Raw genomic sequence first — 269809 nt, forward strand, 5'->3', positions numbered from 1 at the left:
CAACACAGATGCCTTCAGCTGCCAAGTGCACATGTAACAGGTCAGTTTCATAGATACAAATCTGCTGACAGATGTCTTTAAGAGGTTGTGAATCTTTTAGTCTTTTGCTGCCTTGGAGAAAGTTTGGGTTGCATTCACATTTCATGTTCACATGGTATTATTGATGAAATTATCTTATATTTACCTCCAATATCTAAGACATCTAGTAAAATTCTTCTTTGAATTGGCCTTTACAGAGGGCATATAATCTAATTATAAATGAGTACTTGTCTGCTCATTACACTTCACAAATTTTCCTTGAGGTCAAATATCAATACATTTTATGTGAAAGTATAATCAATTCCAAATTGTATAAATTAGGCTCTAGGGAACTGCGAGTGGAGAATCTGCTAGACTGAAGCCTGTAAATAACTGAATTTAGAGAGCCTAATTTATACATTTTGGAACTGATTACATCCTTAGGCCCCTTTCACACAAGCGAGTTTTCCACACGGGTGCAATGCGTGACATGAACACATTGCACCCGCACTGAATCCTGACCCATTCATTTCAATGGGTCTGTGTACATGAGCGGTTTTTTTCATGCATCAGTTTTGAATTGCGTGAAAAACTCAGCATGTTCTATATTCTGTGTTTTTCATGCAGCCCTGGCCCCATAGAAGTGGGGCTTCAGTGAAAAACGCATTGTATCCAGAAGCAAGTGCGGATTCAATGCAATCACTGATAGTTTCTAGGATATATTGTTTGTAAACCTTTAGGCTGGGTTTACACGGGCGTTGCGGGTGACGTGCGGGAAAAGATGTGGATGCGTTGCATGAAAATGTGAGATTTTTCCCCACAGAAGTTTGGGTTTGGATTAGGTGTTGTGTAGATTTTATTATTTTCCCTTATAACATGGTTATAAGTGAAAATAATAGCATTCTTAATACAGAATGCTTAGTACAATAGTGATGGAGGGGTTAAAAAAATAATAATAATTAATTAAACTCACCTCATCCCCTTGTTCGCGCAGCCCGGCTTCTCTTCTGTCTTCTTCTTTGATGACCTGGGAGGAAAAGGACCTTTGGTGACGTCACCATGGTGATTGATCATGTGATGGACCATGTGATGAGCACAGTGATGTCACCACAGGTCCTTTTCCTCAAAGAAGAAAACAGAAGAGAAGCCGGGCTGCGCGAACAAGTGGATGAGGTGAGTTTATTTATTTATTTTACCCCCCTCCAGCCCTATTTTACTAAGCATTCTGTATTAAGAATGCTATTATTTTCCCTTATAACCATGTTATAAGGGAAAATAATAATGATCGGGTCCCCATCCCGATCGTCTCCTGGCAACCGTGCGTGAAAAATCCGGATTCAGTGCGGGTGCAATGCATTCACCTCACGCATTGTGCCCGTGTGAAAGAAGCCTTAGTTTTTTATCACCCGCGTGAAAAACGCATCAAAATGCATTGCACCCGCGCAGAACTGAACTAAACGCAACCGCAGAAAAAACTTACTGAACTTGTTTGCAAAATGGTGCAAGTTTCACTGAACGCATCAGTAGTCAATATGTCGCGCTCGTGTGAAAGAGGCCTTAGGCCTCTTTCACACGAGCGAGTTTTCCACGCGGGTGCAATGCGTGACATGAACGCATAGCACCCGCACTCAATCCTGACCCATTCATTTCTATGGGTCTGTGTACATGAGCATTTTTTTTTGCACTCATCAGTTTTGCGTTTCATGAGTGCGGATGCAATGCGTTTTTCACTGATGGTTGCTAGGAGATATTGTTTGTAAACCTTAAGTTTTTTATCACGCGCATGAAAAACACATCAAAACGCATCGCACCCGCGCGCAAAAAACTGAACGCAATTACAGACAAAACAGACCGAACTTGCTTGCAAAATTGTGCGAGTTTCACGGAATTCACCCTGAACGCATCCGGAGCCAATCCGTCACGCTCGTGTGAAAGGGGCCTTTGGGTTACCCTATGCCAAACCGGTTAGTTGGCTAATGGGTTCACGCTCGCTGACCTATAACATCCGCTGACTGCCTGCAACATCATCACTGCAGGTGCAGGACAGCTACTAGGACTAAATGTCAGTAATACTTCTTCCATAAAACTGATTTCCTGTACCAGTGAGAAATCATCCCTGTGTCGCTACCGGATATCTAAGTGGTGCCTTCTTAGAAATCCCGCTGGTACTTTTTGTAACATGGTAGGTTCGGGGGTCCAGTGAAGGGGTTTGTCCAATTTGGTTGAACCTTGTAACTTACAGATAATGACAGGGAGACGTAATGTAACGCGCCAACCACAGGTTACCATCTGATGGACGAAACCTTTGAGTTTGGTAACTTTTTCACTTTAATCTGAGAAGAATATTGCCATGTTGCTACCAAACTGGATGCAGTGCCACTGTGCCAGAGCGGTCTATTCTGTGTGCCAGTGTTACTCATGATAAATGCCAGTAGCTGCTTCCTGAAGGGAGAGGCTATTTCTATTTATTTCCACAATGTGCTTTCACAAAAAAAAGCCGATCCCGGCCTGAAGCGTACTATGGAGCAGATCACCTTCCACTCCACTGGGAGCAACGGGCAGAGGAAGGACGCTCATTACTACTACTGGGTGCACCATGAAACCAGAGACCTGGCAGCACATGCTCGGTATCACTGCTGAGCCCCATGTAAACCTCACGCCCCTTTCACACGTCTGTGTCCGTGATAATATCCGTGGCAAGTTGGTCAGTGCCTAATCCATGAAGAATCGATGCTGGGTCCGTGTGCGATCGTTTTTTTTTTTTGCTCTCAGAGTCATTCGTATTTCCCGTTGTAACAATGCCTATACTTGGACAAGAACAGGCCATGTTCTATCTTTTTTGTGGGGCTGCGGAACGGATATTTTTTTCAGCCCCACTTAAATGAACATGTCTGCATACGATCTGCAAAAAAGATGGATCGGATGCAGAGCAAAAATACACTTGTGTGAATGGGGACCAAGGCTACTTTCACGCTTGCTTTGTTGTTTTCCGGTATTGAGATCTCTTTGCATTCGGTATTTCAATACCGGAATTAACAATGCAAGTTTGATGTAGCCTTGGTCTCCATTCACACAAGTGTATTTTTGCAGAAAATGTATTTCCAGAGCATTTCCTAGCAACGATCTGTGAAAACCAGGGAATGACCTCCGACCTCACACCTCCATGATTCACTGATGTGAGCGAGACCGTGCATACATGCCTATTACACTTTCATGTGTGCGCCAAGTGACACCAGTTGTGACGTGGCACCGATGTTACCTTTATGTCATGCCACCATAACGTCAATAAATTATGCCAGATGCCCCCCCCTTCCCCCAGATGTAACTGGTAACAAAGAAATTCTGTATTGTATTCCCTCCATGTGGTATTAGTAGGAAAAAGTGACATTGCCCGTAGCAACCAGTCATGGCACCGCCTTTACTTCCTAGTGGTAGCAGCTGCCCCATTCCTTACTATTAGGCACTAGGACTGACACCAGTTCTGACATTCCTCCCCTCTACAAGTACATAGGCGTGCGCACGGTTCAAGCTGACTCGAGGTTCTGTCAGGGCCGGGAAAGCGCTATACTCACCTCTTCCTTCCTGGTCCTCGGCGCTCCACTGTGAAGGCTGCGCACAGTGTGAGGCCGCGCTGTGACCTCACACTGTGCACGCCCACACAGCAGACTGTACAAGAGGATTACCGAGTGGGGGCGGTGAGGAGCGGCAGCATCCGGAGCAGGAACGGTAAGGGTTTTATTGATTTATTTGGAAGCTGATGAAGGCATTGGGGGCTGAAGAGGGGCTGCTGGAGGGCTGATATGAGGCACTGGGGGCTGAAGAGAGGCTGCTGGAGGGCTGATATGAGACACTGGGGGCTGAAGAGAGGCTGCTGGAGGGCCGATATGAGACACTGGGGGGCTAATATGAGGCACTGGGGGCTGAAGAGAGGCTGCTGGGGGCTGATATGAGACACTGGGGGCTGAAGAGAGGCTGCTGGGGGGCTGAAATGAGGCACTGGGGGGCTAATATGAGGCACTTGGGGCTGATATGAGGCACTGGGGGCTGATATGAGGCACTGGGGGCTGAAGAGAGGCTGAAATAAGGCACTAGGGGGCTAATATGAGGCACTGGGGGCTGAAGAGGGGCCCTGGGGGCTGATATGAGGCACTGGGGGCTGAAGAGAGGCTGCTGGAGGGCTGATATGAGACACTGGGGGCTGAAGAGAGGCTGCTGGGGGGCTGAAATAAGGCACTAGGGGGCTAATATGAGGCACTGGGGGCTGAAGAGGGGCTGCTGGAGGGCTGATATGAGGCACTGGGGGCTGAAGAGAGGCTGCTGGAGGGCTGATATGAGACACTGGGGGCTGAAGAGAGGCTGCTGGAGGGCCGATATGAGACACTGGGGGGCTAATATGAGGCACTGGGGGCTGAAGAGAGGCTGCTGGGGGCTGATATGAGACACTGGGGGCTGAAGAGAGGCTGCTGGGGGGCTGAAATGAGGCACTGGGGGGCTAATATGAGGCACTAGGGGCTGATATGAGGCACTGGGGGCTGATATGAGGCACTGGGGGCTGAAGAGAGGCTGAAATAAGGCACTAGGGGGCTAATATGAGGCACTGGGGGCTGAAGAGGGGCCCTGGGGGCTGATATGAGGCACTGGGGGCTGAAGAGAGGCTGCTGGAGGGCTGATATGAGACACTGGGGGCTGAAGAGAGGCTGCTGGGGGGCTGAAATGAGGCACTGGGGGGCTAATATGAGGCACTGGGGGCTGATATGAGACACTGGGGGCTGAAGAGAGGCTGCTGGGGGGGCTGAAATGAGGCACTGGGGGGCTAATATGAGGCACTGGGGGCTGATATGAGACACTGGGGCTGAAGAGAGGCTGCTGGGGGGCTAATATGAGGCACTGGGGGATGAAGAGAGGCTGCTGGAGGGCTGATATGAGACATTGGGGGCTGAAGAGAGGCTGCTGGGGGCTGAAATGAGGCACTGGGGGCTAATATGAGGCACTGGGAGGCTGAAGAGAGGCTGCTGGGGCTGAAGAGGGGCACTGGGGGCTGATATAAGGCACTGGGGAGGTCTAATTGAGGGTCATTCACATTGGGGTCTGATCTGAGGTCTTATTAACATTGGGGGTCTTATTGGGGCTGTTAGCTGAGGTCTGATTGGTGGTCTGACTTCAGGTGTAATAAAAAATGTTTTTCTTATTGTCCCCCTCTAAAACCTAGGAGCGTCTTATAGGGGGAAAATACTGGTAAGTTTAACAATGATTTCTTCTCCCTTCATTATAGTGATAGTGCGGTCTGCTATGTATGTATGTGTGTGCTACGGGTCCATACCAGTAGGCACCACAGGGATCGCATAGAAAAGCGCAGCTGGCCCGAGGCGAGAACACCTATGAAACCTCCGTGTGACGTCAGCAATCAGCTGCTGCGGGTCATGTGACGGGGAGCCCCGCCCCTCCAGTTTGACAGCGTTGCTCCTCAGTGTGGTCGCTCAGAGCCGCTGGTCCGCCCCTCGCTCGCTGGCTGCGGGTCTGAGATTTCTGCCTCAAGGGACGAGCCGGGAAACATGTACAAAGTCTCCGGAAAGTAGGGTGCTGGGAGCCGGCGCAGAGCAGCACAGCTACCGCGGGCAGGAGGGATCCGGGGCGGAGGCTCCACACATATGTCCTGGGCACCTATCCCGTGTGCAGCCTGACTAGAGCGGCCCCGGCAGCTGGCCAGAGCGCACCGGTCCGCCCGCCACACTACCTATGTCCCGCAAAGCAAGCGAGAATGTGGAGTACACCCTGCGGAGCCTGAGCAACCTGATGGGGGAGAAGAAGCGGAGGAAGCATGACGAGGGAGCCGGGGAGCGGAGCCTGATAGCCGCCGACTCCTACACCAGCATCAACAGCCAGGCCAGCGCCACGGCTGCCCCGAGCTCGGGAGAGGAGCTGGAGCGGGCGGCCCGCAGGCAGTTCCAGCAGGATGTCACCCCGGCATTCGTGTACGTGGTGTCCGTCTTCTCTGCCCTGGGAGGCTTCCTCTTCGGCTATGACACCGGGGTGGTGTCCGGGGCCATGCTGCTCCTCAAGAAGGACATGAACCTGTCGGCGCTGTGGCAGGAGCTGCTGGTGTCCAGTACGGTGGGGGCGGCGGCGCTGTCTGCGCTGGCAGGCGGGGTGCTGAATGGAGTGCTGGGGCGCAGACCGTGCATCCTCCTGGCCAGCCTGCTCTTCACCGCCGGGGCCGTGGTACTGGCCGCCGCTCCGGATAAGGAGACGCTGCTCGGCGGGCGCGTTGTCGTGGGACTGGGGATCGGTAAGTGCAACAGGTAGCTGGAGGGATGATAGGAGGACATAGAGGGGTGTGGTTATATCTGCTCCAGGGATAGAGGCGATGGAGACAGTCCAGATTACAGCCTTTAATGATAGGAGGACATAGAGAGTTACATCTGCTACAGAGTTAGAGGCGATGGAGACAGTCCAGATTACAGCCTTTTACTCAGGATGGAGGAATGCTAGGAGGACATAGAGAGTTACATCTGCTACAGGGATAGAGGCGATAGAAACAGTCCAGATTACAGCCTTTTACTCAGGATGGAGGAATGATAGGAGGACATAGAGAGTTACATCTGCTACAGAGATAGAGGTGATGGAGACAGTCCAGATTACAGCCTTTTACTCAGGATGGAGGAATGCTAGGAGGACATAGAGAGTTATATCTGCTACAGGGATAGAGGCGATGGAGACAGTCCAGATTACAGCCTTTAATGATAGGAGGACATAGAGAGTTACATCTGCTACAGAGTTAGAGGTGATGGAGACAGTCCAGATTACAGCCTTTTACTCAGGATGGAGGACATAGAGAGTTACATCTGCTACAGGGATAGAGGCGATGGAGACAGTCCAGATTACAGCCTTTTACTCCGGATGGAGAAATGCTAGGAGGACATAGAGAGTTACATCTGCTACAGGGATAGAGGTGATGGAGACAGTCCAGATTACAGCCTTTTACTCAGGATGGAGGACATAGAGAGTTACATCTGCTACAGGGATAGAGGCGATGGAGACAGTCCAGATTACAGCCTTTTACACAGGATGGAGGAATGCTAGGAGGACACAGAGTTACATCTGCTACAGAGATAGAGGTGATGGAGACAGTCCAGATTACAGCCTTTTACTGAGGATGGAGGAATGCTAGGAGGACATAGAGTTACATCTGCCACGGGGATAGAGGTGATGGAGACAGTCCAGATTACAGCCTTATAGACAGTCTGGAGGAGTGATAGGAGGACATACCTGGGTGCTGTTACCTCTTCTACAGGGATAGAGGTGATGGAGACAGTCTAGAGTACAGCCTTTCACTCAGGATGGAGGAATGCTAGGAGGACATAGAGAGTTACATCGGCTACGGGGATAGAGGTGATGGAGACAGTCCAGATTACAGCCTTATAGACAGCCTGGAGGCGTGATAGGAGGACATAAGTGGGTGCTGTTACCTCTTCTACAGGGATAGAGGTGATGGATACAGTCCTGATTACAGCCTTATACACAGTCTGGAGGAATGATAGGAGGACATCAGTGTGGGTGCTGTTACCTCTTCTACAGGAATAGAGGTGATGGAGACAGTCCAGATTACATACTCCTAAACAGGCTGGAGGAGTGATAGGAGGACATATATGCAGGTGCTGGTATCTCTGCTACAGAGATAGAGGTGATGGAGATGGTCCAGGTTACAGCCCCTAACACATGCTGGAAGAGATAGATCACAGCCTCATGTGCCCACTGGAAGAATGATAGGAGGACATAAATGGGTGCTGTTACCTCTTCTACAGGAATAGAGGTGATGGAGACAGTCCAGATTACATACTCCTAAACAGGCTGGAGGAGTGATAGGAGGACATATATGCAGGTGCTGGTATCTCTGCTACAGAGATAGAGGTGATGGAGATGGTCCAGGTTACAGCCCCTAACACATGCTGGAAGAGATAGATCACAGCCTCATGTGCCCACTGGAAGAATGATAGGAGGACATAAATGGGTGCTGTTACCTCTTCTACAGGAATAGAGGTGATGGAGACAGTCCAGATTACATACTCCTAAACAGGCTGGAGGAGTGATAGGAGGACATATATGCAGGTGCTGGTATCTCTGCTACAGAGATAGAGGTGATGGAGATGGTCCAGGTTACAGCCCCTAACACATGCTGGAAGAGATAGATCACAGCCTCATGTGCCCACTGGAAGAATGATAGGAGGACATAAATGGGTGCTGTTACCTCTTCTACAGGGATAGAGGTGATGGAAACTGTCCAGATTACAGCCTTATACACAGTCTTTAGGAATGATAGAGGACATAAACAGTGCAGATTACAGCCTCATTCAAAGTCTGGAGGATTAATAGGAGGACCTAAGCAAGTGTTGTTACATTTGCTACAGGGATAGAGGTGATGGAGATGGTCCAGATTAAAGCCTCATACACAGACTGGAGGAATGATAGGAAGACATAAGTGGCTGCTGTTACCCCTGCTACAGGGATCAAGGTGATGGAGACAGTCCAGATTGCAGCCCCATACACAGTCTGGTGGAGGATAGGAGGACATAAGCAGGTATTGTTACCAGTAGAATAAAGATGATGGGGACGGCCCAGATTAGGGCCTCATGCACAGTCTGGAGGAATGATAGGAGGGCATAAGTGGGTGATGTTAACCCTGCTGCAGGGATAGAGGTGATCGAGGCAGTCCAGATTACAGCCTTTTACACAGTCTGGAGGAATGATAGGAGGACATAAGCATGTGTTGTTACCAGTATAAGGATTGAGGTGATGGGGACAGTTCAGATTGCAGCCATATTCAAGGTCTGGAGGAATGATAGGAGGACATAAGCAGGTGCTCTTACCTCTACTACAAGGATAAAGGTGATGGAGATGGTCCAGATTACAGCCTCATGCGCAGTCTGGAAGAATGATAGGAGGACATAAGCAGGTGCTGTTGCCACTACAAGGATATAGATGGTTCAGATAAGAACGTCATACCCTGGATGGAGGAATGACAGGAGGTATAAGGCAGAGCAGTTACCACTACTACAGGGATGGTGGTGATGGACATAGTCCACACAGGAACATCATATAGTGCCTGTAGGAAGGGCAGAGTTATATAAGTGGGTGCTGTTAGCACTACTGTCCAGAGAGAGGTGATGAAGACGTACAGTGGCTAGAGGAATGACCGGAGGATGAGAGATGTATTGATACCACTACTATAGGAATGGAAGTGATGGCGATAGTGCAGATAGCAGCCTCATACACTGGCTTTATGATTGATAGGATGACATGAAGGGTGCTGTTATCACTACTACAAAGGTAGACATGATGGAGGCAGTCCACATAGGAGGTGTGTACATTGGCAGGAGGAATGATAGGAGAGTATGATGGGTGCTATTACCGTTACTACAATGATAGATGTGAGGGAGACAGTCCAGATAAAAGCATCATATAGTGACTGGAAGGATGACAGGAGGATATGAGAGGCGTCTTTTTTGTCACTACAGGATTGAAGGGTGGAGACAGTCCAAATAAGTGCTTTGTACAGTGGCTGGAAGAGGGATGCTGTTACCACTACATTGGGGATGGAGATTATGTAGACAGTCCAGATAAGACTCGTGCAGTGACTGGAGGAATGACAGGAGGATATGATAGAAGTCATTACCACTACTACAGGAATGGAGGTGGAGACAGTCCAGATAAGTACACTGGACAGTAGCTGGAAGAATGACAAGGTTATATAAGAGGGATGCTGTTACCACCACATGATGATGATGAAATAACTTGAGCCCATACTGGTATTGGAGTAGTTAACAGCTTTACTTGGCATCAACTTCCATCAGGTAACAATCTTCCAACTTTATCTTGGTTACCAGCAAGCTTTGGCATGCGGTTCTGGCAGGCAAACACTCTCAGCTCTGCTACATAAGAACTCTTTCAGGTCTGCTATGTTGGCTGGATTCAATAGGAACTTTTTCTGGACTGCTTTCAGCTGTAAGTTCTCTCTTTGTCTCACTCTATCTTTCTCTTGTGCTGTATCTGGTCTAGGGAACCTTTCCTCCTGGCTTCTGAGACTTGTAGCTTGGGCCTCTGGACCCAGCAGAGCAGTAAGTGCTCTGCTGGCTAACACACAGCCTTCTGCTTACAGGGGCTGCTCTCGAATCACTCCTGCAGGCTGGTCCCAGAGGGATGAGGACCTGCTCCTTCCCCTTACAGGGGATACTCTGAACTAACTTCTAACTAACACCTCCCTCTCTAGAGAGGGAAATAGAATGGAGGAAGGGTTCCATTCTATCAAACACAGCTCTGCCAGAAGTACCGCCATCTGCTGCTGAACTAGGCACATTACATGTTAAATCATTAAAGAATCATAAATACGTTTACACATTGTGCAGGACCTAGGGATGAATACACAAGATGATACATGGTACACCATTAAGAATAGTGAAGGGGTAAAAATAGTGGTAATGGCCCCTTGCAGGGCGTTACACATGATCTTAAAATATACAAGGCTACTTTCACATTTGCAGCACAGCTCTCTGACAGGCTATTCTGCCATAGAATGCCGGGAATCGGACAGACAAAAAAATGGGTGCATGCAGCAGTTTTTGTCCCGCCAAATCTTAACATATTTACTGGGTAGCAGCCGGCTCTCCATCGGGCCCATTATAGTCTATGGGAAATGTCAAGCATTCTAGTAACATCCGGAAATGCCGGATCCAGAGCCAGTGATTGGCGGAGCAGGATTCCTAAGCTTGTTCTTGTGTGTTGGGCCAGGAAGTGGAGTACAGCTGGACCCAAAGCGAAGATTGAGGAGGTGCATATGGCTTATTTTAGTTTCATTTAACCCTTTCTGTCTCTTTAAAAAAAAAAAATTTCCCTGTAGATCCCCTTTGGTAGTACTTTTTAAACCCCTTTAGACTTCAGTACAGATAGCTACGTGATTTTAATGGGGTAGCGTGGCTACTAATTATAGTCTATGGGGTCCGTAGGCTCCGTTCAGCTCAGTTATGTCCTGTCTCCTATAACTGAGCAGAAGAACAGAAAGGCTGAACGCTGATGTGAACTCAGCCTAAGGGTGCCAGAGGTAGACCCCACACTAATCGTCCTTTGTGGCATATTCTGCAGGTAAGGGTAGGTTCACATCTGCAGCAGGTAAATCCAGTAGTCTGTTTTGGCAGTGGTGCAGACTATCCATGTTATCCATATTCGGCGTAGTTAGACACTGCCAGATCCACACTCACTATAATGGGATCTGGTGGGTTTCCGGCCTATGGTGCTGGCTTTGGGCCACTGCATTCAGCCAGCATTTGTCTGGCAGCAAGCCAGCATTTATACCGGAAACCTGCCAGATTCAAAGTAACTGACTAAGGCTCCATTCAGACGTCTGTAACGTGTTTTGCGGATCCGCCAAACACGGACAGCGGCAATGTGCATTCCGCATTTTGCGGACCGCACATTGCCGGCACTAATAGAATAGGACATGTTCTATTTTTTTCGGGAACGGAATTGCGGACCCGGAAGTGCGGGTCCGCAATTCCGTATCCGGGCAGCAAATTGTGCTGCCCCATAGAAATGAATGGGTCCGCATTTTGCGGAACGAAATTGCCGATGTGTGAATGGGGCCTAATAAAGTGCTCGAATGTCAGTGAATAGCCCAGTATTGTAGACCTCCTTCTAAAGTGTTGTCAAACTTAACTTTTAATATAACAATTAAAATCTTCAAATAGTCATATTTTATGCTGGCAGATGATGAAGGGTTAAGTGTCGGGTCTCAATACAGATAACCTCAGCTGGTCGGGGTCAATATAGTTTTAGTGGCGGTTCATCATAACAGAGGCAGAGCTATTGGTATGCAAGCCTACTTGTGCTTTCCCTATTAAGCCCTAGTCTAGCAAGGGGGAGCACCTCAAATTGGCTGTAGTCGGAGCCCCCTCCCTGAAGAGAGCGGCCCCCAGCCCGCTGGAGCCTCGGACCTATTTAGAAAACCCTCGTAGAGTATAAGCCCTAATTCAACCAACGCGTTTCGCCAAGTAAAACTGTCTCTTCAGGGAGCAGCGTGGCAGACTGCCAGATTCCCGTCGGATCCCATTCTAGTGAGAGGGGATCCGGCGTCGGATACAGTAACTGCAGCCGTCTCCTCCTTTGCATGAACAGACTACCAGATTTATGACCAGTAAACCCTGAGATTGGTTTAGTACAGTATACTAGTAGGTCTTTCCTATTATTGTAGTTTGTGATAAACTTGCTCTAGACCATGTCCAGGTGACACGTGTTTAAAGCGACAGTACAGCTTTTGTGGAAGGATTTCATAGTTGCTAGGAGACAAGGTGACTTCCACCACCCCGCTTTCCTGCGCGGCTATGTTGTCAGCAGGATCTAAGATGGGCCCTCTTCATTACATATACAGTGTATATTGTTCTGTGTTTTTCCATAATCGCAGACTCCTCAAAACCACCACAAATGAGCTGCTGCTGTGTAGTCGGTGCACAGCACAGGCATGGTGTCCCACAGAAGCCTTACCATCGGCACCCTCAGCAGGTGCCAGCCGCATACTGGAATTACCCGGATGCTGGCCATTTAAAAGGGTTTCTGAGATTTTAATACTGATGAGCTATATACGGTATATATTCTGCTCCTTCATACCCAGGGGTCACATGACGGATTCCATGTTTACTTCTATTTAGCTCTCTTATGGATGCAATTTACAGGACTTAACTGGACCATACCATTTATTTTTATTTTAATTTTTTTTAGAGCGGCAACTGTATAGATAATAAGTCTGCAAGAAAATTTTTATATAGCTGTATATTGTTCAACATCCTATTCTGTAAAGAAATCACTCTAATCAGTTTTCCAAGATTCCGATATTGAGATTGGAGGGGTCTGACCCCTGGGAGTGCAGGCATGCTCAACCTGCGGCCCTCTAGCTGTTTCAAAACTACAGCTTCCATCATTCCCGGACTACAGAAAGGCATGGTGGGAGTTGTAGTTTTAATACAGCTGGGGGACCGCAGGTAGCGCATCCCTGTTCTAGTGAATGGAGCTGAGCTGCATTGTAAAGCATGGTCGCTATCCAATGGACTGTGCTGTGACTGATAAGGCTACTTTCACACTGGCGCTTTGGGTTCCGTTTGTGAGATCCGTTCATGGCTCTAACAAGCGGTCCAAAACGGATCAGTTTTGCCCTAATGCATTCTGAATGGAAAAGGATCAGAATGCATCAGTTTGCCTCCGATCAGTCACCATTCTGCTCTGGAGGCGGACACCAAAACGCTGCCTGCTGCGTTTTGGTGTCCGTCTGACGAAACTGAGCCAAACAGATCCGTCCTGACACACAAGGTAAGTCAATGGGGATGGATCCGTTTTCACTGACACAATCGAAAACGTATCCATCCCCCATTGACTTTCAATGGTGTTCAAGACAGATCCGTCTTGGCAATGTTACAGATAATACAAACCGATCCGTTCTGAACAGATGCAGACGGTTGTATTATCTGAATGGATCCGTCCATGACTGATCCGCACAAAACGCGAGTGTGAAAGTAGCCTAAGCTGTGAGGAGGCTGCAGCACTTACCAGGGGGAATCTAGATTGTGAGCTCCACAGGGGACAGCAAGGGATGATAATGTCTGTACAGCGCTGCGGAATATGTTGGCACCATATAAGTGAGTCAAATAATAACACCAAATGGCTTTAGAATTGGGGAGGAAGCTCAAGGTTCACTCTGTATTATCCTCATTTGCTAAGGAAGAAAATATTTCAAATACACCATTGAAAGCATTTTGGTATAAGAAAATAAGATAAAAACGGTTGGGCACATTTATTAAGTCCTGTGTTTTAGACACCAGTCTTAATAACCCCTATATCTGGCAGTGGATCCGCTGAAGTTCTGAAGAGGCGCCGGCCTTTTACCTTCAGCCTATCCAGCGCCTCTTCTAAATGTAAGTCAGCTTCCGAGCTGTTTTACTTTTACACCTTTTTCATATGCCTAAAACAGGCGTAGAATATGGTAAGTGAGATGACCTGCCAGCCTGTCCCCTTCCCCTCCTACGCAGTGCACACTTTTTTTAGACCTGGCGTGAGCTGGGAAAAGTCGCACACAGGAATTTTGTGCCGCAATCTGTGCCAGAAATATGCCTAATCTAGGTGTATTTGTTTAATAAATGACCCCCCTATGTTTCATCTATTTCAGTGCTCCAGACAAAGCCATTGGCTCCTAAACAAAAAAAATTAGGAGCCAAATAAAAAAAAATTGTCGCCAAATTTAAAACGCATATAATTAAAATAAGGACTTGACGGAGAAGATGAGACGCAGGTCACAGTAGTGAGCCAGCACAACATATTGGAGAATACAGCACCACATACCTCTCACTAGAGCGGAAATATTTTTTTTATATTTTAATAGCTCACACTTTTGCGGATGTGGCAATATGTAGTATGTTTATTTTTTATTGTTTATAAATTTTATATGTAAAATTGGGAAAGAGGGCGATTTTAAACTTTTCGTATTTTTAAAAAAAAAAACTTTTTATTTAATAACCATTACCCCCCCTTAAGGGCAATAACCTGGATCTTTTCATCCCTTGTCCTATTCACCCCGATAGAGCTGTATTGGGGTGACTAAGACTTCACACTGTCCCTGCTGCCCTGTGCTTAGTACACACAGCAGCAGGGAGCTTACCATGGCAGCCAGGGCTTCAGTAGCGTCCTGGCTGCCATGGTAACCGATCGGAGCCCCAGCAGTGTAATCTGCCACTGCCACCAATGGAGGGGAAGGGACCCTGTGGCCACCATATATCAATGAGGGGGGGGCCTGTGGCCACTGCACCACCAATGATACTAATACTAAGGAAGGGGGGCGCACTGCGCCACCAATGAATTTAATTAAAGAGGACCTTTCATGGGTCCAAATAATATGAACTAAGTAGCAGGCTACATAGAGCGGTGCCCAGGGATCTAAGTGCACTTACTATTATTCCTGGGTGCCGCTCCGTTTGCCCGCTGTGGCCCCCAGTATTTTCAACATCCGGAGCGAGGAGGGGGAGACACCAGTGTCTCTCCCTTTCCCTGACTGCAGCGCTGTCCAATCGCAGCTCAGAGCCAGGGAGTTTTTTTTTTTTTTCTCCCTGGCTCTGAGCTCTGCGCTGCGATTGGACAGCGCTGCTGTCAGGGAGAAGGAGAGACACTGGTGTCTCCCCCTCCTCGCTCTGAATGTTGAAAATACTGGGGGCCACAGCGGGCAAACGGAGTGGCACCCAGAAATAATAGTAAGTGCACTTTGATCCCTGGGCGCCGCTCTATGTAGCCTGCTACTTAGTTCATATTTGTTGGACCCATGAAAGGTCCTCTTTAACTCATTTATACAAGTGTCTGCAGCAGTATCACAGACCCGGCACCCGGCCTCAATAACAGGGTATGCGATCCGTGGCAATTAAACCCTCAAATGTTGCACCTGAGGGGTTAATTGCTGCGTATCGCATGCCCTGTTTTTGAGGCCATGTCTGTGATACAGCTGCCTATACTTGTATTAATATGTTTTACATTCATTGGTGGCGCAGTGGCCTCAGCTCCTCCCCTCCTCCTCCCTGCTATCTCCCCATTGGTGGCAGTGGCGGCCGCATCACAGTGGGGAGGGAGGGACTCCCTCCTTCTCCACTGTGCAAGTGAAGAGAACATGGCACGTGCCATGTTCTTTAACTGATACTAGGCTGTGCAGCAGTCCAGCGGCAAATGGAGACAAGACTAAAAAGTCTTTTAAGGTGCATTGGCGCCATCTGGAGCCCTGTATTTTCCTAATTGTTAGACCATAGACATGACTTATATTAATCTTACTGTAAACCCTAATATAACATCTGAGACTAGTTTCACACTAGCGCATGTACAGGTCCTTCTAAAAAAATTAGCATATTGTGATAAAGTTCATTATTTTCTGTAATGTACTGATAAACATTAGACTTTCATATATTTTAGATTCATTACACACCAACTGAAGTAGTTCAAGCCTTTTATTGTTTTAATATTGATGATTTTGGCATACAGCTCATGAAAACCCCAAATTCCTATCTAAAAAAATTAGCATATCATGAAAAGGTTCTCTAAACGAGCTATTAACCTAATCATCTGAATCAACTAATTAACTCTAAACACCTGCAAAAGATTCCTGAAGCTTTTAAAAACTCCCAGCCTGGTTCATTTCTCAAAACCACAATCATGGGTAAGACTGCCGACCTGACTGCTGTCCAGAAGGCCATCATTGACACCCTCAAGCAAGAGGGTAAGACACAGAAAGAAATTTCTGAACGAATAGGCTGTTCCCAGAGTGCTGTATCAAGGCACCTCAGTGGGAAGTCTGTGGGAAAGAAAAGGTGTGGCAGAAAACGCTGCACAACGAGAAGAGGTGACCGGACCCTGAGGAAGATTGTGGAGAAGGACCGATTCCAGACCTTGGGGGACCTGCGGAAGCAGTGGACCGAGTCTGGAGTAAAAACATCCAGAGCCACCGTGTACAGGCGTGTGCAGGAAATGGGCTACAGGTGCCGCATTCCCCAGGTCAAGCCACTTTTGAACCAGAAACAGCGGCAGAAGCGCCTGACCTGGGCTACAGAGAAGCAGCACTGGACTGTTGCTCAGTGGTCCAAAGTACTTTTTTCGGATGAAAGCAAATTTTGCATGTCATTCGGAAATCAAGGTGCCAGAGTCTGGAGGAAGACTGGGGAGAGGGAAATGCCAAAATGCCTGAAGTCCAGTGTCAAGTACCCACAGTAAGTGATGGTCTGGGGTGCCATGTCAGCTGCTGGTGTTGGTCCACTGTGTTTTATCAAGGACAAGGTCAATGCAGCTAGCTATCAGGAGATTCTGGAGCACTTCATGCTTCCATCTGCTGAAAAGCTTTATGGAGATGAAGATTTCCTTTTTCAGCACGACCTGGCACCTGCTCACAGTGCCAAAACCACTGGTAAATGGTTTACTGACCATGGTATTACTGTGCTCAATTGGCCTGCCAACTCTCCTGACCTGAACCCCATAGAGAATCTGTGGGATATTGGGAAGAGAAGGTTGAGAGACGCAAGACCCAACACTCTGGATGAGCTTAAGGCCGCTATCGAAGCATCCTGGGCCTCCATAACACCTCAGCAGTGCCACAGGCTGATTGCCTCCATGCCACGCCGCATTGAAGCAGTCATTTCTGCAAAAGGATTCCCGACCAAGTATTGAGTGCATAACTGAACATAGTTATTTGAAGGTTGACTTTTTTTTGTATTAAAAACACTTTTCTTTTATTGGTCGGATGAAATATGCTAATTTTTTTAGATGGGAAATTTGGGTTTTCATGAGCTGTATGCCAAAATCATCAATATTAAAACAATAAAAGGCTTGAACTACTTCAGTTGGTGTGTAATGAATCTAAAATATATGAAAGTCTAATGTTTATCAGTACATTACAGAAAATAATGAACTTTATCACAATATGCAATTTTTTTTTAGAAGGACCTGTATATCCGGCAGGCTGTACCACAAGGGGATCTCTCTGCACTCTGGCACTGCTGGAAGCTACAGCGTTGTTGAATCGGCCAGACTAAAACTCCTGTAGCTTCCGACAATGCTAAAATGTAGAGAGATCCGGCAGGCAGTCCCCTGCCAGATATACAGGTATAAGAGCTAGTGTAATATCTCTAGATAATATCTCTGGACAAGTGCAATGATGTTTGTCTGGTGGAGAAGTTGAAAAGCCTGTTCACATTCTTGTTCTGTTGTACGCATTTGCCTGGTGTGTATAGTAGCGCATGCACCATCCATAGATATTGGGACCGTTTTTACACGTGCTGTCGCCCAGACGCAGTTCATTTACTTTCTCTTTTGCACCTAGTTCAGTATTTTATATATGGGGTGCATGCACTGGGGACTGATAACCAGGCACTTGCACTATGCCTATTCTATTAACCTGCACGGTATGAACTTCCTGACGTCAGGACATACCGTATTTTTCGCCCCATAAGACGCACTTTTTCTTCCCCCAAAATGGGGGAGAAATGCCCCTGCGTCTTATGGGGCGAATGCTGCCACTTTTACATCGCAAGCTGCGATGTATGCGCAGAGCGGGGACTCGGGGAGGGACTGGGAGGAGCTGGGGGCCGGCAATAGCGGCAGGGCGGTGCAGTCAGTGTAGTATAGCACCGCCCCGCCGCTCCGGTATGCTAATATACGATCTCATATTGAATTAATAGTTATTAAACATGCCCCCCAACTGCTATTACTACCTTACCTCCTAATCGCTGCTGTAGAATTCAGGCCAGGCGGGCGGGCGGCAGCGTAACCTAGGTGCGTCTTATGGGCCGGTGCGTCTTATAGGGCGAAAAATACGGTATGCGCCATGCAGGTTAACACTACTGGTCTCTAATATTGTATGTTCTCTTTAGGGTACATATACATACAGTGAGGAACAGAAGTATTTGAACACCCTGCAATGTAAGTTTTCCCACTGGAGGGGTCTGAAATTCACATTGTAGGTGCATTCTCACTCTGAGAGACACAATAAAAAATAAAAATAAAATCAGGAAATCACATTGTATGATTTTTTTTTTTTTTAAGAATTTGTCTTGCACTGCTGAACATAATTATTTGAACACCAGTGAGAAAATCAGTGTTAATATTTGGTACAGAAGCCTTTGTTTACAATTACAGAGGTCAAACGTTTCCTGTAGTTCTTGACCAGGTTTGCACACACTGCAACATGGATTTTGTCCCACTCCTCCACACAGATCTACTCTAGATCTGTCAGGTTTCAGGGCTGTCGCTGAGCAACACAGAGTTTCAGCTCCCTCCAAAGATGTTCTATTGGATTTAGGTCTGGAGACTGGCTAGGCAACTCCAGAACCTTGATATGCTCCACTCCTTGGTTATCCTGGCTGTGTGTTATGGGTCGTTGTCATATTGGAAGACCCAGCCACGACCCATCTTCAATGCTCTGACTGAGGGAAGGGGGTGTTTACTTAACATCTCACATTAAATGGCCCCATTAATCCTCTTCTCAATACAGTGCAGTCGACCTGTCCCCTTCGCAGAAAAGCACCCCCAAAGCATGATGTTACCACCCCAATGCTTCACAGTAGGGATGGTGTTCTTGGGATGCAACTCGTCCTTCTTTTTCCTCTAAACACGACGAGTGAAGTTTAGACCAAAAAGTTTTTCTTTGGTCTCATCTGACCACATGACTTTCTCCCATGCCTCCTCTGGATCATCCAGATGGTCATTGGCAAACTTCAGACGGGCCTGGGCATGTGATGACTTGAGCAGAGGAACCTTCCATGCAATGCATGATTTGAAACCATGACTGCGTAGTGTTCTACCGACAGTGACCTTTGAAACTGTGGTCCCAGCTCTCTTCATGTCATTGACCAGCTCCTCCCTTGTAGTTCTTGGCTGATTCCTCACCTTTCTTATCATCAGTGATACCCCGCGAGGTGAGATCTTGCATTGAGCCCCAGTCCGAGGGAGACTGACAGTCGTTTTTATCCTCTTCCATTTTCTAACAATTGCTCCAACAGTTGATCTATTTTCACCAAGCTGCTTGGCAATTGCCCCATAGCCCTTTCCAGCCTTGTGGAGGTCCATCATTTTGTCTCTGGTGTCTTTTGACAGCCTTTTGGTCTTGCTCATGGTAGTAGTTGGCATCTGACAGACTGTGGGGTGGACAGGTGCTACTAAGTTAGAGGTGGACTTTTTAAAGGCACAGTAACAGGTCTTTGAGAGCCAGAATTCTTGCTGTTTCTCAGGTGTTCAAATACTTATGTTCAGCAGTGCAAGACAAATACATTCTATAAAAATCAGACAATGTGATTTCCTGATTTATTTATTTTTTTAATCTGTCTCTGAGTGGGAATGCACCTACAATGTGAATTTCAGACCCTCCATGATTTCTAAGTGGGAGAACTTGCAAAATCGCAGGGTGTTTAAGTACTTCTGTTCTTAAAACCTAGGCTATCCATGATGAAGCTGCACCAGTAGGTAACTGTATGTATGAGGTATTGTGCTGCAGGTGCCACGGTCAGGTCTTTCCATTTTTCCAGATAATTTTTATATATCTTGTCTGCAGATTTTCTTGTAGAGTGCCTGGTTTGGTGTATTGGCACACATGTAGCACCCCAACCCTATTTTAGTTCAGGATCCCGCCATGGACATTGATATGTCAGCATTAGCCTGGAAGGTTTCGTGGAATATCTTTAGTTTTGGGAGCATGAAGTGGAGCTTCCCACTAAGTAGTTTAAAGATTTTACTATACATCAAAATGTTGTTTAGCTCCAATTAGATTGGGATGGATTTAAACCACCTTCCCATATACAAGTAAGGAGATTAGAGGGTAGATCTTCATTGACCGGTTATGGGCACCATGTGATTACCTGGTGATCTGAAAGCTGATAATAAAGCTTTTACAGACTGAGGACGCATACCTACGCTCTGATTCTTTTCTTGTACATTTTAGTCGATTGCAGATCACCTGTATCAGCCGTGTGGTTTGTGTTCTTCTGTACAGAGTGCAGACATTTCACCATTAGGAATGAGAAGCCGACGCGCTGCTGTTGGAGAGGAGCGTCTTTAGAAAACACCTCAGCCTGCCAGCCTGCTGAGACCGGGAGACTTTACATAGGGCTCTGTGCTCTGTGCTCTGCTTTCTCACACCGCCCGTCCTGCAGTGTCACGTGAAGGACGGATTTTATGATCCTAAATCCAAGAGCTGCCATTTTAGCTACTTGACTGATTGTTCCCTACACTAAAGGAGCCATTATAAATAATTAAAAAATATTTATAAGAAACATATATTTTTTCAGTATTTTCATTTTTATCTTTTCCGGAGAACCCCTTTAATCTCTTATAAATTCAGATACGGAAAATATTAATTCAAGCATAAACCTTGGATATTAATAGATTCAAAGAGATATTTTAAATTGGTCTAGGGAGGTGGGGCTGGGGTGCCATCTTACCCTATGGTGGAAATTTACTAAGCTAAATACACCACAGTACTAGCTTAATGTGGCCTACATACTCTGCACCATGTTTGACAAGGGGATAGGTTTATGATGTGTGAACGTGTGTCAAATTTCTGGTGCAAACTAAGCTAACCAATAGGTTGTGTAAATTTAGATACATTTTATTATCAAGCATGAGGCTCTTGAGACTGAATGCAGGCTGATTTCAGAAGTCCTGCAATGCTTCCACTTGCCACAGTGTTTTCTATAGGCGTCTGGGACACTTTTTGCAGGAATACCTAGACACCAGGACCAGGCTACTCTCCTAATCACATTCAACGGTGCTGGTTACTTTCAAGTGCAAATAACACGAGGAAAGATGAGAGGGCGCTTCTCATAAGTAAAGGTCACTGAATGGAGATGAGAGGGTTTAATTCAATCAGTTGAAGTAAAGCACTATTCCAAGCACAAATGCTGAAGATAAATCCGATACTGCCACTCACAGAGGAGCTGGTAGACCTCTCAAATAAAAGGACCTTACAAAGCTGTGCTAAGTTCCTCTCTGTGCGGAATAGACCTTGCCCCTTTGCTTCTAAATTAAAATGTTGACTGTAGTTCAATTAATTTAGATTCTAATCTGAGTAGTCCCTTAATTGAACCAACCTTGTAATTAACCTCAAAAACCTGTTTCATCAAGGGGTCTAATGAAGAATACTAGAATGAGATATACGGTTTGTGCCGGTTGATGTACTGTCTGAAATAGTGTGCATCTTAGTATGCCAGCCAACATACATGGTATTCCTCAGACTGATTGTTTAGAATGTGAATTCCACCTTTACCAATGGGGGCGTCTGGCTGGCACTGTTATGGGGGCGTCTGTGGCTGGCACTGTTATGGGGGCGTCTGTGGCTGGCACTGTTATGGGGGCGTCTGTGGCTGGCACTGTTATGGGGGCGTCTGTGGCTGGCATGACACTGCTATGGGGGGGGATCTGTGGATGACAGATAAATAGCATCTTATGCTATTTGACATCCACAGATCCCCCCCCCCCCCCCCCCCCCCATAACAGTGTCAGCCATACAGGGGGTGGGGGCTGGCATATACACTAGTTTTTAAATGGCAGCGGGGGCCCAGTGCAGTCACTGTATTCTATTGTACCTACTGTAACTGCAGGCAGGCAATGTTTAACTATAGATATGTTCGATCCAGCACTGAGCAGCCTGTACTTACGATTATAGCAGGAGGCTGGGCGGGCAGGAACTGGCAGCGTAACTCACTACATCACGTGCCTGCTCCGCCTGCTTCATTCATAAAGTGGGCAGAGCAGGCACGTGAGGCAGGAAGTTACGCTGCCAGTGCCCGCCTGCCCGCCCAGCCTCCTGCCTCCAGCCTGCTATGATCGTAAGTACAGGCTGCTCAGTGCTGGATTGGACATATCTATAGTTAACCATTGCCTGCCTGCAGTTACAGTAGGTACCATTAGTACAGTGAGCGGGCCCGGTGCAATAGAATACAGTGACTGCATCGGGCCTCGCTGCCATTACAAAACTAGAGGCCGGCCCCCAGCCCCTCCTCCCTCCTCGCTGATACACACGCCGGCCGCGCTGTTCAGCATGCGGTCGGCGGTGTATCAGTGTAAAAACAGCAGCATTCGGCCCATAAGACGCACTGCCGTTTTCCTCCCACTTTTGGGGCGGGGGGTGCGTCTTATAGGGCAAAAAATACGGTACTAACATAAAGCTAACCAAGCAACTGGAATCAACTGGTGGACAGACCTGACAAAAAGTTGGTTATCAAGCAAACCCTTGACACTGGCCAGTCATTATGATTCCTAACTTACAGCAAGGCTAAGGAAGGATACTTTCACACTAGCCTTTTTCTTTTCCGGCATTTAGTTCCATCAAAAGGGCTCAATGCCGGAAAAGAAATGATCAGTTATATCCTAATGCATTCTGAATGGAGAGTAATCCATTCAGGATGCATCAGGATGTCTTCAGTTCAGCCATTTTGACTGATCAGGCAAAAGATAAAACCGCAGCGGAAAAAAACTGAAGACCTGCCGGAATGCCATTTTTTTCCCCATAGGAATGTATTAGTGCCGGTGTTCTGCCAGATTGCTATAGCTTGCCGAAAGTCTATAGCGGAAATGACGTGGTGCACTGCACAAGCGCACTTCCACAAATCATCCGAATCATCGCCTTAAAGTGACAGTCACCTCCAGTAAAATACAGCATCTACATGAATTTGTACCCTCGCAAATTTGAATTTGTACCCTCGCGGGCTCGCTTCGCTCGCCACGCATCGGGCTCGGCCTCGCTGCGCTCGGCATTTAGTAAGACTAACTCTATGCCGCCATTGATAGTAAAGAAGGAAATGGATGGTAAAGAAAGAGACTATCCATCTCTTTCTTTACCATCCGTTTCCCTCTTTACTATCAATGGCGGCAGAGTTAGTTTTACTAAATGCCGAGCGCAGCGAGGCTGAGCCCGATGCGTGGCGAGCGAAGCGAGCCCGCGAGGGTACAAATTAATGTAGATTAATGGAGATGACTGTCACTTTAAGAAATCTATACCCTTAAGTCTGCGCACGCGCAGTGTGCGAACTACTCCAGTGGAGGTAGCAGGAATGCTTCGCTGAAGTACGCTTGTGCGCTTGCGCAGCGCACCACGTCACTTCCGCTATAGACTTTCGGCAAGCTATAGAAATCTGGCAGAACACCGGATCCGTCCTTCTGGACTGAAAAAAATATGAAAAAAATATGCCGGATCCGTTTTGCCGGATGACGTCCGGAAAGACTGATCCGGCATTTCAATGCATTTTTCTGACTGATCAGACATTTTTAAGACTGATCAGGATCCTGATCAGTCTTACAAATGCTATCAGTTGGCATACCTTTTGCCGGATCACTCTGCCGCAAGAAGAGAATGAGAAGCTGTATCTTCAACTGCTCTCTCATTTTACTGAACTCTAAATGGTTGGAGGGGGTTGTTCCGTGGATAGGTGATAAGTGTCTAATTGTTGGGACCCTCTACTAATCACTAAAGTTGGGCCAAATATCGGTCACCAAAGCAGAGGTTGTTCCTCCATAGTGAGGCGGGATTTGAATGGGAGAAGTGATCATGTGTGCACCATGCGTTTCATTTGTTGTCCGTGGGGCTTGTACCGGTGCAGTAAGGAGATACAAGAAACTTGGTACCTCTATTTTAGTGGTCAGTGTGGGACCTCAGGGATCATACATCTATCACCTAGCCTTTAAGTATAGGACTCTGGAGAGTCACTTTTGGTGATGTAGGTCGCCTTTTACAACAGTAGCTGATTCAAGTTATTAATTTGTACGATTTTTTTTTTCCTCTTGGAAACGCATCAGCTGTATCCCGATGGGAGCAGATTCCTCCTTACACTGTTCTCGTTTTCATTGAAGACTACAACAGTTACAGATTAAAGCACCTTTCTTCGAAGTGCCAATCATGGTCTCGGGTGATTTGTGAAAACCTATTATACAATTTACATTCTTCAGATATTCTCTTTCGCAAATAGCTACAAGATAATATGGGAAGTAGTAAGAGACCCTTGTAAAAGTAAATGTCTTTTAACCGTCCAAGTCAATGTGTTTATAGTAATATATAGTAATAATGCGACTGTGATGTCAATGCAGACGTATTCCTTCCTCTGACTGCCTGCATCCTAGGTTTTCTAGATACCATTCATTGCTGCAAAGATGTTTGCTGACCATGAATTTCTGATGTTTTGGACAGTTTTTATTTTTATTTTATTTTTATTTTGCAAAACATATGAATACATTCTTACCTTGTACCATAAATATCTTTAACCACTTGATGTTAATACAAAATACAATTTTGCTCTCGGCCTCTGCTATGGCTGAAGCCTGTTTTTCCAATAATCCTAGACTCCTCGCTGATCAATCTACCAGTCTGTTCATTGATTTCACTTACTCTGCCGTCTTACCGTATGTGCTGCATGTTAATTGCTTTGTGCTAGGTGTTGCAGGTACATTTCCAATATCCAGCATTGGTCAAATTACCATAAGGAGCCTAGGGTAGTGATGAACTATGTCATTCCACCCCCAGGCTGCGTTATGTGAAGCATGGTGCACATATATTATACCGTCATCTTTGTTCCTATAACTAGGTATCTTATTGTATGTGAAGTGAAAACTGGACAATGACTTTGGGGCCGTTGCTGAAATCTGAAATGCTCAGCATCAAAAACCTAATGCCACACTGGCACATGGTATCTGCTGCTATGATCAGAACCACATGGAGATCTTTCACATGATTCTTATACCCCGAGTCCTAATTCTGGCCGTGCATGATCACATTCGTATCAAAAAATGTTCAGTCTTTTAAAGTGTTGGATATACCTGACATGTATTGAGATGAGTTTTGATATCTGACCTGCTGGAGTCTTTATTAGCGGCAAGGAATACCGATGTTTTATGAGACCGTACGAGTCTCTTTATCAGGATATATACATCATGCGTGTTCTATTATCCTGATGAAGAAATTGGTACACTTGGAAAGTCTGTATTACACAGCGATTGTTGGGAGGGATGCGTTCCTTCCCGACAATCGCCTGCTCGTTAACAGAGGATACCGGTGTTATTACATGCAGCGATCTCCTCCACAGCATGGGGAGGAGCCATTGTTATGCCACCGCTCGTCCCCATGCTGCCTAGTTGTTTGCCGGCAGCAGATTGTCATTAGACACTACGATCTGCCGCCGGCAAATTATAATTTTTAAACATGCTGAAAGATCCCGTTTGCCTTATGAACGAGCCTCAGCAGCAGTATTAGGCCTCATGCAACGACCATATGTTTTTTGCAGTCCGCAAAAAAAGGATCCACAAAAAATACGCATGCGCATGCATTCCGTATTTTGCTCCCTCTTGCACACGACCGTATGGCTTTTTCCAGTATTTTGCGATCCGCAAGAAATACGGATGACTTATGTGTGCATTCCGGTTTTTTGTGGAACGGAACAGCTGGCCCCTAATAGAACAGTACTATCCTTGTCCGTTATGTGGACAATAATAGGACATGTTCTATCTTTGAACGGAAATACGGAAACAGAAGGCATACGGAGTACCTTCCGGGTTTTTTTGCGGATCCATTGAAATGAATGGTTCCGTATATGGAACCCAAAAAACGGAACGTAAATGAAAAAAAAAGTGTGCAAGAGGCCTTAGGCCTCATACGCATGACAATGCAAGTCAATGGGGACAGATCCGTTTGACGTTGACACAATATGGTGCAATTGCAAACTGATCCGTCCCCATTGACTTTCAATGTAAAGTCTGGAGTCCCTTTTATACCATCGGATTGGAGTTTTCTCCAATCCGATGGTATATTTTAACTTGAAGCGTCCCCATCACCATGGGAACGCCTCTATGTTAGAATATACTGTCGGATATGAGTTACATCGTGAAAACTCATATCCAAAACTCATATCCGACAGTATATTCTAACACAGAGGCGTTCCCATGGTGATGGGGACACTTCTAGTTAGAATATACTACAAACTGTGTACATGACTGCCCCCTGCTGCCTGGCAGCACCCGATCTGTTACAGGGGGCGTGATCAGCACAATTAACCCCTCAGGTGCCGTAATAAGAACATTGGTGGCACAGTGTGCGGCCTCCCCCGGCCCCCCCTCCCTCCCTCTATTGTATTAATAACATTGGTGGCCAGTGTGTGGCCTCCCCCGGCCCCCCCTCCCTCCCTCTATTGTAATAAGAACATTGGTGGCCAGTGTGCGGCCTCCCCCGGCCCCCCCCACCTCCCTCCCTCTATTGCATTAATAATGTTGGTGGCCAGTGTGCGGCCTCCCCTCATTGGTGGCAGCGGAGTTCTGATCGGAGTCCCAGTTTAATCGCTGGGGCTCCGATCGGTAACCATGGCAACCAGGACGCTACTGCAGTCCTGGTTGCCATGGTTACTTAGCAATAGTAGAAGCATCATACTTACCTGCTGGCTGCTGCGATGTCTGTGTCTGGCCGGGAGCTCCTCCTACTGGTAAGTGACAGGTCTGTGCGGCGCATTGCTAAATGAACTGTCACTTACCAGCAGCCAGCAGGTAAGTATGATGCTTCTACTATTGCTAAGTAACCATGGCAACCAGGACTGCAGTAGCCTCGTGGTTGCCATGGTTACCAATCGGAGCCCCAGCGATTAAACTGGGACTCCGATCGGAACTCCGCTGCCACCAATGATGGGGGGGGGGGGGAGGGGGGGAGAGGGGAGGCCGCACACTGGCCACCAATGTTATTAATGCAATAGAGGGAGGGAGGGAGGGGGGGCCGGGGGAGTCCGCACACTGTGCCACAAACCTATTAATACAATAGAGGGAGGAAGGGGGGCCGCACTGGCCACCAATGAAATTTAAACTGGGGAGGGAGGGGGGTCTGCCCCCTGCTGCCTGGCAGCCCCGGATCTCTTACAGGGGGCTATGATACACACAATTTACCCCTTTGGGTGCAGCACCTGAGGGGTTAATTGTACAGATCACAGACCCCTGTAAGAGATCGGGTGCTGCCAGGCAGCAGGGGGCAGTCATGTACACAGTTCGTTGTATATTCTAACTAGAAGCGTCCCCATCACCATGGGAACGCCTCTGTGTTAGAATATACTGTCGGATCTGAGTTTTAACTAAGTGAAAACTCAGCTCTGAAAAAGCTTTTATGCGGACGGATCTTCGGATCAGTCTGTATGAAAGTAACCTACGGCCACGGATCACGGACACGGATGCCAATCTTGTGTGCATCCGTGTTCTTTCACAGACCCATTGACTTGGGTCCGTGAATGGGTCCGTGAACCGTTGTCCGTCAAAAAAATAGGACAGGTCATATTTTTTTGACGGACAGGATACACGGATCACGGAGGCGGATGACAAACGGTGCATTTTCCGAGTTTTCAACGGACCCATTGAAAGTCACGGGTGCACACAACGGTCGTGTGCATGAGGCCTTAGACTGCTGGATAATCGCTAGCAAGCATTCCTAGGCCCCACAATCGCCTGGTGTAATACAGGCTTAACACATTGGTAAAACTTCCACCTTTTAACATTTTTGGAACTTGATGTTGGACCTATTACACTTTTTCATCCAGCACTGCTGCCAGAACTGGTCCTTTATTGTTTCTATAGTCCCAAAGTATATTGTACAAGTCATCTCTGTCCCAAAATAACTGAAAACTTTGGGTAAAGTTCTGTAGTTTCAGTTTTCATTCTTGGCACGGAAAAAAATAGTAAATTATATTTAACAAAAAAAAAACAATGCTCCTATAACAGGTTACTTTTTTACTTTGTCCTAGTATACAAGAATGATACGTCTTGCGGTACGTCTGCATGTGACATTTATTTCAGATTTCACCCGATTTATTGCAGATTTCACCCAATGCAGATCCACAGAAAGAAACGACACCTCGTGTCCATTTCTGTAGATATTTCTGTGCACCATGTGGATAAGATTTGTTAAAATCCCATCCACTTTGCTACTACTGTAGTACAAAGTGGGAAATCCACAGCATACTGACTATGGGCGAGTATATCCTTATTGTATAATCGGAAGAATTACGGTTTTTAGTTTAAGGGTATAAGGTCCTCTTCCCTTGGGCAGATTTGACCTACATTGAACCGTCATGTGTTCAGAACTAACTTTAAAAAGCATTGGTCAGCAGGATCAACATTATTAAACCAGACTGTATGTATGGTAGAGTTGATACTGCTGAGTCAAACAATGCTTCAATTATGCAGTTTTGTTTAGTCTTTCCTGAGTAATTTCACTTTTTATTAATATGTAAATTTTGGTTTGGGTTCCTTCTGCTCACCGGAGCGCCTTCTCTCTGCACTTATAGCCCCCCCCCCCCCTCCTCTTAATTGACAGGGCCAGGCATTTCAGACCTGTGTCGCAGACTACACTGATGGGCACATGTGCGGTGGATCTGCTTCTGCAGCATCACGGATCAACTGCACATGCACCGATAGAGTAATCTGTGGCACAGGCACACGATTACAGAGTCAGATGAAATGCCTGGCCCTGGCAATCAAGAGATGGGGTAGTGGCTATCAGTGCTGAGGAGCTCTGGTGCACCAAGGGGAAAATGCCTGCTTCTGTGTGCACCAAAGACCTAATGTACATATAAATAAAAAGTGACATTACTCAGGAACAGCTCAGCAAATCTGCATAATTGAGCACGGTCAACCCTGCCAGTACCTGACTTAATAGGGTTCATCCTGCTGACAGATGCTCTTTAAGTCAAAGATGATCTGATAACGGTTACCTGATTTGGAGCAGTCCTACAGATGTGACCGCTTTCTGATGCTGCCTGCTGATCCATGAGCAATGCGAACAGCCCACCAATCTCTTCACCAGAATACACTTCTTTCATGGTCAAATTGGTCCAAACAAAATTGCCAGAACTACATACAGCAAAACTGAATTAGATTAGTAATTTAAGTCTGCTATGAGTTTTTGTTCTTCTGGAAGAAAATGTAGCATAAACGCAGGTATGTTAATGCGAAAACCACATTTGTGTTTTTTGTTTTTTTTGTCTTTGTTTTTGGTGCAGCAAAAAAATAAATAAAAACTGCACAGCTGCAACATATGGCAGCACCCTAATTTTCCTTGGTTACACATATTCCACAGATTTTTAATAAAGCCACTATAGAGTGAAAGGAGTCTTTGGCTGGCGGCTAACTAGTACATATCAGATATAGCTAATTAGCCATTTCTGCTGCCCTGAAGAGATACTGCAGCATAGACCGGCCAGTGACCATGTTGCACGCTATGCATAAAATGAAGAAATTGAAGCAGAACACCTTTTGTTTTCTGTGTATTCCATATGGCGCCTTACAGCGGAATGGCTAATTAACTGTAGAGTGAAGCCTATGCTCAAGGTAAGCCCTATTTTAGATTCACTTTTTAATATGAGTGTAAATTATGCAAAATACGTACAAGAATGTGGTGGCCGTTTGTATAGGCTCCCTAATTTGTCCTCTCGCAGATGTGTTGCTGTTCAGATATTTTTTCACTACTAAGTGAAACCTTAAAGGGGTTATCTGACTAATTAAAAATAATATCTGGGTTACGGCAAGTCCTAATTTAGATTATATCAATGCAAAAAAAAAAACACTACTGTCCAGTGTAGTTTTCACCTAGCTCTTGTCGCTTTCCTTTCTGTGGGTGGGCAGCAGCTCATTACTCAATGAATATAGAAGTAGGGATGATTGAAGTGTCTGCTTTACTATGAGATCACTATACCAAAACTGAGAGGAGGAAGAGAACAGGAAAGCTACGGAGCATGTCTGGTCCACCACTGAATGCAGGAGAAGGTGGACCAGGAAAAACGGCAGTGGGCACTACCCTACAATACAATTGTAAATTGTATATTTGGTTGCGACAATGACCAGTGTGTTAGAGCCAGTTGCTGTGCAATTCCCATAGACTAATGACTACGGCCAGTAATTGCCATCTCTCCAGTGCTAACCCCACATACAATCACAACACAGCACAAAACAGCCTATGGATAATAATCCTGTAGGGCTGTCACCACTACATCTTTCTAACCACAGCTTCATAAATTCAATATACAAAAGACTAATAAACACCCACCAAATAATAACTACTAAATCTAAAGTACAAAGTTTATTAAATAATAAATGTAAAAATCATTGCTTATCTCATTCATGTTGTTGTTCTGGATACGACTATCTCTGGAGACCCCACCAATATGTAAAATGAAGTTAGAAGCTGTTTCCCCTCACTACTGAGGACAGCCTCGATAGAAAGCCTGTGAGGCAGCCTTCCTTACTGTCTTCAGTGCTTCTCATTCCTCGTTCTAACGATCGTGGGGGTCTCGGCACTCGCACCTTCACCGGTCAAAACCCTTGATTTGTCACTATGACGTCAGAAGTCTTGTTAAAGTGCAGTTACTCTTTAACCTGGACATGCACATTAGATTACTGTTGGCCAAATTGGAAACGGCTGACAATCTAATGTGTGCTTTAATGGGGGCCTGGCAGTGGTTTTCTCCCTGCTCCCCATTCAGAACACCTACATTTATAGGGGGTAGGCTGAGACAAAGTGCATGGCCACCTTTAGGCTGCCCTACACATTTGATGGTTGAACAAAGCAATCCTCTTTTGAACTTTCATTTTGTAGACATGGTGACATTTTTAGTCTGTATTGGCCAGTACATTTGTTCAGAATGGCCATACAAGTTCAATGAACCCAGGCGATGGGCGAAAGATCTGTAGTCTGAAAATCAGACCAAAAAATTAAACACGGCCCTTTTCAGACGATAATGGTCTAGCACCGGTCAACCAAAACGATCATTTGTCATTATATTTCAACCAACAAATTTTCGTTTTGGTTGAAAGTCTGTTGTGATCAACTTTAGACTAAAGTGTATGACCACCTTTACTCTGACACCCCGTGCCAGTATAGACTGCATTCAGCAGTGTAACGGCTTGCCTGGCAGGAAGCGCTATTATACAGCAGCCAACCCTGTTAGGAAGCAGGTCCCCACTTCCTCAGTATATATATTGTGAAAAACAAGCATAGGGTCCGCACTAGTGACGGCAAGTCTCAGAGGTAACCCAAATCGAGTTCATTATCTGTGCTCTGTAAAACCACGGGCTGTTCAGGATCGGTCTTGCCACAACCTTCAACGACCCGTTTAAAAAGTTCACAATACACTTTATTTTACTTACAAGATTGTAGTCTTGAGTTCAACATTGCATATAAAACAATGCCCATAATCAACTATATGTGTGTTATCTCTGAGACTTGCTGTCACTAGAGCGGACCCTATGCTTGTTTTTTTTATAATAGCAGTGTAAGGCTACCTTTAGACCCGCAGCCATGCGTTCCGGCCTCTGGTCCGTCAGAAGATGCCAGGAATTGGCCGGCGATTCTCTGCGTATTTGATGGGTAGCAGACTGCTCTCTGCTGGACCCCATAATAGTCGATAGGGTCTGGTGGGAAAGTGGCAGTATCCGGCACTGCCAGATTCGGAGAACTCCTGCAGGCTGTTCTGTACCGACACAGCCTGCCGGAGTTCCATGCTGCAGATGGGAAACTAGCCTAACTGATGTGGCTTGTCTTGTCTTTTTCCTCAGTCTTCCTTTAGATGAATGACTTGATTGTTCTAGTAAGCAATGAACTTACAGAAAATGGTCATTGAATTATAATTTAGTTGTATTACATTATTTATGCAGTTTAATAGTTTCCAGACCCCTATACAATGGAATGTACTAATCTTGTCTGTGCCTAAACGTTAAATGATTATATCAGCTGAATCCGAAGAACAGCTTGAGTCACAATGCACAGTCTTCATGGTTTTGTCTTGGTGTGCTTTGTGTAATTCCTCTAATTATATGAATATGTATTATGTAAATGTTTCAAAATGTAAATATATGAATAGAAATATATCATTTGACAACCTTTATTTTTTCTTTAAAGGCTGTGGGCACATTTGGAGGCATTTCTTTATGATTGCATTTTACTCATTTTTGGGCTAAATTCATTTTTTCAATTGGTCTTTATTTAATAAATTCAATAGTTTTTCTTCTACAGCTTTCAGTTTATCTGCAGACTATTGCTTTCTGCTTCACAGTGCATCCATCTGAAAACTGCTTGGTCGGTTGGATCTGTAGTTTTCCTAACAGCTCATAAATACTCAATATAGCTACACTTGTGTCCGTTTGATATGAATTTAACATAAAAGTTTTCATGAGTTGTCGGGTTCGCGGATGAGGGCTACAGATCAAGCCATCAGAGCAGCTCTCTGATTCACTAAGAAGGGGGAAGCAGTAGTCTGCAGATATACTGAAAGTAAAAGCTGTAGAAGGCAAACTGCTGAAAATGTAATTTGAAAAAATAGCCCAAAATGAGTAAAATATAGTAATAGAAAATGCCCCCAAAGGTGTCCATAGCCTTTAAAGGCTAAGGAAGACTGTCTTTGCCCATAGCAATCATGCACAACTTTCAGTTCATGTTCTGCTCTTGAAAAATGAAAGCTGCGCTGTGATTGATTGCTATGGACAGTTTCATAACTTTCCCCTATAGTTTCAAAAACAAGGGAGGCACAGGGAGAAGATTCTGGACATGGAGACAAGAGTCCACTGTCCGGCCTTTTGCTACCTTGCTCGAGTTGATTGACAAGAAAGTCCAAATAGAAAATATATATACATATAGGGGTCCATTTTTCATGCCATGTACACATCATTTTTGTGGCATAACTTGCAACTTTTCCGTCTTCATAAAAGGGGGCTGGGGAGGGGAGTGGCCCACATGGCCAGCACCGTTTTCTGGAGTGAATGAAGATAGAGGCTGCTCAAGATTTTAGTCTGTCTGCTCTAGATTTTAGTCTGAGGATGTGCCAGATGTATGCTGAGGCATGGGCCAAAGGTAAGATATTGAAAATCTGCCATCAATGTAAGAGTTTTTCCATCAGTGTAGACCGGGTTAGATTGGTATCATTCCCATAATTACGAACCCTTTAAATACTGAATCTGGTGCAAGCATTGCTTACCCATTTACTTTGTAGTCTACCTCTGATTAATTCTCATCTTGCACCCACTTGGCATCCTTTATGAATGCCCTGAAATTCTATTTTAAAGGGAATTACTAGCATGAGTAATGCATTCTGCCTCCGCCCTAAAGAAGTCAAGACCCTTAGCCACTGCTACCATACAGACTGCATGACATTTGTGCATATGCTGTTAGCATTACAGGAGTGCTGTCACACAAGGTAGGAGGGCACAATGGTTTTAGAGATTACTCGCCCCTCCAATGCAGGAAATGTTAATGTCACTTATGAAATGTATGAATCATTGCAGCCGTTGACTGGATAATCACGGTTCATAGCCACTGCTAATGGGAAGTTGAACTCAAGTTCAAGCATCACTTTAGTAAATATGAAACATTTTGTCACTCTCTATGCCATTAGAGGCATCATGGTTTTTTTTTTTTTTTCTTATTATTATTCCTTAGTTCTATGACGTATTTCAGATTCTGACCGGCTGTGGCTATAATGGAGGCGTGAAGCAGGAGAGCTGGTCACGGAACTGTGGTAGTGCTAGAAACAGCCAAAAGCCTCATTCACACGTCAGTGTTGCATGTACCATGGAGAACACGGACAGCACACGTCCCCATTCATTTTAATGTGTGTGTTCACACATCAGTGTTTTATCACTGTCCGTGGTTCTGTGTTCTTAGCACGGATGCATGCTCTATTTTGTCCGCTTTCATGGATCTATCACTCCCATTATAGTCTGTCTTCCGTGAAAACCACGGATGACATCCGTGTTGCATCTGTGTTTCACAGATCATTAGGAAGAGATTCTTTGAAAATTATTTTTCAGCTGTCCAGTGTCAGTGAAACACGGATGGCACATGGACAGCAAAAAACTGACACACGGATCCTTCATGGATGCATCACTGACCACCTTCTCACGGATTTGAACATGGACGTGTGAATGAGGCTAAACCCTGATGGGCATCTTCATCGCTGCATAGATACTTGTGTAATGTGTGTATGCCTTTTATCCCTCAAATATGTCCAGATGATTGGATGGGTAAAACAGTTGTATTTAGTGGTGCTTTTAGGACTTGGGGTACTTTCACGTAAAAGTTTTCCGGCATTGAGTTCCGTCATAGGGGCTCGATACCGGAAAAAAAAACTCTTCAGTTTTGTCCCACTGCATTCTGAATGGAAAGCAATCCATTCAGTATGCATAAGGATGTCTTCAGTTTAGTCCCTTTTACTGTATTTTCTCCGGCCAAAATTCCGGAACACTTGCCAGATCTGGCATTAATTTCCATCGAAATGTATTAATGCCGGATCCAATACCAAGTGTTCCGGAAAAACGGATCCAGTTTCCCGGTATGCGCATGCGCAGACCTTTAAATCTGTGAAAAAGATAAATACCGGATCAGTTTTTCCATAGCATCATCACGACGGCATACAAGGAGATTGACCCCTGACCTCTGTAGGGGCAGGAACAGAGAAAGGTTAAATACCCTCCTCCCACCACCAACACCAGTGTTTCCTGTCCCTACAGAGGACAGGGCAGAGAAAGGTCTCCCTGTATGCAGGGAGATGAAGCTAAGGACATAGAATCCCCCGTGGATACCTTAGGAAATCGCCGGCATCCTGCATGGCGTCCCCCTGCCCTCCCGCGGTCCAGTACTAACGCTGGGCAGGGGTGTAGGGCTCTACCTCGTCCCAGTTTCGGGGCCTGTTCCCTGGCGCAGTCTCCCTCCTGGCAGATTATCGCGGCAGCTGGGTGCGCGCCGGCGCATTGGGCGCATGATTATGACGTCACGGCCGGCGACCCGGAAGTGACGTTAGCGGCGGCAGCGTGGAGCTTGGTTTAAAACCGAGGCCTGAAATTGGACAAACGCTCCCAGGATCGGTCCCCCACTGGTGCGGAACCCTTACCCACGGAAGAGGCGACCATGTCGGTACCGGAGCGGTCCCCCAGAGCTGAGCCGCCGCCAGCGCTTCTAACTGTGAGTCCCCTTCGGGGGTATTAATGAATGGGTCAGGGAGTCTGTTGATCCCCCTCTCCCACGATGATATAGTGAAGGGGGGAGAGGAGGAGCGGGCACTTGTCTCCATGCTCAGTGCAGCTACGGCAAGGCGCAGGCTCCTGCATCCGCCCCCGCAACCCCCCCCCCCCCATCCTCCTCTTTGAGGGCCATACCCCTTATACTTTGCCGTTTTCTCTCTTTTAGGCTAAAGAAACCCCGAAAAAGATGGGGAAGTCACTCAAATGTGTCTCCTGCTCTAGTAGACTCCCTGACGGCTACCCAAAAAAGCTGTGCAAATCTTGTATTTCAAATATCGTACGGGATGAGGCACCCTCCCTAAAAGAGGAATTAAAAACTATGGTTCAGGAGGAGATCCATTCATCCCTGGCCCACCTGTCCACTAATCCCCCCGATTTGCCGCAACCAAAGAGGAAGCGGGCTAGATCTCCATCCCCCTCTGATATAGAAGTCGTTGCGGAGGAAAGTGCTCACTCTGTCAAGTCTTGGGAGGAGGGGGAGAGAGTCTCTGACTCAGACGACGATGGACGTAGATACTATTTTTCTACGGAAGGAATGTCCGACCTTTTGAAGGCAGTAAGGTCGACCATGGGTGTGGAGGAGGTGCAACGTACCCATTCGGTACAAGAAGAAATGTTTGGGGGCCTGAGAGTTAAGAAGACCCGTGTGTTTCCCATCAATTAAAGCATTAGGGATATGATCCTTGATGAGTGGACAGACCCAGAAAAACGACTGGGAGTCCCGGCAACGTTCAAAAATAGGTTGCTATTTGATCCAGAGGAATCTAAAATTTTCAATGAAATTCCCAAGATTGATGTACAAGTGGCCAAAGTGAACAAAAAAACGTCCCTTCCATTTGAGGATGCCTCCCAACTCAAAGATTCGATGGATCGTAAGGCTGACAGTCTTCTCAGGAAATCCTGGGAGGCGTCCATGTTTAACGTAAAAACCAATATTGCGGCTACTTCAGTCGCCCGGTCCATGTATCTTTGGTTGGGAGAATTAGAAACTCATATTAAAGATAGAGCGTCTAGGGAGCAGATTCTGGATTCTCTCCCTCTTTTAAAGTCGGCCACGGCTTTCCTGGCGGATGCCTCTGCCGAATCAGTCCGATTCTCCGCCAGAGATGCGGCGCTCTCCAATGCAGCCAGGAGAGCCCTCTGGATGAAGTGCTGGTCGGGGGATAAGACATCTAAGTTAAAGCTTTGTTCCATCCCCTTTACCGGAGAATACGTGTTTGGCCCGGTGCTAGATAAAATTCTAGAGAAGGCCGCGGATAAGAAGAAGGGGTTTCCGGAAGATCGCCCTTCCAAACGCCGGTATCCTTTTCGCCCCTCCTCGGGTCAGGAAAAGAGCTACAGGGGAAAAGGGAAATCAGGGCATTGGAGTTATCCAAAAGGAGGAAGAGGAAGAGGCCAGTCCTTCTCCCAGCAAAAACCTTCAGATAAGCAATGACGCCGGAGTGGGGGGAAGACTCTCAAAATTCCTGGGGTCATGGGAATCCATCTCCCAGAACCCCTGGATTTCCAAGGTAGTCGGTGCAGGCTATCAGATAGAGTGGTCTTCAAGACCCCCAAACAAATTTTCACTGACACAGTTCCAAACGAACCTTTGGCAAGGAGTCCAGAAACTTCATCAAATGAATGTAATCTCTCCGGTCCCACCTCTAGAAAGAGGCAAGGGTTTCTATTCAACTCTATTTTTAATCAGGAAAAAAGAAGGTACCTTTCGGACGATCATAAACCTGAAACCTCTAAACAAATTCATTCGTTATCAGAAATTCAGGATGGAGACCCTAACATCCACAATCCCTCTGCTAAGCAAAGACGTCTTCATGTGCACAGTAGACCTGCGAGACGCTTATTACCATATTCCCATTCACGCCAGCTCACAGTGTTTTCTCCGGTTTGCAATCCAGGATATATCAGGGAACGTCCATCACTACCAGTTCAGAGCCCTTCCCTTCGGGATTTTGTCTGCCCCGAGAATATTTACCAAAGTGGTGGTAGAGATGGTTGCCTTCGCCCGAAGAAAGGGACTCATGATAATCCCCTATTTGGACGATTTCCTTCTGGTCAGCGAAAGTCGCAGCCAAATCAATTCGAATCTGAGGTTCTTTCTCTCCATCCTAGATGACCTGGGGTGGATCGTAAACGAGGAAAAGTCCGTCCTCACCCCCTCAAGGGAAGTTCGATTCTTAGGTATGATCCTGGACTCCCGAAAGCAAGCGGTGTTCCTACCTCGAGACAAGATATCAGTTCTCCAACAAAAGATCAGGTCCTTTCAAAAAAGAAGATCTTGCTCTATCAGAGAGGCGATGAGTATGCTGGGCCTGCTAACATCTTGTATTCCGGCAGTCCCCTGGTGTCAAATACACTTCAGACCCCTTCACTCCTGGATACTGAGTGTCTGGAACAGGTGCCAATCCTCTCTAGATTGTCATGTAAGTCCTCCATCTCGGATTCTGCAGTCCCTAAATTGGTGGAAAAACCACGAGAACCTATCCCGGGGAAATCCCTGGCAGAAGACTCCCCAGATGCAGGTAATAACAGACGCAAGTCTGTCCGGCTGGGGCGCAAAGGTCGGGGACCATATATTTCAGGGCACTTGGCCAGATTCGATCAGATCCCAGTCATCAAATTTCAGGGAACTGAGAGCAGTCTGGGAAGCATTGAAGGCGGCAGAGGAAATGTGTCATCATCACATAAAGGTGCTATCGGACAACACTACAGCCATTGCCTACCTCTCCCATCAGGGGGGAACCCGGTCCGTAACCCTACAGGCGCTGATAACAAAGATCTTTGCTTGGGCAGAACAGAAGGTGGCCTCTGTATCGGCAGTTCACCTGAAGGGGATACTAAATCAAGAAGCAGATTTTCTCAGCCGCCACAGGATCGATCATACAGAGTGGTCTCTAAGTCCAGAAGTCTTCAGGTTAGTAGTAAGGAAATGGGGGTTGCCCGACGTAGATCTGTTTGCCACCAGGGCCAACTCAAAAGTGGAAACATTCTGTTCCCTAAACCCCAGGGACAGGCCTCATGCCTTAGACGCCTTCGCCATCCATTGACATTGGAATCTAGGCTATGCCTTCCCTCCACTTCCTCTAATTCCGAAGGTGGTGCAGAAAATTCTCCAGGACAAGGCCACGGTGATTGTGATCGCTCCCCTGTGGCCAAAGAGAAGTTGGTTCTCATCTCTCCAGAGACTTTCTCTACAGGATCCATGGCCCCTTCCGGTGCGGGGGGATCTACTCCAGCAGGGTCCAGTTCTACACCCAAACCCGCAGTTTCTGAAATTAGCAGCTTGGATCCTGAGTTCCAAACCCTGAAACTTCAGGGACTATCAAACGAAGTTATTGCTACTCTGAAAGCCTCCAGAAAGAAGGTAACGTCAGCAATCTACCTTAAGATCTGGAAACGTTTTTGTTCTTGGAGTGGGGATGAATCGCCACATTTACATAAACCTAACATCCAAAGAATACTGGACTTCCTACAGCGAGGTCTAGATCTGGGACTTAGGCCCTCTACCTTGAAGGTCCAGATCTCAGCCCTGGGTTGTTTTTTTGACCAGGATATAGCCGGCCATCGTTGGATCAAAAGATTCATCAAGGCAGCGACGAGGCTCCGCCCAACGATCACCGCTCGTGTCCCTTCCTGGGATCTGAACATCGTTCTTACAGGCCTTACCTTACCACCCTTTGAACCCATGTCTGACTGTCCAATAAAATTATGGTCCTTGAAAACGGCCTTCTTAATTGCAATAACTTCGGCCCGCAGAGTAGGAGAATTACAAGCCCTATCGATCAGGGAACCCTACCTCCGTATTCTAGATGATAGAATAATTCTCCGTCTGGATCCTGGATTTCTCCCCAAAGTTGTATCCAATTTTCATCGGAGCCAGGAAGTTACCCTACCTTCTTTTTGTCAACACCCAGCTAATGACAAGGAAGCCGCATTTCACTCTCTGGACGTTAGACGGGCAGTCTTAAACTATATCACTGTGACGGAAAAGTTTAGGAAGTCTGACAGCTTACTAGTTCTCTTCGGAGGAAGACTTAAGGGCCAGAAAGCCTCCCGGTCATCTATAGCCAGATGGCTCAAAGAAACTATTAGTCTTTGTTACCAATTACAAAAACTTACATGTCCAGTCCACATTAGGGCCCATTCCACCCGGGCCATGTCCTCCTCTCAGGCTGAGAGAGCTGGGGCTTCTCTAGAGGAAATCTGTCGTGCTGCCACTTGGTCCAGCATTCATACCTTTTATAAAGCACTATCGCCTGGATCTTTCCAGATCATCTCATCTGTCCTTTGGGCGGAAAGTCCTCCAGGCTGTAGCCCCCCCTTAACTGATATATTTTTTATATCTCCTTGTATGCCGTCGTGATGATGCTATGGAAAGACCGGAATTAGACTTACCGGTAATTCTGTTTCCATGAGATCATCACGACGTCACGACGGCACATTATTCCCTCCCTATGATTTAAATCATTTGACCTACCAGGTCTCTAGAAGGTATGGAGTAATACCTTTTTTACTGTTCTTCACCACCGGGTTGCTCTGTGTGATTTTGGAAACACTGGTGTTGGTGGTGGGAGGAGGGTATTTAACCTTTCTCTGTTCCTGCCCCTACAGAGGTCAGGGGTCAATCTCCTTGTATGCCGTCGTGATGATCTCATGGAAACAGAATTACCGGTAAGTCTAATTCCGGTCTTTCCAGATGACACTGGAGAGACGGATCCGGTATTGCAATGCATTTGCCAGACGGATCCGGAAACAAATGATGCCCACTTGCTACGTATTTCCAGATCCGGTAGGCAGTTCCTTCTTCTAACGCTAGTGTAAAAGTAGGGTGATTGAACATATAAAAGATGTGCATGGAGGGAATGTAGAAACAGGACTTGAAATAGTACCTGTTCCATCTCAGGGCGGCGATCGGCATCGCCAGTTGTTGCAAAAGGAGGCCAGGTGGATAATACACACTGGGGCACTGGGTCCTTTGCGTCTTAATGATTGTAATGATTTGAGCATGTTTTTATAAGGTATTGTTTTGTATTTCATGTTTTTATGTTTTTGTAGTTTACACAAGTTTTTTTTTTTTTTACTTGCCTTCCTGTCATGTGCCGAGTTGCTATTGTATCTATGGCAACGTGACACCTATGAGATAAGAAGGCAGCACAGGGTTACGCGCTGATGTAGGGGCCTGACGAAGCGCGATTGTACACGAAACTGCCATCGCCGCTGCTGCATTGTATTCTCTTTAACATTGGCAAGTCGGCAAGAAAAAACTGATCCATCCCCCACGGATCCGTTTTTTCTATTGTGCCAGATTGTGTCATAGAAAATTGATTTGTCCCCATTGACTTGCATTGTGTGTCAGAACTGATCCGTTTGGCTCAGTTTCATCAGACGGACACCAAAACACTGCAAGCAGCGTTTTGGTGTCCGCCTACAAAGCGAAATGGTGACTGACTAAGGCAAACGGATGCATTCTGAGCGGATCCTTTTCCATTCAGAATGCATTAGGGCAAAATTGATCCATTTTGGACCGCTTGTGAGGGCCCTGAACGGATCTCACAAACGGAAAACCAAAACGGCAGTGTGAAAGTGGCCTTAAATAGAATCGGTCACCAGCGACCTCTTATCAAACTGTTTACATAGCTGTGGTTCACCCGATTTAAACATGGGTTTTCTTGTGTTGATCTGAGGCTCCGTTCCTGGGTTATGACACTTTTTCTTAATATGCAGGGCTTTGGTGCAATGAGGGTGCACCCAAACTCCGCTTCTTTCTGTTATCATCCCCTCCCTCACTGATTTGATTGAGAGGGCTTGGCAGTGGCAAAGCAGCCAAGGAGGGGCTGGCAATACAAAGGAGCAGAACTTTGGTGCAACGAGGGCGATGGTGACACCCTCATTGCACCAAATACTTAATTTGCATATTCAGAAAAAGACTTATAACTCAGGAACAGAGTCCCTGGATCAACAAAATAAAAACAAGGTTTTATAGGGAGGTCGCTGGTGACAGATTGCCTTTAACAAAAGGTGGACAACGCTTTTAAGTAGTGTATAGGGAGAATAATGGCCATCTGCTTCTGTTATGATTATGAGGACTGGAAGATGGCTTGGAAAGATTTGGGAAACACTGACTAACTCCATGTCTCAAATTACTGTCCACTTGCTTTCATCACTGTCTTCAGTAAGACTCAGTCTTTGGGATCATGGACACGACCATATGTTTGGTCCACATCTAATCCACACCAATTCATTTCAATGGGTCCACAAAACATGCGGACAGTTCACTGTGTGCTTTCTGTTCCGCGGAACATGTCCTATCCTTTCTGGTTTTGTGGACAAGGATAGGACATTTCTATTGAAGTAAACAAGAAAATGGCAGCCTACACACAGCCGGGATCCACAATTTGTGGACCACAAAATGAAGCGGGTTATGTGCATAAACCCTTAGGGCTCATGCAAATGAGTGTGATTGGCCATAGAAACACAGACTGTGTGTTGGCCGCAGCTCCCCTGACACAAACTGACTGATAGTAATATCTGGGGTAGTGCATCATAGTATGAGTAGCCTGACTACGGGAGTACAGTGCAATAGCTCCAATGACAGATAGAGCCTGACTAGAATTACTATGATACAGTCCGTTTTGGTCGTGGGAGCTGTGTCCGACACACGAGCCGTGTTTTCCAGGCTGATCAGTCGTGTGCTTGAGCACCAAGGGTACCTTTCCATGTTTTTTTTTTTTTTTTTTTAGTTGTACAAATTGATAAATTCAGACGTTATCCCTAATACTCAAATGTCGGTAAGATCACGAAATTGTGGTGTGAAAATACAGTCACTTAATAGCAATACAAAATGGTGGTTCTATAGAAAAAAACATTTTCAAAATTTTCATTTTCTTTTAATATTGATGACAAGTTTACACAGAAGCTTTTCCACAATCGGTAGCCGTGGACGCACAAGCGGTCAGCCTATTGTCTGCATTATTGAAGCTTGTGAAGGCTCCCCAGGTAGTGCGTTAAACATGGCTGTAGTCCAGATAAATGGGTAGACGGGTATTGTAGGCACAAAAATAGTGAGGTGCTTGATCTGAAGGGTGACACTGAAGCTATATAATGTGCATTTCATTACACAATGTGCCTGCTGATAAACACCCTTCACATGGCATAGGTTATGGCAATGAGGGAAGGAATACCAAGATTATGTTCCTTTGTAGATGTCACTATAAAAGCCATTTCTGCCACAAACTACTGAGCTATATCTTGTGTGCTCAATATCCTCCTGATAGCAAGTTCTGCATAAATACCATGACCTTCATGAGCTTCACATTGTTCATTCTCCTAGGGGCAATTATGAGAATACATTGATGCCTTGGAAAGTACATGTCAAAAAAGTGACAAAGGACACTGATAGATGTATCAGTAATTGTCACATTACAAACACTGGCCGTGACTGATGGAGCAGATGGCCTGCAGAAGGTTATGACATATTTGCTGCTGAGTTGGTGGTGAGCCTGTGGTATTACACAGCAGCCAATCTGAAGAAGCAGGGCAGCAGTGTAAAATATGGGGACAGTACCGGATTATCGAATCATATAGTTGTACGTCGGATATCTTTTGTCTCCTAAAAGACCATGCAACCAAGTTGAAGTTGTGCCGTTGCTTTATTATTCTTACTAGAAGTTCATCAATGAATTGCCAGCAGTCTATGTGTTACCAGTAGAGTTGAGCGAACACCTGGATGTTCGGGTTCGAGAAGTTCGGCCGAACATCCCGGAAATGTTCGGGTTCGGGATCCGAACCCGATCCGAACTTCGTCCCGAACCCGAACCCCATTGAAGTCAATGGGGACCCGAACTTTTCGGCACTAAAACGGCTGTAAAACAGCCCAGGAAAGGGCTAGAGGGCTGCAAAAGGCAGCAACATGTAGGTAAATCCCCTGCAAACAAATGTGGATAGGGAAATTAATTAAAATAAAAATTAAATAAATAAAAATTAACCAAAATCAATTGGAGAGAGGTTCCATAGCAGAGAATCTGGCTTCCCGTCACCCACCACTGGAACAGTCCATTCTCAGATATTTAGGCCCCGGCACCCAGGCAGAGGAGAGAGGTCCCGTAACAGACAATCTGGCTTCATGTCAGCAGAGAATCAGTCTTTATGTCATAGCAGAGAATCAGGCTTCACGTCACCCACCACTGTAAGAGTCCATTTTCATAAATTTAGGCCCAGCACCCAGGCAGAGGAGAGAGGTCCCGTAACAGAGGATCTGGCTTCATGTCAGCAGAGAATCAGTCTGCATGTCATAGCAGAGAATCAGGCTTCACGTCAGCCACCACTGCAACAGTCCATTGTCATAAATTTAGGCCCAGCACCCAGGCAGAGGAGAGAGGTCCCGTAACAGAGGATCTGGCTTCATGTCAGCAGAGAATCAGTCTGCATGTCATAGCAGAGAATCAGGCTTCACGTCAGCCACCACTGCAACAGTCCATTGGCATATATTTAGGCCTAGCACACAGGCAGAGCAGAGAGGTCCCGTAACAGACAATCTGGCTTCATGACAGCAGAGAATCAGTCTGCATGTCATAGCAGAGAATGAGGCTTCACGTCACCCACCATGTCCGACCATGTCCACGACCATGTCCACGTCCGCGTCCCTTACTAGATGTTTTTCTCATTGTTATGGTTCACCACAACAACAAATATATTATTTGGCCCAATGTATTGTATTCAAATTCAGCGGGATATAAATTTGAGGCCTAGTATTTAGGCGCTGGGTGACCGGTATGGATTTAGTGACAGAATTAGACTTGGAAATGCACAGAAGCGTGTGTGTGTGAAGTTATTCTGAATGACCCAATGTGCACCTTGAATATTATATACCCTTTTAGGGATAGATTTCAAATAGCTCTGATATAGCAGAAACCACTAAATTATGAAATTGCTAAATTGGGAATTGTATTTCAACCCAGAACAAAAAATGTGCTTTGACGGACACTAAATAACTTTCCCAGCCACAACAGGACAGCGTTAACGAGAGATTTAGCAGGATATAAATTTGAGGCCTAGTATTTAGGCGCTGGGTGACAGGTATGGGTTTAGTGACAGAATTAGACTTGGAAATACACAGTAGCGGGTGTGTGTGAAGTTATTCTGAATGACCCAATGTGCACCTTGAATATTATATACCCTTTTAGGGATAGATTTCAAATAGCTCTGATATAGCAGAAACCACTAAATTATGAAATTGCTAAATTGGGAATTGTATTTCAACCCAGAACAAAAAATGTGCTTTGACGGACACTAAATAACTTTCCCAGCCACAACAGGACAGCGGTAACGAGAGATTTAGCAGGATATAAATTTGAGGCCTAGTATTTAGGCGCTGGGTGACAGGTATGGGTTTAGTGACAGAATTAGACTTGGAAATACACAGTAGCGGGTGTGTGTGAAGTTATTCTGAATGACCCAATGTGCACCTTGAATATTATATACCCTTTTAGGGATAGATTTCAAATAGCTCTGATATAGCAGAAACCACTAAATTATGAAATTGCTAAATTGGGAATTGTATTTCAACCCAGAACAAAAAATGTGCTTTGACGGACACTAAATAACTTTCCCAGCCACAACAGGACAGCGGTAACGAGAGATTTAGCAGGATATAAATTTGAGGCCTAGTATTTAGGCGCTGGGTGACAGGTATGGGTTTAGTGACAGAATTAGACTTGGAAATACACAGTAGCGGGTGTGTGTGAAGTTATTCTGAATGACCCAATGTGCACCTTGAATATTATATACCCTTTTAGGGATAGATTTCAAATAGCTCTGATATAGCAGAAACCACTAAATTATGAAATTGCTAAATTGGGAATTGTATTTCAACCCAGAACAAAAAATGTGCTTTGACGGACACTAAATAACTTTCCCAGCCACAACAGGACAGCGGTAACGAGAGATTTAGCAGGATATAAATTTGAGGCCTAGTATTTAGGCGCTGGGTGACAGGTATGGGTTTAGTGACAGAATTAGACTTGGAAATACACAGTAGCGGGTGTGTGTGAAGTTATTCTGAATGACCCAATGTGCACCTTGAATATTATATACCCTTTTAGGGATAGATTTCAAATAGCTCTGATATAGCAGAAACCACTAAATTATGAAATTGCTAAATTGGGAATTGTATTTCAACCCAGAACAAAAAATGTGCTTTGACGGACACTAAATAACTTTCCCAGCCACAACAGGACAGCGGTAACGAGAGATTTAGCAGGATATAAATTTGAGGCCTAGTATTTAGGCGCTGGGTGACAGGTATGGGTTTAGTGACAGAATTAGACTTGGAAATACACAGTAGCGGGTGTGTGTGAAGTTATTCTGAATGACCCAATGTGCACCTTGAATATTATCTACCCTTTTAGGGATAGATTTCAAATAGCTCTGATATAGCAGAAACCACTAAATTATGAAATTGTTAAATTGGGAATTGTATTTAAACCCAGAACAAAAAATGTGCTTTGACGGACACTAAATAACTTTCCCAGCCACAACAGGACAGCGTTAACGAGAGATTTAGCAGGATATAAATTTGAGGCCTAGTATTTAGGCGCTGGGTGACAGGTATGGGTTTAGTGACAGAATTAGACTTGGAAATACACAGTAGCGGGTGTGTGTGAAGTTATTCTGAATGACCCAATGTGCACCTTGAATATTATATACCCTTTTAGGGATAGATTTCAAATAGCTCTGATATAGCAGAAACCACTAAATTATGAAATTGCTAAATTGGGAATTGTATTTCAACCCAGAACAAAAAATGTGCTTTGACGGACACTAAATAACTTTCCCAGCCACAACAGGACAGCGGTAACGAGAGATTTAGCAGGATATAAATTTGAGGCCTAGTATTTAGGCGCTGGGTGACAGGTATGGGTTTAGTGACAGAATTAGACTTGGAAATACACAGTAGCGGGTGTGTGTGAAGTTATTCTGAATGACCCAATGTGCACCTTGAATATTATATACCCTTTTAGGGATAGATTTCAAATAGCTCTGATATAGCAGAAACCACTAAATTATGAAATTGCTAAATTGGGAATTGTATTTCAACCCAGAACAAAAAATGTGCTTTGACGGACACTAAATAACTTTCCCAGCCACAACAGGACAGCGGTAACGAGAGATTTAGCAGGATATAAATTTGAGGCCTAGTATTTAGGCGCTGGGTGACAGGTATGGGTTTAGTGACAGAATTAGACTTGGAAATACACAGTAGCGGGTGTGTGTGAAGTTATTCTGAATGACCCAATGTGCACCTTGAATATTATATACCCTTTTAGGGATAGATTTCAAATAGCTCTGATATAGCAGAAACCACTAAATTATGAAATTGTTAAATTGGGAATTGTATTTAAACCCAGAACAAAAAATGTGCTTTGACGGACACTAAATAACTTTCCCAGCCACAACAGGACAGCGTTAACGAGAGATTTAGCAGGATATAAATTTGAGGCCTAGTATTTAGGCGCTGGGTGACAGGTATGGGTTTAGTGACAGAATTAGACTTAGAAATACACAGTAGCGGGTGTGTGTGAAGTTATTCTGAATGACCCAATGTGCACCTTGAATATTATATACCCTTTTAGGGATAGATTTCAAATAGCTCTGATATAGCAGAAACCACTAAATTATGAAATTGCTAAATTGGGAATTGTATTTCAACCCAGAACAAAAAATGTGCTTTGACGGACACTAAATAACTTTCCCAGCCACAACAGGACAGCGGTAACGAGAGATTTAGCGGGATATAAATTTGAGGCCTAGTATTTAGGCGCTGGGTGACCGGTATGGATTTACTAACAGAATTGGACTTGGAAATGCACAGTAGCGTGTGTGTGAAGTTATTCTGAATGACCCTATGTGCACCTTGAATATTATATACCCTTTTAGGGATAGATTTCAAATAGCTCTGATATAGCAGAAACCACTAAATTATGAAATTGCTAAATTGGGAATTGTATTTCAACCCTGAACAAAAAATGTGCTTTGACGGACACTAAATAACTTGCCCAGCCACAACAGTACAGCGGTAACGACAGATTTAGCGGGATATAAATTTGAGGCCTAGTATTTAGGCGCTGGGTGACCGGTATGGATTTAGTGACAGAATTAGACTGGGATATGGCCAAAAAATAACTACACTATTGCTGGTTAAATGCACTTGGTGACGGGCGCAGCTTGCCCCTGATGTAGTATATGGACAAAAAATGAACAGACTATTGCTGGTTAAATGCACTTGGTGTCACAGCTTGACCAACCACACTACTGAGGGTTAAAAGCACTTGGTGACGGGCGCAGCTTGCCCCTGATGTAGTATATGGCCAAAAAATGAACAGACTATTGCTGGTTAAATGCACTTGGTGACGGGCGCAGCTTGCCCCTGATTTAGTATATGGCCAAAAAATGAACAGACTATTGCTGGTTAAATGCACTTGGTGTGATAGCTTGACCAACCACACTACTGAGGGTTAAATGCACTTGGTGACGGGCGCAGCTTGCCCCTGATGTAGTATATGGCCAAAAAATAAACAGACTATTGCTGGTTAAATGCACTTGGTGTGACAGCTTCACCCTGATGTAGGCTTTAGCCAAAAAACAACCACACCATTGAGGGTTAAATGCACTTGGTGACAGGCACAGCTTGCCCCTGATGTAGTATATGGCCAAAAAACAACCACACCATTGAGGGTTAAATGCACTTGGTGACAGGCGCAGCTTGCCCCTGATTTAGTATATGGCCAAAAAATGAACAGACTATTGCTGGTTAAATGCACTTGGTGTGACAGCTTCACCCTGATGTAGGCTTTAGCCAAAAAACAACCACACCATTGAGGGTTAAATGCACTTGGTCGCAGCTTGGATGCACTTGGTCGCAGCACCGCACAAGACACAAAATGGCCGCCGATCACCCCAGAAAAAAGTGACTGACAAACGGTCTGGGCAGCCTAAAAACAGTGAGTGAGCATTTGAATTTCAGCAGCTCAATGATGCACAGCTGCAGATCGATCGATTAATCAAGTGAAGTCCTTTGGAGGAGTTAATCTGCCTAATCTCGCCCTACTGTCGCATCCGCAACCTCTCCCTACGCTAATCAGAGCAGAGTGACGGGCGGCGCTATGTGACTCCAGCTTAAATAGAGGCTGGGTCACATGGTGCTCTGGCCAATCACAGCCATGCCAATAGTAGGCATGGCTGTGACGGCCTCTTGGGGCAAGTAGTATGACGCTTGTTGATTGGCTGCTTTGCAGCCTTTCAAAAAGCGCCAAGAAAGCGTCACAAAAGCGCCAAGAAAGCGACGAACACCGAACCCGAACCCGGACTTTTACGAAAATGTCCGGGTTCGGGTCCGTGTCACGGACACCCCAAAATTCGGTACGAACCCGAACTATACAGTTCGAGTTCGCTCATCCCTAGTTACCAGTTAGACGTATGGCCCTGCACAGTCTGACACTGGCAGCGCTGATTGGATAGTGTCAGAATGTACAGGGACACACCCCCAACTGGTAACACCCAGTTGGACCCTCATTTTAGACTGCAGTAGGAATAAAAAAAAGTATGACCCAACATGGTTATATGACGAGATGCTCCAGAATTATTTTATGGAGAATGCGAGTAGTTGCTAAAACAGAGATGTCAGGAGAGGTCACTTGTACGGGATTTGCAGAAAATGTAGAGAAGGTAGTCTGTTTCCATAGTCCCGACCACCTCTGACTGCTATATCCAAGGTAGAGGGCATTCTGAGATGGGAATATCCTTTTAAGAAGATTGGAGATTTCTTTATTTTTTGCTAATGTTATTTTGACATAGGAGTTTGATAAATCCTAAATTTCCGTTTTTGTTCTTCTAGGTATTGCATCTATGACAGTCCCAGTGTACATTGCAGAAGCTGCACCACCGCATTTGAGAGGAAGATTGGTCACCATTAACACCCTCTTCATCACAGGCGGACAGTTCTTTGCAGCTGTTGTGGATGGTGCTTTTAGTTACCTTTCCAGAGATGGATGGAGGTTCGTAATGAGATAGAATTGCTCAAAAGGTTAATAATTCTCTCTAATATTGAATTTCCGAGGAACTGTGAATATATTTCTGAATGCCATTTACTCTCGGATCCCCTTATTTTGATTCTGATCACTTGCAGCAGGGATTCTCTAGAGGGTTCTGGATTTCATGATGTGATGGACCTTTGGCAACCCCTGGTCTTGCAGTGATTAGTATGCTCGAGCATCAGATACAGGGATAGTCCAGGTAGGCATCTCATAGACCTGCAGAATCAGACAGTGGAGACATTTGTCTTTCATGCAGTGATTGAAAAACCAAACTGATAATTCCATGGCAGGTTGGGCTCGTCTTACCACACTTTTTCTGAAGGTCCTTTAGAAGTCTGCTGACAGTCGTATGAATGAAAGTCACAGACTAGAAATAAATCTTCCTTAGCAGACAATTGATTTCAAGATTTTATTTTAGGATACAAAGACAGAGCTCATGTTCCATACACTGGAACTGAAGCTACAAATGGGTTCTAGAAAGTCGCTGAATGTTGCCATGGCTATTTTTACTTCTGTGCTTTGGAAGCTACATTAGTTGTGAATTAGAAGTGAGCTGATGCAGGTTCTGTATAGTTAGTAATGTGTGTGTACGCATAGATATTTTGTTTATATTTGGGTGTATACAGAATATCCGTTTAACGGAAATCTGTCACCACAAACTTAGTCTATTATCTGCAGTAATACATGAGCAGTACTGCACTTAAATGCTATGTACACTTTTGGAGGCAATTTTTGTTTATGATTGCCTTTTTACTCAAAAATCATATTTTTAGTTGGCCTTTGCTAAAAAAATATTGAGCCATTCTTTCACAAAGGGTTAACAATTTTTCTAGCTGTGCTGATTGTGCCATCATCAATAACCCTTATCTCTAAACTAAGAGATAAAGAAGTCATAAACCCCCTTTGTTACACCACATTTTTATCAGTAAGATGAGAACTGAGCTATAATGAGTGTTTATAAGGTCAGAGAGCAGAGATAAGGAGTCCGTCTGCTCCTGGTCTGACGGAAAACTGAGAAAATCCACAGGCAGCTAGTAGAGCATCTCGGCTATGTACACAAAAAAGGATTCCATATTGTTAATAAAGACCAATTGAAAAAAATATTTTCAGCTCAAAATAAGTACAATGTAATAATAAGAAATTGCCCCCAAAGGTGTACATAGCCTTTAAGGATTCCAGATCACAATTTTTTTTCTACTGCCCCCTATTCCCCCACTGTCAGCGCTCAAAGCTTGGCTGAAATACATTGTCAGGACTGCTGTTTATACATGAGTGTAGAATATGCAGAGCTTTGGGGTGCCAGTTTATTATAAATTAATAAAATAGCTACTGGATCTTTAAAAAGAAATATATTAATGGTACAGGGAATCAAACATAAAAGGTTAACTATATAACTAAAGTATAGGGACAAAGGGAATATACAGGTCAGGGGTAGGGAAGGAAGTGCCTAACTATCTATGTACAGTCTTATATACTAACCATACATACACACAGACATTGCCCCTACAGTGCCCATCCCTGGAACACAGCACAGCCCATTTATGGTCTGTAGATACAGTTGTGGAGGTTAACACCATCCTGTAGGTGGCATCCTTGAGTCTAAAGCTGTCCTTTCTCTAAAGAAGAAACAGACTTGCAGAACAGGTCACCGCAGACCGTGGCTCCCCCCAGGTCTCGAAGCATCATAAATTACGTGTTCATAGGTATGTTCCTCAGGGGGCAAGGCCCTGTATTGTTTCTCAAGCATGGTGACTCTTGATTTTCCAGATAAAACAGCAGTGTCTATTGGCCTTTGAGCAGATAGGACTTGTCCACAGCGATCGCTTTGTGGGAGAGTTGCTTAGGTATTTATAGCCCAATTCCACTCTGCTATAAAGGCCTCAAGTCAGGAGTCAATAAAATGTTGGGCTTCCAACAATGAGTACTCCCCATTATGTTAGAAAAGCACAGCAGTCCAGACTGTGTATTTCAGTGCAGAGCTGACAGTGGAGGAACCGGGGGGGGGGGGGGGGGGGGCAGTGAGAAAATAAAAAATAGTGATCTGCGCCTAGGGAAAAGCAGAGAGAAGATCGCAGCGCCCACGGGAGCACCGGTGACTTCTCAAACAGCTGATCAGCAGGGGGTCCCGGGTGTCGGTCATCCGTAGGTCATCAGTTGCAACGAGCGAATCGACTTCGGATGAAACATGCGAAGTCGATTCACATAAAACTTTGTTCTAATACTGTATGGATAAAGAGCTCAGTACAGTATTAGAATGTATTGGATCCGATGAGCCGAAGTTATTGCTTCGCGAAGTCTCACGAGACTTTGTGCAATAACCTCATAAATGAATTTGTACTGTAAAAAAACATTTCCCGAACTCTGGTTCGGTTCCAAGGTACCACTTGTTTTTTTTACAGCTCCTGCTCCATACAGTATTAGAACAAAGTTGTATGTGAATCGACTTCGACAGTGCAGTTATAACATGATTCATCTTCCCGCCAGCCGCAAGTATTCAGTGTAGGTCCATGAACTTCTGTGCAAAATATAGTGTCCAGTGCATAGATGTGCATGATATTTAACAATCGCTTGGCCCTATCATTTATATACAGGGAAGGAAGAAAAAGGAAAAGTCAATCTTGTTCATATATCCAACATGAGATTACCTTATACATAAATAAGTCGCGCCGCTACAGGCGTCCCAATATTTTGAGTACGCCTGCGCCCCTCCTTTCCCTACTCCTCACTGCTTAAAATTCTACTTAAAGGCAGCGCAATTGCCCGCACATCAAACCGTGCGAATGGACATAGCCCCGAAGTGCATAAATTGCCACTCCTCTATCTTTAGTAGCATGTGCCCGCCGCCCCCGTATCCAAAAGCGCCATCTTATATATGGGCAAAATTAAGGGCAATCTCTGTATTTTATTTACATAAATACGATCGTCTAACTCCTGCGAAATTCGTTCTCTATTAATCCTAGCTCGTCCTTATGGATCCCAAATAGTGATATATATAAACTAACATTATATGTCGCTCAATTATTAACCCCTTCCCGGGTCATATATTAATTGGTAATATATATCACTCCATAGGAGTAAAAACATGTAAAGTTTTTTTATATATGTCTATAATATATTACTGGAGGCGTACGAATTGGCGCAAGTATTTCTCATTTGTTGGCTATATGGCTCGTGACTTCCCTCTCCATAACAGATATCTTTACGACTGTAAAAATACTAAATTTACAATAAAGTACAATACTTATATTTTCATCTTTATAAGTAATTCACATATTATAATGACGAGATGGAAGCTAACGAGTAGCTGTGTATGGGAATACCTCAATTCATTATACCTGCTGAGACCCTAAAATCAACATTAAGGCCCTTTGGTTTCAATATACAGGGTGGGCCATTTATATGGATACACTTTAATAAAATGGGAATGGTTGGTGATATTAACTTCCTGTTTGTGGCACATTAGTATATGTGAGGGGGGAAACTTTTCAAGATGGGTGGTGACCATGGTGGCCATTTTGAAGTTGGCCATTTTGAATCCAACTTTTGTTTTTTTTAATAGGAATAGGGTCATGTGACACATCAAACTTATTGAGAATTTCACAAGAAAAACAGTGTGCTTGGTTTTAACGTAACTTTATTCTTTCATGAGTTATTTACACGTTTCTGACCACTTATAAAATGTGTTCAATGTGCTGCCCATTGTGTAGGATTGTCAATGCAACCCTCTTCTCCCACTCTTCACACACTGATAGCAGCACCGCAGGAGAAATGCTAGCACAGGCTTCCAGTATTCGTAGTTTCAGGTGCTGCACAGCATATGCTGTGAAGATACGAGATGTGCAGCACCTGAAACTACGGATACTGGAAGCCTGTGCTAGCCTTTCTCCTGCGGTGTTGCTATCAGTGTGTGAAGAGTGGGAGAAGAGGGTTGCAGTGACAATCCAACACAATGGGCAGCACATTGAACACATTTTATCAGTGGTCATAAACTTGTAAATAACTAATGAAAGAATACAGTTACGTTAAAACCAAGCACACCATTGTTTTTCTTGTGAAATTCCCAATAAGTGATGTGTCACAAGACCCTCTTCCTATTGAAAAAACAAAAGTTGGATTAAAAATGTCCGACTTCAAAATGGCCCCCATGGTCACCACCCATCTTGAAAAGTTTCCCCCCTCACATATACTAATGTGCCACAAACAGGAAGTTAATATCACCAACCATTCCCATTTTATTAAGGTGTATCCATATAAATGGCCCACCCTGTATATAAATGAAATATCCATCTTAATTCACATTTATTCAAAAGGGACAACCTATTCCCTTCTCTTTTTGGCCCCAGTATCTGTTCCAATATCATGAATCTCAATTCATGTTCCTTGTGATTTTCATTTACAAAATGTTTAGGAACTGGTAAGTCTTTTCTCTTGTTTCTAATGGTCTGCCTATGATTATTTAATATAACATATCACAAATGGTTTCTCCTACATACAACAGCTTCCAATTTATACATCTTAAGCAAGGATCACATTCCATACTTCTGGGTTTAAAAAATGTTTGTCTTAACCCCTTAGGGCCCGGTACCTGTGTCTTCACTGCTCTATCTTTAATGCTTCTGGCTCTTCTTTAGGACATCATTGGAGATTCAGTGACGGCGGCAATCTGTGGAAAGCCACTTCTTAGTGTACCCCAATGTCTTCTCACAATCCGTTCAGTGGAGGGGCTCATTTCATTATATGTGGTTACAAAAGAAATTCTATCACTATTACATTTATGTAAATAAAATGCAGAGATTGCCCTTACTTTTGCCCATATAAGATGGCGCTTTTGGATATGGGGGCGGCAGGCGCATGCCACTTCAGATGGAGGAGTGGCAATGTATGCACTCCGTGGCTACGTCCATGCACACGCGCTCGGTTTGATGCGCGGGGCATGGTGCTGCCTTTAAGTCAAATTTTAGGCAGTGCAGTAATGAGTGCAGGCTCACTCAGAAGATTGGGACGCCGGGAGCGGGGCGACTTATTTGTGTAAGGTAAAATCTCATGTTGGATATATAAACAAAATTTTCTTTTCCTTTATCTTCCTTCCCTGTATATAAATGATAGGGCCAAGCGATTAAATATCATGCACATCTATGCACTGGACACTTTATATTTTGCTCAGAAGTTCATGGACCTACACTGAATACTTGCGGCTGGTGGGAAGATGAATCATGTTATAATTGCACTGAATGGATTTTTTTAGGCTGCACACAGCCCTATTGAATCATGAGAATTGTTGATTCTGCACAGTTGAAATTGTTCATCTCACTTTGAATTGTATAAATTGATGCACTGGCACTTTGTGTAATTCACTTGGCTTGAAAATGGTTCCGTGAGGGGACTGAAACGTCGTCTTTGAGACATGTGTGAATAGTCACTTTTTTTCCACCTTTCTAGAGAGGAATGCCATGAAATATATATATTGACCAGCAGTATTCTAGCAGTGTAATTTGTCATCATGGGAACCTGGCCATGTGACCACGTGTCTGACTACTTGGCCTCTCCCTGTGAACTACAGGATGACATCAGATTCATCACCAATCAAATCCCCCCTGGCAGCTCTCAGGTCCCTCCCCCACTCCTCTGAATTCTGTTGAACATATTGGCCCTGACTTCATTTCAGAATTCTGGGCTTTTACGACTTTTTGCACTTGAATTTTTTGAAATATAGATGGATATATAGGTGTGGTTAGCTATGGTAATGAGCTTCACATCAGATTTATGATTGAGACTTTTTTTAAAAGTCATAAAAAAGTGCAATCTCACTCCAGTAGGAAAACTGGAGTAGCTTTTATAGACAGAAGTGTTAGGCTTAAGGATGTACATTTTTTAAACAAAATTAGACATTTAATTAATGTGGCATTAAGTGCTTGAACCCAGACTCAAGCAAAACTGATTTCAAATATTATCCTTGTGATAAATTCCCCCCATACTGTCTGCTCTATATAAACGACCAGTAGTGCAGATATATAGTAGGCGAGTGTATACACTGATTAGCTGCAGTTATATAAACCTGCATATGTCAAGGGGAGAAAAACAGAACTGGATCGCACATCCACAATGATCTAATTAAACTCGCTTCTCAGCGCAATTCTAAAGTGTACAACCCCTTGTACTGCATGCTGTACAAGAGGCACAAGTGTACAAATAGGCACAGCACAGTGCGGTGACAAGGCGGCACTGCCCTAGTAGGTGGCAGGACCCAGGAGTCAAACAGCAGCCCTGCTATCTGACGGTGCCACCCATGGCACTGGGTCCCACCAACCCACCAGCACAGCGCCACAAAAACAACGGCCATCACTCAGTACTACACCATCTGAACAGTTGTCTAACACAACATGTCCTTTGCTATCAGGAACTGAGGGTCAATTACCACTTATGGTATATGCAGACTTCTGCTAAATTAAAACCACCTGTGCCGAATGGGAGGAGTGCTGATGCCAGTAATAAAGAAGAAAGATTAAACATGTATATATGAAGGGGAGAAAACAGACCTGGATCACACATCCACAATGCTATGCTTTGATCTAATTAAACTCACTTCTCAGCGCTATATTAAATGTACAACCCCCTATACTGCATGCTGTACAAGAGGCATTAGTGTACATTTTGATCAAAAGGCATAAGCCCACTCACCACGCCAAGGTCGCCTCTTTGAGTGGGACCTACTCTGACAAATAGGCGCAGCACAATGCGGTGACAAAGCGCCACTGCCCTAGTAGGCGGCAGGACACAGGAGTCAAACGGCATCCTGCTATTTGACAATGCCACCCATGGCACTGGGTCCCACCAACCCACCAGCACAGCACCAGAAAAACAAAGGCCACCACACAGTACTGCACAGTCTGATTGACCCGCAGTTCCTGATAGTAGTGGACATGTTGTTAGACAACTGTTCACGTGGTGCAGTAGTGTGCGGTGGCCTTTTTGTGGCGCTGTGCTGGTGGGTCGGTGGGACCCAGTACCATGGGTGGCATCGTCAGTTAGCAGGGCTGCTGTTTGACTCCTGGGCCCTGCCACCCACTAGGGCAGTGCCACTTTGTCACCGCACTGTGCTATGCCTATTTGTCAAAGTAGGTCCCACTCTGAGAGGCAACCTTAACGTGGTGAGTGGGCTAATGCCTTTTGATCAAAATGTACACTAATACCTCTTGTACAGCATGCAGTATAGGGGGTTGTACACTTTAATATTGCACTGATAAGCAAGTTCAATTAGATCTAAGCATAGCATTGTGGATGTGCGATCCAGTTCTGTTTCTCCCCTGGATATATGCAGTTATATAAACCGCCTGACTCACACTGCTTGTCTGTACTATCTGTGTGTCCTGACTCTCCAGTGTAGTTGTATGGGATGTAGCGTCACACTAGTCTCCTACCTCCATCGTGTACGACCTGACAGGAGAAAGAGATGACAGACATGCTCAAACTGTGTCACATAGGAAAACATGGAGACTTTGCAGTGTGAAGAGACAGCAGCTGATCTCTCATGGCTGCCCTCAGAGGACACAGAGCAGTGCAGGGTGGTGAAACTCTGCCTACTCTATCTCTGCAAACCCAGGCATGATGGGAAATGTCAGATTCATTATAAATATCTGAGGGGAGAAGAAGATGGTAGAAAACCAACAAATTACACATCAAATAAAACAGGTATACACAAGAGCCTCTTTCTTATTCTTTAATAATGGCCTATCCTGCAATAATTAAGCAAAGAAAAGAAGCCTGGAATGCTTCATTAATGTATCAGATTTCTTCTTGTCCAAAAAAGTGAACAAGTCTATGTTTTTATTTCAAATATAATTTCTGAAATTCACAAATCCAGCTTAATATTGCAAACAATATCCCCTATTTGTAATCCGCACAGAACTGACAGCTGCTTTGGCTGAGCTCTTTTACCAGACTGTTAAGTAACAATACACATGATGTTTCAGGGACCTTTCTCTATTTCTCAAGAGTGGTAATTTAGAGCTAAACTTAGCTTTAAGAAAGGGAACAATTAATCACAACTTCTTTCGCTTAGTACACTTTGTTCAGCTTTTGTGATATTTACACTGATCATAGCCTGTTCAACAGGATAACAAAATGTAAAAGTAGTAATAGTAGTACATTTAACCAGCACACTTCCTCGATAGTTATATTACACCCGTCAGTTGAAAGCTATTAAAGTAAACACTGTGCCAAAATACCAATTTTTTGTCACTTTGAGAAAATGAATATACAAAAACATGATTTTTTTTTCCCCCCAAAAATGCTTTATAATGTAAAACGGAAAAAAAAGAAATAAAAATAAACATATTTGGTATCGTCACGTCAGTATCAACCTGCTCTATAAAAACAACACATGATATATCCCAGTGATGGTGAACCTTTTAGAGACCGAGTGCCCAAACTGCAACCCCGAAACCCCCTTATTTATCGCAAAGTGCCAACGCGGCAAGTTAACCTGAATCCTACAGTCCAATATAGTATATCTTTCATGTACTTTATCATGTAGTAGCTATAATAGCCTGTCTACATTCAGTGCGCTGTCTGTGCTGTTCATGGTGCGTCCTGCGCTGATGAATGGCAGGAAAGGTCTAAGGCATATTGGTACACTCAGACTTTTTCCAGGGTGTGGGTGCCCACAGAGAGGGCTCCGAGTGCCGCCTCTGGCACCCGTGCCATAGGTTCGCCACCACTGATATATTCGGTCAGGAAAACGCCTTTAAAAACACAAAATAAAGAGTGCCAGAACAGTCATTTTGTGGTTACTTTGCCTCACAAAAAGCATAATATCGAGCGATCAAAAATTATTTGTACCCCAAAATAGTACTAATAAAACTGTCGCCTTATCCTGTAGTTTCCAAAATGCGGTCACATTTTGGGAGTTTCTACTTTAGGGGCACATCAGGGGATCTTCCATTTGGATCTCCTTCCCTTCTACGCCCTGCCATTTGCCCATACAGCAGTTTACAACCACTTATGGGATGTTAATGTAAACTGCAGAATCAGGGTAATAAATATTGAGTTTTATTTGGCTGTTAACCCTTGCTGTGCTGTGGAAATGGAAAAGCTTCAAAAGCTTTAAAAAAATTTAATTACATTTGCAAAATGATGACAACATAAAATGGATATTGGGAATGTTAAGTAATAACTATTTTATGGGACATCACGATCCGTACTAAAAGCGGAGAAATTCAAATTCATAAAATAGTGAACTTTTCCATAAATTTGGTATTTCTTTTTTTTTAAATAAATACCGGTAAAACATTATGACTCGGGTATACCACTAACATGAAGTACAATATATATATATATATATATATATATATATATATATATATATATTTATTGAAAAGGCAGATTTGCAAAATGTGGCTTGGTCCTTATGGTGAAAACTGGCTTGGTCTTGAAAGAGTTAAAGTTGTTATATGAGAATTATTAAAAGTAGCTGCAAGCAAGCTTTCCCTAACTAGTAGGGGTTGTTTCTGTTTGCAGATCTGCTTGGGAGGGTGAGGGGGGCCTTGATACACACTGCCCTCTGGGGTCTGGCTACACTTTACATTTAGAAGCATTATCAGCCTGACCATTACCATCTATTGTACAACAGAAACTTTGCTTTATATCTGTTAGATATTAATGATGTGATCTGCCATCATTGTTGCATCACTGCTATCTATTGCCCTACAATAGATAGTGAGGAAGACATCCTATGTGTGATATGCATTTAGTCTGAGCAGCCTGACGAGAAGGCTCATTGTTTAGCACCAGAAGATTTCTTTCATTACAAATGTATGCTGAGAACTTACTGTATAGTTCTGACCCTTCACCTTGGCAAACAGACCTATTTCACAACCCTGATTTCCTTACTATCCAATAATGTAAAAAAAAAAAAAAATTCCCTCAGTCCAAAAGTGCCGGAGCCTATTACAGACCTCTGTGCTGAAGATCTGGCCACCTACTTCAGGGGCTCCCAGCCCCTAAATGTCATTGATCCCTTCCCTACCACACCTTTCCTGGTTCACTTTCTGCATTCTACCCAGTCATAGAAGAAAAACTTCTCGCCCTACCACATGCACTACTGAGCATATCCCCTCGCACTTCCTCAAGTCTTTCTCCCCAGATTTTAACTACCCACCTAACCAAAATTTTCAAATACTCCCTTTCTTTTGGTATCCTCCCCCCTCAAACATTATGTCATTATTCTCGCCTATCCACTACATCTGTGAACTGTTGCTTGCGCGGACTGAGCTCCCATGACACTTCAGGGCCAGGCCTGAGTACATCTTCACAGCCTGGCCCTGTCAGTCATTGGTGGGGGTGCAGCATGAAAGACATTGAGCAGAGCATCTTGGAGCCACAAGGTGCAACACCACTGTTCTCAAGAATGGAACCAAGACAATGATGCTCCACTGTCAAGATCACATGTCTCGGGTGAATCGGTTTTATTGTGATGTATCTGATGACAGAACCGCTTTAAAGTGAACTTGTCATGTTGCTCACGATATCTGAGCTGCAGTCAGCAGATTATAGAACAGGAAGAGATGAGCAGATGGATTATATAGGTTTTCTGGGAATAGATTCAGTATGATCAGTTTTTTGTTCATTTAAATCTCTGCTCATTCTGGGCTTTGAAGTAAAGGAGGCGGTCCTATTAGTGATTGACAGCCTTCCCTCTACGACTGTGCATACAGAGATAGATGTCAATAACTGTTATGGCCGCCTCTTTCATTTCAAAACTCAGCGTAAGGGTCCATTCAGACATCCGTATGTGTTTTGCGGATCCGCACATCGCTGGCACACTCATAGAAAATGCCTTTTCTTGTCTGCAATTGCGGAAAAGAATAGGACATGTTCTATTTTTTTGCGGAACGGAAGTGCAGATCCGCAAATGCGGACAGCACATTTCGGCCCCATTGAAAATGAATGGGTCCGCGCCCATTTTACGGATGTGTGAATAGACTTTTAGCAGAGATTTAAATGGATGAATTTCAAGTTTTACTGAAAAATTTTCAATAAAACTATCCATATTTTCCGGCGTATAAAACGACTGGGTGTAGAAGACGACCCCAACTTTTCCAGTTAAAATATAGGGTTTGGGCTATACTCGCGGTATAAGACTACCCCTCCAACGCTATTTATTTTGGCATCAAGATCTGCAGGTAATTGTGCAATTTTCGTCTTTTGCCTCAGTACCATATTATGCCTGCTTTCCAAGAATCTAGTACACCAGGATCTGTTGCTGTGATCTGGGTTAGATTTGGCCCACTGTAGTGCAAACAAACATATTTTATTTTGTGTCACTACATAACGCAGTTATTATGTTCCATGGCAAAGTTTACAACTTTAGGTTTGAAACTGGCTTCATATTTCTTTCTTCTTGCTGGTAGAGCCATGTCGGGGTCTTGACTGTTAGCCATTTGTATACTGTACTGTATGTACTGGCACTATACTGTATGAACCGATGCAGATACTGGTGCTGTACTGTATGAACCGGTACAGATACTAGTGCTGTACTGTATTCACCACCACATGTATCTACTCCCCAGATAGACTCTCTGTTTTTTCACCACAGATAAGATGCACACCAAACTTCATTAGAGATCCGCCAACATTAGAATTGGCTGAAGTGCAGATGCTCCTGCTTCCCCCTGCCTTCCCTCAGAATCGCCAATCCAACCCAGTATACAACCACCAGCCAATCAAGGCAAGCGATGTACCGGTATTTTCTGTGCACACTGCATACAAAGTCTGCTCGAATTGGGTGGGTCGGCTCTCCCTGCCTGCCCAGCCTCCCCTGTCTTCAAGACGATCTGAGCGGTAGTACGCAATGTGATACTGCCGGCATGAGAAAACCACTGAGAGCAGGGAGAAGGGGCTGCTTCCGGAGCGACTGGCTGTGATGCAGCACACGGTGGCTCAGCTAGAGGGCGTCTGTCCCTGAAGCTGGAGAAGGACAGCTAGGTAGTAAGTTTCAGAACACCATATACTGGCATATAAGACGACACCCGCCGTATAAGACGACCCCTGACTTCTGAGAAAATTTTCATGTGTTAAAAAGTAGTCTTATACTCGGGAAAATACAGTATATATTCTGCTCTGTAACACTGGTAGATTACACTGCATTTTCATTGTGACAGGTTACCGTTAAGATCACGTCAAGAACACAACAGGCAATCCAAAAAGAGCAGAAAGAACCCAAGGTTAAGGCTAAAAGATTCACAGAAGACTTTACAAACAGCAAAAACCTCTGTTCATCATGTGCTCACTGTTAGAAACACACAGAACAAGAATGGTGTTCATGTACAAATGCCATGAAGGAAGCTGTTGCTGTCCCCAAAAAAGACCCATTTTCAACAATCAAAATGTTTCCTGAGACCAAATGGTTGTTCCATAATGCTTATGGGAAAATTTTCTAAGGACATATGAGACAAGAGTGGAATATTTATATATATATATATATATATATATATATATATAACCTTAAACCTATCAAGATGCTATGGCATGAACTGCTGAAAAGCTGTGCAACTCAGAAATATTGATGAACACATTTGTAGGGAGAAATGGTCCAACATTCCACCTCCATGTTGTGTGTATTATTTGCAGCTTCAGTGGACATTTGGTGGATGTGATTGCTGCTATAGTTTTATACTTATTTTCCCTGGACTCTGAATATTAACTCATGTACTCAGTAAAAGACATGAATTGTACAGACGTGTGTGTGTTATTTTTTTAGATTGCGTTTATCTACAGCTGTGACTTGGATAACAATCAGACCATATTTTATTAGTAATACTGGAACGTGAACAGTCAGTTCATAAAGTTGATCTGTTTGGAAGTGTAAGGATCTGGTGACTCTGACAAGGGCCAACTTGTGATAAGTACTAGCTAAGTACTGGTGTAGACCAGGTACAACCTTTCATGGCAACAGTATACACTAATAGTAGTGGCATCTTTTAGCAGGATATTGCTCCCAAACATACTGAAAAAATTGTCATATTTGAGGGACATGTCAGAGTTCAAGGTGGTGACTTGGGCTCCAAATTCCAATTGAATTCAACTGATCAAGCTTCTTTGGGATATGTTAAAAAACAGATCTGATCCATGGAGGCCCAATCTTGCAAACAGAACCCACAGAACAGAAAGGATCTGTTGTCAAAGTCTTAGTGCCAGATACCACAGAAAACCTTGTGGAGTCCATTCCCAAGTGGTCAGAGGAGTTTTGGCAGAATAAAAAAACACATCTTTAAAATCCAGCTATTCATCACATGCCATACAATACATAAGTGCTTATTGCATGTAATATATCTAAATAATAACTTTCTAAACCTTACCAAGTAGTAGTAATGCTAGTAAACCTGTGTATTGTTGTGATAAACAGCATGTCTGCAGTGGCATTTCAATACACCTCTTTATCATATGGCAATACATCCTATTTAAATGAGGCATGAATATGGATAACTGCCTACCCATGAGCAGAAATCCTTGTGACTCATTTATTTTGGCTTGTCTGCTTGGCATTAAAATATCTGTGCTGTGTATGAAACCCTATCTTTAATTTTTATGAAACCTTATATTTAAATTGTACATCATTGTAAATGTAAATCTTTTTAGAACAGGGGCTTGAGCATGTCTGACCTTGGTCTTCCCAAGCACCACTTTTGCCATCCTGATCTCATTATGCATGTACGTAGTTAGAAGTTAGATGCATGTGAACCTTCAAAAAATCACTCTAATAAAAGCTGCTGTATTTACCTTTTCTGCAAATCTCTGAATTTGACTAGTCCATTTAATGTACTTTAAAAAATTATATTTTGTTCTGGGTTAGGCAGTAGAAATATTCTCAGTTACAGAAGAAAATTAATGTTACCTTTGAAAGCTAATATAAGAAATGGCGAATATATATATGTATGTATATTTGCACAAAGTGCAACCACGATTAAGCAAATATATATGTATATTTGCACAAAGTGCAACCACGATTAAGCAAATATATATGTATATTTGCACAAAGTGCAACCACGATTAAGCAATTATACCAAAACAGGTGATTTTGATTTTCATATGTAGGTTGAAACACAGTCATTAACTGACAAAGAAATGGCTAAGTAAGAGACTTAAAACTGGGTGAGGAATAACCAAACTCTGCTACAAAGGTGTGGTTGTGGAAGACAGTTTCATGTTACAGGTCCTGCACCATGGCAAGACTGAGCATAGCAACAAGACACAAGGTAGTTATACTGCATGAGCAAGATTTCTCTCAGGCAACTATTTCAGAGCAGACTGGGTTTCAAGACATGGTCTTCAAACTTTTTTGAAGAGGCACACAGAAACTAGCAACGTTGAGGACCGTAGATGGAAAGGTTGATTAAGGGAACTTAATGCAGCAGATAAGACCCATCATGCTTACTTCCCTTCTAAATTGGAAGATCTGGCAGAAACCATTGGTGCCCCGGTACACTTATCTACTGTTCGGATTATTGACCTGCATTCTTAGGGTATTTTAACACATTTGTCTTTCTTCTCTTGAAAAAAAAACAACCGTTTTGTGGCATTTTTTTTTAACCAAAGCCATGAGCAGGTTCAGAAGGAAGGGAAATTTGATGGACTTCTACTTCTCCCTGCTGGATCTAGTTCTAGTTTTGGCTCAGAAAACGGCATCACAAATTGCAAGGTCTTCTCCCCAACAAAAAAAAATTGTGTGGAACCTCCCTTAAAGAGGTCCTACAAAAGTGTTTTATAAAATCTTTAGGAAATGAAGGTCGACATTGATCAGTAGGATTCTTCCACCCATCCACAACTAGTGGCAGCACTCTGCTTAGTAGTACATTCATTCATTTGCAGTTGTTAATGGCACCACAAAACCCCTTAGTGTCCCTCAAACAGCATTAGTAAAGAATACATGCACCAGCTTTGCCACTTTTTATGCAAATTTAAAAAGTATACAGTATGTATGTATGTTTCAAAGGGCTCGTTCAGATGGTGGTTTTTACTGTCAAAAAAACACTGGGGGTCGTTCACTTTAGATTCCTTGGATCCGCTCGGGACTTCAACAGGTGGCTGTCTGCATGCTGCCCTGAGAAGGGACAAGTCCTTTCTTGGCGCAGTCGCGTCTTTGAACAGTCTTTAAAAACAATTGGGAGGCAGGCACCACATGGTTGCTGGTGATAAAATTTCACTGGCAAATTCCACCGTTTGAACCGCCCCTTACAAGTCCTGAAACGCTGATGTAAGACTCCCCTCAGTGTTTCTTCATGCCGAGACATTTTGGGGATGGTCCTTTCTATTCCTCAAGGATAGCATTCTATTTTATTATATTTTTAACACTCTCTTATAACTTTCTGAGACTTGCGTTTGGTATCAGTAATTTCAAGTGTGTAATGATTTCCAGTTGTTGAACTACCAATTTTATTTCAGATGACCATGAGAGCTCATTCTTGTCCTAAAACACGTACCTGCATAAAACACTCACCAGGAAATATTTTATATTTTCTCAGTATCTTAAGTATATGAATTTAGTTCTGTCAAAATTTTATGTAGGCTTTGTCAAGTTCTAATGTAAAAGCAGTTTTCCGTAGAAAGCAAGGAACAATGCTCCTTACATCGCTCCTCCTTGCAAATGTATTTGACTAATTTGTGGTTTTATTGTAAACAATATGTAATCTGTGGTTTTATTGTAAACAATATGTTTTGAATAAGCGTAATCATTTAGTTATATATATAATTACTAATGATGTAGGTATGCTTATGAAAAATAACCTTTCTATGTTGTAATGTTTATAAGGATTGCTAAATGATAACAATAGCTTTACTTCGAGGAAATGAGGTTGAATGTTGTCTTGTTACACACCTTACATTTTAGGCTAGTTTAACACTAATTTTAAAATGTTTCATTAGGCTGTTCTGACAGAAGAACAGACCGCCAGTTTATTGTATCCGGCATGGCTAGTAGCAGTTTTTGCCCGGCCGAATCCCAGTACTAATGCTGCAAACAGGCCAGATCCCCGCTGGGATTATTGTATAATGCTACACAATGTTTTGCCATAGAACAGCAAAGTTACAAATATGTAGAATGTCCTCTAAAAATATTCTTATTTGTTTTCATCTTTCTCATTATTTTACAGGTACATGCTTGGCCTTTCAGCTATCCCAGCTATACTCCAGTTCCTTGGTTTTCTTTTTCTACCTGAAAGTCCACGTTGGCTCATTCAGAAAGGCCAAACGCAAAAGGCTAGAAGAGTTTTATCACAAATCCGAGGCGTTCAAACAATTGATGAAGAATATGATGGCATAAAGAATAGCATTGATGAAGAAGAAAAGGATGCGGGTGCAGGTATATATATATATATATATATATATATATATATTTATTTTTATTTTTTTCTTAAAGGGGTTATCCAACCAGGGCCCATCACACAGGTTATACTTACCATGCTCCCTGGCACTCACAACGCTCCTGATGCCTGCACAGCGGCCGTTGCATCTCCCCGTCGCACGGATCCTAGTGTCACCCATGACGCTAAGGAGGCTCATTCCCATTGCAGCCTGCTATTGGCTGCAACCCCTCTCCCCGTGTCGCTGGATGTTTTGATCAGTGCAACGGGGAGATGCAGCGATGCCCGTGCGGGGAGCAGGAGCGACGAGTTTACCGGGGAGCAAGGTAAGTATAACCTGTGTGAGGGGCCATGGCATTTTGGGGGGGAATTATAGGGGTTGGATAACCCCTTTTAATCCTATCGCTTATAGCAATACAGCCTATATTTAATTCAGAATACAGTGCAGTGTTATTTTTTGTTTCTGCTTCATGGATAATCCACAATTAATGTACATTCGTTAATGATTCCATACATTTTTGCACATTGTACCTTTTCTTGACTAGCAGAAGATTTCTGCAATTTACCGACGATAAAAGGCTTTAAAAGCTAGAAAGAAGCAGAATAAGAACAGGAAATTGACCTATAAAAAACTCCAGTGTCAAGGCTTTTTATCTCTAATAAAGAACATGCTTTACTGTTAACTTAGAAAAGGTCAATCTGCCAATTAGTCAGTAGTGGGAAAAAAGTTTGGTTGAATGCCAATAAAATTGATGGCCTTACCTCTTCCAGAAAGGCACAGTGCCATTTATCAAGCTACACAAGATCCAATAAGCTCAATGTGTATGGAAAAATGCTTTCGGACACAGGTGCTTGAAAAAGGCAGAGAAAGTCTAAAATTGAGTTTTCCCATACATATAATGCATGTAGCTAATTACAGGATTTCATGTGTAGTTAAAGAGATGCAACTATCATACAATGACGTTTTATTGAAATCCAGTACTGTTTGGACCTAAGAATGCACTTAGCCCAAATAAAAATGTAAAACTATAGTAATGCGCATTGCAATCCTGTGCAGTGACAACGCAATTTCCCAACATAATATTTTATAAGTTTAAGGCTACTTTCACACCTGCGTTAGGTGCGGATCCGTCTGGTATCTGCACAGACGGATCCGCACCTATAAATGCAAACGATTGTATCCGTTCAGAACAGATCCGTCTGCATTCTATGTAAAAAAAGTCTAAGTCTAATTGTTAGTCAGACGGATCCGTCCTGACTTTGCATTAAAAGTCAATGGGGGACGGATCCGTTTGCAATTGCACCATATTGTGTCAATGTCAAACAGATCCGTCCCCAGGCGGACACCAAAACGCTGCAAGCTGTTTTTTGGTGTCCGCCTCCAGATCGGAATGGAGGAGGAACCGAGCCAAACTGATGCATTCTGAACGGATCCGCATACAAGTATAAAGCGTCAATTTTCTTTGTGAACCAGCGATTATATTAAATGAGCTTTACAGCTTAGTGTTCATGAACACTTTTTAATTTACACCTACAGTTGCAAGAAAAAGTATGTGAACCCTTTGGAATTATATGGATTTCTGCACAAATTGGTCATACAATGTGATCTGATCTTCATTTACGTCACAACAATAGACAATCACAGTCTGCTTAAACTAATAACACACAAAGAATTAAATGTTACCATGTTTTTATTGAACACACCATGTAAACATTTACAGTTCAGGTGGAAAAAGTATGTGAACCCCTAGACTAATGACATCTGCAAGAGCTAATTGAAGTGAGGTGTCAGCCAACTGGAGTCCAATGAATGAGATGAGATTGGAGGTGTTGGTTACAGCTGCCCTGCCCTATAAAAAACACACACCAGTTCTGGGTTTGCTTTTCACAAGAAGCATTGCCTGATGTGAATTATGCCTTGCACCAAAGAGCTCTCAGAAGACCTACAATTAAGAATTGTTGACTTGCATAAAGCTGGAAAGGGTTATAAAAGTATCTCCAAAAGTCTTGCTGTTCATCAGTCCACGGTAAGACAAATTGTCTGTAAATGGAGAAAGTTCAGCACTGCTGCTACTCTCCCTAGGAGTGGCCGTCCTGTAAAGAGGACTGCAAGAGCACAGCGCAGATTGCTCAATGAGGTGAAGAAGAATCCTAGAGTGTCAGCTAAAGACTTACAAAAGTCTCTGGCATATGCTAACATCCCTGTTAGCGAATCTACGATACGTAAAACAAGAATGGATTTCATGGGAGGATACCACAGAGGAAACCACTGCTGTCCATAAAAAACATTGCTGCACGTTTTACAGTTTGTACAAGAGCACCTGGATGTTCCACAGCAGTACTGGCAAAATATTCTGTGGACAGATGAAACCAAAGTTGAGTTGTTTGGAAGAAATACACTATGTGTGGAGAAAAAGAGGCACAGCACACCAACATCAAAACCTCATCCCAACTGTGAAGTATGGTGGTGGGGGCATCATGGTTTGGGGCTGCTTTGCTGTGTCAGGGCCTGGACGGGTTGCTATCATCGAAAGAAAAATTAATTCCCAAGTTTATCAAGACATTTTGCAGGAGAACTTAAGGCCATCTGTCCACCAGCTGAAGCTCAACAGAAGATGGGTGTTGCAATAGGACAACGACCCAAAGCATAGAAGTAAATCAACAACAGAATGGCTTAAACAGAAGAAAATACGCCTTCTGGAGTGGCCCAGTCAGAGTCCTGACCTCAACCTGATTGAGATGTTGTGGCATGACCTCAAGAAAGCGATTCACACCAGACATCCCAAGAATATTGCTGAACTGAAACAGTTCTGTAAGAGGAATGGTCAAGAATTACTCCTGACTGTTGTGCACATCTGATCTGCAACTACAGGAAATGTTTGGTTGAAGTTATTGCTGCCAAAGGAGGTTCAACCAGTTATTAAATCCAAGGGTTCACATACTTTTTCCACCTGCACTGTGAATGTTTACATGGTGTGTTCAATAAAAACATGGTAACATTTAATTATTTGTGTTATTAGTTTAAGCATACTGTGATTGTCTGTTGTTGTGACTTAGATGAAGATCAGATCACATTTTATGACTAATTTGTGCAGAAATCCATATCAAGGGTTCACATACTTTTTTCTTGCAACTGTATATCATGCTCCAAAAAAACAAACAAAAAAAAAAATAGTATTTACAGAATATAACAAACTAAAAAAGGTGTAAACTTGTGACTGTTCTACATCATGGATAACAGAAAGTAGAGCAAAAGAAGAAGAAAACAGAATGGAAAATAGAAAGAATATGAAAAAAACATGTCAAATGTGATAACATTTGTGTCATTCTGTGTCCTCCAGCCTATTTAGAAGCCAATTGTCTAATTGGGGCGGATCCAATGTTCTGCTATAAAAGTAGTATTAGTTCACTATAAAAACCCTATTGATAACCCATCTACACTTATAGGGGGAAATTTATCAGTATCTCTGCACCAAAAAGCAGAAAAGTGTGGGGGTTTTAGACATTGCTTGCCACTTCTCTAAGTAGGGAGTGATGTGGGACCGTTGCAGGAGGCCCATCAGATTTAACCTATGCGAAGAAAGCAGCATAGATTATAGTGGAAATCTACACCAGTTCCTTTGGTGGTGTGAATCTCCACCTTGGCACATGGACCTTCACAGATGGCCCACAAATATCAGGAGGAGTGCAACTCTTAGTTAATTAATTGTGTTGCATAAGATGCCAACAGGGGAGAAATGAGACTCATAGCATCCACCTCTGGTAAAAATTGGTTATTTTTGTAACAAATACTTAAAATTAATCTACATTTGTACTGCCAAAAATATATTCTTAGTTGACAATGAGATTGTCTCTGACATAACATTGACACCAGTATTGGTCAGAAAAGATATGCTTTGGCTAGTCTGGCTGGGGATAAGTACCGTCTAACTTGTAATTTGCAAATAGACGTTATATAGTTTTTGCATTGAGTATATTTTCTGGAGCAACTTAAAGGGAATCTGTCAACATGACAATGGAAAGTGATCGGAAAGCAGCCTGTTATAGAGCAGGAGGAACTGAGCAGATTAAGGAGTTTTGAGGGAAAAGATTCCGTATAACTTGTAATTCATTCATCTAAATTCCTGCTCATTCTGGGCTGTGAAGTCCAGGAGGCGGTCCTATCAGTGATTGACAGCTCTCTCTGTATACAGTCATAGAGGGAAGGCTGGCAAGCACTGATAGTATGGCCTCATTGACTTCAAAGCCCAAAATTAACCTGGATTTAAGAGAATAAAACAAAAGGTTGACCTACAAATTTATATCTGTATTAAAAAAAAGTCAAGATTTATGTCGGCCTGAAGGACAATAATGGCTTTGCTTAAGAAGGAGAGAGTCTACAGTTTAATGATGTGTTAGGATACAAGCATACTTTAATATGGGTTCTTGAACCAGGAATTTATTCTAAGTTCCATATTTGAAGTCGGGAAGGAATTCATTCAGGTTTGCAGAGGTTTGGATAGACTTGCATGTAGAAACTCCGTCACTTTCTGATCTGTGATTTTACCATTGAGGTCACTGTGGAAAACTCCAGCAAACGAGTAAAAAAACCTACAATCCTTATGATGCGCTACAAAAAGCTCCTGCGTGCCCTAATCAACACATATGGAGTTGTTTATCAAACTGGTGTAAAGAAGTGGCTTAGTTGCCCATAGCAACCAATCAGATTCCACCTTTCATTTTCTAAAGGAGCTGTCAAAAATGAAAGGTGGAATCTGATTGGTTGCTATGGGCAACTAAGCCACTTAGCTTTACAACAGTTTGATAAACTACCCTAATGGTTTCTGGGTATGTGGTGTGAATGGTATCACATCTAGATGCTTTGGTAAGTTACCAGTGCATCCAAACCTCACTACCAACAGTACGTGTGATCTCTAAGAGTGATGTTCTGCCATATGGGGTGCCAACACGAGGCATCTCCGGTAAACTATACTTTTAGTTTCTATGGCAACCTGTTATGTTTGGTTAGTATTGTAGACTGCAGTGTACTCATCAGAAGGTATTTCACACCTTTCTATTGAACGGAACTACAAGATGGCACAGCAAATGTTCAGCAAAGCCTTTCTAAAATGTCAAGATGTCATTTAAATGCCAGTAGCATAATAAGGTTTAAAACTTATCAAAATTAACTTTTACTTTTATTAAAAATACATTTTCCATATTCTGTTCTCCTCATGTGCGAGAGGGGTATGAGTTGACAGGCAGCTAACCTCAGTCCTAACAATTCACTGACTCTGGAGCAGGGTCCAACTTAAATTTTTATTGCCGGGATAGGTGAAACTAAGAAACAGAAAAATAATGTGCTTACTATCGTAGTATCGTAGTGAACATGTGCATGAAATACAACACGTCAGTAACAGGGAAGATGAGTAGCCATAGACATTTGCTGACCTATCTGTGACAAGCATGGTCTCTAATAATTATGGAGTAGACAATAACAGCAGGAGATATGCAAAATGCAACAATATGCATTAACCTATAAACTGGATGCTAGAGCATCTGGACATACCAGCGATGCCACCGTAGGCTTGGATGAGGAGGATTACTTCAGATGCTGCTAGTGCAGCAGCCACTAAGAGAAAAAATGGCTCCTACATGAGCTCACTTGATGATGTCACCAAGTCATGTGACAGATACAGTGGCTCCCTAGGGGCATACAGGGAATTGTATGCTAGCTAGCTAAACTGATTGAACGGACGACCACTAGATCAAGCAATTACACCTGGAACACAAAGCATAATACATATACAATATAAGAAATATTGCTGAAGGCATAACACACATACGCAGAAGGAATATATGCCAAAGCCAAAACATTTAGACAACCTGCCTAATATTTTATAGGTCCCCCTTGTGTCTTCAAAACAGCACTAAACCATTAAGGAATGGGTTCCACAAGACCTCTGAAGGTGTCCTGTGGTATCTGATTCTAAGAAATTAGTACCAGATCCTAAGTCATGTACATTGTGAGGTGGGACCTCTATGATTCGGATTTGTTTTTCAAGGCACAACCCGATATTCGAGCGGATTGAGATCTGGGGAATTTAGTAGGCATTTTCACATCACTTTCTCTATAAGGGAAAACCCCCATAAAATACTGTATGCAAAAGAAATGTGGATGACATTGTGCTAATCCTTGTGCTTTTCATACTGGTAAAAATGCCAGGGCCAAATTCATACATATATGGGCATCTACATGGTATTATGCAAAATCAGTCACCAAGGTATTTACAGGATCAAATGTAAAAGGGTTTTCGGACAGTTTAGTACATGTGACCTATCCTCAGGATAGGTCATCAGTATCTGATTGGTGGGGGTCTAACACCCGGGACCCCTGCCAATCAGCTGTTTAAGAAGGCATCGGTGCTCCTGTAAGCTGCTGTCTTCTCATAGCTCCCCAAGCACAGTGTCATCATAGTATAGCGGCTGTGCTTGGTATCCCACTCAGTCCCATTCACTTGAATGGGGCTGGGCTGCTCCTAGGCCACGTGATCGATGCTCCTAGGCCACTGGCAGAGAGAAGGCTGCGGGTTTCACAGAAGAGGTGCTGCCTTCTCGAACAGCTGCTCGGCGGGGGTCCCGGTAGTTGGACTCCCACCGATCAGATACTGATGACCTATACTGATGATGGGTCATCAGTATAAAAATGTTGGAAAACCTCTTTAAGAACTCAATAACTGGTAACCAAGGTTAAAAGTAGATATGTACATGCTCAATGCTATATTCTATTCCAGATCAAAACATGAAGAAAAATATGTCAAATTTGTGGTGTTCTTTATAAACTCAAACATTCACTATATAAACTGAAAAATGTTTGAAGATTTTGCTTTCCTTTGAATCACTTAACTAATAGTTGTATAACCACTGTTTCTGAGAACTGCTGTACATCTGTGTTGCATGGAGTCAACCAACTTCTGGCCCCTGTGAACAGGTATTTCAGCCCAGGATGATTGGACTACATTCCACAGTTCTTCTCTATTTCTTGGTTTTGGCTCAGAAGCTGCATTTTTTATGTCACCCCACACGTTTTCTATTGGCTTGAAGGGGTTCTGCAGTTTGTTGAAACTGATGATCTTTCCTCTGGATAGATCATCAGCATCTGATCTGCGCAACTGCAGAACCCCTTTAAGATTCGGGAATTGGGTTGGCTACTCCATAACGTCAATCTTGTTGGTCTGGAACTAAGATGTTGCACGTTTACTGGTGTGTTTGTGGTCGTTGTCTTGTTGGAACACCCATTTCAAGGGCATTTCCTCTTCAGCATAAGGCAGCCTGACCTCTTCAAGTATTCTGATGTATTCAAACTGATCTATTATCCCTGGTATACGATAAATAGGTCCAACACCGCAGTATGAGAAACATCCCCATATCATGATGCTTGCGCCATCATGCTTCACTGTCTTTACAGTGTACTGTGACTTGAATTCAGTGTTTGGGGGTTGTCTGACAAACTGTTTCCGGCCACTAGACCCAAAAAGAACAATTTCACTTTCATCAGTCCCCAAAATGTTGTGCCATTTCTCTTTGGCCAGTCAATGTGCTCTTTGGCAAATTGTAACCTCTTCAGCACATGTCTTTTTTTTTCAACAGTGGGACTTTGTGGGGGCTTCTTGCAGATAGATTGGCTTCACATAGGCGTCTTCTAATTGTATCAGTACTGACAGGTAACTTAAGACCTTCTTAGAACTTCCTGGAGCTGATTGTTGGTTGAGTTCTGGACATTTTGGCTATTCTTCTATCCATTCGAATTGTAGTTTTTCGCTTTCTTCCACGTCTTTCAGTTGTTGTTTTTTTTAAAACATTTCTTAGTTTTTTCCATTTTCAAATAAATGCTTTCTTTACATATTGATATTTTCCTTCTATCATTCAAACAAGAAATGCAAACAACATTTGAGTACATCAAATAAAGGAATTCCCTGAAAAACAACTTTAGCCCTTCCAGTTTATTCTGAATGGTATTTTTTATTTTTATTTCTTGGGATTTGTCATGCAAGCCCACTACATTATGAACTACAAACCTTTAATCTCCCCAAGTTATCTATCAGATCCTCCAGCAGGTACTAAGCCTAGTACTAGTTTCAAAGGTCCCATCACCCTCGAGTATTCCGACTGTGGTATGTATTCAAGAATAAACTGCTTCCAAGTGCGGTATAACGTGTTACCCAATATTTCTTTCTATTGGAGTGATTCAAGCCATTCCAGGTGAAAGATATGTCTGAGTTGATCGATGACCATATCTACAGCCGGAACCTCCGATTTAAGCCAGAGTGTCAGAAGACATCTCTTTGCGACCATCAGCAACTTGTGACCCACTGGAGGAAGAATATTTACACTCACACCCCCATCCTCTTGTTCATCCTGATCTCTGACTATATGCAGACTAACTAGAGACTGTGCGATATCTCTTTGATACCTACTAATCTTATGCAATATTTGTCCCACTTGCAGCCAGAATACCTCAAGTTTCGGGCAGCTCCATAATCCATGATATGTCTGTTTTTGGCATTGAGCATTTGGGACATGCTGTAAATCTCTCTGGTTCCCCTGGTGTCTTAGGGAGATCAAATCCATATATTGCATGATGCAATATTTTAATGTGGGTTTCCCTCCATTGCTCGTTTATTACTGCTTTATATAGTGCTGCTAGTCCTTTAGGAGCAAGCTTTGTGACCTCCTCTATCCTCAGTAGCTTTTCCCACTTTTTAAATATTTCTTTGGGGTCTCTAGTCCTCCATTTGTCTCTCAATATCTGTTAAAGGGAAGCTATAGTCCCCATTTATCCTCAAGCTCTGGTAGTGTTGCCCAGCGAGTTCCCCCTTCATGAAAAAGGTCACCCATTTTCTTGATTCCCTTAGCTGCCCAATCTCTAAAGACCTTGCAGTGTCTTCCTGGCTTAAAATTTGAGTTGTTCGTTAGGGGGAGGTGTTTAGAGAACTGGTAGGGAAAGTGGAACTGCTTTCTAAGTACTTTCCATACAATTATTGTGTCTCTGAGTACCAGGGACCTCTTAATTGAAGTTAGGAGGTTGCTTAATTTAGTATGTAGTAAAGTCGCTTAATTCCAGGGTGCAGCTAGTTGCTGCTCAAGACTCAAATTTGAGTAATAGGACGTTTTGTTAACCCAGTCTAAGATGTGTCGGCTGATACATGTAAAATTGTATCCTCTTATGTTGGGGAAATTTAACCTCAATTTTAGCTTATCCAGGGAGATTCTTGACCTTTTCCCGTTCCAGATAAAGTAAATATACTTTATCTACTTTCCAATAATTTGATATCCGCATGACGGAGGAGTAGTGGGATAGTTTGGAGATGGTATAGAAGCCTAGACATGCCCATCATCTTTATAAGGTGGCACCTACCCGCCAATGAAAAGTGGCAAATTTTGCCATCTGTCTAAGGCTTCTTACACATGACCGTATGGCTTTTTCAGTGTTTTGCGGTTCGTTTTTCACGGATCCGTTGTTCCGTTTTTTGTTTGTTCTGTTTTCCGTATGGCATATACAGTATACAGTAATTACATAGAAAAAATTAGGCTGGGCTTAAAAATTTGGTTCTGCAAAAACGCAACCAATATGGAAGACATACGAATGCATTTCCGTATGTGTTCAGTTTTTTTTTTTTTTTTCAGACCCAATGACTTTAATGGAGCCACGGAATGAGATTTGCGGGCAATAATAGGACATGTTCTATCTTTCAATAGAACGGAAAAACGGAAACTGAATGCATTTTTATGGTTCCATATACGGACTGTATACGGAATGCAAAAAACGGCCCGTAAACGGAAAAAAAATAATGGTCGTGTGAACGAGGACTAAGTCATTTCTTATTTTTAGATATCGAAGGGGAAAAATTCAACTGGTACAAGGAGTGCAGCGTTTTTCCTACCTTTATACCCAAGTAAGTAATATACGTCTTGGTCTGTTTTATAGTGATTCTAGGGACAAGCTGAATTGGTCTCCTCTCCCCCGGAATTGGGGATAAAAGTTCACATTTGGAAGTGCTTATTTTATATCCTGAATATTTACCAAAGCATTCTACCGCCCCAAATATCCTCTCAATGTGCTCCTTTGGTTTTGACAGAAATAATATCATGTGGTCTGCGAATAGCGCTGTTTTCAACTGTTTGTTTCCCACCATTATCCCTTCAAATATGTTCGAATGGCACAAGTGTCTGGCTAACGGTTCAAGTGCCAAATTGAACAGGAGGAGAGACAACGGGCATCCCTGCTGTGTTCCCTTTTGAAGCTGAAAAGGTTTTGAGAGAAATCCCTGAGTGTAAACCCTCGCCCTAGGATTGCTATAAAGCCTGGATAGGAATTCTCTAAACGATCCTGTAAACCCCATTTTATCCAGGACAGCCCCAGCCATGCCCACCTGACATGATCAAAGGCTTTCTCTGCGTCATGGGACAGAAAGAGTCAGCAGAGATCGGACAAGGGGTTCTTGGAGTAGGAGACCACTTAGGTCCTTATTGAGGGAGGGCACAATTAATAGATTACATTTTTTTGATGTAATTAAGGGGAATCGATCACCAGTTTTCTGTTGCCCTCACTTTTAAACCCTAACAGTTCCAGCACATGCCAATGAGTCCCTATATTCATGAGCTCCTGGCTCTCCCTGCCCACCTGCCTCTGATTTTTCCATATAAATCATTGGCATGTGGGCGGAGAGAGCCAGGAGCTCATGGATATGGGGACTGACTGGCATGCGCTGGAGCTGTTCAGTACAAGATTTGGGCAAAATGGTTGGGTCAGTTAAATAAAGTGACCCAGCATTTTGCTAAGGAGATATCTCACTAGTTTATGCTAGTGAGATATGCCAGTTAGGACACCATAAAACTGGTGACAGATTCCCTTTTAAAGATTGTTTTTTGATTACTTTTTGATTGAGCAAAAGTTGATCTGTCATGCTTCTAATATATGGGGGTTCCTTTCAGAACATATGTTTCGTAGATACAGTACTTCACGCGGCTACAGTGACAATGTTACAAAAAGTAGATTGTCAGCAATCTCCAAACAATTACTGGATGATGACTCAAAGCAAACGGGATCCTGGCAAGTTAAATAAACTATTGTTTAAACATTTGAATAAAAGCTAATTGTTTCCTCTGAAATGCCATCTTTCCTATAGTTAGGGGAGTTGCATGTTAACTACATGCACAGTTTGCTATTAGGGGAATTGTCCTGTACAATTGAGTCAATCAGAAATCTTGGATTATTTCAGTGTCCACTTCCAATTGTACAGCTTTAGCTATTAGCATTTTGATTGAGCTGAATTTGTGTTATTGGCCTTTTTTCTGCATTTAGATGTGTAGCCACGGATTTGTTTACATCTACAAAAAATGTTGAGCTTCTCACACTTGCCTTGTAGTTATTCAGGGGCCTGTTTATTAACACAGTTACAGCAGTTTTCTAGCAGTGAGCTACTAGTAAGACCTTGGTGCAAAGAAACCTGTTGCAGCTCAATAGCTGCTCTGTATTCATCAACATGGCATGCAGCAGATTGATGAATACAGCTCATGCTAGATAAAAAATAAAAATAAAACGCTTGCACCCGTAGTAAAGGGGTTGTCTCATCATGGACAATGGGGGCATATCGCTAGGATATGCTCCCATTGTCTTATAGGTGGAACCCACACCTATATCGAGAAACGAGCCCCGAAAGTGGCATGCGCAGCCGCCCTACATTAATTTTCTATGGGGCCGGCGAAAATAGACTAGCGCTGGCTCTGCTATTTCCGTTGGCCCGATAGAAATGAATGGGACCGGGGGCTGTGCATGCACGGTACATTTCTATGGGGAGCCAGCTTGGTGGTAGCCGGACAGGAGTCCTCCAGCCACCACCTTGTCGGGCTCAGTTCTCGATATAGGTGCAGGTCCCAGCGGTGGGATCCGCCCCTATAAGACAATGGGGGCATATCCTAGCGATATTCCCTTATTGTCCATGATGAGACAACCCCTTTAATAAGCATGCCTTGCCGTGCCATATACTTAGTATACCAAGACATTATATGTCTTTTTCAATCTGTTAGTCCGCCTCACTTCTTATAACCTCCTAGAAGCCGCAATTCCTATTGACTGCTGCTTCTAAGAGGTTAAATTGGCAGGATCGGAGTAATTACCTAACCCATCTGTTACAGCAAAAGTCCGGAGGTCAGTCACTAGTGAGGTCCCGCTGTGATCATATGGCTACAGGTCATGTGCTTGTGAGAGCACAATGCTGTACATATATGCAATTCTTCAGGAACTACCTCCTGCTGATGATGTAGGCGTACAGCATCTATTGTTAAGGTGTTGACCACAGCATGTTCAAAGTCCGATTTCAGGAGAAAACTTGACAACATAAGGGAGTCTGTCTACTAAAAAGTGATCAGTTAATTACCTGCCGGACTCCTCTCCTGTTCTCCCAGCCATGATCTGTTTACCTGGCTTCAGCAGTGATGTTACTTAGGCAACATGTGACTTCTGCAGCCAATCATTGGCCTCAGTAGTGCAGTACAGAAGCCAGTGATCAGCCTCAGGAGTAACATGTTATTGAAGTGATGTCACCACTGCAGCTGGGTAAACAGATCCCAAGAGACCTGGAGCAGCTGTGCAGGATCTTCCAGGTAAGTGATAATCACTTCTTTACTGTTGTCGGGTTTTCCTTTGAAACAAGCTAACCCCTATAACTCCTTCCCGACATAGCCTCTGCGTGTTTGCTGTTTTAAACTACCAGCCGCCAGTGCTATCAGAGATTGCAGACACATACAGGTAATTGTAACGGTAAAAAAAAGGCAGATTTGCAGTTTTCATTGCGTCACCTACCAAATTTTTTTAATAAAGTGATCAAAAAGTCCCACACTCCAGAATAACATTAATAAAAAGCCCAGAAAAGAATGAGCCATCGCACAGCTCCGTTGATGTAACTTTAAAAAAGTTATGAGGTTCAGAATATGGCGATGCAATGAAAACGCATCGAGCCACATAGGGAACACTGTAATAACAAAACCCACATTGCCCACCGAGATATACGGTCCGTGAGCGGGCCATATGTCTCGGAACGCACAGCATCATAGATTACAATGATGCTGTGCACGTCGGGCAGCCCGCGGGACTATGATCATATGAGTGCAGGACAATAGTCCCGCAGGCGGCCCGACGTGCACAGCATCATTGTAATATATGATGCTGTGCCCTCCCGGACATATGGCTCGCTCATGGACCGTATATCTCGGAGGGCAAGCGGCCTTGGGCAAGAGGCCAAAAACTGTAGCGGAATTGTTTACTTTTTTTTTTTTTTTCCAGTTTCACCATATTTGTATTTTCTTCCAGCTTCTTACTACATGCAATAGGTAATGGTGCCATTAGAAGGTACAACCTGTCCCACAAAAAAAAAACAAGCACTCATATGGCTCTGTTTTCGGAAAAATAAATAAGTTATAGCTCCGGAAAGACAGGGAGTGAAAAACAAAAATGCAAACCTAGAAAATCGTAAAACAATGCGAGTCCAGTCATAAGGGAAATTCTGCCAGCGCAGTGATAAAGGAGCATAAGTACTCTTTAGTGCTGCCTTGTGTGTATATTGCAAAGCATTCAAGGACCAATCATCAAGACCATTATTCCCAATAATTGCCCCCATGTAACTGTGCCGCCAGTCACCCAGGAAACGTGCAAACACTTGTTAATCAAGTGATCATATCTTTTGGTTGGAACCCAAAATCAATGTTTCTGGCCAGCTGATTGCTCCTTACAAACAAGGATGTGTTGCCGACAAACAATGAAACTATATGGGGATAGCAGAGATTGCAGATGGTAATCCGTTCTATGGTAAAGATGGAACATTCTTGACTATTGGAAATGTAGTAAAAAGGTCAGCCACTTTTTAGTTCCCATTTAAGACTTTCTAAGCACATTAAATAAGAACAATTAGCTTTTGGCTCTAAGTATTGTCAAAGAGGAAGAAAAACAGTTTTTACTCACATCTTTACTATTTAGGTAACATTCAAGGAAAGATGTAAAAGTGCAGGATTATCTTCTTACTGGGATACAGCATATCTAACTAGGTGACCAGAAATGTATCCATAAATCCCCAAAAGAAGGCCTATAGTGTCAAAATCCTGCACCCAGGTATAGAAGGGCATAAATGGTGATTTTCAGACCAACAGCTGCTGTACCAAGTGAAATGGTCTGCAGACGGAGGCTGGTTTAACAATAAGGTGTTACAGCTCCATTTAGGAGTCTTATATCTAGAACCACTGATGAGATCCTGTCCTTAATGATCAGTAAAGCATTTTCCAAAACATCAAGTTGGCTTTCCTGATCTCCAGGGACAAGATTTGATCCCATCTTTGACAGTAAATATGTGGTTCAGAGGCACGGGGCTTTATTACACAGTTGTGAAACCTTATTAACCACTTCTCGGCACAGATTGTGATTCTGTGGATATAGGATGTTGAATTTGGAAGACGTAAGTTACAAATCCTGCCTTGTAACAAAGTACAAACCTGAAGGTCTTAAAGTCACAAAGACCTGGTATTATTGAATAATATTACTAAGTCCACAGTGGTAGAAGACTGTCTTGGGATTATTATAAGACTTCTCTAAAAATGAACACAATTACCTCAACATCTCTGTGACCTTAAACATCTGCCCATCCCTTTTTGAATCTTCTTTACCAAACGCATACCCGACCTAAGGTATGTACTATCCTGTAGTACTCACATCTTAGATCAGTCATCAGATGCTTATGTTCTTTGTCTGCAATAACATAAACTTAATATTTGAATGTCCTTTTCAACTTTTGGACCCTACTGACCAGACTTTTGCCAGTGTCTTCTGTTTCGACCCTGCTGACCAGACTTTTGCCAGTGTCTTCTGTTTCTTTTGGTTTTTAACTAAAAAAAAAACTAAGTGGAGCACTTATTATGGCAGCAGTTAATCATAAAAAAAAAATTTAAATTAAAAAAAATAATTTAAAAAGGTTGTCTCATCATGGGGGGGAAGCCATGGCCAGTCAGGCATTTCCACCACAGGTGGTAGCCATGCAGATAAATGGCCATTCATGTAATACAAGGACGGCTTGAACTGCCAGAATGGTAAACCAGTCTGTGATGTCCATATTCCCTAATCGGGTATATGGATATAAGTTGTCTACGTGAGACTATCCCTTTAAGGCTTTGTTCATATTGTCAGTGTGAGAAGCAAATACCAGATAGATTGGAAACTCTTTCGAGCAGGACCCTCACTCCTAGTGTTTGTGTGTATATTAGTCAGTTACGTTGTGATGGCTTTTGTTTTGTACATGAACCCCTGAATTGTAAAGTGCTGCGGAGAATGGTGGCACTGTATAAAGATTATCATTATTATTATTACTAGAGTGAGCGAATCGAATCCACCAAAGTGGAATTCGATCAGAATTTCAGGATAAATTCGATTTGATGCAAAGCCAAATTTCCTCGTGCTTCGTGGTAGCGAATCGATTTAACCTGAAATAGTGTAAAAAAATCATACTTACCTCCTCTATTTGCATGTGCCAGCTGTGGCCATCTTGATTGAAGATCTTGGTCGAAATACTGTGCGTGGTGACGATGTCATCTCGGGCCGTGCGAGATTTCGCACCAGATCTTTAATAAAGAGAAAATGGAGGTGGTAAGTATGATTTATTTATTTTTTCTATAAATTTTACACTGTTTGCACCGTAACTGAGGGGTACAATGAATGGGAGCGGCGCAGTGCTATCGCAGCTCCCTGTCATTGCGCCTGCTACTTACAGAAAAAAATGCGCGCCGTGACAAAGTAATTAGTCAGGAATCAAATTTTTGGGGAAAATTCGGTGAAGCAGCCGAAACTAATTTTTTAATACTTCGCTCATCTCTAATTATTACTATGTGCCATCAAATCAAATAGAAAGCCTTATACATGATTATTGGCTTATGGTAAAACATCACTGTAGAATTTGTATCTTTTGATATGAGCTCTTCAGAAGTATGCAGATATAAAGTCTATCATTATATCAGGAATTCTTAGGGTTTCAGATATGGCTTTCTGTGGTAGTGATAATGTTAAGAGTTCCAAATTGCTTCAGTATTATCTTTCCACATTAGAAGACAGAGGGCTAAAATGTGTGATAGATCACAGGAGGGACATAAAAGGAACCACTATAGTCTAAGGTACTGTAAAATCACTTATTTTCTGAAAAAGGATTAATAGCACTAGATGTATAGGTTTTATCTATAATTTAGTACCAGCTCATAGAAGTATGCACTGTACTTTTACAGATCTACAGTGCCTTGCAAAGGTATTCACAACCCCCCCCCCCCCCCCCCCTGACTGACTTTGTGTTTTTGGTGCCTCACAACCTGGAATTAATATGGATTGTTTGAGGAATTGCATCATTTAATTTACAGAACATGCCCACAACTTTGAAGATGTTTTATTATTATTATTTTTTATTGTGAAGCAAACAACAAATAGGACAAAATAACAGAAAAAGTAAATGTGCATAACTAATCCCCCCCCCCCCCCCCCCCATCTAAAGTCAATACTTTGTAGAGCCACCTTTTGCGGCAATCACAGCTCCAAGTCTCTTTGGATAAGTCTCTATGAGCTTGCCACATCTTACCACTGGGATTTTTGCCCATTCCTCCTTGTAAAACAGCTCCTTGAAGTTGCTGTTCACAAGTGCAAACCATCCAATCTTTAAGTCTGATCACAGATTTTCTATTGGATTGAGATCTGGGGTTTGACTAGGCCATTCCAACACATTTACATGTTTCCCCTTTAACCACTCAAGTGTTGCTTTAGCAGTGTGTTTGGGGTCATTGTCCTGCTGGGAGGTGAACCTCCGTCTTAGCCTCAAATCAGGCACACAGTGGTACAGGTTTTGCTCAAGAATATCCCTGTATTTAGCACCATCCATCTTTCCCTCAACTCTGACCAGTTTCCCAGTCCTGGCTGCTGAAAAACATCCCCACAGCATGATGCTGCCACCACCATGTTTTACTGTGGGGATGGTGTTTTTTGGGTAGTGTGATGTGTTGGGTTTTCGCAAGACCTAGCATTTTTTTTGATGGCTGAAAAGTTTAATTCTAGTCTCCCCAGACCAGAGCACCTTCCTCCATACATTTTAGGAGTCTCCCACATGCCTTTTCGCAAACTCACAACGTGCCTTTTGTTTTTAGCTGAAAGTATTGGCTTTCTTCTGGCCACTCTGCCATAAAGCCCAACTCTATGATGCGTACAGCTTATTGTCGTCCTATGTACAGATACTCCAGTCTCTGCTGTGGAACTCTGAAGCTCCTTCAGGATTACCGTAGGTCTCTGTGCTGCCTCTCTGAGTATTGCCCTCCTTGCCCGGTCCGTGTGTTTTGGTGGGCGGCCGTCTCTTGGCAGGTTTGCTGTTGTGCCATGTTTTTTTCCATTTGGTCATGATAGATTTGATGGTGCTCCTGGGGATCATCAAAGATTTGGATATTTTTTTATAACCTAACCCTGACTTGTACTTCTCAACAACATTGTCCCTTACTTGTTTGGAGAGTTCCTTGGTCTTCATGGCAGTGTTTGGTTAGCGATTCCTCTTGCTTAGGTGTTGCAGCCTTTGGGGCCTTTCAAAAAAGGTGTGTATCTGTAACGACAGATCATGTGACACTTAGATTGCACACAGGTGGACATCATTTCACTAATCATGTGACTTCTGAAGGTAATTGGTTGCACCAGAGCTTTTTATGGGCTTCCTAACAAAGGGGTGAATACATACGCACATGCCAATTTTCTGTTTTCTATTTCTAAACAATAGTTTTATTTATATATTTTTCTTATTTCACTTCACCAACTTAGACTATTGTGTTCTTATCCATCACATAAAATTCATTAAACATTGAATTTAAGGCTGTAATGTAACAAAACACAAAAAAGTCAAGTGGGGGTGAATACTTTTGCAAGGCACTGTAGCAGAGCTGTTTTTTTTCTGAACTTTAGTTTTTCCTCCTGATTCGTGATTTTTTTTTTTTCTGTTTGGAAATGCTAATTTTCTATATAGTGAGAAACCAATCTGTTTTTATGTGTCTTCTGATCAGTTATCCATATATGAAGTAGTCATGAGGACTTTATTAAGCATTACTTTGGCAAATTGCTGCTGTTTATTTAAAAAAAATCAGCATTCATAAAATTGGCCAAAAGCCTTTTCTGTAAGTTTGGCTCGCCGACATATTTGAGTTTTCCAGTTTCATTTGTGCAGTATGCAGATTTTTATAAAATATGTTTGATCAAAAGAGCAATTATGAGCAAATGTTCATCTTTGGTTAGGCTACAGTGTTTCAGATTGTTGGTGTTTTTTATAGTTGGCAGTACATTTTTTAAGCATATTGTGCCCTTTATGTACTGGCAAGATTTTTTTTTTATTCATGTAAAATTCCAAATAGTAGATACCAATGTAGAAGTAAACATCCCCAAGTCCAAATGAAAGAATATTTAACATGGTCTATTTTCAGCACCTAAACTTGGTAAACATTCAATCCTTTCTTTCGGAGGAGGGGGGGGGGAATCTGCCATTACATTTTTGGTCTACAAAAGTTGTTTATTGTGGTTCTCATTAAACCAGGTCATGGTATATCAGTAGTGGTAAGTCAGAGCAACTAGATTTGTGTTTTCTCCTGCCAGTGAAGATGCAAAGCAGGGCAGGCAGAAGAACTTGGGGGCACATTTATTAAGACCAGTGTTTTAGACCAACTGGTGGTGGATCCACCGAAGTTTTGAAGAGTAGCCGGCCTCTACATAACTTTGGCAGATACACCGCCACTTCTAAATGTAAGAACGCTTCCTAGCTGTCTTACATTTAGACAATTTTTAACGCCAAAAACAGGCATAGAAAATGGTAAATGAGACAGCCTGCTGGCCCTTCACGCACACTTTTTTAGACCTGACGTGAGCAGGGAAAAGTCGCAGATTCCATTACGCCGCAATCTGCACAAGAAATGCTAGTATAGGAGTATTTCTATTTAATAAATGGCCCCTTTGGTTTTTCTGTATATAGCTGGGGAGTCTAAGAAAATAGCATCCCTATCCTTTAAACTTGCCAACACCCTGAAACAACAACTTGTTTACCCAAAGGAAACACCCTGAAACTATAACTGGTTCTCCCAAAAGAACCTACGCAAAAACCCAAAAAGAGAAATAATGTGTATGCAGTCCAGTGTAGTAAAGAGTGCCAGGAATTGTACACTGGGGAAACAAAACAGCAGCTCCACCAAATTATGGCCCAGCACAGAAGTTCCAATGCCTGCGGTAAGGACTCAGCAGTGTACCTACGTCTTAAGGACAAAGGACATTCGTTCTATGACAGCGAGGTTTGCTTCTCTAACATAGAGAAAGAGTGATTCAAAAGTGAAAGAAGCGATTTATGTTAAATTGGAAAAACCAAGCTGGAATTGAGGTGGAGGGGTACATCTATTGTCTGCCATGTACAATTCTGTTCCAACACCTCTCCCGAGACAGTTTAATCACACTTAATAGCTTCAGTCCTGAAAATGCAGATGCCATCTTACCTCCATAAGGTCCTTGACCTCCTGTTGATTATGATAAACCTATTATGCTGACTGAAGCATGAGTCAGTGGTATTTAATGTCAGAGATTTCTCGTACAAGTCACAAGTCCAGTTCCTGTTTTATTGCTACTGTTATGTCTAGAAAAGTTATGTTCTGTCAGGCTGTTACATAGCTAAAATACGCAGCATATTCCGTCACATAAAATTAAAATGGTCATTTTCTACAGTGTGTATGCAGCAAAAACACGCCCAATAGCTTTCCATTGATTTTTACATGGTTATGATTTTTTTATGCAGACGCTTTGAATGTGTTTTTATTTTGCAAAATTTGAGAAGTGCCAAAGAGGTTTCTTCCTCTGCATATCCCCTTCATTTTGGAAATCAGTGGTGGGCCGCAATCCCAAAATGTGATCTTTTCACATGCATCTGTAATCATTTTAACTGGATTTCTCTTTTTTTTACGTACAAAATGGAACCCAACAAGACATGTGAAATGTAGTATACTTAAGAAGTTTGAACTTATATCTCAATGCGTTATAATTACATGTTCCCCAATAACGCATGTAAAATCCTGAGATGATTTTCCTTTAAAGGGTTAATAGAAATATTATCTTGCTGCTTGTTGTAGGTAGGATTAGTCACCCCCTTCATTTATAAATTGCATGCTTTTGTGATTAAAAAAAAGATTAATGTCAGTATAATTGCAGTGATATCTAAAATTGTCCTTAATGGCAAATGATTAGATTACATTTACAGCAGCTAGCCTGATAGAAAACGGAGCATGTTAAAGGGGATATCCCATGATTAATGTGAAAGATGAAAATCAGACATATAGTACATGACTTGATCTCTTTCTAACAAAGCTCAAACCAGCTCTGTACCTCACATGGATCCAGAGATCTCTCCATGCTCTGCTAGATTTACATCAAGCTGGTAGCTTAAGGCCTCGTTCACACTTCAGTGTTGGTCAGTGATTTCCATCAGTGATTTGTGAGCCAAAACCAGAAGTGGAGCCTCCACAGACATGAGGTAGAAGGGAAAGATCTGCTCCTGTTCTGTGTTTTTTGAGCTGCACCTGGTTTTGGCTCACAAATCACTGATGGAAATCACTGACCAAACACTGAAGTGTGAACGAGGCCTAAGGGGGCATGTCCTTTCTCAGGGGGTATGCCCTTTCAACTGTAGCTTAGGGGGTATGGCCTGTCTGCTTTTAATAGTAGGTAGGGCTGCTGGCAGTTAAAGAATGGAACCGAGTGTTTTCCTCCACCCCTGTGAGGTGGACAGAGAAAGAAGGAACAGCAAGTGGCGCTATAAAGATACTTTTTAGTAAATAAAGTCAGTGGCTATACTAAATTTTTAATTATTTGCAATTACAAAAGTGACTTGAAAAAATGTAGAATGTTTTTTTTTCTTGGGAGAACCCCTCTAAGGTACTAGTATAAAACCGCTTCTAATATAAATCAAAGGTGTGCTCGCTTCATTGCTGCTCCCATTTTGAGGCTCCCAGTCCCCCGCCATTTTCCATTTCCTGGATTTAATAAATACAATCAGTATGGCCCTTATTTATCACAAAATTCAATTATGTATTTTCGAGTAAACTGCAACTTTTCTATCGCTTTACTTGTAAGACACTTTTATTAATAGTCTGTGACCGACCAATGTTATATTCTGTGTCTGCTGTTTGTGGGCGTTCCTGTGGAGCATGTTGCTTTTTGCCCTTTTTTATCATATGGAAAGTCCCAGAAAATTGTCCCAGCTGTACTACACTCCTGATCTGCCATAGCTGTAACAGATGAAAATAAGTAAAAATGTGAGGGTTTGCCTGTACTAGATACAAGTGCTGTGTGCCATTATCTTAAATTTGCCATGTTAACTTTACTCAAATAGAAACATTTGAAGACCAGCTTCAATTTGTCCCCTGTGATAAATAAAGGGCCTATATGTCTACAGGTCTAGATACTGATGTGAATCAGCTGCATCTAGTTTGAACTTCAAAATAATAAATGATAGGATCTTGATAACGGACAGAAATACCCCCTTATTTTGCAACCCTAAAAGCGGTTTACCGGGACATCTATTGATGACCTATCCTCCTCAGGATATCAGATAGATTGGAGTTTGACACCCAGAACCCCCACTGATCAGCTGTTTCACGAATCTTCTAGCAAAAAAATAAAACATTGCATGGAAATAAGTATTCAGTTCTTTCATTCAGTACTTGGTTGAAACACTTACAGCTGTGATTACAGCCTCAAATCTTATTTGGTATGAAGCCATAAAGTTTACATACCTGGATTTGGAGGTTTTCTGCCATTCTTCTCTGCAGATCCTCTCAAGCTCTTTGAGGTCCAATCTTGGTTTCATCAGACCAGAGAATCTTGTTTCTCACAGTCCTTTAGGTGCTTTTTTGCAAACTCCAGGTGCTTTTGTGTGTCTTCAGCTGAAGTAAGAATTCTTTCTGGCCACTCTGCCATAACGGTCAGATTGGTGGAAAGTTTCTTCCATCTGCGCAAAGGATCTTTGGAGCTCTTCCAGAGTATGGTGTTCTTGGTCACATCTCTTACCAAGGGCCTTTTCCCCTAATTACTTAGTTTGGTGGGGTGGCCAGCTCTAGGAAGAGTCCTGGTTGTTTCAAACGTCTTCCATTTAAGAATTATGGAAGCCACTGTGCTCTTGGGAACTTTCATTGCAGCAGCATTTTTTGTGCCCTTTTCTAGATCTGTACCTCCACATGATCCTATCTCTGAGCTCTACAGGCAGTCCATTCCTCCTCGTGGTGTGGTATTTGCTCTGATATGCATTATCAGCTGTAGGACCTTATATACACAGGGGTGTGTCTTCCCAAATCATGTACAATCAACTGAATTTACTACAGCAGGACTCCACTCAACACAAGGTCTGTCTTATCAGTGACTGACAGCTCCACTAAAGTGAATTGGGCTGAGCTAGAATACAATACACATCCTGTGTACAGGCGTAGCACTGTTTTTGGAGTAAAGCAGCTATGCTTCTCTAAACCATTACAACCCCTTTAAAGAGGACCTGTCAAGACTACACTTACCACTCCCTATCTCACAATAGTTACAGGAGATTGGATTATCTGTTTGTATCACAGGCCCTCCTAGACACCTCTCCACAGTGCTCTATAGGCACCTTTCTGTCGTCTGACCATGCCCCGGTTTTGGGTTCCTTCTCTGATACTGGATGGACTCGCCGCCCTTTTCTGTGGCGCCCGAACAGCAACCTTCTAAGGGACCCCCTGTGTTTGGCCGAAGTAGAAACCACCGTTAAAGGAAATTTGTCACCAGGATAATCGCTATTGAAGTAAGGCTTTAGCCTAGTAGCACTTAGTACCTTATTTACAGATGTGCCTTTGTTCCAGCTAATGATGTTCTTTATCCTCTGAAAATCTAGCATATTTGGTATGCAATTTGAAAATCTAGTATATTTGGTATGCAAATAAGCCAGTAAGGTGCCTAGAGGGCCATCATTCTTGCAGGAAGGAGCCCGGGCACGCCTCCTGCTAGTGCCTAAGCCCTTTTATGCTGGGAGCAGGGAAAAAGGGGGGAAGAGTTATGGCTTGAATGTGATGTAGGAGGGGTGGGTGGACACATTGTGGCAGGAAGCGTGCCTGGGCTCCTTCCTGCAAGAATGACGCCCCTCTGGGCACCTTACTGGCTCATTTGCATACCAAATAAACTGAATTTTCAGAGGATAAAAAACCGTTGTACCTTTTGACCATAACGAGGATCTGTCATCTCTCCTGACATATTAGTTTTAGTAACTACTTGCATTCACCATGGAATAACAGTTCTGGAGCATCTATTCTTATGACTATGTTGTACCATTCCTTTTATTATTCCTGCTGGAAGTTTACAAATAAATTGCCAGCAGTCTGTAATAAAGGTACTGCTGGGTGTTACCAGTAGCGGGTGTGTCTGTCCACACCCAACTGGTATCACCAATCTATCTTTACTGCAGACTGCTAGCAATTAATTCATAACTTCTAGTAGAAATAATACAGGAATTGCACAACATACAGACATAAGAATAGATGCTCCAGAATTGTTATTACACGGGGAATGCAAGGAGTTACTAAAACAGACACATCTGGAGAGGGAAAGGGTCCTTTTTGAGTTTTAATACACATGTAATTTTCTGACAAGATTTTTAAAAATCACATTCACTTTGGGAAAATGCTGCAGCAGCCTAACCACAAAAACACTGTGCATGAGGACATACTGAACGTATTCAGGTTTGTGGATCTCGATAGCTTGACCTCCCTGGGGACATTCAGTTCTGTGCCAGTTTTCTTGGGGTCGGTTCACATCAGCGTTAGGGATTCCGTTATGGCTTTCCATTATAACATGGTTTTAAAGGCTTCAGTTTTGACTTCCGTCTTATGGATTCCGTTATTTTCAGTTAAAACCATGTTAAAACCGAAAGCCATTACAGAATCCCTAACGATGATGTGAATCCACCATTACTGAAATGACAATATTTTTTACATTTTGAGACATGCACACTTGGCAGAAAAATAACAGAATGAATGGCCAATTATTATTTTACTTTTCCGTTTATTTCAGACGATATCCAGCACTGTTACAAATGTTTATTTGATGTAAACTGGACTAACTTACTGATGTAAGACTGGAAGTGTAGATAATGTATTGCTTATAGCGCGTGACCCTTTGCCATTTTTAATGATATTGCTTCAAGATTTGGTTACATTACATGTGGTTAAGCTCATTTTACAAAGACTTTCACATTATGGGCAGAACTTGTCTCTCAACAATTTGTAGCAAAGTATGTCACTATTTAGTTCATCTCTGTCTATGTGAAAACAGAATCCCCTTTGTGATGTATCCTAGCAACTGGTCATGAAATCTATCCATGGCATAATATTAAAGAAACCATAAGGGACGTTTGCTGGCTCTATTAACTATTCTGCAGCAAAAATGTATTTCATTAACATGTACAGCATATTTTTCTGCTTAGCTTCATCTCCATATTGCTGTGTCTAATCACTGGAGCGACTGTACTCTTATCACTTGTAAATGAATGTACATTCCGTGTGTCCCTTTTGGTATATTAGAGGTTGTTGAATTTCCCCAGTGTCTTTTTTTCCCCCTCTTTTGACCTACTATTTCCAGTAATTGCACAGAAACTACTGGGTGATACTGTAGTAATACACAGAACTATATTAATGGCTTGTGCATATGGTTGTTTTATCATATTGCCAAATGGTTTAAAATATATGTAACAGTCTAGCAATATATCTATATGATATAGCAATTACAAACACTAAAGGCATGGGCAGAAAAAAAACCAGGGCACTTCACAAGGCATGGGCAAGGGAAATGCAGGCAGTGATGAGTTAGATACTTTAGGGGTTAGGGTGCACACTAAGGGCTCATGAACACGAACATGTGCCGCCCGTTCTATTAATTGGGGACCACAAATTGCAGTCCTCAATGCACGGGCAACATCAGTGTGGCTGGCGCAGACCGATGCAGACCCATTCAAGTTGAATAGGTATGTGACACATCAACAGTCAGCACCACAAAAAAATAGAACGTTATATGTGACATGGACAGAAATGCGATAGAAGCACTCCATAGTATTTCCGTGGCCTTCTGCTCCGTGCCTTTGCACCGTATCATTCTGATTGCGAATGGGTCCGCATCCATGGCACGGTGCTCACATGGCTGGTACCCACATATTGTGGCCCCAGTACAGGCACCGGCCGACAACTGTCGTGTGCATGAGCCCTTAGGCTTTCTTCAGACTTTTAATTTTTTTTTGCAAAATGGCATTTTTTTTTCTAGCAATGTGTAATGGTATTTTTCATGTCCTATAAAGAAGAGTAGGGGAAAAGGACCAGAAAAAAAACATTAGATCATGCTGTGTTTTAACACAAATATGCTCCCCCAAAAATGCTGTATGTAGTGCATATTAATAATATGCATATATAATAATAATAATAATAAATATGCATTAATAATAATAATATTAAATTAGACCGATTTTACTAAAGCCAGTACTGATTCAAAGAGGCAAACGCTTACAATCCTCAGCCATGCCAGAAATACGGCTAGGTCTACACGAGGACATTTGTCACACCAATGTCACGCGACAATTTTTATAATGGTAGTCTATGGTGTCGCACTGCTGCGACTGTGACACGACAGTCGCAAAAAAAACATTCAAGATGGATTTTTCTGCGACTGTCGCGACTCGGACATGTCGCAGTGCGACACCATAGACTACCATTATAAAAATTGTCACATTGACACATGTTTCATTGTAGTTGTGCCCTATGTGTCGCGCGACACATGTCGTCATGTAGACCTAGCCTAAACCTCTCATAAGAGTGATCCTTCTTTTGGAGTAAATAACTAATTGAGATGTATCACCTAGAACAGGGATCCACAACCTCCCAGCACTCCTGCTGTGGTGAAACTATCACTCCCAGCATGCACACTTGCTTAACTGTTCACTCCTCCTATAGAAATGAATGGAGCATGCTGGTGACTGAAGTTTCACCACAGCTGGAGTGCCGAAGGTTGCTGATCCCTCACCTAGAACCATGCACTCCGGAGGTACAGGGCCAACCAACCGATACTTATCTTTGATTACATTGAGCACTAGGTATCATTACACCTAGGGCAATTCTAATTACCCCTAACACCTCTTTTATATAGAGGTGTGCAATCAAGTTTGTGTATAATATGAAATTGTACCATATGGCAATTTGTGTTTCTAGAGAGCATCCAGTATGTCCCATCAATTTCCCCAAGTGAATCTTTCTTACATTTGTGAGTGTGTTTTTACATTTTGATGTATGGAACAAAAAGTATATACATTTTGATATCACAACTACAAAACCCATTTTATTCCCAGTTTTCAAATGTGCATAACATTTTAATAATATCTAAAAAAATATATTTTTTTAATATTAATTGTATCTTGAAAGTTAATAAATAAAATAATCTCATCACCTTGGAAAAGCTGTGGATCTAACTTTAAAATTATAATTATACAATTTTGGTGTGCACTCTAAGAACCTCTTTATCCATTTAATTTTCGTTAGTTCAATCCAACACCAATTTAATTCGTTAGGAGTTTTAGCTATCAATTGTACAGTAAAACCTGCATATATTTCACAAATTAATGAACCTTAAAGGGATTCTGTCACCAGCCCCCCCCCCCCCCCCCTTCAGATAAAAATATGGTTATGTTCAGGGAGCTTTAGTGATTCCTAATGTGGTCTTATAACTGAAATCTGTAGGGTCATTTTGTAAAAAAAAAAAAACGCTATAACTAACCTGTCATTCATCCAACTAAGGTGCCCAAGGGGATGTAAATGTCTTCAAGCTGCCGCCCGCACCCGCCGCCGTTCGTGCCCTGCTCCTCCTTTTCTGACATCAGCGCCGCCTCAGAATCCTGTGCTACGCCTCCGGCTCTCCCTCACTCCCCCCTCCTTCTTCTCTAACATCTCGCGCGTGCGCACAGGCCTCTGCCTGATGCGCCTGTGCGGACTTCTCTGTTCGGCTTCATGGAGCGAGTCAGACACAGGCCTGTGCGCACGCACAAGATGTTAGATAAGAAGGAGGGAGGAGTTAGTGAGAGCCGGAGGCGTAACACAGGATTCTGAGGTGGCGCTGATGTCAGAAAAGGAGGAGCAGGGCACGAATGGCGGCGGGTGCGAACGGCAGCTTAAAGACATTTACATACCCATGGGCACCTTAGTTGGATGAATGACAGGTTAGTTATAGTGTTTTTTAGACAAAATGAGCCTACAGATTTCAGTTATAAGACCACATTAGGAATCACTAAAGCTCCCTGAACATAACCATATTTTTATCTGGGGGGGGGGGGAACTGGTGACAGAATCACTTTAAATATATTTTCTCTCCTTTACCTGTGTCCACAAAGATGGAGTTCTTTGTGAATACTGATATGTACCTGCTTCCTGCTGTCACCATCTTCAGGACCCCACACTGTTTTCTTCATGGTCACATGCACTGCTCCAGACAATTGCTGGCTTTAGTAGTGATTTGGCCAGAAGCAGCATGTCACCGCTGAATCTCCTGTTTATGGAAGCCGGCTGCGGGGACTTACTAAAAAATCAACATTCCTGAAGAAGAACCCCCTTTACATCTATCTAGTCTGTACATGAAGCATATGGGAGTGAACTGCAGGGCAGGGAGACCTCGGCTCCTGTGCCCTGCCACAGTTGAATTTCGAGATGCCCTAGGAGCCAGCAATGAAACATAGCTGGCTGCCAGGGCAGTCTTGAATACCCCCAAAGAGGTAAATGTACTGCAGGTTGAAAATCTCGGCTCGAAATAGTGGCAGATTTAGTGTGCTGATTTCAACATAGTTTCTATGTATAAAAGGCATTAGATTGAAATCCCTAAATTACGAGGCGCTAAAGGAGTAGTGTATCTAGGAACAGCAATACCAATTTGGACTAATCAATACTTAAAGGGGTTGTCCGGGTTCAGAGCTGAACCCGGACATACCGTTATTTTCACCCAGGCAGCCCCCCTGATGTTGGCATCAGAGCATCTCATGCTCCGATGTGGTCCCTTGCCCTGTGCTAGATCGCGCAGGGCATGGGCTCTTTTGTTTACAATCACACACTGCCGGGTGGAAGCTTCCTCCTGGCAGTGTGTTCGGTGACGTCACCGTCTCAGATGGGCGTGCTCTAGAACTGCCCTAGCCGTTTTACTTGCTAGGGCAGCGCTAGAGCTCGACCATCAGTGCTGGTGACGTCACCGGGCTTCCTGGCAGCCGCATGGAGAGCCCGGTACGTCACCGGAACTCTTGAAAATGCCTTTGTGCGGGGCAAAGGAGAGCATCGGAGCATGAACTGCTCCGATGCTCAAGTCAGGGGGCTGCCTGGGTGAAAATGGAGGTATGTCCAGGTTCAGCTCTGAACCTGGACAACCCCATTAATCCAGAGAAGTGACTACATTCTTCAATCCTCTACATCAGGCATCCTCAAACTGCGGCCCTCCAGCTGTTGCAAAACTACAACTCCCAGCATACCCGAACACCCTACAGGTATCAGCCTACAGCAGGGCATTGTGGGAGTTGTAGTTTTACAACAGCTGGAGGGCTGCAGTTTGAGGATGCCTACTCTACATTATATATGGCTCACTTTTTATAGTGTTCTTTGTATTTACCAAGAGGTTGTCAGCATGTACAGTGATTTCCCCCCCCCCCCATAATTCAGATACCTTAACCCCTTGACTACCTCTGCCGTACACGTATGGCAGAAGTCGCTGCTTTAACCCTTTCATGACCAAGGGTCATTGATACTGTGGTAATAACTTTTGGAGCGCTTTTACTTATCCATACCATTCTGAGATTGTTTTCTCGTGACACATTGTACTTCATGATGGTCATAAATCTGAGTCAATATTTCACCGTTATTTATAAAAAAAAAATCACAAATTTACCAAAAATGTTGAAAAATCTGCAATTTTCTAAATTTCAATTTCTCTCCTATTAACAGAAAGCGATACCTCATAAAATATTACTTAACATTCCCCATATGTCTACTTTATGTTGGCATCATTTTGTAAATGTAATTTTATTTTTTTAAGGATGTTAGAAGGCTTAGAAGTTTAAAAGCAATTCTTAAAATTTTTTTAAGAAAATTTCCAAAACCCACTTTTTAAGGCCCAGTTCAGGTCTGAAGTCAGTTTGTGGGGCTTATATAGTGGAAACCCCCCTTTGAAATGACCCCATTTCAGAAACTACACCCCTCAAGTTACTTAGAAACTGATTTTACAAACTTTGTTAACCCTTTAGGTGTTCCACAAGAATTAAGGGTTAACAGCCAAACAAAACTCAATATTTATTACCCCGATTCTGTGGTTTACAGAAACACTGCACATGTGGTCGTAAACTGATGTAAGGGCACACATCAGGGCGCAGAAGAAAAGAAGCGCTGTTTAGTTTTTAGAGGGCAGATTTTGCTGGACTGGTTTTTAGACACCATGTCCCATTTGAAGCACCCCTGATGCACCCTTACAGTAGGAACTCCCAAAAGTGACCACATTTTGGAAACTAAGGGATAAGGTGCCAGTTTTATTGGTACTATTTTGGGGTACATATGATTTGTTCTATATTACGTTTTTTGTGAGGCGAGGTAACCCAAAAATGGCTGTTTTGGCACCGTTTTCATTTTTTACAAGATGCATCCGACAGGGTAGATCATGTGCTATTTTTATAGAGCAGGTTGTTACGGACGCAATGATATCAAATATGTCTACTTTCTTTGTTTGTTTTCAATTTTACATGAAAAAGAATTTATTATGTTTTTCTGTCTCCATTTTATGAACGCCTTATTTATTTTTCTGCCGATCATCTTGTGCAGGGGTTCGTTTTTTGTAAAAAAAAAGTTGGTTTTTATTGGTACCATTTTTGGGTACATATGATTTTTTGATCATTCATTATTATACTTTATGGGGCAAGGTGACCAACTAATTGGCTTTTTTGGCACTGTTTTTATTTTTTACGGTGTTCAGCTGAGGGGTTAGATCATGTGGTATATTTTTATAGAGCTGGTTGTTACGGATGCGGCGATACCTAATATGTATACTTTTTTTTATTTATTTAACTTTAACACAATAATAGCATATTTGAATAAAAAAAAAATAAAAAAAAAATATATATATATATATATATTTATTTATTTTAGTGTCTCCACGTTTTAAGAGCTATATATATATTTTTTAAATTATTTTCTTATGTAGGGGCTCATTTTTTGCGGGATGAGGTGACTATTTTATTGGTACCATTTTGTGGCACATACGCCTTTTTCATTGCTTGGTGTTGTACATTTTGTGATGTAAGGTGACAAAAATTGCTTTTTTGACAGTTTTTTTTTTATGGTGTTTATCGGACAGGCAGTGGCATACACACAATCCATGGGGCCCCGGTGCAAAAGTGATCCATGGGGCCCCCTCCCCGTCGCCGCCCACCCAACCTCCCTCCACCGGCCGGCCGCCCGCCCTGCTCTGTCTGCTACAGGACATTTAGTAAGCACGGTAGTACAGATGGGGCTAGGAATAGGAACGTTAAAGTTATTATAAAAGGTTTAAGCAATAAAGCAGTGAGTGAGCAGCGGGGCCGGAGTACAGTGACCGCACCGGCCCCGCCGCATTTGCATGACACCGGCCCCTCCACCCTCCCCCTCCCACAGGTTTAGCTATGGTATATTAGGGCATCTGTGGATGACTTACATGGAAAGTAACGGCTGAGCCAAACTGATGCATTCTGAACGGATCCTTATCCATTCAGAATGCATTGGGGCTGAACTGATCCATTTTTGAACCGTTTGTGAGAACAAACGGTTCAAAATGGATCAGTTCAGCCCCAATGCATTCTGAATGGATAAGGATCCGTTCAGAATGCATCAGTTTGCCTCCGTTCAGCCTCCATTCCGCTCTGGAGGCGGACCCCAAAACGCTGCTTGCAGCGTTTTGGTGTCTGCCTGGCGATGCGGAGCCAAACGGATCCATCCTGACTTACAATGTAAGTCAATGGGGACGGATCCGTTTTCACTGACACAATATGGTGCAATTGAAAACAGATCCGTCCCCCATTGACTTTCAATGTAAGTCAGGATGGATCCGTTTTGACTTAGACTTATTTTTTAAAGAATAATGCAAACGGATCCGTTCTGAACGGATACAAGCGTTTGCATTATGGGTGCGGATCCATCTGTGCAGACACCAGACGGATCCGCACCTAACGCAGGGGTGAAAGTAGCCTGACTCTGCTATATTTCTGTAGCCTGCAACCTCTGACTGCCCAGTTGGACTGAAACTACTACACCCAACATGTTCTGGCAGTAATAGTAAATGGATATTGGTGCGACCCCTGTATGTACGCCCCTGCGGACAGGGTGGATAATGTGATATATTTATAGAGCCAGCCGTTACGGAAACGGTGATACCTAATATGTGTATTTTTTTTTTTTTCTTTTCATTTTTTTTTCTCTTATAAATGAGCTGATATAGGAAAAGGCTCATTATTTTATTTTGAAATAACTTTTTTTTTTTTTTACACGTTTTTATTAAGTCCACTTAGATCTTGAAGATCCAGTGGGGCTGATGGCTATACTATAATTATACATTGCAAAGTATAATACTATCAGTTTTAGGGCTCATTCACACGAACGTATTTTGCGTTCTGTATACGGTCCGTATACAGAACCATTCATTTCAAAGGGTCCGCAAAACATCCGTTGCTCTTTGTGGCCCCGCAAAAATTATGAGTCCTGTCCTATTCTTGTCCGTTTTGCGGACAAGAATAAGCATTTCTATAATAGGCCTCCTGTTCCGTTCCACAAATTGCGGAAGGCACATGGGCAGCATCCGATTTTTGCGGATCCGCAATTTGCAGACTGCAAAAAAAGGCACGGTCGTGTGAACTAGCCCCTCCACTGATAGATAGCAACACTTGATGCCTTTGCAAGGCGTCCGGTTGCCATGGCAACCATCGAGCTGCTGCCATTACAGTGCGGCAGCCCAATGCTTGAGAGAGGGAGACCCCTCCCTCTGTTAACCCCTTGGATGCTGCTAACAGCGGCATCTAAGGGGTTATAGCAGAGTGTCAGCATACAGCTGACACTCGCTGCTGATGGTGGCGGCTCAGGAACAGAGCCGCCACCATCAGATACAGAAGGGGGACCGCATAAGGGGGCACAGACGAGGGCTGTTGAGGGGACACAGATGGGCAGGGGACATAAATGGGGGCAGTCGCAGAGGCCATGGATGGGGGCAGGCCCGCCGGCACATCCGGCAAAGCTGGAGGCAGGGCGTATGTTTGAGGCAGTTAATCCAGTAGTGATCATGGTGTGCTCAGTGGCTTTTGAGAGGGTCTTCATTTCCTGGTGCTGCGTCTTTCAGATGCTATATATTGTATATGCTGCAAAGAAAAAGGGGCATAGTCAGCACATCCCAATGCGCAGGGGCGCGTTGCTATGGCTGAAAACAACACTGTAAAACAAAACATGCAATGCAACAGCTCACTGCAAACCAAGTAAAGTACAAAAATGCATAATGATTGCTAATGCTATACTTATAAATTAGAGATGCTTGGCAAATAAATTTTGTACAAAATTATTTGAGCCTGTCTGCCGCACGTCAAGGCGATCTCTGCAAGACGGGTTCCTGACACTAAATTCTACCTGTAATGTGCCATGACGCCTACCATACAATTCAGGGAGTGTAGGTTCCACATGCATGCTGGGCCTGCTTTAATATCTGTCATCTTTGGTGCCAAAATGGCCTCCATTATATCCAAGCAATGCAGGTACCAACATGCATGCCAGGCCCACTCCACACCACTCCTGGTGCCAAATGGCCACCAAAGAATGCAATGAGAGTCCACACACTATACCTCTCCTAGTGCTAAATGGCTTCCAGTGAGTGGGGGGGAGCAGGCCAAGCTATATACTCACACTAATTAAAATCGGCCTATGGGGCAGACAGGCTGGTCAGGACTGCACGGCTGAGGTGTCAGCTAAACCTCCAGTACAAACTGCAAAGAAAAAGGGGGTCAGTCAGCACATGCCAATGTGCAGGGGCACGTTGCTATGGCTGAGAACAACACTGTAAAACAAAACGTGCAATGCAACAGCTCTCTGCAAACCAAGTAAAGTACAAAAATGCATAATAACTGCTAATGCTATGCTTATAAATTAGAGACGCTTGGAAAATACATTTGTATACTGTATATGATATAATGCACTGGCCAGTGGTATAAAAATACCTCAATATTGCATCATTTGCCTACATTTACTTACCAGAAATAGCTGCCACTGTTTTCTCAGCAGTCTTTATCTTCAAGGGTAGAGTTATGGTGGCGCATAGAAGGGGGCTCACATATTGGGGGGACGGAGCATATAGTACCTGATTTCAGGCTCTGATCTGATCTGAAACTGCACAGACTAAGGCCCCTTTTACACGGGTGAGTTTTCCGCGCAGGTGCAATGCGTGAGTTGAACGCAGACTGCCCCTTCCCCTGCACTGCCCTGAGTGAAAGGTCTGACTGCTGGGATAATCATGTTGTATATGTAGGACTACAAGTCCCAGCGGTACAGTACAATGACATTGCTGGTACGCACAGAATCTTCCCCCTACCTGTTCTTGTGCAATGCTCTGCAGAACACCTCCAATCTGTCAGCTCTGTGTCTGCAGGATCAGAAGGGAAGATCCCGTGCTTAGCATTTGTCTCTTCACTGCCTGAAGAAGAGTAAGCCCTGTGCTGCTGATGGTAGAAGGGGTTAAACTTTGCTAAAGAATACAGTGGGAGGGGAGACACAGGACAGACAGCAGCAGACTGCAGTGCAGGGGTGTGTGGCCATTACAGTGACCTCTCATGCACAGACACATATCTGCTCCCTCAGGCTTGTGCATGAAACCTCATCAGAGCAGGGAGAGAAGCTGACATCATAGGTCACGTGATCCTCAGTGAGATCTGAGAAAGGGGCCACTGCAGATGAAGTAAGTGAATTGTAAACCCCTTACATTTAATTAGTTAGAAACGTACAAAGAACAAAAAAATAACTCGGACAAGCCCTTTAATATTCAAATCTTCCCAAAATTGACAGTAGTCCAATAAATGATGCAAATAATAAAGATGCACTATAAACTTGAAAAATGCCATTTTCAACATTTGAGAGAGCTTAAGCAGTGAAAGCAATGGTTGGATTGGAGGCATGGAAAGATACAAATAAGGATTGCAGAGCTGATCTGAATTTTTATTTTTTTATTTTTATTGTAAGTAGGTGAGTAACTGTTGAGGCATGTTTTTTTTCCCCCTTAAAGGGTTTATTCCATGATTGATGTAAAAAATTAAAACCAGACATCTAACAGTACTCCTTTCTATCAAAGCTAGAACCAGCCCTGTACTCCACATGGATCCAGAGTTCTCCCCATTCATTGCTCCAATTGTTCTGCTATATTATCTTCAGCTTGGCGGCTCAGGGGGCATGCCCTTTCTGCTGCAGTTTTCTCCCTGTAACTGCCACAGCTTCTAACAGAACATATGACTGGTGACAGTTGAAGATTTAAACTGAGCACGTCCGACCAGCTCAAAGAGACGGACAAAATGTTTAATTACTTTCATGTACAAAAATGTTCCGATCCGATGCAGGTTTGAAAAATGTAGTATATGTTTCGTGTCACAAACTCTTCCCCCGCTGTGCCCCCTGTTCTGTTTTTCCGCCATATATGCTAATCAGTAGCATAGGTACAGGGAGGAGGAGACGGCTGAGTTTCTCAGGGAGCATCTCTGTGACTAAGCCAACCTCGCCACTGGGTGGTGGAGAGGCCTGGTTGCCAGCTTCTTGCCCAAGGATTATGGGCCCTCTCATCAGCCAGGCTTCCTTTGTTCACAAAGGACTTTTACTAACTTTTGAACCCCTGGTCTAATTCGTGCCATTTTGGGATTTGTTAAATGTCTATGTGTACTGTAAAGGGTGGGACATTGTATATTTGAGTAGTGATGTCTGTCCTATTGTCCCCACATGTGTATTAACGATTCCCCTTTGTCCTGAGAGATAATTGACTTACTCCTCGGTTGTCTCCAGGACAGAAGACATTGTGTATTCTCCTGCCTGTGATAATTACATCAACCCATTGTGTGAGGTAATTGTATCACAGGCAGAGGGGAGGATTTTGTGTGGGAGTGTCTGAGTGTATTGTACGTGTTTATTGGTTGTTTTTACAAAACCCTGTGGGTGGTAACCTTGTTGGAAAATGTGTATAAGTCAATGCTTGCGTGTTCAAGAAAGAGTTCCTGTTTTACCCTTCATCATGTTGAGGCTGGTGTTTGGGTAACTGATCGACACTGGGGATTGCTATACGCTGAAGATTTGCTATACTCCCCTGGCTATACTATTAGGTCTTGTAAGAGCTGTTCCTGCTCTCTGGATTTAGGAGAGGTTCACCCACTGGAACCTGGAGCCTTGTCGTAGGTCCAGGGTGGGTAGCAGACGGTGAGACCTCAACCAAGCTTCGGCGGTTCGTGGGGTCTGCAGCGCTTACGGTGTCAAGTGGAATGCTTGGAGTCCTCGGGAAGCACTAGGAGCATCTATCGACGGAGGTACCCGGTCGCAGTGCCAGGAGATCCGTTAGTCTCCTTCCCCCTGGTTGTGAGCTGCCCAATCGCAGCGGACCACGTCACAGCCAGGGAGAAGGTGAGCTGTTTTTCTCAATGGTTGTGATGTGCTCCACTGCGATTGGGGAGCTCACAGCCAAGGAGGAAACGTCCTCTGGGAAACATGGCCATCTCCTCCTCTCTCCTCTTACTCGTATGTATTAGCATACAGGGCGGGAAACCAGAATGGGGGTGAAAATGTTTGTAACTGTATTGCAATGCGGTTGCATGTGTTTGCCATTGATTTTCATCATGAAGTATGGCTAGGAGACTTTTGTGGAAATGGTGATACATGCTGCTTGAAATCTTATTCTTTCCTCTTTACCTAGCTATGGTCTGCTTTGTCTCCCTACTGCAGATTTTATAAAATAGTCCCTCAGATAGTATTACTTTTATTACACTAAATGGCAAGAGATTAATGATTCATAAATTGGTAATTAAACCATGACTGTACAGAGGTGTGTAATTAAACTGTAGGCATTGTACTGTAGTCATCTCTTCTAATGCGCAGTCGTCATACCTTTAGCAGCAAGTGAACTTTTTTTTACTAGGCCTGGACATCCATCCTGAAATATAGCATCACTAAGAATATGATCAGGGCAAAAACAAGTTGTGAAACATAGTGATTAACGAATGGCACTGCTATACATGGCGATAAATGGATCAGAAATGAATGTGTCGTGATTACAGGCTCACCAAGGCCAACGGTGGTGCCCTATCCAAAACAGAGTAGACAAAATGGCTCCATAGAAAATGAAGGACAGCACTCATTGATATAGCCAACCTCTTCCTTTATTACTCACAAGGAGGTAAACGGCAGGATAAGGCCTCTTGCACACAAACGTATTTTTGTTCCGTTTCCATTCCATTTTTTTATTTTTTTTGCAGACCGTATACAGAACCATTTATTTCAATGGGTCCGCAACAAGAAAAAACGAAGGTACTCTGTGTGCTTTCTGTTTCCGTATTTCCGTTCCGGGAAAAAAAATAGAACATGTCCTATAATTGTCCACATTACGGACAAGGATAGTGCTGTTCTATTAGGGCCAGCTGTTTGTTCTGCAAAATACGGAATGCACATGGATGTCATCCGTATTTTTTGCGGACCGCAAAATACATACGGTCGTGTGCAAGAGGCCAAAAGGTGCAAGATAATAAAGGAAGAAGTTGACTATATCGGTGAGTGCTGTCCTTCTCTATGGAGCCAAAAACAAGTTGCTGCCATGCACTGCGGCAATGATGCATTTTGGATGCGGTAAAACACCACATCAAAAAATTGCATGCTTTTTTTTTTTTTTCTGCATCCAAACCCACTGACGCTGGAAAATATACAGTGGATAGAGGCCAAAGCAGAAGGCTCCATCCACTGTGTAGTGGCCATGTCAGGTTACTGCAGCTTAGCCCTCATTCAAGTCAGGGGGAGCTGCAGTATGCTGGTGCCAGAAAGTACACAATGGTTGGAGCCTTCTGCTTCTAGCTCTGTCACCTGTATAGTTTCTGGTGCCGTTTATCGAAGGATAGGTCATCGTCCTGGAAAACCCATTTAATGCACAGATATGCTGGTCCTCCATAACATGAGGCACTCTTTGAATCCACTCTGACTGTAGATGAGAGTCCTGAACATGGGACCACTCTCTATCAACTATCAAAGGGGTTTTCTGCGATTATTGTGGATTTTAGCCAATATGCTCATGTAGTGGCTTACCTCATGTACAGGGAGTGCAGAATTATTAGGCAAATGAGTATTTTGACCACATCATCCTCTTTATGCATGTTGTCTTACTCCAAGCTGTATAGGCTCGAAAGCCTACTACCAATTAAGCATATTAGGTGATGTGCATCTCTGTAATGAGAAGGGGTGTGGTCTAATGACATCAACACCCTATATCAGGTGTGCATAATTATTAGGCAACTTCCTTTCCTTTGGCAAAATGGGTCAAAAGAAGGACTTGACAGGCTCAGAAAAGTCAAAAATAGTGAGATATCTTGCAGAGGGATGCAGCACTCTTAAAATTGCAAAGCTTCTGAAGCGTGATCATCGAACAATCAAGCGTTTCATTCAAAATAGTCAACAGGGTCGCAAGAAGCGTGTGGAAAAACCAAGGCGCAAAATAACTGCCCATGAACTGAGAAAAGTCAAGCGTGCAGCTGCCAAGATGCCACTTGCCACCAGTTTGGCCATATTTCAGAGCTGCAACATCACTGGAGTGCCCAAAAGCACAAGGTGTGCAATACTCAGAGACATGGCCAAGGTAAGAAAGGCTGAAAGACGACCACCACTGAACAAGACACACAAGCTGAAACGTCAAGACTGGGCCAAGAAATATCTCAAGACTGATTTTTCTAAGGTTTTATGGACTGATGAAATGAGAGTGAGTCTTGATGGGCCAGATGGATGGGCCCGTGGCTGGATTGGTAAAGGGCAGAGAGCTCCAGTCCGACTCAGACGCCAGCAAGGTGGAGGTGGAGTACTGGTTTGGGCTGGTATCATCAAAGATGAGCTTGTGGGGCCTTTTCGGGTTGAGGATGGAGTCAAGCTCAACTCCCAGTCCTACTGCCAAATTCTGGAAGACACCTTCTTCAAGCAGTGGTACAGGAAGAAGTCTGCATCCTTCAAGAAAAACATGATTTTCATGCAGGACAATGCTCCATCACACGCGTCCAAGTACTCCACAGCGTGGCTGGCAAGAAAGGGTATAAAAGAAGAAAATCTAATGACATGGCCTCCTTGTTCACCTGATCTGAACCCCATTGAGAACCTGTGGTCCATCATCAAATGTGAAATTTACAAGGAGGGAAAACAGTACACCTCTCTGAACAGTGTCTGGGAGGCTGTGGTTGCTGCTGCACGCAATGTTGATGGTGAACAGATCAAAACACTCTGACAGAATCCATGGATGGCAGGCTTTTGAGTGTCCTTGCAAAGAAAGGTGGCTATATTGGTCACTGATTTGTTTTTGTTTTGTTTTTGAATGTCAGAAATGTATATTTGTGAATGTTGAGATGTTATATTGGTTTCACTGGTAAAAATAAATAATTGAAATGGGTATATATTTGTTTTTTGTTAAGCTGCCTAATAATTATGCACAGTAATAGTCACCTGCACACACAGATATCCCCCTAAAATAGCTAAAACTAAAAACAAACTAAAAACTACTTCCAAAAATATTCAGCTTTGATAATGAGTTTTTTGGGTTCATTGAGAACATGGTTGTTGTTCAATAATAAAAGTAATCCTCAAAAATACAACTGGCCTAATAATTCTGCACTCCCTGTATATCTTCCCCATGCTTTTTTTTTTTTTTTTTTCACACTAGCTAGTTTTCCGGTATTGAGATCCGTCATGGGGGCTCAATACCGGAAAAAAACACTTTTGTCCCCATTCATTGTCAATGGGAACAAAACTGAACGGAATGCTCCAAAATGCATTCTGTTCCGTTTAGTTGCATTCCCATACCGGAGAGAAAACAGCAACATGTTGTAGTTTGCTTTCAGTCCTGGGATGCGGAGCAAGACTGATCCTTCATGACCCCCAATGCAAGTCAATAGGGACGGATCAATTTTTTCTGAGACAATCTGCCACAATACAGAACAGATCAGGCCCCCATTGACTTTCAATGGAGTTCATGTCGGATCCATCTTGGCAATGTTAAAGATATTCACACGAGTGGATGCCGTGCAGGTAATCTGCTGCGTGAAAGAGAGCCAAGCCCCGTTCCGGACAGCAGATACCCGGAGCATTACCATGATTGATAATGCAATTTGCCTCTCTGTGATCTTTTTACTACAAAATCATGGTGAGATAAAATTGTCACTGTCATTTTGTAGTAAAAAGGTCACAGGGAGGCAAAGAGCATTATCAATCATGTTAATGCTCCGTGTCTCTGCTGTCCGGAACGGGGCTTGGCACCAGGGCCGGACTGGCCTGCCGGGATACCGGGAAATTTCCCGATAGGCCGGCACGCCTGAGTGCCGCAAGCCCGCGGCCCTGGTGGCAAGTGGGGGCGGCCGGCGGCAGGGCACAGCAGCAGGAGATGAGCGCTTCTTTCACGCAGCAGATTACCCGCACGGGATCCGCTCGTGTGAACGAGCCCTAACTTAAAATAAATGTAATCCATTTATAATAGATGTTAATATTATACAAAAAGTACAACTCATCCCACAAAAGACAACAATTGATGCACATGTGTACCACGCCAAAACAAGTCAGTGTTACTGATCCCTCATATTGGCCTGTTTGCTAGCATTGTTGGGAAGTTGCTATCCAACTGCCTTGCATCTGACTCTGGCTTAGGTTATTGCCTAGCTCGGCCTGGTGGAGCTGATGATTGTTTAGCCTTTAGGCCTCTTTCACACGGGCGTCATTTTTTTTGCCCGGATAAGAGCCGGGTGCGTTGCGGGAAAATGCACGATTTTCCCGCGCGAGTGCAAAACATTGTCATGCGTTGCACTCGCGTGAGAAAAATCGCGCATGTTTGGTACCCAAACCCGAACTTCTTCATAGAAGTTCGGGCTTGGGATTGATGTTCTGAAGATTGTATTATTTTCCCTTATAACATGGTTATAAGGGAAAATAATAGCATTCTGAATACAGAATGCATAGTAAACCAGCGCTAGAGGGGTTAAAAAAAATAAAAAATAATTTAACTCACCTTAGTCCACTTGATCACGAAGCCCGGCATCTCCTTGTGTCTCCTCTGCGCTGAGCGGCTGAACAGGACCTGGGGTGAGCTGCTCCATTAAATACAGGTTAAGGACCTTCGATGACGTCACTCCGGTCATCACATGGTACGTCACATGATCTTTTACCATGGTGATTCACCATGGTAAAAGACCATGTGATGACCGGAGTGACGTCATCGAAGGTCCTTAACCGATATTTAATGGAGCAGCTCACCCCAGGTCCTGTTCAGCCGCTCAGCGCAGAGGAGACACAAGGAGATGCCGGGCTTCGTGATCAAGTGGACTAAGGTGAGTTAAATTTTTTTTTATTTTTTTTTTAACCCCTCTAGCGCTGGTTTACTATGCATTCTGTATTCAGAATGCTATTATTTTCCCTTATAACCATGTTATAAGGGAAAATAATAATGATCGGGTCTCCATCCCGATCGTCTCCTAGCAACCGTGCGTGCAAATCGCACGGCATCCGTACTTGCTTGCGCATGCCATCCGATTTTCACACACCCCATTCATTTCTATGGCGCCTGCGTCACGTCGAAATCGGACAATATAGAGCATGCTGCGATTTCAACTGAACGCACAAGTGATGCGTTAAAAACAACGCTCATGTGCACAGCCCCATAGAAATGAATGGGTCAGGATTTAGTGCGGGTGCCATACGTTCGCCGCACGGATCGCACCCGCACGGAAAACTCGCCCGTGTGAAAGGGGCCTTAGGGTTACGGCTTGCGCAACAAGAAAGTCGCGCCTCGAAAGTCATGCGCAGCATGTACTTCATTGACTTTAATGGAAATCACATGCGACTCGCCTATGACTTGGATGTACCGTACTTTCACAGCTCTAAAATATTTGTGTGACTGCAAGTTGCAGATAAGTCTTATTTTTGTGTTGCAGCTTTTCTGCGACTTGCTGTCACTGTACCCTTATATCCAGGCCTTCTCCTTCTCTGGTTGCTGAGCTTATGGTCTGTGTATATATTTCCAGGATCTGAGCTTTTTGTGTTCTGGCAGCGCATCCTGGAACTTGTGGTTCCTGTTTTATCATGGTTGTTGGCATTGAAGTTTGTCTGTTGAGCTGATTTTTATTTTATTTTTTTCTTGGCTGCCTTACTAGGTTGTATTTTAGAGCAGGGTCATTTCAGTGCATCTTACTTCTGTTCACTATCATTCATCTACCCAGCAACCTGCACGCCTTTTACCATCTCCCATCTACTGTACCGGACTCCTGTCTCTTCCATCTACGGCTATCATCATTTACTTTCTGCCATCTCTCCGTTCATTTCAGTAATTGCTTTCTGTCTACAAAAAAAGGGTTTAATATAAAAGCTTTTTTGATGAAAATATCATATGTTTTCAATATTAGAAATCAAATTGTAATACACTAGTGGTGAGTGAAGTTGTGAAAAATTGGATTTGGTGGATTCGCTGTATTTCGACAAGAAATTGGATTTGTTACAAATTATTTAATCACAAATTGCTATAAATCAGCTATACCCATACGCCACGATGGCTGAGGGGAATGTATGGAACGGGCTGCTGCAGTGGCAATTTTTTTGTCAATGCCCTCCCCCCACCAACAAAAAAAATATATGGAATAACAATGATCAAATCAAATTATGGCTGTCAGAAATTGTTATTTTTTTTCAACGTTTTTTATTTTTTTAAGTATTAGATAAAAAAAATCACGTATGGTATCGTATTTGTATTGAGTCACAGAATAAGGACATTATGACATTTTTAAAACACAGTGAATGCCGGGATGTCAAAAACCCCCAAAACTTGATGTAATTGTGTTTTTTTTTTTTTTTTTTCAATTTTCCTAAATAGTAAAACTCATCCCCCAAAAAATAAGCCTTCTTATGGCTATATGAATGGAAAATTAAAAAAGTTATGGCTATTGGAACATTGGAAGGAAAAAATGAAAAAGCGAAACAAAAAATGAGCCCCGTACTATATGCCCTGAAAACAATACAAACAATGAAGAACTTTCAGAAACAAACAGAATAAATATTAAAATGTACAAACTAAGGCCTCATGCACACGGAGGTTTTTTTTTGCGGTCCGCAAAAACGGTTTCCGTTCCGTGATCCGTTTTTTTCTTCCGTGGGTCTTCCTTGATTTTTGGAGGATCCACGGACATGAAAAATGAAAAAAAAAAAATCCAAGTCAAGTTTGCCTTTGAAATGATAGAAAAAAACGGACATGGATCACGGACGCGGATGACAATCTTGTGTGCATCCATGATTTTTCACGGACCCATTAACTTGAATGTGTCCGTGAACCGTTGTCCGAGAAAAAAATAGGACAGGTCGTATTTTTTTCACTGACTGGAAACGCGGATCAAGGACGCGGATGCCAAACGGTGCATTTTCCGATTTTTCCACAGAACCATTGAAAGTCCGCGGAAAAAAACGGCAAACGGAACAATGGCCGCGGATGCACACAACGGTCGTGTGCATGAGGCCTAAAATTGTAAATGCCTCTGTTCTGTCAAATGGAAAACTACTGAAAGAATGGAAATAATTTTTTAAATAAATTCCTTTAAAAAAAAGAATGATTTACATAGTTCAAGTGTAAAATCAAAAACTATACAAACATATACTACGAACCAGATTGTATTTAGCTTTAAACGTGTATTACGGTTAATACTAGATGGACCGAACATGCTGGATGGATCAAACATGGCTGCAGGATTATTGCCATACGGGACAGGAGCCTGAGTACTAGTAGCTGCCATGTAATGTGTTAGGGCTCTTTTACATCTGCGTTATAGTCTTCCGGCATAGAGTTCCGTCGTCGGGGCTCTATGCCGGAAGAATACTGATCAGGATTTTCCTAATGCATTCTGAATGGACAGTCCGTCCTTCAGGATGCATCAGGATGTCTTCCGTTCCGGAACGGAACGTTTTTTGGCCGCAGCAAATAGCGCAGCATGCTGCGCTTTTTGCTCCGGCCAAAAATCCGGAACACTTGCCGCAAGGCCGGATCCGGAATGAATGCCCATTGAAAGGCATTGATCCGGATCCGGCCTTAAGCTAAACGTTGTTTCGGCGCATTGCCGGATGCGACGTTTAGCTTTTTCTCAATGGTTACCATGGCTGCCGGGACGCTAAAGTCCTGGCAGCCATGGTAAAGTGCAGTGGGGAGCGGGGGAGCAGCATACTTACCATCCGTGCGGCTCCCGGGGCGCTCCAGAGTGACGTCAGGGCGCCCCAAGCGCATGGATCACGTGATCGCATGGACACGTCATCCATGCGCATGGGGCGCTCTGACGTCATTCTGGAGCGCCCCGGGAGCCGCACGGATGGTAAGTATGCTGCTCCCCCGCTCCCCACTACTACTATGGCAACCAGGACTTTAATAGCGTCCTGGGTGCCATAGTAACACTGAAAGCATTTTGAAGACGGATCCGTCTTCAAATGCTTTCAGTACACTTGCGTTTTTCCGGATCCGACGTGTAATTCCGGCAAGTGGAGTACACGCCGGATCCGGACAACGCAAGTGTGAAAGAGGCCTCAGCCAAACGGGGGCTGTTGCTGGTATGAGGTTTGGCTGGTTAGGTGAGTGGCACAATACGCAAATTATTGCTCTTGTGGCCTGCAATCTCCTGAAAATGCCCCCTTTGCATGAGAATTGCATAAAGGGGCCATATGGGGCCAATAGTTGACTACTATAAGGTAACAGATTAACTATTAACGTTACAGCAGTTGAACAAGATGCATGCGGCAATATATTAGACCGTCCTTTAATACTGAGGCACAGTAATTCTATCTATAAACTATGAGATTAACTGGGAATGTGGCAACACTTCAACAAGATGCAGATGGCGATATATTAGACCACCTTTAAATACTGAGGCACAATAATTATGTATATAAACTAAAAGATTAACAGGGATTGTGTCTGCAGTTTAACCTCTTCAGGACATAGGGCGTACAGGTAAAACCATATGGCTTTCTTTTCCTTCTGCGCCCTGCCGTGTGCCCATACAGCAGTTTATGACCACATATGGGGTGTTTCTGTAAACTACAGAATCAGGGCCATAAATAATGAGCTTTGTTTGGCTGTTAACCCTTGGTTTGTAAAAGTAAAAAAAAAATTAAAATGGAAAATCTGCAAAAAAAGTGAAATTTTCAAATCGTATCTTTATTTTCCATTAATTCTTGTGGAACACCTAAAGGGTTAACTACGTTTTTAAAATCAGTTTTGAATACCTTGAGGGGTGTAGTTTCTTAGATGGGGTCACTTTTATGGAGTTTCTACTCTAGGGGTGCATCAGGGGGGCTTCAAATGGGACATGGTGTCAAAAAAAAATGTCCAGCAAAACCTGCCTTCCAGAAACCGTATGGCATTGCTTTCCTTCTGCGCCCTGCCGTGTGCCCGTACAGCGGTTTACGACCACATATGGGATGTTTCTGTAAACTACAGAATCGGGGCCATAAATATTGTTTGGCTGTTAAACCTTGCTTTGTAACTGGAAAAAAAAATATTACAATGGAAAATCTGCCAAAAGTGTGAAATTTTGAAATTATATCTCTATTTTCCATTAATTCTTGTGGAAGACCTAAAGGGTTAATAAAGTTTGTAAAATCAGTTTTGAATACCTTGAGGGGTGTAGTTTCTAGAATTTGGTCATTTTTGGGTGGTTTCTATTATATAAGCCTCACAAAGTGACTTCAGACCTGAACTGGTCCCTAAAAATTGGGTTTTTGAAAATTTCAGAAAACTTTCAAGATTTGCTTCCAAACTTCTAAGCCTTGTAACGTCCCCAAAATATAAAATATCATTCCCAAAATGATGCAAACATGAAGTAGACATATGGCGAATGTAAAGTAATAACTATGTTTGGAGGTATTACTATGTATTATAGAAGTAGAGAAATTGAAACTTGGAAATTAGCAATTTTTTTCACATTTTTGGTAAAATTGGTATTTTTTTTTATTAATAAAAAGATTTTTTTTAACTTCATTTTACCACTGTCATGAAGTACAATATGTGACGAAAAAACAATCTCAGAACGGCCTGGATAAGTCAAATTGTTTTAAAGTTATCAGCACTTAAAGTGACACTGGTCAGATTTGCAAAAAATGGCCTGGTCCTTAAGGTGAAATAAGGCTGTGTCCCTAAGGGGTTAACAAGATGCAGACGGCAATATATTAGACTGCCCTTTAAAGCCGATTCACAGGTCAGTGTTTTGGTCAGTGATTTCCATCAGTGATTGTGAACCAAAACCAGGATTGGAGCCTCCACAGATATAAGGAATAAGGGAAAGATCTGCACTTATTCTGTGTTTAGCGAGAAAAGAATCCCAGCTGCTGTGTCTTTGTGAATAAGCTTTTTTATTTTTCCATGAAAGTAAAGAGTCCTACAACCAGGACGCGTTTCGGCATGCAAGCCTTTCTCAAGAAGTACATCCAAAAAGAAAAATCATGTCTTATATAGCATGTAGTACCGCCCATATAGGGACGTCTCCACCCATTCTGGTTGGTGGTGTTCAATCAATAATCAACTAATGGCACAAGGTGAAATAAAGTAACACATGACAGAGAATCTTTTCTACCTTATTGAAGAATCTAAGTGTTCATTTCATCATTAGGCTACTTTCACACTAGCGTTCGATCGGATCCGTTCTGAACGGATCCGATCATATTAATGCAGACGGAGGCTCCGTTCAGTACGGATCCGTCTGCATTAATAACTTAGAAAAAATTCTAAGTGTGAAAGTAGCCTGAGCGGATCCGTTCAGACTTTCAATGTAAAGTCAATGGGGGACGGATCCGCTTGAAGATTGAGCCATATGGTGACATCTTCAAGCGGATCCGTTCCCATTGACTTACATTGTAAGTCTGAACGGATCCGCTCGCCTCCGGACGGCCAGGCGGACAGCTGAACGCTGCAAGCAGCGTTCAGCTGTCCGCCTGTCCGTGCGGAGGCGAGCGGAGCGGAGGCTGAACGCCGCCAGACTGATGCAGTCTGAGCGGATCCGCTCCATTCAGACTGCATCAGGGCTGGACGGAGGCGTTCGGGTCCGCTCGTGAGCTCCTTCAAACGGAGCTCACGAACGGACCTATGAACGCTAGTGTGAAAGTAGCCTAAGGCTGAGGTCTAAAAGAAATATATAAGACATATATTAAACATTTATAATGATATGTTTGTCTATTTAGAAAACCTTACAAATGTGTGACCTGATAATCCCTGTTTAGACCCCTTGGGTACAGTGTATCAAGGGTATGTATCCAAAAGGCCTCTCTCCTAAGGAGAAGTTTTTTACATCACCCCCTTTTCTAGGTCTCTTTAGGCCTCTTTCACACTTGCGTTGTCCGGATGCGTCGTGTACTCCACTTGCCGGAATTACACGCCGGATCCGGAAAAACGCAAGTGTACTGAAAGCATTTGAAGACGGATCCGTCTTCAAAATGCTTTCAGTGTTACTATGGCACCCAGGACGCTATTAAAGTCCTGGTTGCCATAGTAGGAGCGGGGAGCGGGGGAGCAGTATACTTACAGTCCGTGCGGCTCCCGGGGCGCTCCAGAATGACGTCAGAGCGCCCCATGCGCATGGATGACGGGCCATGTGATCACGTCATCCATGTTCGTGGGGCGCCCTGACGTCACTCTGAAGCGCCACGGACTGTAAGTATACTGCTCCCCCGCTCCCCTCTACACTTTACCATGGCTGCCAGGACTTTAGCGTCCCGGCAGCCATGGTAACCATTCAGAAAAAGCTAAACGTCGGATCCGGCAATGCGCCGAAACGACGTTTAGCTTAAGGCCGGATCCGGATCAATGCCTTTCAATGGGCATTAATTCCGGATCCGGCCTTGCGGCAAGTCTTCAGGATTTTTGGCCGGAGCAAAAAGCGCAGCTTTAGTGCTACCCAAATCCGCATGTACTACTTTGTCACGGTAATTGGGATTCCTTTTGTTACAAATGAGGGGAGGATATTTAAATTCCTCCACTTGCGGATATTATTTATTCAACAGATGCCAATGTTTCCTGACCGTATTGTCAATGCCCACATTAAATGGATGAAATTTATGAATCAATGCAATTCTGGACATCTTAACTCCATCTTTTATGACCTTTATCACCTTGTATCCCTTCTCTGGCTTCATTCAGAATAGTCAGTGGATAACATCGTTCCTGAAATCTTTCTGTAATTCTTATATTTCTTTCACTTGATTATTCTGTGTTTAGAGCATATACTAATTTTATATACTGTCACTTAAGGACAAAAATGCCCCGCTAGAGAGGTCTTTGTTAGGGGACAGGTGGGGTGTTGTGGAGGTCACTGTTAATGAAGTGGGCTCCTGTGAAGGTCACATTTTAGGGAGGCGGGGCACTGTGGGGGGGGGGGGGTTAGTGTTAAGGGGTGAGGGCTGTGGAGGTCACTGTTAATAAAGTGGGCTCCTGTGAAGGTCACATTTTAGGGAGGCGGGGCACTGTGGGGGGGGGGGGGTTAGTGTTAAGGGGTGAGGGCTGTGGAGGTCACTGTTAATAAAGTGGGCTCCTGTGAAGGTCACATTTTAGGGAGGCGGGGCACTGTGGGGGGGGGGGGGGGTTAGTGTTAAGGGGTGAGGGCTGTGGAGGTCACTGTTAATAAAGTGGGCTCCTGTGAAGGTCACATTTTAGGGAGGCGGGGCACTGTGGGGGGGGGGGGGTTAGTGTTAAGGGGTGAGGGCTGTGGAGGTCACTGTTAATAAAGTGGGCTCCTGTGAAGGTCACATTTTAGGGAGGCGGGGCACTGTGGGGGGGGGGGGGTTAGTGTTAAGGGGTGAGGGCTGTGGAGGTCACTGTTAATAAAGTGGGCTCCTGTGAAGGTCACATTTTAGGGAGGCGGGGCACTGGGGGGGGGGGGGGGGGGTTAGTGTTAAGGGGTGGGGGCTGTGGAGGTCACTGTTAAGTTGAAATATACCAGTGTGAAGCCAGGTCCTTCTGCTAGTTCTATATATAAACTAAAAGATGAAATGGGTTTGTGTCAGCAGTTCAACAAGATGCACACGGTGATTACGCTCGACCTGCACTGTCCCTGCTGTCTCTCTATGCTCTCCCTGTAGTGTCTAAAGACTCTCCCTACAATCTCCTTACACTGTCCCTGCACTCTACCTATCCAATATTCTACACTTAAAAGCTTCTGTCTCTAGTGCATTAGCGCTTGTCACGTCTCTCCCTAAGCCCAGCTCACAGTGAAATGGCGGAGACTATGCGGGGTGAGGCTTTTTTTTTTTTTATAGGGCTGTGACATCACAGCGGATGGATACCTGCTGATTGGCTGGCTGCACTGCATTATGGGTCATATCCCATTCCTGGGCTTCTTACTTTCACTTTGTAACACATGCAGCAGCCACTTTGTAACGCAAGGAAATTTGGCATTGCGACAAACCAAATTTTTCCTAAACTTTAGATTGAATTCTGCTTTGGATGCTTTGATTCGCTCAACACTACTCATAACCAATTAGCAATGGTTAAATACTCCATTGCTAATAGCAAAAAAGGGGGAAGGGGTAATTTAAAACAATGAGGCTATATGATTGAAAACATCTTACTCATACATACATTTTATAAGAATTTCTGTTTGAATGAAAAATTTATAATATTTAAAAGATCTATGTATCTTGATCGATCTGTCTATCTTCTATCATCTATATCTATCTAATCTACCTAGCTATCTGCCAGCGTGATACATTTTCCTATGTGTTTCTTGGGAGAGATACAATATTAGTACTTGGGAAAGGCAACTATCAGTGTGTTCTTGAGAATAAAAATAGCTTTGTGCGGAAGGGGTTAAGGTGCTTCCTGATATGATGCTTCCCACTGTTCATTACATTTCAGAAGGACTCAAGGTAACTCTCTGAATATTTCATATATAGCCTCCTGTAGATTGACATCCATGCTATTTTGCTATGACTGGTAAACTAAATTATAAATGGGGCCAGAAGCTCAGTTCACATCTTTTTTTGTAAAGACATTCCGGTTGTTTTCCATACCGCAAACATCTCAGACCTGCATCATGTTCATGATTATCGCAGATGAATTGGGGATAACTCTGTATTTATAGCAAAAGTGTATTGTACTCCAAGAAACCGTAACGCAACCAGCGATGAGTAAATCGGCTGCGATTCAACATATCCACAAAATGCTGCCAATTGTTAAAATGTTGAACGTCCTCCAAAATTCTGATTGGGGAGTGGAGTGTTTCCTCTACAGTTCTGATAGTTTTCTTTAGTCGTTATTATTTAGTGGTGGGCAGACGGCACACTCACAACTGACCACCTTTAACATTGTTAGCTACCAAGTGCAAATAGTCTAGTCTTTTTTCACAACTGTAGACCCATTTCTCTTCACATATTGCAATTGATCAAACCATATGCAGTGACCCAGAACAGGGTACTTGACAGAGGTTTATTTTTATTATGATACATGATCTAATATAATGTTCTGATTTACTGCTTTGTACACTTGATGGTTTTGTATGAATAGGTCAGGTTAATAGTGTTCTGGGAGCGCATGGTGGAGCCACCAGGGTGGGAGTGCTGGTCCTTCAGCATGTCCTTCCATTGCAAATGTTTCTAAAATAAGCTTCAACCTCATTATTGACCCTGTCGCACAATTTCTGGCTACAGTCATCAAACATATTAATCAAGTTGGTGTAAAGTAGAACTAGCAACCAATCAGAGTTCACATTTCATTTTTCACAGCTCCTTTGGAAAATGAAAGCTGGAATCTGGTTGCTATGGGCAACTAAGCTAGTTCTACTTTACACCAGTTTGATAAATCTCCCTAATAGTTTCTCATCTTAGATCATAAAGGTGAATTTACATGGCCCAATTGTGGGGCAAATTATCAGGGACAAACGTTCATACAAATGTTTGTTTACCACTAATCTGCCCGTTTAAAGGTGCCTCTGATCACCCTTAGAATGAGATAAAGGCCTCATGCACACAAGTTTTTTGGGTCCGCATCAGAGCCGCAGTTTTTGTCCTATTCTGTTCCGTGGCCCCGCAAAAAAAATATAGCATGTCCTATTCTTGTCCGTTTTGTGGGCAAGAATAGGCATTTCTATAATGGGCCACCCGTTCCGTTCCGCAAATTTCGGAAGGCACACAGGCGGCTTCCGTTTTTTGCGGATCTGCGGGTTCACGGACCGCAAAAAAGCGGAACGGTTGTGTGCATGAGGCCTAAAAAATGAATAAAGTAAAACAAGTAAAACCATCGTTCATGTGGACATATCAATCATCGTTTCTAGGCAGCAGCTTCCTTCTCCATGCTCTCACTTCCTCTCTCCATAAGCTGGTTCTTTCTGACCTGGTTCAGCTCTGCCAGGACTTTAGATTTCATACTTCTGAAGCCTTCTAGGAGCGCACAGAAATGCTACAGTATAACCATTTGCCAATGTAACTGGAAGCATTTTTGTGCATAATTATGTAAATTAAATGAAATGTAGTAAACACCTTCTGGGACAATTGTTTGATTGGATTTTTCTCATTTTGGGAACTTTAACTTTATTAAAAATTTTCAATTGTTTTTCTTGGACATGGTTAAGTTTGTCTGCAGAGTATATTGCTTTCAGTTTTTCATTGAAGCCGTCAGATTGATGCTCTTATGGCTGGATGTATAACCCTTATCTCTGAATTCCTGACAGCTCATACACACCCATTATAGCAGAATTTTTATCAGGCTAATAAGAATATATGGTAGCTAAAATAAGTGTTTGTGAACTGTCAAGTATTCGGGGATAAGGTCTTCACATGAGCAATCAGAACAGCAACATGATGGGACAACGTGACAATCCACAGAGAGACTCGAACTTATGCAGGTATGACAAAAACTGATAATAACTTTTAATATTATGAATTATTTTTTGCCTAAAATGATTAAAATGCAATGATAAAAAATTACCCCAAAGGTGTTCATAGCCTTTAATTTTAAGTCATATATTTCCACAAAAAATCTGACATTTTTTTTTTAGTTAAGTCTTTTAAAAAAGAGGACACTTATTATGTAGATTGTACGTAATAAATGTGCCTAAAAATAGCTGAATGCCATTTTTAAAACATTTCATTGTCTACACTTTCTGAATTAATGAAGTTGCCAAGCAACACACCGCTACCTTGGAGTTTTACATAAATCAAATGTTTGAAAAAGAATATTCATGATATGTTGAATATTTCATCCCATCAAGGATTTTAGGGTTTACATAGTTAATTGCATTGTGCTTTTTTTTCCTCGTAACCAGCTTGTTAATTAAATAGCAAAATGCTAATGTGGACTTGCTATTTGTATTCCGTTGTATCATACATAACATCGCGTATTCTTATTGGAGTTGTTTTAGTGACAAGACCTTGTATATTGTATATTCACATATTCAGTATCTTAATCATAAATGGTCTCTGAATACAAACTTATAAGAGATGAGTGAATTTACCAGAAATTTGTGTTGGATCTGATTCAGTCAAATCGGCTACTGGATTCGATTTGGTCCAAATCGAAAGTTCTCCAGTTGCCTTGAAAAGTCATGTATGACACTCTGATGTCTCCCAGGACGATAATCAACCTCTTTAATCCCTTAGTGACTAGTCTGTTTTGGGCCTTACTGACCAAGTGTTTTTCTTCCTTTTTTCATCGTTGCAGTTTTTAATGGTACCATTTTGGGGTACACATAACTTTCTGATTAACTTTTATTAACTGTTTCTGGGAGGCAGATGGGAAATACAGCAATACTGCCACAGCGTTTTTTTACCTTTTATAAAATTTACAGCGTTCATTTTACGGTATAAATAACATAATATCTTTATTCTCTGGGTCACTACGATTACAGTGATACCAAATACATAGTTTTTTTTTTACATTTTACAACTTTTTGCAATAAAACCCCTTTTTTTTTTAAAGAAAAAAATGTTTTTGCATTGCCACTTCCCAAGATCCTATAACTGTTGTGTGAGAGCTTGATTTTTGCAGGACGACTTGTATTTTTCATTGGTATAATTTTGGAGTAAATGGTGCTTTTTAATCGCTTGTTTTTTCGTTGTCAACTAAGAATAAATTAGCAATTAAATTTTTTATTTTTTACGGTGTTCACCGTAGGGGATAATTTACATGATATTTATGTAATCCGGGTCATTACGGAAAAAAAGCTTAATTTTTTTCTAGGATTTTTTTATTGAATAAATTAGTTTTGTTTTTTTTTGTTTTTTTTACCACTTAATAGTCCCACAAGGGGACTATAACAGACAGCTTTTTGATTGCTTTTAAAATGCAATGCTCTATCCTATATGGAAATGCTATTCTAACATTGACCAGCAGGCTGCACCAGAGAGAAGCAACCTGCTGGAAATCACTGAAGGCTGGTCTTGGGCCTACATCAGACCCCAGGTAGCCTTCACACACATCGGCACCCCGCAATCGCATTGGCGGGGTGCCGATGGGAGACAGAGGGAGTCCACTCCCTCTGTCAGCACTTTACATGCGGCGGACGCCATTGCCCACGGCATGTAAAATGTTAAACAGCCCAGATCCTGCCGGTCCGGGCTGTTAGAGCAGGGCCGCGGCACTTATGCAGCGCTGAGACTTGGCCGCCGTAAAAAAGGCCCAGCCTAAGGCCCCCTAGGGACCACCGTAAAAACACGTATTGGTGGTCACTAAGGGGTTAATACTAAGATAGAATTAGTAACGTCAAATTGACAGTGACTTACTGTATCTGACTATGGGTAAGTGGATAGTTAGCACACTAAACTGGTCCAAAAATTTAAAAAACTGGTCTAAAATTTAAAAATTATCCTTTTTTTGGTGGAAGATGCCTTCTTCTCTGTCTTCTGAACTGCAGATTAGCGACCACCATTTTGTATCATTTGTGTGAGACTAATCCCCAAAAATTCTGATTCACTGGAAACTCATCAAGTTTGCTCATGTCTACTTATTAGCTAATTCTGATCATGTATTTTGAGGTGATAGGGATCTGCTCGATCTGTAAAGGCAGTAACATTTAGCTATTCATAAAGTTGACATCTGAAATCCAGGAAAGCATTCTGTACACCATTGTTCCTCCCACAACTCCCCAGCATGTCATGTTTTCTGGATCTCCTTAGTATTGAGCAGGTGATATAGTTATTGTCAATACATCAGGACTTACCGCAGGTATTCATTCTGTGGGATATTCTCAAATCCTGACCGGCAGGTGGAGCTGAGGAACGCTAGTCTACACAAACTAACTCCCATCATTGTACACAACTGCTCCATGGATTCTTACTCTTTTTTTTTCTTCAAGCTTGAACTTGCAGTGCAGCGCAAAATATACAGTGCTCCATTACACTGAGTGATATTTCCCATTTCAAATGTTTGAGCTCCCACTGGAGACAGTCAGTCTTATTTTTAACCCCTTCCTGACAGCTATTTTTTGTTTCTGCATTTTCGTTTTTCCACTTCCTGTGGAGCCATAATTTTTTTATTTTTCCGTTTACCTAGACATGTGAGGGCTTGCTTTTTGTGGGACAAGTTGTACATTCTAATGGCTCCATAATACCATGTTCCTGGAAAAAAAATTCCACAGAATTGGAAAAAAATGCACAATTCCAGCATAGTTACTTTATGCTGTAAAATTAATCTGTTATCTTCATTCTCTGGGTCAGTACGATTACCGCAAAACCACAATTTTATAGTTTTTCTTGTGTCTTAATACGTAATACCTAGAAAAAATCCATTTTTTTTTCTATCACCATTTTCAGACTCCCGTAACCTCTTCTATATATTTCTTTCTACGAAGCTGTGTGGGGGTTCATTTTTTTGCGGGGTGATCCGCAGTTTCTATTTATACCATTTAATATAACTTTAATACATATATATGTATTTTAATAGTACAGATGTTTTGGGATGCGTTTTTTTTATTTTTTTATTAAAGGGGTTTTCCTTGATTTTGATACTGATAACCTATCCTCAGAATAGGTCATCAGTATCTGATCGGTGGGTGTTTGACACCTGAGACCCATGCAGATCAGCTATTATAGAAGGCATCGGCTCTTGCAAGTGCAGCGCCGTCCATTGTTTAGTGGCTGTTCTTGGTATCGTGCTCAGCCCCATTCACTAAATCTGTCGGGCAGATAAATAGATGAACAGTCTTAGCCTGCCTACAAAATTGCACAGTTTGTTCATTTGTAATGAAATTATATCAGAGTATTGTACAGAGGAATGGAATATATATAACATACATGAAAGTCCAGGAGCACTTAAAGCCACTTTGTCTAGCACATACACTCTTAACATGTTGGCTAATTCGTTTACATAGTCACTCTTGACTAACTGGTTTTCTAACATTGACTAACTGGTTTTCTAAGTAGTTCTCCCTGTTATTCATTCATAACATCTGATTGAACAGAATGTACTAGAACCTAACTTTAGCACTCAAATTAGGTTAGTAGGCACTGTTAGTATCCGTGATAGTCAGTACATGAACAAAAACATTTTCATTATTATGTACGTTATATCTGTCTGGAATTAAAAAAAAAAAATCATCCCAAAGAAACAAGCCCTTGCATTTGTCTTATAGGAGGTGTTATGTAAATGCATTTAGCAGTTTGATGGAGAGATATTATCCAGGTTAACCATACTGTATGTTCTTAAAATGTCAGTACTGTGGGCAACAATGGGACTAGACCCCACAGAAGACCTGCAACTTTAGTGTTTACCAATATTTCATGACCACATGATACCTTGATATTCTATATTGATTTCCATTACTTATATATTATTAAATCATGACCTTGGTTGTCTTTGTTTTTGTGTTTCTTTTTTAGGTGGACCTGTCATATACAGAATGTTAATCTACCCTCCGACACGTCGCGCTCTTATCGTTGGTTGTGGACTGCAGATGTTCCAACAGTTGGCTGGCATCAACACTGTAATGTAAGTATTTCATTTCAGTTTGTTTGTTTTTAAAGGACTTGTCCAGCCCAAAGCTTTACCCCAGAACATAAAAACATATCTCACTCACCTGTCCGCAGTTCTACCGCTGCTCCATTCCCAACTGCTTCTGATCCCCACAGGACCAGGAAGTGGCTTGGTCACGTGACCAATACATCCAGTCACAGCCATCAGTGGTCACCAAAGCTTGATTGGTTCCTCACAGCAGTGACGTAGAATTCAAGCCCCTGTGACGGCTGCTTTTAGTGAGGGCAGTAATGACAGACATGCTGAAATTAGCCACCTGTCTGTTACCTGCTAAGAATATAAGAATAAGTTGCTCTTAGCATTTAATCCTTGTAGCATAATATCCCCATACTGGCGCAGTGTTTTTGACCTGATCACTGGGATTACCTCCCGGGTTGTGGACCCTCACCCTGAACTGGCTCTCGTTTTTGGGTATACACAATATCCCCCTAGAACACAGGAACTTAGTTGGGCACATCTTGCTTAGTGCTAAATTGATTATTACACGTTATTGGAAACAAACTGTTTCGCCAACCATAGCAGAGGTTATACTAGAGGTTAACAAATCGTGCAGGTATGAAAACCTAGTGCCTTCCACGATTATCCCCCTGAAGTCCAGGCTTCTCACTTGGAGTCCTTGGCTCAATAACTCAAACTACACCCCCTGAAGTGAAAGGAGGTTCCTGGTCCCGGGTTGAGATTAGGGCGAAGCAACATAAGCAAAGCAGGAATGGTCCTTCGAATTATGATGAGTGGTGACAGGGTCTACCTCACCACCCCCTCTTTCCTCCCCGTTTTCCCCCTCCCCCTTTACCTTCTTGATGTTACGGTCTAATTGTTACAGACCTTACTTACTATGCAAACTATTGATGTACACAACTATTGTTGTCCTACTGCGTAGGCGTACATTGTTATGCTTTCCATTATTGCGAACTATGGCTTCACTTGCCAATCATTGAAAATGCCAATAAAAATGATTTACTCTAATCCTTGTAGAGTAAATCAGAAGAATCTGGCTTATTCATTCACTACGGAGTGCTTCCATGGTGTTTCTCTCCGTGCCTCCGCACTGCAAAAAAATAGAACATGTTCTATTTTTTTAGGGTGCAGACAGATCACGGACCTATTCAAGTTGAATGGGTCTCTATCTGTCCCGGGCGCCGCACGGATGTTGCCCGTGCATTTGGGACCGCAAATTGCGGTCCCCAATGCACGGAACGGCCGTGTGCATGAGGCCTTAAAAAGATCTAAAGGTCAGCTTTCTACTTAACCAGCAGCCTATCATGAGGACAGATCAGAGTGCAGTGGAGAAGATCATACAAGATGGTAAATGATTTGCAGAGTAGGTTTTTCCATGTAGACATACACATGTATACATCATTTGTATAGTCACACTGAGCAGTACTGCAGTGGGTAGACCCTCACTTCACTATGTGAAACTAGAAGTAGATGGATAGTAAAGGGACAAGACTGTACTAAATGGGAATAAATAAGGGTATGATGTTTTACACCTGCTTTAAACCTATAGTACCACTCTTATGGTTATTATTAAAACTCTTAAGTATTTTGCACTGCTGTAAGGGGGGGGGGGGGTAATATTTAATCAGTACCACACACTTGCTGTTCTATATCAGTGGGGATCCATCTCGTTTACATGTGAACACATAACTGGAAAAGGATTAGTAGGAAACCAACCAGCCAACCACAATGCAACCCACATTTTCCGGCCTAAGAATCTACATAGAGTTTACACCAAGATGACAGCCAGGTAGTATTTATGAATTTTGGCATGCGATATTCTTGGTTCTTTGTGGCCTAGGGGAAACTAAGAGCATTTATGGAATAAATATTTATAGCAGTTGTGTGTGGAGTCCTATGAAATATTTTTTTCCCCCAGTTGATATACAACCCAGAATATGAGGTAAAACAATCTTCCAGGTAAAGAAGGGAAGCCATGGAAGGATCCAAGTCTGCTATATGTACAGGTGCATCATCCGCATACAGCAAGATATCTACTGTGGTAGGACCACAGGGTATACCCTTGATGGGTTCAGAAGCAAGCCAGCCCTTACAAGGCTACAGCACAAATCTTAGCTACATCCTGTTATGGTAGATAACGAAATGAAAATGTAATTCATATGAATATTGGGCCAACATGTTACATATTATGAGGGTGAAGAGAGTGGGGACATGGTGTCAGCATGTGAGTCAATTATGTGTTTAGGACATTTCCTTTCCTGTGGGTTCCAGCATTGTAAATGTTAATTATTACTGGAACACAGCAATATAATGCTATTTGTATCCAAATTTTGTTTCCAAAAGGTAATTTCCCTGATGAGATCTGAAAGTCTAACTGTTCCATGAAATTTTACTTAATTTTATCTTAACCTCACTATTGGGAAATTAAAATAAGGAACAATGGATTTTTTTCCTAAGAAAAGTGTTTATGTAGTACTGTGAGTACCTGCAGAGAATGAGACAATCATAAAATCCTAGTTTTTGTTTAGCCTCACTGCCAGTGTATACTGAATTCCTAAATGTTGTCATGTTAAATATGAGGCTTTTATCATGTTCTCCCTGGTGGCTCTGGCCTTCACAAACTATTAAATGATGTCTCATTATTTTCAAGAGACTTACTTAGGTCATAGAGGTCATATTGTAGCCAAGAGGCTATTCTGTTTAAATTTAACCACAAACTATAATCCTAGAAACAACATGTGGTCAAAAGGGATCAAGACAAAAAGGCATGGATGAGTGCCGCTTATTCACATTTATGATGCATTTTCTTTGTTTATAGCCCGTGACTTGTCATAGACTTAGGAGAGAATTGGTCATTATGACATGAGGACATCTGTGAGTAATTTCATTCTCTTAGCCCCAGAGTGCCATATGGAGGTTCTGTGGAGTCGCATGGTATCTCTCGATGCCTATTTGCCAGTTAGCAGCTTTGAAAAGGGAAGGATCATGGGAAGCAGTCTGTGATTTCTGATTCTAAAGCTACCTGGAGTGTACCTATGTCACTTTTCCTTTTCAAGATGTTAGGCCATGACATCACATAGTCCAGTACGTGACAATCGCCTCCTAACCAAACTAGAACCAGCCCTGTACCTCTCATGGTTAGAGAAATCTTCCCATTCATTGTTCCAATTTCTCTGCTAAATGTATTTCAAGGTGACTGCCCAGTTACTGACTGTAACTGTCACAGCTTCTAAGGCTGGTAGCAGTTGGATGGAGGAACTGAGCATGTGCGACCATGCTCATTCAGCTCAGTAAGTGGACGTGCACATTACTGTACAGATAAAACATCAGGGGTGCTATTATAATGAAGTAAAGAGAATGTCCAAAAGTGGAACATTTTTGTAACAAAGCAAATTACAAAAGTAGCTAGTTTTTGATGATGAACTATATTAAAATAACATTTAATGGTGGCACAACCCCTTTAAAAGCTATAGATGGTAATACACCATGTCACTCAACAGAAGCGGAAAGTGCTTATTTTTATTTTTTTGTTCCCATTGGCACTTTGTAATGCTGGTTGCAGGTTGTGCCCACTAGTATAAGCATGTCATACTGATGTCTCAATCTTCTGCTATAATAACGGGTTCTCTTTAAAGATTATTGTTGAAGGCGTTTTCTTTTATGACGTCAATTGGTCCGTGGTATGCATTTTGCAGACAATATTAGGACATGTTTTTTTTTTTTTACAGAACAGACACACTGATGCAGACAGCACACGGATGACACCTGTGTGTGGTTATTTTTTATTTTTTGCTGACCCATAGAAATAAATGGGTCCGTGTACGATCCGCAAAAAAATACAGATCCAAAATACAGTTGTGTGCATGAGGCCCTAGGCAAGGAAAATCTTCTATAGGGGTCTTCCTGCCAAACTTAAGACTTCCTTTAGTTTCCCAACTCAAAATGAGAATTATGGTGTAGAATTGCTGATTGTGCCTAACCTAGTGTATGTGACCATAAGGTTCCCTGCAACTAGTGATTGCAGCAATTCTTGAACTACTGCATATGCTCAGACCCTCCACTGACTATGCATTGACTGATTCACTAGCGTTACTACCACACATACATATGCAGTGCAAGTTATAATACCATTGCTGAAGAGGCTGAAGTTTGTGAAATTACCACATGTGGTCGTCTCAACTGACAATATTATACAGAGGAGGTACAGTTATGTGCACAAGGTAGCGTGATGGCTCAAAACTTTTAATTATAATCAAAAAATGATAATCTTGCAATATCTGAATGAAAGTATTGTGATACTAAAATATGTAATAGCCCAAGGAAAATACATATAAGGCTACTTTCACACCAACAATTTTGCTGGATCCGTCTGTTTCTATCAGACCTGTTATCATTTGGATACTATTTCTATAAACTAGTTGGGCTTTTCTGGCCCATAGTAGTGACCTCTATCTTTTGGGTTTAAATTTTAATCTAAATCTAAATAAAGTTGATGTTTTAAGGGTACCTTTTTCAGCAATTGATTTACCATCTGCCACTATACTTGAATTAGTATGGAGGTATCTGGTGATAGATTCCCTTGAAGCAGCCATACATGTTTCATAAAAGACCAAAACAGCTGAAATGCTAAAATATATCTCCATATTTCAGCCTTCATAGTAGGCAGAGTTTTCTTCATCTCTAGTTGGAATTCCCATATGTAGTCCCTGTCACCCGTGTTGCCTTTACTACACAGTAGACCACTGAAATGATTTGTGACATGAGCAACCCTAATGAAGGAGGTTTCCAACGAAGAACAATGACCCTGTAGAGCTATTATTAGGTTTCATCAGGGAAAGGAATCCATTACTGACCATTTTCTTTTCTCAACTGCAATTCTTCAAACACAAGGACAGCTAAATCAGCTCTCTAGATAAGATGCTGTAGCAGTACGTCTCCTTGCAGCCTTCACACCATATACAGTATTATGCAAGTCTGCATTTGCAGTGTTTTAAAACTCTCTAGCATAAAACGTAGACGGGGGTATTTCCAAATTAAAAACCTGTTCATATTCTATGACCACAATTTGCCTTATAGTCACCTCAAAGGAAGCCTAAAGGGGTATTCCCATCTCATACAATAGGGGCATATCACTAGGATATGCCCCCATTGTCTGATAGGTGCGGGTCCCACCCCTGGGACCCGCACCTACAATGAGAATGGAGCGGGGAAATGAACGGAGGATGCACTGCGCATGCGCAGTCTCCCTCCATTCATTTCTATGGGGCTGTCGAAAATGTCCTTCTCCCCTATAGAAATGAATGGGAGCAAGGGCCGCGCGTGCGTGGTGTGCTCACATTCTCTTCTGTGGGAGCAGCGCTTGCTGGTGGACGGACCCTGGGAAATCCGGGGTCCTACATCCACAGCTCTCCCCGCTCCGTTCTCGTCGTAGGTGCGGGTCCCAGAGGTGGAACCCGCACCTATCAGACAATGGGGGCATATCCTAGTGATGGTGAGTCCAGTTAGGTCATTTTTATCTTCATACTTACCTGCATTCTGACACTCCGACAAACCAGCAGTAAAATACATTGACAGGACTCCTGTGCTCATTCATGAAGATAAAAAAAAAGACATAATCAGACTCAGCACCACTTATACTATACACCACTTACTCTAGTTTAGGGGGTGTTTTGGAGCTGGCAAATCCCCAAATGTCCGGTTAGTAGCTATGGGCGCAGTTTTTGTTTGGTATGTACTGACAGGGGCGTAACTATAGAGGAAGCGGCTGCTTTGGGGCCCTGACCCCGAAGGGGCCCATCCAAGAAGAGGAGGACTAAAAGATTTTGTCAGGGCCCCCATAACAGTATTACACAATGAAATTATATACAGTGACCGTATATACAGTGTAGAAAACGGATGGAACAGCTGCCAGGCCTCATCTGAGACACAGGAATGGGGGCAGCATAAAAGGAAGGGGTTGCGAAAAAATTACTGGGGGAGGGGGGCTTCATTCAAAAATGTGCTGTGGGGCCCAGTCATTTCTAGCTACGACACTGTGTACTGATACATTCTTCGACTACTTTATTAAGTCCACGTTCTGATGTAGCGTTGTTCTCTGCAGTACATTTGCTAGCAGCCAATAACCATGGTGCTATCAGGGAGCGCATTTAGCTGGGTCGGGGTATAGGGACTGGTGACAGGAGAATGAATTGTAGTAATTGGGTTAGGCAGCCGGGTAGTGAGGCGTGAAGACTAGAAATGTACGTCAACCTTCTTGTTGGTAATGATTAAGGAAGCTAGAGGGGGGAAGCATATGGAGCTAGTTTGGCTTTGAAAACCTTGTGTTTTACTTGTCATATTTGATTCCATCAATCCTGTCCTGAAACTACTTGGTGAGATCTTACACACTGTACGGATAAGCAATAAATAGCTAGTAAGCAGCAATTAAATTATGGGGAACAATCAAATATATTTTGCTCGGAGGCAATTCTATGAAAATGTAATGACTACAATTTATGGACATCTACCTTTATGATAAAACGGGCATATCCTAGTTGATTTAACCTTTCCATTTCTGTTCAGTTAATAATATTTACTCCTTGAATGAATCTTCTCATTCCCCTCATGCACACAAATGCCCATTGTACGATGTGGCCTCATACACAGTACATCTTCTGACACGAATATGCATGGTGTAGTAAAGGACAGAGGATGATGGGCGTATTGACGGCTTAATAGTTTATTCTGTATAAATTAAATATTGCAGAGTTCTGAATCCACTGATATTTGACATTTTAATCCTCCAAAACATGTATGTTTAAAGGTAATTTGTCACCAGGAAAGTTACAGTTAAACGATACTATTCACTTTGTGGTCCATTACCTCATTCTGGAGAAAAAGTACTTTTAAACCTTATGCAAATGATCAGTTCAGTGCACTCAGGGCGGGCCTAAGCTACACTCTGCGCACTTGCTTCTCCTGCATCCTCTGCCAGCGCCTCCCTCTTATCAGCCGTTTTAAGAGGCTGCAGAACTCCTGAGCGCCACAGCCTCTTCCTCGGCCAGTGCCATCATGTTTATTGATCACATGGAGTTCGTGCTCATTCTGGGCTTTGAAATCAATGAGGTGGTCATATCAGTTCTGCGATTACAATGCGTATCCCCTTGCGTCATGTGACCGTGTGTCATGATGTAAGGGGAAGTGGTCACCACAGCGGCCTTCGAGGGAGCCTAGCAGAGCATCACATCCCTGGAAGAGAAAGAGCGGGGAGCCAGTGTCGGAAAGTAGGTAAGTAATCTTCCTGCACAACCCCTTTTAAAGGGATTCTGTCACCAGGATTTACCCTACAGAGATATTCATGTGTGCCAGTCTCCTTGTTTTGTATTAAATGATCCCACTCTTACTGCTCTGTGTGTCTTTTATTTGTCAAAAAAATCCTTGATAAGGAGCCCAAGGGGTTGTCCCAAGATCTGTTGGAGCCCGGCCGCGCCCATCGTTCCGGAGCCCAGCACCGCCTACCAGTTATTGTATTCACTGCACTTGTCCTGACATCATTCCTTCCAAGCACCGTAATCTCGCGTGCGCAGGGAGCCGGCGCATGTGCAGTTGGATCGAAGAAGCCTGTGCCAGTAGTCCGCACTGGCGCAGACTACTGTGTACACTGCACCTGTGCGAGATTACGGCGCTTGGAAGGAATAACATCAGGGCAAGTGCAGTGAATAAATTTACTGGTAGGCGGTGCTGGGCTCCGGAACGATGGGTGCAGCCGGGCTCCAACGGATCGTGGGACAACCCCTTGGGCTCCTTCTCAAGGTAATTTACATAAAATCACTATTTTGCCGAATAAAAGACACACAGAGCAGTAAGAGTGGGATCATTTAATACAAAGCAAGGAGACTGATGGGCAGATATGAATATCTCTGTAGGGTAAATGCTGGTGACAGAATCCCTTTAAGTTTTCTCGTTATCACTAAAGTAAAATATGAAGAAAAGTGCCTTAGCAGACCCTTGAAACATTGACTGGCCATAGTGAAATAATGTATGGCCGTTTAGAAGATCCTCTGACAAATTCCTGACTTGAAATCAATCATTTAATTACGTGTTATTAAAGATTAATGCATTTTATCCGGTCTTATCACTCCATATTACACAATCCGTTTAGGGCTCCTTTTCTTTATTTCCCAGAGGGCTGTAGTCATTTCCATCTTTTCGTGTGCTCATCCACGCAGATCTGTGAGTCACATCTGCTAGCTAGCAATCCATGCGGTTGTCAGTAACATAATAAAGAGGACGATTTTCCAATATAGTGTTTCAGAATGAAGCCCTGTTAGACAGGCGCTTTTACAGACAGTCTTTTATTTTCTCCTTTAATGCTTGCGGTCTTGCTAGTATTCATTTGCACCATTTTCCTGCATGAGTGAGATCAGATGTGTCCATTACTACATGCTTTAGCTGCCTCATATTACAGCATATGGCCTTCATGTCTGGCCATCTGAATGAAATAACTGAGCAGTTATAGCTCATGCTGGTAAATGTAGCTATTCGTCAGCAGTATCAACTCTATTAATCTAGGCATAGTGCCTGGAAGGGTTGATCCTGTCTTCTACACATCGGTTGCAGAGTTCCAGAGTAAAAATACTTTATGTAAATGAGGACTTCAGTGCACTTAGGGGTGGAGCTTGCTACTCCGCTGTCTACTGCTGGCCCTTCCGCTCGGTGCACTGAAGTCCTAATTTGCACAAGGAATAAATGTCTTTTCTTGAGACCGCTGTAACTGATTTTCACAGAATCCACCGTTCCAAGCTACCTTATTTAAGAGGGTTGACCCTGCTGCTAGTGCTCATTAACCTCTTCCTGCAACTTACCATACATTTACATGCCAGCCATAGCAATAAATGGTCAGTCATGGACAGACTAGGTCCACCAGAATGAGACTCAGAGTGTGGGTTCCTAGGTTAGGGAACACACTCCATAACATCCATACACAGTGGAGCACATGGACAAGGGTATTTTGCATGAGACGCTCTCTTTAGCGGAAACTTTCCATTTCTTCTACAAACCAATTATAGAATGGCATCCCTCCGTATTGAAATCATACCAGCCCTATCTCACCGAGGCCAGGAACCTTGGTGACATGTACGGAGGTTCCTGGCCTTCCTACACTATACAAAAATTTGAACGACTTGCTATTAAAAAAGTATTCGGATCCACATGCTTGGATGAAATGTTGAATATTTTTCATGGTACACCACCTTTAAGATGGAATGTACTCTCCTCAAATCATTGTGCCCATGTACACGTGTACAAGAGTGTTAGTGAATAGGCTAGTGATGAAGTTAGTCACAGGTCTCATTCTGTAGAACTAGTTACACACTGTGAACACTGTAGCTAGCCCCAGATATTTACCACGGAACCTTCATAGGTGAGAGGGGAGGGTTGCATTCAGGCAGAATGTACAGAAACGAGACAAAAATAGCCACTCGTTGTATTTTTTTTAATTTTTTTTATAATTCATGTAAAATTGACTTTGTTTTCCTTTAAAAGCAAGCATAAAGTATTTTGGACGTGAGTCATGGTGCATCTTTGACACGTTCGGAGGTTGTTGTGGCAAATGCGTGGTCTTCTATAGTTAAAAATGGAACAACTTTTTAAAATGTGATAACTCTTTTGTCCATGGCAACCAACCACGCACATCATTTTACAGTGCAGTTTAGATGTGTCTGCCATAATAAAAACGAGTAATTCTCATGAAGTGATTCTGGATTATTTTGTTATAACCAAAGCCAGACTTTCATAGCGCCCCCTGCGAAAAGTCTTTATGGCGCCCCACACACACAAATCTCCACAGCCATTATAGGATATTAAATACACTAAATTATTATTCAAATTGTAACTTAATTGTCGGAGAAAAAACTGGACAGCCATTGCTTAATATCAATAGGATATGTCATAAATGTCCTATGGTGCAAGTTCCATCTCTGGGAGCCGCCCCTATCTCAAGAACAGGGCCCCAAAGTAAATGGATTGCAGATGCCTGTGTGGCCACCCCTCCATTTATGATCTCCAGTCTCCTACCCAGATCAGCAGGTGTGATGACTTCACTGCATCTGCCTGCTGCTGGGGAGAGCTGCAGCCGGTGGGGCAGGGATCAGACCACCACAGTGGTCAACTGTATCTACATCATCAGGACCCAGATACTTTGGTGCCCCAGGCAGACACAAAGTAATAAAGGATTTAATCCAGTCACAACTGGTGTTTCTCTGATTGGAGTTGTTCACCTTTTTTTTCTTCAGCTTTCGCCCCAGACCCCCATGACAAGTTCTCCCAAATAGGCTGCATGGCAAGTGACGTATCTATGGGGGCGGGGAGTGAAAACATAGCAGTCACATCTAGGCCTGTGTGCCCAAATAACCCTCTGCCATATAACAAGACACTAGTATTATAATAGTACCTTGGGGGTCCTTTACAGATCTTACATTTGGGGCAAAAACTGCTTCTGAAGAACCTCATATCCAACATCTCCTAATCTACACCTCAACTGCTGCACAACTTCATAATACACACCATATGTTGCAGAACATCATAGTACACACATCAGCAGCTGCAATACCTGATAATTCACCCCTCATCTGCTGCAGAACCTCTTTATTCACCCCTCATCTGCTGTAGTACCTCTTTATTCACCACTCATCTGCTGCAGTACGTCTCAATACACGTCAGCTGCTTCATGATTGTAAGACAGGTCCAGCACAACGTCTTCATAAAAACACAATTCTTTGTCACTCCTTAAAAAAAGATCCATAAGGAACATATGCACAAGCTATGCATTTGGGATGTGGCACTATGAAGGACATGGCAGTGAAAGAACGTGTAGCTTGTGAATATGCACCTTATGGATCATAATACACCCCTAATTTGCTCCAGAACACCATAATACACACCTCAGGGGCTGATGTACATCACAATACACACTTTGACTGCTAAAAATCATCATAATACACACCTGAGATGCTGCAGAATTTCATAATACACACCCCAAGCATGCCCCCATTAGTAGTAAAACCCTTTATAGTGTGCCCAATAATGAGGCCCCCACAATATCCCAGTAGTAATAATGTCCCTATAGGGCCCATAGTAGAAATAAAATCCACCTATAGTAGTGCCCCCAGCAATAACAAGGCCCCTCCATAAAGCACTCCTATAGAGCCCCAAGTAGTAATAAGGCTGATCTATAAAGCACCTCTATAAGCCCACAGTAGTAATTAGGCCCCCTATAGTGGCCCCAGTATTTATAATGAACCCCTGTAGCGTTATGGCCTGTATTATAATGCCCCTTTTACCCCATGTAGTGCCAATATGTATAATGCTCTCCACTTCTGTAGTCCCCCTGTAGTATAAATCAGTGATTTCCAACCTGTGGCTCTCCAGCTGTTGCAAAACTACAACTCCCATCATGCCCTGATAACAATGGGATTGTTTCTGCAGCTCCAATCTGCTGTTTTCTTGAAAGGAGAACAACATCCGATAAGCTATCAATTCCTCTACGAAAGTGTCACCACTTCTTCTACTTTTACGTTCTTTGTCCATTTGCATGTAAATGTGAAGGCTTTTAGCTCTGAAAGCTGTGGAAGTAGTTGTGATACGCCTCCACGTGCTGAAGCTGCCAGTTCTGGAGGTTAGAGAAGACAGCTTATGTGAAAAGAGCTCCCCATGTACCTTTACTATAATGAGGGCTGCGGGATCTTTATATAGATGTTTACCAGAGCAAATGCATTTGTCTCAACCCTATTGCTACTATGTCTCCCCTGTTTATACAGAAATAGCTGAAAGCAAAGTGTTCTTCACTAGTTGTCAGCGCCCATATTACCCACTGGCACTAGGCTTATAATGGGCATTTGTCATTAGGTTTTACCTATTTACAACTATTTCTTACTCCACAAAACGGTTGTCATTATTGTGTAGGTCTAAAGAGACAGCAGACTGGTTAGGCTACTTTCACACTCGCGTTTGGTGCGGCCCAGTCATGGAACTTTATTTAGATTTTGTAGTAGGCCGCCATTCACACCTAGTATCTATACAGTCTATTAAAAAAAATACAAACCTTATCTATTTTCTGTGTCATTCACTGTCAGGAGTTTTGTGCTTCTTTTGAATTCATAGTGATGCAAGGAGAGAGTATCTTGTGCACTTTTAGATAGTAGTCAGAGGATTGTGCATTATGCCACTGCGCAGTATTGTAGCGCTAATATTTGTTCCACTCATCCGCCACAATGAGAAGGTTTAATATGAGCTGTAAAGAGTTAGCAGGCTGCTGAGCAAACAGCCTGGAAGCTGCCATCTGCTGTTATGTTTTTTTCAGACTGTTGGCATACACATTGCTCAGGAGTGTCCTTCCTTGTTATATAGTTCTGTATGCTTACATGTGTTTGCATATTAAAAATGTCTTCTCTGTATACCTCTTTTTATACAGGGCTCATGCAGAAATGTAAGTATTAAAGGGGTTTTACAGCCAAAAATTGCTTGCAGTTTGCCCAGAGGGACTGGGCGATGACTGGACCCCCAGCGATGAAACCCTTATCCCTTATCCTCAGCATAGAGCATAAGTGTGTGATCACTGGGGGTCCGACCACTGGAATCTTCAGCAATCACAAGAATAGACGTAATTTCTGGCATGTTGAGTTAGGACATGAAATGGCGAACAGAGTCAGTACTACAGCGTCAGAGGATCGGTGAGGGTGAGTACCTCATGTTAAAGGGATTATGTTGTGCCACTAATAACACTTATCCCCTATGCACAGGATAGGAGATAAGTGTCTGATCGCTGGTCTGACTGCTGGCACTCCCTACGAGTAAAAAAAGAGAACGAAGGATATGTACAACTGCGTAAATATTCCTCACCTTCTTATATAAAGAATCTGTTTAACCCCTTTTTTCTTCCTCTTTTTCTTTGTATCTTTCGTCACTCCCTACGAGAACAGAGGGTTTCCAAGTGCCAACAAACCGCGCCATTAGAGGTGCACTCACCCTTCACCGATGCCCTGATGCTGTCGTGTTGACTCTGTTCACCACTTCATGATCTGACTCAACTTACCAGAAATGCTAGGAACAGCCTGCTCAGCCAGTCAGTGGCCAATGTTCGGCTGAGCTGGCCTTTCTTGGTATTTACGTGCGTCAAACCAGTGGAGAGCAGGAATTAAGGACTGTGACAACAGCTGATTGGGGGGAGGGGAATCAGTGAAGGTATCTCTTCTTTTATGTTTTTATGCCACCGCTCTGTTTACCTACTTACTGGTTAGCAGGTGTAATAACAAGTATGGTGCCCCCATTCACTTTATGGGACAGCTAAACAGATCAGAGAAGGTAGTGCTCATATGAGTCCTGCTTTCTCTTCAAACAGTTGTTCCGTGGGAGTACTGGAGTCAGACCTCCACCGATCTGATATTGATGGCCTATCCTGAGGATAGGTCATCAATAGTAAAAAGCAGACAACCCCTTTAAATTAACACTGGGAGCAACAGGTTATTACTTACCTGGCAGAACTCAGACTGCCCCCTGGGCATCGGCCCACCAGGAAAATTCCCTGTAGAGTCTATGGCCAATCCGCCTCTGATGGCTTGTCTCCAACTGGTAAAGAATATAAGAATCATTGACTTGTACAATCAATACAAATGCAGAGTCCTCATCTTCCTCAACTAATACTGCTAAAAGGTTTCTGAAATTAGGACTCTACAATTAGCTCTGTTTCCTGCTGACAGATACGAGTGCGGGGAGTCTGAGAGCACTTGAGAGGACACACCATTAGCAGAAAGGCTGACCATGACGTGCATACATTTCTTTGTGGTTTATATATGTATTTGGACTGTTTGTCCTAGAAAAGGGAAGTACAAGTTATTTTACATCAGTCTGGTCTGTCTGCTCATTGATTGTTATTTTGTCTTTCACTTTACCTTTTCACAATTATTCTAAAACCAACAATGCGTTCTTAAAGGGGGTTATGCAGCCTGTTTATATTAATGACCTATCCTCAGGTAAGGTCATTAATATCTTATCGGTGGGGGTCCAACAGCCGGCACTCCCACTGATCAGCTGTTTGAAGTGGCCGCTGCGCTCCATTGAAGCGCTACTTTCTCTTCAATATCACAGGTACTCGCTCCATTCACTTGAATGAAGCAAGTACTTGCAATGATACTACGCCACCACTACAGGATAGACGACACGTAATGTAATGAAGAGGAAGCAGCTCTCCTCTGGAGTGCCGTCTCTTCTTCAAACAGCTGGTCGGCAGGGGTGCCGGGTGTCAGATCCCCACCAATCAGATATTGATGACCTATCCTGAGGATACGTCATCAAAATAAACAGGCTGCATAACCCTTTTAAGCTGTGTTATTTCACATTATGAATAGACCTTTATAGACTCTGCCAATATAATATCAGTAATTAGTTATACTCGTGATGCTTCTCCTTTTGCAGATTGGCAGGAGGGAGATTGTTACAATGTTCTTCTGCAGTTCCACTTAGAAAAGTGCATCATGCATCTCCAAGCAGGCCATTGACTAAATACAGATGGTTCTTGCTTATGAAGGGAAGGATAATAACATTATATTGGGGCATTTTTGATAATGTAATTTCCTAATACATCATGCTGGAGCATCACTGCTGGACCATTATACCTAATATATTGCAGAAAGATCAGAAAGGGAGCTACTGCTGGATTTTAGGGAATTAAGTCAGTATCTTATTTGTCACCTTATACTAATTATTATTATTTTTTTGTTCATCGCCTATTGTCATTGATGGATCCTGTGTATACCTGCCTTTGATGTAAACTAGCTAACAACTGAGAATTGCTGACTATAGAAAAGAAATTGTAAGGGATTTAAATATAAATAGTGACAGAAAATTCTAAAAAAATATTTAAAAAGATATGTTCCATGATTATATGCACTCATTGCCAAAAAATAACACCAAGAAGGAGTTGTTGGAATAAATTAAACTTTCTATGTGCGAATGTAATGATGATATGTTAAAGTGAATACAATATTAGAGTGAAAAGATAAGTTTATTGGGGAATACATTGTAACTTGACGGATGCTCTAGTGCACGGGTGTCAAACACAAGGCCCGCGGGCCAAATCCGGCCCGCCAGACCTTGTCATGTGGCCCGCGTAGCCGCCGCCGGCCGCTGTCCGCCAGCCTTCACCTTTTTTATTATCATTATCACTTACACCCGATACAGGAGCCGGGAGGATCAGCTGTGAGGGAGGCGGTACTTACATCTACAATCGCTGGGAGGATGGGCGCTGGCAGTGTGAGTCATACGTCACGCGCCTGCGCCGCCCACTTTATGAATGAAGCAGGCGGCGTGGGCGCATGTTGTATGACTCACACTGCCAGCGCCTGTCCTCCCGGCCTGCCTCCTGCCTCCTCTCGGCGAGCGCTTGTAGATGTAAGTACCGCCTCCCTCACAGCTGATCCTCCCGGCTCCTGTATCGAGTGTAAGTGATAATGATAATAAAAAGGTGAAGGCTGGTGATTGTGAAACTTGAAAGGGGGGAAAGACCGTATGTGAATGGCTACTGGGCTGGCGCTGCTGAAAGGGGTTAATTATAACTACTGTGGGAGCAAAGGGGGGAATAATTAGCTACACTGAAGAGGGGACTGAAAGGGGTTAATAAATACTGTGAATGGGGGACTGCTGAAAAAGGGGTTAATAACTACTGTGAAGCCCCTTCACCGTAGTTAACCCCTTTCAGCAGTCTTCACAGTATTTATTAAACTCAGCAGTCCCCCTTCAGTGAAGGGGGGACTGCTGGGGTTAATAACTACTGTGAAGGGGGACTGCTGAAAGGGGGAAATAACTATGAAGAGGGGGCTGCTGAAAGGGGTTAATAACTACTGTGAAGGGGGACTGCTAAAAGGGGTTAATAACTACTGTAAAGGGGGCTGCTGAAAGGGGTTAATAACTACTGTGAAGCCCCTTCACAGTAGTTATTAATCTCTTTCAGCAGTCCCTCCTTAACAGTATTTATTAACCCCTTTCAGTCCCCTCTTCAGTGTAGTTATTTATTCCCTCTTTTGCTCCCACAGTAGTTATAATTAACCTCTTTCAGCAGTCCCAGCAGGGGACTGCTAAAAGGGGTTAATAACTACTAGGGGGGGGGGCTTGGGGGGTGACACCATTTTCTACTGCACCGGGTGACACCAGCCCTAGCAACGCCACTGTCAGCGCTCCTTATGCGATTATATACATACGGTAACCATTAACTATTAGAGATACGATTATACAGTGAGTGGACACATAGTCCTACAGATACAACCGGCCCTTTGAGGGTGACCAAACTGCTGATGCGACCCCCGATGCATTTGAGTTTGACACCCCTGCTCTAGTGCCCTGTTGGGCCCCCTCTTTCCTGGATATAAGATGAGTTACGGTTGGGCATGGAGACATACAGGTCCCATATGATACAGTATCCTGCAGCACATTTTCTCACAGATATTGCAGTTGGACCTGTAATTCCACACTCTTAGGTTGGCTAAGGTGGCGTCCTAGCTGGTCCCACAAATGCCTGATTGGCGATGAATATGGCAGCACAAGGAACTGTTGCAACCTGGCAGATACATTCCTTGGAAAACCACCTTGTGTGGGGACGAGCATGATCCTGCTGAAAAATGTCAGTTGGAAGCCCTGCCATGAGAGGCAACTTGTGGTCGCAAGATGTCCTACATGTATCGCTTAGCTGTTAGTGTTCCTCATATCACTATTCGGTCTGACTGTCGTATGCAAAGGCTTTCCAGATAATCACACCAGCAGTTGGAGCAGTGTGTCGCTCCACAGCAAAGGCCAGATTGAAGCACTAACCACAAGGCCTCCATACTAGAACTTGATCATTGTAGAATCCCAAACAGAACCTAGATTTGTCGCTAAAAGACTATACAGTTTCAGTGTGTAGCAGTCTAGGTTTCTTGTTCTCAACACCACTGCAAGTAAAGGCAACGGAGACTATGTGACGAACTGCGACCGCCGCGGCCATAATACGTCACAAAACCGTCACAGCGCCCCTAGTGGTTAATCCGCAAACAGGCCTCCCAGCCACTTTCAGCACACCGAAAGTCTAACTTGAGTCCGTACAGTCGATAGGCTAAAGGCGCAGGGATTGGACTGCCGATTGACCGCCAGTAAGCGTGTGAGCGACCGGACCGGAACCACACACAGGGTAGTTTAACTGCCACCACCTTGCAATTTATGGGAGCAAGGAACCCACTATCTGGATAACAGAACCGAGTAGCTTTCTCTTCGCAGAGGCTAGAGTAAGTTTTTGCAGTGTTTGAAAACAGGCATATGGCTAGAGAAATGACTTGGAGGTCATTTATTATATATCTATATACAATACAAATTATCACGATGCACAGTAATTATAACACAATAATCAAGGAAAGTATAGTCCAATAAACAAAAGGGAGAAAAGAAAGAAAATACATAGTTTCCGCAGAAAAGATGTCCGTTGGTGAAATAGTCCGTTGCAGGGATAAAGTCCAAGAAGCCTTTGTCCAGTGTAATATGCCTACAGCCCACAGGTTCTCTGGCTGAGGCCTTCTTCAGGTGTTGTTAAAAGTGGAGAACTCCTTTAGCAGATTCTAGGTCTTTGTTATAAAGGGTCCCAGAATCAAGGCAGGGAATTGAGAGTCCGCCTGCTGGGCAGGCTGTATTCCTGAGGTGAATGTCAGTTCTGAAATATGGCATGTGCCATATCGCGGGATGTCTCCGCTGTACACAAGTAACAAGCACATATTCACATTCCCCACAAAATATGGAGTTCAGGGATACCAAATCTGACTATTATAACTGGTTCTCTGATGGGGTAACACCATAACTTTATCTGGGCATCTCCTAGAGTTATATTTGTCATATGTACATGTCCAGTGAATTCTGAGTGACACGATGATGTAATTTTTACGTCCGTAAGATGCATGGTCTCTCTTAAAAAGGTAAAAAATCATATCTCAGATTCATGTTGCAATCTGGGAAACCTTGGTGCCGGCCTGTCTGCAGCAAGCTAGCTTACAGACCCTTATGGCAGCGACACCAAATGGCTCCCCCCAGGTGTAGTCTTCACACCTAGCTGTGATATCTCTGCAGAAAGCTCTTTTGTCAACCTAAGGAAACCAGCTGTAATTGCGTTATCTGCTGGGCATCTATTGACTGACTTGAACAAAAGGACTATGTTGTTTTCTGGGTACACAGAAGGAGACGCTCTGAGTAATCAAATTGTAGGTTCTGGGGCCTAGGGAAATAATTACTGTTTAATAGACCTACTGATCAATAAGGCAGAGTAATATTGATAATATTGGGAGGACAGTTCAATATTCTCGCGGATCATCCGTGACATGGCTGTCAACGGGAAGACACATAATGGATGCTGTGACACCAAATTTCCTTATGCTAAGCACCTAGACATAGTCCAGGTAGAGACAGAGGTGTGTAATGAAGGTATCATCTGTGTCAGGATGGTGGACAATGAAACTGTGGGAGCTGCTCATTAGAGATGGCCTTGCGGTTCGCCCGACGGTCATTTCGCTGTGAACTTTGCTCGTTCACGATTTGCCGAACATGCGAACATATGCCGAAGTTCGCATGCACCATATTCTTTTGAATTGCGCCGAACTTTGACCCATGACACATCCATCAGGTGGGACAGGACAGCCAATTGAGACGTTTCAGCACATGGGCACACCCCCACCCTATAACAGAACCCGATCTGGCCGCCATTTTACATAGTAACATAGTACATAAGGCCGAAAAAAGACATTTGTCCATCCAGTTCGGCCTGTTATCCTGCAAGTTGATCCAGAGGAAGGCAAAAAAAAAACCCTGTGAGGTGCAAGCCAATTTTCCCCACTTTAGGGGAATAAAAAATTCCTTCCCGACTCCAATCAGGCAATCAGAATAACTCCCTGGATCAACGACCCCTCTCTAGTAGCTATAGCCTGTAATATTATTACACTCCAGAAATACATCCAGACCCCTCTTGAATTCCTTTCTTGTATTCGCCATCACCACCTCCTCAGGCAGAGAGTTCCATAGTCTCACTGCTCTTACATTCAGTCTTTTGTCAGTGTAGGGAGAGGTTGCTGTGTGGAGCAGGGACAGGCCGTTAGGGACACCAAACGCTAGCTAATAGGTCCACAAAAGGCCTTTTAAGGACTGGTATAGGTGTGCTATCGATATGTGTGACATACATAGAAAGTATATTATAGTGCATTTGTATTGTGCAGCAGTTGTGTGCGGTTATGTGGCGATACTGCAGCCACACAGTGCCAAACTGGGGCATTTGTATAATAAAAAAAACAATAATAGTTCCACTTTTATACCCGTATGAACATACACGGGTGTCCACATGTTGTCAAGATTTTCTTCTATGCATTTCAGGTATTACAGTGCGACAATTTTGCAGATGTCTGGTGTGGATGATGACAGACTGGCTATTTGGCTTTCTGCTATTACCGCGTTTACAAACTTTAGTTTTACACTCGTTGGTGTTTGGCTTGTGGAAAAAGTTGGCAGAAGGAAACTCACACTTGGAAGTCTTACAGGTAGGTGTACGTGCTAGAAGGTGGTAACCTGGAAAATGCAATGTGCTGTATTGGTGTATTTGTTAGAATGTCAAATAATCGTAGAGAGGCCAGGTTCACATCATTATTTAGTTTTCAATTCTCATCTGCCAGAAGAATATAAAAATAAAAAAACTGATCCTTTATTTTGAGCATCTGCTGTGCTCAATTTGCATCCATTTTTGCCAGTTCCGTCAGAGATCCGTCATTTTTGTCAGGAGAAAAATTCCTTCATGGATCAGTAGAATGGAAAACGAAATAGTAATGTGAACATGGTCACATGCCTCTAGGGTCTATTTTGTTGATTCAAAACCTATTAGACTGTATTGTTGATATAGGAGTTGGGTCACAAGATTAATTTCCTCTGGTGGGCCCAAGGAACCCCAGTCTGACACTGATACGGAGCACCTAATTGTTATTCCTTATTGTATATATTATGGCAATTCTTGGATTTTGTGATATTAAAGGGGTTATCCAGCGGTAGGTAATGATGACCTATCCTATCAGCCTTTTCTGGGAACCGCAGTTGGCTCTTGGCAGCTCTCCAAACACAGCATTGTACATTGTACATTGTACGTCGGCTGTACTTGGTATGGCAGCTCAGTCCTATTCACTTCAATGGGACTGCGTGGTAACTAAGCCACGTGACCAATATATGGTGACGTCATATGGCCTAGGAAGAGGCCACGGCACTCACTGAGTGCCCAAGTTGATAGGCAGGGGTCCCAGGTTTCGGACCCCTGCCGATCTGATATTAATGACCTATCCCGAGGATAGGTCATCGATTATATATTACTGGATAACCTCTTTAATAATGCCTCCTATATTTGTGTTGCAATAGAAAAATTGTAGTAATACTTAGATGGTGTAAAAAGGCATTCCAAGTCTAACTGATTTGCAAATAACTTTCCCCATAGGTACAACAGTGGCCTTGATTGTACTTGCTTTGGGTTTTTTATTATCTGCTCAAGTCTCCCCTCCAGTTACATTCACACCAACAGATCCCACCAGTCAAAATTCTACTTGCTCAAAATATAGGTGAGCGTGACGTGCATGCAATTGTCTCACTTTTATGGAATGAAAATGTGCAGATTGTCTAAGTGCATGTATGAGGTATGTCGGTTTTTTTGCTCACCACGAAGTGGGTGACTATGGGATACAGAGCTGATCCTCTTCAGTCCAGCACTTTTAGGCAACCTGAGATGGACTTCTTAAAGAGGACCTTTCACTCGTATACAAACTAAAAACTAACTCTATTTGTGGGCAGAGCGGCGCCCAGGGGTCCCCCTGCACTTACTAGTATGCCTGGGCGCCGCTCCGTTCGCCCGGTATAGGCTCCGGTGTCTCAGCTCCGTCTGTTGTATTGGACTGATTTTTTGTAGGAGGCGTGTCCCTTGCTGCAGCACTGGACAATCGCAGCGCACAGCTCATAGCCAGTCTATGAGCTGTGTGCTGCAATTGGCCAGCACTGCAGCAAGGGACACGCCTCCTACAAAAAATCAGTCCAATACAACAGACGGAGCTGAGACACCGGAGCCTATACCGGGCGAACGGAGCGCGCCCAGGCATACTAGTAAGTGCAGGGGGACCCCTGGGCGCCGCTCTGCCCACAGATAGAGTTAGTTTTTAGTTTGTATACGAGTGAAAGGTCCTCTTTAAGAATTGTGGCACATTCATTCCAGCGCAACACAAATTAAGATCGACATGTGAAATGCTGATTCTAATAAGTCCCCCTAATATCTGTATATATCTTTTGTGTATATTGTCAATACGACATATAGTCATGTACAGCTTTAAATCATGGCTATATTTTAATATGTTCTTTTTTCCCAGCTTTTGTAATCGATGTATGTTAGATCCCGGCTGTGGGTTTTGCTACAAAATAAATGGATCGAATATTGTTGATTCATCTTGCATTCCAGTAGATCCGAAAACAACTGCGCAGTCAGCATGGGGCAGGTAATTTATTTTCTTACAAAATGCTTTGTTACCTTATAGTGACAGTAGGTTAAGAAAGTTACGGTAGGTAAAAATGGCTTTTTTCACCCTGGTATAGTACTCAGTTCTGCCACATTTCTGTGCTTTAAAGAGTGCTCTGTGAATAAAGTATTAAGGACCCAACTTTCGGCACCCCAACCAGCTGTTAGAAGAGCCTGAGGGGGTCCTTTGGGCGCTGCAGCCTCTTCCTAGCCCAGGGACGTCACGTTCTTCTGTTCATGTGCCACATGGCCTAGGTGCAGGTCAGTCCCATTGAAGTGAATGGTCATGGGTTGCAATACCAAGCACAGCCACTATACAAGTTACGGCGCTGTGCTTGGCATGTTGTGAGGAGGCTGAGGCACTCACTGGAGTGGTGCCGGGTATTGGAACCCCACTGATTAGATATTGATAATATTGCGGTTGTTTTACAGTATCTGAAGTATGGTGAAAAGGTAAGAATTTCAAGAAAATGTGTAACACCTCCAAAACATCACATCATGATAAAGAGGTTTTTCAGCTTTAACATATTTTGGGGGTTCTTGTGGCATAATACATATACACCCTCTTTCAAATGTATGATCTGCCACCTCTGTTGACATGTCTGTTTTAGTAAGGCCTCATGCACAAGGCCGTTGACGTATTGCGGCCCGTATACAGCTGAATGGGTCAGCAATCCGGGAGATGTGGTGCGGTGCAGAACGGAAGCACGGATCGGAAGCACTATGGAGTGCTTCTGTGGTGTTTCTGTCCGTGCCTCCGCACCGCAAAAAATAGAACATTTTCTATTTTTTTATGGTGCGGACGGATCACGGACCCATTCGAGTTGAATATGTCTCGATCCGTCCTGGCCGCCGCACGGATGTTGCCCGTGCATTGGGGACCAAAACTTGCAGTCCCCAATGCACGGAACAGCCACACAACGACCATGTGCAAGAGGCCTAAATATGTGTATTCCTCATGAAATAATTCTGGAGCCTCTTTCCTTGTAACTCTTGTTTGGTCCAGTCCTCTGTTTTACATCCTGGAAATGTATAACTAAATTGACAACTGGGTGTTACCATTCATGTGTCAAAGTGTGTGACCCTACAATGTCAGCACTAAGAAATGATGTCCCAGAATTACTGTTGTTTAATGACACAGACACGTCAGAAGGGCCTCTTTAAAGCGAACCTTTCACCTGCATTTCACTTAATAAACTATCAAAAGTACCTTATAGATCCTCCTCATTGTGTTATCATACAGTCTTGTCCCGCTTTTCTGCCATGTATATGCATGAAAAAAATCGCCTTATAAAGTACTCTTCTCCAGCTCCACAAGTCACGATAGAAGTCAAGGGGGTAGCCCTTCCCTCACTCCAGGCTGTAACTCCCCTGCCCTTACCCCGCCTCTATGCAGTCTAATTGACACCCGGCTCAGTCGCCGGGACCGCGCTTGTACAGGCGGCCTCGGTAGCAGCGCAATCCCTTCTATCGCGCGGACTCAAGCGCGATCCTGTAATTCAGTTAGACGGGATCGCGCTGCTACTGAGGCCGACGGCGCATGCGCCGCCTGTACAAGCACGGTCCGGGCGACTGAGCCGGGTGTCAATTAGACAGCATAGAGGCGGGGTTAGGGCAGGGGAGTTACAGCCTGGAGTGAGGGAAGCATCAAATATTTACTGTATGGACACTTGACCACTGCAGCCTGTTCCTAGCCTCAGTGGTCACATGTCATACGTACATTCGTGCTGCAGCCAGTGGTACGTTGTGTCATCATTGTATCAACTGTGTGAATATATTTATTCTTGGACGTAAACCGCTTCCAGAAAAAAATAAAAATATATGAAATCAGATTTAACACTACTCTCATTCACTTGTTTTTCAGATGTACGAATGAAACCAAATCTAAATCTGGTTCATATTGGGCTTATAATTACTGCCCGACGTCATACTCATGGACTGCGCTCTTCGGATTAATATTGTACTTGATGTTCTTTGCACCTGGTAAGAGACTGGAGAGCTTGAAAAAGTGTGATCATTGCCCATAGTTTCCACCATTAAACAAGTGAATCTCCTCTAACTACTCTTAAGTTTTTGTGAGCTCAAGAAAAAGCATCCCCTAAGTCTTATCAGGGTCCCTCTGATAACATTATGGGGGACATTTATTAAGATCGGTGATTGATGCACTGGTTTTAATCCCTGTGCGCTGCCGGTGGATGGGCCGGCCATGTGACATGCTTTAAAGGAAACCTGTCACCAGGATTTGGGGTATACAGCTGAGGACATGGGTTGCTAGATGGCCGCTAGCACATCCGCAATACCCAGTCCCCATAGCTCTGTGTGCTTTTATTGTGTAAAAAAAATGATACATATGCAAATTAACATAAGAGTCATATCTTACTTGTGTGACCAGAGAAGAGTCATATTTTCAAGCTCTGACTCATCTTAGGTTAATTTGCATATGTATCAAATCGGTTTTTATACACAATAAAAGCACATAGAGCTATGGGAACTGGGTATTGCGGATGTGCTAGCGGCCATGTAGCTACCCATGACCTCAGCTGTATACCCAAAATCCCGGTGACAGGTTCCCTTTAAGATCATTAAAAGCCCCCTTTTTTCACCACTTTGCAAAAGTAGCGTGAGACCGGAAAAGTGACAGATTTTGCCACAAAACATCTTGGCAACAAAATCTGCTACATAAATATGCCATATATATATACCAAATATGTCTTTTATATGAATTAGAGATGAACAGATTTATTAAATTCAAGCCTGGTCTGAATCAACCATGAAATTCGAATCAATTACAAATCGATTCTACCCAAATCTAAAGTACTCTGAATGCCTGGAAAAGTCTCTCTCACTCCCTCACACACTCTCTCCTGCTCTCTCTCTTTCTCTTTCACACTCTCTCTTTGTCTCAAAACCCACCCAAATTCTTTCTCAAGAAATTCTGACAAATTAGAATTAAAAAAATAAAATAAAAATTATGGTCGAATTTTGATTCTAAAGAATCCACTCTTATCTCTAATATGGATGGATTCAGTGGCTGGCATCTCCACCTTTGTTCCTTCAGAGTTCATACTAGATGTTTTACATTTGCCTCATCTCAGGTATAAACGGTAAATCAAATTTATAGTGCACTGATACTTAGATTTTTGTCTTTTTGCCTGCTCTTCTGACATTATCTGACACTTATGATGTGTTACACATGATAAACATTTGCGTATATTTGAATGTTGCCTGCAGGCTGGCCAACATGAGAGTTCAGTGGCCAGTATGGAGTGTAGTCCACTGTGAGGGTCTGCATGATCTTTTCCTGTAAATTAGTTTTTGCCTTCTCTGGCACACTGAAAAAATACTCTAGCTGTTAAGAAAGATGTGTACAATTAAGAGATTTAATAAAGTATGTTTTCCCTTTGTGTTTGATTTTTCATTTCCTCCACTAAATGCAGTGTTATTTATAGGTATGGGACCAATGCCATGGACTGTCAATTCTGAAATATACCCACTGTGGGCAAGAAGCACAGGAAATGCATGTTCCTCTGGAGTTAACTGGATTTTTAATGTCGTGATTTCCCTCACGTTTCTACACACAGCAGAGTATCTTACATACTATGGTAAGCAATGCAGCAGTTTGGAAGCACATGCATATTTACAGAACATATGTGCCCTAGATTTTGATGAAGAGCCTTTATTCATTTCAGTGCCAGGATATCCACCTGGTCAATTAACTGCAGGCTTTACCCTCATGAAAACTGCAAGATCTCCTCTTAATCATCAGAATACTTGCTTTCGTTACCAGTTAACCCCTTCATATGACACAATAGTATTGATTAAAAAAAAAGTCTGCACACATACAAACAATAGAACTGAGAAATGGGGTTCATTCTAAATTAAAGTGGTATTATACCTACTATAAATGGAAAAATGGAAGCTCTTAGCGCACATTTTGATCAAACTTGTGTCGGACCCATCTACCAGGCATCAAGGTGGCTTCCGCATACTGGTCCCTAACACTAATTTACCACCTCTCTCTACAAGAGAGGTGGTAAATTAGTGATAGGGACATTTTTTGTCACCTTACATCACATAAAGTGCAACACCAAGCGATCAAAAAGCGTATACCCCCCAAAATAGTACCAAAACCGTCACCTCATCCCGCAAAAAATGAGCCCCTACATTAGAAAATCGCTCAAAAAATAAAAAAAACTATAGCTCTCAGAACATGGAGACATTCAAACTTCATTTTTTTGTTTAAAAAATGCTATTGTGTTAAAGTGAAATAAAAAAAGTATACATATTAGATATCGCCGCATCCATAACAACCAGCATAAAAACACAGTAAAAGAAATAAAATATAAACAGTGCCAAAAAGCAATTTTTTGTCACCTAACATCACATAAAGTGCAACACCAAGCAATCAAAAAGGAGTATGCCCCCCAAAATAGTACCAATCAAATGGGCACCTCAACCCGCAAAAATGAGACTCTACCTAGGACAATCGGTCAAAAAATAAAAAAGCTATGGCTCTCAGACTATGGAGACACTAAAACATAATTTTTTTTTGTTTCAAAAATGCTATTATTGTGTAAAACGTAAATAAGAAAAAAGTATACATATTAGGTATTGCCACATCCGTAACGATCTGCTCTATAAAAATGTCACATGAACTAACCCCTCAGGTGAACGCTGTAAGAAAAAAAAAAACAACGGTGCCAAAACAACCAATTTTTGGGTCACCTTCCCCCATAAAGTGTAATAATGAATGATCAAAAAATCATATCTACCTAAAAATGTTATATCTTCCTGCAAAAAACTAGCCCCTGCACAAGACAATAGGCAGAAAAATTAAAAGAAAGTGGAGACACAAAAACATAATTTTTTTTTCAAAAATGCTTTTTTATGTGAAACTGAAACAAAGAAAGTAGACATATTTGATATCATTGCATCCTTAACAACCTGCTCTATAAAAATAGCACATGATCAACCCTGTAAGATGAATGTTGTAAAAAATAAAAACGGTGCCAAAACACCTTGCTTCACAATAAATGTAATATAGAGAAATTAAAACTAAAATGTACCCCAAAATAGTACCAATAAAACTGGCACCTTATCCCGTAGTTTCCAAAATGGGGTCACTTTTTGGGAGTTTCTACTGTAAGGGTGCATAAGGGAAGCTTCAAATGGGACATCGCATCTAAAAACCAGTCCAGCAAAATCTGCCTTCCAAAAACCATATGTTGCTTCTTTTCTTCTGCGCCCTGCCGTGTGACCTTACATCTGTTTTACGACCACATGTGGGGTGTTTCTGTAAACTGGATGATAAATATTGAGTTTTGTTTGGCTATTAACCATCGATGTGTTCAAGAAAAAATTGAATCTTCATTTTCCTTTACTTCTTGTGGAACACCTAAAGGGTTAACAAAGTTTGTAAAATCAGTTTTAAGTAACTTGAGGGGTATTTTTTGTACAATGGGGTAATTTATGGGGGGTTTCCACTATGTAAGCCCCATAAAGTGACTTTAGCCTGAACTGGTCCTTAAAAAGTGGGTTGGGAATTGCTTCTAAAATTCTAAGCCTTCTAACGTCCTAAAAAAATAAAATGACATTTACGAAATTATGCCAACACAAAGTACACATATGAAGAATGTTAAGTAATACATATTTTATGAGGTATCACTTTCTGTTTTAAAAGCAGAGAAATTGACATTTTGAAAATTGCGAATTTTTCTATATTTTTTTGCAAATTTGGGATTTTTTCATAAATAAAGGTGAAATATATTGACTCAAATTCATGAAGTGCAATGTCTCACGAGAAAACAATCTCTGAATGGCTTGGATAAGTAAAAGTGTTCCAAAGTTATTACCACATAAAGTGACACATGTCAGATTTGCAACTAATGGCCTGGGCAGGAGGGCGAAAACTGGCCCAGGGTAGAAGGGGTTAAGGCTTGTTTAACCCTGTAATTCCAGTGGTGTTTTTAGGAACTTTTTAGCCATCTAAGGCTACTTTCACACTAGCGTTCGGGTGTCCGCTTGTGAGTTCCGTTTGAAGGGGCTCACAAGCGGCCCCGAACACTTCCGTCCAGCCCTAATGCATTCTGAGTGGATGCGGATCCGCTCAGACTGCATCAGTCTGGCAGCGTTTGGCCTCCGCTCCGCTCAGCAGGCGGACACCCGAACGCTGCTTGCAGCGTTTTCGTGTCCGCCTGGCCGTGCAGAGGCAAACGGAATTGTCCAGACTTACAATGCAAGTCATTGGGGACGGATCCGTTTGAAGTTGACACAATATGGCTCAATTTCAAACTGATCCGTCCCCCATTGACTTTCAATGTAAAGTCTGGACGGATCCGTTCAGGCTACTTTCACACTTAGAATTTTTTCTAAACTATAATGCAGATGGATCCGTTCTGAACGGATCCCATCGTCTGCATTATAGGAGCGGATCCGTCTGTGCAGACACCAGACGGATCCGCTCTGAACGCAAGTGTGAAAGTAGCCTTACTCATGCGCAGTTTTGGCGGTGGTCACATCAGGGTTGGTGGCTTCGTTAGGAGCCTTCATCGCAGATTCCATTAAGAAAGCTAGTTAAAATACTTTAATTAAAATAATTATTATGTCTGGTAAAATAACAGACCCCGTAATGTAAACCGGACAGACCCCATTATAGTAAATGGAATCGTAGGCACTGTCGCAGTCTGTCATCTGACTGATTGGGCGGGCACTTCCCTCATTTTTGTTGTTTTGCTCCTGTAATGGAGCAGCCAGAAAATTTGGTGGACATGATTAGTAAGATCATTAGAGGCAGCGGCACTATTGCTTCCCATAGTATACACAGCACTCGTGAGTGCCATTTTGTATCCTTTTGGCAGTAAATTAGATCTGAAATATAGGTTTTGACATTTTTGTATTGACCAGTGTTGTTGAGTCACTTTTGTACATTTGTTCATTATACAGTATAGAAATAAGTGTGCAAACCGTACTGTTGCTATAGCAGTGAATCAGATTCAGCTGTATTAAGTGGATATTATAAAGTCAGGATCTGGTTGTCATGAGCACCACACGTTATCATCTGTGTTGGTTTTGTATCTCTATACACAAATTACATATTATTTGCTCCTTGCGCATCTTATACAATTCCTCTAAGCTTTTTAGGTGACTGTGTAACCTTTTGTATTAGAGACCAATTATCTTTATACAGAATGATACTAAAGCGAAAGAGAAAAAAAAAGACAAGCATGCTGTATATGTGTCACAGTTTTACTAAAATGATTTGGAGGAACATTACTACAGGAAAAGTCATGCTGATATATGACATTATGGTTAGCTTCACATTTGTTAAAAATATAGGGAGAGGTTTATCTCCTGGTGTAAAAAATAAAATAAAAGTTGCAGACCCCGGGTTTGACTGTTTGAACACATTGGGGGTCATTTAGAAACAGATATACACCACTTTTTGGCGTATATCTGTTGCAGATTGCGGCACAAAGGCTATTTGCGCCTCAATCGGCCCTCGTCCAGCCTATCTCATGGATTCAGAGCTTTATTTTTGCTGAAGAAGGTCTTACCGAGACCGAAACATCCAGTTTATATCTGATTCTGTGGTTTCAACAAAAACTATTCGCATGTTTGAAACTGGATCATAATTCTGGATGTTTTGTATTTAAAATAAAAATTTATACTTTGACTGCAAGTTCTCACTGAGTGCAGCAAATTAATTATAATAGTAAAAAAGCGAGCAAGGGCAGGGTAGGGGGCGGGCCAGTAGGCCAGTCTCATTTATCATTTTCTATCTATTTTAGTTGTAGAAAATTGTCTAAATCTACGCCAGCAAGGGTGTGGTATAGATTAGGACAGGCAGTGGATACGCCAAAGTTATGTAGAGGCCAGTGCAAGTGCATAAATTTGCCACATCCACCACCAACTAAAGTGGTATTAAGACCAGCGTCTAAAACGCTTGTCTTAATAAATGACCTCCATTGTGACTAAATTTAGTCACAGTTGGCATATGTGTATGTCGCCTTTGCCAGTTTCTGAAAAGGAGGTTTATCGAGGACAGGGCCATCGGTCCCAGAACATTTATCACCATTTAGGTCAGTTTTCTGGTGTAAACGATGGCTGAAATCAGCAACTCGCCATAAATTAAAGGGGTTATCTGGGTATAACTACTGATGACCTAGGTCATCTAACGTCATTAATATGAAATCTGCGGGGGCCCCACTCGCAAGATCCCAGCCTCAGTTCTTGGAAGAGCCCATGCGCTCCAGAAGCACTGCGGCCTCTTCTTAGGCCAGTGACATCACCGTACATCGGTCACGTGACCAAGTAGCAGCTCAGCCCCACTCAAGTCAATGGGGATGAGCTGCAATACCAAGCACAGACGCTATACAATGTACAGCACTGTACTTTGAAAGCTGCCCAGAGCCTGCATCGCTCACCAGAGCTGCGGTGAGCGGGCTCCCTGAAACAGCTGATCTGTGGCGGTTTTCGGTACTTGGACTCCCGCTAATGTGATAGAGATGACCTATCCTGAGGATAGATCATCATTATCTTTTTTTTTTTTTTTTTCAAACATCTCTTTATTGAAGTGGAAGGAACCATACAATACGCACACCAGTTTCTTGTCACACATGATACAAGACAATATCTGCGGATTGTACAGACAAGTAACATTGCATAGTGCCCCACTCATTTTTCAATTTTTTTTCCCAATAAAGTCATCTCACCCTCCCCCCCCCCTCCCCGACCCCAACCCTCCCCCCCCTCCCAACGCCCCCCAACCCAGAAACACTAGTCTGGTCACTGAATGCCACTTTACATAATGCTCATTACGTCATGAGTCAGCAGGTCCCCCAAGATACATTATATTTCCAGCTTCCCCAACCTGTTTGCAAGTTGCGCTTCTAGGTACCACCTTGTCAACTTAAATGGGGCCATCAGCTCTCTGATCTCGCAAGAAGACAAAAACTCCTCTACAAAAACCTTCCATTTCTTGATGAATTTCCCCACCAGTCGCTCTTTGTCCTGCTCCACCTCCAGTCTTTCCAAATAGAGGACATTCTTCATCGTCCCAACCATCATTATCTTTACCTGGATAACACCTTTAAGTGCATTCTCCCGATGGCCCAGGGGATATCAAGCCCGGCTTAGTGCACACTGGTCTTAATAAGTCAGGAACATAGTTTTTCTGTTCCATCATAGGGGGCAGAAAAATGGGTTCAGTACAGTGATAGATCCGTCACATGATGGAAAACAACGTTGCCTGATGCACTCCTCTGAATAATGGGTTCCATCCGATTATGTCATAGCAAAAATGCTGCTGCACTATTATTTCTGGCAAATTTGATGGAATACGGTATGTGATGATGGCTCCTAATGGAACCTCCGAAGCAGATGCTGGACCTAAATGCGAAGTAGAGAGACTGCTGCTCCTTGACCTGCACATGACTTGGAGACAGTATGACCAAAAGTGGTTAGGCAGCGTCATCCCTGCTAATGAACAAGGCTGCACAATACAAATACTGTAAATATCCTCAGAAATTGAGACATGTTTACTGCCTTTTTGCTGCATTATCTTTCATACAAACTTCAGAAGAGGCTGGCAATGGAGCTAATCTTTGTTTGCAATAAATGAATATCATGAACATCTGTGTTTGATCACAATAATATTTGCAGTAATTACCAAAGATTCCCAGACACAGCTTTAACTAAATAGCAAACTGTAAAACTGCTCAACGTGTTGAAGGCTGCTGGTTCTGCCAAATGTCAGCTGCACAGGACGTTTCTACATAGAGCACGGTCATTTTTAATGTGATGGGTTATGTATATCTGTATGTACATACAGCATCTACATGAAGGGCATTAAATATTACAGTCACATATGCTCTGAACTATTGTCATCCATTTCCATATTACTAAAGCTATTAAGGCTGCTCTTGCAATCTGCTGTCCGATCTGGCTCTTATGGTCCCATAAAGAAGTCTAAACATCAGGGACTAGCGGACATCTTTTGCTAGGGGTCAAACATTATAGCAGAAAGGCGGGGTATTTATTTTATATTGGCACTTTTGCTTTAAAGGGGTCACTGAGCGACATATCAAAGGTTTTGATCCGTGGGATGTGAGAGCTGATACCACCACCAGTCACTAGAATGAGAAGAAAAGTTCTCACATAGCACGCGCTCTATCCTCACTTTAGCGGACAGGCTCAATAGAAAGACTATGGTATAAATTTGATCACAGTGGACAATTTTTCCCAAAAGAATATTCATCGGATGAAATTTAACAATGAACGATTGTTTTAGCTGAGCAATGATAAATTATTATGGTTTGAAAAGCAGTCAGATATGTTCAATATTTTCGTCCGATAGTTGGACGAAAGATCTTTCCTTGAAAGAATGTTCCCAGAAAGATCTTTCAGCCATCGGCTGGTTTCATTGAACATGTATGGGCAGTTTGAACAACTGTAACAGCCTATATTGCCTAAAATGTCTATGGCAATGTCTGAAAGGAATGTTCACCACATGTTAGTTTAGCTGCTCTTCAACCATCAACCGACTTCAATCTAAATATGTATGGCCACCTTATGAGTCCATCTTGATTGCGGTATGTCTCCTGTAGAGAGGAGAGAGAGCGCAGACTATGTGACCACCCTTCAAACTTGTCATAGCAAAAAAGTGAAATTTGGGAACAATCCAGGTTGTTTTTTTCTGAACTGTGAATAAAAATGACTTGGTCTGCTTGAACCATAGTTTGCAGATCTAGAAATTAGCACCATGTGTATGTCGAGAGACACTCTGAACACTGCAGGCAATTCAGGACTGCCTTGAAGAAGTTTTTTTTTTTAGAGAATATATCTTGTTATCCTAAAGAGCCTATTAGACCACATGATTATCGGCAAATTATTTGGAGCAAGGACCCTTGTTTGCGATAATTGGCTCATATAATCGAGAATTTGACCAGCCGATGAACAAGTAAATGCTAGTTAGGGGTAGGCAATCTCCAGCACTCCAGCTGTTGTAAAACTACAACTCCCAGCATGCATACTTGCTCTGCTCTTCTAAGAAATATCATAGAAATGAATAGAGCGTTCTGGGAATTGTAGTTTCACAACAGCTGGAGTGCCGAAGGTTGCTGACCCCTGTGCTAGTTCATCTTCTGCTGGGCATCTTTCATCAGGATTAGAGATGCCCGATTATTGGCAGCATATCTCTCTGTGTAATCAGGAATAGACCAGAATGAGGGAGGAAAAAACACTCAGCAGTGTAATACCACCGAATGTTATTCACAGTTACAATAAACTGGCTGAGGTCAATATCTCAGGATGTTTAGCAGCCCCTTAATATATAATTCTCCAATTGAGAGAGCTTGATTCTTAAATAGTTATAGTGGACAATAAAATCCTAAACATTCCTCCAGTGTAGCTGGATACAATGTCATATACTATTCTATGTAGTTTTCTATGGATCAGAACACAGAACGAACACAAACACTAGACTAGCTTGTTATGTAGTGAAACTGACATGTAGTCACTGGTGAACTTCATGTCCCATATGATCAGTTATGTGACTTTATGAACAGCATTTCATTCAAGCAGTATTCCAGTTTCAGCAAATAGATGTTATTCATTTTATAGTCAAAAGTTATACGGTTGTCTAGTATACTGTGCTTTATATATTAATACATGATGAATGCCTGAGATATCCACTTGCAGTGATTTATTGGAACCTCTAGGGTGCCTTCATACGTGGTGAAATAATTCACACTGAAATCCACATGTGCATATTTTCAGGCTTATGGGGTTCTTGGTGCAAATTTTATTGCAGAATTTGGGTCCTGATTTATTTATTTTTTATGGATCCTGATGCAAATTTCATTGCAAATTATGGTTTCCCAGTGAAATCTATGGAGACATTATGCCTCACAAATTCCACACCCTATCATGACACACAGATTTTTAGCCTAAACTCCATAGAAATACACTCACTGACAAAAAATAATAATGCCAAGATGGAAATGTTAGTGTTATGGCAACGCTTCCAACTGGCGTTTTTCAGCAGGATAATTTTAGCCCACACACAGCTTAGGTTTTCCTGGTAGGTCTCCACCAGATTGCAACACTTCCTTGGCATTCCATTCACCAGATTTATTTCCATTCAAGCATTTATAGGAACCAGCTGGGACGCCAGCTTTGGCAGGATCTCGAGGTTTCAGCTACAACATCTGTGGGCAAATGTGCTACAGGATACCATACAAACCTGTATGCCTCCATGTCTAACCGTATCTCACCTTGTATCCAGGCTAGAGGCAGCCCAACGGGGTACTAGAGTTTCCTTTAAATTGCACAATAACATGTTCTTTCACCCATATATTGTAATCACTTACATAAATCATAATTACATTCACACATAGTTTTATTCCATTCCAACAATTCCCTCTTGGTGTGATTTTTTATTTTTTTTACAATTAATTTTTATTGAGTCTACATGGGGAACTATTTATTTCTACAAATGAATTTGACCATGTGTGAAAGCAATCTTATTGTTTCTTCCAGTGGTTAAAACCCATGGACCCGTGTGTCCATCACGTGACCAGGAGAAAGTTTTAATCACTGTATAGGTTTTTTCTAGGATGCCTCTGTGTAAAAGCACAGCAGACTATACAGTTAACAATAAAAGGTATGCTATGGATGCATACACCAAACATAGTGTGAAAACACCAGTTGGATATAGCCTTCGTCTGCACTTGTTGGCGTTGGTAGAACAGAGCTTGTAGGCAGTGATGGGGACTCTGGGTTATTTTCTCCCAATTTGTTCAGAGGAGCATGGTAGAACCTTTTTAAGTAGCGCGTGTCAGACAAATTCAAATGCCTTCAGATGGCAGACACTCTCTTATGAAACAACTCCTGATTAGACCATCATCACATGAAGTTCTTCCAACATAAGTGAGAAAATCTATGGCTTGCTTCATTGCTGTGATGCATTACATTGATGGCTCTTGTGTGATGCATGCGATCCATGCTCATTATTAACTATGTATAATTTTATTTTACAGGAGCATTCTTCCTGTATGCAGGCTTTGCCTCTGTTGGACTCATATTCATTTATGGCTGCCTACCGGAAACTAAAGGAAAGAAGCTGGAGGAAATTGAATCTTTATTTGAAAACAGACTTTGTACATGTGGTGCCACGGAATCTGATGAGGGGAGGTATATAGAATATATTCGCGTAAAGGGAAGTAATTATCATCTTTCTGACAATGATGCTTCTGATGTGGAATAATTTTCCTCAGCAGATGCATACTAATCATTTAAAAGCCTTCTGGAGAAGGACAGCTATAGGTGACCTCACAGTCCTGCTTCTGGTCTGGTTCTCTCAACTGAAATCCTATTTGTTCCTGATCTGGAAGGACAATTGAGTGATTGAAATTCAGATATCTTTTTGTTTCTTCTTGCTTTCTTTCCATAGTGTTATTACAAATGCATTCACCCCCAGCTCTGTACAGTATATACTGAATTGATAAAATATAAAGATACTGGATAGATCTGTAAGTTATCAAAAATCAAACTAATACTCTGTTTTAAGTCTTCCTTTTGTTGATGCCATGAATGGGATTATATTCCTTCAACTTAAACATAAATGCACACGATCAAATGGATATGCACAAAAACATTATACAAATCACATCTGATGCTTTATAAATATATGAACGGTGTTTGGCTGGAACTTTTATATATAATGTAATATATATATATGGTGAAACTCAAACTGTAACATTCCAATACAAATGTAATATCTGCATATTAGTAACATTCCAAGTATGTGTCAAATGACCAACACCTTAGGCTCCTTTCACACGAGCGTTTTTTGCGGATCCGTCATGGATCTGTAAAAACGCTTTAGTTACAGTAATACAACCGCATGCATCCGTCATGAATGGATCGGGTTGTATTATGTATTTTATAGACATGACGGATCCATCATGAACACCATTGAAAGTTAATCGGGGACGGATACGTTTTCTATTGTGTTAGAGTAAACGAATCCGTCCCCATTGACCCACATTGTGTGTCAGGACAGATCCGTTTGGCTCTGCTTCATCAGGCAGACAGCAAAACGCTGCATTCAGCCTCCAGAGCGGAATGGAGACTGAACGGAGGCAAACTGAGGCATTCTGAGCAGAGCCATTTCCATTTGGAATGCATCAGGGCAAAATTGAGCCCATGACGGATCTCGGAAACAGAAAGCGAAAACGCCAGTGTGGAAGTAGCCTAAAAAAAAGCACAACTGAAACTCTCTGACGACAGTCAAGGTTGCATTTTTAGGACCCAAGCATGTCCAATTGTTTCGCCATCATATTTTGTGTGCCAAGTAGCAGCGAAATATAGTTTGTTTACAAGGATGAAATCTGATAAAACAGGTTACATGTAGCAATGAATATGTTTACATACGTTTTCTGTTAGAGGAATGGTTCACTTATGATGGACATCCACAGTGGACCGGAGAAGCAGTGTAAACTGATCACCAGTTCAGTTGTGAAGAATTAACATGAGATTTAGGGCTCATGCACACAGCCATATTATTGTCCGTTTAGGATGGAAACACTGAAGTGCAGCCATATAGGCAGATGACACCACCATGTTTGACTGATGCCAAGCGAGGTCTTCTGCTAGATTCTGTATGAATTTGACAATCTGTATAAAATTGTGTGATACAGTACTTTATTGGACTCTGTGGGGGAGATTTATCGTTCCCTTTATGCCTGAAAAGTGTTGTTAAAAAGTCACCACTTTTCTAAAAGGAGGCATGGCCAGCGGCAGAGACAAATTTAGCTTTAATTACGCCAGATTTCTGGCATAAATGAAGCCAGAAATCTACGGCAGCTCTGAGTGGTCATAGATTTCTGTTTAGGCACAGGGATTCCAGTAGGATGCGTCTAATTTATGACGAGGTGTGCTCCTCCTCATAAATTAGGTGCATCCTCTGGCAGCACAGAAAGCGCCAGTCTTAATAAATTTCCCCCTGTATGTATAGATGTAATTACCCCTTGGAGCAATATCTCTAAACGTACGATTTTCCACAGGACTTCTGGAACTCTGTCTCCATGTGGCCTGCAGGCAATGCTATACAATTTCTGTTGTGTTCATGAGCCCACCCCAAGGGGAAAAAGTGACCCCATTTTGAGTAGGTGGTGGCATTTGAAGCAAGCAGACCCAAAATAAACATTTTATAACTTTACATGTCATTTTATTAGATGTTGTTTAGGTAGCTATTATAGAAGTAAGATTTTTTTTTTTTTTGCAAAATTTAAAGTGTAACTGTCATATTATTTTTTTATTTGCTAGTTTATTAGAGCTGGGCATGTATACCTGAGTTAGTCTGTCAATGATTGCCAAAAGATCTGTAATTACCTTATAATAACAGCTTTCATTAATGTCCTCTGTGCCTTTCCACTGCTCCCTTAAAAGACAGTTGCTATGGCTTGTCTGTTTCCAGCTAAGAAGACAGGAAGACAAAGGGGCGGTCCTTCACACTGCATGCCTGCATTAGGCTTCAGAGTGAGGAGGCGTGTCTCTCAGTAATCCAATCTGATTGGCTGGCAGGTCTGTATGGGAAGTTAGGGATAGCAGTTTTGGCCTCAGAGAACTGGCAGAGGAGCCATCTTGAGAAGGTCCTCGTATTGTAAATGTTTAAACAGCCGTAACTACGGGAAAAACTCAAGGAAAAAAGTGGTATGTGAAGAAACTAAAGATTGCTTTATGCATAATGCTGCAGCAGCAGTATCATATGCTAAAAAATTATTATTATTTTTTTAATGAAAACCTGGTTTCACTTTAAGTTTAGCAAACTTCTTAGACGTATACTATAATACTAAATATTCAGTTATGATAAAACCTTGGTCCGCATATTATTATAACACTATATAATTTACTAATGTGCCATCTAGTCATACAGTTTGTATGTTATGACTATGTATCATGGATGATATACAAGCAATCTAATCTGATAAATGGTTACTTCTTGAAAATAAGGGGTCTCTAAAAAGTGTGTTACAGCAACAGACTTTTCTGTTAAATATACAGTACGAAGTCACAAATACAATCAGACATTCTTTGAACAAACTCTAAAACAAAAATACACTAAAGTGTATCATGTCTACTGTACTATAGAATTGTAATTTGGAGAATCCTCTGATATATTAGTCTACCCGTAAAATCTGAGGATACAATGGGTTTTCTGTTTCTTGCACTTCCCTGTGATCTGTGAAGATGACATATTCTCTTAAAACAGAGAACTTAAATTGTGATAAATGTTATATGGATTTAAATTGAATCTGTCATCATGAAAAGGCAATGTAAGCTACAGGCATCAGGAGGAGCCGAACAGACTGACATATAGTTTTGTGGAAAAAGATTCAGTATAAGGAGGAGTTCACATCACCATTATTTTTCCCTTCTTCTGATCTGTCAGAAGAACTGAAAAATAAAGAAAAAAACTGATGCTGTGCATCAGTTATGCATATTTGGCATCCGTTTGAGCCATTTCCATTAGAGATCTGTTAATTCAGATGGAAAAAAAAAAATCTGTCTAAAATAATGGATCTCTGGTGGGGCCTGTACCTACAGCAGCCCCCATGAAATGAACGGAGCAGCAGGTCAGGCACGAGCGTGGCCAATCCATTCATTTCCATGGGAGTTCTGGAGATAGCCAGAGTAAACCACTCGGTCGTCTCTGCAATTCCCATAGAGATAAATAGAGCAGCCGCACGCATGCCTGACCGGCCACTGTGTTCATTTCAGGGGGGCTGCAGTGGGTACTGGGCACCCCATTCTCGTGATCGGTGGGGGTCCCAGTGGTAGGACCCCAACAATCTAATAGTTATGGGCTATAGTTAAGTTCCTGCTCATTCTGGGCTCTGAAGTCCAGGAGGCGGTCCTATCGGTGATTGACAGCTCTCTCTGTATACACAGGTATCGGTGGAAGGCTGTCCGTCACTGATAGGACCGCCTCCTTGACATCAGAGCCCAGAATGAGCAGGAATTTAAATGAATAATAAATAAGTTATACTGATATATAAGAACTATAGATCAATCTGCTCAGCTCCTCCTGCTCTATAACCTGCTGTCTGTGGCTTACATTGCATTTGTATGGTGACAGATACCCTTTAAACATTCTATATTTTGAACCCTAAACCATTGTATAAAATGTTTACAGCACTGCTTTAGATGAAGCATTAGTCATCCTTGTCATTTTTTTACATTTTTATGTATGCCAGCTCTGTTTGCCTGTGACCTACTGTACTTTGATGTATAGCGTGTAACTGTCTTTTATGTTTTACTATAAATGTACAGTCTGTCATATAAATAGCAATGACAAACGTTATTATGTTAGGTAGCTGATATTTAAAGGAGGAAGTCCTGTTAAAAATTCTCTTATGTTAGATACATTTGAAAAGATCACACTGATGAAGCTGTGATCTAGTACCACCACAATATGATTTGTAAAATGTAAGGACCAGTTTGGCCCTGCTCATAGATTACTGGTACTGAATGCCTGACAACATTCCATTTAAATCAAAAGCACTCTTATTCTGATGATATGAGGCCGGTTTGACTTATTGGAAGAGCAGTCTGACTACGCTTAACCTGCAAATGGTCACTGATGTTTCAACAACCTTTGCTTAAAGAGGACCTTTCACCGATTATGACATTGTGAACTAAGAATACAGACATGTAGAGCGGCGCCCGGGGATCTCACTGCACTTACTATTATCCCCGGGCGCCGCTCCGTTCTCCCTCTATTCCCTCCGGTATCTCCGGTCACTAAGTTATGGTAGGCGGAGTCTGCGCTTGTTCTTCTGTAGCGCTGGCCAATCGCATTGCAGAGCTCGCAGCCTGGGAGAAAATAACCTCCCAGGCTGTGAACTCTGCGCTGCGATTGGCCAGCTTTACAGAAGAACAAGGGCAGACTCCGTTTAACATAACTTAGTGACTGAAATCTCCGCCTACTATAACTTAGTGGCCGGAGATACCGGAGGGCATAGCAGGAGAACGGAGCGGCGCCCAGGTATAATAGTAAGTGCAGTAAGATCCCCGGGCGCCGCTCTACATGTCTGTATTCTTAGTTCACAGTCTCATAATCGGTAAAAGGTCCTCTTTAAGTCAATAGTACAGGTGAATATAAGCATCTTTGTAATATATCTTATTAGATAAAAACACTTTTATCTCCCTCTAGCAGCATTCTTCCTCCTCTCTGTATGTACTTCTATTGATGGCATGTGTATCTGTCTCTTTAAATAATACATTATTTAATTTTTTGGGCTCATCCCTTTCTGCAGTGTCCCCCCCCCCCCTCCCCCCTCCCCCCCCTTCTTACACATAGTCTGTGGGCAGTATATAATTTGATCCTACAGTGATGGCACTCTTGTGTCTCAAGACAAAGTTTGCAAAGAATATTAGTTTGGGAAGGGGGAGAAGCAATTTTCTATGATCAGATATATTACAAAGTATCTTATATTCACCCAGACTGTGGATTTATGCAAAGATTTTTAAAATTTAAAGAGTCCGTTTAAACAATTCACAAAGAGTGTTCTCAAAGAAATAACCAAAACGAAAGCTATAAAAACTACTGGTGTTCGCAAACAAAATATGATCAAATACCAAATTCAATATATATAACCCAATCATTCTTAAAGGGGGCCTCCCATGAACAGAATAGCTGATAAATGTATGATTTCTGAAGGTCCAGTCTCAGTAACCCCCAGTGACCCTAGAACAGAGGTCCTTGAGTCTGCTGTTTGGATAGAGTGGCAGTGTGCATGTTAGTCCAATGTTCCATTCACCTCTGTGTGACCGATGTAGACAGCTCTACGTCAATTCCATCAGTTGTACGCAGGTAACTGGATTGATGGACCGTCGTGCTCTACAGCTCCATTCACACAGGGAACTCTGAGACCCCTGTTCCTGGGATCCCTGGTGCCCCTTACCCCCAGCACTCATATATCCTGTGGGTAGGTGATAAATGCTGATGGTGGGATAACCTCTTTAACCTTTTAATTTGTACATGACGTTTTCTTTTTGTTAACTCTTTGCGTTCTTGTTTATTAAATATGGAAAATCTACTGTTGCATTTAATGTAAGGCTAAGTTCACACGCTGTAAGGTAAATCTGGTATCCTGTTGCAGCAGAGAAGCAGATTACCAGAGTTACTATCTGGCATAGCCGGACACTGTCTGGCAGATCCCCATTCACTATAATGGGATACAGTGTGAAGCTAACCAAAGGGAATCATATGTACATAAAGAAAAAACAATACTATGTAACATTGTGAGAGCACAAACACATTTAGTGAAACATCATTATTGTATAGTAAGTTTCTGTGAATGTTTTAACATTTATCCCACCATTCATATGTCATCTATACTGGCAGGGAAAACAGTACATTTATTGCATTAAAAGAAATTAACAATTTTAATTGCTGTTTGTTTAATGAATGTTCATGTACTACACCAGGCCAGAAGCAGAGAATTTACAATGTGTGCTTTATGGCAAATCTGTATTTTTCCGGGTACAATTTATCAAGAATATGTAGCTGCAGTGTAATTCCTAATTTATGAAAATGACAAATTAATGTAATATATTGTGTTTTATATACATTTTAATAGCCTTGTGTACAGTATTGTAAACCACCTTAAAGGGTTTTCTGGGTGTTTAATATTGATGGCCTGTCCTCAGTAGATTTGGGGAAGGGGGGGTGTCCTGACATTTGGCACCCACACTAATCAGATGTTAGAAAAGGTCATTGCACTCTAGTGAGCACTGCCGCCTCCTTGCAGCTTACCAAGCACAGTGCCATCCATTGGATAGCAGCTGTGCTTGATATTGCAGCTCAGCGCCATTCACTTGAATGGGAGTAATCTGCGCCCAGGCCATATGACCGATGAATGTTACGTCACTGGCCTAGGGAGAGGCTGTGTCCACAAGAGCACTGCAGCCTCTTCAAACATCTGATTGATGGGGTGACAGAAGTCGGAGATATTTATGACCTATCCTTAGGACAGATGATCAATATTAAACACCTGAACAACCCCTTTAAGTGAACTAGGTTGTGGCCGTACGTCAGCAAAGTTAACTCTGACTGTGTGTTGCTATCAAATACGTTTTGTGTACTTCAGGGTAAATTACTACAAAACTTTGTCAGAGAAAGAGAGACTTTTACGCTTCTACTGTATGTTTCACTTAGAAGTTTTATTTTTTACAGTATGTGCTAATTATCAGCACTGTGTTGTTTTGTATTAAAGTGTCAATGGTGTAAGAACAATATTAAAGTCTATTAGTTGATTAAAAAAAACTTACGTTCATAGAAAAAGTTCTGTATTTCATTTATTTATATCTATAAATTATATTCCATCTTTTAGAGCAGGAGTGGGGAACCTCCGGCCTGCGGGATCATTTCAAGTGGCCGCTAGCCAAAACCTATTGTGAAAATGCTAATGACTTCCATTGCAGTGTCATGCCTAATATCCAAAAATACTATTGCATTCAACCAGTGTAGGCCATGAAATAATAGGAGAGGGTTTCTCTTTGTGGTCCAGTCCAAGAATACATGAAAGTCCTTCTTAGTATTGGTTCCCCTCTGATTCCCAACACACTGTTAATATCATAAAGCAAAACCACCAATCACTCGTGAGGAATGTCAGTGACATTTATTATACAAATACATGCATATCCCGTAGTTAAAAACACTTAAATATATCCATGTGGTGTCTGCCAACTACAGTTTTGTCCACCTTAGGCTTCATCCAGGGCATGAACCCTTACAGTCACTGGTTTCTTTTATGCCAACAGATTATGAAACATATTGGGGGTCATTTAGACCCACATTTTACACCAGTTTTGATAACCCCCGCAAGGGGTGGGCTTGGCATTTCTGGGGTCTCAAGCAAAGTTGTTTCTTGGGGCCTTAATCAAAGACATTTTTTGTATAGCAAAATACAGTATTTAGCCACCTTTTACTGAGGCTATGTGACTTCAATAAGTTTAGCTAGCCTAGTAGATGATGGACAAAAAGATTTCAGTCTAGGCGCACAGACTGCCAGAGAATGTGCCTAATTTATGACGAGGACTGAATCTTGTCATACATTTAGCACATCCTCAAGCGGCGTGGGGGCAGTAGTGGTCTTTACCGCCATGCAATCCACGCAATTGGGTGGAGCTCCCAGGTCAGACAGCATCATGACTTTTAACTCCTAAGGCTATATTAACATGACCGTGGTGTTTTGCGGATCCGCAAATCACGGATACCAGCTCATGTGCGTTCCGCAATTTGTGGACCGCACATGCCTACATCCCAGATATGGACTGTGAAGCTGAAACCTGTAGAACTCATAAAGGAAACAGGTTATTGGCAAGAACCAAAGAAAATTACCCTGGGTACATACCTTATGGGAATAAAATGGTGAGGAACAAGAACAAAAAATGTGGATAAATAGAAATGTAAAGGCAGCAATAAATGACAAAAAGAAAGCATTTAATCACTAAAACTGGAAGGTAGTGAGGAAGCATTGAAAAGCATTAAAAAATATATATATATTATGTAAAAGACAGATAAAAGAAACCAAGCTGGAGACAGAGAGGCTAGTTGCCAGAGAGTAAAACTAACTAAATGTTCTTCAATCATATAAATGGTAAAAAGTTTAAACCTCAAAGTGTTGGGCCTTTACGTGTGATGAAGGGACAAGTTGTAGACAGTGATGAGAAGAAAGCAAATCTATTAAATAGTTTTTTTCTCCACTGTATTTTTTACTGAGGAATATGAACTGTCAGATGAAATGAAGAATGTTAAAGTCCCCATTAAAAATGACCTGTCTGACCCAGGAAGAAGTGCCAGGGCACATTAAAATAGATAATTCATCGGGACCGGTGGCATGTACCCCTGTATCCTAGAGAATTAAGGAATGTCATAGCCAGACCCTTATTTCTGATATTTAAGGACTCTATATTGATAGGGAGTGTTCCACAGGATTGGCGCTTAGCAAATGTGGTGGCAATTTTTCAAAAAGGGTCCAAAAACAGAGCTCGGAAACTATAGGCCGGTAAGTCTAACATCTGGTGTGGGTAAACTGTTTAAAGGTTTTCTAAGAGATGCCATTATAGAGTATCTCATTGAAAATAAGCGTATATGCTCTATCAGCATAGCTTCATGAGGGATCGGTCGTGTCAAACTAATTTAATCAGTTTCTATGAGGCGATAAGTTCTAGACCTGACCGTGGTAAGTCAGTGGATGTCATATACTGTATCTTGACTTCTCCAAAGCATTTGATACTGTACCACATAAAAGGTTAGTATATAAAATGAAAATGTTTGAACTGGGGGAAAATGTCTGTATGTGGGTAAGTAACTGGCTCATTGATAGAAAACAGAGGGTGGTTATTAATGGATCACACTCAGATTGGGTCACTGTCACTAGTGTCACCAATTAAAGGGCTGACCTGTTCCATGTGCGCTTGGCAGCTGAAGGCATCTGTGTTGGTCCCATGTTCATATGTGTCCGCATTACTAAGAAAAATGATGTTTTATTATATGCAAAAGGGGGTGTTACAATTACTCCTAGAGGCTCCACTCTCTCTGTAACTTCCGCGCCCTCTGCACTTTGACACGGCCAGTTGTGATGACGTTTCCACTGCCAGGCCCTGTCAAAGTAGACAGGGAGCGGCATTTGCAAAGAAACCAGAGCCTCTAGGTGTAATGGCAATTTTTTGCAGCAATGCGGGCACATATGAACATGGGATGTCTTTAGCTCCCAAGTGCACATGTAACAGGTCAGCCAGTTTCATAGGTTCAAAACTGCTGACAGATGCCCTTTAGAGCAGTTGTCCGGGTTCAGAGCTGAACCTGGACCTATCCCCTTCTCCCCCCACTGAGCCCCTCTGACATTTCATACTCTGATGCACTCCTTTGGCCTGTGCTGTAAAGCGTAGGGCAAGGGTTGTTTTGTTTACAGACCTAGCAGTGTTCCCGGTGATGGGCGGCTTTACAGGCTAAGACAGCGCTAAAGCCCATCCATTAGTGCCGGTGACGTTACCGGGCTCACTGCTAGGCCGAAGCCCCCCCCCCACCGTGGTACACCTACAGTGCCCTCGGTACTAATAAGGCACCCCTAATAGAAATGAGGCCAATCTATAAGGCACTCCTATGGAGCCCTCAGTAGTAATGCCCTCTAGTATTGAGCTAGAATATTCGAATAGCGAATATTAATCACGAATATCGCAACTTCGCTAATTCGCGAATATTTAGAATATAGTGCTACTGTATATATTCGCTATTTCGAATTTTCGTAATTTTTTATCATCTGAAAACATGATTCCTCCCTGCTTCTTTCTTGTGGGTCAAGGAGTCATTGGCCTACAAGTAACTTAAGTAGGAAGGAATCATGTTTTCCTATGGAAACAAAATTACGAATATTCTAAAAAACTAATATATAGCAATATAGTGAATATATTCGTTTATTTTCCTATCTGTACAGTTGTTCGCATACTCTTCCCCGACAAGCGTCTCCGTCACCATGGGAACGCCTGTGGGTTAGAAAATACCATCGGATCTGAGTTTTCCCTGAGATCGTGAAAACGCAGATCTGATGGTATATTCTAACCCACAGGCGTTCCCATGGTGACGGGGACGCTTGTCAGAGGGCAGTATGCCAAAGTGGAATAACAATACACATTGAAAAAAAAAGACGAATATTCTAAATAACGAATATATTCGCTATATTGCTATAACTTAGTTTTTTAGAATATTCGTCATATTCTAAAAAACAATGTTATAGCAATATAGCGAATATTCGTAAAATACACATGTTTTTCCAAAACTGAAGTTCAGAAGAGACAAAAAAAATTGACTATAAAAAAAGGTTATAGCACTATATTAGCTAAATTACAGTCTATATGTGTATTTTACGAATATTCACTATATTGCTATAACTTAGTTTTTTAGAATATTACGAATATTCTAAAAACAAAGTTATAGTAATATAGCGAATACTCGTAAAATTCACATATTAGCCATAGCCAACCAAAATGAAAGTTGCCTTATACAGTTAAAAGAAAACCGCAATACACGAATAATTTAATCGCATTTAGATGAATATTCAATCGAATATGGCACCTCCCGCTCATCACTAATGCCCGCCACCACTGCCCACAGTATTTATAATATTCTCTGCAGTGCACCCTGTAAATATAATACCTCCTGCTGTACCCCCTGGAGTTATAATCTTCTCTGCAGTGCCCCCATAAATTATAATTTTTCTTAATATATTTTTGATATGAGAAAAGAACAATAAGGATAAGGATAGATTCTTGACGTGATCAATGATAATTAGGTAACAAATGTCTGTGTATATTCTTGAATTTGTTATTGCTTATGCTTTCTGTTTTTCTGTTTGTTTCTCTGTTCTCTTGAATTTTTATATGACGAAAATGAAAAAAAAAATATTGAATATAAAAAAAAAAAAATGGGACTATATAAATATAAGTTTTCTTCCGGTTTCTGTGAGGCAGAAGCGCGAGTTGAGCACGGACAGTGCAATTCAAGTTTCAGGTTTACACTGTGTTACTTAGAGCGTTTAAGCATTGCGGGGTTTAGTATGTTATGCATAAAGGTGGGCAGTTGTGTTAGGGTGAGCCCTAGGAAAGAGTTGCTTAGGAGTTATTCATTATGGAGAAAATGTACTGAGTGGGGGGGAGGGAGGGGGACTACTAGCTCTGGCATGGTTATAGGACTAACCATGCACTCTGAAGAAGTGCACCATCTAATTTTACTGATTGGATCATTGGAACATACATATCTACCTATCTACCTTGCTTGAGCCTTTACAATTTATACCATTGCAACCGGGGGGGGGGGTGTGGATGACACTTATGTTCTGTCTCTGAAATATGGCAAGTAATACTAGGATACTCAGCTGGAATGTGAGAGGCATGGATGATACGCATAAGTGACACAGCATTTTTAATTACTTATCTCATTTCCAGCCAGCCATTTATTGTCTGCAGGAAACGCATTTAACTAAGGATACAATACAGTGGCTGAATAAAGCATGGGTGAGATATTCAGCTCATGCAATATTTTCCTCGCATTCCAGGGGAGTAAGTATATTAGTACATAAGAATATTAGATTTGAATGCATTAAAGAATATGTGGATCTAGAAGGAAGGTTTGTTTGTATTTCACCATGTAGAGAACATTCAAATGATATTGGCAGCTTTATATATTCCCCCGCCTTTTGCGTCGACAGTGCTAGGAATGATCCTTGAATTTGTGGCTGAATTCCCACCAGAATTCCATGGATGTGGGTGGGAGATTATAGTTGTACGCCAGATGACAAGATGGACAGATATAGGGTTCTGGGAGATCCCCGGGAATCTCAGTTTTACGCAACATTATGACAGAGGTGGGTCTAATGGACAAATGGAGATTGAGACACCCAACAGATCGTAAATAGAGTTGAGCGAACACCTGGATGTTCGGGTTCGAGAAGTTCGGCCGAACATCCCGGAAATGTTCGGGTTCGGGATCCGAACCCGATCCGAACTTCGTCCCGAACCCGAACCCCATTGAAGTCAATGGGGACCCGAACTTTTCGGCACTAAAACGGCTGTAAAACAGCCCAGGAAAGGGCTAGAGGGCTGCAAAAGGCAGCAACATGTAGGTAAATCCCCTGCAAACAAATGTGGATAGGGAAATTAATTAAAATAAAAATTAAATAAATAAAAATTAACCAAAATCAATTGGAGAGAGGTTCCATAGCAGAGAATCTGGCTTCCCGTCACCCACCACTGGAACAGTCCATTCTCAGATATTTAGGCCCCGGCACCCAGGCAGAGGAGAGAGGTCCCGTAACAGACAATCTGGCTTCATGTCAGCAGAGAATCAGTCTTCATGTCATAGCAGAGAATCAGGCTTCACGTCACCCACCACTGTAATAGTCCATTTTCATAAATTTAGGCCCAGCACCCAGGCAGAGGAGAGAGGTCCCGTAACAGACAATCTGGCTTCATGTCAGCAGAGAATCAGTCTTCATATCATAGCAGAGAATCTGGCTTCCCGTTACCCACCACTGGAACAGTCCATTCTCAGATATTTAGGCCCCGGCACCCAGGCAGAGGAGAGAGGTCCCGTAACAGACAATCTGGCTTCATGTCAGCAGAGAATCAGTCTTCATATCATAGCAGAGAATCAGGCTTCACGTCAGCCACCACTGCAACAGTCCATTGTCATAAATTCAGGCCCAGCACCCAGGCAGAGGAGAGAGGTCCCGTAACAGACAATCTGGCTTCATGTCAGCAGAGAATCAGTCTGCATGTCATAGCAGAGAATGAGGCTTCACGTCACCCACCACTGCAACAGTCCATTTTCATAAATTTAGGCCCAGCACCCAGGCAGAGGAGAGAGGTCCCGTAACAGAGGATCTGGCTTCATGTCACCAGAGAATCAGTCTGCATGTCATAGCAGAGAATCAGGCTTCACGTCACCCACCACTGCAACAGTCCATTTTCATAAATTTAGGCCCAGCACCCAGGCAGAGGAGAGAGGTCCCGTAACAGAGGATCTGGCTTCATGTCACCAGAGAATCAGTCTGCATGTCATAGCAGAGAATCAGGCTTCACGTCAGCCACCACTGCAACAATCCATTGGCATATATTTAGGCCTAGCACACAGGCAGAGGAGAGAGGTCCCGTAACAGACAATCTGGCTTCATGTCAGCAGAGAATCAGTCTTCATATCATAGCAGAGAATCAGGCTTCACGTCAGCCACCAATGCAACAGTCCATTGTCAGATATTTAGGCCCAGCACCCAGGCAGAGGAGAGAGGTCCCGTAACAGAGGATCTGGCTTCATGTCAGCAGAGAATCAGTCTTCATGTCATAGCAGAGAATCAGGCTTCACGTCACCCACCACTGTAAGAGTCCATTTTCATAAATTTAGGCCCAGCACCCAGGCAGAGGAGAGAGGTCCCGTAACAGACGATCTGGCTTCATGTCAGCAGAGAATCAGTCTGCATGTCATAGCAGAGAATGAGGCTTCACGTCACCCACCACTGCAACAGTCCATTTTCATAAATTTAGGCCCAGCACCCAGGCAGAGGAGAGAGGTCCCGTAACAGAGGATCTGGCTTCATGTCACCAGAGAATCAGTCTGCATGTCATAGCAGAGAATCAGGCTTCACGTCAGCCACCAATGCAACAGTCCATTGTCAGATATTTAGGCCCAGCACCCAGGCAGAGGAGAGAGGTCCCGTAACAGAGGATCTGGCTTCATGTCAGCAGAGAATCAGTCTTCATGTCATAGCAGAGAATCAGGCTTCACGTCACCCACCACTGTAAGAGTCCATTTTCATAAATTTAGGCCCAGCACCCAGGCAGAGGAGAGAGGTCCCGTAACAGACGATCTGGCTTCATGTCAGCAGAGAATCAGTCTGCATGTCATAGCAGAGAATGAGGCTTCACGTCACCCACCACTGCAACAGTCCATTTTCATAAATTTAGGCCCAGCACCCAGGCAGAGGAGAGAGGTCCCGTAACAGACAATCTGGCTTCATGTCAGCAGAGAATCAGTCTTCATATCATAGCAGAGAATCAGGCTTCACGTCAGCCACCAATGCAACAGTCCATTGTCAGATATTTAGGCCCAGCACCCAGGCAGAGGAGAGAGGTCCCGTAACAGAGGATCTGGCTTCATGTCAGCAGAGAATCAGTCTTCATGTCATAGCAGAGAATCAGGCTTCACGTCACCCACCACTGTAAGAGTCCATTTTCATAAATTTAGGCCCAGCACCCAGGCAGAGGAGAGAGGTCCCGTAACAGACAATCTGGCTTCATGTCAGCAGAGAATCAGTCTTCATATCATAGCAGAGAATCAGGCTTCACGTCACCCACCACTGTAACAGTCCATTTTCATAAATTTAGGCCCAGCACCCAGGCAGAGGAGAGAGGTCCCGTAACAGACAATCTGGCTTCATGTCAGGAGAGAATCAGTCTTCATGTCATAGCAGAGAATCAGGCTTCACGTCACCCACCACTGCAACAGTCCATTTTCATAAATTTAGGCCCAGCACCCAGGCAGAGGAGAGAGGTCCCGTAACAGACAATCTGGCTTCATGTCAGCAGAGAATTAGTCTGCATGTCATAGCAGAGAATCAGGCTTCACGTCAGCCACCAATGCAACAGTCCATTGTCAGATATTTAGGCCCAGCACCCAGGCAGAGGAGAGAGGTCCCGTAACAGAGGATCTGGCTTCATGTCACCAGAGAATCAGTCTGCATGTCATAGCAGAGAATCAGGCTTCACGTCACCCACCACTGCAACAGTCCATTTTCATAAATTTAGGCCCAGCACCCAGGCAGAGGAGAGAGGTCCCGTAACAGAGGATCTGGCTTCATGTCACCAGAGAATCAGTCTGCATGTCATAGCAGAGAATCAGGCTTCACGTCACCCACCACTGCAACAGTCCATTGTCATAAATTCAGGCCCAGCACCCAGGCAGAGGAGAGAGGTCCCGTAACAGACAATCTGGCTTCATGTCACCAGAGAATCAGTCTGCATGTCATAGCAGAGAATGAGGCTTCACGTCAGCCACCACTGCAACAATCCATTGGCATATATTTAGGCCTAGCACACAGGCAGAGGAGAGGTTCATTCAACTTTGGGTAGCCTTGCAATATAATGGTAAAATGAAAATAAAAATAGGATTGAATGAGGAAGTGCCCTGGAGTCCAATAATATATGGTTATGGGGAGGTAGTTAATGTCTAATCTGGACAAGGGACGGACAGGTCCTGTGGGATCCATGCCTGGTTCATTTTTATGAACGTCAGCTTGTCCACATTGGCTGTAGACAGGCGGCTGCGTTTGTCTGTAATGACGCCCCCTGCCGTGCTGAATACACGTTCAGACAAAACGCTGGCTGCCGGGCAGGCCAGCACCTCCAAGGCATAAAAGGCTAGCTCTGGCCACGTGGACAATTTAGAGACCCAGAAGTTGAATGGGGCCGAACCATCAGTCAGTACGTGGAGGGGTGTGCACACGTACTGTTCCACCATGTTAGTGAAATGTTGCCTCCTGCTAACACGTTGCGTATCAGGTGGTGGTGCAGTTAGCTGTGGCGTGTTGACAAAAGTTTTCCACATCTCTGCCATGCTAACCCTGCCCTCAGAGGAGCTGGCCGTGACACAGCTGCCTTGGCGACCTCTTGCTCCTCCTCTGCCTTGGCCTTGGGCTTCCACTTGTTCCCCTGTGACATTTGGGAATGCTCTCAGTAGCGCGTCTACCAACGTGCGCTTGTACTCGCGCATCTTCCTATCACGCTCCAGTGCAGGAAGTAAGGTGGGCACATTGTCTTTGTAGCGTGGATCCAGCAGGGTGGCAACCCAGTAGTCCGCACAGGTTAAAATGTGGGCAACTCTGCTGTCGTTGCGCAGGCACTGCAGCATGTAGTCGCTCATGTGTGCCAGGCTGCCCAGGGGTAAGGACAAGCTGTCCTCTGTGGGAGGCGTATCGTCATCGTCCTGCCTTTCCCCCCAGCCACGCACCAGTGATGGACCCGAGCTGCGTTGGGTGCCACCCCGCTGTGACCATGCTTCATCCTCATCCTCCTCCACCTCCTCCTCATCCTCGTCCTCCTCGTCCTCCAGTAGTGGGCCCTGGCTGGCCACATTTGTACCTGGCCTCTGCTGTTGCCAAAAACCTCCCTCTGAGTCACTTCGAAGAGACTGGCCTGAAAGTGCTAAAAATGACCCCTCTTCCTCCTCCTCCTCCTCCTCCTCCTGGGCCACCTCCTCTTCAATCATCGCCCTAAGTGTTTTCTCAAGGAGACATAGAAGTGGTATTGTAACGCTGATAACGGTGTCATCGCCACTGGCCATGTTGGTGGAGTACTCGAAACAGCGCAACAGGGCACACAGGTCTCGCATGGAGGCCCAGTCATTGGTGGTGAAGTGGTGCTGTTCTGTAGTGCGACTGACCCGTGCGTGCTGCAGCTGAAACTCCACTATGGCCTGCTGCTGCTCGCACAGTCTGTCCAGCATGTGCAAGGTGGAGTTCCACCTGGTGGGCACGTCGCATATGAGGCGGTGAGCGGGAAGGCCGAAGTTACGCTGTAGCGCAGACAGGCGAGCAGCAGCAGGATGTGAACGCCGGAAGCGCGAACAGACGGCCCGCACTTTATGCAGCAGCTCTGACATGTCGGGGTAGTTGTGAATGAACTTCTGCACCACCAAATTCAGCACATGCGCCAAGCAAGGGATGTGCGTCAAATTGGCTAGTCCCAGAGCTGCAACGAGATTTCGCCCATTATCACACACCACCAGGCCGGGCTTGAGGCTCACCGGCAGCAACCACTCGTCGGTCTGTTGTTCAATACCCCGCCACAACTCCTGTGCGGTGTGGGGCCTGTCCCCCAAACATATGAGTTTCAGAATGGCCTGCTGACGTTTACCCCGGGCTGTGCTGAAGTTGGTGGTGAAGGTGTGTGGCTGACTGGATGAGCAGGTGGAAGAAGAGGAGGAGGAAGCCGAGAAGGAGGAGGTGGCAACAGGAGGCAAAGAATGTTGCCCTGCGATCCTTGGCGGCGGAAGGACGTGCGCCAAACAGCTCTCCGCCTGGGGCCCAGCTGCCACTACATTTACCCAGTGTGCAGTTAGGGAGATATAGCGTCCCTGGCCGTGCTTACTGGTCCACGTATCTGTGGTTAGGTGGACCTTGCTACAGATGGCGTTGCGCAGTGCACACTTGATTTTATCGGATACTTGGTTGTGCAGGGAAGGCACGGCTCTCTTGGAGAAGTAGTGCCGGCTGGGAACAACATACTGTGGGACAGCAAGCGACATGAGCTGTTTGAAGCTGTCTGTGTCCACCAGCCTAAATGACAGCATTTCATAGGCCAGTAGTTTAGAAATGCTGGCATTCAGGGCCAGGGATCGAGGGTGGCTAGGTGGGAATTTACGCTTTCTATCAAATGTTTGTGAGATGGAGAGCTGAACGCTGGCGTGTGACATGGTTGAGACGCTTGGTGACGGAGGTGGTGGTGGTGGTGTTGGTGGTACATCCCCTGTTTGCTGGGCGGCAGGTGCCAACGTTCCTCCAGAGGCGGAGGAAGAGGCCGAGGCGGCAGCAGCAGAATAGGCCGAGGCGGCAGCAGCAGAAGAGGTAGCAGGGGGAGCCTGAGTGACTTCCTTGGTTTTAAGGTGTTTACTCCACTGCAGTTCATGCTTTGCATGCAGGTGCCTGGTCATGCAGGTTGTGCTCAGGTTCAGAACGTTAATGCCTCGCTTCAGGCTCTGATGGCACAGCGTGCAAACCACTCGGGTCTTGTCGTCAGCACATTGTTTGAAGAAGTGCCATGCCAGGGAACTCCTTGAAGCTGCCTTTGGGGTGCTCGGTCCCAGATGGCGGCGGTCAGTAGCAGGCGGAGTCTCTTGGCGGCGGGTGTTCTGCTTTTGCCCACTGCTCCCTCTTTTGCTACGCTGTTGGCTCGGTCTCACCACTGCCTCTTCCTCCGAACTGTGAAAGTCAGTGGCACGACCTTCATTCCATGTGGGGTCTAGGACCTCATCGTCCCCTGCATCGTCTTCCACCCAGTCTTGATCCCTGACCTCCTGTTCAGTCTGCACACTGCAGAAAGACGCAGCAGTTGGCACCTGTGTTTCGTCATCATCAGAGACATGCTGAGGTGGTATTCCCATGTCCTCATCATCAGGAAACATAAGTGGTTGTGCGTCAGTGCATTCTATGTCTTTCACCGCTGGGGAAGGGCTAGGTGGATGCCCTTGGGAAACCCTGCCAGCGGAGTCTTCAAACAGCATAAGAGACTGCTGCATAACTTGAGGCTGAGACAGTTTCCCTGGTATGCATGGGGGTGATGTGACAGACTGATGGGGTTGGTTTTCAGGCGCCATCTGTGCGCTTTCTGCAGAAGACTGGGTGGGAGATAATGTGAACGTGCTGGATCCACTGTCGGCCACCCAATTGACTAATGCCTGTACCTGCTCAGGCCTTACCATCCTTAGAACGGCATTGGGCCCCACCATATATCGCTGTAAATTCTGGCGGCTACTGGGACCTGAGGTAGTTGGTACACTAGGACGTGTGGATGTGGCAGAACGGCCACGTCCTCTCCCAGCACCAGAGGGTCCACTAACACCACCACGACCATGTCCACGTCCGCGTCCCTTACTAGATGTTTTTCTCATTGTTATGGTTCACCACAACAACAAATATATTATTTGGCCCAATGTATTGTATTCAAATTCAGCGGGATATAAATTTGAGGCCTAGTATTTAGGCGCTGGGTGACCGGTATGGATTTAGTGACAGAATTAGACTTGGAAATGCACAGAAGCGTGTGTGTGAAGTTATTCTGAATGACCCTATGTGCACCTTGAATATTATATACCCTTTTTGGGATAGATTTCAAATAGCTCTGATATAGCAGGAACCACTAAATTATGAAATTGCTAAATTGGGAATTGTATTTCAACCCAGAACAAAAAATGTGCTTTGACGGACACTAAATATCTTGCCCAGCAACAACAGTACAGCGGTAACGAGAGATTTAGCAGGATATAAATTTGAGGCCTAGTATTTAGGCGCTGGGTGACAGGTATGGGTTTAGTGACAGAATTAGACTTGGAAATACACAGTAGCGGGTGTGTGTGAAGTTATTCTGAATGACCCAATGTGCACCTTGAATATTATATACCCTTTTAGGGATAGATTTCAAATAGCTCTGATATAGCAGAAACCACTAAATTATGAAATTGCTAAATTGGGAATTGTACTTCAACCCAGAACAAAAAATGTGCTTTGACGGACACTAAATAACTTTCCCAGCTACAACAGGACAGCGGTAACGAGAGATTTAGCGGGATATAAATTTGAGGCCTAGTATTTAGGCGCTGGGTGACAGGTATGGGTTTAGTGACAGAATTAGACTTGGAAATACACAGTAGCGGGTGTGTGTGAAGTTATTCTGAATGACCCTATGTGCACCTTCAATATGATCTACCCTTTTAGGGATAGATTTCAAATAGCTCTGATATAGCAGAAACCACTAAATTATGAAATTGCTAAATTGGGAATTGTATTTCAACCCAGAACAAAAAATGTGCTTTGACGGACACTAAATAACTTTCCCAGCTACAACAGGACAGCGGTAACGAGAGATTTAGCAGGATATAAATTTGAGGCCTAGTATTTAGGCGCTGGGTGACAGGTATGGGTTTAGTGACAGAATTAGACTTGAAAATACACAGTAGCGGGTGTGTGTGAAGTTATTCTGAATGACCCAATGTGCACCTTGAATATTATATACCCTTTTAGGGATAGATTTCAAATAGCTCTGATATAGCAGAAACCACTAAATTATGAAATTGCTAAATTGGGAATTGTACTTCAACCCAGAACAAAAAATGTGCTTTGACGGACACTAAATAACTTTCCCAGCTACAACAGGACAGCGGTAACGAGAGATTTAGCAGGATATAAATTTGAGGCCTAGTATTTAGGCGCTGGGTGACAGGTATGGGTTTAGTGACAGAATTAGACTTGAAAATACACAGTAGCGGGTGTGTGTGAAGTTATTCTGAATGACCCAATGTGCACCTTGAATATTATATACCCTTTTAGGGATAGATTTCAAATAGCTCTGATATAGCAGAAACCACTAAATTATGAAATTGCTAAATTGGGAATTGTACTTCAACCCAGAACAAAAAATGTGCTTTGACGGACACTAAATAACTTTCCCAGCTACAACAGGACAGCGGTAACGAGAGATTTAGCGGGATATAAATTTGAGGCCTAGTATTTAGGCGCTGGGTGACCGGTATGGATTTAGTGACAGAATTAGACTGGGATATGGCCAAAAAATAACCACACTATTGCTGGTTAAATGCACTTGGTGACGGGCGCAGCTTGCCCCTGATGTAGTATATGGCCAAAAAATGAACAGACTATTGCTGGTTAAATGCACTTGGTGTCACAGCTTGACCAACCACACTACTGAGGGTTAAATGCACTTGGTGACGGGCGCAGCTTGCCCCTGATGTAGTATATGGCCAAAAAATAAACAGACTATTGCTGGTTAAATGCACTTGGTGTGACAGCTTCACCCTGATGTAGGCTTTAGCCAGAAAACAACCACACCATTGAGGGTTAAATGCACTTGGTGACAGGCGCAGCTTGCCCCTGATTTTGTATATGGCCAAAAAATGAACAGACTATTGCTGGTTAAATGCACTTGGTGTGACAGCTTCACCCTGATGTAGGCTTTAGCCAAAAAACAACCACACCATTGAGGGTTAAATGCACTTGGTGACAGGCGCAGCTTGCCCCTGATTTTGTATATGGCCAAAAAATGAACAGACTATTGCTGGTTAAATGCACTTGGTGTGACAGCTTCACCCTGATGTAGGCTTTAGCCAAAAAACAACCACACCATTGAGGGTTAAATGCACTTGGTGACAGGCGCAGCTTGCCCCTGATTTTGTATATGGCCAAAAAATGAACAGACTATTGCTGGTTAAATGCACTTGGTGTGACAGCTTCACCCTGATGTAGGCTTTAGCCAAAAAACAACCACACCATTGAGGGTTAAATGCACTTGGTGACAGGCGCAGCTTGCCCCTGATTTTGTATATGGCCAAAAAATGAACAGACTATTGCTGGTTAAATGCACTTGGTGTGACAGCTTCACCCTGATGTAGGCTTTAGCCAAAAAACAACCACACCATTGAGGGTTAAATGCACTTGGTCGCAGCTTGTGCTGGCGCACCACAAGACACAAAATGGCCGCCGATCACCCCAGAAAAATGTGACTGACAAACGGTCTGGGCAGCCTAAAAACAGTGAGCAATTGAGGATCAGCAGCTCAATGATCCACAGCTGCAGATCGATCAGTTAATCAAGTCCTTTGGAGGAGTTAATCTGCCTAATCTCGCCCTACTGTCGCAGCCGCAACCTCTCCCTACGCTAATCAGAGCAGAGTGACGGGCGGCGCTATGTGACTCCAGCTTAAATAGAGGCTGGGTCACATGGTGCTCTGGCCAATCACAGCCATGCCAATAGTAGGCATGGCTGTGATGGCCTCTTGGGGCAAGTAGTATGACGCTTGTTGATTGGCTGCTTTGCAGCCTTTCAAAAAGCGCCAAGAAAGCGTCACAAAAGCGCCAAGAAAGCGACGAACACCGAACCCGAACCCGGACTTTTACGAAAATGTCCGGGTTCGGGTCCGTGTCACGGACACCCCAAAATTCGGTACGAACCCGAACTATACAGTTCGAGTTCGCTCATCCCTAATCGTAAATATTCATATTGCTCGTCCACATATAGTTCCTTATCCCGAATTGACTTGGCTTTGGTGAATGAAGCAATGTTTCCATATGTACACTCCGCTGATTATCTTCCCAGATCAATCTCAGATCACTCCATACTGACAGTGAAGCTGGACTTTGCTGGAGTTAGAACAGGACCTAAACTGTGGAAGTGCAATGCTGTTTGGTTTCAAATCCTGGGCGACCTGACAGGTATGACTGATTCCATCAGGTAATACTTCACAATTAATACAGGCACGGCGTCTTCCCATGCCGGACGCCATGAAAGCGCTTCTTAGGGGTCTACTGATCAAGTCTATTAGTACACATAAAAGCAAGTCTAAAGAAAATGACGTTCGGGTTCACAAGGCAGCAAAGGTTGCGGAGAGGATGTTTGGGGTTGCACCTTCTCAGATCACTAGTAGAGCATTGAAAATGACACAGGAACAACTGAGATGTCATCTATTGCAGGCTGCAGGCAGGAAACGTGTCTTCTATAGACAACGCAATTTTGCTGAGGGAGAAAGTGTGGGTCATACATGATCTGTTGTTTCTAAAGCCGAGCAAGGGTCATCATGTATTGTAGAATTGATGGATCCTCTTGTACGAGTACGGAAGAAATTCTTGGATTGCGCCAAGGTTTTTATTCCCCTCTCTACAATCTAGGGCTACTGCCTCGGATGAGGAATTATTGATATACCTCAGGGAGGCACAATTACCTACATTATCGACAGAGGAGAGGGAACAACTGGAGGCACCAATTGACATGGAGGAATTGGAGGAGGCCCTAAAAGACGAGGCTAATGATAAGGCCCTGGGCTCGGATGGTATTCCTCTACAAACATATAAGAGATTTCAAGGGGTATTGTTGCCAGAACTACTGAAGGTATTCAATTATTTGATGGAAATGGGATATCTCCCTCCTTCTATGCAGGAGGCCCTGATTGTAGTGATCCCAAAACCAGGACCCGAGATTCCCAGACTCCTACAGGTCAATATCCCTCCTAGAGACGGATGTTAAACTGCTAGCAAAGGTTCTTGCAAAACAACTGTCTAAGGTGATCCTTTGCCTAATACACCCAGACCAGCCAGGCTTTATGCCCCAAAAATCTACCGCTATTAACATACGCTGAGTATATACCAGCCTACAGGTCTCAAGAGAAAACAGTGGTGATCAGGCTGTTCTGTCATTGGATGCTGCAAAGGCCTTTGACAGTGTGGAGTGGGGGTATCTTTGGAGTACATTCAAAAGTATGGGCTTTGGTCAGAGGTTTATCAAATGGGTGCAGGTCTTATACTCCAGTCCGAAGGCGAGAATCAGGATTAATGGGGGGGGGGGGGTCTAACTATATTTAACTGGCCAGGGGTACTAGGCAGGGTTGCCCACTGTCCCCCCTCCTCTTCGGCATAGCTATCGAACCCCTAGTGGCAGTAGTCTGTAAGTTCCCAGACATCAAGGGATTTCAATATGGTCAGATAAACAATAAAATTGCACTATACGCAGATGATACTCTTATTTTTAGGAGATACATTATCCTCCCTCTCGGCAGTCATGTCTCTGATGGATCAGTTTGGTAGACTGTCTGGCCTTACTATCAACTGGCATAAATTGGCGTTGATGCCTATTGATGGTCAGGAGATGTCTGCTGTGGTCGGAGCCCACAACATCCCATATGTGGATAATATTAAGTATTTAGGAATTCAGGTTTCACCAAGGATCAAGGATTTTGAAGAGCTAAACTTAACGCCTTTAACTAGTGAAATTTAGAAAGAAAGTGAAAGCATGGCATAAGCTATTTCTTTCCATTGTAGGCAGAATAAACCTTCTCAAGATGGTAATGATGCTGCAACTTTTGTATGTGCTGCATAATGCCCCGATTTGGATACCATTAAATAGATTCCATAAAATTAACTCTATATTTAGAGAACTTATATGGAGAGGAGGTAAACCTAGGATTAAATTGGAAACGCTACAATACTCTAAAACAGTGGGGGGACTCTCCACACCAAACCCCTGGATCTACTATTTGGCATGACAAAACACAAAACACTGTATTAAACAGCTTTAATTTTCTATATTACAACAAAGTTTGTCTATATTTGACATGTTATTTTTGTCAATAAAAAATGATTTAATTTAAAAAGCAGGGAGGAGGTTAAATAGGGGAGAACCACATCTCCCCAGCATTTCTCTAGCATTTACATTCATTCTATGGTATCACAGGTCTCCACTGCTGAGCGCTGCCTCTTTCTGCACTGATCACATGATGGTGATCTCATCACAAGTCCTACCAGGACTTCCAGTGTTGAAAAGATCACATTACGTCATCGCAGGTCCTTAAGCTATGGAGTATAGGTAGAAAGGGCAGCAGATTCACAGTAAGTCCCAATCAGCCACCCTCCCTCCACCCCAAGGTGACCAGGTTACCCTGGCAGAGGAAGGGAGGGAATTTTTTTTTAAAAAACCCACCTCTGCTGGCACTGGGAAGGGCCCCCCTCCCTCGCTCGGCCCCTGTGCAGCTGAACCAGCTGCACAGGCGATATGTCCGCCCCTGACCTTAGGAGTAATGCCTCAAGGAGCTGCATTTGGGCAGCAGAGAACCATACTTTATGCCTTTAAAGGGGTTACCCCATGATTAATGTAAAAAATGAAAATCAGACATCATATAGTACATGGCAGCCTCTTTCTAAAAAAGCTAGAACCAGCCCTGTACCTCACATGGATCCAGAGATCTCCCCATTCATTGCTCCAATTGCTCTGCTGGATTTATTTAAAGCTGGCAACTTAGGGGTCCTGTCTGCTGCAACAAGTGGCAGTTGAAGGAAAGATTTGAGCATGTGCTTCCATCTCAGTGAGCAGGACAGAGAATTTAGAAAAATATCAAACAGCAGGTGGCGTTATGCAGATAGATTTAATTCAACAACTTAGTAGCTGTAATACATTTTTAATAACAAGCAATTGCAAAAGTATTAGGATCCAGGTGCTGGTTCTAAAATGTATAATATTATGTGTGGGACAACCCTTTTAAGGTGTTGCATGATTGTGCATTAAATCAGCTATTTAATCCATAAAACTTAATGGCCACTAACGATCGGATTGTTAGTGGCTGTGGCTATTCAGAAAATGTGACCACCTACTTCCCACAGAGCCACTGATGAGATATGTCTTCTTCCATGCCCCTGCACTCTCTAATCTACCCCATGCTGTTTCTCTCTTAGGGTGCCCTCACATGCTGTGGAATTTGTTGTAAAATTTTCCGCAACTGAAAATCAGTTCTATTCTCTTAAATAGGGCTTGCAGAAATCCATTTTCTTGCTGCCATATTCAAATGAATGGAACAGATTTTAAATTGTTGAAAATTCTGCAATAACATCCGCAGCAGTGAAGGCATCCTCACTCTCACAGGGCCTTTCTACTAACTGATCTCCCATAGAGAACACTTGCCTTCTTCTGTCTTTCTGCTGCTGCTTCCTTTCCCTTACAGAGATTCTGCTAACTTGTGTCCCTTCAAGAGACCTTGCTACCTTGTGTCTGTGCATAGGCTTGCCACCTTTTGTCACCTCCCAGCATCCTTACCAAACGTAGATTAGGCCCTTTTGCTTCAATAAAGGCTTTTATCCGTTGTACTTTGGGTTGCCTTACAAAACTGTCCATCGAAATTGGGAATCTTCCCAATAAATCCTTTGGTAGATAGGGTCCACTCCCCTTATAATTTTTTTATCCAACTCCCATATTCACTAAATAGGCCTCATACAGATGTGGCACTCATTATCCATTGTGGGGTTTTGCTCTGGTAGATAGGGTAAGCGGGAACAATACAGAGGCAACATACAAGTTCTTAACTCAAAACGTCAGTTTTATTCACACTTGAGGCAATTGCACAAAACAGCACGTACAGTTGCAAGGAAAAGTATGTAAACCTTTTGGAATGATATGGATTTCTGCACAAATTGCTCATAAAATGTGATCTGATCTTCATCTAAGTCACAACAATAGACAACCACAGTCTGCTTAAACTAATAACACACAAAGAATTAAATGTTACAATGTTTTTATTGAAAACACCATGTAAACATTTACAGTGCAGGTGGAAAAAGTATGTGAACCCTTGGATTTAATAACTGGTTGAACCTCCTTTTGGCAGCAATAACTTCAACCAAACGTTTCCTGTAGTTGCAGATCAGACATGCACAACGGTCAGGAGTAATTCTTGACCAGTCCTCTATTCTTGGGATGTCTGGTGTGAATCGCTTTCTTGAGGTCATGCCACAGCATCTCAATCGGGTTGAGGTCAGGACTCTGACTGGGCCACTCCAGAAGGCGTATTTTCTTCTGTTGAGCTTCAGCTGGTGGACAGATGGCCTTAAGTTCTCCTGCAAAATGTCTTGATAAACTTGGAAATTCGTTTTTCCTTCGTTGATAGCAATCCGTCCAGGCCCTGGCGCAGCAAAGCAGCCCCAAACCATGATGCCCCCACCACCATACTTCACAGTTGGGATGAGGTTTTGATGTTGGTGTGCTGTGCCTCTTTTTCTCCACACACAGTGTTTTGTGTTTCTTCCAAACAACTCGACTTTGGTTTCATCCGTCCACAGAATATTTTGCCAGTACTGCTGTGGAACATCCAGGTGCTCTTGTGCAAACTGTAAACGTGCAGCAATGTTTTTTTTGGACAGCAGTGGCTCCCTCTGTGGTATCCTCCCATGAAATCCATTCTTGTTTAGTGTTTTACGTATCGTAGATTCGCTAACAGGGATGTTAGCATATGCCAGAGACTTTTGTAAGTCTTCTTCTTCACCTCATTGAGCAGTCTGCGCTGTGCTCTTGCAGTCATCTTTACAGGATAGCCACTCCTAGGGAGAGTAGCAGCAGTGCTGAACTTTCTCCATTTATAGACAATTTGTCTTACTGGACTGATGAACAGCAAGGCTTTTGGAGATACTTTTATAACCCTTTCCAGCTTTATGCAAGTCAACAATTCTTAATCATAGGTCTTCTGAGAGCTCTTTTGTGCGAGGCATCATTCACATCAGGCAATGCTTCTTGTGAAAAGCAAACCCAGAACTGGTGTGTGTTTTTTATAGGGCAGCTGTAACAAACACCTCCAATCTCAGCTAATTGATTGGACTCCAGTTGGCTGACACCTCACTCCAATTAGCTCTTGAAGATGTCATTAGTCTAGGGGTTTACATACTTTTTCCACCTCCACTGTGAATGTTTACATGGTGTGTTCAATAAAAACATGGTAACATTTAATTCTTTGTGTGTTATTAGTTTAAGCAGACTGTCATTGTCGATTGTTGTGACTTAGATGAAGATCAGATCACATTTTATGACCAATTTGTGCAGACATCCATATCATTCCAAAGGGTTCACATATGTTTTCTTGCAACTGTAACTTTGCAGTCTTGGTGTTAATTCCCACACAATGGAAAGTTCATATAACACAAATCACCTTTTCTGGCAGTTCTGCCTCCAGTAGTCCACAGCAGGCTTTAGGGGGCCTGTTTCCCCAGCATGCGGCTCTCAGCCCTCCAGCACGCCAGAAAGCCTCAGATCCCAAAAACAGAGACCTCTCTGCTGAGCCCAGCTGCCTATTTAAGGACAACCAGGTGCTGCCAAAACCCAGACTGGCACCTAAACTCCGGTCCGGTATTTGACCTCATCTAGCTGGAAACCAGCCCAGCCGCACATGCCGGGAGGAAAATACCTGCCTTGCCAGACACAACCCCCCACTGTGTCACATACCCCAGACAATGCACCCGGGACAGGGCATCCGCGTTTCCATGCAACCGGCCTGCTCTGTGTTCTACCAAGAACTTAAAGTTCTGCAGAGACAAAAAACATCTGGTGACCCGGGCATTCCTGTCTTTGGCCTGGCTCATCCACTTGAGAGGGGAGTGGTCGGTCACCAGGCGGAACTTTCTTCCCAACAAATAGTAGCGGAGAGACTCGAGTGCCCACGTGATAGCCAGGCACTCTCTCTCCATTATACTGCACCTTGTTTCGGCTGGGGTAAGCTTGCGGCTTAGGAAGACAACGGGATGCTCCTCCTCGTTGACTTCCCGAGACAGTGCAGCACAGAAGCCTAGCACGAACTCCTTCTTGAGGTCGGGCATTACCAAAACCGGTGACCCACACAGGGCCGACTTCAAAGCAGCAAAAGCCTCTTCCGCCCGATCATCCCAGCGAACCATCACTGATATTCATCCCTTCAAGAGCCCTGTCAAGGGTGCAGCTAGAGTAGCAAAGTGGGGAACAAACCTCATGTAATAGCCCACCATTCCCAGGAATGACTTTATTTGCCTAGTGGTGACAGGTTGGGGCCAATTCCGTATTGCCTCTATTTTGTTCACTTGGGGTTTCATGACTCCGCACCCAATGACATACCCCAGGTACTTAGTCTCTTCTAACCCTTATTATACATTTTTTGGGGTTAGCAGTTATGCCGGCTTTCCGAAGGGAGTCCACTACAGCCTGCACTTTTGGTAGGTGACTTTCCCAGTCTGTACTGTGGATGACAATATCGTGCAGGTAAGCCGAAGCGTACCGACGACGTGAACGAAGCACAATGTTCATTAGTCACTGAAAAGTGGTGGGGGCGCCAAGCAGACCAAAGGGTAAGGCCTTATATTGATATAGCCCCTCAAGCATGATGAAGGCAGTTTTCTCTTTGGCAGCCTCCGTTAAGGGCACCTGCCAGTACCATTTCGTGAGGTCCAAAACAGAAAAATTCCGGGCTTCTCTTAACCTCACCATGAGCTCATCCACGTGGGGCATAGGATACACATCGAATTTGGAAACCTCGTTAAGTTTTCAAAAGTCATTACAAAACTGCACTGTCCCGTCCAGCTTGGGTATCAATACTATAGGACTGGCCCACTCACTTTTTTACTCCTCAATGACGTCTAGCTGCAACATTAGCTGCACCTTCTCCGATATGGCTTGTCGACGAACCTCGGGTACCCGGTATGGTTTTAATCAGACTTTGCCTGAGGCTCAGTGACAATGTCATGCTGGATTATGGAAGTGTGTCCAGGGAGGTCAGAAAACACATCCGTGTTCCGACTAACAAACTCCCTGGCCTCCTGAGTCTGTTTAGAGGAGAGGCTGTCAGCAATTTTTACTGTGGCAGCCGCCTCTCTTGCATCAGACAGTACCTCTTCTCCTAGAAAACCCGGCCGTGGGCTGTCGTCAGTACCGGCCTCCGTATCTTTCCACGGTTTGATTAAATTCACATGGTAAACCTGCTTCGGCTTTCGCCACCCTGGCTGGTGTACCTTGTAGTTCACATCTCCAATTTTCTCAAGTACCTCGTACGGCCCCTGCCACCTTACCAGGAACTTACTGTCCACGGTCGGCACTAGAACCAAAACCCGATCACCCGGGTTAAAGATCTGGACCTGAGCCTGCCGATTATAGACCCGACTCTGGGCTCGCTGAGCTGCCTTCATATGCCCCCTAACAAGAGGCAACACTGTCTCTAGCCGATCTTGCATCCGGGTAACGTACTCAATTACTCACTTTAACTCCGGTCCGGTATTTGACCTCACCTGCTGGAAATCAGCCCAGCCACACATGCCGGGAGGAAAATACCTGCCTTGCCAGACACAACCCCTCACTGTGTCACACCATACTGTCACGGTGCGATGTGCTGTTAATGTAATGCACCAGGTGAGATATGCTATTGCTGTAGCACACTGTTCTATACACTTACTATCAAAACAGTTGTGACTTAGATGAAGATCAGATCACATTTTATGACCAATTTGTGCAGACATCCATATTATTCCAAAGGGTTCACATACGTTTTCTTGCAACTGTTACTTTGCAGTCTTGGTGTTAATTCACAGACAATGGAAAGTTCATATAACACAAATCTCCTTTGCTGGCAGTTCTGCCTCCAGTAGTCCACAGCAGGCTTTAGGGGGCCTGTTTCCCCAGCATGCTGCTCTCAGCCCTCCAGCACGGCACACAATATTGTACCCGCATGCTCACTTCCATCATAAGGGTGCCTTCATAGAAATGTATGTGAGAGATGCAGAGGTGGCCTTATGGGGATCAGAAGCGACGCAGGTGCTGGGAAGCGGGGTAAGTATAACCTATATGAGGTGCCTGGGAATAAGTGGGGTCATTATAGGGGTTGGATAACCCCTTTAACTACATACAGAAAGGTCCATCTACAACCTCAATTAGCAACCTTCGGCACTCCAGCTGTTGTGAAACTACTATTCCCAGCAGGCATACTTCTGTGGGAGCTCTGAGAGGAGCAGAGCAAGCATCATGCTGGGAGTTGTAGTTTCACAACAGTGGAGTGCCAAAGGTTGCCTACCCCTGTCCTAGGTGAACAAAAGAATTGGACTGCAAAATTCAAAGCATGTTGGCGGGTTTTGCTGACAAAAGTATTATGTGTAAACCTTCTGGATGAGTTGTACACATTCTTCTTTTGGCTAGGTTCACATCTCTGTTAAGAGATTCAGCTGCCTGATCCAGTGCAAATGTCGGCTATCAGCTAGCCGAACCCTAACCCTAACCCAGCATTTATGCCAGAAAGCAGCCGGATCACAGTCAGACCTCATTGCAGTCAGTGGAGATCCAGCGGTAAAGTAGAGGATCCGGCAAGCTGCTCTGTGCCGGAACAGCCTGTGGGATCTCCTAACGGAGATGTGAACGAGGCTGAACTCCTCTCAGTCAGTCCCTATCCCCAATTTAGCTTTAATGTTCATATGACATGCACACTCTAAGGCTGGGATCTTAAACTTGGCCAGATATATGGGCTGCACATAGAAAAAATATCCAGTTGTTAGGCCGCGTTCATATGCTGGATGCCAAATAGCGCCGGACAGAAAATTGCTACTTGCTCAGTTTTTCTGTCTGACACCATCAGTGGATAGATGTCGGATATGAGCATAAAGCGCACGTATATCAGCTGGCCAGACACAATTGACATATGCAAAGCGGTCCTAACAGATGTGTAAAATCCACATATATCTTATGTACAGCAAATACGTGTGTCACACTCAGCACTCCAAGCTTCACCTTAGCTCACATCTGGGAATGATGCCAACAGCTACCCTAGTGATGAGAGAGGTATTACTACTTTTTAAACAGGTTGTCCTCCTTTTTATATTGATGATCTATCCTCAGGATAGGTCATCAATATCAGATCGGCCGGGGGTCCGAAAGCAGTACTCGTACTAGGACCGCCTTCTCTTCATTGTGTAATTATAGGTCAGCTCTCCCATTCACTTGAACAGGAAGGAGCTTTCCCAGAGAAGCAAATAAGGAAAGAGCAGTTGTAATTAAACCTGCTTGCTATCGCAACTGCACCTCTCAAACAATGAAGATAAGGCAGTGCTCACAAGGTTGCTGCTTTCTCTTCAAACAGCCGATTGGTGGGACTGCTGGTTGTTGGCCCCCCTCCGATCTGATATTGATGACCTTTTTTGAGGATAGATCAATATAAAAAAGTGGACAACCCCTTTAATAAAGACCCCAGATGAGACCCCAAAATTCATATAGACTCCCAGACAAGACTCTAATAATAAAACAATGTACTATTAGAATTTATTTTTTATTATTATTTTTATTTTCATTTTTATGGCCAAATCCTAATAAATTCTAGGGAAGACACCTGTGTGGTCAAAATGCTAACTAGACCCTTAGATGAATTCCTTACAGGGTGTAGTTTCCAAAATAGGGTCTTTTGAGGGTTTTTGTTGTGTTGGCACCTCAAAGCCACTGCAAACCTGTAATGATGTGAAAAACATCCTATAGAAATGGAGGTCCTAATATCGACAAGGTGCACAAGCCAGTATTTGAGTCAGGAAGTGCACTAAAACAACATAAGGATATTACTAAAAACTGCAAAATCAGGGTAATAGATACTAACCTACATTTCCTAATGTATCTGCGCCTAGAATCTGTTTACAAAGTGGCTCAATTAGGGGTTCTACACTCTTTCCGACTTGAAAAGGGGTGGGGCTTAAAAAAAAGTACTTGGCATAAATTCTGTCTCAAAGAAAGTAAGCCAACTAGAGATGAGCAAATCAATTCCAAAACAATCAGATTTGTCAGAAAATTTCTTTCAAATAAATCCGAAGTTTAGGCAATTCACTTCTGAAGAGTTTCTCAAAACAGTGCCTGTAATTTTACATGTAAAATTTAGTACACTAGGGGGGGAAACGGAGCATATGACCCCTGGAGGAGCCCCGGCCGGTGGGCTTGCCCACAATAATTTGAAGTCAGCCAATCAGAAGGGGGCAGATATTGGCTGGTTTATTAGGCTGCATGTTAGCTCAGAAGCATAGACACCATTGTGAGCTCAGCCACTGATGTGACAGTCTCTGACATACCAATTAGACACACAAGCCAGCCATTTTAGGATCTTGCAGGGATTGTGAAGAAGAAATATTTAGTTATGTCGATTGAATTACTAGGTATTGTCAGGTTTTGTCATTAGGGACAGGATAGGGTTTGTTGTATGTCTTGCAGTCAAGGCTGCTGGAGCTGTTCACAAATCACATGTATACCGGGTGCTGCAGACAGTGCTCTATTTGTTATGCGTAGCAGCAATTTTACTACTGTTAATACGTGTGCAATAAGTGTATTTTAGTGCGTCCACAGCAGTATAATGGCATATTTTTTGTTGCACCCAAGGGATTGGGCCTTTTGCTGTTTCCCCAAAAACTGCTAAAAAAAAATTTTAAGCTTGGGTAGAAACTACCAAAAACAAGTGGATTTTAGTTGTAATAAAGTTTAACTGGATTAAGTCTTCCCTCCTCCCTCAGGATTGTTTTGTTCAAACTAATTGTCCCAAGGATCCAATAAAGAAGTTAATGTCAGAATCAGAGGTTTTTGCCCTTTTTCAAAAAATTAGTAGTTTGTCCGGTAGCCAGAAGAGTTAGGGAAGAGTTTTTACTCCCCTTTATTTTTACTGAAGAAACATAACAAATCTCTCCTCTTAGGCTTCATGCACATTGCCGTATTTTTTTGTTTACGTCCTACGGATTGGACGTGGACCTATCAGTTTCAATGGGGCTGCATGAAGAGTATTTACCAAGCCAGCAGCGGCAATAGCAGCCTAATTCACTATTTCCTATTGATCTCTCATTTAAAGCAGGCTCCTCTCCAGAACAATTCCTGTGCAATACCCTGACAGAATTGGAATGGAACATTAATTGGGAAAAATCAGTTCTTGCCCGCTCAGAAGTTTAGTTAAATTAAAAAATGTTTTTTTCTTTCACCGGCAAAAGTATCTATAATAATACTCAAAATATGACAGTTCTTTCCTTCCATTGTTCTGTAAGAGAAGGAATGTCAGTCTTGGGATTATGGTGGACCGACCTGGTGAATCTGTCATCAGGGTCTCCTTGGTCAGTTCAGAATCTGTTAGTGATCATGATGGATGCATGTCCCTGGGGGTGAGGGCTCAGTGCAGAAAATGGATCAACCCACTATAGATCTGAATGCAAAAGAACAAGAAGGTAGAAAGAGGTATAACTAGGCTTTTCTGCACCTAGAAGAAAGATTCAGTACATTGTGCCTCGTCACAGTAGTTATGCCTGCACTGTCCCCCGTCACAGTAGTTATGCCCACATTGTGCCTGCTCACAGTAGTAATATCCACCTTGTGACCCCTTCATAGTATTTATACCCACCTTGTGTCCTCTCACAGTAATTATGTTCACATTGTGCCCCCTTCACAGTAGTAATGCCCACGATGTGTCCCCTCAAAGTAGTTATGTCCACATTGTGCCGCCTAACAGTAGTAATGCCCACATTGTACCCCCTAACAGTAGTTATGTTCATATTTTGCCCCTTCACAGTAGTAATGCCCACATTGTGCCCTGCCACAGTAGTAAAGCTCACATAACAGTAGTTATGTCTGCATTTTGTCCCTTTCACAGTAATAAAGTAAAAAAAAAATCTGTTTCCCCCATAATTGGGCACATCTTGCGATCCCCAGTAGGCACGATGTGGTCACATATCACACTGCGGGGCGGGGCTATGTAGAAGGAGCACACAGGCTGATTCCCGGGCCTGCACACTCCTCCCACACAGCCCAGCATTCGTGATGTGTGGATTGCTGGGGAGCGTCAGCAGCTGAGCTGAATGGTGAGACAGGACGGCTCCCTGCTCCACCATCGGAATCAACTGCCTAGGTGCCCCTTTATCCCTCTGGGCACAGGACACATGCCCCGCTTGCCCTCCCTCACTACGCTTCTGCCCTTGCAACAAATACCCTGGCTCAGAGGTGGGATCAAGAGTAAGGCTATGTTTTTACCCCTATTTACCTAATCCCCGGGCCCTGAGAAAAAAAAAAAGGGGAGGAGATAGCTTGAGTGATTCTCGTTGCTCCAAAGTGGCCAAAGAGAGGGGCCAAATTGCCCCTGAAGAGAGATCTCCTGTACCAGCGTCCTCTACTGCATCTCAGGCTCATCCTTCTACATCTTTCAGTCTAGATTCAGTTTTGTCTGTTGGCAAGCAAGAAATCAGTTACCTCTGCAAAGTATCTAAAAGTATGGAAGGTTTATTCTTTTTTAGGTAGGGAGCCTGATCATTCACTCTTCATACACTTTTCTAGGCATTATAGGTACGCTGCATCTTCACTCAGAAGCGGCCTTTGGTAGAAAGGATCTATAAGCTGTAGTGTCCCCCCCCCCCATTATTTTTTGTTCATATTTTAGTCTTGCGTGGTTCATTTCATGTCAGGGATATAATGTACCATATTGGTTTCCTTTCTTGGCTTCTGGGTCTCTAAATTATTTTTTGTTTTCTGATCTTTCCTCATGCCTCCTTGAGGGTCGTTTACTTACCATCACTGAGTTATGGTGGGGGTGTGTACCTTTTATCTTCTCAGTTTTCCTGTCTAGGATTGGCTGTCCACTCGCATGGGTTTCCAGAAATTTGTGTTTTTGTATACCACTGTGTGTTTTTAAAGCAGGCACTTGCCTACAATAAGGGATATTTTTTGGAACATCTTTTAATTTTAATAAGAATGACAAATCTGACAGTTCAGTATGTTTTTAAACAGGCTGTTTGTTAACACTGTCAACCACGCATTTAAAACATCACTTTTAATAAATATAGATAAAATATAACCCACAAAGGTATAGACAAACAAATAGAATACCGTTGATTAAAAATGGAGCAACCACTCGCGATACCATAAATCATAGGTGGGATAAGCTGGAACAGGATTGGTCCAGAATAGGGTCAGCAATTCATCCTGGATATCCGTTGATGATAAATCGAGGTAACCCAGTAGAAGAGATGAAACGATGAAGGCAGCTGATAATATATTTCCATAGATTAATAGACAATGGGATAACTGACCCTAACAGCCTATGCTATCCCTACCTAAAGCAGGACAGAACCCCCATAGGAGAGAACTATCCTACCTGTAAATGTGGCCCCTGGAATTAGACTCCCTGCCTGAATATCCTATGCATGGATTTCCATTAAAAATAAAAATAAAAGTCCAAAGGGTGGCCCAAAATCCAAATCTCCCGACACGTTTCCCCAACTTCGATGCGAAGGTTCATCAGGGGAGAAAAATTATAACAATTAGTGCAATGGCTAAGGCGATAATGGCCAATGTGATGACCAGCAGCGCGCATAAGTTACCGCCACCAGTTTAAATACCTACTCACCTGATGCAGCCGCGTCCCAATGTTACAACTGCGCATGATGTTATGCGCATGACGTCACAGTAAGGTCCGGGTTCTCTCAAGTAATCCCGGGCTTGCAAGGCGCATGTGCAGGACTGGGCCAGGTCCGCAATCATGGATCTCCCGTTGTCTCGGAGACTGGCTGCCGGTCATAGTAGATAGAGGCGGGGCAAACATGGTAACTGCGTCCCCGCGTCATGGTGACCAGGTAACAAATACAAAGTCCAGAGACGACAAATAATTAAGGAGTAAATGAATAGGAAAAAACATAATAGGTTATTCATGTACATTGACCTAAATATGTGGGTATTATGAGGTCAATGGGAATATATGTATAGGAGATTTAAGGCTAGGAACAGATAACTGCCAAAAATATAAAGTACCTAACATACTGAAATTATCCTTGACCACAAATAAATATGTAATAAATGGAAATTAGATCATCGAGAATCGAATAAATCCATTAGGACCAAAAGATATATAGTGTAATAACACACAATGGATATATATTGACAAGCACTACCAGAGTATAGATAATCACAAGAAGAAAGTATAGGATATAGATTCATTAAGACCCAAAGGGCTCAAGGATTTAAGTCTGAACGTCCATGCAGATTCTTTCTTAATTTTATCTAGATCGCCCCCTCTTGGTGATGGGCGCACTTTCTCGATCACGCAGAATTTCAGAGATCCGGGACTGCCATTGTGTACCTCATGCACATGTTGTAAGAGGGGGGTATCTTTCTTATGTCTGATGTCACTAAGATGTTATGGGGGAACAGCTTATCCCACCTATGATTTATGGTATCGTGAGTGGTTGCTCCATTTTCAATCAACGGTACCGTAACCGCATAGCGATAACCTTTCTTGTTCTTGCCTCTAATTATCGTATATAGTCCCATTGGGCTATTGGTCCTAAATATCCTATCATCCATTACGTCTATTTGTTTGTCTATACCTTTGTGGGTTATATTTTATCTATATTAATTAAAAGTGACGTTTTAAAGGGTACATTTACTAGCTTCAGTGATATTGTTGTTTACTTACCCTACCTTATCTATACATGCAGTGATTTTCAACCACGCATTTACCCATAGCTACAGTGCCTTGCAAAAGTATTCACCCCCCCCCCCCCCCCCCCTTTACTCACAACCTGGAATTAACATGGATTGTTTGAGGATTTGCATAATTTAATTTACAGAACATGCCGACAACCTTGAAGATGTTTTTTTTTTGTGAAGTAAACAACAAATACGACAAAATAACAGAAAACAGCATAACTATTCACCCCCTAAAGTCAATACTTTGTAGAGCCACCTATTGCGCCAATCACAGCTCCAAGTTGCTTTGCATAAGTCTCTATGAGCTTGCCATATCTTACCACTGCTCCAGCTTCTTCAAGTTGAATGGTTTGCGCTTGTGAACAGCAATCTTTAAAGGGAACCTGTCACCATGATTTTGCGCATAGAGCTGGGGACATGGGCTGCTAGATGGCCACTAGCACATCTGCAGTACCCAGGTCCCATAGCTCTCTGCGCTTTTATTGTGTTAAAAAACAGTTTTGTTTGATATGCAAATTACCTGATATGAGTCCTGTATCCGGAGATGAGTCAAGAGGAAAGGAGCCCAGCACCGCCCCGCGTCCTCCGAATCTCCTCCTTGCTGGCTGACATCACAGAGCTGAAGCGCCGAAATCTCGCGATGCACGAGCTAGCGCATGCGCAGTGTCGGCATCATGTTCATTCCCTGTGCTGGCATCAGCACAGGGAACGAACTACGCATGTGCTAGCTCGCGCATCGCGAGATTTCGGCGCTCCAGCTCTGTGACGTCAGCCAGCAAGGAGGAGATTCGGAGGACACGGGGCGGTGCTGGGCTCCTTTCCGCTTGACTCATCTCCAGATACAGGACTCATATTAGGTAATTTGCATATCAATCAAAACTGTTTTTTAACACAATAAAAGCGCAGAGAGCTATGGGACCTGGGTACTGCAGATGTGCTAGCGCCCATCTAGGTGACAGGTTTCCTTTTAAGTCAGATGTAATTAGTCTAGGGGTTCACATACTTTTTCCACCTGCACTGTGAATATATACATGGTGTGTTCAATAAAAACATGGTAACATTTAATTATTTGTGTGTTATTAGTTTAAGCAGACTGTGATTGTCTATTGTTGTGACTTAGATGAAGATCAGATCACATTTTATGACCAATTTGTGCAGAAATCCCTATCATTCCAAAGGGTTCACATACTTTTTCTTGCAACTGTATACTCGACATAGCAACAAAAATGGTGTGGACCTTTTTTTTGCCAAAACATGGGATACAATACAATTAACTAGAAAAACATTTGCTTTAGAGATTAATTTCAGAAAGCATTACATGCCATATGATTTAAAGGGCTTGTCCATGTTCACAATCAATTTTGACAAAGGCTGGCAAAATAACAAAAGATTTGCCTGTTAGATCCCCTGCCACCTCAGCCATTTGCTTTAGTGGTCATGTTTGTAGACAACCACTATCGTTGCAGCCAAGTGATCTCGAACAGCCACTTTAATTATGTAGGGGAACTAAGACCGGCGATTTAGACGGTCACCGATAGTCTATAGACATAGTGATCTGTGGCTTATTAGGGTAAATAGTGGGGCAGGGAGCCACTGGATACAGTGTCCTGCTAAGAATGGCAATACAGTTGACTTAAGAGCTGACTCCCAGGCTACTTTGACTGCCAGCTGGCTGCAGTTAAGCGGTCATAAAAAATGATTTAGGACCAAATAGATAGTGCTCCACTTGGCCTGAAAATTGGTGTATGCCACTCCAAGGTCAATGATTTATATTTTTTTTCTTTTTCTCTTATTTTTTGTACTTTTTTCTTCCCTCTGTCTCTTTCAAGCTCTTTACTGCAAAGACAGCAATTGTAAATGTCAGTGACACTGCCTTATAAACAGTGCCTTGCAAAAGTATTCACCCCCTTGACTTTTTTCGTATTTTGTTACATTACAGCCTTAAGTTCACTGTTTTGTTAATCTGAATTTTATGTGATGGATCAGAACACAATAGTCTAAGTTGGTGAAGTGAAATGATAAAAATATATAAATAAAACTATTGTTTAGAAATAAAAAACAGAAAATTGGCATGTGCATATGTATTCACCCTCTTTGTTAGGAAGCCCATAAAATGCTCTGGTGCAACCAATTACCTTCAGAAGTCACATAATTAGTGAGATGATGTCCACCTGTGTGCAATCCAAGTGTCACATGATCTGTCATTACATGTACACACCTTTTTTGAAAGGCCCCAGAGGCTGCAACACCTAAGCAAGAGGAATCACTAACCAAACACTGCCATGAAGACCAAGGAACTCTCCAAACAAGTAAGGGACAATGTTGTTAAGAAGTACAAATCAGGGTTAGATGTACAAAAATATCCAAATCTTTGATGATCCCCAGGAGCACCATCACATCTATCATAACCAAATGGAAAGAACATGACACAGCAGCAAATCTGCTGAACCAATTTGTGCAGAAATCCATATCATTCCAAAGGGTTCACATACTTTTTCTTGCAACTGTATGTCTGTACAGTGGCATACTTACTATAGTGGCCCCACAACTGCTATTGGCCCATGTTGAGATGGGATATTGCCCTGAACACCTCTTGTTCCTCTCACGACCAGAGTATGTCAGCTAATAGTGGACTAGGAATTAGCCCAATATTGCTAACTGTTATCTCCCAGAGTCAGGACCCTGGTGTTTATACCAGTCACACAGAAAGCGGCTAACTGCAGCAGTGAATCCAACAAAGGCAGGCAGATTCCTAGTCATGCAATACAGGGTTCAATAGTCCGGGTAATCCAAGTAACAGACGACAGGCAGAATCGTAGTCAGGCAATGCAGGGGTGGGGTCAATAGTCCAGGTAATCCAAGTAGAAGATGGCAGGCAGAATTGTAGTCAGGCAATGCAGGGGTCAATGCTGGAGGCAGACAGGCAGGGAAGGTCAGGGTGAATTGGCAAAAGTCCAGTACACAGCAGGGCAGAGCAGCAGGAGCTTCAGCAGAAATTATCAGGTATAACAACCATGCTTGGGCACTTCATGGTCAGTGAAGCTGCCCTAAATACCAGTAACCCCATCTCCGGGAGGAGACAGTAATCGGGAAGCGTGCTCTCCACTCCTATAACAAAGGGAAAACAACAGCATTTTCCTGCAGCTGCCATTAGTGGGAGCTCAATGCAAATAGATTTTACAGCTTCCACTGAGTTCCATGGTAGTTATATAAATTACTATGCATTGGGCACCACCTAGTGGTGGCTGCAGGCACGTATACAGTAGGGGAGAGATTAATCAGTGCTGTTCACAATGAACGCCATATTTGTAAAGCACCTGTTGGGCATGAGGGGAAGAGTAGTGTTGACCGCGAATATTCAAATAGTGAATTTTTATCGTGAATTTCGTCACTTTGAGAGTTTGTGAATATTTAAAATATAGTGCTTTATATTCGTTATATTGAATATTCAGCATTTTTTCCCATCTGAACACATGATTCCTCTCTGCTTCTTGCTTGTGGGCCAATGAGAAGGAAGCAATGTCAAGTTCACAACAATACGTAGTGCCCCAATCAGTAATCTGTGATCAGACCTGCTAAAATGTGAAGTTGCACGTAATGCGAAAAAATATTCTAATCACTGCCGATTAGTGCAATTGCGAATATATTGGAGCACTTGACTCTATCTGCATATAAAGCTATTCTAATGTTCTGCCGTGCCAACCATTTTCTCCAGTCTCAGGAGAAACTCATGAAACTTCTAGCAGCTTGAAAAATGTAGCCAAAGTGACCGACGCCTGTATTTCGCATTACAAATTCGCATTACGTGATTTTTACATTGCCGATTTTTTGCATTCAATAAAATAATCTCGAATTTGCGAATATATGACGAATATTCTACAAAATATTCGTGAAATATCGCGAATTTGAATATAGCCCCTGCCGCTCATCACTAGTGAAGAGGAACTTTTTTTTTTTATTTCTTAAACTTACTAAAGACTACTAAAACTTACTAAAAAATTAGTTAATTGAACAGAAATCGCAACTAGAGTGGGGGGCACCATACTAAGTTTTGCTATGGGTCCTGATGATATTTATGTACGCCACTATGTAAACAAAAATAAACAAGCCATATCTTGTAACATTTATTGAAAGTATACTGTGTAAACAGTCTCCAGTGTACAATCATGCATCTGTACGGTTGACACAGTGTGAAGCATTTCCTTTTTATTTAATAGATTTTTACATGGCTACTTAGGTTGAAAAAAAGTCTATAAAGCTCAACCTTGATACTGTTAATAAGAATATATTAGAATATATATGCATACCTAAAAGCTAACCTAAATTCTATGAGTTCCAGTGTACACAGACCACTGTTACCCATCAGCCAAACATTTCATGTGCTGTTTTAAATAAAGAAAAAGTGGAATATTGCCAACAGAAGCTCCAAACAAATGAACATGTGATATATTATTACAATTTAAACTCCCCCTAGGTAAGGTAACAATGTTATTACAAATTTTTCTCAGAGTGGATAATACAACATTGCTATTTTATGTAGGTTATTTGATTCTATTCTTAAAAATCTTAAAATACCTATTATCACAAAAATGTTGGAAAGTAGCCATCTACCTGTTGTCCACCATATCATTAACTATATCAACAAAATATTTTAAGTCTGCTCTGCCTCCTATTGGATTTTTATGTTATACTATGGACTGTTCTGCCTCCTAGTGGCCTTTATATTTGCGTTACTGTTAGGTGTGCATCAAATACCATTGTTACGAAAGTACCCCATAAACGTGGGTTCCCATTCCAAACTGCACTGAACGGACACATCCCGTTTTCCAGTTTTAGTTAATTTGCTGACATTTGGAGACAAATCACCTTGCATCTCAAACAAAGTGAGTTTAGTTGAATGTGATGCACTGCACTGCAATGGCAACTTCACTTTGTTATCTTCTATGATGTCTGCTGATGATGCAACAACATTGTTATCACTTGCACATTTATCATACAGACAAAGTTGAAATCCAGGTTCTAATTCTGGTCTGGAGTGATTCTCATTGGATTCATTGTGAAAATAATTTCTACTTTTAGCTTCAGTTGTCGTATTAAACGTCTCTTCATTTTTTAGTTCCTGCAGACAAATTATTATATGTATATTATTTACAAAATGAAAACTAAAGACAATAAATAAGTTTAAAGTATACAGTGTATCCTACTTCAGAGAATAACTTCCAATAGTAATGAATAATGCAAATGATATACAGTATGCTTGCTTCATTTCTAGTTTTACACTATGATGAAGACATACTTAGCTTCAGGGATGCTTTCTAGTATTGGCTGATATCCTGATCTGCAGAAAACTACTAGTTGTAAAAGGTAATCATTGGACTATTCCTTTATAAGACTTTGCATGGTGACATCCCCCCCCAAAAAAGCTACAGTATTAGGCCTCATGCACACGACCGTTGTGTGCACCCGTGGCCGTTGTGCCGTTTTCCGTTTTTTTCTGCGGCTCCATTGACTTTCAATGGGGCCGTAGAAAACTCGGCTTGTGCACCGTTTTTACACCGCGCCCGTGACCCGTGTTTCGAGGCCGTGAAAAAAATATAACCTGTCCTATTTTTTTCACGGCCAACGGTTCACGGGCCCATTCAAGTCAATGGGTCCGTGAAAATCACGGATGCACACAAGATTGTCATCCGTGTCCGTGATCCGTGTCCGTGATCCGTGTCCGTTTTTTCCTATCATTTCAATGGCAAACTTGACTTAGATTTTTTTTTTCATCTTTCATGTCCGTGGATCCTCCAAAAATCACGGCAGACCCACGGAAGAAAAAACGGGCACGGATCACGGTACAACGGAACCACGTTTTGCGGAACGTTAAAAAATACGTTCGTGTGCATGAGGCCTCTAGGCCTTGAGTCCTGTTTGAGTTTCATTCAAATAGCCGTATCAGGGCTTTTCGTTTATAAGTTGTAGTTTCTAACGGCACCAATTAATATTGCATATGATGTAGTGGGAAGCCGTAAAAAAGTTCCAAGTGGGGTGGAGTTGAAAAATAAAAATTGCAAATCCGCCACTGTTTTATTAATTTTGTCTCTATAGGGGTCAGTATAGTAACAACGATACCACATTTATATAGTTTTCCTTGTGTTATTATACTGAAAAATATTTAAAAAAAAAAAAAATTCCCACCATTTTCTGATCCCCACAACTTTTTTAGAGTTACACTGAACAAAAATATAGACTCAACACTTTCAGTGTTGCTCCCATTTTGCATGAGCTGAACTCAAAGATCTGAAACATTTTCTACATACACAAAAGACCCATTACTCTGAAATATTGTTCACAAATCTGTCTAACTCTGTGTTAGTGAGCACTTCTCCTTTGCCGAGATAATCCATCCCACCTCACAGGTGTAAATATTGCACAGGTGTGTCAAAGGGCTCTTTCACACCTGCGTTCTTTTCTTCCGGCATAGAGTTCCGTCGTCGGGGCTCTATGCCGGAAGAATCCTGATCAGTTTTATCCTAATGCATTCTGAATTGAGAGAAATCCGTTCAGGATGCATCAGGATGTCTTCAGTTCCGGACCGGAACGTTTTTGGCCGGAGAAAATACCGCAGCATGCTGCGCTTTTTGCTCCGGACAAAAATCCTGAACACTTGCCGCAAGGCCGAATCCGGAATTAATGCCCATTGAAAGGCATTGATCCGGATCCGGCCTTAAGCTAAACGTCGTTTTGGCGCATTGGCGGATCCGACGTTTAGCTTTTTCTGAATGGTTACCATGGCTGCCGGGACGCTAAAGTCCTGGCAGCCATAGTAAAGTGTAGTGGGGAGCGGGGGAGCAGCATACTTATCGTCTGTGCGGCTCCCGGGGCGCTCCAGAGTGACGTCAGGGCGCCCCAAGCGCATGGATCACGTGATCGCATGGCACGTCATCCATGCGCATGGGGCGCTCTGACGTCATTCTGGAGCGCCCCGGGAGCCGCACGGACTGTAAGTATACCGCTCCCCTGCTCCGCACTACTACTATAGTAACACTGAAAGCATTTTGAAGACTGATCCGTCTTCAAATGCTTTCAGTTCACTTGCGTTTTTCCGGATCCAGCGTGTAATTCCGGCAAGTGGAGTACACGCCGGATCCGGACAACGCAAGTGTGAAAGAGGCCTTAGACTGTCCACAATAAAAGGATACTCTGAAATGTGCACAGTTTTGCCTTACTGGGGGGGATCAGAAAATCAGTCAGTATCTGGTGTGGCCACCATTTGCCTCACGCAGTGCAACATCTCCGTCGCATAGAGTAGATCAGGTTGTTGATTGTGGCCTGTGGAATGTTGGTCCGCTCCTCTTCAATAGCTGTGCGAAGTTGCCGAATATTGGCAGGAACTGGAACACACTTTTCGTATTTGCCAATCCAGAGCATCCCAAACATGCTCAATGGGTGACATGTCCGGTGAGTATGCTGGCCATGCTAGAACTGGGATGTTTTCAGCTTTCAGGAATTGTGTACAGATCCTTGCAATATGGGGCCATGCATTATCATGCTGCAACATGAGGTTATAGTCGTGGATGAATGGCACAACAATGGGCCTCAGGATCTTGTCACAGTATCCATGTGCATTCAAAATGCCATCAATAAAATGCACCTGTGTTTGTTGTCCATAACATATGCCTGCCCATACCATAACCCCACCGCCACCATGGGCCACTCGATCCACAATGTTGACGTCAGCAAACCGCTCAAACACACAACGCCACACACGCTGTCTGCCATCTGCCCTGAACAGTGAAAACCGGACTCATCAGTGAAGAGAATGCCTCTCCAAGGTGCCAGACGCCATCGAATGTGAGCATTTGCCCACTCAAGTTGGTTACGACGACGAACTGCAGTCGGGTCCAGACCCCAATGAGGACGACGAGCATGCAGATGAGCTTCCCTGAGACAGTTTCTGACAGTTTGTGCAGAAATTCTTTGGTTATGCAAACCGATTGTTGCTGCAGCTGTCCGGGTGGCTGGTCAGACGTTCATGGAGGTGTACATGCTGGATGTGGAGGTCCTGGGCTAGTGTGGTTACAAGTGGTCTGCGGTTGTGAGGCCGGTTGGATGCACTGCAAACTTCTCTGAAACGCCTTTGGAGACGGCTTATGGTAAAGAAATGAACATTAATTGCACGGGCTACAGCTCTGGTAGACATTCCTGCTTTCAGCATGCCAATTGCATGCTCCCTTAAACGTTGCAACATCTGTGGCATTGTGCTGTGTGATCAAACTGCACATTTCAGAGTGGCCTTTTATTGTGGGCAGTCTAAGGCACACCTGTCCAATATTCATGCTGTCTAATCAACACATTGATATGCCACACCTGTGAGGTGGGATGGATTATCTCGGCAAAGAAGTGCTCACTAACACAGATTTAGACAGATTTGTGAACAATATTTGAGAGTAATGGGTCTTTTGTGTATGTAGAAAATGTTTTAGATCTTTCAGTTCAGATCATGTAAAATGGAAGCAAAACCGAAAGTGTTGTTTATATTTTTGTTCAGTGTATGTCGATCTGTAGTTTTTAATGATACTATTTTGAAGTGTGTATGACTTTTTCTGAAAAAAATGCACCAAACAGATATGTCACTGACTATACTAGCTGGTCATACAAGCAGATATTAAAAGCTGAGACTTTTGCCAATATATTCCTGTCAGGAAGATATCGGAGCCCATCATGCACCACGTCACGGTCACTCAGCATGGCAAGGGGTCCTACCACTGTGCTAACTCTGGTGCACTAACTATGGTGTGAACAAGGTCTGAAGGTGATGAAATCCAGCTCACAGCCAAGCTTCCACACAACCGCATAGCAGGACAACTAATGCAATGTGAACAAAGCAAGACTGTGAGCCACACCCATATCAGACCATGTGATGGAGGTCTCCAGGTGCAAGAGTGTATGACTTTTTGATTAAATATTTTTATTTTTTTTGTAAGTATAGTGATGAAAAAATGTCAAACGGCCATATCGATTTTTTTCGGTTTTTCTGTTATGCCATTCACCATAGGGCAGGCATGTCCAAACTGCGGCCCTCCAGCTTTTGCAAAACTACAACTCCCAGCATGCCCTAATAGCTGTAAGCTACCCAGGCATACTGGGAGCTATTTTGGGACGTGTCGATGCCTTTGATCTTTGTTTATTTTTATTATAATTCTGGGGGAAAGGTGGATGATTTGAATTTTTACACACACAGAGGCGTCCTCTGTGGAACTTAGCACTCCCCGCCCACCATCTGGTGCTTTCAGTCAGAGTAACAATGGAGCTGGATACTCCGTGTTAGAGTAGGTCCCATATGATTAGAAGCCACCTTGACATCTGGTAGATGGGCCCGACATATTTTTGATCAATTATATGCGCTAAGAGCTTCTACCCCGCTTAATAGTAAGTATGGACAACATGTATTTGACCCTGTTCACCCAGTCTTAGTGCATTTAGTAGTGTGCTGCTACTTTTTGTGTGTGTGTGTATATATATTTCTAGCCCCCATAGGAGACTAGAATAGATCGCTTTTAGCTTACATTCAAGTTCAACAGAACTACAACATAAGCCTGTTATTATCCTGTGGAGCTCTGCCATCTGCAGGCCTCTATGGGAACTACAGCTCTGATACACTGGGTCTGCATCAGAGAGAAGGAATGGCTCCCGCAATCATCATGGTTTTCAGCATTTAGATGCCATAATCACATTTGACCACAGCATCTAAAAGATTACATTTCTGCAATTGGGATCATCGCTAGTTGCAGATATTAGCCTGGGGCCTCTGCTGTTTGAAACAGCAGAGACCTGTAGGGTACAGTGTTCACTGCACTAGCAAGCGGGGGCAATATTTTAATCCCCTCATCTGCCATACATGTACAGCGATGGGACTGACAAAATAATCAATATATGAATGTTATGACTGAAGATTACAGATTAACAAAAAAATTTACATACAATGTTTTGCATATACAATATTGTCTGGTTCCCGAATTATAACATGTAAGACTACCTGTTTGGTTATGCAGTTCTGTAAATTTTCTTCTGTCCTGCATTTGACCTTTGCTGCCTGTGATAATCTAGATTAAGAAAAATGTTTGCATTTAATAAAATTACAAGCAAAAGAAACATGTACATATTGGTTAGCTTCTTAAATTCCTTTAATAGTTTACAGCCAGATTCTGCATACAGTTATGGGTAAAAATATACACCCTCCTTCAATTTTTTTTTTTATTCATCTGGGCCTAAATCTCCAACCGCTGAAAACAAATAACCTCTGGTGACAGCAAAAAACCCACCCAATTTCAATATGTAGTCTCTTTATGCTGAGAAACCTGGAGGGAAAATGTGTATCCTATAATTCTGTTATAAATAAAATAATAAGGCACCTTTCACACAACCATATTTTTGCTCTGCATACACACCGCATTTTTTGCAGATTGGACGAGACCCATTCATTTCAAGGGGTCCATAAGAGATGCAGACAGAACACCATGTGCTGCCCACTCCATTCCGCAGTCCCTCAAAAAAGATATAAAATGTCCCATTATTGTCCGTTTTTCAAACAAGAATAGGCATTGTTACAATGGGTCTGCATAGAAAAAAAAAAAATAATGCAACATGGTTGTGTGACTGCACACTAAACTATAGAATTTGATCACCTGCATTGTTTTGGAGAAAATATAGACCTTCCAATAAAAGTGTACTTTTAACAAAACTTGCATTAATCAATAGAACAGTTTTGTGTTGTGTACAAGAGGAGTCACATATGAGGGCCATTATATGGCATTTTTTTGCCATTTTCTCCTCTGTACGCTAGATCTTTAGTTTGTAGTCCTCCCAGAACTGGTGGGTGAAGACTAGCTCTCATCCACTGCATACAGAAAGTAATGGAGAATCTGCTTCCTGACCTTCTCTTACTCACTAAGAAGCAGCCACAGGATCATGGAGAACATTACAGAGAAGTACTGACCTGTATGATTTTGAATAAACCTTTTTTTTTTTTTTTTTTTTACAGAATACAGTTTTTAGTTTTTTTTTTCCTGTTCTGCTGATGGGTCAGAAAAATGGAAAATGAAGCCTAGATGTGAACTCTCCCTAAGGCCTCTTTTACACAAGCGAGTTTTCACACATTATTTCTGCATTAAGGAACAATTGGAGCATGTTGTCATGGTCTTACCTTCTTACTGTTCTCCTTCGTTTGACATGTGCTGGCGGCCATCTTGGTTTCTGGGTTTCTTGTAGCCTCCCACCCTGCGGCTCCTCCTTCCCACTGGGAGGAGCTGGATGCCTAGCTCATATATATAGGAGGTCTGTGGCTTCAGTTCCTTGCTTGGTCCTCCTGTGTTCACATGCTTCTAAGACTGCTGCTGCTTCTGGTTCCTGATCCTGGCCTCGTCTGACTACCCCGTTGGTTCCTGATCCTGGCTTCGTCTGACTACCCTTCTGGTTCCTGACCTCTGTCTACGCAAGACCCTGCTTCAGTTTAGCCATCCGTTTGGACTTTTGCTTACAGCTTGATTTTCAATAAAGCCTTCTATTTCCACTTATCTCTTGTTGTACGTCTGGTTCATGGTTCCATGACATTAGGACCAAGCCATGAATTCTGACGGTACAGGGCCATCCTCGCTACCTACGCTGGTTGCCAGACTTGATCAGCAGGATCACCTGTTGGGTCGGTTCGCTGTGGCGTTGCAAACCCTGCTTGAACGCACGGCTCATTTCGCTTCCGTTGCCGATGGGTCGGTTGTCGCTCCTGGGCCCGCTCCTACTGCCGCTCCGGTTGTTGCGCCAGAGTCTACCCCGACACCTGTTGCTGCGCCTGCGGTGTCTCGGGGTATGACCGGTTCTGCCCCCCTTCCACAGCGCTTTGGGGGAGAGCCAACTCAGTGCCGAGGTTTCCTTAACCAGGTGGGCATTTATTTTGAGTTGCTGCCACATGCCTTTCCTACTGAGAGATCAAAGGTGGGCTTCTTGATCTCGCTGCTCTCGGACAAGGCCTTGGCCTGGGCCAGCCCTTTATGGGAGAACAACAATCCGGTGGTTGCCGAGTTTTCCGGTTTTGTTGCTTCTCTTCGGAAGGTATTCGATGTGCCGGCTCGTGCTGCCTCTGCTGCGAAGCTCCTTATGTCCATCAGACAGGGTTCACGATCCGTAGCTGAATACGCCATTGAGTTTCGTACCCTGGCAGCAGAGGTGGGCTGGAATAATGAGGCTCTGGTCGCTGCTTTCTCTCATGGTCTCTCGGATGCCTTGAAGGATGAGGTTGCAGCTAAGGACCTACCAGTGGAGCTCGAGTCTCTTATTTCTTTCCTGATTTTGATTGACACCAGACTCAGGGAGAGACCTTCCTTTAAGGAGAGCCTGCGGAGGTCTTCTAACAGATTGGCGCCTACGTTTGCTGTCCCACCCGTGCCTCCCTCTCCTCCCACGCCTCCTGGGGATGACTTGTCTGGGGGTGAACCCATGCAGCTGGGGTTTGCTCGCCTGTCCGAGGGGGAGAGGGTACTCCGGAGACGCGAGGGCCGATGCATGTACTGTGGTCTCGGTGGGCATTTTCGGTTGGCATGTCCGAACCGTCCAGGAAACTCTCGCACCTGAGATCCTGTCGGGGGCAGATCTTGGGTGGAGTCTCCTCGTCCCCGGTTTCCCGTGTTGACAAACCACTGATCACTGTTGTCCTCTCCTGGGTCGGGGGCTCGGTGACGACCCAGGCGTTGGTGGACTCTGGTGCTGGTGGTTTGTTCATTGATAGTGTGTTCGCTGCCGCCAATTCCATTCCTCTGCAGCCTCGAGGTTCCCCACTGGCTCTTGAGGCGATAGACGGCAGACCCCTTCTGCCGCCACACGTGACTCATGAGACCCTTCCAGTGGGGATAGCCATTGGTGCCGTTCACAGAGAGTCGGTCTGTCTCCAGGTGATTTCGTCTCCACACTACTCGGTGGTCTTGGGGTACCCCTGGCTCCAGAAGCATAATCCGACTTTCGATTGGAGATCGGCCGAGATCCTCTCGTGGTCACCGCAGTGTGGGGCTAGTTGCATCCATGGGCCTGTCAAGTTGCTGTGTACTTCCTCGGACTCTCTGTTGCCTCCTCAATACGAAGAGTACCGGGATGTATTCGATAAGGTGCGCGCGGTTGCCCTACCTCCGCACCGCCCATACGATTGTGCCATAGAGTTACAATCTGGTGCCGTTCCTCCTCGTGGCAAAGTCTATCCATTGTCGGTAGCGGAGAATGAGGCCATGGAGGAGTACGTGAGGGAGGCGCTTTCACGCGGACACATTCCCAAATCCTCGTCCCCGGCAGGGGCTGGATTTTTCTTTGTGAAAAAGAAGGGCGGTGAGTTGAGGCCTTGCATCGATTACAGGGGTCTCAATCGCATCACGATCAAGAACGCTTACCCGATACCCTTGATTTCCGAGCGGTTTGATCGCCTCAAAGGGGCCACGGTCTTTACCAAACTCGACCTGAGGGCGGCATATAACCTGGTAAGGATCAAGGCGGGCGATGAGTGGAAGACCGCGTTTAACACCAGGACCGGTCATTATGAATCCTTGGTTATGCCCTTTGGGTTGTGCAATGCGCCCGCAGTCTTCCAGGAATTCATCAACGATGTTTTCCGTGACCTGTTGCAGCAGTGTGTGGTGGTCTATTTGGATGACATCTTGGTATATTCTGAATCCATGGAAGCCCACATTATGGATGTCAGACGAGTGTTGCAACGGTTACGAGAGAACAGGCTGTTCGGTAAGCTTGAGAAATGCGAATTTCACCGATCCCAGGTAACCTTCTTAGGTTACATCATTTCCGCTGAGGGGTTCTCCATGGATCCTGAGAAGGTTTCAGCTGTCTTACAGTGGCCCCAGCCCAGTGGTCTCCGTGCCCTGCAGCGCTTTTTGGGCTTCGCCAATTATTATCGGAAGTTCATCAGGGACTTTTCTATGCTAGCCAAGCCTCTCACGGATCTGACCAGGAAGGGCAGTAATTTCCAGGTCTGGCCGCTCGAGGCCATCCGAGCTTTTGAGGCTCTAAAGTCCGCCTTTGTGTCGGCTCCGATTCTGTCACATCCCAACCCTGGGTTGCCCTTTGTCCTCGAGGTGGACGCGTCTGAGACGGGAGTAGGCGCCCTTCTGTCTCAGCGTAGAACACCAGAGGGTCCTCTGCTTCCTTGTGGGTTTTACTCCCGGAAACTGTCTTCCGCGGAGTGAAACTATCAGATTGGTGACAGGGAGTTATTGGCCATCGTGCAGGCCCTTAAAGAATGGAGGCACTTGCTCGAGGGTTCGGTGGTTCCGGTTCTCATCCTGACGGACCACAAGAATCTGACCTACCTTTCTGAGGCCAAGAGATTGACACCACGTCAGGCCAGATGGGCTCTGTTCTTGTCACGTTTTAATTACGTGGTCTCCTACCTACCCGGTTCCAAGAACATCAGAGCGGATGCCTTATCACGGCAGTACTCCGAGCTGTCCGGGGAGGAGTCGATTCCGACTTCGGTCATACCTCCGAATCAGATCCTGGCCGCCATTCGCACCAGCCTGACCTCTCCCCTGGGTGAGCAGATTTTGGCGGCTCAATATGGTGCTCCCTCTGGGAGACCCAACGGCAGGTGTTTTGTGCCTGAGGAGTTGCGCACTAGGTTGTTGCGAACCTACCATAACTCCAAGGCCGCGGGGCATCCTGGAAAGAATCAGCTGTCCTGGGCTGTTTCACGTCTGTTCTGGTGGCCTTCTCTACGTTCCGACATCGCCGCATATGTAGCGGCATGCTCCGTTTGTGCCCAGAGTAAGTCCCCTCGGCACCTTCCGTTGGGCCTTTTGCAACCCATAGCCACCGGGGAGCGCCCATGGTCACACCTGGGGATGGATTTCATTGTGGACCTCCCTGCATCCCGAGGCCATACGGTCATTCTCATGATTGTGGATCGGTTTTCCAAAATGTGCCACTGTGTTCCTCTCAAGAAGTTACCCTCTGCACAAGAGTTGGCCACGATTTTCGGTTGGCATGTCCGAACCGTCCGGGAAACGCTCGCACCTGAGATCCTGTCGGGGGCAGATCTTGGGTGGAGTCTCCTCGTCCCCGGTTTCCCGTGTTGAAAAACCACTGATCACTGTTGTCCTCTCCTGGGTCGGGGGCTCGGTGACGACCCAGGCGTTGGTGGACTCTGGTGCTGGTGGTTTGTTCATTGATAGTGTGTTCGCTGCCGCCAATTCCATTCCTCTGCAGCCTCGAGGTTCCCCACTGGCTCTTGAGGCGATAGACGGCAGACCCCTTCTGCCGCCACACGCGACTCATGAGACCCTTCCAGTGGGGATAGCCATTGGTGCCGTTCACAGAGAGTTGGTCTGTCTCCAGGTGATTTCGTCTCCACACTACTCGGTGGTCTTGGGGTACCCCTGGCTCCAGAAGCATAATCCGACTTTCGATTGGAGATCGGCCGAGATCCTCTCGTGGTCACCGCAGTGTGGGGCTAGTTGCATCCATGGGCCTGTCAAGTTGCTGTGTACTTCCTCGGACTCTCTGTTGCCTCCTCAATACGAAGAGTACCGGGATGTATTCGATATAACAAATTATAACAAATAAAGGCTTGAAATATCTCGCTTTGCATGTAATGAGTCTATCTCGTATATTAGTTCTACCTTTTAAGTTGCATTACTGAAATAAATTAACTTTGCACGAAATTCAAATTTTTCGAGTTTCACCTGTATGTGGTATTGCCATAATTGCATTGACCTGGAGAATGAAGAGCATAACTCAGTTTTACCCCATAGTGAACGCTATAAACCAACCAACTCAATTATGGAAGTGGTCATCAGCAATCAAGAGCCGCGGGGAGGGAAGAGCTGTGCAGTACCTACCCTCCCTGGTCTTCTTCCAGGCTCTGTACTGTGTCCTGACAGCATATAGCGTGATGACGTAGTGCACATAGGTGCGCTCAATGACCCGGCGCTGTGTGATGTCAGGCCACAGTGCAGCACGGCTAAGAAGAAGAGTAGGCAGCAGTGAGTCTGTGGCAGTGCCATCCAGAGCAAGCGAGGTAAGTTTATTTATTTATTTTAAAGTATGATCTGAGGTCTGATGAGTTTCTGATCTGAGGCTGATGAGGTGTCTTCTGGGGCTGATCTGAGGATGACGGGGTCTGATTTGAGGCTGATGGGGGACTGATCTAAGACTGATTGAGGTTGGGGTGTCTGATCTAAGGCTCATAAAGCTTGGGGGTCTCATCTAAGGTCTGATAAAAAATATTTTTTTCATATTTTTCCTCATCCAAATCCTAGGTCTTATAGTCTGAAAAATGCGGTACTTCTAAAAAAAACTTTTCAGGGGGCTTATTTAGGTATATATATATATATATATATATATATATATTTATATATATACAGTGGAGGAAATAATTATTTGACCCCTCACTGATTTTGTAAGTTTGTCCAATGACAAAGAAATGAAAAGTCTCAGAACAGTATCATTTCAATGGTAGGTTTATTGTAACAGTGGCAGATAGCACATCAAAAGGAAAATCGAAAAAATAACTTTAAATAAAAGATAGCAACTGATTTGCATTTCATTGAGTGAAATAAGTATTTGAACCCTCTAACAAAAAAAGACTTAATACTTGGTGGAAAAACCCTTGTTTGCAAGCACAGAGGTCAAACGTTTCTTGTAATTGATGACCAAGTTTGCGCACATTTTAGGAGGAATGTTGGTCCACTCCTCTTTGCAGATCATCTCTAAATCCCTAAGGTTTCGAGGCTGTCTCTGTGCAACTCTGAGCTTGAGCTCCCTCCATAGGTTTTCGATTGGATTAAGGTCCGGAGACTGACTAGGCCACTCCATGACCTTAATGTGCTTCTTCTTGAGCCACTCCTTTGTTGCCTTTGCTGTATGTTTTGGGTCATTGTCGTGCTGGAACACCCATCCACGACCCATTTTCAGTTTCCTGGCAGAGGGAAGGAGGTTGTCGCTCAGGATTTCACGATACATGGCTCCGTCCATTTTCCCGTTTATGCGAATAAGTTGTCCTGTGCCCTTAGCAGAAAAACACCCCCAAAGCAAAATGTTTCCACCCCCATGCTTGACGGTGGGGACGGTGTTTTGGGGGTCATAGGCAGCATTTTTCTTCCTCCAAACACAGCGAGTTGAGTTAATGCCAAAGAGCTCTATTTTGGTCTCATCAGACCACAGCACCTTCTCCCAGTCACTCTCTGAATCATTCAGGTGTTCATTGGCAAACTTCAGACGGGCCTGCACATGTGCCTTCCTGAGCAGGGGGACCTTGCGAGCCCTGCAGGATTTTAATCCATTGCGGTGTAATGTGTTTCCAATGGTTTTCTTGGTGACTGTGGTCCCTGCTAATTTGAGGTCATTAACTAACTCCTCCCGTGTAGTTCTAGGATGCTTTTTCACCTTTCTCAGAACCATTGACACCCCACGAGGTGAGATCTTGCGTGGAGCCCCAGAGCGAGGTCGATTGATGGTCATTTTGTGCTCCTTCCATTTTCGAACAATCGCACCAACAGTTGTCACCTTCTCTCCCAGCTTCTTGCTAATGGTTTTGTAGCCCATTCCAGCCTTGTGCAGGTCTACAATTTTGTCTCTGACATCCTTGGACAGCTCTTTGGTCTTTCCCATGTTGGAGAGTTTGGAGTCTGCTTGATTGATTGATTCTGTGGACAGGTGTCTTTTATACAGGTGACTAGTTAAGACAGGTGTCCTTAATGAGGGTGACTAATTGAGTAGAAGTGTCTAACCACTCTGTGGGAGCCAGAACTCTTAATGGTTGGTAGGGGTTCAAATACTTATTTCACTCAATGAAATGCAAATCAGTTGCTATCTTTTATTTAAAGTTATTTTTTCGATTTTCCTTTTGATGTGCTATCTGCCACTGTTACAATAAACCTACCATTGAAATGATACTGTTCTGAGACTTTTCATTTCTTTGTCATTGGACAAACTTACAAAATCAGTGAGGGGTCAAATAATTATTTCCGCCACTGTATATATTCATAGTGACACAGTGAGGGGTTGTGTAGGGCAAGGCAGGGGCTGGGCTGGGCTGGTTTCCAGCCAGGTGAGGTCAAATTCTGTACCGGAGTTAAGAACTTGTATTTTGCCTCTGTACTGCGCCCGATTACCCTATCTACCAGAGCGAAACCCCACAATTGGTGGAGGATGCGGTCAGAGGAAAGTGAGGCTGGCGTGAACGCAGATATTTTTGGTTTCTGCATTTTTCAGGCACGGTTGTATGTCGTACATTAAACCAGCTGTATTACAACCAGTGCACCACAACAAAATGGAGGCTGTTGTGAAGGCCCTCATAGAGGCTAATCTGCAGCAGCGAGAGACAAACCTGCAACAACGCTAGGCTAATAAACAGCAGCAGGAGACTAACCAGTTGCTGCTACAACACGTAATGGCTTTGCAGACAGCAGGAGCAACCCCGAGTGTCCACGATCCGAGTGTCCACGATGCCTGGAAAGCAGTCCGTGCTGCGATTCCTAAGATGACCCCCGCAGATGACATCAAAACCTACCTGGCAATGTAAGAGAAAGTGGCCATCAGGGCAAAGCTACCCTGTGACCAGTGGGCTGAGGTCGTCGCTCCATTCCTGGCATCCGATTCCCAGCGGGTGTATTTTGACTTGCTGGACAACCAAGCGGCTGACTACCAAAAAGTAAAGGGTGAGATTTTGGCAATACTGGGGGTGAATGCGTTGGTCCGGGCCCCGAGGGTACATCAGTGGGGGTTTAAACCGGCTGAGCCTGCGAGGACCCAGTATTATGACTTACTCCACCACTTGCAAAAGTGGCTACAGGGGGTTATTTTGGGAGTGGGGCAGTCAAACCCCCGTAAGTCTCCATCCCAGACTCGGCGGCTTGTGCCAACCAAACCCACCAGGGGTGTACCCTCTACGGACATGGCTCCGAAAGTCTGCTGGCGGTGTCAGGAGCCGGGCCATGTAAGAGCTGACTGTCCCCATCAGGTGGAACCCATGGATACTAACTATGGCTACCGTCAGGAGCTATATGCCGGGAAGCTGTGTGCAGCGGGTATCCCAAAAACTCTAAACCACATGTGCCAGGTGGAGGTAGGAGACACTCCAGCGGACACTCTGCTGGACTCAGGGCTCCCCTGGTACGGTTAGCGGAGTATACTGGCCAGAAAGTCGGGGTCATGTGCATCCAGGGAGACTTAAAAGACTATCGTCCCAACGTCGGGACCCAACCCTATCCCGTGCCTGGGAAAATATGTTAATAGTAGATGGTGAACAACAACAACCTGGGGCAGAGTCAGTGTTTCCCCATTTTGTGGTTCATCAGGATATGTTGTATCGGGTAAACCAACTACGGGGTGAGCCTACTGAACAGTTGGTGGCCCCCAAGGCTTATCGCAAGCTTGTATTAGATCTAGCCCACCAATACATTCTCGGGGGTCACCTGGGGCTGCAGAAAACTCAGGATCGTTTTTTACAGCGGTTTTACTGGCCCAGCATATACAAAGAAGTACAAGAGTTTTGTAAGTCTTGCCCGACCTGCCAGATAATTACCCCCCAGCCACATTTCCGTAGTCCCCTAGTACCTCTCCCGATTATCGACGTACCGTTTGATCGAATAGGCCCAGTACGGAAGTCCGCCAGAGGGCATCAACACATCTTAGTCATTCTAGACTACGCCACTCTGTACCCGGAGGCGGTGCCACTGCGACATATCTTGGCCAAACTCATAGCTAAGGGGTTAATGGAGATGTTTTCCCGAGAAGGACTACGTAAAGAGGTTATGACCGACAAAAGGACCCATTTTATGTCCCAGGTGATGAGGAAACTTTGTAAGTTGCTGTACATAAAACAACTACGGACGTCTGTTTACCATCCTCAAACGGACGGTCTGGTAGAACAGTTTAACCAAACATTAAAAAAATATGTAGTGTCTAAAGCTGGAAAAGACTGGGACCTCCTTCTGCCCTATCTCATTTTCGCAGTGCAAGAGGTACCCCAGGCCTCTACTAGGTTCTCGTCCTTCGAACTGCTATATGGCAGACACCCTCGCGGTCTCTTGGACATGGCCAAAGAGGCGTGGAAACAACAACCCACCTCACATAAGTGTCATTGAGTACGTTACCCAGATGCAAGATCTGATAGAGACAGTGTTGCCTCTTGTTATGGAGCATATGGAGGGAGCTCAGCGAGCCCAGATTCGGGTCTATAATCGACAGAGTCGGGTTCGGATCTTTCACCCGGGTGATTAGGTTTTGGTTCTGGTGCCGACCGTGGACAGTAAGTTCCTGGCTAGGTGGCAGGGGCCCTACGAGGTACTTGAGAAAATTTTAGATGTAAACTACAAAGTACACCAGCCAGGGAGGTGAAAACCGGAGCAGGTTTACCATGTGAATTTACTCAAACCGTGGAAAGATAGGGAAACAGAAGACAGCCCGCTGCTGGGTTTTCTAGGAGAAGAGGTACCAGCCCCTCTGATGCAAGAGAGGCGGCTGCCACAGTAAAAATTGCCTCTCCACTAAACAGACTCAGGAGGCCAGGGAGTTCGTTAGTCGGAACACGTATGTGTTCTCGGACCTCCCTGGAGGCACTTCCATAATCCAGCATGACATTGTCACTGAGCCTCAGACAAAAGTCCAAATAAAACCATACAGGGTATCCGAGGCTTGGCGACGAGCCATATCGTAGGAGGTGCAGCTAATGTTGCAGCTAGACATCATTGAGGAGTCAAAAAGTGAGTGGGCTAGTTCTATAGTATTGATACCCAAGCTGGATGGGACGTTGCGGTTTTGTAACGACTTTCAAAAACTTAACGAGGTTTCCAAATTCAATGCGTATCCCATGCCCCCAGTGGATGAGCTCATCGAGAGGTTAGGACAAGCCCGGTATTTTTCTGTTTTGGACCTCACAAAAAGGTACTGGCAGGTGCCCTTAACGGAGGCTGCCAAAGAGAAAACTGTCTTCATCACGCTTGAGGGCCTGTATCAATATAAGGTCTTACCCTTTGGTCTGCATGGTGCCCCCACCACTATTCAGCGACTAATGGACATTGTGCTTCATTCATAGTCGGTACGCTTCGACTTACCTGGACGATATTGTCATCCACAGTACCGACTGAGAAACTCGCCTACAAAAAGTGCAGGCTGTAGTGGACTCCCTTCGGAAAGCTGGCTTAACCGCTTACCCAAAAAAATGTGCGATAGGGTTAGAAGAGACTAAGTACCTGGAGTATGTCATTGGGCGCGGAGTCATCAAATCCCAAGTGAACTAAATAGAGGCGATACAGAATTGGCCCAGACCTGTCACCACTAGGCAAATAAAGTCATTCCTGGGAATGGTGGACTATTACATGAGGTTTGTTCCCCACTTTGCTACTCTAGCCGTGCCCTTGACAGGGCTCTTGAAGGGATGAAAATTTGTGATGGTTTGATCGGGCGGAAGAGGCTTTTGACGCTTTGAAGTTGGCCCTGTGTGGGTCACCGGTTTTTGTGATGCCCGACTTTAAGAGAGAGTTCGTAGTACAAACGGATGCCTCCGAAGTAGGCCTCTGTGCTATACTGTCTCAGGAAGTCAATGGGGAGGAGCATCCCGTTGTCTTCCTAAGCTGCAAGCTCACCCCAGCCGAAACCAGGTAATGTATAGTGGAGATAGAGTACCTGGCTATCAAGTAGGCACTCGAGTCTCTCCGCTACTATTTGTTGGGGAGAAAGTTCTGCCTGGTGACCAACCCCTCCTCTCTCAAGTAGATGAGCCAGGCCAAAGACAGGAATACCGGGGTCACCAGATGGTTTTTGTCTCTGCAGAACTTTAAGTTCTCGGTAGGACACAGAGCAGGCCGGTTGCAGGGAAACGTGGATGCCCTGTCCTGGGTACATTGTCTGGCGTGTGTCCACTCCTCCCAGCATGTCCGGCTGGGATAGTTTCCAGACAGATGAGCCAGGTCAAATACCAGACCGGAGTTTAAGTGGCCTGTCCTTAAATAAGCAGCTAGGTTCAGCAGAGAGGTCTCTGTTTTGGGGATCTGAGGCTTTGTGCCGTGCTGGAGGGCTGAGAGCCACATGCTGGGAAACAGGGCCCCTAAAGCCTGCTGTGGACTCTTGGAGGCAGAACTGCCAGCAAGGTGACTTGGGTTATACGAACTTTCCATTGTGTATGAATTAACACCAAGATTGCAAAGTTACGTGCTGTTTTGTGCAATTGCCTCAAGTGTGAATAAACACTGACATTTTAAATTAAGAACTTGTATTTTGCCTCTGTACTGTTCGCGCTTACCCTATCTACCAGAGCGAAACCCCACTATATATATATATATATATATATATATATATATATATATATATTTTATATATACAGGTCCTTCTAAAAAAAATTGCATATTGTGATAAAGTTCATTATTTTCTGTAATGTACTGATAAACATTAGACTTTCATATATTTTAGATTCATTTCACACAACTGAAGTAGTTCAAGCCTTTTATTGTTTTAATATTGATGATTTTGGCATACAGCTCATGAAAACCCAAAATTCCTATCTAAAAAAATTAGCATATTTCATCCGACCAATAAAAGAAAAGTGTTTTTAATACAAAAAAAGTCAACCTTCAAATAATTATGTTCAGTTATGCACTCAATACTTGGTCGGGAATCCTTTTGCAGAAATGACTGCTTCATTGCAGCGTGGCATGGAGGCAATCAGCCTGTGGCACTGCTGAGGTGTTATGGAGGCCCAGGATGCTTCGATAGCGACCTTAAGCTCATCCAGAGTGTTGGGTCTTGCGTCTATCAACTTTCTCTTCCCAATATCCCACAGATTCTCTATGGGGTTCAGGTCAGGAGAGTTGGCAGGCCAATTGAGCACAGTAATACCATGGTCAGTAAACCATTTACCAGTGGTTTTGGCACTGTGAGCAGGTGCCAGGTCGTGCTGAAAAATGAAATCTTCATCTCCATAAAGCTTTTCAGCAGATGGAAGCATGAAGTGCTCCAAAATCTCCTGATAGCTAGCTGCATTGACCCTGCCCTTGATAAAACACAGTGGACCAACACCAGCAGCTGACATGGCACCCCAGACCATCACTGACTGTGGGTACTTGACACTGGACTTCAGGCATTTTGGCATTTCCCTCTCCCCAGTCTTCCTCCAGACTCTGGCACCTTGATTTCCGAATGACATGCAAAATTTGCTTTCATCCGAAAAAAGTACTTTGGACCACTGAGCAACAGTCCAGTGCTGCTTCTCTGTAGCCCAGGTCAGGCACTTCTGCCGCTGTTTCTGGTTCAAAAGTGGCTTGACCTGGGGAATGCGGCACCTGTAGCCCATTTCCTGCACACGCCTGTACACGGTGGCTCTGGATATTTCTACTCCAGACTCGGTCCACTGCTTCCGCAGGTCCCCCAAGGTCTGGAATCGGTCCTTCTCCACAATCTTCCTCAGGGTCCGGTCACCTCTTCTCGTTGTGCAGTGTTTTCTGCCACACTTTTTCCTTCCCACAGACTTCCCACTGAGGTTTCTTGATACAGCACTCTGGGAACAGCCTATTCGTTCAGAAATTTCTTTCTGTGTCTTACCCTCTTGCTTGAGGGTGTCAATGATGGCCTTCTGGACAGCAGTCAGGTCGGCAGTCTTACCCATGATTGCGGTTTTGAGAAATGAACCAGGCTGGGAGTTTTTAAAAGCCTCAGGAATCTTTTGCAGGTGTTTAGAGTTAATTAGTTGATTCAGATGATTAGGTTAATAGCTCGTTTAGAGAACCTTTTCATGATATGCTAATTTTTAGAGATAGGAATTTGGGGTTTTCATGAGCTGTATGCCAAAATCATCAATATTAAAACAATAAAAGGCTTGAACTACTTCAGTTGTGTGTAATGAATCTAAAATATATGAAAGTCTAATGTTTATCAGTACATTACACAAAATAATGAACTTTATCACAATATGCTAATTTTTTTAGAAGGACCTGTGTATATATATATATATATATATATATATATATATATATATAGAGAGAGAGAGAGGGATGGATTATCTCGGCAAAGGAGAAATGCTCACTAACACAGATTTAGGCAGATTTGTGAACAATATTTGAGAGTAATGGGTCTTTTGTGTATGTAGAAAATGTTTCAGATCTTTGAGTTCAGCTCATGCAAAATGGAAGGAAAACCGAAAATGTTGTGTTTATATTTTTGTTCAGTGTATATACAGTCAGGTCCATAAATATTGGGACAGACACAATTCTAACATTTTTGGTTCTATACACCACCACAATGGATTTGAAATGAAACAAACAAGATGTGCTTTAACTGCAGACTGTCAGCTTTAATTTGACGGTATTTACATTCAAATCAGGTGAACGGTGTAGGAATTACAACAGTTTGCATATGTGCCTCCCACTTGTTAAGGGACCAAAAGTAATAGGACAGAATAATATTCATAACTCAAACTTTCACTTTTTAATACTTGGTTGCAAATCCTTTGCAGTCAATTACAGCCTGAAGTCTGGAACTCATAGACATCACCGGACACTGGGTTTCATCCCTGGTGATGCTCTGCCAGGCCTCTACTGCAACTGTCTTCAGTTCCTGCTTCTTCTTGGGGCATTTTCCCTTCAGTTTTGTCTTCAGCAAGTGAAATGCATGCTCAATCGTATTCAGGTCAGGTGATTGACTTGGCCATTGCATAACATTCCACTTCTTTCCCTTAAACTCTTTGGTTGCTTTTGCAGTATGCTTTGGGTCATTGTCCATCTGCACTGTGAAGCGCCGTCCAATGAATTCTGAAGCACTTGGCTGAATATGAGCATATAATATTGCCCGAAACACTTCAGAATTCATCCTTCTGCTTTTGTCAGCAGTCACATCATCAATAAATACAAGAGGACCAGTTCCATTGGCAGCCATACATGCCCACGCCATGACACTACCACCACCATGCTTTACTGATGAGGAGGTATGCTTAGGATCATGAGCAGTTCCTTTCCTTCTCCATACACTTCTCTTCCCATCACTCTGGTACAAGTTGAAATTGGTCTCATCTGTCCATAGGATGTTGTTCCAGAACTATGAAGGCTTGTTTAGATGTCGTTTGGCAAACTCTAATCTGGCCTTCCTGTTTTTGAGGCTCACCAATGGTTTACATCTTGTAGTGAACCCTCTGTATTCACTCTGGTGAAGTCTTCTCTTGATTGTTGACTTTTACACACATACACCTACCTCCTGGAGAGTGTTCTTGATCTGGCCAACTGTTGTGAAGGGTGTTTTCTTCACCAGTGAAAGAATTCTTCGGTCATCTACCACAGTTGTTTTCCGTGGTCTTCCGGGTCTTTTGGTGTTGCTGAGCTCATCGGTGCGTTCCTTCTTTTTAAGAATGTTCCAAACAGTTGTTTTGGCCACGCCTGATGTTTTTGCTCTTTTTTTCTGCCTAATGATGGCTTGCTTCACTGATAGTGACAGCTATTTGGATCTCATCTTGAGAGTTGACAGCAACAGATTCCAAATGCAAATAGCACACTTGAAATGACCTCTGGAACTTTTATCTGCTCATTGGAATTGGGATAACGAGGGATTAACACCTGGCCATGGAACAGCTGAGAAGCCAATTGTCCCATTACTTTTGGTCCCTTAACAAGTGGGAGGCACATATGCAAACTGTTCTAATTCCTACACCGTTCAGCTGATGTAAATACCCTCAAGTTAAAGCTGACAGTCTGCAGTTAAAGCACATCTTGTTTGTTTCATTTCAAATCCATTGTGGTGGTGTATAGAGCCAAAAATGTTATAATTGTGTCGATGTCCCAATATTTATGGACCTGACTGTGTGTGTATATATATTATATATATATGTGTGTGTATATATATATATATTATATATATATACATATACATATACATACACACACACATACATACACATTCATTCGGAAAGTCTTCAGACCTTTTCACTTTTTCACATTTTAAAAATCAAGTTTTTTCCCATCATTCTGCACTCTAACCTGATAATCGCAAAGTGAAAGGAAAAACTAAATTACTGCATTGATGTAAGTATTCAGACCCTTTCCTCAGTACATACAGTAGTTGAAGTACCTTTGGCAGCGATTACAGCCTCCAATCTTTTTGGGTATGATGCCACAAGGTTTGCACACTTGGATTTGAGGATTTTCTGCCATTCTTTTCTGCAGATCAAGCTATGTCAGGTTGGATGGGAACCGTTGGTGGACAGCCATTTATTGATCTTTCCAGAGATTTTCAATTGGTTTCTGACTGGGCCACTTAAGGACATTTACGGACTTGTCCCTAAGCCACTCCTATGATTTTTTGGCTGTGTGCTTAAGGTAATTGTCTTGTTGAAAGGTAAACCTTTGGCCCAGTCTGAGGTCCAGAGCACTCTGTATCAGGTTTTCATTTACTTTGGTAAATTCAGCTTTTCTTCAACCCTGACCAATGTCGTTGTCCCAGCCGCTGAAGAACACCCCTACAGCATGATGCTGCCACCACCATGCATCACTGTATGGATTGTATTGGGTAGGTGATGAGCAGTGCCTGGATTTCTACAGACATGAAAAATTAAAAAAATTTACTTCTAAGCCTTCTAATTTCCTGAACGGAAGCACGGAACGGAACACCACAGAAGCACTCCGTAGAGCCTCCGTGGGGTTCCGTTCAGTGTGCACCACATCTCCAGATTTACAGACCCATTCAAGTGAATGGGTCTGCATGCGTGATGCAGAATGCACACGGCCAGTGCCCCGTGTATTGCGGCCTGCAGCACGGGCCCTTTACGTTCGTGTGAAAGAGGCCTTACAAAATGATGCACACATAAAAGTAGACATATGGGGAATGTAAGGGATAGTCTCTTTTCAGGCGGTCACACTCACAGACACGATTATAATGTCCAAACTCTTGCTTTATTTCAGACACTTTAGCAAAGCACAGGTTAAGAAGTCGCAGCTTCAACTTATTATGTGAGTCAGGCCGGACTGGAGCGCAACGGTGGGGGAGGACGCGCATGAAGAGGCCTGGCGGTGAAGGACAGGTCGGGAAAGGGTTAGTTGTTGGTGGGGGTGGGATAGGAGTAGAGGCGCGAGTTGCCAGGGCGGCGGGGGGCGTGGCCAGAGCGGGGACGGAGGAAGAAAGCGGAAGTCGGGACAGTGCGGCCAGGGGAGCGAAACGCCCACCCACCCGACCCTATTGGATGTGGAAGTAGGGGAGTGGTGGTGTGTTATATGTCGCGGCAGTCGTGGAGGCGGGGGAGGTCCTTGAAGTGGAGGAATATAGTGGTACCTGAGGATGGGAGGGCCCCGCGGGAGGGGCTGGACTCTCATTGAGGAGCTGGTAGGAACTAATTACGCGTCCATCAGTTGCTGCCTCCGAGCTGGGTTCAACGGCTGGGGGCAAGATGGAGATGCAGGTGTTCCAGCGTTTATGGAGTTATTGGGGCTTCTAGGACCTCCCTCGTCATTGGTTAATTTATTGTTATATATTTTGTATTTATTCAATAAACGGCTGCTGTGGCCGATTAAATCCAAGCAGTGGTGTGGTGTGTTTATTTCCTGGGTTAGGGTGTGGGGTTGGGGGTAAGATGATGGTTGAGTTAGTGGGACTGAACAAATAGCCAGTGCCCTCTTCATGACATCCACACAAAATAACAAACGCTTGCCCGGCTAGGCTCTAACTAATCACAAGTATATCCCTGACTCACCTAGAGAGCCCTGTTCACACATGGAACACAAATGCAGCTTTCCTCAGCCATTCAGTCCAGCAACCTCCAGGCTGTGACACTTCAATACCTTTTGGGGAATTGTGGCCCAGTAGTCCTCCCGACTCTGGCCTCGTGATCCTTGTTTCACAGGCGTCACCGCGTTCCCCAAAGTTCAGGCTATCGCCTAGCCTCCTGGCCCCTAAGCCCAACCGGCTGAGGCCACTAACACAGAGCCTCACCAGGACTCTGCTTCACAAGACACTCCAGAGTGAGACACACCCAAGATCCAGTAGCAGGATTAAATAGGATCCCTGGACATGAGCATGCCTCAAGTCCCAGACTGGAACCTGGGGAAACAACATCTTAATGTTCACATTGCCACATATCCCCCCCCCCCTCTTTTCAAACCTGTGGGGGTGAACACATGTACCAACTGGATGCTCGTGACAGGGCATCCATATTATACTGCCATCTTCCGGCTCAACGTTCCCCCTGGAAGAGATGACCAGCGTCACATGCTTCCCTTTATTTTGCCAGACCCAGGCCATCAGAGCTTGGTTTGCCATAAACACTGCCTTCCTACCTAGACTACAGTGTCTTAGGGCCTCCTTCGTCTCATCTTCGCTGGAGAACTTAGCTTTATGGCTTGCTTCTTTTCTAGATTTCTTCTTAGGCCCACAACCTTTAACTTCCGCAACCTTTACAGACGCGTTTTCCACGGGGAGCTCCCGCCTCCTCCTTTTGTTGGAGATCCGGCTGGTCAGTTTTAAACCACCCTTGAGGCGCTCTAATGTCACCTAGTTTTCCCACTCACTTTGTTTCCTTATTCTATCACCAGATAGCACTTCTCTTTTTTCTTTAGTCCCCACAGGGGTTACCTCAGGTTTGGCTTCAGTATCAGAGTCTTCTGCTTCTTCCACATCAGCCCCATCAACTGGTTCAGCAGATACATCTTCTATCTTCTTCTCTGCCTCGGCCGGCACCATGGCGCCACCATCTCCAGTCCCATTCTTAACAGACTCTGACTTCTTGGCACCTTCCAGAGGATCTTCCTCTTCCGGTTTCTCATTTTCTTCCACCTGCTGTGCAGGAGCACGCTTAGGCTTCTCCAACTCATAGATGGCATCTTTTGAGCTCATGAGAGCTTCCATCTCTACTCTGAGTTGCTTGTTCGGCCTCTCTAATTAATTTCGCTCCTCAAGCACTTCTTCAAGGGCTCTAGCCAAGGAGAGGGCCTTGAACTCTTTCTCCCAAGCATCAGCCTCCGCTCGGTCACGTTCTTCGGCATACAGAGCTTATATGTATTTCTCTGCAGCCAGGAGCTGACCAAACTTCTGTTCCTTCTTAGTTTTTTGCATTAGCTTGTTGGAAGCGCCCCACTCTTGGGCCTCCTGTTCCAGCGGCTCTTTACTCTGTTCTGCTGCCGCATCAGCTGAAGGAGTACCACCCTTCTCCTTTAGACACTTTGTGGGATTTCCACCCAGGGACTCTTCAAGCGCATTGTCGATGTTGACTACAGACTTCCGTGTCCTTCTGGAGTCTTTCCTCTTCTCCGGGACACCAGGCAGTAGACCCTTCAGTTCACTCATGTTTTCTGGGGTCTCTTCTTTTGACCCTTCTGCAATGTCTTTATGATGACAACTAGTCCCTTCTCTATTGTATCTAGGGACCGTGTGGAGAGAAATCATCTTCATGATTGCAGCTGTACTGACAGGTCAGGTCATCTACCGCTGCCTGAATTTGGGTCTCAGACACTAGGCTGGCGTCTCCACACTCAACTCTAGTCACGCCAGGTACAACTATCGTCTGGTTGCTACCTGTAACTACGTCAATTTGGCAAGAACTAGACATGGCAGCCTGTCTCTCTGAGTTGCTATCGGCCACGACACATGCGTCACTTATATTACTTGTGTCATCATTATCAGTTCTGACCTCTAGGGGCACCGATGCGCTAGTCCCCACATTGGACACTTCCCCAGCAACCAAAAAACCCTGTGGGTACTGCATATCCACCTCTGGTACGTTTGGTACACCCTCTGGGCTCACAACATTAACCAGCAGTTTTGTATCACATATATTTTTACCCAAAGGGGGCACTTCTCTCCTGATCACATCCTGAAAGGGAAAGGCATGTCATCATCATATACTTCACATGACCTCACATTTTCATTTTTTACTTCAACTACATCACTGTTTTCATTATGCATTTCGGCAAACATGGTACCATCACTTTGCACCTTATCAGCTCCACTGTTTCTAATGGTCACTTCATTTAATGTGCTAGGTACCAGTTCTTTGCGGAGTTATGTGACCGACCGCAGAAGTGTTTCTACCCCACAAATCACGGAACAACCTTCTCATGTACGGGCAAATTTACGGCCGCAAGTCCATCAGTCCCAGCTGTCACTATAGCCTCTCACTCAGTGAGAACTACCTGACAGTCCTCATTAACTGTCCAGCATACTTATCACTTTATTTATCTCAGGTTTCCATATTGTGCTACCTCTTTACCCGGTCCATCATAGGGTCTCTAATTTTCTCCACCCCATGCCTAGCCTTGGCCATGGGCATTTTGGGCAACACAACAACCTTCTTCCCCGCAAAGTCCTGCAAGGGAACAACCGCAACAGGCTTACCCGCCTGTTCAGACCCCTCGTTTTCTCCAATGTCACACACTTCCGAGACAGTTCCTCGCCTCGGTGATTTATCACTCACCGTCCCAGCAGGTATCCCCTGCCATCGGCTCACTGTCACTGGGTCTGTCACATAATTAATAACAGGAGCAATCTTACCCAGCGATGTCACGGGTTCAGAAGTCCCAGAATCCAAAGATATTCCAGGATCCTCCACTACAAAATCACCTGCAGCCTCCTGACTGCAGTGGTTGCTACGAGAAACGCTGTGACTCCATCCTCCTTCCAGATGTGGAGTCACACTCTCGGGAGACCTGTCCTTGGGATCCAGCCACAGAATATGAACCACTTGCCCCGCTCTATAACTGCTGGGCAGCAGCATGCTGTTGTGGTTTGTTGCCCTTAGCAACAGCCTCGCAGATCCTCAGCACATCCTCTCTAGGACTCTGTCTCCACTGGTAGGGAACATTCGACCTCCTGAGAGCTGAACCGCTCTCCCGCTCTTTATCTTCCCGATGGTCGCCCTTGGCAACGGCATATCTTTGCTTTTCCCCCGATAGTCCCGGAACACCACCAACCTCTTGGAACTTTGTACAGGGTCCATACTGTGTTTCTCAAGGCCAGCTGCAACTGTGCCTCCAAAGCCTCTCGCTCTGCATCTAATTTCGCCAATTAATTTTTAGTCTAGCCAATTGCTATGGCCATTTCTTCTGCCTGCTGTATGCGCTAGCGGCGCCGGACGTACTCTTCCCCGAGACCCATGATGGCAGGAAAAACTTTCAGACACAAGTCCACTTTTGCTCGGCTACTGGCCCTTTAATTCACTGCAGTTTTACTTGCACCACAGCCAAATAGTCAACACTCTTATGAGCAGCACCTGCTCCACTGGACAAAAAATAAATAAAAAAGCTTCCGGCCCTTTAACTCCACACACGGCAAAAAAAAAAAAACGCTTTTAGCAGCACCTGCAGTCTCAGCATTGCCCCTAGCAACCGACCGTTGCCCTTCTCTCATGGACAACTTGCCTGCATCCTCCACCAATTGTAAGGGATCGTCTCTTTTCAGGGGGTCACACTCTAAGATATCTTTGCAGACACGATTATAATGTCCAAACTCTTGCTTTATTTCAGACTCTTTAGCACAGGTTAAGAAGTCGCAGCTTCAACTTATCACGTGTGACATCCACACAAAATAACAAACGCTTGCCTGGCTAGGCTCTAACTAAACACAAGTGTATCCCTGACTCACCTAGAGACCCCTGTTCACACATGGAACACAAATGTGGCTTTCCTCAGCCATTCAGTCCAGCAACCTCCAGGCTGTGACACTTCAAAACCTTTTGGGGGATTGTGGCCCAGTAGTCCTCCCGACTCTGGCCTCGTGATCCTTGTTTCACAGGCGTCACTGCGTCCCCCAAAGTTCAAGCTATCGCCTAGCCTCGTGGCCCCTCAGCCCACCTGGCTGAGACCACTCACACAGAGCCTCACCAGGACTCTGCTTCACAAGACACTCCAGAGTGAGACACACCCAAGATCCAGTAGCAGGATTAAATAGGATCCCTGGACATGAGCATGCCTCAAGTCCAGGACTGGAAGCTGGGGAAACCACACCTCAATGTTCACATTGCCACACTATTTTATAAAGTATCACTATCTGTCTAAGGCCTTTCACACTTGCGTTGTCCGGATCCGGCGTGTACTCCACTTGCCGGAATTACACGCCGGATCCGGAAAAACGCAAGTGTACTGAAAGCATTTGAAGACGGATCCGTCTTCAAAATGCTTTCAGTGTTACTATGGCACCCAGGACGCTATTAAAGTCCTGGTTGCCATAGTAGTAGTGGGGAGCGGGGGAGCGGTATACATATAGTCCGCCCGGCTCCCGGGGCACTCCAAAGTGACGTCAGAGCGCCCCATGCGCATGGATGACGTGCCATGCGATCACGTGATCCATGCGCTTGGGGCGCCCTGACGTCACTCTGGAGCGCCTCGGGAGCCGCACGGACGGTAAGTATGCTGCTCCCCCGCTCCCCGCTACACTTTACCATGGCTGCCAGGACTTTAGCGTCTTGGCAGCCATGGTAACCATTCAGAAAAAGCTAAACGTCGGATCCGGCAATGCGCCGAAACGACGTTTAGCTTAAGGCCGACCCCGGATCAATTCCTTTCAATGGGCATTAATTCCGGATCCGGCCTTGCGGCAAGTCTTCAGGATTTTTGGCCGGAGCAAAAAGCGCAGCATGCTGCGGTATTTCTCTGCCCAAAAAACGTTCCGTTCCCGAACTGAAGACATCCTGATGCATCCTGATGCATAAAACTGATCAGGATTCTTCCGGCATAGAGCCCCGACCGCTGCAGTCCTGGACTCTGTCTCCTCGTGGTGCTGAGGATTCTGCTCCATGGGTTCTATTCAGCCCTGGCCACAGCATGCTTGTTGCTGGTGTCTGGTTTCTCTTCGCTGACCAACCCTGGCTCTCCTGCAGGTATTTAAATGGCTCAGCCCTCTTCCTGGATGCCTCAGAGTCGAGGTCCTAGTCTGTTGCTAAAGAACTTGATAACCACTTGTGTTCCTGAGCTGTACTTCGTTCCTGGACTCTGCTTTTTGTCTGATCCCTGCCTGCTTGCTTTGTCTCTCCCGTTGCCGAACCAGATTATCTGACCTTGCTCCTGTGCCGCCTGACCTGACCCTTTGCTCATCCTGACTACATATCTGCCTCATCCTCTGGTTCCTGACTTGTTGCTCCTGGTTACGACCCTGCCTGGCTTACTATGTCTATACTGTTGGTACCTTCGCAGGTACCTCTTGGTCTGCCTGGACCAGCTTTCACTGTCTGGTTTACACTCCAGAGTAGCCCCTGGCAACTACCGACGGTCAAGCCTATCCTCACCATCTGAGGCTCTAGTGAAATCTGGGTAGTTGCTTAGTCACGCCCCTCTGGAGTATTGCTAGTCATAGTGGCATAGTGAGTTCACATCCACTGATCCGTGACAGCAATAGAGGATACCTCTGTAATTCCACCAAACCGTTCTTTTTATTGGGGTGCAAGTGCTGTGTGATACAGCTATTAACAGTGTGTATTACTAGGAAATATTAATATGTCTTATTAGCCCTTGTGCGGTGCAGCTATATGTTCTAAAGCTTTTTTGGGGGTGTATTAGTGCAAAACAAAAAGTATTATTTGCCGTTCAGCGATACAGGTATATGTTCTAAAGCCTTGTTTAGGGTGTATTAGTGGGGAAAAAGGGCTTATTATCCGTTCAGCTGTGCAGTTATATGTTCTAAAGCCTTTTTTGGGTGTATTAGTGAAAAAAAATGGCCTATTAGCCGTTGTGTGGTGAAGTGAGACAATTACAGCCTTTTGTGGTGTGTATTAGTGGAAAAAAATAAGGGCTTATTTGCCATTCAGTGGTTCAGTTATATGTTCTAAAGTCTTTTTTGGCATCTATTATTGGAAAAAATGGGCTTATTAGCTGTTGTGTGGTGAAGTGAGAAAAATTACAGCCTTTTTTGGGGTGTATTAATTTTCTTTTTATTTATTTATTTGATCTAAACAGTATGTCAGACAAAGAAGTGACAGGCCCTGCACAGGGGAGGAGCAGAGGCCTAAATGTTTCTGGAGCAGGCACAAGTCGCAGAAGAGTAAGGGGGTGTGGCAGCAGGGGTCACTTCGAGAGGCCGCAAGTTGTCCATTTGAGCTCCCAGTGTCATCTAGCGGTCGTGTCTTGACCAGCAACCCAGCGGTTGTTGAATGGTTGACTCGGTCATCCACTTCATCCCAAGTGACATCAGACACCCCCAGCCAAGAGTCATTGCGTTCGTCAGAAACAACCCTTAGTTAGCATGGCCTGGGAGCAGGCCCTGTGCCCTCCCCTGTCCCAAACCTGCCTCTGTCCTTTTCTGTTCCCTCAGCCAGAGAAGTATTATATGCTGTTTTCTCAGCTCTACTATACAGAAAGGACGAGCTACTAGAGGACAGTCAGCAGCTACTGCCCAGCCAAGATCTGGAGGAGACATCCACCGCTTCCTCCGGTAGGTGGGCAAGTAGTAATGAGGAGAGTGGCGTGGGACCTAGCATTGAGAGAGTGGTTAGGCTCCTGGCTCAGAGAACATTGAGGAGGACATCAGTGATGTGCAGACAGTACTCGATGATGATATAGCCGATCGCAATTGGAAGGAGCTTCATCATCATGAGAAGAGGGTGGCAGATTGGTTGTGAGGCAGCTTCAGAGCCAGAAAGTCTGTAGCGTGGCTGGGAGTAAGCAGGGTGGCAGCAGTGGGAGGTCTGGAGCCAAACATGCCAGGGGTAGACCACCCACTTCGCAAGAGCCTACCTGCCTGGTAAGTGATAGTGCAGGGGTTCACAGCTACATGAAACTTCATACAAAACAGTGAATATAAATCAACATTGCTCTTAAAGGCAATGAATATCCATTATAGGTAGCAGTCATTGCAGAGTGTTGGGTGTAAAATCACCTACTCAGAGGTGAACATGGCCATTTGCCGAAGCTGTGGGCAGAAGTTGAAGCGTGGTTAGGGTGCCAATGTTAGCACCACTGCCCTGCATCAACATATGCAGCGTCACCATAAAGTGGCCTGAGAGAACCGTAGCTCCAATGTGGTGGTCCAGCCTGCTGCAGCAACCGCTGCATCACTCAGTGGCACGCACCCGATTTCAGGCAGTCAAGGCTCTACCACATCAGCCGAAGAAGCTGTCTGTCCTTCCCATCATCTACCGGTCCTGATGTTCCTGCTCCTCATCCTCCTACTCCTTGTCAGTCATTCCGTCAGCAATTGATCACCGAAGAGATTGCCAAGAGACAGTATGCGTGCACTCATCTAACGGCGCAGAAGCTGAACGTGCTCCTGGCCAAGTTGCTGGTGCTGCAGTCCCTCCCTTTCCAAGTGGTGGACTTTTCAGAGAAGTGGCATCTTTCAGAGAACTGATGGCTTGTGCCGAGCCAAGGTGGAAAGTCCCTAGCTGTCATTTCTTTGCCAAAAAGGCAGTACCAGCCCTGCACAAATATGTAGAACAGAAGGTGGGCAGGTCTTAGAACCTGTCGGTGTCTACCAAAGTGCACAGCAGTACCGACATGTGGATCTGTAATTGCGGTCTGTCACGGCTGAGGATGGGGAAAACCCTCAGCCGTGCGATGCCAGAAGATGTTAACGGCTGCTTGGCCAGGACGACAGAATTAGGGAGCAGGTCACCTCCTAACACATCCCTAATCCGGGCCGACCTTGAAGGTAGGAGGGCCCATGCTCAGGAACCTCGGATCCCTACTCATCCTCGGACTGGTCCCTGAACTAGGAGTGAAGGGTAAGACGACCTGTTCCTTCTGGACGCGGAGGAACAGGAGTCTCACTGGCCAAGCTGCAAGGAATGGGGAACAAATACAACATACATATATGACAGGCGAACTAAAGTAGTTCCAAATGTACCTGTCACAGCCACGCTGACTGGAACCCATGCATGACTACTAATGTCCACAGAACACTAAGGGACACAGCACACATATCACACAGGTAACCAGGACATCCATAGTTGCAATAAACAGATAACAAAGAAAAACATCAACTGAACATCATGACATAAAACTTAAACTTCACACATAAACTTAAACTTATGACCACAAGGGTGGCTCCCACTGGCAGGTGAAATAACACAGGAGGCTACTCCAACTAGTCATGGCTGAAGTACCCCTCAGACTGGAGATAACCATGAGGCTTTATAGGCCCAAGTAGTCACACCCACACAGACACGCCCAGTGCTCACAGCCTATGAAGGGAATTAACCCTTCACACACCAGACAAGGGAAGACAGCAACTTAAAGGGGAAGTGAACACACAAACAACCCCGTGCACACCAAACATGGGAAGTGCACACCAATCACACAAGTTGCCAGAGACAACCGCCTGCTATGACAGCGAGCAGCCTAGCAACCAGCTCCAGCTGCTCTACTGCCACATACCAAATGTTGCCAGCGGCAACCACAAGTGAGGCAACAAACTAGCGGCCCTCACCTGTGATTGAACGAGCAACCAAAACCGCAGGCAACAGCAAGCGGTTCAGGAGTCACGGTCATGGCTATGGCCGTGACACGGTCAAGGACAATATATGTCCTTTACGGCCCACAGGGTAAATATGGTTCCTGCCTAGCCAAACCAGCAACTTGGCCAGGTGACGCCACTTCTGCATCCACGTTCTCACGCCGTTGGTCCTGTGACAATGTACGCCTCTGCCTCCTCATCCACCACTGTGTCCTCAGCCTTCACTACAGGGACAATTCACAGTGCTCCTCCAGCATTCCACATGTGCATGGCACGGCGGTGTCATGCTGTTCTACACCTCGTTTGTTTGGGCAAACTGAGTCACACAGTGGAGGAACTCCTCCATATCCTTCATCAAGAAATCGAATTCTGGCTTTCTCCGCGACAACTCAAAATTGGAACCATGGTGACCAACAACGGGAAGAACATGGTGTCGGTGCTGCATCAAGGAGAGCTGAGCCATGCGCCCTGCATGGTGCATGTGTTTTATCTGGTTGTCAAGCGGTTCCTGAAGTCTTCCACCCATCTGCAAGGCATCCTAAAAATGTCCAGGAAACTTTGCATGCACTTCAGCCACTCGTACACCTACAAGCACACTCTCCTTGAGCTGCAGCGGCAGAGCGGCATCCCCCAACATATGATTTGATATGCAACGTTTCCACCCATTGCTATTCCACCCTCCATATGTTGGACCGACTATATGAACAGAGAAAGGCCATAAACGATGCATGGTGCATGTGTTTTATCTGGTTGTCAAGCGGTTCCTGAAGTCTTCCACCCATCTGCAAGGCATCCTAAAAATGTCCAGGAAACTTTGCATGCACTTCAGCCACTCGTACACCTACAAGCACACTCTCCTTGAGCTGCAGCGGCAGAACGGCATCCCCCAACATATGATTTGATATGCAACGTTTCCACCCATTGCTATTCCACCCTCCATATGTTGGACCGACTATATGAACAGAGAAAGGCCATAAACGATTTATTGATGATCCAAGCGGACAGGAGTGTAACTTCAGTGTCAGCCAGTGGCAGCTTATGCCTGACACCTGCCGTTTGCTCAGGCCCCTTGAGGATGCCACGTTATTTTTCAGTCGTCAGGACTACGGGATAAACAACGTCATTCCACTGCTTTATATCCTGGAACAGATTCTGATAAATCTGGCTGGTCAGGGGACTGGCGAAGTGGCAGCTACATCTCACGGCCACATAAGCCCTTTTGGGTCTGAACTGGAGCAGGAGGAGGATGACATTGGAGCATAAGCAATGTGTAGCGAAATGGGTGGCTTTTCTACACAGGTGACAGGAGAGGAGGAGCAGGAGCAGCCGGAGGAGCAAGAGGGAGATGAGGAAGATGAGGCAGATGACCCAGGCACACTGTGGCAGTATGCAGTGGAGATGGAGGCAGGGAGTCCCTCCGAGTCACTTGCACAAATGGCCCGATGCATGCTCAACTGCTTGGGTAGTGACAGCCGAATTGTCATCATTCAGCAGAGGGATGACTTCTGGTTCTCCACCTTGTTGGACCCTCGCTACTGGTCCAAAATGGGGGCCTTTTCTACACCCGCTGAAAGGGAGGAAAAACTGAACTACTATAGAGACATCCAATGTAGTCAGTTGGCCATTGTCTATCTGTGACATCATGCATCCTCTCGCAGGTCGGACCGGGGGGGCCCTCTGCACTCTCGTTCCACTGCCATGGCTGCTGGGGTGGGGGTAGGAGCAGTACCAGCTCCATCAGCAGCAGCTTGAGTCTAGAGTCGATGATGAGCAGCTTTTTTAACCTGCCTAGTGAAGAAACTACTCACCAGCAGCAACAGCTAGACCTGGAGCAGAACCTGAACCAGCAGGTGGTGGCATACTTTGACAGCACACTGCCAACCCACATAGAAGATCCGCTGAACTAGTGGGCAGAAAAACTAAATTTGTGGCTCCAACTGGCAAAGTTTGCACTGGAAAAGCCTTCCTGCCCGGCCAGTAGTGTGGCATCAGAGCGGGTGTTTAGTGCGACGAGGGCCATAGTTACCCCAAGGAAAACTCGCCTGTCCACCCAAAATGTGGAGAGACTGACCTTTGTCAAGATGAATCAGGTGTGGATCAGCCAGGATTTTCACCCACCAATGCCTGATACATCTGATTAGATCATCCATGCTGCCTCACCCAAACCTTCACAAAAGAGACTAGTTTCTTCTGGCTACCTGCCTCAGCTACTATTCTGATGCTGCCACCCGCCTGATGCCACACATCTGATGCCAAGTGCTCCTTCTTACACCCACCATTGTCAGTGGGTACTGTTATTGCCACCCATTTCCCCACTCTGTGACTGGGTCACTCTGTGGTCTCCTGATGCTGCTGCCACCTCACCACTCAGGTCTCCTCTTGCTGCTGCTGCCACCACCTCCACACTCTGTCATTGTGCCACTCTGTGGCCTCCTCATGCTGCTGCCACCTCAACACTATGTAACCTTGCCACTCTGTGGCCTCCTCATGCTGCTGCTACCACTTCCACACTGTCACCTTGCCACTCTGTGGTCTCCTCATGCTGCTGTTAACTCAACACTACTGTATGTCACTGGGCCACTCTGTGGCCTCCTCATGCTGCTGCTAACTCAAAACCATGTCACTGGGCCACTCTGTAGCCTCCTCATGCTGCTACTGCTGCCACCTTCACACTATGTCACCTTGCCAGTCTGTGGCCTCCTCATGCTGCTGCTAACTCAACACTATGTCACTGGGCCACTATGTGGCTTCCTCATACTGCTGCCACCTCAACACTATGTAATTATGCCCCTCTGTGGTCTCCTCATGCTGCTACTACCGCAACAATATGTCATTGGGCCAAGCTGGGCCAAGGACTTCTCAAGCTATTCTCCCACCCTCCCCACTCCATGACTGGGCCACTATTCTGCCTTTTTGGCCTGGTTGACATAATCATCATTTATTTGACCCTTCTTCTGATCTGTCAGAAGGAAGGAAAAATGAGACGCACAACGGATCCTGTCTGTGTAGCAGCTGTAAGGCCTGTATGGTCCCATCAGAATTGGCTTATGATTTGGTAGCCAAACGCAGGAGTGGGTAGAAAACACAGAAGACATGCAAATATTCCATACATGTGTCATCTCTGTTTTGGATCCACTCCAGTTATTATTTCAGCTTTAGCAATACTGATGGATTACTGAGCAAATGTTGACCGAGTGAAGGCAGATGCTCAACAGACAGGATCCATTTTTGGGGGGTTTATTGTTCTGATGGATCAGAGGAAGGGCAAAATAATCAGTGACATCAACACAAACTTACTGCTGACACCCTCTCCACCTAGTCAGATGGGTTCTACTTGTATAAGCGTTTAATAGAACAGGTGTAACAGCTGGTGTAAAAAGAAGCACACTCTTTCACGCTACAGTAGGATCTTGGGCCTTTATACCTGGCGCTAACATCGACCTGGCTGAGTTCACACTTGAGTTATTTGGTCAGTTTTGGCCCCGTAACTGCCCAAATAAGTGAAGTGTGCAGTGATTCTAAGAGCGACGCGTGTCATACTGACTCACAGTATTGTTTCACTATCTCTAATTGTGAGCCCCATTGGTGACAGTTTGATGCTAATGTTCGAATACAACATTTGCTCCAGTACAATATTAGAGGGAAGACATTGTTGATTCTGCTGTTGTCTGGTTACCTCTTCGAGGGGCTTGAGTATGCGGCATGCATCCCTGATGAGCTGCCTCAAAATAACACCTGCTATAGTAATCTAGTGCATTATGTAATCTAACACCAACTGTGCTTTGCTGCTCGTACAGACAGTCCTGCATATGATATGTGGAATTCCAGAAAGTTCGAATGTTGCAGATTATGGAGTCTAAAGGCAGCCTGTTCTGTCACTGCAAGTCTAGGAGGGCATTCTTAGACACATAAGAAAGGCTGAAATGCTCTGACACTCTCCTGGACATGGCACTTTCTGCAAGACGCAATACATTTTAAAAAAGCGCTCCACCACCAAATTAATTACGTGCACTATGCATTATGTTATATCTCCCAATTGCAGAGCAGCCACAATGTTCTTGCTACTGTCGCTGACCACACTGTCCAGTTTTTGGTGAGTAGATATCCAGCAGGAAATGTAATGCTTGATGCACAGTAGCAACTGATTGGCTGTGTGGCTCCTCTGGCCCACTGCTAATCAGTTGTAAGACAACAAGGCAATGCTTCAGTTTATGCATGGTAGCAACATTCTTCTCTGTTTCTTTTGAGGATGGATGTCCATTGAGGAGGACGTGAAGGTGTTGAATAAGCACTTGTCATGGGATCCAGACAGGCACAATCGCAGAGCTCCTCCTTGCTGTGGTGCAGCGACACCACAGCTGAACAAAATTGAGGCTAAGTGCATGCTATTATTTGCCTAAAGGCAGTATAACCCACTGAGTGATACGGCAGCAACTGCACCGCCAGCAATTTGGCTAGGTGGGAGTTCAGTTCACATAAAAGCAAATTACTGGGTGCGTACTGTTGTTTTCTTCCCACACATTCCATTATGGATGACTGACAATGGCATGGATGAGGAAGAGGAGCAGGAGAAGCAGTAGCCAATGATGCTGACAACAAAGACATAGTAACATAGTAACATAGTACATAAGGCCGAAAAAAGACATTTGTCCATCCAGTTCGGCCTGTCATCCTGCAAGTTGATCCACTGCTTGTGATCTACTGCTTGTGGATATGCCTGTATCCATGTACCATGCCAGGATTAGCTGCTTCTGCAGGCTCCTCTAAGCTAAGAGAACTGCATGTCAGCACTTAGCTTAGCGGAGCAGGCAAGTCATGAGTCAGACTACAAGTCATGAGTAAGACTGAGTAACAGTAGAAACGTGTTGACGGATTATGGCAAAGCGGTATGCCCTGGAATGTTTTTAACATGTATCCTCAATAAAGCTGGGAATACATTTTAACCCTTCAGTGCTGGATAAACTGTTTACCCTATTACTGTCCGCATTACAGACATTAGGGCCGGAATGAATTAACCCCACCAGAGCGTTTAGCTTGGGGGGAGGCATGGGGGCAATGACACCATAGGTAGTATTAAAATTAGGGGTTGTCTAGGGTCCATGTTCTTTTCCCTGTCTGTTTTTTTCCGCCCTTTTTCTATTACAGGTGAATTTACCTCAGAAAACGTTCCCCTTTATATTTCCAGGTTCGGCGGAGCTGGCTCAGATGTGCCTGAAGAACTGACCAGCGTCCCACCCCACCCTTCCCCTATTTTTGCACTGTGTCACCTGTCGCTGGGCTTTATTAGAGGGGTAGTGTCGCTCAGCTCATGCTGAGTGGATCTTGGTCTGTATATGGTTTATTTATTATTGGTCTTTTGGGGATCGGTTATGATGGTATTTTAAAATTTATTTATTTATTTAATTTATGGTTGTAAAATATTTTAAGTGACCCTTAATAAAGCTCAGCGGCCATTTCCTCCACTATGTTGTTGGTGTCAATTATTTATTAGTGATTGTTAGTATTAGAGTGTGTCATTTGCCCCCATGCACACGGACGGTATCCACGAATTTGCAGACTGAAAAAACACCATGAGCCCTTAATCTATTGAAAAGCCAGTTATTTTTATGGAATTCAACGCTTCCATTGCCTTCTCTTGTGTTGTATTAGCTTTCTCAGCAATTGGCGCAACGGACTATTAGGAATACTGTACATGGATACATTGTGGCACAAAACATAGCATTTTGGGTCCTGCAGCACTTTAATATGCTGCAGATGTAAGTAACGTACACACATTGGTGCTGATACAATCTGCCCTAGAGTGTAAAATAATATGCTATGTATGAGTGGCAGCAGAAGTTTGCAGAAATGAAAACACTTACATGGTTTCAGAATCATCTAAACATATTTTGGATGGGACAGTTATAGGTGACATCGGTAGCTGTGCAATCCTTCCCACATCTGAAAATGTTTTCTTTCTTTTACACATATCAGCATGCTGAGGGGGGTTGCCTATTAAGAAACATGTTTTGACTTAAACCTGGTTTTATTGTAATATTGCATTAAAGGGTTTCTACCATCAGAAATACTGTTATCTAGCTGACTGACATTAGCAATGCTCTAATTTTAGCACTACATAACAGTATGTTTTTTACATTTCTCCCTGCAGCCGTTCTGATAAAATAAGCTATTATAATATGCTAATGAGCCTCTAGGTGCTATGTGGGCGTAAAATCAGCACCTAAAGACTCCGTCTACTCACCCTTTATCCTGCCCAGATCCCCTGTTCTGCCTGCCCCGCTCCTCTTGATTGATGTCACTGTTTGCAGCATCACTGCCGAAATCCCGCTCCTGCACCTTTCATTTCTGTATTTGACGGAAGCACAGTGAGTAAAGGCCACTCTCATCAGCGATGCTGCGAACCATGACATCAATCAAGAGGAGCTGGGTGGGATAAAGGGTGAGTAGACGGAGCCTCTAGGTGCTGATTCTACACCCACATAGCACCTAGAGGCTCATTAGCATATTATAAAAGTGTGTATTTTATCAGAACGGCTGCAGGGAGAAATGTAAAAAAACATACTGTTATGTAGTGCTGAAATTAGCGCATCGCTAATGTCAGTCAGCTACATAACAGTATTTCTGATGGTAGAAAGTTCACCCTTTAAGCCGATAGCTACAAGACATCTCTAATATCATTGCCATTGAGTTTTCATTATGTGATAAAAAAGAAACATATAATATTGAAAAGTATGATACAATGAGTTTGAAGATTGTTTGAAACATGAGTTTTGCTGTTCATCAGGGTCATTCTGGAAGATCTGAGTCCTTTTTATTAATTTCTCTTGCTTTCATAGAGCCAACATATTCTATAACACTTTATGGACATTGTCACATTGTCGCCAGTGGAGCTCACAATCTGAATTCCCTAACAGTATGTATTTTCTCTAATGTATAGCTTCCATAGTCACAAAATCTTTTATTTTTGTAAAACAAAAAATGCAGAGTGTATTTCAAGTAACACATGTGAAAGAGTAACAAAACTTTTATAATAATTTTTAATATGTTGCCCCTAATCCCCTAAATAAAATTTTTCTAATATACTTTATTTATAAATTTTCTATTTATACTGTACTTTTACATCCCTAAAGTGGACCATTCAGTGTGCGCTTAAAACGTAGTTCTCTGTACACCGCTGAAAGCTCAGTGGTGTGCGTCATACTCATTTTATGAATGGGCAGCAGCAGCGCAGGGAGTACGGGCAGGAGCGCACATTTAGGGTCCTGCCCCTGCTCCCCCGACAATTACTAGCTCTTGGCATAGTACATGGGTACCCTGTACCCATGTACTATGCCAGGATTAGCTGAGCGGGCTCCTGCCTGTACCTGCTCCCCTAAACTAAGAGAACTGTTATGCAGCTTAGTGGAGCAGGCACAGGCAGGAGCCCGCTCCGCTCAGCTAATCCTGGCATAGTACATGGGTACAGGGTACCCATGTACTATGCCAGGAGTTAGTAATTGTCCGGGGAGCAAGGGCAGGAGCAGCAATGTACGGTCCTGCCTGTACTCCCTGCACTGCTGCCCATTCATAAAATGAGTACTCCATACTCTGTACACCGCTGAGCTGAGTTTTAAGCGCACACTAAATGGTGCGCTTTAGGGATGTAAAAGTACAGTAAAATAGAAAATGAATAAATAAAGTATATTAGAAAAAAATTATTTAGGGGATAAGGGACAACATATTAAAAATTATTATAAAAGTTTAGTTACTCTTTAATTAAATTGTTGATTTGCTGCCTAAATGCAAAATGAAGCAACCATCTAAAGATGTCCATACACCTTTAATGGAATGCTTGTTCAGCTGTCACTCCTGCTTCCGCTAAGTTCGGCAGAGCATGTATTTTAAACAGCTAGAGAGGAAAGAGCCACCTCTCCTAAAAGAGCGAAAGGATCGGGTTTTGAAATTTAACTTGTCCAATACTTCTTTGCTCCAATATCATATGGCAGGCTTGACTAACATGAATTGAATGTTAATGGTGGGGGGAAGGAAATTGGGGCTTTAACCACTTCAGCCCCCCTAGCTTAAACCCCCTAATGACCAGACCACTTTACAATTCTGCACTACACTACTTTCACGGTTTATTGCTCGGTCATACAACTTAGGTCTCTTTCACACTTGCGTTGTCTGGATCCGGCGTGTACTCCACTTGCCGGAATTACACGCCGGATCCGGAAAAACGCAAGTGTACTGAAAGCATTTGAAGACGGATCCGTCTTCAAAATGCTTTCAGTGTTGGCACCCAGGACGCTATTAAAGTCCTGGTTGCCATAGTAGGAGCGGGGAGCAGGGGAGCGGCATACTTACAGTCCGCGCGGCTCCCGGGGCGCTCCAGAATGACGTCAGAGCGCCCCATGCGCATAGATGATGTGCCATGCGATCACGTCATCCATGCGCCTGGGGCGCCCTGACGTCACTCTGGAGCGCCCCGAGAGCCGCACGGATGGTAAGTATGCTGCTCCCCCGCTCCCCGCTACACTTTACCATGGCTGCCAGGACTTTAGCGTCCCGGCAGCCATGGTAACCACTCTAAAAAAGCTAAACGTCGTATCCGTCAATGCGCCGAAATGACGTTTAGCTTAAGGCCGGATCCGGATCAATGCCTTTCAATGGGCATTCATTCCGGATCCGGCCTTGCGGCAAGTCTTCAGTTTTTTTGGCCGGAGCAAAAAGCGCAGCATGCTGCGGTATTTTCTCCGGCCAAAAAAACGTTCCGTTCCGGAACTGAAGACATCCTGATGCATCCTGAACGGATTTCACTCCATTCAGAATGCATTAGGATAATCCGACGACGGAACTCTATGCCGGAAGACAATAACGCAGGTGTGAAAGAACCCCAACCACCCAAATGAATTTTACCTCCTTTCATTTGGTGGTATTTCATTGCTGCTGACATTTTTAATTTTTTTTATATTAATCGAAATTGACCGAAATTTTAGCAAAAAATCTACATTTTTCACTTTCTGTTGTAAAATTTTTCAATTAAAACTACATTTCTATATAAATTTTTCTCTAAATTTATTGTTCTACATGTCTTTGCTTATAGTGTATATTTATTGGTTTGGGTAAAAGTTATAGCGTTTACAAACTATGGTGCAAAAATGTGAATTTATGCACTTTCTGAGCACCTGTCATGTTTCCTGAGGTTCTACAATGCCCAGATAGTAGAAACACCCCACAAATGACCCCATTTCGGAAAGTAGACACCCTAAGGTATACGCTGATGGGCATAGTGAGTTCATGGAAGTTTTTATTTTTTGTCATGATTATTATTATTTTTTTCTTACAAAGTCTCATATTCCACTAACTTGTGACAAAAAATAAAATTTTACATGAATTCACCATACCGCTCACAGAATACCTTGGGGTGTCTTCTTTCCAAAATGGGGTCACTTGTGGGGTATTTATACTGCCTGGGCATTTTAGAGCCCCTAAAGCATGAGAAGTAGTTTGGAATCCAAATGCTTAAAAATGCCCTGTGAAATCCTAAAAGTACTCATTGGAATTTGGGCCCCTTTGCGCATCTTGGCTGCAAAAAAGTGTCACACATGTGGTATCGCCGTACTCAGAAGAAGTAGGGCAATGTGTTTTGGGGTGTCTTTTTACATATACCCATGCTGGGTGAGAGAAATATCTCTCTAAAAGACAACTTTTCCCATTTGTTTATAAAAGTTGTCATTTTAGAGAGATATTTCTCTCACCCAGCATGGGTATATGTAAAAATACACCCCAAAACACATTGCTCTACTTCTCCTGAGTACGGCGATACCACATGTGTGAAACTTTTTTGCAGCCTAGGTGCGCAAAGGGGCCCAAATTCCAATGAGTATCTTTTAGGAGGGCATTTTTAGGCATTTGGATTCTCACGCTTTAGGGCCCCTAAAATGCCAGGACAGTATAAATACACAACAAGTGACCCCATTCTGGAAAGAAGACACTCCAAGGTATTCTGTGAGGGGCATGGTGAGTTCATATAATTTTTTTTTTTTTGGCACAAGTTAGCGGAAATTGATTATTTTTTTGTTTTTATCTCACAAAGTCTCCTTTTCCGCTAACTTGTGACAAAAAGTTCAATCTTTCATGGACTCAATATGCCCCTCAGCAAATACCTTGGGGTGTCTACCGTCCAAAATGGGGTCATTTGTGGGGTGTGTTTACTGTTCTGGCATTTTGGGCAGGGCTAAATTGTGAGCAACCCTGTAAAGCCTAAAGGTACTCGTTGGACTTTCGCCCCCTTTACGCACCTAGGCTGCAAAAAAGTGTCACACATGTGGTATCGCCGTACTCAGGAGAAGTAGGGCAATGTGTTTTGGGGAGTATTTTTACATATACCCATGCTGGGTGAGAGAAATATCCCTGTCAAATGACAACTTTGTATAAAAAAAATAGTAAAAGTTGTCTTTTAGAGAGATATTTCTCTCACCCAGCATGAGTATATGTAAAAAGACACCCCAAAACACATTGCCCTACTTCTTCTGAGTACGGCGATACCACATGTGTGACACTTTTTTGCAGCCAAGATGCGCAAAGGGGCCCAAATTCCAATGAGTACCTTTTAGGAGGGCATTTTTAGGCATTTGGATTCCAGACTTCTTCTCACGCTTTAGGGCCCCTAGAATGCCATGGCAGTATAAATACCCCACAAGTGACCCCATTTTGGAAAGAAAACACCCCAAGGTATTCCGTGAGGGGCATGGCGAGTTTCTACAATATATTTTTTTGGCACAAGTTAGCGGAAAATGATTTTGTAAGAGAAAAAAAAAACATTTTCCGCTAACTTGTGCCCAAAAAAAATATTCTAGGAACTCGCCATGCCCCTCACGGAATACCTTGGGGTGTCTTCTTTCCAAAATGGAGTCACTTATGGGGTATTTATACTGCCCTGGCATTTTAGGGGCCCTAAAGCATGAGAAGAAGTCTGGAATATAAATGTCTAAAAAATTTTACGCATTTTTATTCCGTGAGGGGTATGGCGAGTTCATGTGAGATTTTATTTTTTGTCACAAGTTAGCGGAATATGAGACTTTGTAAGAAAAAACTAAAAAAAATAAAAATTCCGCTAACTTGTGCCCAAAAAAATGAACTCGCCATGCCCCTCAAAAGTGATATTTATAGCGCCGCAGCAATTTTATGGTGTTTTTGCAGTGATCAGAAAAAATTAATTCTGTCACTGCTGTGGGGCGGACTGAACGCAAGTGTGCGCACAAGATCAGGTCTGATCGGGCGAACACTGCGTTTTTTGTAGAGCCTATAGAACATGTCCTATTCTTGTCCATAATTGCGGACAAGAAAAGGCTTTTTCTATATAGTTCTGGCAATGTGCGGATCCACAAAATGCGGAAAGCACATTGCTGGTGTCCGTGTTTTGCAGATCCATGGATCCGCAAAACACATACGGACGTCTGAATAGAGCCTTACAGGGGGGTGATCAATGACAGGGGGGTGATCAGGGGTTAATAAGTGACGGGGGGGTGTAGTGTAGTGTAGTGTGGTGCTACTTATTACACAGCTGCCTGTGTCCTCTGGTGGTCGATCCAAGCAAAAGGGACCACCAGAGGACCAGGTAGCAGGTATATCAGACGCTGTTAACAAAATAGCGTCTGATATACCTTTCAGGGGTTAAAAATCGCATCTACAGCCTGCCAGCGAATGATCGCCGCTGGCAGGCTGTAGATCCACTGGTTTACCTTCGGTTCCTGTGTGCGCGCGTTCACAGGAAATCTCGTCTCTCGCGAGATGACGCGCCGGCGCGTCTAGGAGGAATAACAGGGCCGCCGCCAGGACGCAATCCTGCGTGCGGCGGTCCTGGGATGGTTAAATAGTCTTCCTTGAAAAATGTACTACTATTTTTTTTTTGTTAAGAGGGTCTGTTCACATAAATGATTGTCCTGCTGCTTCTGACATGCTGTAGAGGCAACAGATTGCTTCTGGCTCTCAGCTCTATCTCCCTCCCTTCTCTCTGTGTAACGGGTAGCATCAGGGAGGCAGAGGGGTTTTAACCGACACAGCAAAGTCTAGAGAGGGAGGGGGGGGGGGAGCTTCCAACTTTTCCAGGACAGCAAATCACAATTGTTTTAGGACGGAAAGCCATCTGACAGGGGAGTAAATCAAATAGGCTGTGTATCAGTGTTTAGAGAGGAGGACACCCATGGAAGATTCTGCAGGGGGAAGAGGTGGAAGTCACACACTCCTCATGGGCTGTAGAATGGTAAATTAGTACAGGAATGAAGCTGTGCTGATACATGAGAGCTAGTGAAGGCAGCAACATCATAGATGTACAGAATGCACATTCACCTGGAGGGACAAACCCACATGAGAAAAGTCTGAAACCAATAGGTTCCAAACTACATAAGAGGGGGCTCTGAATATGAACGAAGATTGCAGCCTGAAACTTAGTGCAACTTTTAAAATAGGTTATCCAACAAAAAGGGGTTAACGAGATAATTACAAGTCATTCTGGGAGATGCAGGTGCTTGATTGCCTTAGGGCTCGTGTACACGACCGTATGCATTTTGCGGTCCACAAAAAACAGATCCGCAAAAAATACAGGTGACGTCCGTGTGCATTCCGTATTTTGCGGAACAGAACAGCTAGCCCCTAATTGAACAGTCCTATCCTTGTCCGTAATTCAGACAATAATAGGATATGTTCTATTTTTTTTGTGGAATTGAAATACGGACATATGTAAACGGAATGCACATGGAGTAACTTCCGTTTTTTTTGCGGACCTATTGAAATGAATGGTTCGGTATATGGTCCACAAAAAAATAACGGAACGGACACTGAAAGGAAAAACGTTCGTGTGCATGAGCCCTTATGGTGTTTTTACAGAGGTCAAGGAGTAGCCAATTATGGGGAAGGAAGTGTTCCTTCCCAACCGTAGGCTGCTCGTTCAGTGGGATACTGGCATTCAGAAGAAATAAAAATATCTGTTCTTCACTGTATGAATATAGTCCATAGGTTTCATTTTGCAGCGAGGAACTGTGCAAGCAAGGATTAACTGGATACCAAACGGCAGATGGTAAAACTGTATATGGAAGTATAGAGTTGAACCATCTGCTTTAGGCCTCTTTCACACTACAGTATGTTGAATTCAGTGTTTTGCGTTCCGTTTTTCACGGATCCGTTGTTCCGTTTTTTGCTTCCGTTGTGGTTCCGTTTCCGTTCCGTTGTTCCGTTCCGTTTTTCCGTATGGCATATACAGTATACAGTAATTACATAGAAAAAATTGGGCTGGGCATAACATTTTCAATTGATGGTTCCGCAAAAAACGGAACGGATACGGAAGACATACGGATGCATTTCCGTATGTGTTCCGTTTTTTTTGCGGACCCATTGACTTGAATGGAGCCACGGACTGTGATTTGCGGCCAAATATAGGACATGTTCTATCTTTTCAACGGAACGGAAAAACGGAAATACGGAAACGGAATGCATACGGAACACATTCCGTTTTTTTGCGGAACCATTGAAATGAATGGTTCCGTATACGGACCGTATACGCAACGCAAAAAACGGACCGCAAAACGGAAAAAAAAAACGGTAGTGTGAAAGAGGCCTTAGTCTACTGAAAAGCCAGTTGTTGTTTTTTATGGAATTCAACGCTTCCATTGCCTTCTTTTGCGTTGCATTCGCTTTCTCAGCAATTGGCGCAACGCACTATTAGGAATACTGTACATGGATACATTGAGGCACAAAACATATTGTCACAGTTGAGCATTTTGAATTTTGCAACACTTTAATATGCTGCAGATGTAAGTAAAGTACGAACAGCGATCACCTCCATAGTACGAGGACGAGGGATTGCTATTGCAATCACTTGTCCTCATACAGAATCATTGGGGGTCATTTATTAAGACAGGCATTTTAGACCGCAATCTATGCCAGAAATACGGCTATTATAGATGTATCTCTGTTAATAAATAACCCCCATTGTTTCTGGGCTGCAGATTACTGTTCAGACCACACAATCTGCTGTCCAGAAACAATCATTTGGGTGCCTGCACGAACGACAGTTTTACCCGATGAAAGAGTGTTTAATTCGTTCATAGGGTGGTTGGATGCACCATAGATGGGCAGATTGTCAGGAACAGGTATTCACAGGAACTTTTGTCCCCCGAGAATCTGCCCAACATTTGGTCTGTGTAAATCCGCCATTACATAAGCTACTCCCGACCCACAGAAAGGGATGAAAGTAGTCCAGATAAGCAGAGTACAAAGGTGTTTCAAATGTGTGGAATAACCCCTTTTTATAAAGATAACCACTAACATAATCATTTTTTCCATGTCTGAAAGGTGGCATTTGTACACATAAAGACATGTGCGGTTTTTGTTTACAGATCTGGAAATTCACGTCAACTTACTTCCTTCTTTCTTTTTGGATATTTGATTTATAACATGTAGGTTAAGTAGATCTAAGCTAAGTGATGCTTTTCCTGGATGCGATGACTCCAACAATTTTAATTGGGATTTCATTTTCTTCTTTTGAAAGAATTCCTGGAAAAATAAAGTGCTCATAATGCTTATTTTCTTGAATACATTTTAAAAGGGGTCATCTCATTATATTGTCTCAACCCCCTTTTGAGATGAAGCCAGCCTGGAAGTCAACTGTTATATACAAGGACAATTCCAACCAGCCTTGCATAGCCCCTGCTTGGTAAATGTGGTATACCCTGTGGGCCATTCACATAAACGTCTTCCCATGTAATACAGTGACAAACTAGGACTACCAGAGTGAACTGACTCAGATAGGGGGTCTCGAGTGCATGGACCACCTCTATGACATCTATAAGCAGCACTCTACCGTAAATCTATCTAGGTACAAGGCTCATTAACCAGTTCAAGACCAGACCATATTCCAATGTTCATGACCAGCCACATTTTAATTTTTTTGAGTGCATGTGGATTTGAAAGCAATAATTATGTTTTGGTCATTCAGATCATTTTTGCATCTTTTTCTGATGCACAGGGCTTTATTTTTTAATCATTTTTATAAAAGTTTTTTTTATAGCTGAAAAATGAAAAGGAAAAAGGTGTCTGATTCTTACATTTTTTCTCTCTTAGTAGCAACAAGTGGAATTTTAAAATTGTGTCCCTTTCCATCACTTTTTTTTATACAGATGATATACTTTTTGCAGCTGCCAGGGATGAGGCTGGAGGCTGCACTGGAGCTTGCAGTACTTTTCTTTTTAATTTTAATTTTTTTTTTGTCTTTATTTTTTGTATTTTGTCTTTATTTTATTTTATACATTATATCCCCCATATGGTCATACAAGATATACACTCACCTAAAGAATTATTAGAAACACCATACTAATACGCTGTTGGACCCCCTTTTGCCTTCAGAACTGCCTTAATTCTACGTGGCATTGATTCAACAAGGTGCTGATAGCACTCTTTAGAAATGTTGGCCCATATTGATAGGATAGCATCTTGCAGTTGATGGAGATTTGAGGGATGCACATCCAGGGCACGAAGTTCCCGTTCCACCACATCCCAAAGATGCTCTATTGGGTTGAGATCTGGTGACTGTGGGGGCCATTTTAGTACAGTGAACTCATTGTCATGTTCAAGAAACCAATTTGAAATGATTTGAGCTTTGGGACATGGTGCATTATCCTGCTAGAAGTAGCCATCATGGATGGGTACATGGTGGTCATGAAGGGATGGACATGGTCAGAAACAATGCTCAGGTAGCCCGTGGCATTTAAACGATGGCCAATTGGCACTAAGAGGCCTAAAGTGTGCCCAGAAAACATCCCCCACACCATTACACCACCACCAGCCTGCACAGTGGTAACAAGGCATGATTGATACATGTTCTCATTCTGTTTACGCCAAATTTGGACTCTACCATTTTAATGTCTCAACAGAAATTGAGACTCATCAGACCAGGCAACATTTTTCCAGTCTTCAACAGTCCAATTTTGGTGAGCTTGTGCACATTGTAGCCTCTTTTTTCTATTTGTAGTGGAGATGAGTGGTACCCGGTGGGGTTTTCTGCTGTTGTAGCCCATCCGCCTCAAGGTTGTGCGTGTTGTGGCTTCACAAATGCTTTGCTGCATACCTCGGTTGTAACGAGTGGTTATTTCAGTCAACGTTGCTCTTCTATCAGCTTGAATCAGTCGGCCCATTCTCCTCTGACCTCTAGCATCAACAAGGCATTTTTGCCCACAGGACTGCCGCATACTGGATGTTTTTCCCTTTTCACACCATTCTTTGTAAACCCTAGAAATGGTTGTGCATGAAAATCCCAGTAACTGAGCAGATTGTGAAATACTCAGACCGGCCCGTCTGGCACCAACAACCATGCCACGCTCAAAATTGCTTAAATCACCTTTCTTTCCCATTCTGACATTCAGTTTGGAGTTCAGGAGATTGTCTTGACCAGGACCACAACCCTACATGCATTGAAGCAACTGCCATGTGATTGGTTGACTAGATAATCGCATTAATGAGAAATAGAACAGGTGTTCCTAATAATTCTTTAGGTGAGTATATAATGCCCTTTGCGAAGCATAATAGCATTACATTATTGTTTTTCTCTTTGATTGGGCTGATCTATTCCCCCAGTTACATGCACTGTAGAGCTGGCCTGGGTGTGCTACCCAACACAAAGTGATCACATGATTTCTGGAATAGGAGCAGTAAGCATCTTAGGCGCTTCCTAAACTATACACACAGCTCTCTCTAAGCACCGTTTATGCATCGATCAGGAAAGCAAGGCCAGTGATAAACCATCTCTGCCTTCTCTATGGGGAGTACAGCTGTCACTGACAACCATGCAGCTGCAGATGTCACAATGTAGGGGGAGGGGGAGGAACACCAGAATGACAACAGAAGGAAAAATGACCAGGAACTAGGCCTCAAGGCTAGGGAAAGGGGAACCGTTACCACCTAGGAAACCCTAAATAAACCTAGCCCTGACTCCTGTCAGTATGAATAGAGCCTGAAGGTGGTAATATTCATACACCGTAAACCTAGGCCCTAGTAACCCTGAATATCCCTAGGAGTAGTGACAGAGTTTGAGACTACTGGTTCTTTCCCAGATGAACGAACCAGCGTATCCCTGAAGCCTAGTAAACAACGAGCAAATGAGAAAAACAAAATACAAAGAAAAGTAAACTTATCTTCAATAGAAAATGGATGAGCAGGAACTCAGATGAGAACCACACACCAGCTCTTCCAACTCCAGGCAGATAATATCAACTGCATGGTAAGAAGTGTGAGTCCAGACTAAATAGAGGAGCAGTAATGACCACAAGCTACACCTGAGACACGAGGTGTGGTCATTACCAACAACAACACTACAAGAAGTGAAAACCGAGAGGCTGTCAGATGACCTCACGTGCAGCCAGATCTTCTAATCTATGTCAAGAGAGGGATCATATAATACATAAATCCACGGCACACTCAATCATTATTTAGTTTTCAAAAGAATATCGTATTTTTAATATTGTATCCAACACCAACAGATATTGTATCAGAAAGAACTGAAAAAGCAGGGCCAACGTTTCGGTCCTAACCGGACCTTGGTCACGGCCTGTAGGCAATACAAAGAAATATACATGACATCACTAGGTTTGTTGGAATACAGTAATCGGACATTGAGAAGTGATTAAGTAAAGCAAAGAAAGATAAAAGTCCACATTATGAGGAAAATCGTAAGTGATACAGCTGAATGGGTATTGATATAACTTATGGTGGGGAAAAATGAGCCACAGGGCGAGAGCTGGTCAGAGGATCCAAATCCGCTTAAGGCATTATAATGTAGTAGTATAAGTACTAGAAAATTATTATTAACACCAGGTCTAAAAGCTCTTTTAGATATAGGCAACTAAGTGTATAGTTTAGACCTGGCCACAAAAGTAAGGGAATGAAAAGGGAAAGGAGGATCATGCATGACCAGCTATCTACCATATAGCCCAAGTTGTCCACCACAAAGATATTGGGTCAATCATAAGTGCAAATTCAGCCCTATAATACATATATTATCAGAGGAGCAAAGTTATATATCTGAGAAGTTTGTATACATTTAAAATTTAAGTACGGAGTGCCATTCCAATCTCCTTTTAAGAGAGGGATCATGACAGCAGACTTGGCAAGGAAGTTCATTGCATTGCACAACTACATGCCAACCTGTGGTCTGTCAGACCACTCGTGTTTAAAAGACAGAGGGGGTCATTTATTGCAGCAGAATCTTTGAATTCTTCCCCGCTCATCCCAGATCCAAAATTGTGGGCGTGGTGTGGGGCGGAGAAGGGAACGGGCTGATAGGAAGCTGTCTTACATTTAGAACCGGTGGTGGATACGCTGAAGTTATGTAGAGGCAGGGGTTTTTTAAGACCGGCGTCTAAAACACAATGACTCAATGAGGATGGTAGTGGCGATCACTTTTCCCCACACACCGGAGGTGATAGTGGCATATAAATGTAGCTCTTTACCATCACTGATGAGCAAACAATTTTTGGGAAAGAATGCTTCTTTCCTAATAATTGTCAGCTCATCGGCGCAGTGTAAATGCACCTTTAGGCTAGTTTCACACTAGCGTTCGGCTGTCCGCTCGTGAGCTCCGTTTGAAGGGGCTCACGAGCGGACCCGAACGCTTCCGTCCAGCCCTGATGCAGTCTGAATGGATGCGGATCCGCTCAGACTGCATCAGTCTGGCGGCGTTCAGCCTCCGCTCCACTCAGCAGGCGGACACCTGAACGCCGTGCGGAGGCGTGCGGATCCGTCCAGACTTACAATGTAAGTCAATGGGGACGGATCCGTTTGAAGATGCCACAATATGGCTCAATCTTCAAACGGACCCGTCCCCCATTGACTTTCAATGTAAAAGTCTGGACAGATCCGCTCAGGCTAATTTCACACTAGCTTTTTTTTTGCCAATATAATGCAGACGGATCCGTTCTGAACGGAGCCTCCGTCTGCATTAATATGATCGGATCCGATCGAACGCTAGTGTGAAAGTAGCCTGTCTCACCACATTTTAATGCTAGCGTCCCATCAAATGGCATAATTCCCTGTGCCACCTCTGCTAAATGTGCAATTGTATCAATCACTTTTATACTTACTCTCTGCTTCTGTCTTTCTTGTTTGAAAATCATTCTGCTCCTATGGAAAAAAAAACAAAAAACTTTTTCCAACTCAAAATGTACTGTAAAATATCAAGAAATTAAGCATCCACAGGTCTGGACCATAATTACAGATGTAACAAACAGTTTATAGTTGTGTGCAGCTTTATAAAATCTACTGTAAATGTTTCATACGTTAATGTGTGTATTTAAAAATGGGTTACAATAGTAAGGCTACTTTCACACCACTAGTGTTTTTGCTAGATCCGGCAAGGATCAGCAAAAACGTTTCCGTTACTGATAATACAACCATCTGCATCCATTATGAACGGATCTGGTTGTATTATCTTTAACATAGCCAAGAAGTGTAGCTTATTCTTTTTTCTTTGTAATATGTAGGAGCAGTGATACTGACCATTTGTGAAATATAAATAAATATAAATCAATATATATAATATCTATCTATGTAATATATACCATATTTTTCACCCTATAAGATGCACCTAGGTTTCAAACGAGGAAAAAAATCATTTTTCATCAGACCTCAGATCCGATCCCCAAGCAGACCCCCAATGTTAATTAGACCTCAGAACATTCCCCCAATGTTAATTAGACCCACAATCAGACATCAGATCAGACCCTTAGGCCACTTGCAGACAAGTGTGTCCGGAATAGGTCTGGATGCATCCCGGTGCATTGCGGCAAACCTGTGCGAGTAGCAATGCAATTGCAGTCAGTTTTGACTGCGATTGCGTTCCGATGTTCAGTTTTTATCGCGCGGGTGCAATGCATTTTGCACGTGCGTGATAAAAAACTGACTGTGGTACCCAGACCCGAACTTCTTCACAGAAGTTCGGGTTTGGGTTAGGTGTTGTGTAGATTGTATTATTTCTCCTTATAAAATGGTTATAAGGGAAAATAATAGCATTCTGAATACAGAATGCATAGTACAATAGGGCTGGAGGGGTTAAAAAATAAATACAAAATAATTTAACTTACCTTAATCCACTTGTTCGTGCAGCCGGCATCTCTTCTGTCTTGTTCTGTGAGGAATAGGACCTTTGATGACGTCACTACGCTCATCACATGGTCCGTCACATGATCCATCACTACGTAGTGACGTCATCAAAGGTCCTATTCTTCACAAAAGAAGACAGAAGAGATGCCGGCTGCGCGAGCAAGTGGATTAAGGTGAGTTAAAAAAAATATATATTTTTTTAACCCCTCCAGCGCTATTGTACTATGCATTCTGTATTCCGAATGCTATTATTTTCCCTTATAACCATGTTATAAAGGAAAATAGTAATGACCGGGTCCCCACCCCGATCGTCACCTAGAAACCGTGCGTGAAAATCGCACCGCATCCGCACTTTTTAAGCAACCCCATTCATTTCTATGGGGCCTGCGTTACGTGAAAAACGCACAAAGAGGAGAATGCTGCGATTTTCACGCAACGCACAAGTGATGCGTGAAAATCACCGCTCATGTGCACAGCCCCATAGAAATGAATGGGTCCGGATTCAGTGCGGGTCCAATGCGTTCACCTCACGCATTGCACCCGTGCAGAAATCTCGCCCGTGTGAAAGGGGCCTTAATGTTAATAAGACACCCAATCAGACCTTCAGATCAGATAAAAAAAAATAAACCAACTTACCGTTCCTGCCCTGGACGCCGACGCTGCCCCTAACATCTAATGCTCTTCCTGTTGTGACCCGATGCCGCACAGCGTGAGGTCACAGAGCGCCAATGTCCTCACACTGCGCAGTCACAGCACAGCGAGCTGTCCTCCTGTACTAATGAGGGCCTCCATAATATAAGCAATTATTTGTATTCGCCTCATAAGACGCAGTTACATTTTCCCCCCACTTTTGGGGGACAAAAGTGTATCTTAGGCCTCATGCACACAACCGTTGTTCTGGTCCGCATCCGAGCCGCAGTTTTTGCGGCTTGAGTGCGGACCAATTCACTTCACTTCCGTAGCCCCGCAAAATAAATATAACTTGTCCTATTCTTGTGCTTTTTGTGGACAAGAGTAGGCATTTCTACAATGGGCCGCCTGTTCCGTTCTGCAAATTGTGGAAGGCACACGGGCAGCTTCCATGTTTTGCGGATCCGCAATTTGCGGACCGCAAAAAAACGTAACGGTCGTGTGCATGAGGCATTATAGGGTGAAAGTTGCAAATTATGGGGCCCTCCAAATTTGTGTCATAATTTGAGTTTTCATTTCTCCCACAGTGTTTCAAAAGTGTCAAGAAAAGTGGGCATGGCTTAGCAGGGGCACATGGCATTCCATGTTCCGAAAGGTATACTATCAATTACGCTAGAAACTGTTGTGAATGACAGTTGTACTCTACACCAGCTTAAAGAGAACCTGTCACCACAAAATGCAGTGAGAAGCTGAGCTGAGTGATATAGAGGGTTGTGGGAAACTATTCAGTATAATTTATCCACGATGGCCATCTTATTGGTGATTAAAAGAAGTCCCTGTAAATCTGTGTAAGTGTGTATACATAGGTAGCTGTCAGTCACTTATAGTTGTAAAAGAGGTTTAAAGGGATTATGCCATGATTGATAAAAACATGATAATCATATAGTACGTGACAATACCTTTCTAATAAAGCTAGAACTAGCCCTGTACCTCACATGATCTCCACATTTATTGCTCCAACTGTTCTGCTAGATTTTTTTCAAGCTGGCAGCTTAGGGGGCGTGCACTTTCTCAGTGGGTGTGTCATTGTGCTGCAGCTCTTTCCCTGTAACTGCCACAACTTCTAACAAAAGATATGGCTGGTGACACTTAAAGATTTAAACTTATGAGGGTACCATAATGTATGGGAACATTAAGGGGCATCATATCTGCGAGTGGCGCCTATAGGAGCATCTTACTGTATTGGGAGGCACACTAAAGGGTGCATCATACTGTATGAGAGCATTTAAAGGGGTTGTCTTATCTTAAACATTGGTGGCATATCACTATCGCAGTCTCATAAAAGTAAATGGAGCACAGTGGCTGCTCTTCTGCAGTGTACACTCCATTCATATCTATAGAACTTCCAAAAATACCTGAGCGCACTCGCTCAGCTATTTTTGGTATTCTCACAGAAATGAATGGAAAACGCTCACCTTCGGGTGCCCGTTCTAGAGATAGGTGCAGGTCATAGAGGTGGGACCTGCATCTTTTTGACTCTGATGGCATTTCCTAGTGATATGCCATGAAAGTCAAGTCTAAGATGATACAACCTCTTTAAGGGGCATCATACTCTGCGGAGGGCACCTTTAGGGAGCATCATGTTCTGTGAAGTCACTAGGGGGGCTTCACTTGGGGCACTATGGCACTAAGAGAGCTTCTTTACTGTGTAGGGGTACCCTAAGTCTGAGCAGGGACTTTAATAAGAGGGGGCAGTAAGGGGCATCATTACCATGAGGACCCTCATCATTACTGGAAGCATATGGACAGGGACTGGGTGAGGTAGTGTGGGCTCATATCACGTTTTTACCATCTGTTTAACACATACAAAAAACATATATACGTTAACGGATGCCTCAGATGTTTACCATAGAGTTCCATTGTAAACAAAAAAAACACATACATTAACGTATACTTTTTTTTATCGGACCCTGAAGGACACAAACGTGTTTTTTTTTGTTTTTTTCTCTCAATGTCTATGTTAAACTGATTGCAAAAATGTGATGTGAACACAGCCTTACAGACTGCATGAGTTGTCATGCTATTGTGTGCAGCCAGCCTAAGGAGCACATGAAAAAACACATTTACTAAGGGACTTGTGACTATTTTAGTTGAAAAATAGTTAATAGTCCCTTTTTTAACCGGCCCTGCAATCATATTTGGTTGCACAGCCAATTTTACGCTGTTCTCGCCAGTTGGGCGGGATGGGGGCATGACAGGGGCGTGTCAGGACTCTAGGCCCAGCGAATTTACTAACATATAAGCCTGGAAACAAGCTTAAATGATAGCAAAAAAAAACACACAAGCCCCGGACACAAGGCCTGCCATAGATGCACCTAATTTATGATTTGGCGCGCCCCTCGTCTTAAATTAGACGAGTCTTAGATCAGCACAAGGGGGAAACTAATACGGACCCTGTTGTGTTCAGTAAGGTGACAGTGAACTTCTAAAATATGATGTAACCCCACTTAGTACTCTATTGACAGGTAACAAACCCTCACAAGTAGGTTTGCGCATCTCCCTCATAATTTATGAAATTACTGTGGTACACATACATTTTTATTTTATAAACTGTAAAAGGCAGAAGGACCCGGCTTCGTACAGGTATATTTCATTTAACCCTTTAAGGACCCATGACGTAGCTGTACAAGATGGGTTCGATCCCTAAACATGGCGCCCGCTCGCACATGCAGTGGGCGCCTTATCCGCAGGGTTTCTGCTATTTTAAATAGCAGAGATCCGCGGCACATGTATGCAATCAGCTATAAGGCTGATCGCATACATCTTAACCTTAAGATGCCATGGTCAAATGTGACCACGGCATCTGCGCAGACCGGAACCGGAAGTCGCACACTTCCGGTCCGGTAACAGCGTTCCCCAGCTGAGATCGGGGAACCTGTTACCTTGTGCTAATTGACCGAATCCTCAAGCAGTCAATTAGATGTATATATCAATACAGGCCACTAGGTGGCAGCCTTGTATTGATATAGTGCAAATGAAGTCTTCAATGATGGCTATTTAGCCATCAATGAACACTACGGGCAATCGAATGATTGCCAGTTATTGTCACCCAAGGTGACTTAAAAATAAGTACAGCTCGTCCCGCAAAAAATAAGCCCTAAGGCTATGTGAATGGAAAAATACGAAAACGCAAAAATGGAAAATCCCAGGGTCCTTAAGGGGAACTCTGGCTTTAACATATGTATACATGAGCAAAGTATAAAGCTTGTGCTTGACCCTTCCACCTCTGATGACAATGAAACATAAATAAGATGTCCACATCTGTTACGCAATTTTGCAGAATGGGTGCGGACCCATTTATTTCAATGGGGCCCCAAAAGATGCGGACAGCATACCGTGTACTGTCCCCGTCCCATAAAAGATAGAGCATGTCCTATTATCAGCAGTTGTGTGTCATTAAAAGATATCTACAATATCCCCAATAACAGTGACCTCTACCGCACCCTGCCCCTTTAACAGTGAACTCCACAGTCCCCCACCCCTTAACACTGACGCCCCACAGTGCCCCGCCACTTTAAAATGGGATCTCCACAGCACCCCATCCCCTTAACTTTGACCTTCACACCAGCCCGCCCCTTTAAAAGTGAGTTTTACAGTACCCCACTCCCTCGACAGTGACCTCCTCAGGGCCCCCCCCCCCCCCCCTTAACAGTGACCTCCACAGTACCCCGCTGCCTTAACAGTGACCTTGCAGTACCCTGCTGCCTTAACAGTGACCTCCACTGCAGTTGCCCCTTTAATAGTGGCCCCTGCCCCCCCTAACAGTGACCTCCACAGTGTCCGCCCCTTTAACCACTTCAGCCCCGCTAGGTGAAACCCCCTTCATGACCAGAGCACTTTTTACACTTCGGCACTACACTCCTTTCACCGTTTATCGCTCGGTCATGCAACTTACCACCCAAATTAATTTTACCTCCTTTTCTTCTCACTAATGGAGCTTTCATTTGGTGGTATTTTATTGCTGCTGACATTTTTACTTTTTTTGTTATTAATCAAAATGTAACGATTTTTTTGCAAAAAAATGACATTTTTCACTTTCAGCTGTAAAATTTTGCAAAAAAAACGACATCCATATATAAATTTTTCACCAAATTTATTGTTCTACATGTCTTTGATAAAAAAAATAATGATTGGGCAAAAAAAAATGGTTTGGGTAAAAGTTATAGCGTTTACAAACTATGGTACAAAAATGTGAATTTCCGCTTTTTGAAACAGCTCTGATTTTCTGAGCACCTGTCATGTTTCCTGAGGTTCTACAATGCCCAAACAGTACAAACACCCCACAAATGACCCCATTTCGGAAAGTAGACACCCTAAGGTATTCGCTGATAGGCATAGTGAGTTCATAGAACTTTTTATTTTTTGTCACAAGTTAGCGGAAAATGATGATGATTTATTTTATTTTTATTTTTTCTTACAAAGTCTCATATTCCACTAACTTGCGACAAAAAATAAAAAATTCTAGGAACTCGCCATGCCCCTCACGGAATACCTTGGGGTGTCTTCTTTCCAAAATGGGGTCACTTGTGGCGTAGTTATACTGCCCTGGCAATTTAGGGGCCCAAATGTGTGAGAAGAACTTTGCAATCAAAATGTGTAAAAAATGACCGGTGAAATCCAAAAGGTGCACTTTGGAATATGTGCCCCTTTGCCCACCTTGGCTGCAAAAAAGTGTGACACATCTGGTATCGCCGTACTCAGGAGAAGTTGGGGAATGTGTTTTGGGGTGTCATTTTACATATACCCATGCTGGGTGAGAAAAATATCTTGGTCAAATGCCAACTTTGTATAAAAAAATGGGAAAAGTTGTCTTTTGCCAAGATATTTCTCTCATCCAGCATGGGTATATGTAAAATTACACCCCAAAACACATTCCCCAACTTCTCCTGAGTACGGCGATACCAGATGTGTCACACTTTTTTGCTGCCAAGGTGGGCAAAGGGGCACATATTCCAAAGTGCACCTTTCAGATTTTGCAGGCCATTTTTTACACATTTTGATTGCAAGGTACTTCTCACACATTTGGGCCCCTAAATTGCCAGGGCAGTATAACTACGCCACAAGTGACCCCATTTTGGAAAGAAGACACCCCAAGGTATTCCGTGAGGGGCATGGCGAGTTCCTAGAATTTTTTATTTTTTGTCACAAGTTAGCGGAAAATGATGATTTTTTTTTTTTTCTCTTTTTTCCTTACAAAGTCTCATATTCCACTAACTTACGACAAAAAATAAAAAATTCTAGGAACTCGCCATGCCCCTCACGGAATACCTTGGGGTGTCTTCTTTCCAAAATGGGGTCACTTGTGGCGTAGTTATACTGCCCTGGCAATTTAGGGGCCCAAATGTGTGAGAAGAACTTTGCAATCAAAATCTGTAAAAAATGGCCTGCAAAATCTGAAAGGTGCACTTTGGAATATGTGCCCCTTTGCCCACCTTGGCAGCAAAAAAGTGTAACACATCTGGTATCGCCGTACTCAGGAGAAGTTGGGGAATGTGTTTTGGGGTGTCATTTTACATATACCCATGCTGGATGAGAGAAATATCTTGGCAAAAGACAACTTTTCCCATTTTTTTATACAAAGTTGGCATTTGACCAAGATATTTTTCTCACCCAGCATGGGTATATGTAAAATGACACCCCAAAACACATTCCCCAACTTCTCCTGAGTACGGCGATAACAGATGTGTGACACTTTTTTGCTGCCAAGGTGGGCAAAGGGGCACATATTCCAAAGTGCACCTTTCGGATTTCACCGGTCATTTTTTACACATTTTGATTGCAAAGTTCTTCTCACACATTTGGGCCCCTAAATTGCCAGGGCAGTATAACTACGCCACAAGTGACCCCATTTTGGAAAGAAGACACCCCAAGGTATTCTGTGAGGGGCATGGCGAGTTCCTAGAATTTATTTATTTTTGTCGCAAGTTAGTGGAATATGAGACTTTGTAAGGAAAAAAGAAAAAAAAAAGAAAAATCATCATTTTCCGCTAACTTGTGACAAAAAATAAAAAATTCTAGGAACTCGCCATGCCCCTCACGGAATACCTTGGGGTGTCTTCTTTCCAAAATGGGGTCACTTGTGGCGTAGTTATACTGCCCTGGCAATTTAGGGGCCCAAATGTGTAAGAAGTACCTTGCAATCAAAATCTGTAAAAAATGGCCTGTGAAATCCGAAAGGTGCACTTTGGAATGTGTGCCCCTTTGCCCACCTTGGCTGCAAAAAAGTGTCACACATCTGGTATCGCGGTACTCAGGAGAAGTTGGGGAATGTGTTTTGGGGTGCCATTTTACATATAACCATGCTGGGTGAGAGAAATATCTTGGCAAAAGACAACTTTTCCTATTTTTTTATACAAAGTTGGCATTTGACCAAGATATTTCTCTCACCCAGCATGGGTATATGTAAAATGACACCCCAAAACACATTCCCCAACTTCTCCTGAGTACGGCGATACCAGATGTGTGACACTTTTTTGCAGCCTAGATGCGCAAAGGGGCCCAAATTCCTTTTAGGAGGGCATTTTTAGACATTTGGATCCCAGACTTCTTCTCACACTTTCGGGCCCCTAAAAAGCCAGGGCAGTATAAATACCCCACATGTGACCCCACTTTGGAAAGAAGACACCCCAAGGTATTCAATGAGGGGCCTGGCGAGTTCCTAGAAATTTTTTATTTTTTGCATAAGTTAGCGGAAATTGATTTTTTTTGGTTTTTTTTCTCACAAAGTCTCACTTTCCGCTAACTTACGACAAAAATTTCAATCTTTCATGGACTCAATATGCCCCTCAGCGAATACCTTGGGGTGTCTTCTTTCCGAAATGGGGTCACATGTGGGGTATTTATACTGCCCTGGCTTTTTAGGGGCCCTAAAGCGTGAGAAGAAGTCTGGAATATAAATGTCTAAAAATGTTTACGCATTTGGATTCCGTGAGGGGTATGGTGAGTTCATGGGAGATTTTATTTTTTGACACAAGTTAGTAGAATATGAGACTTAGTAAGAAAAAACAAAAAAAAATAAAAAATTTCCGCTAACTTGTGCCAAAAAAAAAATGTCTGAATGGAGCCTTACAGGGGGGGGGGGGGGGGGGGGTGATCAATGACAGGGGGGTGATCAATGACAGGGGGGTAATCACCCATATAGACTCCCGGATTACCCCCCTGTCATTGATCACCCCCCTGGTAAGGCTCCATTCAGACGTCCGTATAATTTTTACGGATCCATGGATCGGATCCGCAAAACACATGCGGACGTCTGAATGGAGCCTTACAGGGGGGTTATCAATGACAGGGGGTGATCAGGGTGATCAGGGTGATCACCCCCCTGTCACTGATCACCCCCCCTGTAAGGCTCCATTCAGACATCCGCATGTTTTTTTACGGATCCATGGATACATGGATCGGATCCACAAAAAACATGCGGACGTCTGAATGGAGCCTTACAGGGGGGTGATCAATGACAGGGGGTGATCAGGGAGTGTATATGGGTGATCACCCCCCTGTAAGGCTCCATTCAGACGTCCGCATGTGTTTTGCGGATCTGATCCATGTATCCATGGATCCGTAAAAATCATGCGGACGTCTGAATGGAGCCTTACAGGGGGGTGATCAATGACAGGGGGGTGATCAATGACAGGGGGTGATCAGGGAGTGTATATGGGTGATCACCCGCCGGTCATTGATCACCCCCCTGTAAGGCTCCATTTAGACGTCCGTATGCGTTTTGCGGATCCGATCCATGTATCCGTGGATCCGTAAAAATCATACGAACGTCTGAACGGAGCCTGACAGGGGGGTGATCAATGACAGGGCGGTGATCAATGACAGGGGGGTGATCAGGGAGTTTATATGGGGTGATCATGGGTGATCAGGGGTTTATAAGGGGTTAATAAGTGACGGGGGGGGGGGTGTAGTGTAGTGTAGTGTAGTGTGGTGTTTGGTGCGACTGTACTGACCTACCTGAGTCCTCTGGTGGTCGATCCTAACAAAAGGGACCACCAGAGGACCAGGTAGGAGGTATATTAGATGCTGTTATGAAAACAGCGTCTAATATACCTGTTAGGGGTTAAAAAATTCGGATCTCCAGCCTGCCAGCGAACGATCGCCGCTGGCATGCTGGAGATCCACTCGCTTACCTTCCGTTCCTGTGAGCGCGCGCGCCTGTGTGCGCGCGTTCACAGGAAATCTCGCGTCTCGCGAGATGACGCATATATGCGTGACTGTGCGCCAGCCTGCCACCTCCGGAACGCACATGTGCGTTAGGCGGTCCGGAGGTGGTTAACAGTGACTTCCACACCGCCCTGCCCCTTTAATGCTAGGGTCACATGACGACATGTGTCTCAACAATTTTAATAATGATAGGCTATGGTGTTGCACTGTGACATGTGACATGCTGTGACATGACAGTTGCAAAATATCCATCCAAGATGGATTTTTCTGCGACTGTCGCAGTGCAACACCATTGAGGCTACTTTCACACTTGCGTTCAGAGCGGATCCGTCTGAGACGGATCCGCTCATATAATGCAGACGGTGGCTCCGTTCAGTACGGATCCGTCTGCATTATAATGTTAAAAAATGTCTAAGTGTGAAAGTAGCCTCAGACGGATCCGTCCAGACTTTCAATGTAAAGTCAATGGGGGACAGATCCGTTTGAAGATTGAGCCATAGTGTGTCATCTTCAAACGGATCTGTCCCCATTGACTTACATTGTAAGTCTGGACGGATCCGCACGCCTCCGCACGGCCAGGCGGACACCCGAACGCTGCAAGCAGCATTCAGGTGTCCGCCTGCGGAGCGGAGGCTGAACGCTGCCAGACTGATGCATTCTGAGCGGATCCGCATCCACTCAGAATGCATTAGGGCAGTACGGATGCGTTCGGGTCCGCTTGTGAGCCCCTTCAAACGGAGCTCACAAGCGGACACCCGAACGCTAATGTGAAAGTAGCCTGACTATCATTATAAAAATTGTCGCGTGACATTGGTGCGACACATGTCGTCGGGTAGCCCTAGCCTAAAGCTAACCTACACCATTGAAGAAAAATGGCTGGGTTGTTATAGAAACCTGGAGTCAAACTATGTGTATGTGGAGACTAAGGGCCTGCGAGCTTCTATTGGCTGATAAGGGACATGTGACCATGTGTATGGCAGTTGGCATATGAAGAGAAAGACTTGCAGACTTGTATTAGCTAAGGCAGGTCATTTTGGGGGAATATCCCAGGAACGGTACATCCTAAAGAGCTGAGAAAGATTTATTTCCAGGTAGCAAGGGTTGTGTATACCAAGTTTTGCTGAAATCGATGGTTGCGTTTTTGAGTGATCGCGGAACATACATAGATATATACATACACACACACATATATATACGTCCTTCTTCATATATATACAGATTAACATGAAATTAATCTGTGGGAATTCTATATGACTTAATGACTAGTGGCTGAGGTGTGGGCTCCGCTCCCCACAAAATGTCCACCGGCATGGAAGCAAATGACACAACTCCCCCTCAACCATATTTGATTAGATAAATAAAAACAATGACAACATTTTCTTAATGGAATAGAAATGGCCGAAGTGCTTTATTAAGGGTAATCAAAATTAAAACCAATAAATAATTTCATAAATTAATTAATAATTAAAACCATAACAATAAATACCAATTTCAAACCATCCATATAGACCAAGATCCACTCAGCATCAGCTGAGCGATACAGCCCCTCTAATAAAGCACAGCGACAGATAGCACAAGATTAAAGTAAGGGGGGGGAGGGCGGGCGCTGTCCAGATCCGCGACGACTGCCCTGAGGTAGCGGCGAACCTGAAAATATAAAGGGGACAAGTTTCCCGCCTTGCGGCCAGGAACAAATCAAATAGCTGGAAATCTCCCCCAGCAACAGGGCAGCAACCAATCATCAGCTCCGCTCCAGTTGCCATCCAGAATCTCAAACTGAAACAGAACCAGCTCCAACTGGATTCAGCATCTTGAGGTAAATTCACCTGAAAAATAAGGCGGGAAGGGAAAGAAAAAGGGGGAGAGGGGGGGTAGAGAACACAAACTGCCTAATAAACTTGCCATAAAATATGGGGTCATTGCCCCCATGTGTCCCCCAAGCTAAACACTCTGGTGGGCCCTTACATTCAGTTTACTTCAGAGTCGCCATGTATTACACTGAAAACTCCCATAAACGGCTGTGTGTTACTCTGGCAGTAAAACGCGTGACATTAACACCAACCTTTTACGCTGTAAGTACCTACCGTGAGCCGCCCACCCAGTTCATTGTGTCAGAGGAATTCCCTCGAATTGAGAAGGGTAGAAGCTATTTCCTAGCCAGCTAAAGGACCTCTGATGATGTCATGGTCATGTGACACGGCTCCTGTGTGGGCGGGGCCATCTGGAGACTGCCAGAGACACAGTCGTTTCTCGGCTTATGAGTGGTAGTGATGGGCATTTTTGATTTAGTGACACTGATCACTTTTATTATTCTGAGAAATTTAGCAGTATTTTTTTATTGGCATACTGTATATTGTGCCATGTAACCAATACAAAAGAAATAACAATGTGAAAAGAGAAGCAGTAAAGGGATATTCCCATCTCAGACATTGGGGGCGCATCTCTAGGCTATGCCCCTAAAGTCTGATAGTTTTGGGATCCCCCTCTGGGTCCCACAACTATCCTTTGAACGGAGGCTGCAAAGTCCCTGAGTCCACTCGGCTATTTTTGGCACTCCCATTGAAATGAATGGGAAGCGCATCGTGCAAGCACAGCCATTGCTCCATTCACTTCTATGGGGCTGACGGAAATCACTGAGCCAGCGCTCCGCTCTTAGGATAACTGCGGATCCCAGAGGTAAGACATGCGCCTATCAGTGGGAGTGATACAATCCCTTTAATCATGAGACTAGTAGGGCTGGACCACAGATGCCTTCCCCAAAACCGCACTTTTCCTTCTCATTTGTTCTCTGCAGACTGAGACTGTGCCACCCCTCTGCCCTGTCTGTGTTTTCAGCTCAGTCTCACTTGGGAGCCAGCTCCCATCATTCAGGTAAAAAAGCCAGCTCTTTGTGCGGAATCAGTCGCGGACGACCCATCACTAATGAGAGGTTTGCTGGTGGGCACAAGTGAAGACTACAGAAATGGCGCCTCTGCTGAGTGAGGACAGCTCTTCACGTCTTGTGACCCGAACATGCGGCTCCCCAGCCAAAGATATAGCAATCTCCTGACAAGCTGCCTCTTGTCCTCTTGTAATCCGCAGTTTAAAAGGGGAACTCTGCCTTTAACATATGTATACATGAGCAAAGTATAAAGCTTGTGCTTGACCCTTCCACCTCTGATGACAATGAAGCATAAATAAGATGTCCACATCTGTCACGCAATTTTGCAGAACGGGTGCGGACCCATTCATTTCAATGGGGCCTCAAAAGATGCGGACAGCATACCGTGTACTGTCCCCATCCTATAAAAGATAGAGCATGTCCTATTATCAGCAGTTGTGGACAAGAATAGGCATTTTTTATATTAGTGGTGGTCGTGTGTGGCACGCAACTTGCAGAACGCACATGAGCCGGTATCCATGTTTTCCGGATCCCCAATTTGCGGACCACAAAACACTACATCGTGTGAATGTAGTCTAAATAATATATTAAAGACCGAATCCATGATTGTGAGGGTCAGTCACAAGGCTGCACTCTACTACATTCGCATAGCGTTTCAAAATGTGCACTGAATGTAAGCTTGTACAATAGTACATCACACACGAGCCATCACCCGTAGGCTTCCATATAAAAAAATATAAAAAAAATAAAAATAAAATATAAAATGTCCCTCTGTTCTACTTTACTATGAAATAAAGACTAATAAAAATTAAGAACAGCGTTTTAGACACTGTTTTGAATGCCCCTTTAGCTGGAGGTGGATGCATCAAATTTATGTAGAGGTGACGGCCTCTACATAACTTCAGTGTATCCACCGCCTGTCTAAATCTATGACAGCTTCCTTGCCGACATAGATTTAGACCATTTTCTATGCCTAAAACGGGCATAGAAAATGATGAATGAGATGGCCTGCGGCCCGCCCCTTTCCTGCCAACGCCACACACACTTTTTTAGACCGGCGTGAGATGGGAAAAGTCGCAGATTGCAGCACAAATAACCCAAAAAGTGGCGTATATCTGCTTGTAAGTGACCCTCAAAGACTATGCTTTTCATTACTATGCCAACACATACCCCTGAAAGTTAGCATACATCGGATTGATGGGACCCTATAAACAGACTGCCGATGCACAGGAGCATTAAAGGAAACCTGTCACCTAAAAAAATGCCTCCCAAACCGCCAGCATTACCTTAAAGCAGCCTGCAGTATGTTCCTAAAGATCCTTTTCTTCCTCCGGCCAGATGCACCAAAATCTTGAAAAACTAACTTTAATCCCCTGCACGCGCTATGTAACAGCAGAGTTTGAAGTCAAGGGAGCAGCGGCCTCCTCGCTTCAAGTCAAGTCAAGCTAAGCCTGCCCCGTACCCGTCCTCCCTTCACTGTGATTGACATCCTGCTGTGAGGCTGGGATAGTCTCCGGCGCCAGGCTTTTCCATCGTGCGCATGCGCAGAGCGAGAAAAGTGGCCGGCTAAGTGCGTGAGCCGCTGCCCCCTTGACTTCAAACTCTGCTGTTACATAGCACGTGCAGGGGATTAAAGTTAGTTTTTCAAGATTTTGGCGCATCTGGCCGGAGAAAGAAAAGGATCTTTAGGAACATACTGCAGGCTGCTTTAAGGTAATGCTGGCAGTTTGGGAGGCGTTTTTCAGGTGACAGGTTCCCTTTAATATATGCCGAACATAAAACAACAACACTAATTCATGTCATTTATCAAAACAGTGTAACAGAAAAACTGGCCCATAGCAGCCAATGTACACAATTCTTAAAGGGGTTTTCTGAGATTTTTAAACTGATGATTTGAGATGAGGAAAGCGAGCTTCAGATGCAAGATCCAAAGTCGCTTCTACCCAAAATTAGTTTTAACGCTGTATGGAGATCTGTCTCCGTAAAGTTTTATAAAAAAAAAAAAATTCCAAGTAAAAAAAAACCACATCTTTTTTCCATTGAAAAAAGTTTTTCAATTTCAACAATTGCTAAATATAAACTCCTTTCCACATACTTGGTATCGCAGTGTCCATAATGTCCTGCACTACATAATTATTATGTAATTTAACCCGTACAAAATAGAAAGCTATCAAAAAGTGCTATGTACCCTAGAATCATACCAATGAAAAGTGCAAGTTGTCACTCATAAAATCAAGCCCTCACATAGCTCTGTAGAAACAAAATAAAAAAAGTTATGGGTTTTGGGATAAGGCAATGTAAAAACTTAATTTTTATTTTTTTTTAAAACAAGGGTTTTATTTGTGCAAAAGTAGTAAAACATTAAAAAATATGTATTTGTTATTGCTGTAATCTAGTTATGATTTTATTTATGCCGAAAAATGAGCCTCACAAAATTGATAATGTAAAAACTGAGTGGCAGTATTGCTGTTTTCAGAAAGAGTTAATAAAGATTAATCAGTAAGTTATGTGTACCCCAAAATGGTGCCATTAAAAACTGTAAATTGTCCCTTAAATAAAAGCCCCTACACAGCTAGACGGAAAGATTAAAAAGTTATAGCTCTTGTAAGAGAAGATGACACAAAAAAAAAAAATATATATATATGCTTGGTTATTAAGGCCCACTACAAGGGGAAAGGGTTAAACTTCTGTAAGAATGCAACGTGCCGGACCGCAGGGGCGATATGTGAGTGTAACGATGTGCCGAATGGGTGTAATAGTTATGCTCACTTTTGCCGTAGCTCCCTGGGCTGGCCTGCAGTGGAGGGGAAGACGGCACTAAATCCTCTGGGGCACTCTCTGTTGCAGGGAACACTAGCCAGATAGAAGTCGAGGTGCCCTTGATGGTAGTGGGTATGCTTAGGGTGCTTTGGTGGCTGGGCCCCTGTTTGGATCCTCTGTAAGTTCTATTCTGCAATTCAGCAATATTCAGTGATTCAGTAATTCAGCAACCCAAGGCCGGTCTCCCTCATGGCAGGCAAACTCTCTGCTCCATTCTTTGAAAAGGTTGCACAAGATACAGCAATTATTCTCTTAATCCCCGGAAGGGTCCCTGGAAGGGGTATTACAGTAAAGGATCAATAAGTCCTAATCTTGGACTACAAAAGTTGCAGTAGTATGGTCCCCTGGGTAGGCCCAGGAGAACAGAGCCAAGTCTGGCTCCTCTCCTAATTTCTCACTAACTTCCTGTGGCTGACCTATATACAGAGACCTCTAGTGTTGTAAGTATGTAATGCATTTACAAGCATTAAATAAGAATTTATCAGCTGTGACAAAGGAAATGCATAAAATGGCATGAAACGATATATAGCAATTCAGAGTGTTCCTATCCAACTGGAGTGGGAGTACGGGCAGGAGTGCATACTGCTGCTCCTGCCCATGTCCTCCGGAGGATTACTAACACTTGGCATAGTACATGGGTACCCTGTACCCATGTACTATGCCAGGATTAGCTGAGCGGAGCGGGCTTCTTTTTCTGCCTGCTTCGCTAAGCTAAGAGATGACATGCAGTTCTCTTAGCTTAGTGAAGCAGGCAGAAGCAGGAGTCCGCTCCGCTCAGCTAATCCTGGCATAGCCTTAAAACGGAACTCACAAGCGGAGCCCCGAACGCTAGTGTGAAAGTAGTTTAAAAACGTTTGGCTACTTCAGTTCTTTACAGCACCCCCTTACTGGAGTGGGGTTTGTTTGTGACTTTAAATAAATCTGGAGTAAAGCTTCTTAACATAGCTAACCACCCTTATTGATGAATGACTGTCCATGTGATACAAGGAAGGCTTGAGTCCGCCAGAACATGAGCTGCTGATACAGAGTGGCTCTTCATTCATGCTCAACTTCCGAGTCATGCGAGCGGTCTACAGCCAAGATTGCCCTGTAGCCCCAGTATAAATGTTTTTAAATTCATGTGATGAGTGTGTCTATTCAATGAAATTTAGCATACCAAAACATGGTTATTTGAGAAAATTTGGAAAATTAACAGTTTTCTAAATTTGACTTTCTCTACTTTTAAGACAGATATTGATATCTCACGAAATAGATATTTACATTCCCCATATGTCTACTTTATGTTGACATCATTTTATATATGTAATTTTTTTTTTTTTAGGACGTTAGAAAGCTTAGAATTTTCAAATCAATATTTTTAATTTTCAATTTCCAAAACCAACTTAAAAAAACAAACAAATCAGTTCTGAAGTGACTTTGAAGGCCTTACCTACCGTATTTTTCGCCCTATAAGACGCACCGGCCCATAAGACGCACCTAGGTTTTTGAGGAGGAAAATAAGAAAAAAAATATTTTGAACCAAAAGGTGTGCTTTTGGTGGTTTTTGAACTAATTGTGGTCTGTGGGTGACGCACTGTTATGGAGGATCTGTGGATGACACACTGTTATGGGGGATCTGTGAGTGACGCACTGTTATGGGGGATCTGTGGGTGACGCACTGTTATGGGGGATCTGTGAGTGACGCACTGTTATGGGGGATCTGTGGGTGACACTGTTATGGGGGATCTGTGGATGGCACTGTTATGGGGGATCTGTGGGTGACGCACTGTTATGGGGGATCTGTGGGTGACACTGTTATGGGGGATCTGTGGGTGACACTTATGGGGGATCTGTGGGTGGCTCTTATTGAGGTCTCTGGATGGCACTGTTATGGGGATCTGTGTATGACAGTTATGGGGGGGATCTGTGGATGACACATATATAGCATCTTATGCTATGTGTCATCCACAGATCCCCTCCATAAGTGTGGGGGTCGCATCTGCTTTTATAATGGGGGTGGGGGTCGCATCTGCTTTAATAATGACAGCAGGGCCCGTGCAGTGACTGTATTCTACTACACGGGCCCCGTTTACTGTATAATCATATCCCTAATAGTTAATTGTTGTATGCATGTAAAAGCATAATGAGCGTTAATGAGCGCTGTGTATTACTTACAATTAGAAGCGCTCGCCGTTCGGAGCAGAGAGGAGGGAGGAGGCAGGCCGGGAGGACGGGCGCTGGCAGTGTGAGTCATACGTCATGCGCCCACGCCGCCTGCTTCATTCATAAAGTGAAGCAGGCGGCGTGGGCGCATGACGTATGACTCACGTTGCCAGCGCCCGTCCTCCCGGCCTGCCTCCTCCCTCCTCTCTGCTCTGAACGGCGAGCGCTTCTAATTGTAAGTAATACACAGCGCTCATTAACTCTCATTATGCTTTTACATGCATACAACAATTAACTATTAGGGATATGATTATACAGTAAGCGGGGCCCGTGTAGTAGAATAGTCACTGCCCCGCTGTCATTATAAATGCAGATGCCGCCCCCAGCCCCTCCTCCCTCACAGCTAATACACCCGCCGCACGGCATCGCGGCGGGTGTATCATTGAAAACAAGGCAAAATCAGCCACATTCGCCGTATAAGACGCACTGCTATTTCCCCCCCACTTTTGGCGTCTTATATGGCGAAAAATACGGTAATAAAAAACCACCCATACATGAATGATACCATTTTAGAAACTACACCCTTCAAATTATTCCAAACTAATTTTAGATATATAAAATATAGGTAAGAGGCGGCTCACTATAACTCCAAGGGGTGGAATATGGTGCTCAATCCAAACAAAGCGTACCCAACGCTTGTAATGGAGAAGGAGTATGTGGAAGTAAAGGGATGGCACTCAAAACATAGGTGATGTATGGAGAATAGGTAGATACAAAGATTGTTTATTAAATAATGGCTGGATGTGCCTAAAAAACAATGGCTGGGTATGCCTGAATGAAAATGGTATCATAAAATGTGTCGTCAAATAGATGTAGACAATTTCATAAGGCAGATCGCTAGTAAATACATATACATATATATATCTGTAGGTATCAGCACTTGTATACAGTATAAAATAAAAAATAGAAAATTTAAGAGTAACCAACTGGTAAAAATGGTAATTTGATTGTCAGTTCATATAAAAACCTGTTGAAGAAAAAATCTATGGGAATTGAATCCCAATGTTCAAGGAGAGGTATTTGACACCTGTTGAAGAAAAGCCTGTGGGGGAAAGTTCAATCCTATGATGCAATACCCATTAGAGGGGATGAATGTATAAATCCTGTAGATACTGGACAATGTCCTGAAATGTCAATTGCATTCAAATCCTGTTGGAGGAAAAAGACATCTGGTGGACTAATAAGGTAAGTGTCTCCTTGTAAGCAGAGTTTCTTTACAGGTCCGATGTCATGAGCTGTATATGAAAAAAACTACTGCTGTGTAAGCAGGTACATTACCCTCCTGTTGGTCGCTGATGCGATAGTAAGCGGCTCCTTCCTGCAGAGCGGCGGGCACGTGTCAGTTACCCGCTCGCTGAGTGTTCCGGCCGTGCGGTCTTCACTTCCGGTGACGTCACATGCGTTTGAAGTGGAGTTTCCCGCTCAAGTTGGTGTCGGCTTGCCACGTGGGAGTGGGTGGCGGGAAAATGCTGCAGTTTGAACAGGAGGGGAAGAAAAATAGCTCCGGAGCTTTTGTTAGGTTATAGGATCCTTTTTCTTGGTGCTAGCTAGTCTGAATAGGCTGACTCAATATCCCATACGCGTTTCGGAGCGTGCTGCTCCTTCTTCTGAAGAAGGAGCAGCACGCTCCGAAACGCGTATGGGATATTGAGTCAGCCTATTCAGACTAGCTAGCACCAAGAAAAAGGATCCTATAACCTAACAAAAGCTCCGGAGCTATTTTTCTTCCCCTCCTGTTCAAACTGCAGCATTTTCCCGCCACCCACTCCCACGTGGCAAGCCGACACCAACTTGAGCGGGAAACTCCACTTCAAACGCATGTGACGTCACCGGAAGTGAAGACCGCACGGCCGGAACACTCAGCGAGCGGGTAACTGACACGTGCCCGCCGCTCTGCAGGAAGGAGCCGCTTACTATCGCATCAGCGACCAACAGGAGGGTAATGTACCTGCTTACACAGCAGTAGTTTTTTTCATATACAGCTCATGACATCGGACCTGTAAAGAAACTCTGCTTACAAGGAGACACTTACCTTATTAGTCCACCAGATGTCTTTTTCCTCCAACAGGATTTGAATGCAATTGACATTTCAGGACATTGTCCAGTATCTACAGGATTTATACATTCATCCCCTCTAATGGGTATTGCATCATAGGATTGAACTTTCCCCCACAGGCTTTTCTTCAACAGGTGTCAAATACCTCTCCTTGAACATTGGGATTCAATTCCCATAGATTTTTTCTTCAACAGGTTTTTATATGAACTGACAATCAAATTACCATTTTTACCAGTTGGTTACTCTTAAATTTTCTATTTTTTATTTTATACTGTACAGGTCCTTCTCCAAAAATTAGCATATTGTGATAAAGTTTATTATTTTCTGTAATATACTGATAAACATTGGACTTTCATATATTTTAGATTCATTACACACCAACTGAAGTAGTTCAAGCCTTTTATTGTTTTAATATTGATGATTTTGGCATACAGCTCATGAAAACCCAAATTTCCTATCTAAAAAAATTAGCATATTTCATCCGACCAATAAAAGAAAAGTGTTTTAAATACAAAAAAAGTCAACCTTCAAATAATTATGTTCAGTTATGCACTCAATACTTGGTCGGGAATCCTTTTGCAGAAATGACTGCTTCAATGTGGCGTGGCATGGAGGCAATCAGCCTGTGGCACTGCTGAGGTGTTATGGAGGCCCAGGATGCTTCGATAGCGGCCTTAAGCTCATCCAGAGTGTTGGGTCTTGCGTCTCTCAACTTTCTCTTCCCAATATCCCACAGATTCTCTATGGGGTTCAGGTCAGGAGAGTTGGCAGGCCAATTGAGCACAGTAATACCATGGTCAGTAAACCATTTACCAGTGGTTTTGGCACTGTGAGCAGGTGCCAGGTCGTGCTGAAAAATGAAATCTTCATCTCCATAAAGCTTTTCAGCAGATGGAAGCATGAAGTGCTCCAAAATCTCCTGATAGCTAGCTGCATTGACCCTGCCCTTGATAAAACACAGTGGACCAACACCAGCAGCTGACATGGCACCCCAGACCATCACTGACTGTGGGTACTTGACACTGGACTTCAGGTATTTTGGCATTTCCCTCTCCCCAGTCTTCCTCCAGACTCTGGCACCTTGATTTCCGAATGACATGCAACAGTCCAGTGCTGCTTCTCTGTAGCCCAGGTCAGGCGCTTCTGCCGCTGTTTCTGGTTCAAAAGTGGCTTGACCTGGGGAATGCGGCACCTGTAGCCCATTTCCTGCACACGCCTGTACACGGTGGCTCTGGATGTTTCTACTCCAGACTCAGTCCACTGCTTCCGCAGGTCCCCCAAGGTCTGGAATCGGTCCTTCTCCACAATCTTCCTCAGGGTCCGGTCACCTCTTCTCGTTGTGCAGCGTTTTCTGCCACACTTTTTCCTTCCCACAGACTTCCCACTGAGGTGCCTTGATGCAGCACTCTGGGAACAGCCTATTCGTTCAGAAATTTCTTTCTGAGTCTTACCCTCTTGCTTGAGGGTGTCAATGATGGCCTTCTGGACAGC

At 43.7% G+C, this 269809-nt stretch overlaps 1 protein-coding gene across 1 annotated transcript; it reads left to right on the forward strand.

Annotated features, from left to right (window-relative positions):
- The first annotated feature begins 5453 nt into the window (after positions 1-5453).
- On the forward strand, positions 5454-156849 carry SLC2A13 (solute carrier family 2 member 13). The gene is made up of 10 exons (XM_044276771.1): positions 5454-6304; positions 49475-49634; positions 65819-66027; positions 121241-121349; positions 140757-140920; positions 141856-141976; positions 142772-142897; positions 144782-144900; positions 146367-146519; positions 155955-156849. The coding sequence occupies exons 1-10, from the start codon at positions 5755-5757 to the stop codon at positions 156179-156181; spliced, it is 1938 nt and encodes a 645-aa protein (XP_044132706.1). The 5' UTR covers positions 5454-5754; the 3' UTR covers positions 156182-156849.
- Positions 156850-269809: the final 112960 nt, after the last annotated feature.

The sequence above is a fragment of the Bufo gargarizans genome, chromosome 2 (genome assembly GCF_014858855.1).
Source record: "Bufo gargarizans isolate SCDJY-AF-19 chromosome 2, ASM1485885v1, whole genome shotgun sequence".
Lineage (NCBI taxonomy): Eukaryota > Metazoa > Chordata > Amphibia > Anura > Bufonidae > Bufo > Bufo gargarizans.

Coding starts and splice junctions, on each gene's coding strand:
- SLC2A13 (XM_044276771.1), top strand. CDS start 5,755: ATGTCCCGCAAAGCAAGCGAGAATGTGGAGTACACCCTGCGGAGCCTG. Junction 142,898..144,781: donor GCGCAGTCAGCATGGGGCAG/GTAATTTATTTT, acceptor CTTGTTTTTCAG/ATGTACGAATGAAACCAAAT. Junction 144,901..146,366: donor CTTGATGTTCTTTGCACCTG/GTAAGAGACTGG, acceptor TGTTATTTATAG/GTATGGGACCAATGCCATGG.